The following is a 288,358-nucleotide window of genomic DNA, read 5'->3' as shown; positions in this document are numbered from 1 at the left end:
CACAGTTTGTTACCTTTCGCACATTGGTTGTTTATCTGTCTTGATGTGTGCGGTCCTTCATTGATTCCACTACGTTTCTTTGTGTTTACTGTGAATGCCTGTAAGAAAATGAACCTCAGGGATGTATACGGTGATGGGTATGTACTTTGATAATTAAGTTACTCTGAACTTTCAGGTATTTGGAGGGAAGTATGGGAGGGATAATAAAGGTAGGTTCTTTACACGGAGAGTACTGGGGCGTGGAACACACTGCCAGGGCTGCTGGTAGAGGCAGGTACTTTAGGGACATTTAAGGGAGTCTTAGATAGGCACATGGATGATAGAAAAGTTGAGGACTATGTGGGAAGGAAGGATCTGATTGATCTTAGAGTAGGCTGCAAGGTCAGCACAAGAGTGTGAGCTGAAGGACCTCTACTTTGCTGTACTGTTCTTTGTTCTACATTTTATGTCCTGGCTCACGTCCACTCCACTGCACCCACCTGTCCCCCTGCTCAGCCACAGGCACTGGCTCAAAGTTAAGTGATGGTGCACACTCACAAGTTGCTACCACATTTTCAAACCCTCTCCACGAAGTCAACCTTCTTCATACCTTGTCATGTAGAAGGAGGCTTATTGGACCATTGAGTCTATGCCGATAAACTGTACAACACGATGAGGGGATGAAACCCATGTAGCAGGCAGGGAGTAAGTGACAGAGATAGCAGATGCAGGGGCTACACAAGGAGGGACAACACCAGTATAAATTCCAAGTAAATATCAGAAATAGAGCAGGGGACAGTTCTGGTTGGTAGACACAGGGTTTACAGGTCACGGAGAGACATCACTCAGTTTACAGACTTGTTACCTTTTTCCCTTCAGTCTTCTGTACACTTCTGTAATTGTGCACAGTGAGCAAAGGTGTCCAGCAGTTGTGAAAAGTTCACCAATGCCTCTACTTCCTCAAGAGGATAAAGAAATTCAGAATGTCCCTGTAAGCCTTACCGATTTTCATCAATGCACCATAGAAAGAATGCTGTCTGGATGTATTGCAAATGGCCTGCACGTGACTGCAAGAAAGTGCAGAGGGGTGGTGGACATATCTCATCACATCGCAGGAACCAACCTTCCCCCTATGGTCTCTGTCTGTACTTCTCACATCCAGCATAATCAAGTACACCACTCACCCCAGACATTCTCTGCTTTCCCCTCTCCCATCGGGTAGAAGATACGAAAAAATTAAACCACATACCACCAGGCTCAAAAAACGGTTCCTACCCAACTACTATCAGACTCTTAAACAGACCCCTTGAATAATAAGATGGAATCTTGGCCTCACAATCTACCTCGTTATGATCTTGCACCTCAATGGTTGCATGCGCTGCACTTTCTCTGTAGCTGTTACACTTTATTCTGCATTGTTATGGCGTTACCCAGAATGTTGGTAGCTCGGCTTGCGGACTTTGACGTTGTGGTGTTCGCTGAGCTTGGCTGTTAGCTTGTAGACACTTCACAACCAGTCGAGGTGACATTCTCACTGCGCCGTTGTTGTTGGTGTTTCTCTTTGCGAGTGTTGGTGTTTATAAGGGCCCTGTTCACTTGCCTCAGAAATGATTAGCTATCCCTTCAGTTGACGTATGAATTCTATTGGCTCGCATTAGTAGATGGCATTGTTCGACCTCAGTGCGCTGCTTAATGATTCGATCTGCATGAACAAGAATGCAAGGCAAGCTTTTCACCGTATCTCAGTACATGCCACAATAATAAACCAATAAACAGTAAAATGCATCTGTTTCCTTTCAGCTTACATTACAGTGATCATACTTCAAAATCATTCAGCCTTGAATTACAAGAAGCATGAGAAAATTGCAGGTCAGAATCTCCTCTAAGTACCTTTCATAGATGTTCTTCTGCTAACTTTCATGTGCGGCAGAGCCGTAGGTTGGTGATTTTTGTCCACAGAAGATGAAATCATTCAACCAATTGGATTCACTGCAGTCTCACTAATATCATCAGTATAAAGCTCTAACCCATGAACACGGACTTTCTCAGCTGTAATTAAGGCATCTTGAAATGACAACTTCCTTGTGTTTGTCTAAAGACCATAAGACCTAAGAGTAGAACTGGGCCATTCACCCCAATATTCCATCATGTTGAATTTATTTTTTCTCTCAAATCCATTTTATTTTATTTAGAAATAGTTAAGGCCCTTCAAGCCCACACTGCCCAATTATACCCATGTGGCCAGTAAACCCATACATCTTTAAAATGTGGGAGGAAACCAGAGAACCCTGAGGAAACACATGCAGTCACTGGGAGAATGTACAAATTTCTTACAGATATTGAACCCCGGTTGTTGGCACTGAAATAGCATAACACTAACCACTAAGCTACTGTACTGTTCCAATCTCCCGCCTTTCACGCCCCAACTAATCAAAAAAAAAATCGACCTCCACTTTAAATATACCCAATGACTTGGCCTCAACAGTGGCAACAAATTCCACAGATGCACCACCCTCTGGCTAAAGAAATTACACTTTATCTCTGTTCTAAAAAGATATCCTTCTTTTCTGAGGCTGTGCCCTCTGGTCCTAGATTCTCATACTAGTGGAAACATCATCTCCATATCCACCATCTAAATCTTTCAATATTCAATAGATTTCAATGAGGTTCTCTCTCATTCTTTAAACTCCAGTGAGTATGGGCCCAGAGTCATCAAACGCTCTTCATACTTTAACAAAATAGTGAGGTAGTGTTCATGGTTCATATGTTTAGAGGGGTATGGTCAAACCCAGGCAAATGGAACTAGCTTAGGTGGAACACTGGTCAGCACGTACCAGATTGGCCAAAGGGTCTGCTTGCATGTTGTATGAACCCATGACTCTATAATTCTGTGAATCTGTGGAATTCACTGCCCCAGACGACTGTCATTGGATGTAAATGAAATGGAGGTTCTTGATAAGTAAGGCCCTGTAAGGTTATGGGATGAGACAGGAGAATGGTTTTGAGAGGGATAATAAATCAGCCATGATGGAGCAGGACAAATGGCCCAGTTCTATTCCTGGGTCTTATTGAGACACAGAGATGAAGAAATAATCTCTAATTTCTGATTGTTGCACTTTCCTTAAATCTATGGAAGGAATAAACCATGTATGATCTAAGTTGATTCCTTTTAAAATTTAAATTCTATAGATGCACAGTAGAGTGCATCCTTATTGATTGCATCATGGCCTGGTATGGAAACACCAAAGTACTGGAATGGAAAAGTTGACAGAAGGATACAGCCCAGTCCATCACAAGCTAAGCCTTCCCCATCATTGAGCACGGGAAAACAGAACCCCCGTCCTCCAGGACATACTCTCTTCTAGCTACCACCAGTAGGAAGTGCCAGACAATGACCATCTCCACAAGAGAGGCTCTAACCAGCATCCCTTGACATTCAGTGGCATCAGCATCACTGAATCCCCTACTATCAGCATCCTGAGGGTTACCACTGACAGGAACCTGAACTGGTCTAGCCATATAAACACTGTGGCTATCAGAGCAGGTCAAAGGCTGGGAATCCTGTGGCATGTAACTCACCTCCCAACTCCCCAAAGCCTGTTCACCATCCACAAGGCTCAGGTCAGGAGTGTAATGGAATACTCGCCACTCGCCTGGATGAGTGCAGCTCCATCAACACTCAAGAAGCTTAACACCATCCAGTACAAGGCTGCCCACTTGACTGGTGCCCCTTCCACAAGCATCCAATCCCCCCACCATCGACGGACAGTTGCAGCAGTGTGTACAATCTACAAGATGCACTGCAACAACACATCGAAGTTCCAAAGGCAGCACCTTCCAGACCCACGACCACCACCATCTAGAAGGACGAGAACAGCAGATACCTGGGAACACCACCACTTGGAAATCCTCTCCAAGTCACTCACCATCCTGACTTGGAAATATTTCGCTCTTCCTTCATTGTCGCTGGGTCAAAATCATGAAATTCCCACCCTAAGAGCCCTGTGGGTGTACCTACACCTCAGGGACTGCAGCGGTTCAAGAAGGCAGCTCATCACCCCCTTCTCAAGGGCAACTAGGGATGGGCAATAAATGCTGGCGTAGCTGGTGACGCCCACATCCCATAAATGAGTATATATTTTTTTAAAGTAGGTTACAGAAGCCTTAGGTGCCACATCATCAGGTTCAGGAAAAATTATTACCCTACAACTATCATGCTCCTGAACCGGTGTGGATAACTCCACTCACCTCAACTCTGAACTGATTCCACAACCTACAGACTCACATTCAAGGACTCTACAACTCACGTTCTCAACATATTTTTGACACAGTTTTTCTTCTTTTGTACATTGGTTGTTTGTCAATCTTTGCTTATGAATAGTTTTTCTTCCATAAATTCTATCGTACTTCTTTATTTTTCTGCAAACTTTGACTTTAAAATATAGAACCAATATATTTGCAGCCAAACTTACTCAATGCTGCCATCGTGAGGACTCCATTGGAACTGTAACAAAATATCTTTGAAGGGGAATTTGAAATTGCGTCTATTGTTAACCTGCAGTTTTAATTGTTCTTCATTCTGCTAAGCCATGACTGCCAGATTTTAGTGAGTGCCCGTGAGACAGAATTACTGAACAAAACAAGTGGATCTGGGATCACTAAACACAGTTTACTTATCCTAGGATGATCAATTTGAATCTTGACTTCACAATCAATTCTATTTTTGTCTTAATTTTTTAGAGATACAGTGTGGGACCCAAAAAGCCACACTGCCTATCATCCCACCTATTTAACACAGGACAATTTACAATGACCGGTTAACCGATTAACCGATGTGTCTTTGGACTGTGGGAGGAAACCAGAGTACCCTTAGGAAACCCATGTGCACACAGGGAGAACATACCTGCACCTTATCATTTACCTGCATCACACTTTCTCTGTAGCTGTCATGTTTTACTCTGTAGTGTTATTGTTTGACCTTGTTTTACCTCAATGCACTGCGAAATGATTTGGTCTGTATGAACAGAATGCAAACCTCCAAGAGGACCACAACTTTGTCATGGTTTGGAGGCTTGCGTGCCTCAATGACCCGGAGAGCCTTGTTGGTTGGAGTCTGGGCTTTATGCTTTGGCTCTTGGTAGGGTCACCCATGCCAAACTGGTCAAAGGGTAGAGGCCAGACTACGTGTGGTCCACCAGTCCTCTAGGTTTCAGGGTTCCGCTCAAGGCTAACAACCCTGACTGGTAAAACAAAATTGTTATGGAAATAGCAATGAAGAGTCCTTCTACTTCTGAGTGTGATGGTATTCCTGAGTCTCCACCCAGAACTTGCATGACTGACAGTAGGAAAACCGAGAGGAAGCTACTGACATGATGAAGGACTTCCTGTCAAGAAGGCACTTGCATACAACGCTCCTTTGGTTGACATCTTCTGTATAGATCATGGGTGTTGGCACTTGGCAAAGTGGTTAAGGCATTCATCTAGTTACCTGAAGGTCGCTAGTTCGAGCCTTGGCTGAGGCTGTGTGTGTGTCCTTGAGCAAGGCAGTTAACCACACATTGCTCTGCAACAACACTGGTACCAACCTGTATGGGTCCTAATGCTCTTCCCTTGGACAACATCGGTGATGGGAGACTTGCAGCTTGGGCAACTGTCGGTCTTCAATAAAAAAAATTTTCCAAGGTGCAAACCCATGGTCTATCGAGACTAACGGAGGCCTACCTACCTACCTATAGATCATGGAAACATTTCTTTTATGTTCTTTATGTTTGTTTCTCATCTTGGATGTGATTCTTGAAATGTTGGAGACTATGTTTGCTGTTTGGAGATCAATTGGGTGCTTTAGTGCTCTGAAGTCTCCGAGAGGATTACAGGAGGCAGCGGCAGCGTGTGCAAACCTCGTAGCGATGAGGGTGATTGAAGCATCGAAGCGAGGGTGGAGGGCAAACACCGGCTGCCTGTCTTTTGACTGCTCTGTTATGCTACCAGAGAGGGGAGAGCCTGTTGCCATGGAGAGTGTTGCCCGGGTTTTTTTCTGTGTCTTGGATGTGGACTTGGACAATAAAGTCTTTTTTTCGGTCTTATAGTTTTTATATTCTGTGTTTTTTTCACCCAATCTTCTTGTTTATTTTGTGCGGGAAACAGAATTTGGTAGTTAATGATTGTGTTGCCTTTCTTTGTTTCATAGCTACCCAGAGAATTGAAGAATTTAAGAGTTGTATACTTTGATAATAAAATGAACTTTTGAACCCTTTGGAAGCTCTGAACACCGCCAGAGATGGAGAACCTTCATTACAGCCCTAAATGTCAGTGAATAAGTTACAGCAGGCAAAACAAGCCTTTCACTGTACCTCAGTACATGTGACAATATTAACAATTCCAATTCCAGTTATTTGTCATTGAATTGGAATTCATCTTCAAATGTTCAAGTTGTGTATCTTTTCTCTATTCCGTACTACGGGGTGGCACAGTAACGTAGCAGTTCGTGCAATGCTCTGCAGCGCCAGCGATCTGCAATCGGGGTTTAATTCTCGCCGCTGTCTGTGAGGAATTAGTATGTTCTCCCCGTGACCACAAAGCCACAAACCAAACGTGTGTGGGTTTCCTCCGGATGTCCCATTGCAAAGCCGTACGGATTAGTAAGTTACTAGCGTGTTACATTTGCATCAGAAGTGTGGCGACACTCGTGGCCTGCCTGAGCACATCCTTGTGTTGGTTGTGTTGGTTGTTGATGTGAACAACGCATTTCAGTGTATGCTTAGGTATTTCAATGTACCTGTGACAAATAAAGCTAATATTTAATCTAAAATATATGAGGGTGCATGTTATAAATACTCATGCATCATATCCCATTCTACTGCAACATGATGTATGGACACTTCCCCAAATGAAAAATGGTAAGGTGCCAAAGAAAAGAGATGTGAAGAATGATGAGGTAGAGAATCCATAAGACATAGGAGCAGAATTAGGCCATTCAGCCCATCTAATATGCTCCATCATTCCATCATGGCTGATTTATTATCTCTCTCAGTCCCTGTCTCCTGTCTTCTCCCTGTAATCTTTGGCTTCCTATCAAACTCCACTTTAAATTTATATCCCTATGACTTTAAATATATATCCCAGCCGTCAATGGCAACGAATTCCACAGATTCACCACCACCTGGCTAAAGAAATTCCTTCTCATCTCTGTTCTAAAGGAATGTCCTTGAATTCTGAGGCTGTGCCCCCCCAGTCCTGGACTCCACCACAACAGGAAACATCCTCTCCAGGTCCACTCTATCTAGGCCTTTCAATATTCGATAGGTTTCAAAGAGATCCCGCCCCCCATTCTTCGAAACTCCAGCGGGTACAGGCCCAGAGCTATCAAATGCTTCTCATGCATTAACCCTCTCGTTCCTGGGAATCCTTTAAGTTCTACATGGACACAGAAAGTGTTGGATGAATTAAAGGCAAGTAACGGAATTATGGTTCATCTCTCTGACTGACCAACTAGGAAGCCCTTGGCATTGTTTTACGTGCAGTCTCATATAAGATAATTGATATGAAACAGTGATCTCATGCTGGAGATGATGTTTGTCCCTATTACCAAAGAAGAATGCAATTACACAATACTGCAGGGCAAGTAATAATTAAGAAGTAAAAGGCAAAATCCACTGGATATCTGAAAGAAAAAACAGAAAATGAGTAAAAGAATTAGTGCGATTGTATTCTGCTGACTTGCTCACTGGGGGTGGGGGGCTTTCGATGTTAGCTGTTATTGCTTTGAATAATTAATAAATGGTTGACTTATGGTATGCAATAAAAGGGACTTAGAAGGGTTATTACTTTATAATCGATGAAGGCCAACTTTAATTTAAAGCTTGTCTACAAACTATCTGAAAGACTACAGATATTGCCATTTATTGTTGAAATGTACATTTAATGATGTGTATTTGATACTCCATACCGCACTAAAGGAAGAATGCAGAGACATTAGAGAGGGTGCAGAAAAGTACTCAAAGTTCAAAGAAAAACTTTATTTACAAAGTACGTATATGTCACCATATACAACCCTGAGATTTACTTTCTTACAATCACAGTTGAGCAAAGAAATACAGCAGAATTTTGGATGTTTTGATTCAGAAGAGGCTTACGCATAAAGAAACAGAGGGTAGTGGTGAAGGGACTTAATCCATCTGGAGGTCTGGCGTTCCGCAGGGATCTGTGCTGGGACCTCGGCTGTTTGTGGTCTATATAAATGACCTTGGTGTGTTAGTAAGTTTGCACATGATACCTAGGTTGGTGGGGTTGTGGATAGTGTAGGAAAGCTGGCAAACAATACAGCATGATATAGGCCAGTTGCAGATATGGGTAGAGAAATGAAAGATGGAGTTTAACCCAGATAAATGTGAGGTCTTGCACCTTGATAGGGAAAGCTCAAGAAGTCAGTACAAGACCCTTAACAAGAGCACAGAGATCTTGGGGTCCAAGTTCATAGCTCCTTGAAAGTGACTACACAGGTTAATAGGGTGGCTATGTTCTATGGAATACTTGCCTTTATTAGGCAAGGCCTTGAGTTCAAAAGTCAAGAGGTTATAATGCAACTTTATAGAATTCTGTTTAGCCACATCTGGAGTATTGCATACAGTTCTGGTCGCCCTGCTGTAATACCATCAAGGACAGAAATAGAGCCTTTCAATCAGGAGATGAAGGAATTGAAACACGTGCAGAGGGGGCTTAAGGAGAAGATCAAGGTGGCTAAGAAGGGATACAGGAGAGAGCTGGAGATTACGCTTGGGCAGAGAAGTGCACGGGAGATGTGGAGAGGCATGAAGAACATCACTGGCTTCAATCAGCCTAACTGTAAGCTGCAGCCGTGAATGGGTTAATGAGTTAAACCAATTTTTCAATAAGTTTCCTGTTTGCACCCCCTTCAGCACAGCAGTACAGATGTAGAGGCACCCAAAGCTCCTTCAGCCTCCCCTCCTCCCTCCTCCCCACCTTCAATTCAACGGGTAGATGGGCAACACAGGCTACCACTTCTACATCCTTTCCTTGCCCTGCACCTACCATCCACACCTCTAGAAACCAACTGCTATCGTCCTGATCTTCACCTCCCCGGCCCCCACCTTCCACTAACTCCCCAGTCAATAGACAATAGGTGCAGAAGTAGACCATTCGGCCCCGAGCCTGCACCACCATTTTGAGATCATGGTTGATCAACTAATATCAATACCTGCTTTCTGCCTTGTCCCCATATCCCTTGATTCCCTTATTCATAAGATACCCATCTAGCTCCTTCTTGAAAGCATCCAGAGAATTGGCCTCCACTACCTTCCAAGGCAGTGAATTCCAGACCCCCATCATGGACTCACCTCTACTACTGAGCAGTTGAGCAGGGCTCTTGGGAAACTTAGAGACGACAAAGCATTGGGACCAGAAGGTGTGAACCCAGAGGTCCTGATGGAGTGTGCTGAGCAGTTGTGTGGGGTTCTCCAACGCATCTTCAATCTGAGTCTCAGCCTGGAAAGGGGTCCGACTGCCTGGAAAACATCATGTGTGGTCCCAGCACCCATGAAGGGTCAGCCAAAAGTCTTGAGTGACTACTGTCCAGTGGCCCTGACCGAACACATCAGGAAGACCCTGGCTCACCTCCGACCCCTGGTCAGATCAGCCATCAATCCTCTGCAGTTTGCCTACCAGGTGCAGATTGGAGTCAATGATGCTGTCTTCTACCTGCTGATCAGAGCCGACTCCCGTGTGGATAAGCAGGGCAGCACTGTGAGAATCATGTTTTTTTGATTTCTCAAGTTCCTTCGATACCAGACAGTCCTCATTGCTGGGGGGAAAAGTTCCATTCAATGCAGATTGGCACTTCCATTGTATCCTGGATAATGGACTACCTGACTGGCAGACCACAGTTTGTGCAGCTTCAGAGCTGTGTGTCAGACAGGGCTATAACCAGCACTGGGACCCACATGGGACTGTATTGGCTCCCTTCCTGTTTATCCTGTATACCTCGGACTTTAGATGCATCACAGAGTTATGTAATCTGATGTCCCAGCGATAGTTGGGAGTGTAAAGGGAGGACAGGAGGATGAAGGCAGGGCCCTGCTGAAGGACTTTGTCAAATGGTGTGAACTGGATCACCTGCAACTCAACATCAGTAAGACAATGGAGATGGTGATGGACTTTAGGAAGACTAAGCCTGCACTGATCCCTGTTACTGGTGATGGTGAGGATGTAGATGTGTTGAGGACCTACAAGTACCTGAGGGTACATCTGGATGACAGATATGAGTGGAGTAACAACACAGAGACTGTGTACAAGAAGGGCCAGAGTCGTGTCTACTTCCTGAAGAGACTGTGGTCCTTTGGAGTATGCGGGCCTCTCCCTCACATGTTCTACCAGTCTGTTGTCGTCAGTACAATCCTCTATAAGGTGCTGTGCTTGGGCAATGGCATCTACATGGGTAATGCCAACAGGCTCAGTAAACTGATTAGAAAGTCTGGCTCTGTTATAGGAGTCAAACTGGATGTACTGGAGGTCATGGTAGAGCAAAGGACCCTACAGAAAATCCTGGCAATTCTGGAAAATGTTCCTCACCCTCTGCATGCCACCTTGGCTGAACAGAGGAGGACTCTTGGTAATAGACTAAGACAACTGCACTGCTCCAAAGAGTTCTCTATGAGGCCATTCTTACCTTCTGCCATTAGGCTCTAGAATGAGTCAACCTAAAGCTGGGGAAGTGATTACCTCCCCCCATGGTTGTGGTAACTTACTTTTTATTCTTTCTACTTCTCTTCTAATACTTGCATATGTGCACTTGTGATTCCCTTTGGGATCAATCAAGTACCTCTCTATCCATCTGTCTACAGGAAGGATGTTGAGGCTTTGGAGAGAGTGCAGAAGCGGTTTATCAGGATGCCGCCTGGTTTAGAGGGCATGTGCTGTGATGAGAGGGGGGAATAACTTGAGCGGCAGAGGCTGAGGGGAGATCCGATAGAGGTTTATAAGATCATGAGAGGTATGGATAGAGTGGACAGACATTGTCTATTTTCCATGGTAAAACCATCTAATAACAGAGGTCATAGATTGAAGGTGAGAGGGGTAGGGGATGTGAGAGGTAAGTGGCTTGCTCAGAGGGGTGGATGCCTGGAAAGTGCTGCCTGATATGGTGGCAGGGGCAAATACCTTAGAGGCTTTTAAGAGACATTTAGATAGGCACATGAATATGAGGAAGATGGAGGGATATGGACATTGTCTATGTAGGAGGGATTAGTTGTTGGGGTTTTATTTGATTAACTTTTTAATTGGCTCAGCACAACACTGTGGGCTGGAGGGCCTGTTCCTGCACTGAACTGTTCTATGTTCTAATCATAATCAATATTATCATCATCGAAGCACTGACGTTGCCCAGGATTAGAGAGCATTCATTTAAGGAGAGGTTGGACAAACTGGGAAGTTTGTCTCTGAAGCATCAGAGCCTGAGGGACAACCTGACAGAAGTATATAAGATTATAAAAGACACGGAGAGGGTAGGCGGTCAGTGCCTTTTCGCAGTTTGGGAATGTCAGATACCGGGGGCCATTGGTTTAAGGTAAGTGGGCGGATGTTTGAAGGAAATGTGCAAGGAAGAAAACAGAGCATTGAGTGCCTGGAACCTGCGGGCAGGGGTGGTGATGGAAGCAGATAAAGATAACAATGTTTAGAAGACATGTAAACAGGCAGGGGACAGAAGGACATGGACAGTGTGCAGGAAGGTGGGATTAGTTAGATTGACATGATGATCGATGCTGGCTTGATAGGCCTGCTCCTGTATGGTAATTTTCTCTGCCTTATGTTCCATTGAGTACTTAGGGCTAATATTGTGGAACAGTACCGCACAGTGCAGACCCTTTGGCCCACGATGTTGTGCCGAACTTTTAACCTACACTAGGATTTTTTTTTTTTGATTATTTATTAAGATACAGCGTGGAGTAGGCCTCTCTGGCCCTTTGACTCGCACTGCCCAGAAATGTCTGATTTACCCTAGCCTAACCACAGGACAACTTACAATGACCAATTAACCTACTAACTGGTACAGCTTTGAACTGTAGGAGGAAACTGGAGCACCTGGAGGAAACCCTTGCGGTCTTGGGGAGAATGTTCAAACTCCTTCCAGGTAGTGGCAGAATCAATCTAACAGTTCCATCCCTAATAACCCTCTATTTTTCTTTCATCCGCATTCCCATCTAAAATACTCCTAATACATCAGCCTCTCCTACTACCACCCCTGGAAACATGTTCCAAGCACCCCAACCGCAAACTGTTGCAGCTGCTACCATCTGCAAAAGGGTAACACAGCATTAAGGCCAGGACCAACAGGCTCCGGGGCAGCTTCTTTCACCAGACCATCAGATTTATCAATACACACTGATCTGTTTGTGTATCTGACTGTACACTGATCTGATTGTGTATCCGACTGCACATTGATTTGATTGTGTATCTGACTGTACACTGATCTGATTGTGTATCTGACTGTACATTGATCTGATTGTGTATCTGACTGTACATGCCTGTATACAAAACAATTATAGAAACAGAAACATAGAAAACCTACAACATAATACAGGCCCTTCAGCCCACAAAGTTGTGCCGAACATGTCCCTACCTTAGAAATTACTAGGCTTACCTATAGCTCTCTGTTTTACTAAGCTCCATGTACCTATCCAAAAGCCTCTTACAGGACCGTATCATATCCACCTCCACCACCGTTGCCAGCAACCCATTCCACGCACTCACCACTCTCTGAGTAAAAAACTTATTCCTGACATCTCCTCTGTACCTACTCCCCAGCATCTTAAACCTGTATCCTCTTGTGACAACCGGGAAATTAATGGTAGGGAACATGGGGATAGCGGAAACGCTGAACAAATATTTTGTATCAGTTTTTACAGTAGAGGACACTCAAAATATCCCAACACTGGATAAACAGGGGGCTCTAGGGGGAGAGAAGCTAACTACGATTCAAATCACCAAGGAAATGGTACTTGCTAAATTAATGGGACTGAAGGTGGATAAATCCCCTGGACCGGATGGCTTGCATCCTAGGGTCTTAAGGGAAGTGGCGGTCGGGATTGTGGATGCATTAATGATAATTTTTCAAAACTCGCTGGACTCGGCAATGGTCCCGGCAGATTGGAAAAATGCTAATGTAACTCCTTTATTTAAAAAGGGCAATAGACAGAAGGCTGGGAATTATAGGCCAGTTAGCCTAACATCTGTGGTTGGCAAAATGTTGGAATCGATAATTAAGGAAACAGTAACAGGGCATTTGGATAAACATAGCTTAATAGGACAAAGTCAGCATGGCTTTACAAAAGGGAAGTCATGTTTGACAAATTTGTTGGAGTTCTTTGAGGACATAACATATAGGGTAGATAAAGGGGAACTAGTGGATGTGGTGTATTTGGACTTCCAAAAGGCATTTGACAAGGTGCCACACCAAAGATTATTACTTAAAGTAAAAAATCATGGGATTGGGGAAAATATTCTGGCATGGGTGGAGGATTGGCTTTCTAACAGAAAACAGAGAGTTGGGATAAATGGTTTATTCTCAGTTGGTGACTAGTGATGTTCCACAGGGGTCGGTGTTAGGACCCCAACTCTTTACAATCTATATTAATGATTTGGAGAAAGGGACTAAGTGCAACGTATCAAAGTTTGCTGATGACACAAAGGTGGGAGGGAGTGTAATGAGTGCAGAGGACATTGAAACCCTGCAGGGGGGCATAGATAGGCTGAGTGATTGGGCAGACATTTGGCAGATGAAATATAATACTTGCAAGTGTGAGGTCTTGCTCTTTGGCAGGAAAGATAATAGAGCAAGTTATTATCTAAATGGAGAGAAACTGGAAAGTGCTTCTGTGCAAAGGGATCTGGGGGTCCTGGTGCAGGAAACACAAAAAGTTAGTATGCAAGTGCAGCAGGTGGTCAAGAAGGCCAATGGAATGCTGGTTTTTATTGCTAGAGGGATGGAGTATAAGAACAGGGAGGTCTTACTGCAGTTGTACCGGGTATTGGTGAGACCACACCTGGAGTACTGCGTGCAGTTCTGTTGTCCATATTTAAGAAAGGACATACTGGCTCTCGAGGCAGTGCAGAGAAGGTTCACTAGGTTAATTCCGGGGATGGGTGGGTTGATGTATGATGAGAGGATGAGTAGATTGGGACTCTACTCATTGGAGTTCCAAAGAATGAGAGGTGATCTTATTGAAACATATAAGATTGTGCTTGATCGGGTGGATGCGGGGAGAATGTTCCCAATGATGGGTGAAACCAGGACTAGGGGGCATAATCTTAAAATAAGGGGATGCCATTCCAGGACTGAGATGAGAAGAAATTTCTTCACTCAGAGGGTAGTGGGGCTGTGGAATTTACTGCTCCAGAGAGCTGTGGAAGCTACTACACTCAATAAATTCAAAACGGAGATAGACATTTTCCTGAATAAAAATGGCATTAGGGGATACGGTGAGCGAGCAGGTAAGTGGACATAAGGCTAGGTTTAGATCAGCCATATGATCTCCTGGACCAGTTTTCGATAGCCTGGATGGGTCGGAGAGGAATTTTCCAGATTTTTTCTCCTCAATTGGCAAATTGTTTTTTTTTTCCCCGGGTGATCTCATGGGTTTGGGCGGGATGAATAATAAAATAAAATGGGCGGCATGGTGCCCTGTTGGTTGGCACTGTTGCCTTGTGGAATTCGGTGAAAACTAGAGTTAAGATTGGATCAGCCATGATCTTGTTGAATGGCGGAGCAGGCTTGAGGGGCTGATTGGCCTACTCCTGCTCCTATCTCTTATGTTCTTATGTTCTTATCTCAGCTCTGGGAAAAAGCCTCTGACTATCCACACAATCAATGCCTTTCATCACCTTATTCACCTCTATCAGGTCACCTCTCATCCTCCTTTGCTCTAAGTAGAAAAGGCCGAGTTCATTCAACCTATTCTCATAAGGAATGCTCCCCAATCCAGGCAACGTCCTTGTAAATCTCCTCTGCACCCTTTCTATGGCTTCCACATCCTTCCTGTAGTGAGGTGACTTGAACTGTGCACAGTACTCCAAGTGGGGTCTGACCAGGGTCCTATATAGCTGCAATTATGTATACAGTCTTAGTCCTTGGACAATACTATATCCTCCCATGCTTTCCCTCATTATTTCTTGTACATTGCAACATAAAGATTTTTTACTCCCCTGAATTAAGAAATAAAATTTAAAAATTAAAAAAATGTGCAATATACACAAGTTTCTTAAAAAGTACAATCTTATAAAAAGTATTATTTTTAAAAAGCAATAATTTTTATCACTTGATTATAAAAACCAGGCGTTTCAGCTGTTCTTGTCAACCATCAAGTTCTATCTGTACAAATTACATTTATCATTGTTGGGTCCATAGCAAGTGCTCACCTAGATCCTTCTTAAATATCTTGAGAATCCCTGCCTCCATCACCTACTCAGGTAGCACACTGCAGATTCCAGCCATGCTCTCAGTTTAAGTGTTTAAATGTTCTCCTTGTAAAGTGATTCACTTTGGAAGGTTGAATTTCAAGGCACGATTCTTAGCAGTGTGGAGGGACAGAGGGATCTTGGGGTCCATGCCCTTAGATCCTTCAAAGTTGCTGTGCTTAAGTTGCTGTTGCTTAATAAGGTGTATGCAGTGTTGGCCTCCATTAGTCAGCGGACTGAGTTCAGGGGCCACGGGGTAATGTTGCAGCTCCATAAAACTCCAGTTAGATCACACTTGCAATATTGTGTTCAGTTCTGGTTGCCTCATGATAGGAACAATGTGGAAGCTTTAGAGAGGGTGCAGAAGAGATTTATAGGATGCTGCCTAGGATTAGAGAGCATCTTATGAAGCTAGGTTGAATGAGCTAGGTCTTTTCTCTTTGGAGTGAAGGAAGATCAGAGGCAACTCGATAGAGGCATACAAGATGATAAAGGGATAGATAGAATCAATAGCCAGAGACTTCTTCCTGGGGCTGAAATGGTTAATACCAGGGGACATAATTTTTAGGTGATTGGAGGAAAGTTTGCAGGGAGATGTCAGAGATAAGTTCCTAACACAAAGAGTGGTAGATGAGTGGAACACAATGCCAGGGTGATTGCATTAGGAACATTTAAGATAGGCACATGGATGATAGAAAAATGGAGAGCTATGTGGGAGGGAATAGTTAGATTGACCTTGGAGTAGGTTAAAAGGTCAGCACAACACAACATAGTGGGCCGAAGAGCTTACACTGATCTGTAGTGGTCTATGTTCTATGTAAACCTGTTCACCCTCACAGTTCAAACAGCCTAGGCTTGGTCCTGCCCTCCGATGCTGATCATGTGGACCGTGTCCCAGTGATCATGTGGGTTTCCCCCAGCTGTTTTAAGCTTCTTCCCTCATTTGGTGAGTTAATGGACCATCATTAATGGCAAGGTAAACCAAAAGGGGAGTTGGAGCAGAATCAAAGGGAAATAAGGAGACAGGAATGGAATTGTGGTGAATTACATATACCTGTCTGGACACGCCCCCTCCTGCTGACTGCTCCTGTGGCTCCTCCCACTGACCGTGGCTCCTCCCACAGACCTCGGTATAAAGGTGATTGGAGACACCGCCCCGGCCTCAGTCTCCAGGATGTAGTATGGTGGTCAATTGCTGCTTGTTCTTTCTTCCAGTCAATAAAAGCCGATATCTCACCTCACGCCTCCGAGAGTTATTGATAGTGCATCAAGAATATGGGATTATTCCTTTAGGAAACAGCAGAGAATCAATGGGACAAATGGCCTCCAGCTATTATAAGAATGTGGAAAGCAAAACCACATTCCAATCAGTGGAGGAGTTGCTTTGTTGAATGTGATTAGATGCAAAATTAAACCTCTCTTTGTCCACTTTGGTCCACTGCTCTGAAGAAGAATTAATGGTCTCCCTCCATACACTGTCATGTAACTCCATATCACAGTTATTTATTTTTATTTTTATTTAGAGATACAGGCTCTTCCAGCCCATGAGCTGTACCTCCCAGCAACCCACCTATTGAACCCTAGCCTAATCAAAGGACAATTCACAATGACCAATGAAGCGACTAACCCGTACACCTTGTGGGAGAAAACCAGATCACCGGGAGAAAACCCATGTGGTCACAGAGAGTACAAACTCCAAGCTCTAGGACATCCCAAACTGTAACAGCAGTGAGCAAAAATTTACAGTAACAAGCGTTAGAGAGTACCAAACAGAAAACAGAGTTACAGATAACCCACACCTGGTTTCATCTGTCACCTCCCAGCTTGTACTCCCTTCCCCTTCGCCCCCCCCCCCCACCTTTCTTATTCTGGCTTCTTCTCCTTCCTTTTCCAGACCTGGTGAAGGGCCTCGGCCTGAAATGCCACAGCTCATTGCTGTCCACAGATGGTGCCTGATCTGTTGAGTTCCTCTAGCACTTTTTGTGTGTTGCTCTGGATTTCCAGCATCTGCAGAATCTCTTGAGCTAACCAGTGCTTAGAGGGACATTTTCTGACAAACACGTTAATTACTTCCACTTTCACAGTGAAGGGGAAGTCAACTATGAAAGATTATTAACAATTACACAGGAAAAGGCTACACATCCTGGGGAAATCCCTTCGCACTCACTATAGTAATTAGATTCCAGCCAACAAAAGCAATGCTTAGTCACCTTCTAATTCATTCACAAGTTATCCATCTGTGTGGTATTTACTCTCCATCCCTAATTGCCCCTTTAATAGAGTGGCTCGCAGACACAAGAGGCTGAAGATGCTGGAATCCGCGCCAACAGGGGATGCTGGGAGAATGCAGCAGGTCAGGCAGCACTATGGAGAGAAATGGACAGTCGATGTCTCGGGTTGAATCCCTTCACCCGCACTGAAAGCCAATATGAAGAGGTGAGGGAGAGAGGTGGAGGAAAAGCCAGCAAGCAATAAGAATATGTGATGCAGATGGAGTAAAGAAGGGTGGAAATAGCAATAGAAACCATAAGACCATATGACATAGGAGTATAATTAGGCCATTTGGGCAATTGAGTCTGTGTGGTGAACTACATATACCTGTCTGGACACGTCCCCCCTGCTGACTGCTCCTGTGGGTCCTCCCACTGACCCCTGGATAAAGATGATTGGAGCCACAGACCCTTCCTCAGTCTCCAGGATGTTGTGTGATGGTCACTTGCTGCTTGTGCTTTCTTCCAGCCAATAAAAGCCTACCTTAACCCACGTCTCAGAGTTATTGATGGTGCATCAGTCTGCCCTGTGATTCCATCATGGCTGTTATCTGTTATCCCTCACAACGCCGTTCTCCTGCCTTCTTTCCTCAACCTCCAATGCCCTGGCCAATAAAGGAACTATCAATCTCTGCTTTAAATATATTCAATGACTTGGCCTCCACAGCCATCTCTGCCAAAGACTCCTCTAGCTAAAGAAGTTCTACCTCACCTCTGTTCTAAAGGGATGACCTTCTATTTTGACACTGTAGCCTCTGGTCTTAGGCTCTTCCACTTTTGGAAACATCCTCTCCACCTCCACTCCATCTAGGCCTTTCAATATTCGATCAGTTTCAATGAGAATCCTCCCTCATTCTTCCACACTCCAGTGAGTACAGGCCCAGGGTCATCAAATACTCCTCATGCTTTAGTATGAGTTTGGGAAGTGACAGAGGGCGGAAGACGATGGAATCTGAAAGGAGGGGAAGGTGGAGCATGGTAGTCCATGGCAGGTGGGGTGGGCAGTTCAGCCCATCTGTTCCCGTGTGTCTCAATTGACTGATGAAGGGTATCAAACTGAAACATCAGCTGTCCAATTCCCTCTGTAGATGCTATTTTAGCCTGGTATCTTGTTTCTTGCTTGTAATAGGGTGATTTGCTGAGTTGTGTCAAAGGGAAAATCCCAGCCAGGGAAGAGACTTGAATTTAAGCTGTCCAACTGGTACTTACGTACTTAAACCCAATCACCTCTACTGGGGCATAGGCTGTCGACAGTAGTTCATTAAAATCCTCTGCCCTGGGCCGGTCTTCCACATTATCCCAAGGAGTAGCCCATCTTTTTAGTGTATCCTTCCACTCCTTAGAGCTTCTGTTGGAATTTCTGCAGCTCTGTAGGGTTTTTGTGGGATGGGGTTGCTAGCCCCACGTCCAACCCTCCTCCTTACACAGCCGGGCTTGGGACCGTCCAAGGCGGAGTTTTCTCCATTTGGTGGTGGATTCAAGTTCACATCTTGAAATCAATCATCCTGGCTTCCATATGGCAGTCCAGTGATTAAGTGATATCATAAACACGAGATATGTGATATTGTGGTGAACTACATATTCCTGTCTGGACACGCCTCCCTCTCCCCGCTGACTGCTCCTGTGGCTCCTCCCACAGACCCCGGTATAAAGGTGATTGGAGGCACTGCCCCTTCCTCAGTCTCCAGGATGTTGTGTGGTGGTCACTTGCTACTTGTGCTTTCTTCCAGCCAATAAAAGCCTACCTTAACTCACATCTCCGAGAGTTATTGATGGTGCATCGGATATGACATTGCACAACTTGATCTGTTAACCACTGAGAGTCCACGTGAAAGCTTAATGTACAGATCAACACCAGGTTTAATGGGAATGAGGTATTTAATTTAAAGAAAGGAGTCATGGGATGCTGGAATGTCCCCTTATTCACCACTTCTCCATCGAGGTAGGTGCACCCTTAAATGCTGGTTCAAATCCCACCACTCTATATGCTTCACCTGCGACTGTGTGGATTTCCCTCCCACATTCCATGAATGGGTTAAAAGGGTAATGGGTATAATTGGACAGCACAGACTCAGTGGCCCAAGAGGGCCTGTCACCAAACCATAATTCCAAATAAATAAATAAGATGAATGGTGCCAACAAGATAAACACAGCATCAGAAGATTGGAGCCAAAGAATTGATCAGAAGTTCGGAAGTTGGAGACCAATGACCAAAGCCTGGAGACTGAAAATCTGTCCTGGGGTTGGAGGACAGTTGGTGTGTGTGTGGGTGAATGGGAAGTGTTTTACTGTTGTTATTTTGTTGCTTGCTGTGTTCTGTGTTGTTATGCCGAGTAATGTGAGCACGCCTCGGTGCTGGTATATGTCGCGACACATTGCGGGCTGCCCCCCCGGACATCCTCAGGTTGTGTTGGTTGTTAACGCAATTGACACATCTCACCGTACGTTTCCATGTACGGGTGACAAATAAATCTGAGTCTGAATCGATCCTTTTATTTTTGTGCTCCGCTTCAGCCCGACGCTGCTGAGTAACCTGAAACCAGCTCAGACGGGGAAAGTCTGGTGTAATGTTCCTTAGCTCAGTAGATCAAGAGTACCATTACAGAACAGAGGCAGGAAAGAAAATAATGCCCACAGAGACTACAACAGCAGAGTTAAAGAATCTCCTAGCAACAGGACTAATCACAGACTCTACATAGGCCAAAAAAATCTAGACCTATAGTTAGACATTCAGCTAAGCCTGTTTCCTGCCTGCTATGTCAATTGGCATTGGGGCATTGCCAGGAAGACTGACTAAGAAAACAGTGCTGGAGAAACACCAATATTACATTCAGATTCAGATTCATATATTTATCACACGTATCAAATCATTTGCATTTACAATCAACACGACCTAAGGATGTGCTGGGGACAGCCCACAAGTGTCACCACTAATCCTAGCCCTAGCATAGCATGCTACAATGTTTAGCAGTACAACACAAGCAACAACAATATCAGTAAAACAAGACCATTTCCTCCATCCCTCTCACCCACCCACCACTCCTATACACAGATGGGCCTCCAACCCCAGGACAGTCCATCTCTGGGCTTCCAACCTCCACTAGACTCGTAGACATTGGGCCAACACAAACAGCATCAACAAAACAACAACAATGAAAAAATAAGCCCCTTTCCCAGCCTTCCACCCATGCACTCATACACATTCAGGTTGTCCTCCAACCTGAGGACAAGACACTTTCGGAGTCCTTGGCCCTGGACTATCTGATTTGGAGACATCTCCAACCACCTGTCTTTGGCCCTAGATTTTCGGATATCGAACTTCCAATCTCCAGACCCTGGCCACAGACTCTCAGATATTGAATCTCCAACTTCCAGCCCTTGGCCCCAGACTCTCAGATATTGGGCCTCTAAATTACAGACATACCAACCCATGGGGTTCAACTTTCAGGCCTCAAATTTTGGACTCACTGACTTCGGCTGTCGACCTCGGGTATCAACACCAGGACTCGCCAATCATGCATCACAGGTTATTAGCAGAAACAGATCACAACGTGCTCAATCCCTGGAGCCCAAGAGTCTCACAAAGACCCCAAGCTTTTCAATTTGCAACCTAAATCTGAAGCACACTTGGGCTACAAGTCATATCCAATTTCTTCTCAATTTAATTTTGAAAGTCAGGCCATCATAGGTAATATTCAAACAGTTCTTTCAACTAGATTTCTCAAGCATTTAGAACAATGCCATGGCCCCTTGAGAGAAAGGGAAAATAGAATATTAGTACAGGAGCCTAATTGAAAAATGAAATCCTCTCAATTTGAATGCTACACCTTTGAGTAGCAATAAAGTGGTCCCAGTCGCATTACATGAGCAGAACAAAGAAACTATTCAAAATTGTAGTATTCAAAGCTTAAAGATGGGAGATCAACATTTGGTTAAGAGGTAAGTGTTAAAGGAACATATTAAAAGGAGGATTCTGGAGAAGCTTAGCCAGGCAATATCTGACCTTGTAATACCACTGAACATGTGGGTTCTCCAAATTGGAGACACAAAAGATTCCATAGTTAGTCACAGTCCTAGAGCATTACAGCACAGAAACAGGCCCTTTGACCCAGCTAATATATGCTGAACTGTTATTCATCCTAGTCCCATCAACCAACAACTGGACTACAGACCTCCATCCATGTATATAGAACAAAGAACATATACATTACAGCACAGGACAAACTGTTCGATCCATAATGTTGTGCCGACCATTTAACCTACTCTAAGGTCAATCTAACCCTTCCCTCCCACATAGCCCTCCATTTTTCTACCATTCATGTGCCTATCCAAGAGTTGCTTAAATGCCACTAATCCTGAAAATCATGCACAAAATGATAAAGTCAGAAGGCCAGGTCATCTATGAAAGGAAATTAACTCTTGACATTTCAGGTTGAGACCCTTTATCAGAGCTGGAAAGGAAGAGGACAGAAGTCAGGATAAAAAGGTGGGTGAGGAATACAAACTGGCAGGTAATAGGTGAGTTGAGGTGAGAGGGGCAAATAGATGGGTGGAGGAGGAAGATGAAAGGGAATGATGTGAGAAGCCAGGAAGTGATAGGTGGAAGAGGCAAAGGGCTGAAGATGAAGGAATCTGATAGGAGAGGACAGTAGACTGTGGAATAAATGGAAGGAGGCGGGGTGGCAGAGGCATGGTTACAGGATTGCTTTGAGTCGGTCAACTGGGCCCTGTTCGAGGACTCATCCAAGGATCTGAATGAATACACCATGGTTGTAATGGACTATATTAACACAGTCTCCACAATATCATTCAGAGTTTTCTCTAATTAGAAGCCCTAAATGAACCAAGAGATCCAAAATCTGATGAGAGCCAGACCACAGACATTCAAGTCTGGTGACCAAGAAAGTTACAAGAAATCCAGGTACAATCTCCAGAAAGCCAGCTCATGTGTGAATTGGTAATTCTGGAATCTATGAAGGATGCACAAGAGTTGTGGCAGGGCTCGAATACTATCACCTCTTATAAAGTTAAATCAAGCAAAATAAGAGACAGCAGGGCTTCATTTCCAGGTGAACGCAATGCCTTCTACGTTCAATTTAACTGTTAAAACATGGAGGAACCATCACAAACTCTCACATCCCCTAATGATCTTAGATTTCAGTCTCTGAAGCCAACGTGTGAGGAGTCTTCAGGAGAGTGAACCCCTGGAAAGCATCTGGCCCAGTTGGGGTACCTGGCCAAGTACTAAAGACCTCTGCTAATCATCTAGCTAGTGTGTTCGCTGGGATCTTTAACCTCTTTCTTTGGCAGTGATTGATGCCCACCTGCTTCAATTATACTAATGCCCAAGAAGACATGATGACCTGACTCAATGACTACCGTCCAATAGTACTTATATCCACAGTGGTTTGAGAGGTTGCTGATGAAACATATCAACTGCTGCCTGACAACAAGTCCACAGCAGATGCCATCTCTTTTGCTCTTCACTCAACCCTGGACAGCAAAGATGCATACATCAGGATGCTCTTTATCAACTACAGCTCAGCATTCAATACCATCATCCCCTCAAAACTGATCAATAAGCTCCAAGATGATGGCCTCAATACCTTCTGTGCAACTGGATCTTGGATTTCCTCACTTGCAGAGCCCAGTCAGTTCGGATTGGCAATAACTTCTCCTCCGTGAACCCATCAGCACAGGTCCTTAGTCCCCTGCTCTTCTCACTTTACACTTACGACCGTGTGGCTAAGCTCCATGCCACATTCAAATTTGCAGATGACATCACTGTTGCAGGCCTAATCAAAAGTGGTGATCCATTTAGGGGGAGGAGACTGAAAATCTGGCTGAGTGATGCCATAACTACAACCTCTTACTCAATACCAGCAAGACCAACGAGCTGATTATAGACGTGAGGAGAAGGAAACCAGAGAGAGGTTCATTAGCCATTCCTCATTGGAAAATCAAAGGCGGAGAGGATTGGCAACTTTAAATTCCTAGGTATTAATATTTTGGAGGACCTGTTCTGGGCCCAGCATGTAGGTTCAATTACAAAATAAGCATGACAGCTCCACTACTTACTCAGATGTTTGCAGCGATTTAGCAAGGCGTCTAAAACTTTGATGAACTTCTATTAATGTGTGGTGGAAACCATATTAACTGGCTGCATCACAGCCTGGTATGGGAACACCAAAGCCCTTGAATGGAAAATCCTGCAAAAAGTAATGGATATGGCCCAGTCCATCATGGGTAAAGCTCTCCCAACCATTGAGCACATCTACGTGAAGCACTGTCACAGGAAAGCAGCATCCATCATCAGGGATAAACCCCCACCCCCCACCCAGAACATGCTTTTTGCCTGCTGTTGCCATCAGGAAGAAGCCTCAAGAGTCTCAGGAATTGCACTACCCGGTTCAAGAACAGTTACTACCCCTCAGCCATTAGACTCTTGGATCAAAGGGGATAACTAAACTCAACTTCCCTTGCCCCATCATTTAAATGATCCCACAACCAATTAACTAATCTTTCAAGGGCTCTTCATCTCATATTCTTAATATTTGTTGCTTATTTATTCTTACTGTTTCTTCTTTTTGTATTTGTACAGTTTGTTGTCTTCTCTGATCAGGTTGAATGCCCTAGTTGGGTGGTCTTTCATTGATTCTGTCTTTTAGTTATTTTTCTATTGATTTGCTGAGAATGCACAGAGGAAAATGAAGCTCAGGGTTGTCTATGATGACATTTATGTACTTGGATTATAAATTTACTTTGAACCAAACAGAGGTGATGAGCAGGTTGTGAGGGTGGGGTAAAGAAGGGATGAGAGGCCCCAGAGGAATAGAGGTAAAACAATTAGGGGGAGAGGAAATCAGAGGGGAATGCTTATTGCAAATTAGAGGAATCAATGTAGATTCCATCAAGGTTGTAGACTACCAAGATGTAAATTGAAGCATCCCTCCTCCAACCTGAGCCTGATCTCATTGTGGTAGGAGGGGTGGGGCTGGGAAAAGACACATTTAATCAAAGAAATGGGAAGAGGAACTGAGATGGAAGGCCACCAAGAGTAATATTGAGTAATTAAGAGGAACAGATATAGTGGACAGCCAGCACCTCTTCCCCAGGGCACCACTGCTCAATACAAGAGGACATGGTGTTAAGGTAAGGGGTGGGAACTTCAAGGGGGATATTAGAGGAAGGTTTTTTTTTTACTCAGAGAGTGGTTGGTGTGTGGAATGCACTGCCTGAGTCAGATACACTAGTGAAGTTTAAGAGACTACTAGACTGGTATATGGAGGAATTTAAGGTGGGGGGGGGGGTATATGGGAGGTAGGGTTTGAGGGTCGGCATAACATTGTGGGCCAAAGGGCCTGTAATGTGCTGTACTATTCTATGTTCTATGCAATCTACCTGGCTGTGCGGCAGATTGAAGGTGCTAGATGAAACAGTTCATTTGTTAGCATTTCTTCAATTGTCAGCTGAGAGTTTTGTTTGCCATTTTGTTTCTGTTTTGTGCTGTCACATCCAAATGCAAACACCATTGAATAGTGTCTGCCTGTTCTGAGACGGCTGCATTTCTCAGACAGATTTCAAGGAAAGCTGCCTGCACTGCTCTAGAAATTCTGACCGAGTTAACAAACCCATCTTCAGTGTAGTTGAATCTTTTGATTCTCATACAACCTGCTCTAAACTCACCCTTTACCAAAACTACCAGGTATGCAACTGAATGTCAAGACTCTGGAGCAGACTCTTCAAATAAGTCGATACTTATTTTGTACAGGGATATAATGCTGTACAACAATTTTTCTCCGAGAGTGCCACAAACTAGTCATTGGGTTTGGGTGTGTATCTCCATGACCTAGAGAGCTATGTTGGCTGGAGTCAGGGCCCTATGCTTTGATTATTGGTAAGGTCACTATGCCAAACAGGTCAAAGGGTAGAGGCCAGACTGAGTGGTCCACCAGTTCTCCAAGTTCAGGGATTCAGAGTCAATAACCCTGAAATGTCAATATAAATCATTGCGGAAACAGCAATGAAGATAGAGGACTTTCATTGCTGCATTAATCGCCAACGGTATAATGGGCAGTAAGTACAAGCCTTTAGTACATGCAGTGCCCAAAGTCTTTTCAGTCCATGCCCAGTTGTATTTTAATGAGAAAAAGGTCAACAACTGCAACAGTTACATCTTCAGATCTTAATCTTCAAAAGATGGAGGTGTCACTGGCAAAGTCAGTCATCCCAATTTGCCTTCAAGCGATAGTGAGCTCTCACTTGAACCACTGCCAATTTTTGGAGCTAGGGAATGTGTGTTAGATCGAAAGCCCCGAGGTTTTATATGTGGAGGTTGCTTTGACCACTCCTCCCAAAACTAGAAAAACAAATTCTTCAACACAAGAGCTTCTGCAGATGCTGGAAATGCGGAGTATTCCACACAGAACGTTGGAGGAACTCAGCAGGTCAGGCAGTATCTATGGAAAGGAATAAAGAGTCAATATTTCAGGCCGAGACACACGAAGGATCCATTCATACCACCTGATTTGCTGCCCTTGCCTGGGTCGTAGAGGTCACTGATGAGAGTTCCTATTGGAGGTTATTCCAGCAGTTTGCTTTTGGCTTGAGATTTCAGTATCTGTAGTCCCTTGTGCCTGCAGGGATCTTCTAACCCCCCTTATCATGCTGATGTCTTAATTCCAAGTGTACAATCAGTGGCCACTTAATTAGGCATACTTTCACATTAATGAAAATACTTAATCAATCAATCATGTGGTAGCAACTCAATGCATACAACCATGCAGACATGGTCAAGCGGTTCAGTTGTTGTTTAGACCCAACACCAGGAAATGTGATCTAAGTGGCTTTGATCCTGGAATGATTGTTGCTGCCAGATGGGATGGTTTGATTATCTCAGAAACTGCTCTTCTTGGATTTTCATGCACAACAATCTCTAGAGTTTACAGCAAATGATGCAAAAATGAGAAAACTATCCAGTGAGTGGTAGTTCTGTGAGCGAGAACACCTTGCTAATGAGAGAGATCAGATGAGGATGGCCAGACTGGTTCGAGCTGACAGGAAGACAACAGTAACCTCAACCAATCACTTGCTACAACAGCGATGTGCAGAAGAGCATCTCTGAACGCACAACATGTCAAATCTAGAAGTGGATGTGCCATAGCAGCAGCAGATCATGAACATAATTACTTCCTGTATCTAATAAAGTGGCCACTGAGTGTTTGAGCCAATTTTTTGGGACCTGGGATCCTAGTGCATTAGATTAAGTGATCTAAAGTGAGGTCAAACACACACTGGAGCATGTTCACAATTCATTTGCATCAGAAGTGCAAAGGGACTTGATAGTCCCAGGACAGGTTTCCATTAACGTTAACTTGCAGGTCGAGTCATTAGTAAACACAGACAAAATGCAATGTCAGCATTCATTTCCAGAGTATCTGAATATAAACACAAGGATGTACTGCTGAAACTTTATAAGGTGTTGATCAGAATACCTATGGAATACTTTGAACAGTTTTGAGCCTCAGATTTAAGGAAGGATGTCCCACCATTGGATTAGGCCCACAGAAGGCTTATGAGAATGACCTCACAGATGAAAGGGTTAACATCCAGGAGACTTTGAAGATCTGGGACTATACTTGCTGGAGTTTAGAAAAATGGGGTGGAGCAGGATCCCCTTGAAATGTATTGAATGTTGAAACGCCTAGATAGTGTGGATGTAGAGAGGACGTTTCCAGTCGTGGGAGTCTAGGAATAGGGGGCAGAGACTCAGAATACAAGGACATCCCATTAGAACAGATAAGTCTTAGTTTTACCAATAGCACTGGGTTTAGTTAAATCAACCATGGTGTCCGGCATGATCTAGCATTGTGATTTTAGATATATTCATCCAAAATTAAGTAACTTAGCACAATAAATAAACAAACACACAAAAACCTACTGAGTATAGTGCAATAAAACCAGTTTAATTCTTAATGAATGGTATTGAAAAAGGCAACTTTTATTATAAAACCCAAACCCACTACCAATTCATAGAACATGGTTTAAAAAGCAGAAAACAAGATTCCAGAGGCAAGGAAGTAAAAACTAAAAGGATAATATGAATTGAGTGCCTTCACTAATAGCAAGTGAAAAAATAACTATTTCAAATTAAACACAAGCTAAAATTTAAGGATGAAACTGGGCAATGATAAACAACATATCCACTTCAGTTAAAAATTTTACTTGGTCAACAAGAAGCATTTGGCCTTAAACTGTCGTAAACACCTACTGAATTTATCAGCTCTTCCACGCAAATGGTACCACTGTTAGGTCCTGCCCTTGATTAGAAAGTGCATTTAACTTTTTCATAAGCAATAGCTCAGTAACAATCTCATTTTCAAAGGCATGTCAAACATTAACCCGAACCTCCTTCCCCGGTGCTTTTAAAGACTGGTTATAATGCAACGCATAATTGCAACTCTCAAGAGAGAAAAAGAGAAATACTTTATTCCCACTGCTGAACACAGTTCATGCTGCATCAAATTGGAATTGCACTTTCGACGAAAACCAGCGGATCAAGGGTTTCACTGCTTCAGTTCGACGTAGTTTGCAGGGAACAGACCGTATCGGCCTCTGCATTCACCTCGCCACCATCCTTCGTCAATCATTTCAATGTTGGTGATCACATCATCCGGGTCAAAGGAAATTTCATCATCCCCAGCTAGAAAATTGGAGAGCAGATTAGTTTTTTTTTGAATGGAAATACAACGGGCATTCTTGGAAACTGAATGAAATTTATGATGTGGAGACTCAACTTATCTAGGGTCCATTCCCAGCTTTCTTTCCACCCCAACAGCACATCTTTTCTCATACATTAATCCAAGCTCCCTTTAAAATTATCTTTGATTTTTGCTTCATCCACATGTCGTGGCCACTAGTTCCACATTTTAACTAGAAAGGTAGTTTTCTCTGATCTCTCACTGAATTCCCTTTCATGAAATTACCTAACGTTGCTTATTTTTGAGTCACCACGCTGTTGGTACACCAGGGTGTCTTAGCCTCTCGCCGTGCACTTGGGAAAGGAATCCCCATTTTCCAGTCCTCACCTTGTTGGGAACCAGTTTAAAGGGATCCCTCACATCCAGGATGCTTTCGATGATCCCATGGTTCCATTTAATAACAAGAGAATATATACAGTATACAACCTGAAATTCTTACTCTTCACGGACATCCACGAAACAGAGGAAAACCCCAAAGAATAAATGACAGGAAAACGTTAGAACCCCAAAGCACAGCAGCTGGAAAGCATCAACTAAATCACTTTGTTCATTCACCTCTTTGGGAAGAATAGAGGCCTAACTGTGTGTTCTGTGGTTTACAACGAATAACTGCTGTGTTATCATCCTTCCCCAAATTTATTTATTTATTTATTTAAAAGAGATACAGCACAGGCCCTTCAGTCCAAAGAGCCGACATCACCCAAATGACAAATTAACCTACTAACTCATATGTCTTTGGAATATGGAAGGAGACTAGAGCACCCAGAGGACACCCACACGGTCATGGGGAGAATGTACAAACACCTTACAGACAGCCGCGGGAACTGAAACTGGATTGCTGGCGCCGTTGTAGAGTTATGCTAACCGCTACGCTAATATGCCACCCACATCAATCTTCCAAAAGGACCAAAATACAGGTGTTAGTACCACTGCGCCTGGGGTCGAGAGAGAACTGCTCCAGTTCAACAGCTTTTCCACTTTAAATCCCTCCCACACCAGTTTCCTATCATTGTCGGACATGATGGACGATCATCAATACAAATGGTATCAAGTGAATGTGCAAAGAATGGCGGGGTATGGTCTTGTGTAGACAGAAGGGACTAGTTTAGTTAAGAGTTTAATTGTTGGTTTGATTGTTTGGCACAAGATTGTACGCGGAAGGCCCTGGTTCTGTGCTGTGTTGTACACCCATGTTGGTTCTTCATACATTGTCAGAAATAATCAAGAACAGCTACAAAATACAAAGTGCTACACTGATTGGTCTTCATTCAGGCTGGGACATCAAGTGTTAAACAAACAGTAACATTACACTGAATTAGCAGTCAACGAGTATGGTTTAACCCTTTGGTAAGTTAATTATTCCTACTAGAAGATAGGATACCCAATATTCTAGATAAGTTTTAGTCAAGTTTTAGAGCAAATCACAGCATGGATATGGCCCTTACCAAAATTATCAGTGGCCTCAGACTCAGCACTGAGAACAGCAAAGTCTTAAAGTCTTAACTCTAATTCCTTCTAGATATATGTGTTGCCGTCAACACAATTGACAACTACATTTTCCTAGATCACCTTGAGAAATGGTCTGGCCTCTCTGCTAGTACCCTTAATTTGCTTTGTTCATATATCTTTGACAGAAATTCTTTTGTCTGTCTTGGAGAGCAGTTTTCTAAGAGATACAATGTACCTTTTGGTGTTGCACAGTGAAGCTGTCTTGGTCCCCTACTCTTCTCCTTATACATGCTCCCTTAAGGTGACATCATTAGAGAGCACAGGCAACACACATAAAATGCTGGAGCAACTCAGCAGGCCAGGCAACATCAATGGAAAAGAGAGCGAACGTTGACAGTACTCTTTTCTATAGATGCTGCCTGGCCTGCTGAGTTCCTCCAGCATTTTGTGTGTGTCACTTGGATTTCCAGCATCTGCAGATTTTCTGTTTGTGATATCACTCTCGTACCAGCTACTCTGCAGTGGCTTGTTGTATCTTTTAGAACGGATTTTAAAGTTCTCATGCTTGTTTTTAAGGCCCTTAATAGTCTGGGAGCAGAGTATATCACACTCTCAGGTCTTCTTTTGCCAGTCCCTTAAGTTTAAACAATCTCTCTTATAAGATAATTGGCAGGTCAGCTTTTTTTCAACTATGCTCCTAAACTGTGGAAGTCAAAATCTAAAACTATAAGGGATGCAGCCTCAGTCGGCGCTTTTAAACGCCAGCTCAAAACGTATTTATTTAACCTCGCTTTTAGTTGACATCTTTTTGTCTTTTATTTTCATGTTTGTACTTTTATCCCATTGTGAACCACTTTGAACCATGTAATCTGTATGAAAGGTGCTCTATAAATAAAGTTATTATTATACAAGCTCTGGGCCTGTATTTGCTGGAGTTTAGAAGAATTGGGGAGGCGGATTTCATCGAAACCTATTGAATATTGAAAGGCTTGAAATATCTTTAAATATTCACAAGGGAATTAAAGACACCAATATGAAATTGTGTTTTTTTTTAAATGGCCAGCTGGTTTTGATAAGTGGCAGATTTGGCTGACCTGCTGTTCAACACACAGACATTAACCATTTGTTACAACTAAGTTTTTCTCATTGAAAGACACCATCATCACCGATACTAAAATGCTTCAAAATCCCAAGGCTATGGCTAGTTTTCCCAAATCAATGTCGACAACAGTGGAATGGCTCCAGTCCCAACAAATGCAGACTGCAAATCTCCAAGATCCAGACTTTTATATATAAAGTTAAAAATACTAAAATAACTTTGACATTCAATAGAGTTTCTCTACTTGTAAAACCTAACACACAGAAATAACATTCGGAAGTGACCACAAAACACACAATTTACCCAATTTACCCATCATCCAAACTCATTCACATCCAAATTTTGAACTGAATATCTGTATTAATTTTGCCATCATTTTAACACTCTGTGCCTACTCTTTGGTCTCTTCACAATACTAAAGTCCCCTCAGAACTTCAGCCATTAAGTGGAAGGAATCTCAAATTGTTTAGTCTATTCAGGTGACTATAACTGAAGTCCTGGGATAAAACTAGTGATTCCTTTTCATTGAGACACAAAGAACTGCAGACTCCGGAACATACACACAGGAAATAGGCTGCTGGAAGAACTCAGTGGGTCAGGCTTCAACAGTGGAAGGAAATGGACAGTCAAATTTCTGGTTGAAGACCCTCAATCCCTACTATTTCATTTTGGTAGTCTGTCCTCATCCCGAATATTATATACAGACCAGCATCGCTCACAGTGAACAAAGTTAGCTTAATAGATTCAATCCTGAAACATTACATTGTATTAAGGAGAAGAAATTATAACACGAGAGATTCTGCAGATGCTGGAAATCAGAATGCTGGAGGAACTCAGCAGGTCACTGTGCATCTGTGGAGGGGAATAAACAGTCGACATTTTGGGCCGAGGCCCTTCAAAAGGACTGGAAAGGACGGGGAAAGAAGTCAGAATAAGGTGGAGTGTGAGGGGGAGGAGTACAAGCTGGCAGGTGATAAGTAGGAATTAAAGACACCAATATGAGTGAGGGGAAAGGGGGAGGGGGATGAAATGTCGAGGATGAAGGTGATAGGTGATAGAGATAAAGGACTGAAGGAGGAATCTGATAGGAGAGAACAGAGGGAGGTAACAGGCAGCTGAGGAGAAAAGATGTGAGGGTAATGAGAATAAAGAATGGGAAAAAGAAAGAAGGGAGGAGAAGAAACACCATCAGGCTGGAGGCTACCCAGATGATATATGAAGTGTTGCTCCTCCAACTCTCGTCATAGCTGTAGAGTAGGCCATGGACAGACATGTCAAAGTAGGACTGTGGAGTTGGAATTAGGTAACCACCGGGAGATCCTGCATTTTGTGGTGGACAGAGGAAAGCCATTTGACAAAGCAGTCCTTGTGCTTACCAGCTTGGTAGTCATACAGAGCCACAGCAGTGATACCATACTCATTTCCATACTCCGCATAAGTGGGCTCATCTAAAAAGACAAAGAGCGTGAATGGTTTTCTCCATAACCGTTCAAAGAAAAAGTTCAAACATTTTTAAAGAGGGCCTCCTTTTAGTAAGGTTATCTTACCCAGCCTTGCCCTTCAGTCTTAAGTCAGTTACAACCTGCTGGTCACTGGGGAGGCATTTACTTGGAAGGCAATCGAGCGAGCTGAACATGAGCCATACCTTGTTGGTCCAACTGACTTTCATCAGGCATCTGGTACACTGCGTCCTGTTCGTACACCGCTTCCTGGTACTGAGTTTCCTCCTGGCCAGCCTGGGACTCTGCATTGTAGATTCCAGAACACTGTCTCTCCTCGTCATTCTTGTCTTCCTGTTTGAATGAATCCTGCAAAAAATGTTTTGAAACCTCCTTCAAATTTCATTCCATGTCTAATCACTCGTATTAACTTCACTGCACAGTTGCTTATGGAGGTTGAAGACCAGCAAGCGACAACCAACAAGCCCGCCTGATTTAATTTCTGAAGAATACAGGAATTAAAGATTCATGCCCAAGACACATCTGTTAAACAATTCAATCCGGGGAGAAAAAAAAATCAAAGTCTTTTTTTATTTTTAGTTTTAAACTGATTGCCTGGATTATCAGTAGCGAAGCCTCACAATAAGACACAGGCCTTAGTTCAGTCTGCTTTGGCCTGGCGCTTGAGTCGCAAAGCTACAACTGTTCGAGTCCCACTCTAGACCTTCAAATGTTAGAACTAAGAGTTCAAAGTAAATTTATCCTCAAAGTATGTACACCAAATACAACTTGAGGTTCATTTTCTTGCAGGCACCCACAGGAAAACAAAGCAATACTAAAGAAAACACACAAAAAAATAGCAACGCACACAAAATGCTGGTTGAACACAGGCAGCATCTATAGGGAGAAGCGCTGTCGACATTTCCGGCCGAGACCACAAAAAAAATAGGGTGGCTTGGTAGTGTAGTGGTTAGCACAACGCTTTACAGTATCAGCAACCCAGGTTCAATTCCTGCTGCTGTCTGTAAGGAGCATGTACATTCTCCCCGTGACTGCATGGGTTTTGTCCAGGAGTATTGCAAGATGGCGGCGCAATGCGGCCACTCCAGGAATGAATATCTGTTATCTGTAAGTAGGGGCTGTATACAATCTTGATTTAATGGAGGCGGATGTGTGAAGCACGGAGGAACATCTGGTGAAACTTTTGAAATGCCTGTTTCGCTGCCGCTGCTACTGTGCAATCGGAAAAATCTCCGGGAGGAAGACCCCGAATCCTCGGCTTTGCCTGTTGCTTGGCAGCGGTGCCGCGGTCGAAACGCTCAGCAGAGATGGTGCTCAGTGCCGGAGGGCTGGTTGGAGGCTCGAAGTTTTCAGATGGACTCAGAGTTGGCTGTGGTCGGAGCTCCCAAAGTGCTGTATCGGCAAGCTGCGGCGCTGGAGGCTCATGGCAGGAAGAGTTTTTCTTCCTTCTACCGTCTGCGTGAGATGATGGGCTGTCGGGACTTTGAGACTTTCTTTTAAACCGTGCCATAGACTGCTCTTTATCAGATTACGGTATTGATTTGCACTGTTGAAACTATGTGTTATAATTATGTGGTCTTTGTCAGCTAGTCTTTTATCAATTATGGTATTGTCTGCACTGTTGAAACTATATGTCAACTATAATTATATGTAACTTCGTGGTTTTGTGTAGGTCTTGTAGATTTAGGTTTGTCTGATGGGTTTGTAGTTCCTTTCCGGGGAACGTGCTAAGACGGTAGCGCGATATCGATACACAGCAGCCTCTCCGGCCTTTGGATTGGGGATTACCAAACGTTATGTGGTTTTTCTTGTGTGGTCTGTTTTGTGCTTTTTCGTGACATCATTCCGGAGAACGTTGTCTCATTTTTTAACTGCATTGTATTTGTGGTTTATAAATGACAATAAGCTGAATCTGTAGGAACAGTATGCAAGACCAGCTTTTCATTGTATTTTGGTACATTTGACAATAATAAACTAATATTTCATAAAGTATGGCTCTGGTTGCTAACAATGTTGGGCTTTTCATTCCAATATAATCACACTTACCCCTTGAACTACTGGATAAGTGATGATTGATGACACTTTCCCTAGACTTCTGAACCAAGTCTGCAAGGGGAGATCCCCTACTACAAGAGTATTAGTTATCTCCACAGTTTCACAAGAAGTTGAAGTTAATAGCTACTCACAAGCTGATTTAACCTCCTCAACTGCTGAAGTATTGAGAACACCAGATTTCAAGAATTTAGGATTGGAATGTGCTGCCTGGGGTTTTGGTAGAGGCAAATATATTAGGGAATTCCAATAGAAGCTTAGATTGACACATGAATGTGAGGAAAATTGAAGGATATGGACTCTTGTTTAGGTGTAAGGGATTAGTTTAGGAGGCCATTTGATTAATTTATTTGGTTTGGTACAACATTTGTGGGCCAAAGGGCCTGCTCTTGTGCTGTACTCTATGTTCTATGCTTAATGTCATTTCCAGTACACAATAAGATTATCATCATCACCCGGTGGCCATGATTGTTCTTGGCAATTTCTCCTGCAGAAGTGCTTTGCCATTGCCTTCTTCTGGGCAGCGTCTTTACAAGATGGGAGTCTCAACACTCCTCAGAGATTGCCTGCCTGGCATCAGTGGTCACGTAACCAGGAGTTGTGATATGCACCAACCATTCATATAACCATCCACCGCCTAATGCCATGGCTTCACGTGACCCTGATCAGGGGGCTGAGCAGGTGCCACACCTTGCCCAAGGGCAACCAACAGGCTAGCAAAGGGAAGGAGCGCCTTATACTTCCTTCAGTAGAGACATATCTCCACCCCGCCACTCCACGTTTGAGTAACAAGGGGCTGTACATCTCTTAAGATTCAGCAATTAGATTTGCAGAACGGTGCTGGGTCCTGAGGACCTGAGTTACTGGGAAAGGTTAAACAAGTTGAGAATTCATTCCATGGAGCGCTGGAAAATGAGGGGAGATCCTAAAGACAGAAACAAAATTAACAAGGGTATTGATAGGGTGAACGCATGCAGTGCCCCCACCCCCAATCGGGATGGGTGAGACTAGAACTGGAGGTCATATGTTTAGGGGCGAAAGGCGAGATATTTCAGGAGAATCTGAGGGGGAAACTTCTTCACTCACAGGGCAGTGAAAGCGTGGAATAAGCTGCCAGTGAAAGTGGTGGATGTGGGTTTCATTTCAACAACTAAGAGAAATTTGGGTTAGTACTTGTTTGGAAGGTGAATGGAGGACTATGGTCCAGGTGAATTTAATGGGAGTAGGCAGAACAACAGGAACGTCTCCTTGGGTGAGCCAAAGGGCCCTTTTCTGTGTTATAGTGCTCTGTGACTTTATGACTCAATGACTCTAGGTTACGACTTTATTCCGTGGAGTGCAGGAGAATAACAGGAGATCTTATTGAGGTATACAAAATTATGAGAGGCATAGAGAGGGTAAATACATGCAGGCTTCTTTCCCTCCTATTGGGTGAGACTGGAATTGGAGGTTATGAGTTTAAAAGTAAAATATTTGAGGGGAGAGGGGCAGCCTCTTCACTCAGAGGGTGGCAAATACTGCCAGCAGAAGTGGTAGATACAGGCTCAGTTGTAACATTTAAGTTTGGATAGGAACATTGATGAGAGAGGTATGGAGGTCTATGAGCTTGGTGCAGGAAGATGGGACTAGGGAGAAGACTGGGTCAGCATGGACTAGGTGGGCCAAAGGGCCTGCTTCTATGCTACAGTACTCTACAACTCTATTTAACACAACATACCCGATAAACTGGACTGGGCGCCCTTTCTTCCTCAACAGGTTCCGGAGCAGGTGACGGAGTGGCTGCAGGAACGGGTGCCGGAGTAGACACTGGAGATTGCTTTCTTGCTGATTCTTGCTCCTGTTGCCCCCAAAACAAAACACTTGCTTTCGTTACCCAGCTTCAATATATGTAATTCCACAATATGAGATTTTAAGAGCTCATGCAATAAAATAAAATAAGAAAATCTTGTCTCGACCTCTTGACTATTTGGACTTGAGCAAGGCCTTTGACGAGGTCCCACGTGATAACCTGTTCCATAAGATTTGATCCCATGAAATCCCGGAGAGCTAGTTTGGTGGATTCAAAATTGGTTGGAAGTAGGAAATTGGCTTGGAAGTAGGAAGCAGAGGGTGGAGGTTAAAGATAATTCCCTGAAATAGAAGATATTGACCAGTAGTGTGCCGCACGTGTCACCATTGGGACCCTTGCTATTCATTATTTACATCAATGACTTGAATGTAAATGCGTAAGGTTTGCAGATGACATAAAATTAGGCCTTATTGATAGCGAAGTTGGTTACTGTAGGTCACAGGGAGACCTTGACCAGTCTGGGAAGTGTGCTGAGTAGTGGCAAATGGATTTTGACATGGGTAAGTGTTAGGTGATGCATTCTGGAGTCACAGATAAGCTGGTTGGCAACAGTCTTTTCCTACAGGGTAGGGGATCCAAAGCAGGGGGGAGGGCCATACTTTCAGAAATCAGAATCAGGTTTTATATCAGTGTCAGAATCAGGATCAAAATTAAAATCAAGTTTCATATCACTGGCATATGTTGTGAAATGTTTTGAATTTGGGGCAGCAGTAAAATGCAATACATGAAGGGGGAAAACGGTGAATTACAGTAAGTATATATATTAAATAGTTAAATCAAATTAGTGTAAATATGGAAATAAAACTGTAGTGAGATAGTGTTCATGGATTCAATGTCCATTCAGATGGCAGAGGGGAAGAAGCTGTTCCTGAATCATTGAGTGTGTGTCTTCAGGCTTCTATACCTTCTTCCTGATGGTAACAGAGAGAAAAAGGCAGGACCTGGGTGATGGGGTCCTTAATGATTGACGCCACCTTTTTGAGGCATCGCTCCTTGAAGATGTCCTGGATACTGCAGAGGGTAGTGCCCATGATGGAGCTGACTACATTTACAACTCTGCAGCTTACTTCACTCCTGTGCAGGGACAGTGTCCTATGTTCTGCATTATGACTGAATCCACCAATATGGACAAAGGAGCTCATTTAAAAAGCACAAGCTCTCCTGAGATAACCGAGGACCATCACCACAGAAGACCACATCCAGCCATGATTTCGGGGTAGATTAATAGTACCTAGGTCTTGATGTACGGCAGACAGCATACCAACTGGTTGCATCACTAGCTGGTATGAAGCCTCCAGTTTACAGGATTGAAAAAGGCTACAATGAGTTGATGACTTAACTAGCTCCATTACGGGCACATCGTTCCCCACCATTGAGTGGTGCCTCAAGAAAGCAGTATCCATCACTCCCTCTCATTCCCGGGACATCAGGGAAGAGGTACAGCAGCTTGAAGACCCACACTCAATGTTTTAGGCTCATCTTCTTTCATCGGATTTCTGAAGGCCCCATGAACTCTGCCAGTCTATTCCAGTTTTGAACTCTTTTGATGATTGTAACTTGTCTTTTTTTTTAAATATGTATTGCTGCCATAAAACACCAAACTTCACAATGTTTCAGTGATATTAAAACCGAGTCTGATTTTCTCCCCAACATATAACAAATGTTGAAGCATCCTTGCGTTCTGTTGGTTATTAACACAAACGACACATTTCACTGTATATTTTGATGTGCATGTGATAAATAATTGAATCTGAAATACTATTGAACATTGAGCTCTCAAAGGAAAACAGTCACAGAGGAAATACAAGAGACTTCAAACACGTAAATGTGAATGCAAAGCAAACCCTACACAACAGCCCCAAACACCATGGTCTCATGCAAGTTGCAAAATAAATAAACTCTCAGGCTCATGGGGGGGGTGGGGGGTGGAAAGGTCTTGGGGAGTTTCACCCACCAGCTGATCAAAAACAGTCCAGGACACCAGATGGGACAACTACAGCATGTATAAAACACGGCCTTCCATGTGACGAATTTTCTGGGGAAAAACTCCAACCTGATGGCATGAGTATCGATTTTCCCTTCTGGTAAATAAATCCTCCTCTCCCCACACCTTCCTTTATTCCCCACTCTGGCCTTTTACCTCTTCTCACCTGCCTATTATTTCACTATGCGTCCCTTCTCCTTCATTTTCTCCTATGGTCCACTCTCCTCTCCTGTCAGATTCCTTCCTCTCCACCCCTCGACCTTTCCCACCCACTTGGCTTCACCTATCACCTCCTAGCTCACCTCCTTCCCCCTCTACCTTTTTATTCCAGCATCTTCCCCCTTCCTTTCCAGTCCTGAAACAGGGTCTCGGCCCGAAACATCGACTGGTCACTTATCTCCATAGACGCTGCCTGACATGCTGAGCTCCTCCAGCAAACTGTGCTGCTTTGAATTTCCAGCATCTGCAGACTTTCTCATGTTCGACTTTGCATCCAAATGAAGTGACTGGCTTAAGGACAGTGGGTATTTTCCCAAAGCACTGCAAGTTGATTCAGAAGATGAGCCAGTCAGAGCTTTGACAGACCCCAACTTTATACTTATGGCAAAGAATACTAGAGCACAGTGTAGATCCTTTGGCCTATGATGCTGTGCCAGCTGTTAACCTCCCTAAGATCAATCAAACCATTCCCTCCCACATAGATCTCAATCTTTCTTTCATCCATGTGTCTACTTAAGAGTTTCTTAAATGCCCGTAATATATCTGCCTCTACCACCACCTCAAGCAGAGCATCCCTCACACTTCTCACTCTCTTTGTAAAGAGCCCAGCTCTGATATTTCCCCTATACTTTCTTCCAATCACCTTAAAATTATGCCTCTCATATTAGGCATTGTCACACTGAGATAAAAGCACTGGCTGTCCACTCTATTGATCCCCCTTATCATCTTATACACCTGTATCTTTGGGTTATAGAACACAGGGAACCCAACACCATCGTGTCCAAAATAACAGGACTTGCAAGTGTAACTCCAGTCAAGGTCATTGGCGTATAATGCAAATCGGACACTGACCTCCAGTTTCCTCCTGGCTTCTTCCTGCTCCCTCTTCTCACTGGCGAGGCGCCGGACCCGCTCCTCTCCCGCCTTCTTTCTGTCCTCCTCCTCCTTAACTTTGGCTATGTTCTCAAACTTGGACCGGATGCTGCTGGCACTGGTGTTGGCTGAAAAACAAGACGGGAAGACCATAAAACGTCAGATAAGCCGTTCAGCCCATTGAGTCTGCTCAATCATTCGATAATGGTGGATTTATTCTCCCTTTCATCCCCATTTGTCTGCCTTCTTCCCATAACTTCAGACACTCTTATAATCAAGAGCCTCTGGATTAAATAATCTCGGCCTCCATGGCCATCTGTAGCAATGAATTCCACAGATTCACCCCACTCTAGCTAAGGAAATTTCTGTTCATCTCAGTTCTGAAGGGATATCCTTCTATTCCAGGGTTTCACAATTTGGGGTTATGCCACAGACCTCTTACTTAATGGTATTGGTCCACGGCATTAAAAAAGGTCAGGAAGCCTGTTCTACTTTGAAGCTGTGCCCTCTGGTCCTAAACACAAAGTACACTGCAGATGCTGTGGTCAAATCAACACATACAAAAGCTGAATGAACCCAACGGGTCGGGCAGCATCCGTGGAAACAAGCAGTCAACATTTCCAGCTGAGACACCTTCGTCAGGACTGAAAAAGGAGGGGGCAGGGGCCCTATAAAAAAGCTGGGGGGTGGGTGGAAGGTGCCAGGTTCCCACTATTGGAAACATCCAGTCTATCTAGGCCTTTCAATATTCGGTAGGTTTCAATGAGATTCCTAAAAGATATATATCAGCAGCAAAGGGAACCACGTCAATGTAACGTGAAAGGATATACTTGCAAGGACTATATGCAATAATGATTTGCCTTACAATAAATAATTAAACCAATAATCAAGTCTGTCCTAACATGGTCTGAGTACAGATCCACCAGATTTCTTCTCCAATTCAGGGGAAATTAAATGAATCAAAGAACACTGCAGCACAGGAACAGGCCCCTTGCCCCATCTAGTCCATGCCAAACGTATTTTGCATGTCCCCTCAACCTTAGTTCTCCAAACCCCTTCCATCTACTTACCTAGAACACCATGAACAAATCAATATTAACTGGGCCTGCGAGCTGACTTAATTAGGCGAAGGTCGACATTTAAGCAAAGGTTGTGCGTGGGGATGGGAGAAAGGATCGAGATGGGACTGAATTGCACCCACAGTTTCAAAGATTCATTTATGTTCATACGTACCAGCTTCCACAGGCTTGGTTTTCTGATAAGCTGGTGACAGCCGTTCAATATCATCAAAGGACGCAGCACTCTGCAATCAGAACATTTTATAATTAGACGCTGCAAAACAATTTCCCTTTGCGTCTTCGTTCTTTATCTCTCTCCCCCACCCTTGCCCCTCCCGCCAGCACTCATGCTGCCTCAGGTTGTCATTCAGTAAATGCATCTCATTGTCAAAAGTGCACAAAAAAAAGGTATAAATCATTGCAGGTAGAGAGATGGATCAAAAACATGATAGCATGCAGGCCTGCAGAAGATAATATCAGCACATTGCTCACAAATGCTTCCTGGCCAACACTGGGTAGATTAAAATAAAAAAATATGAAAGCACACATTAAGATTTATTTAAAAGCAGAGGAAGTATTTAATAAAAGTTCAGGATTTATTTCAGAGTTTCCTTCTGTATAGATAACACCTATATTAAAATTCTAAGACCTCCTTTTGCAATCAAAGTTCAAAGTATATACCTTATCAAAGTATATATACATTATACAACCTTGAGATTTGTCTCCCAACATACAGGCAGCCCAAAGAGGCCCAAGAGAACCCATTAAACAAAAAGGCCGTCAAACACCTAATGTACAGTGAAAAAAAATGGGACACATTTCTAGGCTCTGGTTACTATTTTCTTAAATATTTTGAGGACTGATCATTACCTTAACACCTCAACACTGATCGGTGTTCAACTGCACAGCAAACAAAGTACACTAGTATAGGGAATAGGCTTTATGATGTGTGTTGCTGAATGAGAAGAGCGATCACAAGAGTTTAAGATTTTATTTTGATAAATTTCACCTTGGAAAGTTTCTTTCTATAAATGATAACCAATGACCCAATCAATATAGTAGTTGGGCAGGATTGAATGAAAGAACTTAGGCAACAAGGCAGTGTGATGGTTAGGACCACACATTTACAACTTGGGGCATTACGGAGTTGAATTCTGGCACATTTCTGTATGGAGTCTCTGTACGCCCTCCCAGTGGAATGTGCGTGCTTTCCCTGAGTGCTCTGGTTTCCTGTCGCAGTCCAAAGATGTACTGGACATGAATCGGGGATGTGGGGTTGCTGGGTGTGTGGCTCGTAAGGCCTCCTCCATGCTGTATAGCTAAATGAATCTTGACAAACCCAAACACTAAGAAAGAGTGCAGGTGGTCAGGGAGAGGGCAAATACAAGGCAAATATAAATATACAGAGATAGATAAAAGATAGAGGAATTGCATTTCCATTCTCTGTAAATGAATGTTTGAGCCATATTTGGTGATTAGCAAAATTCTGTTTATCTTTTTATTTATTTATTAAGATTAAGTGGAGTAGGCCCAGCAACCCCCAATTTAACACTCGCCTAATCACGGGACAATTTATAATGAGCAATCAACCAGGACAGGCACTATTTGATGTTTCAGGCCGAGACCCTTCTCCTGAACAAGGGTCTTGGCCCGAAATGTCAAATGTTTGTTCATTTCTAAAGATGCTGCCTGACCTGCTGAGTTCCTTCAACATTTTTTTCTGCTGATCCGGACCTCCAGCATCTCCAGAATTTCTCATGTTTGTAGCCTACTAACCAGTGTGTCTATAGACTGTGAGAGGCAATCGGAGCAGCTGGAGGTAGCTCACGCATTCATAAGAAGAATGTAAAGATTCCTTACAGATGACATCAGAAATGAGCTCCGAACTCCAACGGCCCGAGCTGTAATAGTGTTGCGCAAACCCTACACTACCGTGGCACCCTGCACCTATTATAGAAAGAATATTTCTTTATTTCTGTACTAATTTTACTTCACTACAAAGATACTGGATTAAAGACAAGTGGAAAACCTGGTCTGAACGCACTGGAGTTGATTGTTACCACGTGACACAGACTGATTTGACAAACAAAGCACAAATTTAGATTTAACATGAACAAGAAGAGTCTGAGGTAGACAGAATTCATTAGCTTATGCCAATTGAAAGTAAAACAGTCAACATTTAATAGGGCTTTACATGCATCATTGCTAATGAAAACTATTTGAAGGATGTGAAATTAGAATTAACCATTTCAGTACAGAGAAATCAACAACATATTGGGTCCACTAGCATCCTTTTGAGCTGTCAATTCTAAGATTATGCTAAGGGTGCTGGAAGAATTAGGACTGATTCTTTAAAATAAAACAGAAAACGCTGGAATTATTCTGCAGATCAGGCAGTGTCCACAGGGAGAGAGAAACTGATCAATATCGTCCATTTAGAATGATGAGAAGTTGGGATATTGCATAGAGAAGGGTGAAATGTTTTCCAGAAATGGCCAAAAATAGAAAGGTTAGAGACATTCCTGGTTTAAACACATAAAAGACCATAGGATATAGGAGCAGAATTAGGCCATTTGGCCCACTGAGTCTGCTCCACCATTTTATCATGACTGATCCAATTTTCCTCTCAGGCCCAATCTCCTGCCTTCTCCCCATATCCCTTCATCCCTGACCAATCTCTGCCTTAAGTGTACATAAAGACTTGGCCTCCGCAGCTGCCGTGGCAAAGAATTCCACAGATTCACCACTCTCTAGCTGCAGAAATTCCTCCTTAGCTCTGTTCTAAATAAACACCCCTCTATACTGAAGTTCTGTCCTCTGGTCCTAGATTCTCCTACTCCGCTCTGTCCAAGCATTTCAACATTTGATGGGCTTCAATGAGATTCCTCCTCATTCTTCAGGACTCCAGTGAGTACAGGCCCAGAGCCATCAAATGCTGGTCACATAATAAGCCTTTTAATCTCAGAATCATTTTCGTGAACCTGATTTGAACCTTCTCCACATCCTTTCTTAGGTAAGGGGCCCAAAACTGCTCACAATACTGCAAGTGAGGCCTTACCAGTGCCTTATAAAGCCTCAGCATTACATCTTTGTTTTTATATTCTCATCATCATCACGTGCCATACTCTGCCACAACCTCGTAACCACTTTCTTCCACTGCGATCTGTTGGCAGTCAAACCTCTTGCATCTCTGGTGGTGAGGCTGGTCCACTACTTGACGTTGCCGATCCAGGTTGTCCTCTGTCTGCCTCGGGAGCGGCTTCCTTCTACTCTGCTATATTCTAACCCTCTCAAAAAGAAGGCTAACATTGGATTTGACTTCCTCACCACAGACTCAATCTACAAATTAACCTTCAGGAAGTCCTGCCACAAGGACTTCCAAATCCCTTTGCGCCTCAGAATTTGAATTCCCCCCCCCCCCATTTAGAAAATAGTCTAGCAAGAAAGATGAAATGTTAGCCAGAAGATGGCCAAGGATAGAAAGGTCAGAGGCATTCCTGCTTTAAACAGACAGAGAAGGGGAAAGGATAGAGTAAACAAAGAGAACATCTGTAATAGATAGATGGAGAGAGGGAGTGAGTGCAAGGTGGTTCTGACACTGTAGGTAGAAATTGGATCTAATATCTGGCTTTCTCCACTCACATCAAATCATGTAGTTTGTAATGTAGAGACAAATAAATGGAATTTATGTGTGGTAAGCTGAATGAGGCAGGATCTTTGTTTCCCCATCATTTAGTCAAAACCCAATAGGATCATACTGAAAAAGGATATATATTCTACATCTGTTTTTCCATAGATTCTTTAGTGTTTGTTTGTGCCTGTTAACAAGAAGATGAATCTCAAGGAGTATACTCTGTATATACTTTGATAATAAATATTTATTGTACTTTGATGAAGGATCTTGGCTCAAAATGTCGACTTGGCTCAAAACCTCTCCACAGATGCTGCCTGAACTGCTGAAATCCCCCACTATTTTGTGTGGATTTCCAGAATTTTGTGTGTGTTACTCTGGATTTCCAATGTTTGGAGTGTGTTACTTTGGATTTCCAATATTTGGAGTGTGTTATTCGGGATTCCAAGCATTGTGTGTGTGTTACTCCAGATTTCCAGCATTTTGTGTGTGTTACTCCAGATTTCCAGCATTTTGTGTGTGTTACTTGGGATTCCCAGCGCCTGTAGAATCTCTTGCATTTACACGTACAAAAGCTTCCACTCACCTTGTCCATCCGGTCCTTCTGCACCCCGTACTTGCCACCAAATCCCTTTGAGTAATCTGAATCAAGAGATGGAGAGGGTTATGTTTCAGCTGCCCCAAGAGGTCCTCAGGAGAGAGCAGAATGGCCATGCATTAGTCAAAGAAGGCAGCCAAACTTAACGTGAGAAGCTCTCATTTTAAATGACAGGCAAGATTTGATCAGGCTCAATTAGATTAGCCATGAGAAAAAGAAATTGTACTGTCAGAGATTATTATTCTATCACTTTGCTTTGTGCCATTTGACATTGATAAGCAAAATCTGTGATTCAACAGGAGAGTAAATGAGATGCTGGAGTGAATTACCTTATTACTTAAGACATGCTATATCAGGCTTTCAGACCGAGGTGTTGATGGTTTGACTATGATGAGTACACACAAGCAAAATTAGAGTCTACAGATTCGAGAGGACAAAGACAAAAGAAAATGCACCACATTACAGCACAGACATTCTGGGCATTTTTTTGTAACTTTACTTTAGTGCCCCGCTCTCCCTTGGACCCCAGAGCTAACCAGATGATCCAAAACTCTTTTGTGTTTAACTGTTCCACACTGCCCAGCTCCCAGGACTGTAGCCACCGGTGGGAAGGTGGGCTCATAGTGAGCTCACAGTAGCTTGGTGGTTAGCATGATGCTAATCCAATTTGTGGCGTCAGAGTTCGGAGTTTAATTCCAGCGCAGTCTGTAAGGAGTTCGTATGTTCTCCCCGTGACCACTTTGGCTTCCTCCACATGCTCTAGTTTCCTCCCATTCAAGACATACCAGTTAACTGGTCATTGTAAAACTGGTCCTATGATTAGGCTGATGTGAAATAGTTGGGTTGCTGGGCGGCACAGCTTGTTGGGACAGAAAGGTCTGATCCACACCATATCTATAAAAAATAAGAAAATGGTGTGGAGTGTAGGACCTGCGACATCATCACTAATCTGCCCGGCCAGGTTTGGGGTCACTTGCCAATACGCATTGACCAACTCCTGAAATTTCAATTCAAGCCTCTGTGGAAATATGTTGAAATGGATAATAAGCTATTGTCAGTATAGCGATGACTGAAGAGACTACAGATGTTGGTGTCTAGAGCAACTGGAGATGTAGGAGTACCTTAACAGGGCGGGCAGCAAATACACAGCTGACCTTTCAATTTCACTCCATTGTTGTTTCTTCACTGACATGGATCAATGCAGGACATAAATCTGGTTACATGGGAGGATCCCACCATCTGGGTTATGCTGCCTTCGGGAAGGAAGTACAGGAAGCTAGGTCCCACACCACCAGGTTATTACCTTCAACTACTAGGCTCCTGAACCAGTGTGGATTACCTCACTCACCACTACTCTGAACTGGTTCCACAACCTATGGACTCACTTTAAGGAATCTACAACTCTTGTCCTCAATATTATTTATTTACTGTTTATTATTGTTGTATTTGCTCAGTTTGTTTTTTGACTTCTCCGGTGGGTTTAACACCATCCGCCCTGCTCTGCTGGGTGAGAAGCTGACAGTGATGCAGGTGGATGCTTCCCTGGTATCATGGATTATTGATTACCTGACTGGCAGACCACAGTACGTGCGCTTGCAACACTGTGTGTCAGACAGAGTGGTCAGCAGCACTGGGCCTCCACAGGGGACTGTCCTGTCTCCCTTTCTCTTCACCATCTACACCTCGGACTTCAACTACAACACAGAGTCTTGCCATCTTCAGCAAGGGAGAGGAGGCTGAGTACAGGGCTACGGTGGGAAACTTTGTCACACGGTGTGAGCAGAATCATCTGCAGCTTAATGTGAAAAAGACTAAGGAGCTGGTGGTGGACCTGAGGAGGGCTATGGCACCGGTGACCCCTGTTTCCATCCATGGGGTCAGTGTGGACATGGTGGATAACAAATACCTGGAGATACGAACTGACAATAAACTGGACTGGTCAAAGAACACTGAGGCTGTCTACAAGAAGGATCAGAGCCATCTCTATTTCCTGAGGAGACTGAGGTCCTTTAACATCTGCCGAACGATGCTGAGGATGTTCTACAAGTCTGTGGTGGCCAGTGCTATCATGTTTGCTGTTGTGTGCTGGGGCAGCAGGCTGAGGGTAGCAGACACCAACAGAATCAACAAACTCATTCGTAAGGCCAGTGATGTTGTGGGGGTGGAACTGGACTCTCTGACATTGGTATCTGAAAAGAGGATGCGGTCCAAGTTGCATGCCATCCACTCCATAATGTACTGGTTAGGCACAGGAGTACATTCAGCCAGAGACTCATTCCACCGAGATGCAACACTGAGTGTCATAGGAAGTCATTCCTACCTGTGGCCATCAAACTTTACAACTCCTCCCTTGGAGTGTCTGACACCCTGAGCCAATAGGCTGGTCCTGAACTAATTTCCACTTGGCATTATTTACTTATTATTTAATTACTTATGGTTTTATACTGCTATGTTTCTACACTATTCTTGGTTGGTGCGACTGTAACAAAACCCAATTTCCCTCGGAATCAATACAGTATGTCTGTCTGTCTGTCTGTCTTCTTTTGCACATCGACTGTTTGTTCGTCTTAGAGCGTTGTTTTTAATTGATTCTATTGCATTTTATTCTATTGTGAATGTCTGCAAGAAAACAAATCTCAGGATAGCATATGGTGACATACACATACTTTGATAATAAATTTACTTTGAACTTTGTTCAATTCCCCTCAAATTAATAAAAGGGACAATCAAATTAGGAACTTAGTACTTCAAGTCTGTTTAAAAATCTTAAAAGAATTAAGAATTAGATAAGGTAGAACTTCTCTTAAGAGGTTGTGAATCAGTGGAATGTACTCTGTGGAGAACATGTCCCAAGGATATTCAATTGAGATATTTAATTCCCTCAGCTCTAAAAATTTATCTGTCACTGGGAACAAGAGAAAAGTGGAGCTGAGGCCAAAAAGATTGAATCAATTACTGGTTTAATAAATAGACCATCAGGATCAGGGGATGATTAACTATTCTTGTGTTATGTAGTAAAATATTTAAACAGTACCACAGGTTTTAGGAGCTTCACTGTATCAGTATAGACATGGATAGAAGCCAAGTAACACAGAAGCCAAGAGATAGCTGCACGGAATCCATAATTCAACATATTCATTTGGGAGTAACATGCACAAATGCTCGGGAACTCAGCAGGTCAGGCAGCATCAATGGAAAGGAATAGCGAGTCGATGTTCCAGCTGAGACCCTTCATCAGGATGTACTGTTGTAGTCTAATGGACTGACCTCTGCCTTGCTGAGTCTTGATAAAGGGACTCGGCCTAAAATGTCAACTGTTTATTCCTCTCCAGAGATGCAGCCTGACCTGCTGAGTTCCTCCAGCATTTTGCGTGTGTTGCTCTCGATTTCCAGCATCTGCAGAATCTCGCGTTTATATTCATTTTGGAGCCTACAACGCTATAACACTCCAGTTACAAAAGGACTGTGCATTCATTCAAGAGCCAAGTGACTGACCAGCCAGGTTGGAACCAGGGAAGGAGAGAGAGGAGGCAAGACAGCATAACGCTATTACAGCACCAATGACCTGGGTTTAATTCTGCCACTGTCTGTAAGAAGTTTGCACATTCTCCCTATGGCCACACGAGTTCCTCTGGGGCTCCCGTTATCTTCGACATTCAAAAGATGTACAGGTTACTGGGTTAATTGATGACGAGGATGTAATTGAGCTGCATGGTCTCGTTGGGTCGGAAGGGCCTGTTACTGTACTGTATCTCTAATAATAATAATAATAATAATAGATAGATAATCCAAGCACACATAATATTCAGAAATCAGTAAGTGATTTATATGCTGAAATATGCTGAATTAAAAGAGGAAATTGAAAGACTGTGGAACATGAACAGGATATACATTGTCCCAATCATAATACTGACAACTGACAAATCATCTGAAAGGCACCACACAATGGCATTTAACAATTAGGCTACACTGCAATATTTACATAATCTCCAGGAAGCCACATTAATAAATACCACTAGAATAGTTCAAAGTTCCCAGCAATTGAGAAATGAGTTTGCTTGGCTATGCCTGTACCTCAGGTTTTAACAGCCTGAGCTGACAGAAATAATTATAAAAGGACTGGATACTTCCTGAAATTTCAAGAATCGCAGGAGTGGGAAAGACCAAAGTGGTTCTTGGTCACAAAGATAAAGTACAAACATTTGTACTTTTCGGGAGAGACGCTTGATAGATGGGAGGGGAGCAGGGGTCAGATTTGGAAATAAATACAAGTTTTTTTTTTAAACACTGCACGACACTAATCCGAACATTAAGCTGCCGATAGGGTCTGTGCTGAAATGTAATGCAACGTGAAAAAAACCCAGGTGCAGCCTGGCGTTGAACTGTGCCTTGTTGAGACTCGTGTTTGGAAAGCTTTTCCTTGTAATCGAACCCCACCGCAGATCTGTCCTGCTTCTCTGTCTCAACACCATACTTCCCGCCGAAACCTCTCTTATAGTCTGTGTATCCACAGGCAACCCAAGATAAAGATGACGACAACAGAGAAAACAAGCCAGGTTAGGTCAAACATCTAACAGGTTAAAAAACAGAACAAAGACAGGCACGGTACAAAATTATAAAACATATTACTTTTTTAAATAACATTAAAATTGTGCTGTTTTTGAAGATAAGAACAGTTGGTTAAATGGCAGCATCTTAAAACAACAGTTAGTCTTACACAACCAAGTTTAAATCAATGCTCTAACCTTATCAAGGTCAGTCACCAAAACAAATGGAGTTATGAAGTTAGAGCTGAAATGCACACAAAACATGGTAGTTCCTTCCTCTGAAGAGCAGAAATTTGTTGATATACTTTACAATACCAACAAAGACACAATGTTTGGCAAAATCAGTGATCAATAGATAAAAACATTTTGAAGACAAATATTAAATAAAAAGACTTTTTTTTAAAGTGTTTCAATGCTCAACAGGACTGACATCAATAGTGAAGACACAAACAGAGTTAACATCTCAGATCTGACAAAAAGGTCCCTGACCTGAAACACTACCCTCAACTCCCCCCTCCCACATATACTACCCAATCTGTAGAGGTGTTGCAATTGTTCTGACAGTAATTTGAATTTCTAGCTTCTGCAGGGTCTTAATTATGTATAAACAATATATTTCAAATCAAATAAGCAAACTTGATTCTATAAGTAGAAAAATCATTGTGAATATGAGCGAGTTGTTCTACTACTAAAAAAGCAAACTATGGGAGACTTTTGGGAACAGTTGGCCCTGCAGGGGCTTCAGTGCATTGTGGATAGTGATAATGGTATTTTAATTTGAAACTGTAAAGAGTGATTTATGAATATGAGTGATATATTGTATAACAGTTCATTGCTGTCATACTTTAAGTATTTGAATAAACTTTTGTATGTATTACATAATATAAAAATATACATTTTAAATACAGTGGATTCCAGTTCATTGAGCCACAGGTTAACTGGTTTGTTGTTGTTGTTCCTCTTTGTGCCTCGTGGTGCATCAGGTGGCATTTCTGCCATTTCCATAGCATTTGACTGTTCTTTTATGAGGCTGAGCAGCTATCTCAATGCTCAATCCAGGACAGATGGAAAATATGCAAGGAGCCGGCCACTTCATGTGTTTGTGTTCAAAAAGCAGTGGTTTTTCCTCACTGATAATTGGTGCGAAATAAGCAGTAAGGCATCTCAGAACAGCTTTGCTCACCATGGTTTCAAGCATTTAGGCTTGGAGATGCCAGAAAGGGCCAGGAGCAAAAATGAAGTGATTTCACTACTTCAAGTTAAGAACAATGAATAATTTGAAGGTATCAACAATCACGTTGAATGTTACAATGATGATGAACATTTGGAAGATGAATTTGTCAAAAGCATTATATGAAAGTAGTCTATTATCTGTACTAAGAGTCTACACTGATTTTGTTAATTTACATTCAATCAAAAGAACAAGGCAGCTTACAAGTACACAGGATGAATTTCTCTAAGAACTATTAGGAACTAATATGGTTTTATAGTACTTTAGTAGTATTGTAGTGCTATATAATTTATTCTGTATTTAATTTAAATAGCTTGCTACTCAGTTAAACTGTAGTGTCAATATAATCCCCATAAAAAGTATTCGCCCCCCCCCCCCCGGAAGTTTTCATGTTTTATTGCTTTACAACGTTGATTCAGTGGATTTAATTTGTGTTTTTTTTTTGTTTGTTTTTTTTACATTGATCAACGGAAAGAGACTCTTCCATGTCAAAGTGAAAACAGATCTCTACAAAGTAATCTAAATTAATTACAAATATGAAACACAAAATAATTGATTGTATAAGTATTCACCCCCTTTAATATGACATACCAAATCATCACTGGTGCAGCCAATTGTTGTTTAGAAGTCACATAATCAGTTAAATGGAGATCTGTTTTTGGAAACCTGTGTGCAGTCAAGGTGTTTCAAAAAACTACACTATGAAGTCAAAAGAACACTCCAATCAACTCTATGCAAAGATTATTGAAAAGCATGAGTCAGGAGATGGATACAAGAAAATTTCCAAGTCAGTAAATATTCCTTGGAGTACAGTTAAGTCAATCTTCAAGAAATGGAAAGAATATGGCACAGTGGTAAATCTGCCTAGAGCAAGCTGTCCTCAAACACCGAGTGACCGTGCAAGAAGGGGACTAGTGAGGGAGGCCACCAAGTGACCCATGAGAAATCTGGAGGAGTTACAAGCCTCAGTGGTTGAGATGGGAGAGACTGTGCATACAACAATTGTTGTCTGGGTGTTTCACCAGTCACAGCTTTATGGGAGAGTGGAAAACAGAAATTCACTGTTGAAAAAGAAACTCACATGAAATCTCAGCTAGAGCTTGCCAAAAGGCATGTGGGAGGCTCTGAAGTCAGCTGGAAGAAAGGTTCAATGGTCTGATGAAACCAAAATTGGGTGTTTTGGCCATCAGACTAAACATTACATGTCATCAAAAACACACTATCCCTACCATGAAGCACCATGCTGTGGGGATGCTTCACTGCAGCAGGCTCTGGAAGGCTTGTGAAGGTAGAGGTTAAAATGAATGCAGCAAAATACAGGAAAATTCTGGAGGAAAACATAATGCAGTCTGCAATAGAATTGAGACTTGGGAGAAGATTTGTTTTCCAGCAAGAAAATGACCCCAAGCATAAAGCCAAAGCTACATAGGAAAGGGTTAAAAACAACAAAGTTAATGTTCTGGAGTGGTCAAGTCAGAGTCGAGACCTCAATCCAATTGAGAATTTGTGGGTGGACTTGAAAAGGGCTGTTCACTCATGATCCCCATGCAATCTGACAGCACTTGAGCAGTTTTGGAAAGAAGGATGGGGAAAAATTGCAGTGTCCAGATGTGCAAAGCTGATAGAGACCTATCCACGCAGACTCAAGGCTGCAATTGCTGCCAAAGGTGCATAGAAACATACAGCATAATACAGGCCCTTCAGCCCTTAACATTGTGCCGAACATGTCCCTACCTTAGAAATTACTAGACTTCCCCATAGCTGTCTATTATTCTAAGCTCCATGTACCTATCTAAAATTCTCTTAAAAGATCCTATCGCATTCGCCTCTGCCACCGTTGCCGGCAGCCCATTCCATGCACTCACCACTCTGAGTAAAAAAAAACTTACCCGACATCTCCTCTGTATCTTCTCCCCAACACCTTGAACCTGTCCTCTTGTGATACCCATTTCAGCCCTGGCAATATCTACTAAATACTGACTTATGCAATCAGTTACTTTGTGTTTTGTATTTGTAATTAATTTAGATAACTTTGTAGAGACTGTTTTCACCTTGACACAAGAGTCTATTTCTGTTGATCAGTGACAAAAAAGCCAAATTAAATCCACTGTGACTCAATGTTGTAAAACAACAAAACAGGAAAACTTCCACGGGGGTGGGAGGTGAATACCTTTTATAGACACTGTATATAACATGTGTGACAAGGACTCTGACGAAGCCCATACAGGACCCATAGCTGCTGCCACAGATGAACAGAAGGTGCGCCATGCTGTGGTTAGGCATTTCAAGTTGGTTACGCTTTTCCAACTGCTTGCAGCTGACCTCTGGACGACCCTGAATGCCCGGTGCCATCTTGGATTGTCTACTCTCAGTTTGAGGTGAATGCGAGCCTGGAGTTTGAGACCTGCAGTACGAGGTCCTGTGACTGGTGAGCCCTGGGGTCAATGCTGAAAAATCTGAGCCCAGAGGTCAAAGACTGACGTCGGCATGTCTGAAAGTCCGAGGCCCAGTGTTTTTGCACCCACTGGAGGCTGCAGGTCTGGAGGTGACCCGTCCTCAGCTTGGAGCATGTCTATGTGAGTGGATGTCCAGGTGGGACAAAATAGGCTCGCTCTGCTGTCGTTGTTCTGTTTTGTTGCCATTGTTGCTTATGTCGCTCTAATGAACATTGTCGGCATGCTCCGTTGGCGCCAAAATGCACGGCAACACTTGCGAGCTGCACATGCTTAGTTGTTAACACGACACATTTTACTGTATGCTTTGATTGCTATCTGTGTCCGAATCAGCAAACGGGGAATTCCTTCAAGAAAACTCTGAGCAAAAGCAGTGAGCCAATGCTGATTGGTTAGCTGACCATTCAGAAACCTGGTGGCAGAGGAGAAGAAGCTGTGGCTAGAACACTGAGTGTGCATCTTCAGTCACCTGTACCTCTTCCCTGATGGTAGTAATAGGAAGAGGGTACATCCAGAATGGTGAGAGTCCTTCATGATAGATACCACCTTAATGAGGCACCACCTTTGGAAGATGTTCTCAATGGTGAGAAGACTAGTGCCCATGCTGGAGCTATCTGAGTCCACAACCCTCTGCAGCTTTTTCTGAACCTGTGCATCGGTGTCTCCATATCAGAGCGATATGGCCAGTCAGAATGCTGTCCACGGTACACCTGTAGAAATTTGCTCAAGTCTTTGGTGACATAATAAATATCCTCAAGCTCCACATGAAATACAGCGGCTGGCATGCTTTCTTTGTAAAGGCACTAAATACATCTTCCAATGAAGAGACTCGTAACACACAGCTTGCACCAGGTTGGTTTAAGCTCAGCAGGAAATTTAATAGGCGTTCACCTTTTTTCACTTTCCACATCTGCATCAAACATTCTAACCTTTTTTTCTGCTTCATAACATTCCCTGCACTCACTGGATTTAAAAGCTTGTCCCTCAGAGCAGTGAACATTCAGGATCAAGATGGTCCATTGTATTTGACCCTACATACGAGGGCGAAAGTTATACGCCTCTGATAAACTCTCAGCTCCTATGCTGAGCAAATGGAAAAAGAACGAGAACAGGTTTCAACAAAATTATGAAAATAACAGAAAAGAGGTGAAAATAAAAGAAATAAAATGGAACTGCATAGAGTTTGTAGGGCAGTATGGTAGCATAGCAGCCAGCATAATGCTTTACAGTGTCAGCCACAAGATCAGGGTTCAATTCCCACCGCTGCCTGTAAGGAGTTTGTACATTCTCCCCGTTACTGCTTGAGTTTTCTCCAGGTGCTCTGGATTCCTCCCATATTCCACAGACATATGAGATTAGGAAGCGTGGGTATACCAGAAGCATGACATTTGCAGACCCCTGGCATATCCTTGATGCAAACGACAACATTTTACCATATGTTTCGATGTACATGTGGCAACTAAAGCTAAGCTTGCAATGCTGTAGATTGGGTCTCAATGTACATGATTAAATCAAATCAGAAAGTAACGTGGGATAGGCCATCCCAGTTTGCTTTCCAGTGACACCATGTGACTTCAGACGAAACCTTGTTGAGCTGGCTGAATCTGCGGGATGTCAGGGAGGCAATAAATTACATTCCATTTGCCGAGTTTCCTCACCTCAAAGGTTAAAGCAGAACCAGGTTTATGTTTGATTCCAAAGTGCATTTATCAAAGGTGCTTCTGCAAAAAGAAACTTTATTGTTCAAAACAAAAAAAAAAACCAGAACTTATTTTATTTGGAAAATTCTGTCTGCACAGAAGTGATTTCTAAAGATGCACCATGGAGAGCTTTCTAATTGGTTGCACTACCAGCTGGTATGGGGAGGCCTCTGCACAGGATCAGGAAAAGCTGCAGAGTTGACATCTCTCAGCAGGCTCCATCACAGTCACTAACCTCCCCACCAATCAGGGACATCTTCAAAAAGCGATGCCTCAAAAAGGCAGCATTCAAGAGTAAGGACTTACCCTTTTCCCCAATAGTACCACCAGGGAGGTGCCGTGGGAGCCTGAAGATGCACATTCAACATTTTAGGAACAGCTTTCACAGATTTCAGAATGGGCAATGAACCTGTGAACACTACCTCAGTTTTTGCACTGCTTATTTAATTATATTTCCTTGATTAGATTTTATCCCAATTAAGCAGCTGCCCCAATTAACTCAAGGCCCAATTATCCGGAGTCCACTATACTGCTATTCTGCAGTGCTTGCCAAGATGGTTGGGAGTACTTAGCTTTGCATTAGCTGAATAGTTGCTGCTCCTTTCACATCGAGTGGCATTTTTGCCGTTTCCTTAGCCTGCTTTTGCCTGTTCTTTTACGAGGCCAAGTTGCAAACTCGACACTCAGCCCAGCACAGATGGAAAGTGTGCAAGGAGACGGCTGGATTCACAGGATCATTTGTCTTGGAGTCCGGTACTGCTGCCACCACACAATCAGCCAGCCTTAACTCAGCAGCATTATTTGGTAAATGGAAAGAAATAATATACAGTATTGTGCAAAGCTCTTAGGCGGTCTAGATATAGATATAGAGAAAACTTTTGCACAATACTGTATGTGTGTATTTACACGCCTGTAATTTATAGCATACTTTATGTATTGTTCAGTACTATTGCTGCAAAATAGCAAAGTCAACATACGTCAGTGATACTCAACCTGATTCTATATGCTGTACGGCCAGAAAGAAGACGTTGCACAGGGAAAGGTATAAACTGCAGAAAAAACAATGAGGTAATGGAACTGGAATGTTCTAGAGGGCTGGCACAGGTTAGCTGGACAGGAAGTCATCATCCTGCATTTTGATGGTTCGATGACTCAATGAAGATCAATAAAAAAGAAAGTGTAGGCACAGACATGAAACCATTCAGCGGGGGGGATTGAAAAAGATAATCACACTAATCCTTCTGGGGTGGGTGAAACGACACTGCCCTTGCTGTAGTTGCAATGAATGACGAAGCAGAAAAGAGCAGGGCGCTGCAGTTTTGTGTTCCTGACTAAAACCTTCATTGTCAAAATCCCTGCCGACTTGCAGTTTTGCTGCCAGCATCTGATAATCAGCACCAGCTGCTTTGTTGTCAGCGATCCTGATAATCTTCCTCATCACCAACGCCTGATGTCTACAGCCAGCCTCCCGTTCGGAATCTATTCATGTCCGCACCACGCAGGCTATTCTGCTGAAGGCTAAACTTGCTGACCACTGTAACAGCTAAAACTTCACTAAAGAGACCTCAATTTTGTTCACATCCATCTCTCTTCCTGTTCCAAGCACCAAACCACAAAGAGAGCCGTTAGTGAATACCAGATTAATTCTCCTTTATTTATAGAATCACAGAAATTTATGGCACAGTCGGGAGCTGTTCAGTCAATTCCATTTACACTAGTCAGCACAAAACCTCTGTGGATAACACCACTTTCCAGACCTAGGCCTCCAGCCTCGCCTCACATTGCAGGCACTATGCTATACGCTTACCCAATACCTCTACATTGGGCAGAATAAACTGTAGCCATCTCAGACCCCGGCTTACAACAACTTGTTTTCCCACACGAAGCCACGCCGGAGAAATGCAGTTATTATTTTATTTATTTAGAGATACAAAATGGAACAGGCCTATCTGGCCCACCAGACCATACTGTCCAGCAATTCACCTATCACACACTAACCTAATCACAGGACAATTGACCATGACCAATTAACCCATTAACATCTTTGGACCATGGGAGGAAACTGGGGCACCAGGAGGAAACCCACACGGTCACGGGGGCAAAATACGAATGGCGCTGGGACCGTAAACCCAAAATAAAGACATTATAAAATAATTACCCTGGGACAGTGGAAAATACTATTCGAAAGATTGAGATTGAAAGAACATAAGTGTATCAAAGTGGAAAATGGGAGAAACAGACAGTAGCGGGAATGGGTGGAGGGGAAGGAAAAAGGGATAGGAGATCACATTGATGGGACTGCTTGAAAGACAGGAAAAGATTCAGGTAGGCCAGGGGTTTCCAACCTCTTTTATGCCACTAACTGAGGAGACTGCAGACACGAGGACAGCCTGATCTAGGCCACTGAGAGTTTCCATGGTGTTAACTGTATGCAACTTTGTGTAATTCAGAATCTCAATTCAATTTTTCTCCAGGTAGGTTAATTGACAACTACAAGTTGCGTAGTATAGGTAAATGGCAAAAAGTAACATTGAAAATGGAGTGGCTGCAGGAAAATGAGAGGGGGAAATAGATGGGATCCCTCTGCTGATATGGACGAGATAGGCTAAATTGCTTGCCATGTTGAAACAACTAATGGTGGCTGTTCTTTGCTTTGAAATACTAAAGAGTGATTTGTTGATACTAAAGCTTAGTTTCTTTCTTAATGCAGCTATTTCTTTGGATCATGGGCATGAGAAAGTCTGCTGACATTGAAAATCCAAAGCAAAACAGATAAAATGATGGATGAACTCAGCAGGTTAGGCAGCGTCTATGGAAATTAATAAACATTTGATGTTTCAGGCTGAGACGCTTCATCGGGAGCAAAGGGGGAAAGACACCTGAATAAAAAGGTGGGGGGAGGGGAAAGGGGCCAGGTAGCAGGTGATGGTTGAAGCCAGGTGGGTGGGAAAAATAAAGGGCTGGAGAAGGATGCCGATAGGAGAGAAGAATGGACCATGGGAGAAAGGGGGGGGGGGGGGACCCTGGGGGAGGCGATAGGCAGGTGAGCAGAGGTAAAAGAACAGAGTGAGCAATAGAGGAGTGGAGGGTGAGGCTGCATTTCTTCAATACTAGAAATTGATATCCTGAGTATTTTTAAATTGTTGCATATTCTTGAATAGAGTACAACCGTCTGGGGGAAAAGATAAACACAGGTTAAAAAGCCAAACTTTTGCCTGACTTATACCGGGAAAGGGCACACCACGATACACAGTAGTTTGGTAAGGAGCTATGTTTGCCAAATCCAATATGCTATTAGCAAATGCTAGTACAATAGATTCCAGTTAATCAGCCTATTGGTTAATCAAGGCAACCAGTTATTTGGGACAACTCTTAAAGAACAAAATCTAATCAAGAAAATTGCTGGAATTCCTTCGTTTATTTGGGACACTACACCGCTTAATTGGGGCAGAAGACAATTGTTGAACAGGTTCTAACTAGCATCAGTCGCATACACTTGTGTGGCCATTAAAAGCTACACCGTGCTTAGACAAACAGTTCTGCAAATATTCAGTCCTGACGAAGGGTCTCAGCCTGAAATGTCGACAGCGCTTCTCCCTATAGGTGCTGCCTGGCCTGCTGTGTTCCAACAGCATTTTATGTGTGTTGTTTGAATTTCCAGCATCTGCAGATATCCTTGTGTTAGTTCTGCAAATAGCATCAGTTGCGTGTGTTTATGGTCAAAAAGCAGTGATTTTTGTCTGTTTGTTGGGGAGAAATAAGCAGTAAGACAATTCAGAATTGTTTTGCTAACTGCAGTTTAAAGTAATCAGTCTTAGAGAGGACAGAAAAGGCCGGGAGAAAAAATGAAATAATTCACTACTTCAACAAGTTAGGAACTACCAAGAATTTGAAGATATCGACAATCATCTTGAATGTTGCAATGAAACTGAAGATTTGGAGGATGCAATCGTCAATAGCATTGTGTGAAGACAGTTGTGTATTGCATACACTGGATGAATTCTTCTGTCGATAATTATTAGGGACTAATACACAGTTTTATATTACTGTAGACCTATTGGTAGTGCTCTACTTTGTTCTGTATTTCATTTAAATACTTAATTTGTTACTCAGTTTGAATCTTTTAAACCATTTTAACTCTTCCATGAAACTTTGGCTAATCGGGGCAGCCTCTTAATTGGGCAAAAATGTACTGGTCCTGATGTGCTACAATTAACCAGAGTCTACTGTTATCAGGGCAACTCCAATAACAGAAGTCAGTACTTACAGACTAACCATGCAACTACCGACTAACTGCCCTGATGAAGGATTTCAAACCAAAACATTGACTGTTTATTCCTCTCCACAGATGCTGCCTGACCTGCTGAGCTCCTCCAGCACTGCGTGTTTGTTACTCTGGATTTCCAGCACCTGCAGAATCCCATGTTTGTAACTGTGCAAACGTGCTTCTCTGTAACAATCCTCAGAGTGAAAACATTTACCAGAGGATTCCTCACTGACAACTTCCAGAGGCATTTTTCTCTTTCTGCCTTTGCTCCCTTCCTTTCCACTAAAAAAAGCAACTTCACCCAGTGTGAACATCAAAAAATGGGGTATCACTGGAGAGTGTGCAGAAGAAAGAGATTCGCCAAGCTGCTGCGTAAAGTGGAGGCTGCAGTCACAAGGAGAGATTAGATAGGCTGAGTCTGTACTCCTTGGAACCATACACAACTGAGGAGTGACCTTAATGCAGGTCGATAAAATGAGAGACTAAGACAGGGAAAAACTCAAGGGAGCATTTCTGGGGAGCAGGGAAAATTGAAATTTCAGGAGATCTGACGTCTCAAATTGTCCCCCCTCCACACATGGAGGGCAGTGGCTGTCAGGACAAGAAGAAAGAGAAAATGGAAGAGGCCAAGACAATGACAGAATTCAAAAGGCGCTTGGACAGGAATTTTGATAGGAAAGGATGTGGATCTAATGGAGGCAAATGGCATCATGGCCAGCCTGTATGAAATGGGCCAAAAGGCCCATCTCTGTGTAGTACAGTCCTACGATGTCTGATCTGCATGGCTACATCCAGATACCGAAACATTTCAGGAACTTTAAAAGAACCTGTAAGCAATTTCCCAACGTCCCCTTTAAGCCTTCCATTCAGAGTGTGAATACATTTATTAATTCCTCTTGTTCTCCTCCCATCATCCGCTTTTATTTCTTCACCCATGTTTTTGAATTTCAAATACTAGAGAGCCGGCAGGAACTCTAGAATCCAGAATCAAATTGGTTATTGCTGACGTATGATGTGACATTTGTTGGTGTGTGCGCGCGCACAGTGCAGAGACAAGAACCAATAAACTACAGAAATAAATTATTAGTGCAAAAAAGGAATAATGATGTAGTTTTATGGACCGTTCAGAAATCTGATGGCAGGGGGAAAAGCCATTCCTAACTTATTGTGTCTGTGTCTTCAGGCTCCCACTCAGTCCCATCCTTGTACCCTCTATCTTTAGACCAGCATGGAGCTGCCAACCACTCACCTTTCTGAGATTCATGCAACTGTGTGGTTTCCTGGTGGTCCCAACCCAAGGCATTCTTGTCCTGCCGATCTGTCTGGACACCAAACTTTCCTCCGAAGCCTTTGACGTAATCTAGTTACATCAAATGGCATTGGTTAGTGTGGAAGTCATTTCGGATAATGTTTCACTGCAGACACAAAGGACTGAAAGGAGGTTGGAGGCCTTCAAACAAATGTTCATTGCACAGAATGAGGGCACCTTGCACTGCTCGCTGGGAGCACCTCGGTTAGGGTTGGTACTGGTTTATTAATGTCACGTGTACCGATATACAGTGAAGAACTTGCTTTGCATATTGTTTATGCAGATAAGGTCATTACACAATGCACTGTGATAGAACAACCTCCGAGCAGACCACAACTTTGTCATAGGATCTATGAGAGTGATAGATAGTGTAAATGCATGTCTTTTCCCACTGAGGTTGGGTGAGACTGGAACTAGAGGTCGTTGGTTAAGGGTGAAAGGTGAAATGTTTAAGGGTACCTCTTTACTCAGGGGTGATGCAAGTATGGAACGAGCTGCCAATGGGAGTGATGGATGCAAGCTTGATTTCAACACTTAAAGAGACATTTGGATGGGAGGGGTATAGATTGCCCAGTGCAGGTCAATGGGATTAGGCTGAATAACAGTCAGGCACGAACTGGATGGGCCAAAAAGCCTGTTTCTGTGCTATAGTCCTCTATGACCATGTTCTACAGCATAATTAAAAATGTCACTGATGCATTTGTATGGGGAAGTGATGCGGCCGTTAGTACTGCTGCTGTACAGCTCCGAGGACCCAGACTCAATCCTGACTTTGGATACGGTCAACACAGAGCTGCTTATGTTCTCTCCATGACTGTTGCAGTTTCCTTTGAGTGCTCCGGTTTCCCACGAGACCCACCAATTAAAATATCTGTTGCTTTTGAGTAATGGCAGCGTTAGTGAACATTCAAGAGAGAATTAGTTGCAGAATTACAGGGGAACGAGACAATGGGACCGCGGAACTGCGATGACGTTCTGTGATATCACAAGAATAAGCAGTAGCTTCCAGTCAAACACTACAAGTGCTGAAATTCCTGACTGGCTCTCAATCACAAAGCGAAGGATCAGGGCTCAGTAACAGTTAAGCAAACCTCTACCCAAACCCACTGATAAAGCAACCAGAACAAAAACTACACTGCTGACCTTTTTGGGATTCATGCTTCTCAGTCTTCCCTTGGTATTCAAAGCCAACAGCACTCTTGTCCACTTTATCTCTTTCCACTCCATACTTGCCACCAAATCCTTTGGAATAATCTGCAGCAAAACACACCTATTTGGTTAAATTAAAGCAGGAGAGATGAACTGAACAGACAGTACAATACACAAACCATAGATGGTGGAGGATCATGGGATGCAGCAAGGTTGGCGTAACTGCAGTGTTGGCTTAACTTTACGTCTGTGGCAGTGTAACTCTACCCAGAGGGGGACAACGTTCCCCTATCCCTTGCTCCGAAAAATAACATCATATGAACAGCAGATAAGGGCAGTGTATTGTAAGCTAGTTGATGCAAACCATGTTTTCAAGGTCTTCATTCTTGCTTATCTTGCTAACCGGGCTGATCTTGCAAATACGATTGGTATCAAACAATCTGCTAAAGGGTTCCCAAACTCTTTAATGCCATGGACCACTACCATTAACCAAGGGGTCTGGGAACCCCTGATCTACACAAATGTGATAAAAGGAATAGTACCAGAAATTTAAAATACCAACAATATATGCTTCCATTTAAACTTTGACCCAATGACCGCAGCTTCCACGTGATGAATTTGCTGCAAAAATTATTTTAAATGGGGAAAAATGTTAAGCATTCCTGCTGGGAACTATGGTCCAATTAAAGGTTTCCTCTGAATCTAAACACGAGATTCTGCAAATCCAGAGCAACACAAAATGGTAGAGGAGTTCAGTGAGTCAAGGAGTATCTACGGAGAAAAAGAACAGAATGCTGTAATACTTCTGTTCAGTTACAGGGAAAGTGAAATGCAAGTAGACAATAAGATGCAAGATCATGACAAGGTAGACCGTGAGGTCATGAGTCCATCTTTTTGTACCAGGAAACCACTCTCCATAGATGCTGAATGACCTGCTGAGTTTCTCCAGCATTTTGTGTTTGGTCCACTGAACTTAAAGAGCGCCAATAATCCAAGCCTGCAAAAGGATTGGAACACAAGGACATGGAAGTGGTGCTACTGCTGTTACAAGGCTTCGGTTGGATTCATTTTTCCACTTTTATGTCAGCTGTGTGTCTAAGAGTTTCTTAAATATCCCTAAAAGCCGTGTACAACTTTCTTTGAATTTACTTGCCAATATTCTTTCATGTTCTCTGTTTACTTTCAACTCTACACCTTGCATACTCTTTCAGGCTTCCTGCAACACACACACCCTTTCGTAATGCACTTTGTCATACAGATCTATAGATACGGCAGGATCAGAGGCAGAGATGAGAGCCTATATCCAAAGTCGAACACCCAATATCCAATGAGGACGTGTAGCTGCACACACAGTTAATTATAAACTCAGGTGAGGATCATCGTATCTTGTTAATTATTGGCTCCCTGTCTACTATTATGTCATCACTGTCAACCAGCTTCCAGCCATTACCTTTAGTGAGAGTGGCTTTATTATGGGGTTATCAAAAGATAAAGATGGTAATAAAATACTCAGAAAAGATGTCTTTGTTTAAAGAAATGGATGTCTTTACAATTATCCAATCCAGTAATGACCTATGGATTTTTAGCCTTTCACTATATAAAAGGGTGAGATCAATATAATTTTGAAGACTTCAGATATTTAAAAATCTATGTTCTATTTTCCTTCATTGTCACTTGTTCAAATCTTAGCACTCCTGACCCAACAGCAATGCGGGAGGATCTACAACATGTAAACCTCAGCGGTTCAAACCAACTGCTCAACACCCCTCTCTTGTGGTAATGAGAATCAGAATCCAGTTTATTGTCACTCATATATGTTAGAAAAATTGCCTGTTTTGTGGCAGCAGTACAGAACAGGCAAAACAAATGAATATAGGTCGCAATACAAACAAAGCAAAACAGTGCAAAAGACGAATAGTGAGGTAGTATTCATGGACTGTCGAGGAATCGGATGGTGGAAGGGAAGAAGCTCCTACAATGATGAGTGTGTATCCTGTACCTCTTCCCTGATAATATATTGAGAAGAAGCCAGGTTCCTTAATAATGAAAGCTGCCTTCTTGAGGATCTCTAGATGCCCTTAAAAATTGGGAGAATTATAGCCCAAGATGGAACTGGCCAAGTCTACAATCCTCTTCAGTCACTTTAGAACCAATGCATTAAAATCAGCCACAGCTCTCTTGCTCATGCCTCTATCCCATAGTGATAAAGCTACTAAACAGCTCAGACACTCCAAAACTGACTGCTGCTCTTGAGAAACTAACTTACAGAACTGTGCTGAAGTCTTAGGCACAGATATATAGCTGGGGTGCCTAAGACTTCTGCACAATGCTGTAGTAATTTTACGTATTGCACTGTACTGCTGCCACAAGAAAAAAAAACAAATTTTATGACATATGTGAGTGACGATAAACCTGATTCTGATATGGGTCTCTGTTGTGGACTGAGAGTAGGAAGGGGGCAGGGAGAGGGGAATCATGGTTGGGTAAAAGGGAAGGGAGAGGAGAATGAAGCACCATCAATAACTCTCGGAGACAGGAGGCAAAAGATAGGCTTTTATTAGCTGCAAACGTGACCACGACATCTTGGGAGACTGAGGGAGAAGCAGTGCCTCCAATCGCCTTTATACAGGGGCCTGTGGGAGGAGCCACAGGAGCAGTCAGCAGAGGGGCGTGTCCATACAGGTATACACATAGTTTACCACAGGGAAGAACCAGAGAGACATTCTGTTTGGAATCATATAACCATATAACAATTACAGCACGGAAACAGGCCATCTCGGCCTTCCAGTCCGTGCTGAACGCTTACTCTCACCTAGTTTCACCGACCTGCACTCAGCCCATAACACTCCATTTCTTTCCTGTCCATATACCTATCCAATTTCACTTTAAATGACAATATCGAACCTGCCTCTATCACTTCTACTGGCATCAAGTGACCATGGCATTCATGAGCCTGATTGGGGTGCTAAGCAGGAAAAGGAAAAGAACTCTCACTTTATATTAATGATTTCGGTCAAAGCCTCCAGCCTGAACCTGCTTTGCAAGGGGAAATTTCAGGAAGACTGGTTCTGCTGCATTCCAGCTGCGTACCAACGCTGGATTTATCCGCTCTGGTTTCAGTCGATCTGCTTGTGCACTGTCATTACCATACTCACGTCCTTCTCAGCCTCGCTCTGCAAAATGCTCAGGTATTTACCAGGCAACAATTTCCAACCCAAATGCACGGCAAAACCTCCAGAATCTGAGGGGGTTACAAACCTCTCAAAAGAAACGTTGATAATTCCCCTTCAGCTAGGGAAGACAGTTGGCGGAATTTAAGCAGAAATGCAGAGAGGATCATAACAGGTCAGTAGCAAATCCAGGAAGAGCGTGCCAAATGATACCGCACCTCCACCCCACCCCCGAAGCACCAACATCACCAAATGTAAACCATACCCTCCCTCTGCAGCTGGAGAATGAGAAATGATTGGAAGAAGAAAAAGGACACACCTCGCTGTGATTCATGAATCTCGGGTTTGCTCTGGTAATCGAAGCCTAGGGCACTCTTGTCCACGCGATCGGCTTGCACGCCATACTTCCCCCCAAAACCAGTACTGTAGTCTGAATAATTCAACACAGCAAAAGCATCAACAGTACGCAGCATGCATAACCATCGACTGCGGCAGAAATGCACCATGATTAAGCAACAAGAAGCAGCCCAGTTATGAAGCAGTACCAAAGAAAACAGCTACCTTTCATTCTAATTTAGAACTGGTAATGGGAACGAGAAGTTCATATTGCTGGAGTGTTATGTTGCATTGGCTCCAGAAGAACATAAGACAGTGGCCCAATAATTGCAAATTTAACTCAGAGTTAGCCTGCCATTTCTTTTTGTTAATTCTGAAAATCTGGGAAGAAGCAATATCAGAAGACAGGGCAAGATATTGTCCAATTGACAAGAACTGCTCCAACAAAGTACATCATTTTATGACCAATGATAAACTATAAAGACACACATTAGATGGAGCAGTTGAATTAAAATTAAAATGCGTTTAGCATCGTAGTAAAATAAAGAACATCTGGTTAGGTAGTCTGGTAGTGGTTCACTGAAAGGTCCCATAAAACATATAAGAGACAACTCGAGTCGAGGCACATGCATGAAAACAAATCACATATAACAAATCGAGAGATTGTTAGAGAGAATCTTACTGCACAGAGGAAGAGCATTCGATCCTTTTCCAGTAAAGCAAGAGTCCTATTCAAAAAACGTCAAAAATCCTCCGAGAGTATATAACATGATATCGGCACGTGTGTTTCTAGTCTAAATCCCAACCACTGAGAGCACAGTACCTTTCTGCGATGCGTGCTTGGCAGTCTTGCCTTCATATTCAAACCCCACAGCAGACTGAAAGAGAGAAGTAGAAATTCTTCACTTTAACTGCACTGCGAGCATCTTTGCAAAAGTAATCCAACACGTTTATCATACAAGAGGTCCACTCAAAACTCAAATAAGCAGGCTCCATTCCTGGTGGTGTCCCGCCGTCACCGTATTTAAATTTTAGCTTTGCAACCATGCTCCCCACCTGGAACCCAAAGTCTTGGGTTTCCCGGGAGCTCCCAGTGGGATAGAGCTTGTGGGTGGAATAAGCCTTGCGGGGCGAGTAGGAGAATGCCCTTGCCTTGATGCAGAGGACTGCCCAAAAGGACAGGTTGGACCCCGAGTCTAACCCAGGGGACAGAAATCCAGATGATGTTTAATGCTACCTTTACCTGCAAGTCTCAGGAATCAGAGCTTCTGATGCACAATATTTAACTCCCTCAAAGATATCGATTGACTTGATCACAGGCAAGTCCTTCCAATAAGTTGGATAACATTGAATGCAAGTCCTGAAGCGTGGGGTGGTTTAGACCATCTTGATAACCAGGACACAAATGGGACTGTACATGAACACCCACGCCCAATCGATTAAACACAGGTAGCTGTGGCACTTGCCTTATCCACCCTGTCCTTCTGTACACCGAACTTCCCACCGAATCCTTTCACAGAGTCTGTCTGAGAGCAGTGTTTGGAGAGTTTCGCAAAGTACTCATGTCCAACGGCTGACTGCAGAAACAAGAGATTTTTGCATTAAAATGACCGCTTTAATATCACAAAGCACTTCTAGTTGAGGACTGTTTATTCCCCTCCATAGATACAGCCTGATTTACTGAGTTCCTCCAGCGTTTACTATATGTTGTTCTAGCAGAGGATCAGCTATTCAGGAGGGGAAGAAAAGTGCTCCATTTAAAATAGTCCCACACAGGAAGAGACTTCATTGATGTAAATAAAAGAAAGATACAGAATACATCAGTTTGCTTTACTTCTCTTTACAGAGGTGGTCCAGAGGAGGCTCACAAGAATGATCCCAGGAATAAAAAAGGTTAAAACATGAAGAGCATTTGAAGGGTCTGGGCCTGTACTGGCAGGAGTTTAGAAGAAGGGGGGGGGGGGGGGGGGATCTCATTGAAACCTATTGAACATTGAATGGCCTGGATAGAGTGGACATGGAGAGAATGTTTCTACAATACGGGAGTCTAGGACCAGAGAGCTCACCCTGAGAATAGAAAAGTGGAGGAATTTCTTTAGCTAGAGGGTGGTGAATCTGTGGAATTCATTGCCACATTCAACTGTGAAGGCCAAGTCATTGGATATATTTAAAGTGGAGGCCGATAGGCGTTTTGATCATTAAAGGGTGTCAAAGGTTATGGGGAGAAAGCAGGAGAATGGGGTTGAGAGAGTTAACAAATCAACCATGATGGGATTGCAGAGCAGAATCAATCAGCCAAATGGTCTAATTCTGCTCCTACGTCTTATGGTCTAACAGGGGTTCTCAACCTGGGTCCGTGCACCCCTTGCTTAATGGTATTGGTCCATGGCATAAAAAAAAAGTTCAGAATTTCTGGACTAAAAACTTAAGGGGGAAAGGATTTAAAATAACACAGGATGGTAGGGTTTAAGTCAAGAAAAGTTTTTGATTCCTTCAGAGGTTGTAAATGATCTGGAAATGCATTGAACAGCTGATAGAGGCAAACACCCTCATTGCATTTAAAACACAAATGGGCGAGGAGCTGGTCTGCGGCAATTTTAAGAGTTACAGACAGAGCAGGGGACTGGGATTGCTCCTTGTAGGGTTAACGCCAGTATGGATACAAGAGTTGAATGGCCTCTGGTCGTGTTACAAGTTTCTACCTTTCTAAAAAGGAGTTACTATTGTCATTCTGCAGACACAAGAAAGAAATCTTGAGGAACACACACACAAAATGCTGCAGGAACTCAGTATCCATGGAGGGAAATGAAAAGCCAACAGTTTCGGGCTGAGACCCTTGGTCAGGACTGGTAAGGAATGGGGCAGAAATCAGAATAAGAAGGTTAGTGGAGGGTTGGGGAGAATAAGGACTTTCAGAGCCTCAGGCCACAATGCCAACTGTTCATTTCCTTCTCCAGATGCTGCCTGACCTATTGAGTTCCTCCTGCATTTTGTGTGTGTTATTGTAGTCATTCTGTGACTGCAGCTTCCCCTAATATGCACAAACGCACAATAGGGAGCTTAATGAATCCACAGGAAATGTGAAGCCCTTCAAAAAAAATCAGAAACAGCTTCTTCCCCTCTGTCATATGATTGCTAAATGCACATTGAACCCATGAACAGTACCATATTAATTTTATATATAAATATAAATATCTACACACACGCACACACACACTTCTGTTTTTGCACTTTTTAATCTATTCAACATGCATATGTATACTTACTGTTATTGATACACTTTTTTCTTTCCGTATTATCATGCATTGCATTATACTGCTGCTGCTCAGTTAACAAATTTCACAACACATGCCGGTGATATTAAACCCTATACCGATTTTGACAATCTGGATCAGAAATGCAAACAAGTCCACATTGAGAACATTCAATGTCAGAACAGATACAATGGGAAGCATTTTGTGATCCACTGTCACTGATACAAGGAACAACGGTGCACACATTTCTACGCGAATACTTGCTACTTCTGGTTTATGCTTGTGGAGTAGCATCCAAACGCCCATTGATTCTATGATGGTTATTATTCTATTATGGATTTATTGAGTATGCACAGAAGAAAATGAATCAAAGTCCTATATGGTGACATATATGTACTTTGATAATAAATTTACTTTGAAACTTTACAAATTCAAAGCACACACAGTACAGTTAAACTCAGTACATCCCAACATCAGGTTGCTGTTTCCCTCTAAGCTGTGTGGGTGCACGGCAGCGTAGTAACGGAAATGTTCCCGCGCACGCTGTCCTTGTTGCCACGCAGCTGGAATTGGATGCAACTAGAAAAACTTTACAGAACGCGGAAGATTTTCCTTGTTGTACTGTATTTCATTATACCCTTCAAATATTAAATAAAATCATCTGTGAGCTTCAATATTCATTCTAAATATTGCAAAAAAAAATTTTAAGTGCAGAACAGTTTTCAGTTAGTGTAAAAATTTCCTGCTCAGTACAATGGTTGCAGCTGTCAAAAATTAGAAGTAACGTTGCATCAGATTCACTTTACACCGGGTCCACACCCTTGGTCATTCTCAATGAACATTCCCCAGTTGCACTCACATCTACTGTGATGAAGTGCTTTGAAACGTTGGTCATGGTCAGAACCAACTTCTGCTTAAAAAGGGCTTGGACCTGCTGCAGTTTGCCTACTGCCACAATAGGAGAACAGCAGATGCAATATCACTGGCTCTCCACTTGGACTCTGATCACTTGGACAACAGCAATACTTACAACACACTTTTTAAAATCGATTACAGCTCAGCATTCAATAACATCATACTTTAGTACTAACCGACAAGCTCTGAAACCTGGGTCCACGTACCTCCCTCTGCAACTGGATTCTGAAATTCTTCATTGGGAGACCATGGATAGTGCGAATCGAAAATAACATCTCTTCAACACTGGCTGTGTGGCTAGGCACAGCTCAAACACCATCTATAAATTTGCCAATGGCACAACTACTGTGGGCAGAATTTCAGATGATGACGAGGAGACGTACAAGAGCAAAAAGACAGATCAAGTAGTCATGGAGTATCGCAGCAACAACCTTGTATTCAACGTCAGTAAGCCCAAAGAACTCATTATGAACTTCAGAAGGACATTAAAGGAACACACAACAGTCCACAGCGAGGGATCAGCAGGTGAGCAGTTTCGATCTCCTGGGTGTATTCATCTCTGAAGACCTATCCTGGGCCCAGTATATTGATGCAATTACAAGGAAGACAAGATGGTGGCTATATTTCATATGGAGTTTGAGAATATTTGGTTGATCACCAAACACTCTAGCAGATTTCTACAGATGTACCTTGGAGAGCATTCCAACTGGTTGCATCACCCTCTGGTATGGAGGGGCCACTGACCAGGATCAGAAAATGCTGCAGAAAGTTGCAGACATGGCCAGCTCCAGCGTGGCCACTAGCCTCCCCAGCATCAAGAACATCTTCAAAAAGGGGTGCCTCAAAAAGGTGGCAAACATCATTGAGGGCCCCCGTTACCCAGGACATGCCCTCTTCTCATTGCTACCATCAGGAAGGAAGCACAGATGCCTGAAGACATCGAAATATTTTCAGAATAGCTTCTTCACCTCTGGCATCAGATTTCTGAACGGAGAATGAACCCCTGTAGGTTACCTCACTAGTTTTTTTGCAACTTATTTGATATAGTCACATTTCTTCTCATAATTTATAGTTTTTTTTAAATTATGTATTGCACTGTACCCACAGCTGCAAAACAAGAAATTTCAGGACATCTGTCAGTGATATTAAACCTGATTCTGATTAACGTCAAACTGTTCTTTGTCAATTGCAGGATAAGAGCTGCATTAATGCTGGCTTCAAAGTTCCCATTTACTTTAATGAAATGAGACAATGAATTGTTAAAATAGAACACAGAACAGGAACAGCCACTTTGGCCCACAAAACTAATCTCTTTTGCCTCCACAACGTCCATATCCATATATTTCCCTCACATTTCCATATATGTTTATATATCTAAACATCTCTTAAAAGTCTCTAATGTATCTGTCCCTACTGCCACCCCACACAGCACATTCCGGACACCCAAAAAATTGCCCCTCATCTCTCCTTTGAAGTTGCCCCTTCTCACCTTAAATGCACAGCCTCTGGTATTAGACTGTTCAACCCTTGGAAAAAATTATTGTTTGTTCACTCTATCTATAGCTCTTATAATCTAATAAACCTCTACTAGATCCCCCCTCAAAAAAAATTAGAAGCTTGCTGCAGCTTTGCAGTTTGGATTAGTAACAGCAAGTATGACATACAAAGTTTCATTTACCTTAAACGTAAAATATGCATTAAAGGTACATGCAGAATCAGTTGAAAGCTGTATCACAGATAGGCTGTTTTATAAGGGACACCATTTTTATGATCACACATTTAAGTGCTCCCAATAAAGGTATAGAAGCTCTCCCAGCTCTGTCTCCAATATTTGGACATTGTGGTTCAAAGGGCCTGTTCCTGTGCTGTATTGTTCTATGCTGCAGAGACTACCACACAGATAACAGCCATTCAGCCCAACGGATCCATGCTAGAACTTATGCTTCTCCTATTCCACGGGTTCCCAACCTGAGGTGCCCGCACCCCCAAGGGGTGTGAGATGGAATTTCAGGGGGTGTGACAAAGAGTGGCTTGTGTCCTTGAGTGACGAGTCACGAGTCATCAATCAGCCAGCTGCCAGTGTGCCTCGAGTTTGTAGTGGTAGTAACGTTTGTCCCAAGCGCGCTCCAGTCTCCCGCTGCCCGAGTCCAGAGAGATGTAAACTCACTCCAGTCTCCCGCTGCCCGAGTCAGGATTGAGAATTCTCATTAGTGTTACCTGGGAAGTTACACCTCAGAGTCGACGAGTCTCTTCATTGTTAGCTAGAAGATTACATCTCAGAGTTAAAAATCATCTCATAATGCCAAAATCTTCATATATCCCGAATCAACCATCAAGTAACGACTTTGCGTTAAAACCAAACCCACAGACAGTAGGGAAATTATTCAATTATAAAATTTTAAAAAGCCGCATTTTGATAAAAAAAAGCAGCTGAAGTCATTCATTCGTATTTGTCTCAATGCATTAAAGAAGTTTTTGAATTTCAAAGGTTTTTTTTCTCTTAAGATTTTTTTCTTGAATCATTGATAATTTTGAATTATGTTAGTTGAGGAGGTATCATGGTTAGCACCGAGGATTTTGAATCGTGTGATGGGAGTTCTTATCTCCAGTAATCATCGGAAATAGGTGTGTAAATTCAATAGAGAGTAGCATAATAATTCGCGTTGCATCCCCGTAGCATTTCCACCTGACAATTTATCTTGGCTTAACCGCAAATAATTTCGTAATAGTCCTAAGCATATTTCTCGTGATACTTTGCTATAGGCGTGTCTGGTTGAGTAAAGCGGTCATCCCTGACTTAGTCATAGTTTTTCTCATATTAGCTCATATTTTTCCCTTCATTAACCCTTCATCATGTCAAAAAGAAGGAAATGGAATGATGACCATGTGTGCTTTGATTTCACTTGCAGAACAGGAAATAATGGCTTGCAAAAACCCCAGTGCATTCTTTGTAGTGTTGTGTTTTCCAACTCAAATCTGAAGCCATCCAAACTTCAAGAGCACTTCAAGAACAAGCATGGCAGAGCTAATGTTGAAGGACATGTTGGGTCATTGAAAATCTAAAGAAGTCGTTTTGATTCACAAGGAACTCTTCCAAAATTAGATTTTGTTTCTGTTGAAAGACCACTACTTCTTGCTTCATACCAAGTGGTATATAAAGTGGCCAAATCCAAGAAGCCCCATACAATTGTGGAAGATCTCATCAAGCCACGTGCACTGGAAATGGCAACAATTATCCTGGGCAAAGAAGCAAGAAAAAAATTTGAACAGGTGCCCCTATCAAATAATGTCTTTCACAACCGAATCAGTGATTTGAGTGAAGATATTTTGGACCAAGTCATCTCAGATGTCAGAGCTAGCCCTTTTAAAATCTCTATTCAGTTGGATGAGTCAACTGATGTCTCCAGTTGTAGTCAACTCATCACATTAGTGAGGTATGTCAATGATGGTGCTGTGAAGGAAGATTTCCTGTTTTGTAAAGATCTGAAAACAAACAACTGCAAAGGATGTGATGCAGCTGGTGAAAGATGTCTTTGCCAAACATGATTTAGATATCAAAGTCATTGGTTTTGTGTGCACTGACGGGGCACCTGCAATGCTTGGAAATAAACCTGGCTTTTCTGCATTAATGAAAAAGGAGATTCCAAACTTGCAAGTTACCCATTGTTTTCTTCATCGGCATGCCTTGTCATCAGAAACACTGCCACCAAATCTGAAGAATGTCCTTGATACTTGTCTGAAGATCATCAACTGGATCGGGGGCGTGCTTTGAACCATCGCATCTTCAAATCATTTTGTGAGGATCTGAGAAGTGAGCATTCAGTTTTGCTTTTCCACACTTTGGCCGTTGGTTGTCAGGAGGACATGTTTTAACCTGCTTCTTTGAACTGCGGGAAGAAATCAAAGTTTTTCTGGAGGAGTCTGAATGTGATCTGGTTGGGGAAATGGAATCACAGGAATTCACCCAAATGCTGGCTTACTTAGCTGACATTTTCACTCGTATGAATGAACTGAGTGTTTCTTTTCAAGGAAAAGGGATAAACATATTGGAGGCCTGTGAAAAGTTGAATGCCTTCAAAGAAAAGTTACGCCTTTGGCGTTGAAGGATGGAAAGAGGCAGTCTCTCAAATTTTCCTTCACTAGAAGAGATGGTTGATGATGTTTGATCCATAACTTCTACTGTGCGTGAAGAAATTGTGGCTCATTTGGAAATGCTGTCAGAATCGTTTGATGGATATTTTGCTGCTGGAGATCTGAAGATTTCAGAAGAATGGATCATGAATCCATATTCCTACAATTTGGAGAAAATGTCAGATGATGAAGAGCTGAAGGAAGATCTTAGTGATTTGTGGTCAAATCGAGCTCTTGAAATGCAATTTGAAAGCAAGACTTTGGAGGAGTTTTGGTGTGCAGCAATGGATATGTTCCCAAGACTTGGTGGAAAAGCACTCCGTGTCCTCACTCCATTTGCAACAACATACTTGTGTGAATCTGGATTCAGTTCTCCTTTGTCAATCAAGACAAAATCTCGGAATCGCTTGAATTCACAGGCAGATTGCAGTCAGCAAGAAAGTTCCACGCTTTGACAAAATCACGAATGAGAAACAGGAGCAAAGAAGTCATTGAACTTTACGTTCACAATTAGGATTGATTTTACTGTTTACAATTTTTTCTGAATAAATTAGAATCTAATTGCTGAGCTTATGTTTGCATTTTATGCACTGAATTAAAAGCTTTTTTTTTTAAGTTCAATTTGTTCACCCGTAGTATTGTATGTGGTTCAATTTGTGGTTCAAAAATTAGAAATTAGATTTCTTCATCTTCGAATGTGATATTAATTTTGTAGGTGGTGCGAACATTTCCTAGGGGTGTGGGGATTAGAAGAGGTTGGGAACTACTGTCCAATTCTTTCCATCAAAACCCACCATCTTTCTCTCCATCTCTTCCTCCAGATTTCTTTAACTTCCCCTTAATTATATCAATAATGTTTAGTACAATAATTCTTTGAAGTAAAACTACGTTCATAGCGAAGTTTCGTCTAAATTCTTACACAAGATTTATCAGAGATACTCTTATTTGTAGCTGCTAATTTTAGATCATTACCTCTACCTCACTCAAGCTCAAAATCCCAGCAACCCAGCAAGTCAGTGGGAGTGAGAAAATGCTCCTATGGGAAGTCACCAGGAAGTCTTGAGCACCTCTCCACAAAAGCAAGAAAGGTGAGAGGTTAGCTGGAAAACATATTTAACCCTCGCAAAGAGCTTAATTTAGTTTCTCATACAGCAAATAGCGTAGCCTGTATTCCTTCAGAGAATCGCTTCTGTATAATTATTTTGCTGCGGTTTAATATCTTTAATTTTTTTTAAAACATTGACCTTCCTGTTAAATGTCTTTGACCCAAAATGTTAACTTTGTTGCTGTCTCCACGGAAATAAAGTTTTGCCAGAATTTCCTGTTTTTAGTTGCAGCACACTTGGTATCAGATTTTGAGCTGGGAACAAGAAGTTCATCTACGTACAACAGGGGTCCGCAACCTTCTTTGCACCGCAGACCGGTTTAATATTGACAATATTCTTGTGGACCGGCCGACAGGGGTGGGGGGGGAGCGGGGGTGTTAAACACGACCAGAATACCTCGAAGGGGGTTCCTTATGTCTATTCTATTCTGCAATTTAGTTTTTGTGGCTCTCAGCATTTGCTTCTGTCCCGCTTGCTCATGTTTTTTTCCGCTCAAAAAACTCAACGGGTTTGTCTTTAAGTGCAAGTGCTTGGACTCAAGGTGCTGAAGCAGTTTTAAGGGCTTCATTGCCTCATTAGACAGCATTTGGGCCTGAACACCAGCCTCCCGCCTTGGCCAGGTATGGCTGGTCGTGGGTGGGGTGAGAGGACAAGGTAAGGGCCAGAGGTCCCCGTGCCGGGGGCTCGGCGGTCGCAGTTCCTAGAGAGCGACCGACCGAGTGAGTGTGACAGAGCACATGCCCGCCCCCCCCCGTAGGTAGGGAGGATCTATCAGCCGACAAAAGTTTGGCTGGAGGGATGACTTTCAGTAGATCGCAGCGAGGTAGCTGCTCTGCTACTTATGAAACCCTGAGCCCGAATTAGGTCATCTGTGAATATTTTAGCACCAGGTTCCCCACAAACATTCGGTGTGCTAAACATGTTTAGAGGCGGTACCCGTCTGTCTGCGCTCCAGGCCAGTAGCAACGGCACTTCCCGCCAGCCACACGAGGCCAACCAGTGATCCCTGGCACAAGGGGATCACTGCGTTTAGGCGACTGATGACCTCGCGTGTATTCAACAGTGGGCGTGACAGGGAATGAGGAAGGGTGCAGCTGACTCGTACCATTTCATATCGCCAAATCATGTCGTTTCCTTGCGGCCCACTGAAATACAAAGTAGACACAGATGTTGCCTCAACATGATCCCTAGAGACCTAGAAATTGGAAATGGGTCCTTTGGCCTGAGTGGTTCGTGCTGATCAAATTGTTCATGTAAGCTTGTCCCGTTTGCCAACATTCAGTCCATATCCCTCATTCCCAACCTGGAGTCCATGGGCACCTTGCTTAACGGAAAGGCTCACTGGCATTAAAAAGGTTGGGAACCCCTGCACTAAACTGTTCCCTGTACCTGTCCAAGTATCTTTTAAAAGTTGCAAGTATAGTATTCAATACAATAGAAGATGCCCAACTTCACCCATTCTCCACCACCCGTTCCCCAAGTGACACCCATTGTCACAGACTCCCTTCAGACCCAAAAATCGAACTCCCCTGCCTCAAATAAACTCAGTGATTGAGATCACAAAGCCTTCAAAAGGAGAGCGTTCCAAAGAATTACAATCACACTTCAAGATATTTCTCTTCTTAAATGGCTGACCTGAACCCAAGAATATGCCTCAAGAAAGCAGAGCAGTGCTTCCACTTTCTGTGGAGATTGAAGAGAGGGAGGCTCCCACCTCCCAATCTAACCAAATTTTACAGGAGCACCAGAGTCTTCTGACCTGTCTGGTACAGGAATTGGAAGGCATCTGACTGCAAGACCCCTGTTCCTATCCTGTTGTGCATGAACATCCCAGGAGACCAGCAGTTTGAGGTACTGAAACCACCCCGTCTGGCGCCAACAATCACTCCATGGTCAAAGTCACTTAGATCGCGTTTCTGCCCCACTCTGATGCTTGGTCTGCAAGCTGTTATGCATTGAATTGCTGCCACATGACAGGCTGATTAGATAAAGTACTGTGATCAACTTGGACAGGTATATGGATGAGAGGGGTTTGGAGGGATATGGCCCAGGTGCAGGTCAGTGGGACGAGGCAGAAAATGGTTCGGCACAGCCAAGAAGGGCCAAGAGGCCTGTTTCTATGCTGTAATGTTCTATGGTTCTATTTGGATTCTGAAATACATCTTATGGAAATGTTTGTTTGATGATGAACTTCAATAAAAAATAAATTACATAAAAAGAAGCAGATGTGCAGGTGTACCTATTAAAGTACCACTGAGTGCATGTTCCATTAATGTAATTATGGGTAGTAGGGTGAATATGTTTCCACAAGGATGTTATAGCCAGGGGTGGGGTAGTGGGGATAAGCTCTCACTACCAATTAAATGCTCCCAATGGCTTGCGTCCCAAATGGTCTCTGACAACCGAGTCCAGCTCCTGCCGTTCACGTGCGGCTTAGTTACTAAAGCCAGTTGCTCTGGGTAGATGGGGCTCATCAGCCGTGGTTGGCAGCTCATCTAGATGGAAAACTCTGATCTCAAATCTCCACTGCCTTGCAGCTACACCCACTCATGGGGAAGGCTTCAGAAATAAACCCCAAGGAAAAAATCCGGAGCTGGAGACCCTAATGCAGTCCTACGTTGAGCTCAACGCTGGTGCCAAACTGTATCGACTTCTGCCATTCCTTTGAATTCAGCAGCTGTGTGGAGCGGAAGAGGCAGTTGCATGGGCAGCAGCTTGCAGTCCATACCTTACTGCCCTGGTTTGTGTATCGACTGCGACAGCCAGGATACAACATCCATGGTTGACCCAACCAACGATGGGCCATTATTAGGGTGAATATAAAACATTGAATGAAAACTATTATAAGAAGCTTATGTCAAGCAACATGGAATGGGGAGGTATAGAAAGTGGCTTTTTCTGATTTATGGGACAACAAAAAAGTTGGGGATTGCCTGTACTTCCATCACCTTTCTTTTCAGCTTTTGAACACAATCCCAGCCTTTATAGCCTTCTGATTGTCATCCCTCACCCAGTAACTATTCTCATGAAACTTTTCAAGTGCTTTTAAAATACCTTCACATCTTTCCAACTACAAGAATTGAACACCACTCTTAAAGGTTCAGGAGGGATCCCTTGCTTTCAGATTCAGTTATTATCAATGACATATGTCTGAAATTTGTTGTTTTGCAGCAGTACAGTGCAATACACTAAAAAAATTACTATATATTACAATAAGACATAAATAACAAACAAGTCATGCAAAAGACCAAGCAGAAATCTGAAGGCAGAGGGGATGAAGCTAAAGGTTTCCCCCACTATCCGAGGGTGGAGCGTTCCTATGGAACCATTTGTAAGCCAAAATGTTGTGAAGCAAAGCAATTTCCATTAACTTATATGGGAAAAATTTTTGAGCGTTCCCAGACCCAAAAAATAACCCACCAAATCATACCAAATAACACATAAAACCTAAAATAACATGAACATATAGTAAAAGCAGGAATATGATAAATATACACCCTATATAAAGTTGAAATATCGTATGTACAGTGTAGTTTCAATTATCAAAAAAAATCAGGGAGACAGGGAACTGAAATCGATTTAGAGAGAGAAAAAAAAATTGGCAGTACATACATAAGCATGCTCGTGCATTCGCACACAACTGCCTGCACAAGGCTTCACGGCATGATAGGCTTTCTTGGGGTATACACACGTATAAAGCGGGTGTCTTTTTTCATAAAAGCGAAAATCCTCTTTGGTTAGCGAAATCAGGTACTAATGTAGGTCTTTCATAACAGCGAGCTGTCGTAAAGTGAACGTTTGAAAAACGGGGGCCACCTGTATTCCTGAATTATTCAGCATGTGTCTTCAGCATCCATTACCTGCTCCGAGGGCAGCAATGAAAAGAGGGCATGTCCTGAGTGGTGAGGCATTTAATCTCTCACACTCTTTCAATTAAGGATGTAATCACAAAGAGATTCAGTGGATGTTGGAAGTATTGCTGAGATGCCAAGACCTGATGAAGGGTCTTGGCCCGAAACGTAGGCGCTTTTTTCTTTTAAAATCTCCGTGGAGACTGCCTCACCCTCACCTTCTGTCTTGCTCCAGCATTTGTGTGTTACTTTTGATTAAGTAAACTTTATTCACCATTTAGGCAGTTTCTGTGCTACATGCAATGAAAACAATATTCAACATTTATGCAAAGTTAGAAATACAAATATGGAATAAAATGTGAATAAATACATAAATTCCTGCATGTACTTAGACTGTAATCATCATTATAAAAAGTGGTTTCACGTGTTTACAGTGCAGTGACTGAGTTAATAGAGTGGGGTGGGGTTGGGCCAACTAGAATGGTTGATCAGATTAACTGCCTGGGGGAAGAAATTTAAGGTGGCATGAATTTTTTGTTTTAATAGTGCTTTCCAAAATAGAACAAACTGTTTAAAATTGCTTCGGGAATTTGCTGGAGAGAGACAACTGTAGATACTAAAAAAGAATGCAAAAGCAGTAGCTACCCCGCAAAAGACAGAGTTACAGCTCAACATGTAGACCACTTTCTTTATAGCAAGCAGACTTGCTGCTCACTTTCAAGGAAAAGGTTTGCATTTAATGCTTTCCACATTCCTTTCAGAATGCTCCAAAGTGCTTTACGACTCAATCCAGGCATAATAATTATAATCGCGATGTGACAGAACAGAAACAGCAGAAAATTAGCCAACTTCAAACAGAAAGGAGAAAACACCTTTTATTTCACACTAAACATTGGTCGAGCAAAAGAAGCATTGACCCTGTGCTTCCTTGAAGACACATGAGGCCCAAGAACACTTAGTAGGTTCAGAACCAGGAGGCATAGCCTCAGTGGTCAAATATTTCACAACCAAATTATTTGTTAACGGATTGACAATGGCTCTTCACCTGAAATGTTAACTGCTTCTCCCTCCACTGCTGCAAAATTCATTAAAAGTGATATTCTGATTTTTGGTCAAATTTCCAAAATAGTGAAATGATTTTCTGTATGAGAAATTAAATCGAACAAAACCCCCAACTTATTACAAGATGAAGTGATGGCATACAGACAAAAATTAAGTGGTCTGGGCATTAGGTCTGGGCCTGACTCAGCGTGTTTCCAGCATTATATAAACAAAGAGATTCTGCAGATGCTGAATATCTTGAGCAACACACACAAACTACTGGAGGAACTCAGCAGGTCAGGCAGCATCTATGGAGGGGAATAAACAGTCAAAAGTTTCAGGCTGATCAATGAAAAGTCTCAGTCCAAAATGTCGATCGCTATTCTCCTCCACAGATGCTGCCTGACCTGCTAAGTGTCTCCAATACTTTGTGCGTGTTACCTCAGCTTTGTCTGTCTTTATTTCAGACATTTTTTTCTTACAGCCATCTGCTTTTTCCAATTTGTTCAGAAGTCCACACTCCTTACCTTATCCATACGATCATCTTGGACACCAAACTTCCCTCCGTATCCGTGTGAGGCATTAGGTCCATCCGCTAGCTCTTTCTGTTTGAGCGATTTATGCTCCTGTGAGACATTCTCCCTCAGTTCGTGCAAGCTGAATGGGGCGAGACAGAATATTTTGAGAGACATTCTCCCTCAGTTCGTGCAAGCTGAATAGGGTGAGACAGAATATTTTGAGAGACATTCTCCCTCAGTTCATGCAAGCTGAATGGGGCGAGACAGAGAATATTAAAGGGGATGACACACTGTTCCAGTAACTTCAACTTGAAATTAGTCTGATATCTGGATGCACTTGTATTACCCAAATTAGTCTGAAATCCAGGTGCATTTGCATTTCTTAATCTAAGAGTGACCAAGGAAGGGAGACATTTCTTAGTATAGCAGAACATTTATTTCCACAAAGTGACCCAGCTTGCATTTCTTTTCTGTTATTTCTTGGTCAAATGATTCTTTTGTGTTTCTTCTTGCAGAATATTCCTCGAAACAACTAAAACAAATATCAATGTCATTACAAAGAGGGACCGACAATGGTTATATTTCATTAGGAGTTTGAGGAGATTTGCTATGTCATCAAAGACTAACAAATTTCTACAGATGTACAGAGGAGCACGTTCTGATTGGCTATGTCAATCACTCTCTGGTGTTGAGAGGCCACTACACAGGATAGGAAAAAGCTGCAGAGAGTTGTGAACTCATCATGGGCCTCCAGCTTCACCATCATCAAGGACATCTTCAAAAGGAGATGCTTGAAAAAGACAGCATTCATCACCCAGCATGTAGACACATAGAAATCTACGGCACATTACCGGCCCTTTGGCCCATAATGTTGCGCCAACCACGTAACCTACTCCAGAACCTGCCTAGAATTTCCCTACCACATAGCCCTTTATTTTGCTACCATCAGGGACAAGGTACAGGAGCCTGAAGACACACACTCAATGTTTTAGTAAAAGCTTCTTACCCTCCACCGTCAGATTTCTGAATGGACAATGAACTCCTGAACACTACCTCAGTATTTTTTTCTCTTTTGTTTTGCACTTATTTAATATTTTAATACAAGTTTATTATACTGTACAGTACATTTTATGTATTGCACTCTACTGCTGCTGCAAAAGAACAAATCTCACAACATATGTCAGTGGTAAAGTAAAATCAGATAGGTATATGGACAGGAAAGGAATGGAGGGTTACGGGCTAAGTGCAGGTCAGTGGGACTAAGTGAGAGTAAGCGTTTGGCACGGACTAGAAGGGTCAAGATGGCCTGATTCCGTGCTGTAATTGTTATATGTTAATAAAAGTGATTCTGATATTTAAGCCTGAGAGAGATTGACCCAGGGGACGCTAGAAAGCTGTTTCAATAGGCTGGAGAGTGCAGTCTCAGAATGCAGTGATAAAACTCTGCACTAATAGGGTAACGTTGTTGTCTCACACTTCTAGAAACCCGGATTCAAATCAGACTCCCATTTCTGACTGTCTAGAGCTCGCACTGTCTCCCTGCTTACCCTGTTTACACCCCCCTTCCCAAAGACTGCTGGGTTAACTGGCCACTGTAAGATGCCCCCAGGTGTAGGTAGCCGGTGGGAGAACCAGAGAGGGATTGACAGGCATGTGTGAGAAAATCTATTTATTTAGTGATACTTCATGGAGTAGATCCTTCCGGTTCTTTGAGCTTTGTTGCCCTAGCAACCGCTGACAATGTCGACTAACCCTAACCTAATCATGGGACAGTGCACAATGACCAATTAACCTACCTGGTATGTCTTTGGACTGTGGAAGAAAACTGGAGGACGCAGAGAAAACCAACGCATTCCAATGGAATGCACTGAGAGGACGTACAAAGACTCTTTACAGAACGGTGCCAGAATTGAACTCTGAACTCCTGAACCCCTTGAGCTACAATAGCATTATGCTAGCCGCCACCATAGTGTCCTCTTTCGAACAGGGATCCCCGTTCTGGGGTCCATGGACCCCCTTGGATAATGGCAGGGGCCCATGGCATAAACAAGGTTGAGATCCCCTGTGTTAGAGGGAAACAACTAGGGGGGGAAATGGGATTACTCTGAGAGCTGGCATACACTCAATGGGCTGAATGGCCCATGTTACAAGAAAATATGAACTCTCTCACTGAATTTACTTAGCATTATCCACCTGTCATACGTTCAAGGATGTTGCCAATAGTCTTGTGGATAAACAATCAGAGGATCAGACAGGGAAGTGGACCAGTTCAGGGATCAGTTTTACTGCAACATGACTTACTGCTACTTGTATTTTGCTATTTATGGGGCATCTATTCATCTTCCTCCTGGAGGAGACAAAGTATTGTGGATTTCCCCTCAGAAAAAAGAGAGCAGGAGAGCTGTGGACGACCATGTCACTGGGAAAACCAATGAACTATTCCCACACCCCTGCATTCTACAAGTGTTCATCCTTCAAGTATTTATACAATTGCATTAAGGGAATATTGAAACTGTTCCCATCATCCTGACAAAACATTTCAGAACACAATGACACAATACCTAAAACCAGCCGGGGTTAAAAACGGTTTCTCCTTAATTACATAGAACAGTACAGGCCCTTCAGCCCACAATACTGTGCCAACATTGTAACACACTCCAAGATCAATCTAACCGTTCCCTCCTACAGAACCCTCCGTATTCATTTCATCCATGTGCCCATCTAAGAGTCTCTTAAATGTCCCCAATGCATCTCCCTCTACCACCAGCCTGGCGGTGTGTTCCACACATCTACCACTCTGTAAAAAAAAACTATTTCTGATGTTACTCGCCCCCATATTTCCCTCAAATTACATAATTATGCTTCCTGGTATTAGCCATTGCCACCCTGGGAAAAGATGCCCGTTATCATCTTATATACCTCTATCAAGTCACCCCTCATCTCCCTTCATACAACTAACAGGCTCCTGAATTGGCTGCAGTATTAGCTGCCTTTGCGGACTCACTTTCATGAACTTCAGTTCTGAATGCTCTTTGCTTACTTTATTGTCTGCACAATTTGTTTCTTTTCTGCACATTGAATATTTGACAGCCTTTTTTTTAAATAATGGGTTCCATCGGGTTTCTTTGTTTTGTGATTGCCTGTACAGAGAAGAAACTTGAGGTTGTATATAGTATACATAATTAAGATAATAAATGTACCTTCAACTTTGAAGAGAAATACCCTAGCTTGCTCGACCCTTCCTCACAAGACATACCCAGGCAGCACCCTGATAAACCTACACCTTCAACCATCAGGCTCCTGAACAAGAGTGAACAACTTCACACACCTCAACTCTGAACTGATTCCACAACCACAGACTCACTCTATAACTCACTCTCCATGTTTTTAATTGCACAATGTCTTCTGCTGTAATTTGGTTGCAGTCTCTATATAATTTTTCATAAGTTCAAGTGTATATCTTTATTTTCATAAGAAAATGAATCCCAAGGTAGTATATGGTGACATTATGCACTTTTATTTTGACTTTATCTCTACTTTGCCCCCTCTCCAAAGGTTCCACATCCTTCCTACAATGAGATAACTTCTTTAAAAGTCCTTGTGATTGTCAAATGCTACCTGTAAAATCTCCCTTTAATTTGAGCATTAAACTGAACGTATTCAAATGTGACAGACAAGCTGCTTCACTTCTGTTATACCAGATCTCTCACTTAAAAAATTCCTCATCACATCTGGATATTATTTTGGTTTACAGGAAGCAATCAGCAATTATACCCATTGCATTCATCGCCACCCGCTGTACCTCAAGATATTGATATTCTGTCCTACAAAATCCCAAGTCGAAATCAATTCACATAATAAATGCCAGATTTGTGATCCATAGAATACTTACAGCACAATACAGGCCCTTCGCCTACAATGCTGTTCCAAACATGTACTTACTTTAGAAATTAGCTGGGGTTATCCACAGCCATCTATTTTTCTAAGCTCCATGTACCTATCCAGGAGTCTCTTAAAAGAGCCTATTGTATTTGCCTCCACCACCAGCAGCCCATTCCACGCACTCACCACTCTCTGCATAAAAAACTTCCCCTGACATCTCCTCTGTACCTTCTTCCAAGCACCTTAAAACTGTCATTTTGTGATAGCCATTTCAGCCCTAGGGAAAAGCCTCTGACTATCCACACGATCAATGCCTCTCATCACCTTATACTCTTGATCCAGAGTTTATAGTACTATTACCACTAGATAATGTTGATTCAAACCACAGCTTTTAAGTGCCCAGACCAACTTCACTGAGTAGCATGGACATTTATTGTGTTGTGTTAGACCATTAAGACTTAAGAGCAGAATTAGACCATTCAGCCCATTGAGTCTGCTCCACTGTTCCATCATGGCCGATTTATTTTCCCTCACAACCCAATTCTCCTGCTTTCTGCCCGTAACCTTTGACGCCCTTACTAATCAAGAACCTGTCAACCTCCGTTTCAAACATACCAAATCACTTGCCCCCACAGCTGATTGGGCAACAAATTCCACAGATTCATCGCCTTCAGCTAAAGAAATTCCTAATTTCTGTTCTAAATGGATGTGCTTCTATTCTGAGGCTGCACCAACTGGTCCTAGACTTGTCCACTATAGGAAACATCCTCTCCATGTCCACTATCTAGGCTTCTCAATATTCTATTGATATCAATGAAATTCCTTCCTCAGTCTTCTGAACTTCAGTGAGTACAAGCCCAGAGCCATCAGACGCTCCTTATGCATTAACCCTTTCATTCCTGGGATCATTCTCATGAACCTCCTCTGGACCCTCTCCTGTGACAGCACATCCGATCTTCAATAAGCGGCACACATGTGCACCAGTCCAGGTGGAGGCTCTTGAACTGAAGCGTTGCCTCTCCACAGGTTCCATCTCCGCCGAAGGCTCGGTCTCTGCTTCCTGCTCGATACGCAACAATTCATCCAGGAAGCAGCTAATTACTGAATACTTCCTGCCACAGAGCCACATTGGAAATGAGATTCCACACATTCGGCACAGGCAGACTGGGACTGGGACCCGGGGGTGGGTGGGAGGGAGGCACAATGTTTGATAGCTGGGTGGAGCCACACTGTACAGAACAACAGGCCAAACACTGGCCAAGACAGGTGGGCACAGAAGACAGTAGCAATCAAAGCTTGCCTCTGGCTGCTGATTCTACTGAACTGTCCAGGACTGAAATTAAGGCCAAAGCCTGTTTACTGACCAACATACTTTGCTCTTTTCCATACTTTCTTTATATATTTAAGTTTATTTTATTGAGATACAGCACAGAACAGGCCTTTCCAGCTGTCAAGCCTCGCTGCCCAGCAATCCCCCAAATTTAATCAAAACCTAATCAAGGGACAATTTACAATGAACAATTAACCTACCCACTGGTACTTGTTTGGAATGTGGGAGGAAACCTGAGCACCCGGAGGAGACCCACACGGTCACAGAAAGAACGTACAAACTAATTGAAGCTGGGTCACTGGTACTGTAAACGTTGTGCTAACCACTACGCTAGTCGTGCCTCATTACACTAAAAAGCCAGAATCTTCACAAAGACCTGTCCAAGTAGCTTTTCTTTTCAAACCTTTTTATTATTATTATTATTCAAAAATAGCACAAGTACATCGAAGAAACAACACTTACAATGCCTGAAAAAAAAAGAAGAAATTATCTTAAGGATTGAAAATTTTTGTGAATAAAAAAACCCCACTAAGCAAGAAAAGTGAGGGGAAAAAAAATGAAACTCATTGGAGATACAATCCCAAATGGGTTTCTTTTTTTTTTCCCTCCTCCAAGCAGCTTTTCAACACATTAAACTGTGGCTTTGCGTGGTCTATCAGAGAAAACTAAAACACTCAAGGGAATGGTTTTCCCCACACACAGCTGACTGTAATGATGAAGCAGGTCACACGTGCATACAGCAAGACCTAGCCAACATCCAGCTAACTGCTGGAAGTTCTTTGCAACACACACAAAATGCTGGAGCAACTCAGCAGGTCAGGCAGCATCAATGGAGAGGAATGAACAGTTGGTGTTTTGGGCCGAGGCTGTCCTTCAGGACTGGAAATGGAAGAGGTAGATGCCAGAATATAAAGGTAGGGAGAGGGGGAAGAGCATGACTAGATGGTGATAAGTGAAGCCAGGTGGCTGGAAGGGTAAAGGGCTGGAGAAGTAGGAGAAGAGGGTGGACCATGGGAGAAAGAACGAGGAGGGACACGAGGGGGAGGCGATAGGCAGGCAAGAAGAGACAAGTGGCCAGAGTGGGGAATAGAAGTAGAGGGAAGGGGGAGAGAATTTTTTTTTTAAACTGGAAGGAGAAATCAATATGCTATCAGTTCGGAGGCTACCCAGAAGGAATACAAAGTCTTGCTCCTCCATCCCAAGGGTGGCCTCCTTGGGCACAAGAAGAGGCCATGAACTGACATGTTGAGACACGATTCGGAATTGAGGTGTTTTACCACCGGGAAGCTCTGCATTTGGTGGATGGAGCGACACCCATGTAGAGAGAGCCCCATAGGGTGCAACGGACACAATACACGACCCAGCAAATTCGCAGTTGAAGTGTTGCCTCACCTGGAAGGACCATTTGGGACCCTGAATGGGAGTGAGGGAGGAGGTGAATGGGCAGGTGTAGCACTTTAACTGCTTGCAGGGATAAGTGCCGGGAGGGAGATGAGCGGGTAGGGAATGAATGGACAACGGAATCACAGAAGGAGTGATCCCTGTGGAAAACAAAGTGTGAGGGGGAAGCAAAGATAGGCTTGGAGATAGGATCCTTTTGGAGATGGTGATTATGTACCAAGTAACATTTACAACATAAAAGTTCCCAACAAATGACCATTTCTAACAAGGGAGATGCAAACCTCCCACTAATGTTCAATGTTTTTGCCAATTAGACCACAAGGACTTCAGAGCAGAATCAAGTCATTTGGCTGATCAAATCTGGTCCGCTATTCAATCATGGTCAATTTATTTTCTCTCTCAACCCTATTCTCCTATCTTCTCATCATAATCTTTACTAATGAAGAGTCTATCAACATTCACTTTAAATACGCCCCATGACTTCCCCTCCACAGTCATCTGTGGCAATGAATCGGTTGCCATAGAAAAGCAGAATCCATCAAAAGATCCTCACCACCCAGGCCATACTCTTTTCTCGGTGCTGCCATCAGGCAGAACGTACAGGTGCCTCAGGACTCACACCTCCAGGTTCAAGAACAGTTACTACCCCTCAATCATCAGACTCTTGAACTAAAGGGGCTAGCTACACTTATTCTATTTCTGGTGTTCTCACAACCGATGGTCTCATTGCAAAGACTCTTTATCTTGTTAGTCCATGCACATCATTTATTGCTATTTATATCTGCATTTGCACAGTTTGTTGTCCATTGACCCCGTTTACTGTTACTGTTCTATAGCTAAGTTATGCCTGCAGAAAAAGTACCTCAGGATTGTATGTGGTGACATGTAGAGACTCTACAGACTCTGAGAATAAATTTTACTTTGAACTTGGAATTCTATAAACTTATCATCAGAAGTCCTTGTATTCTGAGGCTGTGCCCTCTGGTCCTGCTCCCCCATTACAGGAAACATCCCCTCCACATCCACTCTTACCTAGACCTCATGATATTCTTTAGGTTTCAATGAGATTCATCCCTCATTCTTCTCAACTCCAGCAAGTGCAGGCCCAGAGCCAAACGCTCCTCGTACATTAACCATTTCAGTCCCAGAATCATTCTCGCAAACCCCCTCTGTTGATTCCCCCACAATCTACTACTTGAGGGTCACCACTGAACAGAAAGTCAATGGGATGAACCTCAGAAATACCCGTGAGCAGGTCAGAGTCCAGGCATCCTGTGGGAAGCTGCCCACTTCCTGACAGCACAAGGTATTTACACCACTTGTAGCCCGGAACTCCCTGTCCAACTGCACTGAGGCTTTCTTTGATGGAAAACCTACAGTGGTTGAAGACGGCACTTCACCAGCACCATTTCAAAAGCATTAGGGGATGGACAATCCTTCCAGCAACTGCCCAGATCACAAAAATTTATCTTTTCTAAAAAAATGCAATGGCTTAAAATTGAAAACTGACATTTGCATCAATAATTTTACACTCATTACAGTATTAGCTAAAACATCAGAAATCTGTCAGCTCTGAAGCATCAAGTCCCTTTCGCCACACCCACTTCCAAATTTCCACCGATTCTTCATCGAAATACTCAGCTGCTACTTTCAGTACCTTATGAGGTCAAAAGTGGTGGATTTGTTGGGGGGGGGGGGGGGGAGAACAACACTTTACAGCACTAATGACCAGAGTTCGATTCCTGTTGCTGTCCCCAAAGAGTTTGTACATTCTGCCCGGGACTGTGTGGGTTTCCTCTGGGTGCTCTGGTTTCCTCCCACAGTCCAACAACATACCAGTTGGTGGATTAATTGGTCATTGCACACTGCCCCTCGATTAGGCTAGGGTTAAATCGGGGGTCGGGGACGTTGCTGGGTGGTGAGGCTCGAAGGCTGCAGGACCTATACTGCACTGTATCTCAATAAATAAATAGTAGCCTGGAAAGGTTTGGTGCGAGACTGCAGAAATAGAGGATTCAATACATTCCAAATTCTCTTTAAACAGGGTCTGTTTAACTCACAAAGAGAGAAAGAGGGAAGTGAACAACACACACAAATGCTGGTGGAATTCAGCAAGTCAGGCATGAAGTCCACACGTCAGATCGAGAGTCCTGCTGAGTTCCCCCAGCATTAAGGAAGACTGTTTAATGGTCTTCACTGTCCAATTTCATACAGGCATCCGTTAGACTCGAGAGACCATGGATTTGAGCCTTGGAAAGTTTCCAGGGCGCAGGCCTGGTCAAGGTTGTATGGGAGACTGGCAGTTGCCCATGCTGCAGGTCTCCCCTCTCTACACCACCAATGTTGTCCAAGGGAACGGCACTAGGGCACTGGTGTCGTTGCAGAGCAATATGTGGTTAACCGTCTTCCTCAAGGACACAATACGCTGCCTTAGCTGAGACTTGAACTAGCGACCTTCCGATCACTAGACCAACACCTTAACCACTTGGCCATGCGCCAACACAATAAGATCACTCAAAAGCAATCTGTATGGGGTAGAATTTAGAGACCAAACTGCTTTCCGCTCCAGAAGAAGGTCCACTGTTTGTTCCCCTCCATAGACGTGTGTTCACAGAAGTTGAGGAATAAGAGAGGATCTCACTGAAACCCATTGAACATTGAAAGGCCAAGATAGTGTGGACATGGAGGGGATATTTCCTATATTGAGGGAGTCCAGAACCAGAGGGCACAGCCTCAGAATACAAGGACGTCCCTTTAGAATGGAGACAAAGAGGAATTTCTTTAGCCAGAGACAAACCTTTGAATTCATTGTTACAGATGGCTGTGGAAGCCAAGTCATTGGGTATATTTAAAGCAGAGGTTAAACAGTTCCTGATTAGTAAGCATGTAAAAGGTTATGGGGAGAAGGCAGGAAAAGGGAGTTGACAGAGTTAGTAAGTCCGACATGACGGAGTGGCAGAGCAGACTCAATGAGACAAATGGTCTAATTCTACTCCGATGTCTGATACTGTCGGACCTGCTGAGTTCCTCCAGCACTTTGTGTGTGTTGCTCAAGATTTCCAGCATCTGCAGAACCTCTTGTGTGTTAGAGTGGAGTGAAAGGAACCTCATCCAAGCCAAGATGGTACTTTTACAACAACTTTAACGCAAAGTCTCAAAAAATTGAGGAGAAGTTCACCAGAGCACAGGATTACCAATTACCAAATGGTTGCAGGTTGAAGCAAAGAATTCCAAAAGCACATAACGTGTTAATGAGTGACCTACAGCAATAAAGAGGCATGCAGCCACCATCATCTAAAGAAAAGTACTTACTTAATGTGGGCCTGGTGTCCAGATCCTTGTACCGATTTGGCTCCCCATCGCTGCTCCTTCTCAGTCAAGTCATTCTGATTAACAAGAACAGAACATTTAACCAACTAGATAGAAATCATTGATAGAAAGGAATCCAGCAAAATAACTGCAGATATAATTCACCTCTTGCAGCAGATGAGGTGGTCAAGGTGGGCACAGTGCAACATCTAAGAGGCATGTGGATGGGTACATGGAGGGGAGGGTCCTTGGAGGGTTACTGGCCGAATGCTGGCAACTGGGACTAGCAGGGAGAATGCCATGGCCGGCATGGACCAGCTGGGCCAAAGGGCCTGTTTTCCTACTGTACTATTCTTGACTCTATCCCAGGCTTGTTCCTCCTCCTCAACTCAGATTGTGAGGTCTACTGACAAAGACACAAAGTTTAACATTTATTACATAAGATACAGAGGGAGAATCTGGAATCAACTGCCTGTCCATTTTAAGGACCTCCCACCACCCAGGACATGTCCACTTCTCATTGTTACCATCTGGAAGGAAGTACAGAAGCCTGAAAGCACACACTCAGCAATTCAGGAACAGCTTCTTCCCCTCTGCCATCTGATTCCTAAATGGACACTGAACCCATGAACAATACCTCACTTTTTATTATTTGTTTTTGCACTATTTTTAGCTATTTAATATATACATATCCAGTAATTAATTTATTTTTTTCTAATATTTAGCATGTATTGCATTGTACTGCTGCCGCTAAGTTAGCGAATTTCACAACATATGCCGGTGATAATAAACCTGATTCTGATTCTGTAGGGGTGAACATAGAACATTACAGCACAGTACAGACCCTTCAGCCCTCAATGCTGTGCTGACCTCTTAACCAACTTTAGGATCAATCTGACCATTCACTTTTACATCTTCCATTGCCTAACAGATTCTTAAATGTTGCTAATGTACCTGCCTCTGCCACTATGCCCATAACTGTGTAAAAAACTTACCCCTGACATCCCCCTCCCATACATATCTGTGGTCACCTTAAATTTTGCCCCCTATATTATATCACTAGATCAATGCTAATTTCCTCAGCATCGTTATGTGCCATTTCTTACGACATGCATGAGTTTGTGCCCTGTCATTTGACTTGATGGTCTTCCATCTGTCTACTGAGCGAGGGGTAATTGCCTGTGGGGAAGAACCCCCCACCCCCTTCATGCTGTAGCTCTGTCCATGACCATGATTGTTCTTGGCAAATTTCCTTACAGAAGTGGTTTGTCATTGCCTTCTGGGCAGTAACTTTACAAGACAGGTGGCCACAGCAATCATCGATACTCTTCAGAGATTGTCTGCCTGGCATCAGTGGTCACACAACCAGGGCTGGCGACCTGCTCCAGCTGCTCGTACGACCATCCACCACTTGCTCCCGTGGCCTCGTGTGACCATGATCAGGGGGCTGAACCTTACCCAAGGTTGACTTGCAGAGGGAAGGAGTAGCTTATACCTCCGTTATTAGAGATGTATGATCACCCTGCTGTGCTAGCCGAATTTATTAGCTAGTGTGAAATAAAAAGAAAAACTGCAGGATATGCCCAGAGGGAAACAAAATACATATTTAGTGCCAAAGGCTTATCAGCAGGATGTTCCTTTTGATAGCGAAAAAAAAAGAGTGGTGGAAACACAACCAATGCCTTCCACGGGGATGGGGGAGTGCAGTGTCACTTGAGAGAGAATAATACACGGGAAAAATAAAGTATTGAGTACAGGAGTTGGGATATTGCTTTGAAGCTGTACAAGACATTAGTGAGGCCTAATCAGGAGTACTGTGTGCAATTCTGGTTACCTACCTACAGGAAAGAAGTCGATACGATTGAAGGAGTGCTGAGAAAATTTACAAGGATGTTGCCAAGACCTGAAGACCTGAGTTACAGGGAAAGGTTGATTAGGTTAGGACTTTATTCTCATAAGCACTAGAGACTGAGGGGAGATTTAACAGATGTATACGAACTTATGAGAGAAAAAGGTAGGGTAAATGAAAGCAGGCCTTTTGCACTGAGGCCGTGGAAGATGAGAACTACAGGTCATCAATTAAGGGTGAAAGGTGAAGTGTTTAAGGGGAACATGGGGGGGGGGGGAAGAGGGAAGGAACTTTTTCACTCAGAGAGTGGCGAGAGTGTGGAATGAGCTTCCATTTAAAGTGGTGGATGCGAGTGCGATTTCCAGGTCCGTGGTCTGGGTGCAGGTCAATGGGAACAGGCAGGGTAACAGGTCAGCATGGAGCAGATGGGCTTCCATACTGTAGAGTTCTGTAACTCCAAGTGTAAAGGGGTCGTTCCACCATGAGAGAGAATAGGCTTGATGGACCAATTAGCTTCCTACAGCCCCATTACAATTCCATGATTAATCATGGTAACACAGCACAAGGGCAACACTTCCACAGCCCGGGGCGCTGAAGTTCAGAGTTCACTTCCAGCGTTATCCGTACGCCCTCCCTGTGAAACGCATGGGTAGTCCCCGGGCATTCCAGTTTCTTCCCACAGTCCAAAGATGCACCAGGTTGGTTAATTGGTCTTTGTAAATTGCACTGTGATTAGGTTAGTGTTAAATTGGGGTTGCTGGGCAGCACGGCTCGAAAGGCCAGAAGGGCCTATTCTGTAATGTATCACTAAATTAAAAATAAATATCTGTCTCAAGACTTGCTTCAGGAGATTGTGGCTCCAGGTTTGTTTCTCACCACCGTGAGGCAGCACAAGAGGTGCAGATGCTCAGATGTCTCACCCATCCCCTCGGCTACAAAGGAAAGGTTTGCCTGCGGCATTTGAAAGGAGGGCGGGGGCGAACACAGTGGTCTAGTTGCTGAGTTCTGAACCACTGATTCAAACCTGAGCTCAAATACAAAGGGGCCAGGAAATTTAGACTCAAATACCACAGAAACTGGACAACTACAAATCCATCAGGCTTTTGGGAAATCCAACTCATTAATCCCCTCCAGGGAATGAACAATGACCGTCAGCACCCAAATCTGCTCTGTACTCAATGTGGTTCACCGCCTACTGCCACCAACAGCTGGTCTGGTGAGTAATTACAGATGGACAACAAACAAAGATAAACTTTACTTGTCACATGCCCATACAGTGACATGTGCCATTTGCATCAAATCAACTCTGTGAGGATTGTGTTGGGGAACCCACCAGTGTCGCTACACTTTCTAGCACCAACATAATGTGCAACCCACTAACCCTAACCCATACATTTTTGGACTGTGAGAGGCAACCAGAGCACCCAGAGGAAACCCACACAGACACGGGGAGAACATACAAACTCCTTGCAGGCAGTGGTGGGAACTGAACACTGATCTTACAGCCAGTGCTGTAGGACATATTCTGGAATTATGGTATATACCAAATATTAATTTCAATAGCAACCAGTCCTCAAACCTGAATGTGGATTGTAGATTGAATTTAAAATGCAGCCCTGAGCAACGGTGTTCTTGGAACTGCAGACTGGGGTCGATTAGAAATCAAGAAACACTCATTTGACCTGAGATGTCTGAATATGAATATGCATGATTGCAGCCCAGAGTCAGTGGGGATTAACAGTCATTTTGGGTGTGTGGAGTGCTGCTGTGAAGATCAAGGTGTTTGAAAATTATATGAAATTCAAAGGAAGCATTGAGGATACATTGTAAGTTTAGAATTGTCCTGCGGTTACCTTTGATCTCTAGTGTATAAAAATGTCATGGAATATTGGGTCAGGGAGGCCTCTTCTTCCAAGAGTGTCTCCTGTATGATTCCTGCTTGTTTGGCTGGATAAAAACTTCTACAATCGAGCAGCTTCAGTGCGTCTCTCCGCTGATTCCATTCAGTTACACCACGCTGCAAAGCACAGCACAAACTGCTAAATTATTGTACCACCTTGTCACCCAGTTGATGTAGCATCAGAGGAGATACTGATAAAACTCACTCCAGTGTCCCAGTCATTAAACAGGCTGTAGACTGGAGGGCTTCGGTTCCATTCCTTTCAGAGGGTGTTTAATATCTGGAACGTGGTATTGCGGCAAACAGGTACAATTCCTACATTTCAGAGTGGACAAGGTATAGAAGGATGCAGTCTTCATGAGGGCAAATGAGATCTGTGTAGATGGACTAAAAGGATGGGATGAGCATGATGGGCTGAAGGGCCAGCTTCCGATTTGTACATGCTACTCCACATTCCCAGCAACCGCAGAATCTTTTTGTGGTTTACGTTTAATTTCCCCACTGCAGCAAAGCTGCAAGAGCAAATTGTAGAGAAGATGTAACAGTGCAACGCTTAGAGCTAAACACCACTTAGCTCCAGTGATCCGGTTCAATCCTGAGATTGGGTACTGTACGCACGGAGTCAAAATTCAGGAGCAGGCTCAGTATTGATGTCTTATGTAATGTGAAATGTGCTGCTTTGTGGAATATTGTCCCGGTAATTGTACGAGTTTCCCCTGGCTACCCTAGTCTCCCCCCACCCACCTCCAGATGCTCCAGTCTCCCCTAACACCCCCCCCCCCCACACCATGGTGCTCCATTCTCCTCCTATACTGCACAGGCGTAGGTTGGTAGATAAATTGGCCACTGTGAATTGCAGCTAGTGGATTTGGTTTATTATCGTCACATGCAGTGAAAAGCTCATCCTGCATACTGTTCAGACAGATCACAATCAATACAGAGAGCATGGAGCTAGAATTGGGTGAAACAACATCAATGCACGATAACGTGTAAACACTACCGAGAAAGTACAGTGCAGATAAACAATAAAGTGCAAGATCATAACGAGGTAGATCGGAAGGCCAGGGTCCAACATCTTAATGTTCAGGATGTCCTTCCCTACAATTTGCTCTTCAGGATTGGGGGAGAAACTGCCCTTGTGAAATGCACTTTCAGGCCGTTGTATCTTCTTCCCGATAGGAGGGGGCGAAGAGACAATTTCCATGGTGGGTGGGGTCTTCAATTATGTCGGCTGCTTTACTGAGGCAGGGAAAAGTATGGACAGAGTCCACAGTGGGGAGGCCTGACCCTGTGACGTGCCGTTTTGGTAAATGGCAGAATCAGGGAGATGTTGGGAATGCTGGAATTAGTGTAACGGGTGCTTGATGGTGAGTGGAGGGAGGCATTTTCCTGCTGGTCAACTCAGCAACCCATTGGCTTAATTGGCAGCTCTGGAACGTACCAGGATTTTGAAAACCAGTATACAAAATCCAATCCAGATTGTGAGGAGGAATCCCAAAAAAAAAAATCTTACCACAAAGTCAGGGTCAGTATCCCAATCATCACCATCATCTGATGCTGTGACAGAAATAGTCCGACCGGCAGCTGCTTTCCACATCTGGAAGAGATATTTACATCAGTGACAACCCAATGCCAACCAAGCAGAATAAATATCTGCATTTGTCTAGCAATTGTTACATCACTTCAGTCACCCAAAAGTATTTTTATAGCCAATGAGGCCCTTTTTGGAACACCAGCATGTTAAAAAGGCAGACATTAAACTGCACCCCAGCACAACCTCATCAACATAAATACAAGATTGAAGTGATGTCATGTCCTTTACAGATAATGTGCCAAGGATGAAGACAGTGGTGGTTAGCATCGTGCCAGCAACCAGGCTTTAAATTCCACCACCATCTGTAAGGTGTTTCTATGCTCACCCCGTGACCACACGAGTTTCCTCCTGGGGCTCCAGTTCCTTCCCAAACTCCAAGGACCTACAGGTTAAGGTTAACAAGTTGTGGGCATGCTACGTTGGCACTGGAACCATGGCAACATATGCAGGCTGCCCCCAGCACTTCCTCAGATTGGCACAAATGTCATACTTCACATGTGACAAATAAAGCTAATCTAACATTGGCTAGAAGATCCAAAATAACTCCCAGTTTACTGCATTAATGAATAAAAACCTACAAATAAAATGCAGAAGCTTCAATATAAAATATTTCAAAGTATATTTGTTATCAAATTAAGTATAATTTGTACAACCTTGAGATTCATCTCCTTATAGGCAGCACCTAAACAAGAAATCCAAAAGACTCCATTAAAAAGACTAACACACCCCTGACGTACAGAGAGAGAGAAAAAAAAACACAAATCAGGCAAACGATAAAAGCAAGCAACAGTATTCTGAACTAAAGAGAGTCCATAGACACAAGGCCCGGACCAGGCCCATGGCCTCAACTAATCACAAAGAGGAGCAATAAACAGTGCTCACAGACACAAAACCCGGAGCAGGCCTATAGCCTCACCACAGTCTATCAAACAGCACAGTAAACCAGAGCTTGCAGACACGAAACCCAGAGCAGGCCTATAGCCTCACCACAGTCTATCAAACAGCAGGGTAAACCAGAACTCACAGACACAAAACCCGGAGCAGGCCACGGCATCAGCCCCAGTTTTGCGGAGAGCAGAGTAAACGCCCTGGAAGAACAAGCAGAACTGGCTCGACCCTTGCCTCCGGTCCCAACACCCAACCTTTTCAATCCATCCAGCCCAGCGTTGAAACTGTCCAAACACCAGGTCAGCATTTGTACTAGGACCTGGACCCTGTCACTTCAACACACTCTGGGCCTGGACCTGAGGTGGGAATTCTTCACTCAGAGGGCAAAGCAAGTGTGGAAGTTGCTGCCAGCAGACGTGGTGAATGTGGGTTCAGCTGCAACACTTGAGAAATTTGGGCGATGACATGGATGAGAGAAGTATGGTTCATCAGTTCAGAATGGAATGGATGGGTCAAAGGGTCTGTTTCTGTGCTCTACGGCTCTGGGCAAGGAAAACTGAAAACACTGGAAATACCCTGCAGATCAGGCAGCATCCATGGAAAGAGAAACAATCACGTTTCGAAGTTCAAAGTAAACTTGTCATCGAAGCACATACATGTCACCATATATAACCTTGAGATTCATTGTCTTGCAGGCCTACACAGCAAATCCAAAAACCATAATAAAATCAAAGACCACACTCATCAGGACTGACAATCAACCAAAAAACTGCAAATACAAAAGAAATAATAGCAATAAATATCAACACAAGATGAAGAGTCCTTGAAAGGGAGTCCACAGGCTGTGGGAACAGTTTAGTGATGGGGCAAGTGAAATTGAGTGAAGTTGTCTGTACTGGTTCAAGAGCCTGACGGTTGAGGGATAATAACTGTTCTTGAACCTGATGATGCGAGTCCCAAGGTTGCTACCATCAGGAAGATGGTACAGAATCGAGAAGAGAGCATGGCCTGGGTGATGGAGTTTCCTGATGATGGATGCTGCTTCCCCTCCCTCCCTACACACGTGCTGCTTCACCCACTGATTTCCTCCAGCAGATTGTTCACTGCAAGTCTTAATTGAATCAATTGCGCTTAAACTGCCAGTGAGAGCCTCTGAGGAGCCTCAGAGCTTTTGGGTTGCACTCAGACAGGACTGTATACGGAACGGCTCTCAGGACCACAGTGCCAAATCACTCCAGTCCACAGCTTTCTGATCCACGACCCCCTTCCTTCCAGTCACCATCTTGTGACTGTGTGCTCAGCTGAATAATAATCACCTACGTTATAAAAGAAGAGGGCGGGGGTTAGGGAAGAAAGCATTAAAACTGAAGCCTATGAAGTTCATTTATTTTAAAGATACAGTAGGCCTTTTCAGCACGATGAGCACTTGCTACCCAAATACCCCCAAGTGACCAATTAACCTACTAACCTGTATGCTTTCAGAATGTGGGAGGAAACCAGAGCACCTGGAGGAAGCAAACAGACACGGGGAGAATTTACAGCCTCCTAACAGACAGCAGTGGGAATTGAACCAAGGTCATAGGCGAGTGTTTCCTCCAATTATTTTTTTCCCCAGCTGTGCTGACCAACCATTGCTCTGGGCAGGAAATTTTTACATGGCTTGAAAACCGCAAGGTACTTTAAATGTTTTTTTTTGTATATGCATACTATAATATTTAGAACGGAAATTTAAAAATCACATACTTTTGATTTTAGTTATTAATTGAAGGGTGTAACAAAATGCAGTACAAAAGAAAATCTTTTCCATTCTGTAAATTTTTTTCTAGCTGCACGGCAACAAAGGCCACATGTGCAGGAGCCTTTCAGTTACTACGCGGCTGCGCACCCACACAGCATAGAAGGAAGAGTGTCACTGGCGCTACAAAGCATTACGCTACTGCACGTGAGACAAAACAGAAAGGCAATATTTACACTAGCAGAGGAGGTGAATAAAAGGCAGTGCTGTAGATTAAAGATTCAGTCGTCAGAGTTGAGGTAAATCATTTCTACAGGAGAGCACCTTCATTATAGTTGTAAGAGCAGCTTAGCCACCATGGCCTGTGGGGCAACAGCCAGAGCTGGAAAATGGAATGATTCCAAATCACTTTAGATTGTAGCTAGAATAGGTACAGTGAGCAGAAGGGTCAACTGCACAACAAATCCATGCATTTCTAGCTGCACATTCTACCTGAATTCCTGATGCTCTTATTTCAAGTTCATCGTCATTCAACCACAACTGTATACAGCTAAACAAACCAACATTCCTCCAGGCTCAAGGTACAAAACAGTACATACAGTCACATAGTTATGATAACATATACAATCCTAAAATAATACTAGCACAAGAATATTAGAATCCTCCCCACAGAAAAAAATACACTGATAATTTCTTCAGACATGAAAATACTGCAATAGGTGTCCTAAAATTTGATATATTAAAAGCAGAATCAAATTTACTATCATTGGCATATGTCATGCAATTTGCTGCTGAGTAGCAGCAGAACATTGCAATACATTAGAAAACATCTAAATTACAGTAAGTATATATTTAAAAAGTTAAATAGTGCAAAAAGAGGAAAAAAGTGAGGTAGTGTTCATGGTAAATCAGAGTCTGCCTCAGCAACAGTGGAGCACTTTTGAAGTCTATTCACTGTGAGAAATACAGCAGCCACTTTGCTTGTATCAAATTCTCACTAAAATAAACTCTTCAGTTGCTGGTTGAAGTCCACTGGCCAAAAGCCTCTGTGATACAAGAGTAGGGCTGCAAAACAGATTATGTCAACCCTGAAGGCAGATGGAGCCTTGGCTTAAGAATATAACGTCAGATACAGGAGAAAGAATAAGACTCCAGGCCCCTTTAACCAAGTCACCACACTTCAAGGCAAGTGCCATGTTGATACATTATCTCCATACCAAATGTGGTGGGGTGGAGATACATCTCTAGCAAAGAAGATGCCAGGCCCTCCTTCCCTCTGCTGGACTGCAGGACACCCTTGAATAAGGTGTAGCACTTGCTTAGCCCCACACCCTGACACGTGAATCCATGGGTGCTGTGGTGGATGGTCGTATGAGCAGCTGATGCATATCACAAGTCCTGGTTATGTGACCACCAACGCCAGGCAGACAATCTCCGAACAGCATTGATAATGGGTGGGGTCACCTGTCTTGTTAAGACACTGTCCAGAAGAAGGCAATGGCAAACCACTTCTGTAGAAAAATTTGCCAAGAACAATCATGGCCAAGACCACAATCACCTACATCATACGACATAGATAATGATGATCTCCATATCCCTTGATTTTAACATTTAGGCAGTGAAGGTGGTTATCAAAAATTAGAGGGGCATCTTGACCAGCTAGTAGAGCTGAATATTGGAAAATGGCTTACAATTCAGATAAGAGCAAAGTGTTACATTTTGGGAAATCAAACCAAGGTAGGACTTACAGGCCGGATGATCGGACCCTTGGGGAGTGTTGTGAACAGAGGGATCTAGGAGTACCAATACACAGTTTTCTGAAGGTGGCACAGGTAGACGGAGCAAAGAAGGCATTTGGCATGTTGGTCTTCATCGGTCAAGGAATTAGGACATAATACTGCAGTTATACGTTGCTGAGATTGCACGCGTGGTATTATGCACTGCTTTGGTCACCCTTTTATAGGATAGACATAATTAAACTGGAGAGAGGGCAGAGAAGATTTACAATGATGCTGCCAGGACTCAGGTGGATGAGTTATGGGGAGAGGAGAGGTTGGACAGGCCAAGAAATTTAGGAGACTGAGAGATGTATCATGAGGGGTATAGATAGGGTGAACACAGGGTCTTTTTTCTAAGGAAAGGGGAGCTAAAAACTAGAAGTTTACTATGAGGGATGAAAGATTTAAAAAGGACCTGAGGGGCAATTTCTTCACATAGAAGGTTGGAGTTTTTCGAGGATGTAACCAGGAAGTTAAACGGGGGGGGGGGGGGGGGGGGGGAGAGATCCAGTGGATGTAGTGTACCTCAATTTTCAGAAGGTATTTGATAAGGTCCCACATAGAAGATTGGTGGGTAAAATCAAAGCTCAGGGCATCGGGGGGGAAGGCATTGACATGGATAGAAAACTGGTTGGCAGATAGAAGGCAAAGGGTGGCGGTGAATGGGTGTTTCTTGGAATGGCAGGTGGTGACTAGTGGGGTGCCACAGGGCTCGGTATTGGGACCACAGCTCTTTACCATTTACGTTAACGATTTGGATGAAGGCATAAAAAATAACATCAGCAAATTTGCTGATGTTACTAAGCTGGGTGGCAGTGTGACATGTGATGAGGATGTTAGGAGAATTCAGGTTGACTTGGATAGGCTGGGTGAGTGGGCAGATACTTGGCAGATGGTGTTTAATGTGAATAAGTGTGAGGTTATCCACTTTGGGAGTAAGAACAGGAAGGCAGATTATTATCTGAACGGTGTAGAGTTGGGTAAGGGAGAAATACAAAGAGATCTCGGAGTCCTTGTTCATCAGTCACTGAAGGTGAATGAGCAAGTGCAGCAGGCAGTGAAGAAAGCTAATGGAATGTTGGCCTTTATTACAAAGGGAATTGAGTACAAGAGCAAGGAAATCCTCTTGCATTTGTACAGAGCCCTGGTGAGACCACACCTGGAGTACTGTGTACAGTTTTGGTCTCCAGGGTTAAGGAAGGACATCCTGGCTGTAGAGGAAGTGCAGCGTATATTCACGAGGTTAATTCCTGGGATGTCTGGACTGTCTTACGCAGAGAGGTTAGAGAGACTGGGCTTGTACACGCTGGAATTAAGGAGATTGAGAGGGGATCTGATTGAAACATATAAGATTATTAAGGGATTAGAGAAGATAGAGGCAGGAAATATGTTCCAGATGCTGGGAGAGTCCAGTACCAGAGGGCATGGTTTGAGAATAAAGGGTAGGTCATTTAGGACAGAGTTAAGGAAAAACTTCTTCTCCCAGAGAGTTGTGGGGGTCTGGAATGCACTGCCTCGGAAGGTAGTGGAGGCCAATTCTCTGGATGCTTTCAAGAAGGAGCTAGATGGGTATCTTATGGATAGGGGAATCAAGGGATATGGGGACAAGGCAGGAACCGGGTATTGATAGTAGTTGATCAGCCATGATCTCAAAATGGCGGTGCAGGCTCGAAGGGCCGAATGGTCTACTTCTGCACCTATTGTCTATAGAAGGTGGTCAGTATACAGAATGAGCTGCCAAAGGCAGGCACAATTACAATATTTAAAAGACATTTGAATAAGTACACAGACAGGAATATAAAGGTACACTTACCAAGCATGGGCAAATGGGACTAGACTGATGGGCAGTATCGTTGGCATGGATGAATTGAGTCAAAGGGACTGTTCCTGACTCCTTGACTCTAAATCTAGCCATCCTGGACTTGAATGAACTCAATGACTGTATGTCCGTAGCCCTCTCAGAGAACGATCCATGAGCCTCCTAGTGAATAAATTTCTCCTCATGAATCTTGAATAACCCATCCTAATCTACTCCTTGTACACTGTGGGGCCAGATTCTGCTCCAACTCCATTGACAAGTTTGTAGGTAATACCACCAGAGTGGACCGTACTCAATTATGAATGAGTCAAGAGTATAGGAAGGAGATAGAGAGCTTAGTGACATTGTGGCATGACAACAACCTTTCCCTCTGAAAGAGCTGGTCATTGTCTTTAGGAAGGGGAGCAGTGCACATACTCCCATCTACGTCAACAGTGTTGACATTGAGAGCTTCAAGATCCTAGGAGAAAACATCATGAGCCTGTCCAGGTCTTACCATATAGATGCTACAGCCAAGAAAACTTATCAACGCCTCCACTTCCTCACGTCCCTGTTGAACCTTACAAATTTTTAATTGATGCACCATAGATGGCATCCTATTTGAATGCACAACAGCTTGGCGTGGCAACTACACTGCATGTGATGTGGGAAACTGCAGAGTCTTATGGACTCTGCCTGGATCTCTCGCTGCCTCAGTATAGCAGCCAGCATAATCAAAGACCCCAACCAACCCAGACATAGTCTCTTCTCCCCTCTCCCATCAAGCAGAGGATACACAAGTATTAAGGCATGGACCACAAGGCTCAAGGACAGCATCGACCCCACTGTAAACTGGATCAGCAAATTTGCGAATGACACCAAGCTTGGAGGTGTAGTGGACAGCGAGGAAGGCTATCATAGCTTGCAGAGGGATCTACATCAGGTGGGAAAATGGGCTGAAAAATGGCAGATGGAATTTAATGCAGACAAGTGCAAGGTGCTGCACTTGGGTAGGACCAACCAGGGCAGGCCCTACACAGTGAAAGGTAGGGCACTGGGCAGTGTGATAGAACAAAGGGATCTGGGGATACAGGTCCACAAGTCATTGAAAGTGGCATCACAGGTAGATAGGGTCGTGAAAAAAGCTCTTGGCACATTGTCCTTCATAAATCAGTGTATTGAGTACAGAAGATGGCATGTAATATTGAAGTTGTACAAGACATTGGTGAAGCCTAATTTGGAATACTGTTTGCGACTTTGGTCATCTACCTACAGGAAAAAATGTAAATAAAATTGAAAGACTATAGAGAAAATTCTCAAGGGTGATGCTGGGTCTAGAGGACCTGAGTTATAAGGGAAAATTGAACGGATGAGGACTTCATTCCTTAGAACAGAGAAGATTGAGAGGAGATTTAATAGATGTATAAAAAATCATGAGGGACATAGATAGAGTACAGTCGTCTATCCTTATCTGTGGGGGATTGGTTCCGAGACCACCCACGGATACCAAAAACGCAGATGCTCAAGTGGGTAGACTTTAGGACCCGGCGGAGCTCGGGACCCACCATCCACAGTGTTTCTGTTCTGGAAAACGATCACGATTGAAAATAAAGTGGAAATAATAAAGCGATCAGAAAGAGGTGAAATGCGATCAGTCACTGGAAAAGCATTAGGCTACAGTTGGTCAATGATCGGAACAATTTTAAAGGATAAAGTGAGAATAATGGAGCATGTGAAGGCCCTGCCCTGATGAAGGCTACAATTATTACTAAGCAACGCAATGGTTTAATTATTGAAATACATACGTTTCTTAAGTGTTTTATGAAAACACCTTGTACCTATCCAAGCACCTTGTACCTTTCTATGCATAGAAAGGCAAAATATACACTATATACTAAGACAAACGTTTGAGTAACTGACGCTAAAAAATACCGGATGTACCTGTCCCGACTTAGAGAACTTCTGTTTTTTTTTCAATTCCCGATCCGCAGTAATCTACGCACATCCTCCCTTATACGTTAAATCATCTCTTGATTACTTATTATACCTAATACAATGTAAATAGTTGTTATATTGTATTGTTTAGGGAATAATGACAAGAAAAAAAAGTCAGTACATGTTCAAACGACGAGTGCCGGAGCAAGAACTTCTGGGTTTTCCCGATCCGCGGTTAGCTGAATCCGCACATGTGGAACCCACGGATAAGGAGGGCTGACTGTAAATGCAAGCAGGCTTTTTCCACTGAGGTTGGGTGGGACTGCAACCACAGGTCATGGATTAAGGGTGAGAGGTAAAAAGTTTAAGGGGAACATGAAGGGAAACTTCTTCCCTCAGAGTGTGGAACGAGCTACTAGCATAACTGGTGCATGCAAGCTCAATTTCAGTTTAAGAGAAGTTTGGATAGGTACAAGGATAGTAGGGGTATGGAGGGTCATGGAACAGGTTGATGGGAGTAGGCAGTTTAAATAGTTTTGCACAGACTAGATGGGCCAAAAGGCCTGTTTATGTGCTATAGTTCTCTATGACTCTATGTTATAAGACTATTAACTAGTTCCCTGGTATGTTAAAATGGACTCTTGCCCTCACAGTCAACCTCATTATGACCTTGCAGTTTTTAATTTTCCACCTACTCTATACTTTCTCTGTTGCTTTTACACTTCACTCAAAGTAAATTTATTATCGAAGTACATACATGTCACCATATACAACCTGGAGATCCATTTTGTGGGCATACTCAATAAATCCATAATAGAATAATAACCATAAACAGAATCAATGAAAGACCCCACTAACTTGGGCATTCAACAGGTGTGCAAAAGACAACAAACTGAAAATACAAAAAGAAATAAATGATAATAACAAATAAGCAAGAAATATCAAGAACCTGAGATGAAGAGTCCTTGAAAGTGAGTCTATAGGTTGGGGGAACAATTCACCGATGGGGCAAGTGAAGTTAAGTAAATTTATCCCATTAGTTCAAAAGCCCGATGGTTGAGGGGTAACAATTTTTCCTAAACCTTGTGGCGTGGGTCCAGAGGCTTCTGTACCTTCTTCCTGATGGCAACAGCAAGAAAAAAGCCTGTCCTGGGTAATTGGGTTCCCTGATGATGGATACTGCTTTTCTGTGACAGCGTTTTGCGTAAATGTACTCAATAGTGTTGGGGGGGGGGGGAGGGGGCTTTAACCACAAGACACAGGAACAGAATCAGGCCATTTGGCCCATTGATTCTGTTCCACTATTCAATCACGGCTGATCCTTTTCTGCCCTCCTTAGTCTCACTCCGCGACTTTTTCCCCGTAACTTTGATGCCACGTCCAATCAAGAACCTATCAATCTCTGCCTTAAACACACCCAACGACCTGGCCTCCACAACAGCCTGTGGTAACAAATTCCACAAATTCACTACCCATGATGGACTGGGCCATCCAGCACTTTTGGTAGGATTTTCCATTCTAGAGCATTGGTGTTCCCATACCAGGCTGTATTGTTGCTGCTTTACCTTTTTCCACATCAATGCACAGTGCAATGATCTGAACTATATGAACAGTATGCAAGACAAGGCTTTCACTGTATCCAAGTACATGGGACAATAATAAAACCATTCCATCTTCATTTGCAACTGCTACCAGTGGTTCTAGATTCCTCAGGCAGAGGACATACACCACTGCACCCACTCTGTACAAAATCCTGCCTCATTAGTAAAGCAGAATCAATGACAATACAGAGCTCCCTTACATTTCTGGGCACTGTAACATCAGCCGATATCTTTGTGCTCAGGCCTCTGGAACAGCGGCTAAACATACAATCAGTTGACTCAGATGAGAAAGCTGACAACTGAGCCAGGGTTAACAGAGCAGAAATCCACATTTTTAAATTAGCAGCTTCGATCCAAGATTGCCCATTTGTCGGTTGAATTTATCACCGCCTCTGTGGAGTAGCGTTCATTTTGAAGGAGGTATTTCACCTTTTGCAGTGACGGTCATTAATCTGGTAATCAGCTTCCATCAGCCGATCCGGTGTTGCACTCCTGGCCAGATGCCAGGCATATCGTGGAAGATTACATTTCAGATATTGTTCCTTTCCTTCACTGAGCCCGTCACAAAGATAATATCCTTACCAGTAAAGAAATCCCACAAAATCCACAATTACAAACATTTTATTTAAACATAGGTGGGAGCACAGCAGCATAATCGTTCACACATCGCTTTACAGCACCAATAGGAGTTCAATTCCCACCACTGTCTGGAAGCAGCTTGTACGTTCTCCCCTTGACCATGTTTAGAATCAGAATGGCGTTAAATATCGCCGGCATATCTCATGAAATTTGTTACTTTTGCAACATCAGTACAATGAAATACATAACAATAATGGGGGGAAAAAAACATGTGTATATTAGTTAAATTAGTAATGCAAAAAAAAATGATAAAGGAGTGAGGTAGAGTATGGATTCAATATCCAGATGGCAGAGAGAAAGAAGCTTTTTCCTCCGGGTGCTCCGGATTTCAAGGACACAAGGGTTGGGGTTAGTGAGCTGTGGGCACACTACGTTGGCACCAGAAGCAAGGCGACACTTGCAGGCTGCCCCCAGCACAATCCTCACTGATTTGACTTAACGCTCACAACGCGTTATGTTTCAATGCACATGCGACAAATAAAACTAATCTCATCTTCTCTTCGGGCGTGCAGCAGTCAGGTCTGGAACGGCAGGCCTCGGTGAATAAGTTTGCAGTTAGTCATTCTGGCACGTCATGGGATCAGGAAGGCAGGGCTGAAGTGTGTGGCTGCCTCCCACAGTGAGGAAATGACAGAAAATACTAACAGGCAAATTCTTCAGTGTGGGTGTCATCTGCAGCTTTATCGAGTCACAGAACTTGGGCTCACTGCAGGGAGACTTGGACTCTGTGCTAGATTGGCAAAGAGCTGCAGGCTTTAGAAAGTCTGGAAAGGTTAAAATTACGGATACCGGAAGACTGAATCAAATACAGAGAGTGCTAAAAAATGCTTAGCAGATCAGGCAGCATCCGTGGAGACAGAATGAATACTGAAAATGAATCACTGTTAGGACCAATTTAGAGTCTGTATTCACATTAAGGCCTCCAAGAAGACCACAACCTTGTCTTGGATTGCCTTGCCTCAATGATCTGGAGAGCTATGTTGTCTGGAGTCAGGGTTTTATGCTTTGGCTCTTGGTCAGGTCACCCATGCCACACAGGTCAAAGGGTAGAGGCCAGACTAAGAGTGGCCCACCGGTCCTCCAGGTTCGGGGGTTCAGCTCAGGGCCAACAACCCTGACCGGAAAAACAAAATTGTTACAGAAACAGCAATGAAGAATCTTTTTACATCTGATTGGCTCTATTCCTCAGGATCCCACTGAGACCTGCATGACTGACAAAAGTGAAAAGCGAGTGGAAGCTACTGATACAACGAAGGAAGCCCTGAATACCAGCAGAGATGGAGGACCTTCATTGCTGCCCTAATTGCCAGCAGTGTAACAGAATTGAGGAGCTTGTGGATATAGACCACAGCTTGCCAGACTTCTCTGGAACAAGAATGCACAAAATGCCTTTGATATTCCATCTTGTCCTTTCCCCGTTTTCAACCAGAATGAGAACAATAAATGTGTGCTAAGCTTCAGAGGGGTGGGGGAAAAGAGAGGTGAAGACTGCAAATGGTATGTCTGTCAGAAGGTGGAAAACGAGGTTGCCCAGATGTCACACGTGGTGTTGATGCTGTCTCAAAGTCACAGTCTGTAGGGGTTGTAATAGAACAGTGTTTCCCAATTTCTTTTTTTTAAAAAAAGAAACACCACTGACCCCCTCCATTATGCAAGGGGTCCATGGACCTCAGCTTGGGAACCCCTGTAATAGAGGAAGGAACAAGAGGAGTAGTAAAAAGCTCCAGTATGCTGGAATTGAGAGATGCAGAACATAACAGCAACTAAAAATCTGAAATAAAAGACTGCTGGAAATGCTCAACAGGTCTGCACCATCCACAAATTGAGAAGGAGTTCAAGATGGACAGGTTTTCCTTTTAGATATTTGCAACGTCTTACTACAAACTGTTATGATCCCAGCCCCCTCCTTTGTGAGAATCGCAAGAGCACCCGTCGGGGGGGGGGGGTCAGTAGACCCAGGAAGTGGGAGAGAGAGAAATGTGCCGAATTGCACGTTCCATCCGGGATGCAAAATAAGAAGACGGTGACTATTGTCTCATGGAGACCACGTGAAAAGCCCTCGGGCAAGGTGGGCTGGTTGAGAGAGAGATTGCATCATCCCAACCTGATTGACACCTGCGACCCCGTGAGGAAGTATAAAGGAGAGTCTCAGGGGGACAGCCCCTCTGACGCACCAAGAAGACACGAGAGTGATCCTGCAGCAGCGGGAAGCCATTCTGAAGGAAGCCATGTGCGTTAGATTCCGGGATTGGAATTTGTGGCTGGAATCACGGAAAACCGCTTTTAACTAACATCGGGGAGAGGGAACCAATGCTCCCCCGATTTCACGGAAGCTTCATAAAGACCTGGCAAGTTTTTTCTCTTCTTCCCCAATCTCTCTCTCTCGGTCGCCCCACGTGAAACCCAGCGATTTGAAGCCTGCAGACTTCTGAGTGACTTTTATATTTCCAACGGACAAATCTATTAACCCCTAGACAACAGTAGAGTTCACTTCTTAATGATGATTATTACTATACCCGCGCTTTAGATTGAGTACTGACGACGTGCATTATCTGAATGTTTGTATTAACCTTACTGTTGTGTCCCTTTATAAATAAAAACGTTTGAAAGTAGTGCCATCAGACTTCAACGGACCTCTATCTTTGCTGGTAAGTTATCCAGTTACGGGATACGTAACAAAACCAAAAGCAGTTTAATGCCTGGCTAACATCGGCTAATATCAATGAGAGTGGCTGTTCATTTACTTCACTGTCAGTGGCATTTGCTGTGGGCAAATTGCTTGAAGTGGTGGCCAGGCTTCAGTAGGACCTCACTGCTTGCAGAGTGGTTTGGTGAAGACGGAACAGAAGCAGGTACGTAACCTTTGAAAACTGTTCCACTGTTCAACACCCTGGTTCATCCTGGGCATCCAACTCACCCGCACGTCCAATTCCCAGAGTGTCCAAAATCCTAGAAACCTCAGAACTGAATGTACTCAAAAACAGAATTATTCATGTTCAACTCCTAATAAACAGGGGAGGGGAAAGAACCTCAGATCTACCTGCAAAATTTGTCTTTTATTTACTCCCACTGACAAAGTTCTGATGGTTAAATATGTCGACTGTATTTTTAAAGTTTTCTTCTGTACTAAGACAGGCAGTGCACATAGACCACCTAACTAAACACATCTCAAGATTAAAGATTGCTTATTGCCATTCTTCAGTACATGAATGTAAAGGAGAACGAAATGATGGTTACTCCAGATCTGATGCAGCATCTTACAACTGATGCTGTACCTGTCTGGGCACAAGAGAAACAGCAGAGTAACATGGATGGGATGATGGGAATAAAACTGATAAAAATAAAGGACAATTTTGCTTATTAATAATAATTTAGTTGCATTATAGAGGAAAAAAATCAGAGGTATTTGCCTAAAGCTTTCATAAATAACCAAAAGTATCTGATTTTATTTATCAACTAAATTAATACCCTGAACAGAACAAAATATACAAATGAGGAATTCAAGTACTGAATATAGTCAATCATTGAGCCCCCTATAATCCCTGAGGGAAAGAATTCTAACATTCTTTTTAAATGTTCAGTTTTTCATCCCAAGTTTGATACAGTTTTTGATATCTCCAGGCCTGTACTTGCTGGCACTTAGAAGAATGAGGTGGGTTCTCATTGAGACCTAGGAGAGCAAACAGGGAGTGTTCTTACAGTGGGGGAGTGTAAGACCAGAGCCTCAGAATACAAAGACATCCCTTTAGAACAGATGAGGACTAATTTTTCAGCTGGAGGGTGGTCAATCTGTGGAATTTATTGCCACAGGCAATTGTGGAGGCCAAGTCCTTTGGCATAATTAAGGAGGTTGATAGATCCTTGATTAATAATAAATAAAATAGGCATCCATTAGTCTCGAGAGACCACGGATTTGCGCCTTGGGAAGTTTCCAGGGCGCAGGTCAGGGTAGGGTTGTATGGGAGACCGGCAGTTGCCCATGCTGCTAGTCTCTCCTCTCCACACAATCAATGTTGTCCAAGGGAAGGGCAAGGGCCAATACAGCTTGGCACCGGTGTCGTTGCAGAACAATGTGTGGTTAAGTGCCTTGCTCAAGGACACGACACACTGCCTTAGCTGAGGTTCGAACTTGTGACCTTCAGATCACCAGATCAATGCCTTAATCACTTGGCCACGCACCAACTTGATTAGTAAGGGCATCAAAAGACAGGAGATTGGGCTTGAGAGGGGTAATAAAATCAGCCATGATGGAATGGCAGAGCAGGCTCCTTTTTCTTAATTCTGCTCCCATGTCTTATAGTCAAGTGTGCACCCTCAATCTGGGCTCAGATGCAGCTTCATGGCAGCAGCCCTCTCAAAATTTTGAGGAGATGCCAAAACAGTTTCTACAGACAAGTATACAGATACAGACAACATACACCTGTGATATTAAACCCAATTCTGATTCCACATCCTAGTTTTGACCAAGTTTTCATTAATGCAGCCTACATTTCAAATGCAAGAAAATTAAGTCTTAAAATCTAAACTTCAGCATTGTACTTTTCTATTTCCTGGTTACTCTTTGTTTCTCAAACATCTGGTCAGAAAATAACCTAAAACGTCCTACTAATAAAAATTGTAGCTAACGTCTTTCTCCTTGAAACTCCCAAATGCAGCTATTTATTTCAAAGTGTATGTAACTCATTATTGGGAATGATCTCATCTCTAGAGTAACAGTTATGTACAGTACTCAATACACTGAAAGCCATATTACAACAAAGTATCATTAGGGATTCTATTAACACTCCTATGGATGGTCTCAAGCCTGGTTGTTTGTGAAAGGAGGATGCTCAAGTATCGGCTGGCAAACCCAACCCATAAAAGCCCAGAGCTATAAAAACACCAAAGGCCCCAAAGACCTCATCAGAATCAGGTTTAATATCACACACATATGTCATGAAATTTGCTAACTTTATGGCAGCAGAACAATGAAATACATAAATAAATATAGAGGAAAAAACTGAATTACAGCAAGTATGTAGTGAAGTTAAAATAAGCAGCGCAAAAAAGATAGAAGAAAGTAGTGAGATAGTGTTTGTGGGTTCAATCGGATGGCAGAGGGGAAGAAGCTGTTCCTGAATCACTGAATCCTTGGGAGGGGAAGGGTCTTCACCTGGAAGACACAAAGTTGTCTTGTAAAAGTGGAAGGCGGCACAGGCAGATCAACTTTCAGTCCAGGACAGAGGACTCTGACTAGCTGCCCACGTACAGGTGATGGGCTTAAGAAGAATTAGAGGTACTATCGTCCAGATGGTATCTTAGGTCAAACCATCTTTCCCTTGCCCAACCCACTTTCCGAAAGGCACTGGAAGGATTCCAAGGAACTAGTCTGAATGGTAGAGGAGTCGCATCCATCACAGCAATTTCTTTTTAATTGACGTTTATCACGGAGAAACTCCCACCATCCGAGCTTGTGCCACAAGGAAGGTGGTACAGGAGCCTTAGGTCCAGAAACAATTATTACCCTTCAACCATCAGTCTCCTGAACCAACATGGATAACTTTACTCACCTCAACGCTGAACTGATCCCACGATCTACAGAATCAAGGACTCTACTGCTCATGTTTTTTTTTAATTCATTAATACAGTTTGTCTTTTTGCACGTTGGTTGTTTATCAGTCTTTGTGTGGAGTTTTACATTGATTCTATTGTAATTCTGTTTTACTGAATCCCAACCAGAAAACGAATCTCAGGGCAGTGTACCCAGATAATAAATGTACTTTAAAACCTTGACATTCAGGTTATCCACTTATTAGCTCACAGTTCCTTGCGTGAAATGACTGTACACTCTGTCTCGTTTCCTCAGACCAGACTTCATTAGCAACTGAACACTGAATGAAAGGCGCTCTATAAATACGTTTTTCTCTCCTGAAGGCCACAAAATATCAGTCTGCCTCCGGAGGGAGAACATTCAGTCAAAAGTAAATGAACACCTTTCGCAATCCTGTAAAACGCAATTATCCGTCAGTAAAGTAAATCTAAAGTGAACTGGAAGACAAAACCGCCGGGATCCGCGATGTTGGGTTCTGTGTTTAAGCGGCTTTCTGCGTTCCCAGCCGTGTTTTAAAAAGTCACTGCGAGTGCCCCGACGAGAGGTGCGGGTTCAAAGCGTTCCTTTCCCAGCCCGAAGCGCCCAGGACGTGCGCTCTGCTCCAGCGACAGCCCCACCCCGTCTGCCTCGCAATCCCATCCTGGGCACCAACAGCTCCACGATCCACTCCCAGGGAGAGGGTGGGGGAAGTGCTGCCCACGGAGGAGAGGCCGTAGTGGCCGCAGCCATCGCCATTCAGATACGGCGCCTGGAGCAGGAATCGCCGCACAGGCAGGTCAAAGCGCTGCCTCTCCTTCCTTGAGGCATTACCCTCCCCGCAGAGGCATTTGATGCAATAATGTTTCAATCAGGATCCGGATCACATACCTCACCCCCCACCACCACCTAAAAAAAATGACCCATAGCAGACAGTGCAACTTCCCATCCTGTCTCAAGGTATTCAGTGACACTACACGCTGTGCGCGCAGGACAAAGGTGTAGCAGCCCTGTTCCAGACCTTTCTGTAAACCACGGGCCTGCAATCACTTACCTTGCAATTCGAGTTCCGCTGGCTTCCTCCCTGTTTTGCCCTCTCTTTCTCGCTCTCTCCCTCTCTCTTCCCAATGCCCCCCCCTCTCTCTCTCTCTCTTTTTACTGGATCCTTTGGTCGTAGTTTCCGTCTCTGCTTCACACACTTCCTGCACCGATCACGTGTTTCAATCAGCTGTTCCCATCCCAACCTCCCTTTTTAATATCCCACGGGCTTCCAAAGGAGAGTGGGCAGTTCTCTGTTTTTTCTCTCCTCCTTGCCTCGCTTTTTTCAAATACTTCTCATTTCCCTTGAAACAAACGCCAATTCCAATATCTTTCTGTATATATAAAAATATATATTTTTTCCAAATAAAGAGTACCAAAATGCCAAAGGTCCTAGTTTTTCCACTAGCCTGCAGGTCACCCTTGGGCAATGCGTGGCAACTGCTTAGCCCCAAACCCCCATGGGAGCAGATGGTTGTGTGAGCGTCTGCTGCATATCACAAGTCCTGGTTATGCAATCACTGACACAAGGCAAACTCTGAATAGCATTGAAAAAAGGGCTGGTGTCACCTCTCTTGTAAAGACACTGCCCAAAAGAAGGCAATGGTAAGCCACTTCTGTAGAAAAAATTGCCAAGATCAATGATGATCATGGGACCACGATCACCAATTCCAATTCAGAAATCTTTCTGTAGATATTTGTACTAAGTTTTAGTTTTGCAAATAAAGAGTGTCTTGTTAATATGAAAGTGAAATTGTTGCTCAAAATGCAAAGGTCCTAGTGCTTCTACTTGAGTCACCCTTGGGCATATGACATGGCACAAAATGATGATGATAGTGGTGTGATCACTCAAGTTGAGTATGATGTCCTCCTAAGGGTTGTCTACTGGTGAGTTCTCAGGTGGCTGTATAATTCAATCTGGGCTCCGCATATTCTGATCAGGTGGATTCCCTTAATGAAGAATGCCTGTGCCTGACTTGGTTAAAGATGGGCACGGGCAGCCACCGCATGGTCCTTGACATATCAGGATCAGAGTCCAGTGGCATAGAGTGCAAGACTGCCAGGGACCAACCCTTCACTGCTGTTGTGATGTGTATCATCTTCCACCAGTTCCACCACTGAGGTCTTGGTTGGATCTCTCTTTATAAAGAAACTCTATCTTGATCCCAGCCAAGAGTGAGCTAGTTAGTTAGAGCTTTATTGTCATCACTGAGGACAATGAGATTGCAGTGCTACTCCGTTAAGCATACTGACAATTCAGTTACTAAAAACACAATTACCTCATTTAAAATAACTTTCAAGTTAGAGTGACATCTAAATTACAAATGAATTAAAAGCAAACACCTCTAAAATTTAAAGAGTGGCTGTCCCATTCAAATATTGCATGTGCCCATGTTAATGACTACAATGTTTAAGATTTAAATTAGCATCAAGAATTAAAACAGGAATTTAAAGGCAAAGAGCTCTGAGCTCCAAGAAAGGTAGCTGCCCCAATCTAACCCAAATATTGCACATGCCCATGTACTGGACTTAGAGATTGTCCCTGGTTCCTATGGGCTTTGGTGGTGGGTGGGGGGCATTGGTCAGTTGCATGGCAGCCCTGAGGAAAGTCTGGACTCCATGCAGAGATGTTCCTGTATCTCATGCAGGATGGAATGAGATTGAACAGGTGATTACTGGAGTGGGATGAGTCCATCGTGACTTTGCGAGCTCACCACAGACAGCACGAGTAGTAGATGGTCTCCGTGTCTGATGGTTGTGTCCCATCGATGCTCTGTACAGTCCTGAAGTGTTTTTGGTCGATTTTGTTGCAGCTAGTGTACCATACTGTCATGCAGTAGGTTAGTACACTCTCAGTTACGCAACGATAAAGGTTTACCAGCAGCTTTGGGGCAGATTTGCTCTCTTTAAACTGCTAAATTTGTATAGGCACTACTGCATCTTCTCCACTATCAATGAAGTGTTGGTGATGCAAGGGAACTCCTCTGTGATGTTCTCACCCTAGAGCTTAAGACTAGAGATCCTTTCTACTGCTTCACCACTTATTCACCATTATAAAGCTTGTTCATACCTTTTTGAGCTCCTGAAGTCAATAACAATTTCGCTGGTGTTTTTGATGTTGAATGAAAGGATATGATTATTGCACCATTCAGCCAGTTTCTGCACCTCCTCTCTAGATGCTGTTTTTGTAATTAATCCAATCACCCATCTGCAAATTTGAAGATGGAGTTGGTGGCATAGGCGGGGCACAGTCTTGGGTGAAAAGAGTGTAAAGGAGTGGGCTCCGTACACATCCTTGCGGTGCACCAGTGTTCAGGGTCAGGGAGGTCCGTGTGTCCTTGTCTCGTCTGACTGCTGGTTTGATAACAAAGTCCAGAATCCAATTGCAAATTGATGTATTGAGTCCCAGATTGTACGGTTTAACAGTCAACTAGTTGGTGAAGGCAAAACCGTAGTCAATAAAAAAGCATTCTGGCCTAGGTGTCTTTATGATCCAGGTGTTCCAGTACAATGTGGAGAGCAATGGAGGTGGCATCCTTTGCTGATCTCTTTGTCTTACAGGCAAACTGGTGCAAGTTCAGAGTAGCAGGGATAGTGTCCTTAATGTGGGATATAACCAGTATCTCCAGGCACATGGTGGCTGTGGGGGTGAGTGCAACCAACCTGTAGACATTGAGGCAGGTTACCACAGATTGCTTTGGGATTAGTATGATGGTTGGTGTTTTGAAGCATGCAGGGACCACAGCAAGGGACAGAGAGGGGTTATAGATTTCATTAAAAACCTCAGCCAACTGGTCAGCACAGTCCCTGAGGACCCGCCCAGATATGCCATCTGGTCCAGCTGTGTTGCATGTGTTGACATAACAGAGGAACATCTCACCTCATGTGTACTCAGTGTCAGTGCTGTGTCCTCCTCAGGTATCAAGGCCTTCATTGTTGGTACATTGGCCCTGTCAAACCAATTTTGTAGAAAAACAATTGCCAAGAACAATCATGGTCATGAGATTAACTACATCATATGACACAGTGCAAAATGATGACAGTGATGATCTGATAAAGTGGGAAAAGGTGTAGTTATTGTTTATAATATTGTGTAATGCCATTTTACGAATTACGCGTGAGTTAAGTCCCCCATGTGTTGCCAATATGTTTTCTTTCACTGTAGAACTTGCCGGGATCTGCCTGGCTGTGTGGGAGTGAGCATGCAAAGGAAAATGCTGTTGTTAAGGTTCAGAATCAGAATCAGGTTTAACATCACCTGTGTATGTCGTGATATTTGTTAACTTTGCGGTAGCAGTACAATGCAATACATAATAATAGATTAAAAAGCTGTGAATTACAGTAAGTATATATATTAAATAAGTAGTGCAAAAAATGGAAATAAAATAAGTAGTGAGGTAGTGTACATGGGCTCAATGTCTATTCAGAAATCAGATGGAAGAGGGGAAGAAGATGTTCCTGAATAATTGAGTGTATGCCTTCATGTTTCTGTACCTCCTTCCTGTTGGTAGGAATGAGAAGCAGGCATGTCCTGGGTGGTGGAGGTCCTGTAATGTAAGTTCCTGTTATCTATGAAGCTCCTTGTTGGTTTGATGACCCTGCTATCCTCCAGGATCTTAGTGAGTGGGTGAATGCGAAGAAGGTGCTGAGACACAATGTTTAGATATGCTGCTTGACGAAACCATAAAATTTAGACCGCACACAGCACCTGGACTACCAAATGCCCCACTCAAGTCCTGGCATATGAGAAACAGAGGATATGTGATCCAGTTGAGACTTTACATGATGAAACAACTAAAGATGCATGACCCTGCAGGGAAATATACCCTCCACCACACACCTATAGAACTTTGTGTAATGAAATGAGCTGCAGAGGAAGCAGTTGAGGGAGATACATGAAAAAATATTTAAAACGTGCTCGGACAGGTTCATGGATAGGACAGGTTGAGGGGGGATATGAGCCAAATGTAGGTAAAGGGCAATAGTTTTGATGGGTATTTTAGTTAGCATGGACCAGTTGGGCTGAATGGCCAGCTTCTGTACTATATGACTCTAATGGAGTTGACGGAGAGAAGGGTTTTATCCTTATTGTTATGCTAGCTATGACAACTAATCTAATAAAAGTAAATACTTTTAATGTATCTCATTATGAGTGAGAATTTTGTCATATAATAAAGCCTCAAGTCAGATCCTGGAGCATGCGTTGCAAATTAATTACAAACGATCTGGCACTAAAAGAGTTAACCATCACCCGCCCTCTGCATGCAAGTAGGAGCAGGAAGGATCCTTCACTACCTTCTCATTGGAAGGATGATCGTGAGCAGCTTTGCAGATCTATGGGACTCATTGATAAGAGGCTGCATTATTTGTGGAACCTGAGAGTCCAGCTTGAGGGAGCAGTCACTGCAAGAGACATAGTGCAAAGGTATAAATTTTCCTGAAGCCGCTCTCTCAAATATGGCCAAGTTCTGTGGACAGAAATGCAATGTGAAGGAGTGGACGAAGTGGTTTGGAAGATCATTTCTACAAAGAATGCACAATGAGGAAAACATCAGAGGTTATATGAGTCGGATTAAGTTAACTGTGCAGAGAAAGGAACTGGGCCAGATTCACAGTGCCAATTGGAAGCTACAGACCAAATGGAAAATGTAGTCAGTTCTGTGGAAGGAACACACATTAGTGGCACTGCAGTTTAGCATATAAAACAGTACAGCACAGTACAGAGCCTTCAGCCCACAATGTTTTGCTGTTCTTTTTAATCTGCTCCAAGATCAATCTAACTCTTCCCTCCCATATTGCCCTACGTTTTTCTTCCATCCATGTGCCTATCACAGTGCTTCTTAAACGTGTCAGCTCTACCACCACTCCCAGCAGCATATTCCACGACCCCACCACTCTCAGTGTAAAAACCAATGACATCCTTTCTGATACTTTCCTCCAATCACCTTAAACTTTGCCTCTTGCATTAGCCATTGCCACCCTGGGGAAAAGGTGCTGGTTGTCCTCTTTATCTGTGCATCTTGGCATCTTAAACACCTCTATCAAGTCTCAAAAGAGAAAAGCCTTGGCTCACTCAACATTTCCTCATAAGATATGCTCTCTAATCTAGGAAGCATCCTGGTGAACCTTCTCTGCACCCTCTTTAAAGCCCCCACATCCTGTGACGTGACGACTAGAACTTGACACAGGATCAGAATCAGAATCAGATTTAATATCATTGGCATATGTTATGAAATTTGTTGTTTTCCTACAGCAGTATATCGCAATATGTAATTATAAAAACTATAAATTACGATCAGCATATATACAGTATATGTGATTAATTAAATAAGTAGTGCAGAAAGAGAGGACCAAAAATACTGAGGTGGAGTTCATGGGTTCACTGTCCATTCAGAAATCTGATGGTGGAAGGGAAGAAGCTGTTTCTTAAACATTGAGTGTGTCCCTTCAGACTCCTGTACCTCACCCTTGATGGTGGCAATGAGAAGAGGGCATGTCCTGGGTGATGGGGTCCTTAATGATGTTTTGCCTTTTAGAGGCTTTTGAAGATGTCCTGGATGCTGGGGAGGCTAATGCCCATGATGAAGCTGGCAGAGTTTACAACTTCCTGCAGCTTTTCCCGATCCTGTGCAATGGCTCCTCCATACCAGTGGTGATGTAACCAATTAGAATGCTCCCCACCGTACATCTGTAGAAATTTGCAAGTGTCTTTGGTGACAATCCAATTTGCCTCAAACTCCTAATGAAATATAGCCACTGTCATGCCTTCTTTGTAATTGCATCAATATGTTGGGCCTAGGATAGATCTTTCGAGATGTTTCCACCCAGGAACGTGAAACTGCTCACTCTACTGCTGATCCCTCGATGAGAACTGAGAACTTCTTCCTGAATTCCACAATCAATTGCTTGGAGTACTGAAATTAGTGCAAGGTTGTGGTTGTGACACCATTCAACCAGCTGGTCTACAGTAGCTATTGAAAGTATTCACACACCTCCCCAAAAGTTTTCATGTTTTATTGTTTCACATTGATTCACAGTGGGTTTAATTTGGCTTTTTTTCAGGATCCTTTTCAACAGAAAAGAAGACTCTTTTGTGTCAAAGTGAAAACAGATTTTTACAAAGTGACCTAAAGTAATTACAAATTTAAAACAAAAGATAATTGATTGAATAAGTTTTCAACCCCTTTAAGATGACACACCAAATCATCACTGGTGCAGCCAATTGGTTTTAGGAGCCACATAATTAGTTCAATGGAGATGTTTTTGGAGACCTGTGTGCAGTCAAGCTGTTTCAATGGACTGTAGAAAAAAATACACCTGTATCTGGAAGGTTCAACTGCTAGTGCGTGAGTATCCTGGTAAATTGCACCCCGAAGACAAAAGAACTCTCCAAGCAACTTTGTAAAAAGATTATTGAAAAGTATAAGTCAAAGGATGGATGCAAGAAAATTTCTAAGTGGATGAATATCCCTTGGGGTACAGTCAAGCCAATTATCAGGAAATGGAAAAAATATGGCACAGCTGTAAATCTGCCCAGAGAAGGCCATCCTCAAACATGCAAGAAGGGGACTAATGAGGGAGGCCACCAAGAGATCTATGACAACTCTGGAGGAGCTACAAGATTCAGTGGCTGAGATGGGAGAGGCTGGGCATACAACTGTTGCCTGCGTGTTTCACCAGACACTGCTTTATGGGAGAGTGGCAAAGAGAAAGTCACTGTTGAAAAAAACTCACATTAAATCTTGGCTAGACTTTGCCAGAAGGCATGTGGGAGACTCTGAAGTCAGCTGGAAGAAGGTTCTATGGTCTCATGAAACAAAAATGGAACTTCTTGGTCATCAGATGCTAAACATTGCACATCATCAAAAACACACCATTCCTACTGTGAAGCAGTGGTGGCTGCATCATGCTGTGGGAATGCTTCACTGCAGCAGGCCCTGGAAGAGTTGTGAAGGTAGAGGGTAAAATGAATACAGCAAAATACAGGGAAATCCTGGAGGAAAACCTGATGCAGTCTGCAAAAGAACTGTGACTTGGGAGAAGATTAGTTTTCCATCAAAAAAATGACCCCAAGCATAAAGCCAAAGCTACACAGGAATGGCTTAAAAACAACAAAGTTAATGTCCTGAAGCGGCCAAGTCACAGTCCAGACCTCAATCCAATTGAGAATTTATGAAAAGGGCCATGATCACTATGCAAACTGACAGAGCTTGAGCAGTTTTGTAAAGAAGAATGAGGAAAGTTTGTGGTGCCCAGATGTGCAAAGCTGATAGAGACCTATCCACACAGACTCAAGGCAGTAATTGCTGCCAAAAGTGCAACTACTAACTACTGACTTAAAGGGAGTGGGTAATTATGCAAACAATATTTGTGTACTTTATCTTAGTAATAAATTTAGACCAATTTGTAGAAATTTGTTTTCACTTTGACAAAAAAGTATTTTCTCTTTGATCAGTGTCAAAAAAAGTCAAATTAAAACCATTGTGTTTCAATGTTGTAAAAGCATCCACACAAGTCTTGAAGAAGTTGGTGGCAACTGTGGCATATTCTTTCAGACATGAAGATGAACCCCTGAATATTGTCCAGTCTACTGACTCAGAACAGTCCTGTAAGTGGTCTTCCATCTCCCTTGACCATACCTTACTGGTCCTTTAAAAGCAAGCCATCAATCTTAATGCAGTACATTAAGGATCAGTGAGTCAGGTGCTGACAATCTACAAGATGAAATTGTACCAGGAGATCAGGTGATGCAAAGGTCTTTGAGCCGTGGAAGATGGAAACAGGCCCTCAGCCCATTGATTCTGAACCAGCCATCGAGCAACCATCTGCCCTAATCCTATACTAATCTCACTCCATTCTCCCTGTTTAATTCGCATCAGATTCTACCACTCACCTACAGCTAGGGTAATTTCAAAGATGAAAATACTCTATGATGATGGCTAGTTCTTCACTTGCGAAGATCAGGAAGGAAAACTCCATCGCTTAGGACTTTTCTTCTGGCCTGCGCTGCGTAGGATCATGGTGAGGATGAGTGCGCATGGCCCGATTCCACTCTTTAGGCTGGGAGACATTCCACAATGGCATAGCGGGCTGTGTTGACCGTGGTGACCACAAAGCTGTAGGTTGAATATCAGAATTTTCCTTCTAGACAGACTGCCTGGCTAGGCTAACGAGTTCCATTTACCTGTGTTTGGAATGGAAGTTGTCCTTCTCCAAGGCTGATAAGCCCAGCCTACCCGCCATATACCATAACATCCTTGAGATTTGTCTCCTTATGGGCAGCCACTAAACAAAGAAACCTGATAGAACCCATTTAAAAAAAGAACTGTCAAACACCCAATGTGCAAAACCAAAGCAAATCATGCAAACAAGAAAAGTAGCAAATATTCAGATCTGGAAGTTCATAAAAGTGACTTCACAGCCGTGAAGCATGTCATCTCTGCAGTCAGTCCAGGAGCCTGCTGGCTGCAGGCCACAGCCTCAGTTCAGTGCAGAGATCAGTAAAACTTACGGAGCAACGAGCTGAACACCAGCCCGTCCCTCACCTCCAGCCTCAAGACTCTGACCTTTTCAATCTAGCTTGTTGCTTAAATTGGCTAAATCTCGGGTTGATCCTTGGTCTCGGGCTTGACCTCAAATCGGCCCAGACCTAACCTTCAAAATTCAGTCAGGCATTTAAATCAGTCAAAAGTTGGGTCTGTCCTCATTCTCAGGCTGGGCCCCGTCCTGCAGCCTCGAGACTTCAGTTCACACCACAGGTCATACTGTTGGTTGAAAAGCTCAACTCTGAAAGGAAAGTTACAAGCTGTTTATTGCAGTGATTGTATCTGAGGTGTGATTAATAAAGCAATTTAGATTTTGTTGTTCTGTTTGCTACCAGCAAGACGTTGCTGTGCTTCACCAGTGTCATCTTAAACCCGGAGTAATTTACAGGGGTAATAATCAACATCTGATTGGGATGTGGGAGGAAACCAGAACATCCAACGATATCAACGAAAGCATGAAAACTCCACATGGACAGAGAGGTATAATCTGGATTTCATCACATTAAACAAGAAAGATACAGTTTCTAAGTTTATGAGTTTCTAAGATAAGATAAGAAAGATAAAGCTCCAATGTTGGAGGTGCAGGTCAGATAGCACACTGGTTTATGTGAAGATTTCAGTGATTCTATTGTAGTTCTTCGTTCTACTGTAAATCTCTGCAAGAAAATGAATCCCAGGGTGGTATATAGTGACATATACGCTGTTTGTTAATAAATTTACTTTGGACTTTAAAGGTGCACAACAGCAGGAGTGTGAAGATTGCTTCAATGCAAGAGGTCATTTTGTTTGTGCAGGTAGCAGGTAATCGTGAGATGTTCAGGATTCAAGAATGTTTAATGTTATTTCCAGTACACAAGTGGAAAGGGAACAAAATAGTTGTTACTCTGGATCCAAGGCAGCATACACACAAACCCACTAAGATAAAGAACACAATAATTTTTTTTAAAAAACATTTTAAATATAAATACATAAGATAGCTTGTATACATATATTAACTATATGTCTATAAAGTGACATTAGGTACAGGAGTGTCTGTACATAAGGTGACTGACAAGAAGTAATAAGGTAGTGGTGGGTTAGCAGGTGGAGGTGTGGATCAGCCTTACTGCTTGAGGAAGGTAACTGTTTTTGAGTCTAGTGGTCCTGGTGCTGACTTTACATAGTCTGCTCCTTGATGGGAGTGGGACAAAGAGTCCATGAGCAAGGTGGGTGGGTGCCTTCCTGATATTGCTGGCCTTTATCTGGCACCTTTCTGTGCATTTGTCCTTGATGGCAGGTAGGCAAGAACCGTTGATGCGTGGGGCAGTTTTGACTATCCTTCGTGAAGCCTTGCTGCCTGCCGCAGTGCAGTGATGCAGCATGTTAGGACACTCTCTATAGAAGGTTGTAAGTGGTGATGTGGATAGTCCAGCTCTCTTCAGCCTCCTCAGGAAATACAGGCAATGATGAGTTTTCCTGATTGCATACTGTGAGAAGATGTGCGAGGTGGGCACTCCCAGCTGCTAATGTGAGGATGGGTATGAGTGGTGTGAGTTCACACGACACTCATACCACAGGAAAATCAATAGTGCAATGAGGTGCAAGAAAGTAAACTTTATTGACTATAAAATGCATACAAAAAAGAACAAAGGTCTTTGTGTTCTTAGTGTCATTCAGTCTAAGTGGTGCTAATTCTACCTAGAGCATTGTCAGCACATCTTTTATAAAAAGCAATATCGCCACTCAAGTGGTCTCTTGGAGTTTAACACCCTTCCCTTGTTGAAGGGCCTTCCCAAGAGACTCAACCTCAATGTCCAGTAGCAGAATGACTCTAAACTATAGAGCTTCTCCACAGAGCCTTTGCATTGGCTGCACTGAGCTTTAGTGCATGTACTCCTGCAGTCTGGAATATGCCAGTGCACAGCATTCCCTTATGGACATTTCGGAAGACCTTCAAGTTTCAGGCAGAGTAAAGAGCCTCTTACATCCATAAGATGACATTCTGGCAGTACTTAATGTCCATCTCTGCAGGTGTCCCTGAAACAGGCCATGCTCTTTTCTCGCTTCTGCCATTGGGAAGGAGGTACCGCAGCCATAGGTCCCACACCACCAGGTTCAGGAATGGTTATTACCCCTTAACATCAGGCTCCTGAACCAGAGTGAGTATCTACACTCACCCCAACTCTGAACAAATTCCACAATCTATGAAATCACTTTCAAGAAATCTACGACCTAATTTTCAATGTTTATTCACTTATTATTTTGGGGATTTTTTGCATTTGTAAAATTTGTTGCCTTTTGAACATTCATTGTTTGTCTGATGTTGTGTGTAGATTTTGATTGATTCTCTTGCGTTTCTTTGTTCTACTATGAATGCCTCTAGCAAAATTAATTTCAGGGTAGTATATGGTGACTGGTAGTATATAGTATATGGTATATGAGGGGTGATTGATAAGTTTGTGGCCTAAGGTAGAAGGAGATAAGTTATACAGCTCTTGTTACATGCACCTGCAGTTCAACTCTTTGAGTGTTATGCAGAAAGTTTGAAGTTAATAACGTTTGTGGTATTTCTGTTGCAGATAATTGAAAATTGTAAGTAAGCACTGTCTTGAGAAAATGGACAACATCAGCCTTCGTTCAGTCATCCACTACCTTGGTCTCAAGGGCTTATCACCCATGGAGGTCAACGAGGATATGCCGGCAACACTAGGGGAAAAATAAATGTACTAGGTTTTCTAAAATTGACTCCTTCTACCTCAGGCCACGAACTTATCAATCACCCCTTGTACTTTGATGATAAATTTACTTTGAATTTTGAAACAGCTCATTGATCAGGGAGAGGGTATGGCAAAGTCCTTTTAAAGTTTGCCTTATGTAGTTACAAGAAAACAAATCAAGAACAAGAGGTGTCGGAGCCCTGCTATTACAAGGGATTGGAGATACAGAAAGGTCACTGACTGAGGTGGAGGCCTCCCTCGGTCGGGGTTGACCATGGACGTTACGTCCTGCTCTTTGATGAGGTGCCAGCCACAGCTGAAGAACACCATATGTCCAAAGTGACTGGTTGTAAGGCATCAGAATCAGAATCAGGTTTAATATCACTGGCATGTGTCATGTAATTTGTTAACTTTACGGCAGCAGTACAATGAAATACATGATAAATAAATATAAAGAGAAACACTGAATTATGTTAAGTGTGTGTGTCTATATATATAGACACGCACACATACACATATATGTCTATTAAGTAGTTAAGTTAAATAAGTAGTGCAAAAAGAGAACAGAAATAGAAAAGTAGTGAGGTGTTCATGGGTTCAATGTCCTCACCTTTGCTCCTTCTCTCAGTAGAAAAAGTTCTGCTGGTTAAGCCACACAAGAAGACCAGGAGATGGACTTGGCTGTCAGAGGTTATTTGAGCCACATTTCTTTGAGAGCTTATCCTCATTATCACTGGGAGTGCGGAGAGGACAAAGCCCATATTAAGCCATCACAAGAAGGCGATGATGACTGAACACACACACTCAGTGTCGTGGGATTGTTACAGAGACGGGCATCCCAATTCAGAGGAGAAGATCTTGTCTTGGAGGGACATCCCATCAATCCAAGTACCCAAATTGTTTATGGCAGAGTAAATCACACAGAAGCCAGAGAGTTCAGGAGTTTAAAGACATTTTCATTTTTGACGGAATCACCAGGCTAGTTTTTTAAAAAATTTGGCCTACTTATAGGATTACTTAATGTCTGTTGATGTTGATTACATTTATATAATTTGGTATGCTTGATCACATTCTATTCTATATAATGTTTGTCTTTACTTATGATTTTTAATTGTGTCTCATATTTTATGACCATATTGATTTATCTTTACAATCTATGTAAAGCTCTTGTAAAGTGATTATTATTATTGTCATGAAAAGGGCAGTGAACACATAAGATTGATCCTATCAATTTAAGTAGTGTGTAACCAGATGCCCTCTGATACATAGTTTGTATAGAACTGGTGAAGTGGCACCGAATACAAGTAGGAAATGCTGCCTTTGTTTCTCTGAGAGTTTCTTTAGTTACAATGTACTTTACCAATTTAATTTCTGGCAAAACTCTGGTATTTTAGTGAATGAACAAGAGGAAAGTACTGAGGCAGAATGAAGGGTGGCATGGTAGCATAGCGGTTAACGTAACATTTTACAGTGCCAGCAACCTGGGTTCAATCCCCGCTGCTGTCTGTAAGGAGTTTGTCCGTTTTCCCTGTGACCACATGGGTGTTTCAGTTTCCTTCTACACTTCAAGGATGGTACAGGTTAGGAAGTTAATTGGTCAGAGAGTCATTGAAAAGTACAGCACAGAAACAGGCCCATTGGCACATCTAGTCCGTGCTGAACAATTTAAGCTGTCTAGTCCCCATCGACCTGCACTAGACCATAGCCTTCCATACCCTGACTATCCATGGATTTATCCAAACCTCTCTTAAACTTTGAGATCGAGCTCGAATGCACCACCTGCACTGGCAGCTCATTCCACTCTCTCACGACCCTGAATAAAGAAGTTTCCCCTCATGTTACCCTTAACCCATGACCTCTCGTTCTAGTCTCACCCAACCTCAGTGGAAAAAGCCTGCTTGCATTTACCCTATCTACATCCCTCATACGGTGCATTGGACTTCATCAATCGTGGGATTGAGTTTAAGAGCCGAGAGATAATGTTGCGGCAATATAGGACCCTGGTCAGACCCCACTTGGAGTATTGTGTTCAATTCTGGTTGCCTCACTACAGGATGGACTTGGAAACCATAGAAAGGGTGCAAAGGAGATCTACGATTTTGCCTGGATTGGGGAACATGCCTTATGAGAATAGGTTGAGTGAACTCAGCCTTTTCTCCTTGGATCGATGGAGAATGAGAGGTGACCTGATAGAGGTGTACAAGATAATGAGAGGCATTGATTGTGTGGATGGTTAGAGCCTTTTCCCCAGGGCTGAAATGGCTAGCATGAGAGGGCATAGTTTTAAGGTGCTTGGAAGTAGACACAGAGGAGATGTCAGGGGTAAGTTTTTTTACGCAGAGAGTGGTGAGTGCGTGGAAAGGACTGCTGGCGGTGGCGGTGGAGGTGTAAATGATAGGGTTTTTTAAGAGACTCCTGGATGGCTACATGGAGCTTAGAAAAATAGAGGGCTATTGGTAAAGCCTAGGTAGTTCTAAGGTAGGGACATGTTCGGCACAGCTTTGTGGGCTGAAGGGCTTGTATTGTGCTGTATGTTTTCTATGTTTCTATAATTCTGTATACCTCTATTAGATCTCCTCTCAATCTTCTAAATTCCAAGGAATAAAGTCCTAACCTATTCAATCTTTCCTTATAACTCAGTTATCCAGTCCTGGCAACATTTTTGTAAATTTTCTCTGTACTCTTTCGACCATACTTACATCTTTCCTGGAGGTAGGTGAATGGAACTACACTTAATACTCCAAATTGGGCCTCACCAACGTCTTATACAACTTCAACATAACAGTCCATCTCCTTCAGTCAATACTTTGATATATGAAGGCCAATGTGCCAAAAGATTTATTTACGACCCTATCTACCTAAGCCACCACTTTCAATGAATTATGGACCTGTATTCCCAGATCCCTTTGTTCTACCAGACTCTTCAGTTCCCTACTGTTCACTGCGTGGTCTCGATAGGCCATGGATTTGCACCTTGGAAAGTTTCCAGGGCGCAAGCCTGGGCAAGGTGTTTATTATGGAAGACCGGCAGTTGCCCAAGCTGCAAGTCTTCACTCTCCATGCCACTAATATTCTCCAAGGGAAGAGCATTAGGACCCATACAGCTTGACACTGGTGTCGTCACAGAGCAATGTGTGGTTAAGTGCCTTGCTCGAGGACACACACGCAGCCTCAGCCAAGGCTTAAACTAGTGACCTACCCTGGTTGGTCCTACCTAAGTGCAACATGGATATAATTGGACAACACAGCCACATTGGGCTGAATGGGTCTGTGACTGTGTTGTATCTCTAAATAAAACAATAAAATTAAAAATAATGTTTCAGAGACTTGGCAACTTGCAACCAGGGAAGAAGCAAGGTGCACATTTGATAGGCAGGTTGCTTATTACCCTGCCTTGGAAAGCACAAGCCTACAAGGTACATCAACAGTGTGATGGAACGTCTTCTACTTGCCTTGGCAAGTGTGATGCTAACACTGAACATCATCCAGGACCATGTAGCCTACACCCCATCCATCACCTACAGCATTTACATCCTTTGCTGACTTACATGTAATATCTACAGGATGCACCACAGTTATTTGCCTTGGCTACCCCCAAAACACTTCCCAATGCCACTACGAAAGACAATGGTTTCATGTATATGGGAACACTACCTTCTAGTTTCACTGCAAGCTGCATGTTATCTGGAATAAGACCATGAAACATAGGGACAGGATTTATTATCCCTCTCAACTGCATCCTCCTGTCTTCTCCTCATAACACCGACTAATCAAGAATCAATCAACCTCCACTTTAAAATACCCAATGTGCATTCCATAGACATCTGTGACAAAGAATTCCACAGATTCACCACCCTCTGGCTAAAGACGTTTCTCTTCATCTCTGTTCTAAGGCTGTATTCTGAGGCTGTGACCTCTAGTCCTAGACTTTGAAATCTGTTGAAAGCAACACACACCAAATGTTGGAGGAACTCAGCAGGCTAGGCAGTGTCCATGGAGAAGAATAAACAGTCAACATTTTAGGCCGAGACCGTGCATCAGGGCCGGAAAGGAAGGTGGCCGAAGCCAGAATAAGAAGGTAGGTGGAGAGGGGAAGGAGTACAGGCTAGCAGGTGATAGGTGAAGCCAGGTGAGGGGAGAAGATGGTTGAGTGGGTGATGGGGGATAGGTGGAAGAGCTAAAGGGCTGAAGAAGGAATCTGAAGCAAAAGACAGTGGACCATGGGCTAAAGGGGAAGGGGAACCAAAAGAAGGTGAGAAGAGAAGCGGCAAGAAAGGAACTAGAATGGGGAATGACCAAAAAGAGAGAAGGGGAGGGGGAAGAAATTACCAGGGGTTAGATAAATTAAAGTTCACACCAATACATTGGAGATTGGAATATAAGGTGTTGCATCTCCAACCTGACAGTAGAGGAAGGCATGGACCGACATGTTGGAATGGGAAGTAAAATTAAAATGGATGCCCAATAGTAAAACTCACTTATTTTGGCAAACAGATTTAAGGTGCTCAACAAAGCAGTCTGACAACCTATGTCGGGTCTGAAATATATCACTGGGTCTTTGTTGGATCCAAATCCTGGAGATCTCTTATTCAACAGCACTCTGGGAGCACCCTCAGCACTACTTTCTCAAGTGCAATTAGGAATGGATAATAAATGCTGGCCTTACCGACAATATATAGATCCTGAAAATGAATAAATTAAAAAAATTGCAAAGCAAACCAGTTATATTCTCAAAATGTTTAAAAAGCATCTATTTCAAGTGGTTTGGAGTATATACAAAATATTGCAATTATACAATCCACTACTGAGACTACACCAAGTAGACTGTGAACTATTTTGGTCCTCAGTTTGAGATAAAATCATTTAAAATTCACACTTTTGTTTTCAAATCTCAACCCCTACCCATCTATATAATCTCCTCCACATGTAGAGTCCTCTAAAATACTTGTTCACATCTAATCCTAGTATTTTAATGTTCCCAGAATGTAATTACTTCTGAGCCCCTTCACCTTTCTTTCATCATTTTAGAGGCTCCTTTGCAACATTTTTGAACAAGCTTTTTGTTATGTGTCCCAAGATCTCTTTTCGCTCCAACAGAACCATGCCACTTCCCAGCACAGAAAGAGACCATTCACCACATCAGAACTGCCCCAGCTTCCAGCGTAGCAAGAGCCCATTTGCCTGTCCCAGGTTTCAGCATAGCAAGAGGTCATTTTCCTGTCAGAGCTGTCGCAGCTCCCAGTACAGCAAAAGAATGTACAACCATAAGAAATAGGAGCACAATTAGGCCACTCAGCCTGTCGAGTCTGTTCTGCAATTTGATCTCGGCTGATCCACTATACCTCTCAGCCGCATTCTCCTGATAATCTTTGATGTCCTGACTAACATCCGCTTTAAATATACTCAATGATTTGGCCTCCACAGCCACCTACAGCAATGAATTCCACTCTCTGGCAAAAGAAATTCCTCCCCACCTGTCAACTAAAGGGATATCCTATTCTGAGGCTGTGGCCACTGGTTCTGGATGCAAGTTCCATCAGGACTATGCCAGCTCTCAACATGATAATTCCATCTGTCCCACTACTTGTTTCCCTGTTCTCTCAAATGCCTTTTTAAAATTCTTTTGCCACTTAACTACTCCAAGGTATTATTTACGGTCATCAATTAACCTACTGGGATGTTTTAGGGAGGGGGGAAGAAACTGCAGCAGCTCTCAGGAACCTAAATGGTCACAAGGAGAACATGCAAACTGCACACAGACAGCACCAGAGGTCAGGATTGAACACAAATCCCAGGGGCTGAGGTAGCAGCCCTGACTGCTGTACCAATAATCCAGAAGGTAGGAAAGCACACAACTGTATTTGAAATAGTTTTCCCTTTAAAAACACAACCCAACTCTACATTCACCCCATCAGCACTGTGCTACAAAATACTGAGGTGTAATTTCTCTTTCTTATCAGAAACAGTAACTTGTGCAGAAGACTGGGTCTGATAGATGGAGAATGTTGGGGAATACTTTGAAAGATAAAAAAAAGATGACTTAAATGGTGAAACATAGCAGCAGGCGGTTGTGCTGAGGGACTTGGGAGTGCTTGTGCATGAATTACAAAAGGGCCAGTTTGCATGTGCAATATTTTATCAAGAAGGCTAATAGAATGCTGGCTTTCATTGTTAGAGGGAATGAATTTAAGAGTAGGGAGTTTACGCTGCAACTGTACGGGGTACTAGCGAGGCCGCACCTGGTGTACTGTGTGTAGTTCTCAAAGATCAAAGTAAATATATGTGATGATACCTTGAGATACATTTTCTGTCAGGCATTTACAGGGCAAAAATACAACAGAATTTATGAAAGTGTATCAACAAAGATTACCTAAATAATGAGCAAAACACAAACTGTGCAAATACAAAAACTAATATCAAGCATGAGTTGGAAAAAGTTCTTGCAAATGAGTCTATAGATCATAGAATCAGTTCAGAGTAGTGGTGAAAGAAGTTATCCACTCCCGGTTCAGGAACCAGATTGGCGTAGGGTAAGCAATGTCTCTGCAGGTTAGGTCATTAGGTATATTTAAGGTAGAGGTTGATAGGTTCTTGACTAATCAAGGCATCAAAGGTTAGGGGCAGAAGGCAGGAGAATGGATTTAAGAGGGATAATAAATCAGCCACAATGGAGTGGCAGAGTAGACTCAACAGGCCAAATACCTAATTCTGCTTCCATATCTTCTGAACCTGATAGTGTGGGAACTAAAACTTCTGTACCTCCTGTCCGATGGTGACAATGAGAAGAGGATTCTAGTCTCGTTACTTGAGGAAAGATATACTGACCTTGGAGGCGGTGCAATGGTGCCTGGGAAAGCAGTAGAGGCTACCTAAATATAGTTATGGTAGTTAGACAGTTCAATAGCAGAGGAATTAAGGGTTCTGGACAAAAGGCAAGCAGCCTCAACAGGTCAGGTGGCTGACTCCTGCTCTAATGTAATACACAAAAAGCATAAATTAACCACATCATTGTGTTGTTAACACAAATGACGCATTTCACTGTATACATATATAAATGATGCACGTCATAAATAAATGAAGCTGAGCCTGAATCAATTGTAAATGGCCTCTACCTTACCTGAACATTGTTTCACGATTCAGAATGACTTGATTTTGCTCGAAGTCTGTGGATTATGAGATCTGCAAAAGCCACTGTTGATCTTGCAGACTCTGCTACATGTGGGGGAAGAGGCATTTCATTGGGTAGACTAGTGGTCAGACGGGGAAGTGGAATGCTCCTTCTTCTATTTACATTGGGATTCTGTATGTTCCTGGATACTCCTTTACTCTAATCTTCATGGGAGAGTGACTTAGTGGGATGTTACAACTTAGTGGGATGTGGGACTTTGGATGTTACAACTTTGAGTAATCTATTATTAATCTAATCTTCTGTCTTTGGTAATCTCTTGTGACAGAGCTCAGAATAAAGAGACTCCTTTGGCATTAGATCGATATGGCCTATCCATCAGAGCAATTTGATTAGGACTGTGATACATGGAATATTGCCTTGGAGAGAATGCTCTTATTTATTCAGTTACCCTGCCAATGAACTTGGAAGAACTTCAGCAACACTGTCAATGGTATCGCTGTTTTCTGTAGGTAGTCCAAGACTCAGTTGCATACTGGAAGTGAGGGATCATAGCTGCATGGTAGACCATGTGTCCTCTGTCAGGCTTGAGGTCTTTAGATTCTGCTCATGGCCACAAGGATGCCATAAGACATAGAAGCAGAATTAAACCATTCAGTCCATCAAGTCTGCCCTGCCATTCCATCATGGTCGATTTATCCCCCTCAATGCCATTCTCCTGTCTTCTCCCTGTAAACCTTTGACACACTTACTAATCATAAACCTCTGCTTTAAATATATCCAATGACTTGGCCCCCACAGCTGTCTGTAGCAATGAATTCCATATATTCACCATTCTCTGGATAACAAAGCTCCCCCTCCTCTCTGATCTAAAGGGGTATTCTTGAATTCTGAGCCTGTGACCTCTGGTCCTATACTCCTCTACTATAGGAAACATCTTCTCCACATCCACTATCTAGGCCTTTCAATATCTAATATTTCTTCTAAACTCCAGCAAGTAAAGGCCCAGAGCTATCAAACACTCATATGGTAACCCTTTCATTCCCAGGATCATTCTTGCAAACTTCCTCTGGACTATCTCCAATGCCAGCACATCCTTTCTTGAATAAGGGGCCCAAAACTGCTCAGAATACTCCAAGAGCAGTCTGACCAATGCCTTTAAAAGCCTCATCATTTCTATTCTAGTCCTCTCAAAATGAATGCTAACCATCATTTGCCTTCCTTTCCACCAAGTCAACATGCAAGGTTACCCTCAGGGAATCCTTTGCACCGGATTCCAAATTTTCTCCCCATTTAGAAAATAGTCTATACCTTTATTCCTTCTACCAATCTGCATGACCCAACACTTCCCAACAATTTCCCAACACTTCCCAACACTTCCCAACATGACCCAACAATTTCCCAACACTGTATCCTATCTGCCACTTCTTTGCCCATTCTCCTAATCTAAGTTGCACTGAAGATTGCTGCTGAGGTAAGACAATTGATTCATGCCTTCCATAAAGCCTTTACAGTTGAACTTTGTTAGAGGACCTTTGCTTTGTGGGTGATGAAATGAAGGCTTGGAGCTCTTCCCTCCAATGTGCACGTACACGTGTGGTTGGAGTATTACACATAGAAGCCCAGAATAAATAGCAGGTGTGTTCCAATTCCCAGACTAACCACTCATTTGCTCTACCAAGCACCTCCTCCCCTGTGCAGAATCTGTGGATAGAAAAGGAGTTAACATTTCAATCCTGGAAGTTTTTTTCCCCTTCCACCGATGCTTCTTGACCTACCAAGTATTTCCAGCATTTGGGATCAGTGCCCCACCTATGCAAGGGTAGTTTCACTCCAGGAAGGATGGTGTTGTAGTAAGGTTGAGCACACTGTTGGGGCGATGGAACAGCTTTGCCTGACAAAAGTGTGCTGACATTGGGTTTATTGATAAAGATCACAGCTCTCTTGCCATCATGGTACAAACGTGGGATGGAGTTAGATTTTTAGAAGCAAATAATTAAGCACTTTTTTGAGTTCTTGAATGATGGGATGTAAAGTATTCATGAGGTCTGAAAAGGCCACATTTTGAGGTTGACCCAGCTCTCTGCATTTCTCTTGGAGCAGTTACAGGATGAAGACTAGTCCATTCTGCATCTGGATCCTCAGAATCTATATTGCAATTTGGACAACAATAGACAATAGACAATAGGTGCAGAAGTAGACCATTCGGCCCCTCGAGTCTGCACCGCCATTCTGAGATCATGGCTGATCATTCACTATCAATACCCAGTCCCTGCCTTGTCCCCATATCCCTTGATTCCCCTATCCATCAGATATCTATCCAGCTCCTTCTTGAAAGCATCCAGAGAATTGGCCTCCACCATCTTCCGAGGCAGTGCATTCCACACCTCCACAACTCTCTGGGAGAAGAAGCTCTTCCTCAACTGTTTTAAATAACTGACCTCTTATTCTCAATCCATGCCCTCTGGTACTCGACTCTCCCAACATCTGGAACATATTTCCTGCCTCAATCCTATCAAATCCTTTATCTTAAACGTTTCAATCAGATCCCCTCTCAATCTCCTCAATTCCAGCGTGTACAAGCCCAATCTCTCCAATCTCTCTGCGTAAGACAGCCCTGCCATCCCAGGAATCAACCTAGTGAATCTACACTGCACTTCCTCAATTGCCAGAATGTCCTTCCTTAAACCTGGAGACCAAAACTGTACACAATATTCCAGGTGTGGTCTCACCAGGGCCCTGTACAAATGCAAAAGAACATCCTTGCTCTTGTATTCAATTCCCCTTGTAACAAAGGCCAACATTCCATTTGCCCTCTTCACTGCCTGTTGCACTTGCTCATTCACCTTCATTGACTGGTGAACTAGGACTCCTAGGTCTCTTTGCATTTCTCCCTTACCTAACTCGACACCGTTCAGACAATACTCTGCCCTCTTGTTCCTGCTTCCAAAGTGGATAACTTCACATTTATTCACATTGAATGACATCTGCCAAGTATAACAACATTATAGAGGAGATAGCTATGGAGGATCTTGGTGGAGAAATCCCATTGCCAGATAGCAGGGTGACCCCTCTGCAGGGGTCTGTTCTCTTGAAAATGATTAATGATTACAGCATTGGTGCTGCAGCCGATTTTGTAAAGAGAAATCACAACAAGGTTAATAGCCATTGATTAAGGTCAGTTACTTAATTATCATAAATTCAAACCTATTAGTGTGTCAGACATTCTAGCAATATTTCAGAATTAGTTTAAATTTGTTCATCTTTGATATCAATATTGATAGAGTTTAATTTTCCAGTCTATTTCTTAAATAATTAAAGATCTATCTCTTGGCGTTAGAAAGAACTTCACTCATAAATTCACCTTCATGATGTAAGGATAGTCCAAAGAACATTTTATACAATGCAGTCTGTTTGAAGCATAATCACTGACGTAATGTAGGAAGCATAATGGTCAATTTACATACAAGATTTTACATTCCTGTGAGAATCACCCCAACCTATCCAGTCTCTAAAACTACAGCCCTCCATTCTAGCCACTTTTCTGTTAGGTCTCTTCTGCGCTCTCTTGCTGCCACATCCAAGCTGTAGAGGGACCAGAACTGTACACAATACTGCAAGTGTAGTCTAACCAGTGTTTTGTACAGCTGCAATATGATGCCTCGCCTCTTATACCCTATGCCTTCAGTCTATGAAGGAAGCACACTAAATACCATCGCCTTATTCACCTGTGCTGCCACTCTCAGTACAAACTAAAACATCAAAGTCCCTCTGTACATTAATGCTTAAGGTTCTCAGCCATTTATACTCAAGGTTGAATTCTATTGGGATTTAAAGTGCATTTCCTGACAACTGTCTGGATTACATCCTATCTGCCACCATCCTACCCAACCTTCCAGTTGATCTTTGTTCTGCTCTATCGTCAGACAACCTTCTTCACCATCTATAATTCCACCAATTTCAGAATTGTTTGCAAATTTACTAATCATGCTCAGTACATTTTTAGTGTTGTCTATCCTACAAGCAACTAGTAGGAAAAATCATGTGGAAAGTTCCTGTTTGGACACAAATAGCATCCCTAATCAGTTCCAATTAGTGAGTGTAGTTGTGGGCAAATGTTAAAGCCAAACACATTGAATAAGCAGTTTACTTTGTTTATTGGCAGTGGAAAATAAAAGTTTAAGAATTTTATTGAAAGAAAGCAATAAATACTGTGATAAAAATAGTTCAACATACTGTATAGACTGTACATAATTTGTTACAAGGCAGCAGAGGAAAATCTCAGACAGCAACTGAATGTTGGACAAATGACAGTACATGATTCAGGCCAACAAACATCAAAAACTGACCAATCCAAGTAGCTTTAGGACAGTTACAATGTGTAGGTACACAATACATAGCTCACCATACCAATGAAACTGTAGCTGAGATGTTGAACGATATTTTTTTCAAAAATACTGAACAGTCTCATTGATATATCCAAGACAACATTTTCTCGGTCTACTACTGAAGGGTCATCTCTCAAAATAAAATGCACAGTATCTAGATTAGGAAAGGGCTGCAAAAACAGTGAACCATAGTCCATGAAAAATAAATAAGGCTTTCATCTCATTTTTAAAAAGTACCCCGCTTCGTATACAATAAATTGAATAGACCTGTCCTCCCTTTTCATCCCAGTTGACACCAGCAAGTAATATTGGTCCATTGAAAAGTTACACCAGCCTTTTCCCAAGAGCAAAGGGAGGAAATACTGTGACAGGTCTTTGCTTGCATTCAGTTCCACTTTATCCTTAATATTCCTATATATATGGCTTTCTCTCTTATATCCATCTACACATTAGGAACCATACTGCAAAAAAAGGATAAGCATTTACAGTTTTAAAAATTAGAACAGGTGGTTTAAAAAGGATTTAATTACAGACTTGGAACTAACTACAACATCAACAAACCTAGTGCTGTCAGCATGCAGTTTCTCTTTGAAAAACAGCATGAAAATGCCATAACATTTTATTGTCTTCAACTTTATAAAAAAAAAATCTGCATATCTGTAGTAATTACATAATGATTTACAAAACCCCCATGGTATTCATAGGGATGAATACGTACAGACATATGGTACATTTCCTTGAAAAATAACACGATTAAGAGTAAAGAAAATTGATGTAAGAAAGAATTATACATTATAAAATGTGCCTTTAGCAGGTGTACACAATTAAAGCTAGATCTACAATAAATCAATATCGAAACAGGTTTACATAAATATAAGAAACAGTTATTCTAAAATTTATATCTAGGATACTCATGACTTGTGGTTCAACTAATTAAAATTTCTGTAGCAAAATATTAAGTCCAAGTTAGAAATATTGCTACATTACTGATATCCTGGGTTTTGCACCAATTGACGTGACATACAATTCATGTATGAAGGCTTTACTGTGCAGTCATCTGTTGAAATAGAGTAAGTGAGCTGAAAAATAAAAGGACTCCAATAAATACTAAATTAAACATTAAATGATATATCAAATTCAACATTTGCCCAAAGTGCATGATCTGTGGTAAGAATGAACAGATGGAAAGGCAAGTACAAGAAAATGTTTTCTATACAGTGTTAGCATGTTAGATCATTTATTTCTAATTTTAGTGTAACAGTGAAACTGAAATAAAAGGAATAAAAGTTTTGGAAAATAATTTAACCAGTTTTCCAAACGTAATGGAAAGGCTTCTAACCATGGTTAGCACAATTTCTCCGTGTTGATGAAAAGGTTGAATGCATAGTAATTTAGTTGCATTTTCCAGATATCTTTCCCTTTGTCAATTTACAGATTTGTGGCGACCCACTTCCCAGCGCACTCAAACCGGCTCAAAAAAGGCGCGCGCCGGCATCGAGGCCGGTCCCAAAGAGGGTGCCAAGCCTGCTTCACCAGCAAGGGGAAAAGCCCACGTGCGGGACAGGACTGTGAACACGCGCCCCCTACAGTATTTCCGCCCGAGGAGGGCGGGAACAGGAAGGCTTTAAAGCAAGGCCGCGAAGTTTGAATAAAACTTTTTCGCAATTGCAGCTCACCGACTACGTGTCGTTATTTCAGCACTGCGTGTAGCACACCGCTACAATTGGGACCCTGAAGGCCCAAATGATATTTGGACTGGAGATGAACGACGCCGCATCTGTTCATGCAGTTTCGTTAAAACTGCCAAGCTTCTGGACGCTGCGATCTCACCTATGGTTCCAGCAAGCAGAAGCCCAATTCCACATTCAGCAGATAACCTCGGATGCCACACATTACTACTACGTGGTGAGCTCCCTCAACCAGGAGGCAGCCGCCCAGGTTCAGGAGTTGATAGTCTCCCCCAGCGGACAGCAAATACACAGAATTCAAAGCCCTGCTCATAAGGACTTTCGGACTCTCATGGCGCGAGTGAGCTGACTGCTTACTGCACCTGGATGGTTTGGGGGAAAGGCTACCGTTGGCTTTGATGAACGAGATGCTGTCCCTGGCCGAAGGACACAAGCCCTGCCTCATGTCTGAGCAGGCGTTCCTGGAGCAGCTGCCCGACGACATACGCCTGCTGCTGTCTGACACGGATTTCAGCGACCCCTGGAAGGTGGCGGCCCGGGCAAACTTGCTGTGGAAAGCCAAGAAGGAGAGTGGGGCGTCCGCCGTACGGTTCACCAGGCTACGTTCCCAGCAGCAGACCAGACCCGGCCGCAGAGCCCACTAACCCCAGAGGCAGGGGTGAGGAGACCAACGGACAAGGGTGCTTCTACCACCAGTGGTGGGGCGCAGAAGCCCGCTGATGTAGCCCGCCTTGCAAGTTCCCGGGAAATGCCAGGGCCAGCTGCAGCTGATGGCTATGGCAGCTGGCCATTGGGATAGCCTCCTGTATGTCTGGGACAAGCAGTCAGTACGCCGCTTTTTGGTCGACACCGGAGCCAAGATCAGCGTCTTACCTCTGACAAGTTACGACACCTGCAACAGAGAACTGGGTCCCACCCTGAGGGCCGCGAATGGCAGCACAGTAAGGACCTACGGCACCCGTACAGTGTGGCTACAGTTCGGCTCCAGCCGGTTCACGTGGGACTTCATACTGGCCGCTGTAGCCCAACCACTCCTGGGAGCGGATTTTTTGCAAGCTCACAGCCTGCTGGTCGACCTGCTGAGGCAGAGACTGGTCCACGCCGAGACCTTTCAAACATTCTCCCTGGGTGAAGCCCAGTTGCTAGCCCCACACCTAGACTCCATCACACTGTCCGACAACGACTTCAAAGTCCTGGCGGATTTCCCATCGGCTCTGGCGCCACAGTTCACGGCAGCCATGCTCAGACACGGCGTACAGCACCACATCCCAATACCAGGGTCACCCCTCCACGCCCGTGCTCGAAGGCTTCCCCGGACAAGCTCCGAATGGTGAAGGAGGAGTTCAAGAGGATGGAGGAAATGGGGATCATACGGTGGTCTGACAGCCCATGGGCCTCCCTCCTGCACATGGTGCCCAAAGCAACAGGGGGCTGGAGACCATGCGGCGACTATCGCAGGCTGAATGAAGCTACAACACCGGACCTCTACCCTGTGCTGCACATTCAGGACTTTGCAGCAAATCTGCACGGCGCACGGATCTTCTCCAAGGTAGACCTCCTTAGGGGATACCATCAAATCCCGATGCATCTGGACGACGTCCCCAAAACGGCACTCATCACCCCGTTCGGTCTAAAGAATGCCACACAGACGTTTCAGCGGTTAATGGACGCGGTGGGACACGGCCTGGACTGCGCTTTCATCTATTTGGACAACATCCTCATAGCCAGAAGTAGTCGTCAGGAGCATCTGTCCCACCTCTTTCAGCTCTACACTCGACTAAGTGAATACGGCCTAACAATCAACCCGGCCAAATGCCAGTTCAGGCTCGACACCATCGACTTCCTGGGCCACAGCATTACTAAAGACGGGGCAACCCCTCTGCCCACTAAGGTAGACGCAGTCTGCCACTTCCCCCGACCCAACACAATCAAAGGCCTTCAGGAATTCGTGGGTATGGTAAATTTCTACCACCGCTTCCTCCCTTCAGCACCCTGAATCATGCGCCTCCTGTTCACCCTGATGTCGGGTAAGGGCAAGGACATTACCTGGGATGAGGAGTCTGCGACCGCTTTCATTAAAACCAAAGAAGCCTTGGCAAACGCCGCGATGCTAGTGCACCCCAGGACGGACGTCCCTACCGCCCTCACAGTGGATGCATCTAACACGGCAGTCGGTGGAGTGCTGGAACAACTCATCAAGGGTCGCTGGCAACCCCTGGCATTTACAGTGATGACAATGAAGTTATCAGCTCTTCCTGTTACAATAGGGGAATGGTGATAGTAACTTGTACAGCATGCACAACAGCATATAAAAATGGAAATCCTCAAGTTAATTCTAGCGATGAACTGTTCCATCACTGGGACAACAGATTATCATTGGAATCAACTTCAAGGTGTGTGCTGTACTGGGTGTGTTGCTTTGCAAGTCTGTCCAGTTTAACCTTCAGAAATTAGTGAGCTGATGAGAAGTCTGTTCTTATTACACAACAATTTGTTTAATTTTCCAACCACAAGAAACTAATGCTGTAATGTATTCATTCTTTCCAATTGTTTCAAGATTCCATCCACTATCTTTTAAAAACAACACTTAGTTACATCTCAGCCTCTTATGCACTAGAGAGAAGTCACTCTAGACAGCAGCCTTACTGAATTTCTCATTTTGAAATTCATTAGTGGGTATGTGTGGTGTTATCCTATAAGCTGGAAACCTATTGAACTTTCTTATTTTGTAACCTTCAGTTTTTGACCCCAAAATGATTTATTTACACATAAACTAAACAGCATAAATTAAACCTCCAGTTATGCTGGTCAGATTTTCACTGCTGAGTTTTACCCTTGTGTAGGACATTGCAACTGAACTAAGCAGAACATACAGTGGCTGTTTACTCAGCTCCTAAGACTATTGAGCAGTGGTTTAATAAACCATATTTATGATTAGCACTCACAGCTAAAGAGAAAGCAACAACATATTGGGGATATCTAATAGTCAGCTAAGGTCTAAAATAACAATTTGCAGAAGAACCACACTGCTGCTTCCCTGCAAGTGGGTAACTGTAAATCAAAAATGAAATGTTGGATTGGCAGTTCTGACAGGTGTCTGTATGTACATGCAACAAGTTATTTAACAAAGGTACTGAAAGAAACTATGCAGAGATTACCTGCCTACCCAGGTGGCTTGTGAACAGCATGCTGGTTAAAAGCCAGGAGAGCAAAAAAAATACTAAAAAGATCAACTAACAATGACCAACTTGTTACGTAATTCAGAGGATTTTTCATGACATAAACTTCTTCAAATTTATGGTAGTACACTTAACACAAGTTAGTGTAGGTACAGCAAGATCTACTTACATGAAATTTTGGTGTACCACTACTACTTGCAAATTCTCAATTGCATCAGAACTAAGTGTAGTATATCTAAACATTGTTTCTTTAATGAAAATAGAGGATACTTCCAGTACTCAGCTCCTCCACTTAGCAATTCATTTACCCAGGCTACAGAAGGAATCTCCATCTCAAAATAGTATTATGAAGGCACCTAGCTACTTTCCTCTGAATTTTTAATTAGCGAAAGGAACTTCTGCATGATAACATGCAGAGATCATGGCAGATAGGAGCTACTCTATGAATACTTACCCAAAATTAACACGAATAAGTTCGTACAGTGGCAGAATCCATTCTTTGCTCTCCAGAAACACTGCCTGTGATTTGCATTGAGAAATAGCATGCAGAAAACATGCAGTTAGTTACAAAGAAACAACCTTACAAATGTAAAAGCAAAACTGAACCAGTTGATTAAAGCTGAAAACCCAGGGATTTAAATAATTTCAATGCAGATCACATGTTAAAGGATGAATCTTACTCTGAAATTATATTTTTTGTAGTTTTCCAAGATATTATTGTGATGTAACTCCACAGGGTCCATAGAAAGTTCATGAGAACAATCCCAGGAATGTAAGGGTTAACATATGAGGAGCATTTGATGGCTCTGAGCCTGTACTCAACGGAGTTTAGTAGAATGATGGGGATCTCATTGAAATCTGTTGAACACTAGATAAAGAGGTTATGTAGAGGATGTTTTCTAGGATCAGAGGGCACAGGGTCAGAATTGAAGGACATCCCGTTGGAAGAGAGATGAGGAGGAATTCATTTCCACAGATGGCTGTGGAGACCAAGTCACTGGGTATATTTAAGGCAGAGGTTGATTGGCTCTTAATTAGAAAGGATGTCAAAGATTATAGAAGGCAGGAGAGTGGGATTGAAAGAGATAATAAATCAGCCATGACGGAATGGCAAAGCAGACTCAATGGGCAAAATAGCCTAATTCTGATCCCATGTCCTATGGTCTAAACAAACTTTTATAAGGTGGCTCCATTGGAATGTCAATCTGAAATACAAGCTTAAACTTCTGACATAGAACTTGAATTCAAAACATCAGTTCTGCCTATGGAGCCACAGCAAACAGAAACCCAGTCAAGCCAAACCCCATCCCATTACAGAACAGCATTAAGGATTAGCAACAGGAACTTGGCCTGATTTTACATTTTCTTTTAATGTGTGGCAGAGCTTCTCTTGTACAGGCTTGTTCACCACAGACCTAAACAGAAGGCCCAGTTGGAATCTACACTAGTTTGCTTAGCTCAGCCGTGATGTTTATTTTAAAACTATAATTGACACAGTGGTGTATAATGTCATTTCAGTATAATTCACGTTCAGAGGAATGCATTGAACTTAGTTTAAATTAAAAAGAACAAAATACGAAGCTTAGCTTCAAGATTGTGAAAAGGGCAAAGCTTAGAATATTGAAGCAGAAATATCATTTTGCTATTTTTGAGTGCAAAACTATTTTGCAAATGTTAAGCCACCATTGAGACAAAACAGGATTTTGAACTGTGATCAAACATTCACTGTTAAGGTATCCAGAAAACTGGCTTTTTGTTACTTTGCATTGCGGGTTATCAAATAAAGCTAAATTGATTTTGACATACTTGTACATTTAAAATTAATGCAAAGTCTGTAAATATTTTCATAAGGTATCCAATGGCAAAGAATACAATATACTGTACACTCACTCAGTGGCCACTTTACTAGGTACATCTGGTAACTAATAAATTGACCACTGAGTGTATGTTTGTGACTTTCTGCTGTTCTAGCCCATCCACTTTAAGGCTAGACATGTTGTAGACTCAAGAAATTGTCTTCTGGACACCACTGTTGTAAAGCGTGGTTACTCGAGTTACTGTCACCTTCCTGTCAGATTGAACTTGGTCATTCTCCTCTGACTTCTCTCATTAACACAGAACTGCCGCTCACGGAATTTTTTTTGTTTGCTTTCCCACACAATTCTCTGTAAACTCTAAGACAATGTTGTGCATGAAAATCTCAGGAAATCAGCAGCTTCTGAAATCCTCAAACCACTGTCTGGCACCAACAAGCATTCCACAGTCAAAGTCACTTAGACCACCTTTCTTTCCCATTCTGATGTTTGGTGTGAACAAATGACCTCTTGACAATACCTGCATGCTTTTGATGCTGTTGATTAGTTATTTGCATTAAGTTGTACAACTGTACCTAATTAAATGGCCACTGAATACATATTTAATGTGCCAATTAATGTCCTTCAACAGGAAATCAATACACACCATCTGTTTGCATCTTCTTTGGCTGCATGGAGGGTGAAGATATTGTTGAGGTAACTCTAAAATTAGCAGGTAGTGTCTCTGCTGATCCAGGTGTCAAACCCCTTACATCCTTTGGTCGGAACTTCTTTCTCCAGGAAGGAGCTCGCCTGAAACCTTTTTCATCCTCCTTCAGGGAAATAAAACAAGTACACATTAATTCTCTCATGTTATATATAGTTTGCACTTCAATATTCAAAATACATGCAGATTCACTGACTCTAAGCAATAAAAGTTTACCCTGAAGTACAATAAAGTTTACTTGGACAGAATTGTCACCATTTATACACAGAAATCAAATGAATGGGGAGAATAAGATTATAAAAAATCTCCACAATGAGTTACATTTAAATCTTACATCATCTAGTCTCCGGTCTGTTCCTACAGCCAAGAGGTTGTTAAATTCTCTTTCCAGTGACTGACGGGCCTGTAAACATAAAGTCATAATTACTTTCAACGCAAACTAAAAGGCTTTCAAATTTAATCATCCACGATAAATTCTAATACAAGCCACATGTAAAGAAAGCAATTAACCAAAGTGAAACTAGCACCTCCAGACAGGATGAAGGAAATAATTACCCAAAGTTACAACAAGTCCCAACTGGAATGCAATTATTATTTCAGTTTTATCTGGAACAGAATTTCCTACCTCAATAACATCACTTATTGTGCTTTGCAACAGGACAGGCATTAAGTTTTATACTAGCAAAACCTAAAAAAGCCAATAAACCCTATATATTTTTCTATCAAAATTCAGTAGAATATATAAGGAAATACACAATACAAAAGGAGCACTATTAAAATGCTTCCATTTATATTGTAATGAAAACAGGAAAGGCTGGAGAAGCTCAGCAGATCAAGCAGCATCAGTGGAAAGAGAAACAGCTAACATTTCAGGACAACAATCCCTTATTTCTATTTTATAAAACAAGTTTAAGATACCCTGGAGAAAATCACAAGGCACTTCAATGCCCTTGAAGTAACTTTATTGAAATTGAGAGAAGCAATATGAGCAACATGGCAGCCAGCTTGTACCCAGACAGCTCACATTAGAGGTAATGTTATAATCATTAGGCCCTTAATTTAGAACTAGAAAATGAAAGATAAATATTGCTCAGAAATATGGAGCAACTTCCCTTCCTTCTTTGAGATGACCTTTTGCATCCATATGCAAGAGTGGAAAGATCCTTGGCTCTGCCCGCCATACCCCTGCCCGAGTTCAAGTCTCCAGAGGGGGTCTTAAACTGAATCAATACTGGAGGACAGTGTACTACCTGATATTTATAATTGATTAAATATCACATTCTCTATACCATAAAACTACCTAAAAAAATTATTAGATCAATTCTAGGTTGTATCATTTTGAAGCTGAGAAAACAGAATTATCACTTTTTCAATGTTCTTTAGCTTTCAAGCAGGAGATCTCCATTTTGTGGTTACTCACTCCTTCCTAGAATTTGCAGAGGCCTAAATGCAAATGCACTGTCAATAATAACACTGGACAACAAAGATTTTGCTTCTCAAATCATTTGCTGCATCTTATGGACTTTGGGCTGTTGATCATGAAAATCAGCATGAAATTTCCCTATCACACACTATTTTTTGAAATGTCTTAAATTTGTTATTTCAATTCACAATGAGTCAATTAAAATATTGCCCACAATTTAAGCTGAAAAGTTTTCTGTTTTGTGCAGGCATGCTTAGACAGGGCAGATACTGTATGCAAGACAGGTTTATAGAAAGGCTACAAAAAAAAAATCACACACACTCTGTTCCATGTATTACATTTACATGTATATTGGCTTGTGATCATGTTGACGCACATGCTTTATATGCATAGCATATAGTGTATACTCATTATAATAAAGCAATTGCATTTTTAGGAGTATTTGTAATAGCAAAATATCTCCCCAGTGTTGTGATACTTTCTGGATATTTGTGGTGAGCATACATTTAACTCTCAAAGACAGAGCATGACTCCTCTTATTAAGAAAGCCTATGAGCTCTACTTTGAGCGTAAAGTTGGCGACCGAGACAAAGACTGGGCTCCTCATATTTATTGTGCAACATGCGCTGTTGATCTTAGAGTTTAGCTCAGAGGTATTCGGAAGTCAATGCTGTTTGCTGCTCTGATGATATGGCAAGAGCAGCAGGATCACCCGACAGACTCCTACTTCTGTCTGACCAGTTTGTCTAGTTTCTCTGCTAGAAAAGAGAAAGCCATTGACTACCCCAATCTCCTTTTAGCTATCAGACCTGTGTCACATACAATAATCTTCTAGTACCAAAGCCAGCAAAGACAAGGAGTCTAGAGGAAGTAGACGAAGATGTCATGATGCACAAGCCAGGAATAGAAAACCAGACAGATACTGACACAGATTTTGAATCCTTTATGTCAAGCGAGTCTCATCTGATAACTCAATCTGAGTTAAATGACGTGATCAGAGACTTGAGCTTGTCAAAGGAAAAAAGCAGGATTACTGATTTCAAGCCTGCATGGATGGTATCTGCTATTACCAGACACAAAACATTTCCATGAAGGATTTCAATATTTGAGACAGATGATTCGCAGAATAACTGATGCCAAAATTAAGTAAGGCACTTCTGTTGGTCTACAAAACAAACAGGTCATGAATAAAAGGCAACTTGAAGAACTTCTAGTGGGACCAGAGAAAATTACATAGAAGGCATTCAAGGATGTTGTTGAAATTATTTTTGGCAACTACAGAACACAAAACAACATGCAGCTGAGTGACAAAATGCTTCGAGCACATAAAACCATGAAGTGCGACATGTCACTAAAGATTCATTCTCTGCATTCCCATTTAGACTTCTTCCCTACAAATCTTGATGCTGTCAGTGATGAGCATGGTGAAAGGTTTCACCAGGACGTGCTGTTATGGAGAAATGGCATTAGGGCAACTAGAATCCATCAGTGCTGGCTGATTATTGTTGAACACCTAAGCGGGAAGCCTCAGACACTGAGTACAAATGAAAATCATCATCAAAACATTTTTAGCTTAGTTGAACTATTACACAGCGTCAGCGTCATTATGCAATTAAATGTGTTATATTCAATAAAATTAATTTCTTGTTACTCCAAATTTCTGTGTCATATAAGTAGGGTGAAATTAAATTTGTGTTCAACTCCAAGTTGTCTATCATAATCACAAAAAAAATTCTGAAGAAGCAACACTTTGGAAAAAATTTGCTGTCCAGTGTAATGGAAACCAAATCAAAGAACGCAAGGAACTGAATTGTTGAGCTGCACTACTTGGGGGAAGGGGGGAGAGAGGCATTACATAATAATCAGGACAGTACAAAATTACATGCTTGCAGAGGTGATCCTTAAGATCCTCCTCTCACTGACAAATGAACACTGCAACAAACATGGTATTCCCAGTGTACCAATACTGTGTGTGAGGAAGAGGGTTGTAAATGGTGGCCAAATTGCACTGCTTTCTTGCTATGGAAATGGCATGAATGTCAAGTAGCCAGCCAGCTCATAGTGCAAGAGGACATGGTTGGCTAACAGGAAACAGAGTATAAATGCTTCCTTCCTGGTCAGCGAGATTTAACTAAGGGCGAGCCATGGGGTTCAAGAGAGGGATTATTACATTTTTTTAAACAAATAATTTGGATGAATGCCGCAAGAGGCAAAGTTACTAAATTTGATGATATCTCAGAGCTAGATAATTAAATAATGATCTATTTCCTTAAAATCCAGAGCTGGAGTCCCCAAGGCAGACATACATTAAGTCAATGCTGACTGGCGACTCCTGTGACGCTGCTGGTACCGAACTGGATCAGCCTCAGCCATTCCTTTGGGTTCATCAGATGCGTGGAGAGGGGGAGCCTGCTACATAGACAACAGCTTGCTCTCCATATCCTACTGTCCAGGCTTGTGTATCTAGACAGCTAGGACACAATATCCATGGTGAACTCTGACCAAAGGAGGCCCTCACAGTTCCCTTTTATAGTGCAGGTACAGTTATTAGCCATCAACCATCAGGCTCCTGAACAAGCATGGATTAATTCACTGGCCACAACTCTAAACTAATTCCAGAGTCTGTAGACACAGTTTCAAAGATTCTACAACTCATGTTCTCAGTATTAATTTTTTTTTGGTATTTGCAGTTTTCTTTCTTTTGCACTTTGGATGTTTGCCTATCTTTGTGTGTAGTTTGTTAAATTACATCTATAGTATTTGTTTGTTTGTGTGAATGGCTGCAAGAAAATATCAGGATAATATATGGTGATAATAAATTTACTTTGAACTTTGTAGCTCCATGTGAGAGTGGGGAAGATCTGCAAAATGAAGTATAATATGGGGGAAGCATTCATTTCGGCAGTAAATATTACAAAGAATGCAAATGATAAAAGACCGCAGAGCTCTGAGATACAAGGAGATCCGGGTGACTAAGTACATGATAGCAAAAGGAATGCTCATATAGCCAAGGGAGCTAACAGAATGTGATCACTGGGAAAATTGAATACAAAGGTTGGGAGGTTCATCTTCACTTACATAGGGCAGGGTAGACTACATCCAGTGCAGAGTCTCCTTAATTAAAGATGGAAACTAATGTGCTGGAAATGGTTTAGAGAAGATTTACCAGGCTATTGCCCAAAGTTTCCATGCCTCTTAGGGGTTGGCCCCATACATTAATACTAATATTAAATAATAAATCCTTAAAAAGTGAATTAAGTGTTTGTTGGGATGTTAATAGGTGTTGCACCAAAAAAATGGCCAAAGTGTCAAACTGACACCCAAATGCCAAGAAGCTAGATTTTCGGTTTTAGTTAACTCGGGCCATAAACAGCCTCCTTTTCAAAACTATTTGGAGAGGTGGGGAGATAGTTCATAAGGACAGCTATATTATTACAGAAAGTGAATTTACATAAGGAGTTATAAACATTTGCAGCAAAGGTTTTCCAAATCCTATTTATGAGCTCTTGTAAATACAATAACAAGATATAGAAAGTCAGAGCAAAGCTCAAGGATGTTACACTTAAATCGTGTTAGTTCCTTTTGCATTGATGTAGTTTAATTAGAGGCACTGGAAATAGAGGTAAATTGACCAATAGAATTGGTAAAGCAGTACTATAAAACCGATGAACTGCTACAAGAGATTCCAGGCAGTTTAGTCCTGCCAGTTTCCAAGAGGTGAACAAGCAGCATAAGCAATATCCTTGATTAAATGAGCACTAGATGTTGTTTAAATTGAATTACCCCTGCAACACCACCTTCTTGCCAACAGATGGCACTCTTGAGGTGCAGTTTCTAAACCAATTTCACAGTGCAGCTCTTGTGAGAGGCAAGAAAATAGAAAACATTTTAAGGCACAAAGACAATTAGGGGTGTCCCAATTCCTCAGTCAGAATTAATCTTTGCTGACTAAAAGCATGAAGTAAACCAGTAGTTAACTATGAGCAATCTTTAAAAAGAATTAAAACTATGGCATCTCAATGCTGACCAACAATTTAAGCTGCTGACTGAAACCTGTATTACACAAAACTGATAACACAGGAACCATAAACTTCCAAAGGAGGCCAGATCAATCTAGGCACAAAGTTCCTTGAGCTCAGTTCATCTGCTCCCATTTAAAATGATAAAAAACCGAGTGAGGAAAGGGAATGAAAACCTGCGATAATGGTAAAGCAGGCAATCCTGGACATATGGAATATGTTACATATAATGTCTCAGCCACGTTGTTTCATGGCGTCATCTGACAAAAAAAAATGTATTAAGCCACTATAGGAGAAAATGGCAAAGTTGTTAAAAGAGATGAATCAAAGTCAAGCTCTAGGCAGGGTTAAAGGAGACAGCACAGGTGGAGTTACTAAAAAAGATAAATTAATGAACTTAGAGCCTGAAAGAGACAGTTATGTAATGTAGGAGAGAGATGAATGCCCACTGTAACATATCAGTTTTATGATACAAGTACAGGTTTTGCAAAGCAAGTAGTACATTAGAACACAAACTATTAATCGGATGTCAATCTCTGTACAGTTTGTTCTGGTAAAGTGAAATTAGAAAACTGAAGTGCTTCAGTGAAACTACGTTCACACTAGATCGGATAAATCCGCAACCAAAGCTTTTTCTCTTCGTTTTGACCCTCCGTCCACACTGAAACGGTGTTTTACTCCCCCAAAAATGCAGCTTTTCTAAAACACCCTCCATTGTGTGTAAATTTGAAAACACCAATTGGGCAGAGTAGTGTGGATGGGGTAACCGGATATTTTTAAAAATGCTGTCATGACGTGCCGGAACAGATGCTGGCAGCAGTGTGGCATTTCATTGTTTTCATGAACGCAACTCCCCAAACACATTACCTAACAAATTCAGGACAAAAGGCAACGAGACTGACACCAGAAGAGTTAGAAATGTACTCACCAAATACTTTGACCCATAACTTACTGAATAAATAAGTATACTCACTTTGCCCTGTTTTGTCCTTGCTTGTATGAAGGTGGTTTACCTATTTATGCAAGTACTTTTCTGACAATAGATGTGTAACAGCCTAATGTAACATTGTATGGAAATACAAGATAACAGTGATGCAGACATTTTATTCATTTAACAAGGTGCTTTATTAATGCAAGAGTTAGTCAGTTTTTCAATGTTCATTGTCACCCAGATCACTGTCCGTGAACCCCCTGTCGGTTGCCTCCATATGCTCCAGTATTTGATTTTTTTAGTTTTAAGTCCTCCAGCGCAAGAGCCAACAGCTGTCCATTGTTTGCCAATTTCCTTTTAAGATTTTCTAGTCTGTAACTGCACAAACATGGACTTTCACAGCAAGATTCGACACCAAACATGTTGCTTGTTTTCTGTAGACATGTCCTGCACATGCCTAGTAAGAGGAGATTCGCCCAAATACCCATTTTAATGTGGACAGAGGTATTTTCAAAAACGCTTGGTGTGGGCACTTATTGTTTTTACGCAAAACCAGTGTTTCCAAAATTATCCGGTCTAGTGTGGATGTAGCCCAAGTTTAAAAAAATAATTGAGGGCAGAAGTAAGAGGGATAATTAAATGTTTGATCACAGGGAAGGTACAAAAGGACTGAATGATTTGATAATTGCTTCCATTAGCAGCAAGGAATTGAGTTATATAAAATATGACGCTAGTAGGGAAAACCAAACAATGGACAGATAAGGGGCTGACTCAGGGAAAAGCAACTTGGGGAGAAAATTACAAAACCCGAGCAGAAATCCATAAAACTTGAATGACATTAAGTACAAGGTAATGGATAAAAGAAAATGGGAAAGAGATCAAAAAATACTGGAGGCCAACTTGTCAGAACATTGGTCATTTTGCGTATTAAAGGACATTTAGAACGACAGGCTGCCATTCTTTCTCCTGGGCACTCAGACCTATTACCATTTCAACAACTCATTGCTACCGTTTCCATGGTACTAAATTTAAATTTAATGTTCAGAAACTGAGCAAGAAAATATGGCAAGCATTTCTTGAATATAGAAAGTGGAAGTGACATTAAAGAAAAGTGAGGACGATAAAGAGTTAGCACACATAAGTGGCAGACAAGACTGGGGGAAAATACTAAAGAATTAAGGGCAAGAGCATAACCAGTGAAAGAGTAGGGTCCTTTTAAGGGCCAAAATGGCATACGTATATGGAGCCAGAACACACACGTGAGATCTCAGAGTGCATAGAGATGAGAAGTATCATAGCTTAGAAATTGGTTTAGGTTGGGGAGGGGGAGAGAGACTGGCCAATCACTCCCAGTTCACATGCTCTCCATCACTTCAATAACTTACGGTTCTCTGGCCCTGACTGCCTTATTTTCACTATGGACATCCGGCTGCATCACTGTCTGGTATGGCAACTGCAAGGCATTTGACCGCAAGTCCCTACAAAAGATTGCAAGGACCGCTGAGGGATTCATCGGGGTCTTTCTTCCACCCATCTGAGATATTTATTACTAGCACCGTGTACACAGGGCCTTTAGAATTGTCAAAGATTCCTCCCATCTGTCCCACAATCTGACTCTCACCAACAAGCAGGAGGCCCGTAACATTAGGACAACGACTGTTAGGATGGGAAACAGCTTCTTCCTGCAGGCTCAGACATTACTATACACCCTGCCACCACCAAGGTCTCATCACTTATGAAGCACCAGTAGCGTTAAAATGTTTATTTTTTGACTTGTGTTGTAAGTGCACCTTATGCTAGATGGGAATTTTTAAAAAGCATACACTGACATATGAGGAGTATAGGGTAAATTCACAGGCAGATTTTTTTCCATGAGGTTGGGTGAGACTACAACTAGAGGTCAGGGGTTAAGGATGAAAGAAGAAATGATTAAGGGGAACATGAGGGGAAACTTCACTCAGAGGATGGGGAGAGTGTGGAATCAGCTGCTAGCACAAGTGGTGGATGCAACTTTGATTCCACTACTTGTTTGGGTAGATACAAGGATGGAAGTGCTTTGGTCTGCAAGCAGGTCATGGGACTAGGCAGCTTAAATGGTTCGGCATGGACTAGGGGGGCCAAAGGGCTTGCCTCAGTGCAGAAGTAGTTTTCTATGACTATGACACAGGGAAGAAAAATCCAAGGGCCTGGAAGGTGATGACTGGACATCCTGTTGTAAACCTAATAAAAATGGGAGGCATCAACCAGGTCAGGTAGCAGCCGAGAGAGAAACAGTTAATGACTCAGGTCAGACCTCCGTTTTCCTCTACATGGTTACAGCCTTACCTGGTGAATATTTCTACTACTTCTATATCATTTATTTCATACAAAATAAATAGTTTAGAAAACAGTGTACATTTAGCTGGTCCCTTTATTACTCTACATATGGGAATATTAGCTCCATTTACCTGTGTATTCTGTGTTGGTATCTGTAACAAAAGAGCCAGTGCATTGTAATCAAAAAGTTCATCTAGTGCAATAAGTCCACCGTGAACTCCAATTTCTAAAAGATTATTTGCATATTCCTTAAGTCCAATTGACTGAACCCAACGTATCACTCGCTCATTAGTCCACACCATAACATCTGTAAACGTTAACAGGAAATAGTATTAGAAAGGGCATGACCATTCAAGCAATAAAATATTTATCTCAACACGTCCAAGTTTACATGGAGGCAGTCCAGAATCAAATTGCTGGATTTGTTCATGGCATATTATTATTAATTAAAAGATAATATACACCAGCAGTAAATTGATAAGAAAATTCAGCTGAGTGGACTCTGGGGCTGCAACACCATACAGGAAACTAAGAAACTTCAGAGGATAAGTAAATAACTGAACAATGGTAATCAACAAGGATTTTAAATTAGGAAATTAAATAGTCACTTAACAGTAAAGTCTATAGGTTACATACACTTCATTTAAACACTTCACCTTCTTTCAAAATGCCTCCATAACTTCACCCATTGCTTTTCAATTTAACTTTCTCCAAACTTAAAAAAAACCCCAAGATATCTAATCTCCACTTCCTATTCTGCCCTCAGTCATTCCCAAACTCCATAGCTCCAACACTAGTAGCTTAGCTTCAGCCCTCGAGCCCATAAGATCTGGAAATTTTTCATGCAACACCATTTAATCGTTAAGTATTTCATTGCCTTAATTGTAATTCTCCTTTGGAGAAGAGTCAATTTATATTTGTGATTATTTTCCCGATTAGAAGTGATTCAAATAAGCTTGTCATTGAAAGTGAAGTTCCAGCAACAGAACCCGAAAGCAAACTAACGATAAGGAAATGCACAGAAGATGATTACCAAAACAAAGAAAAAAGCAGCAGTTTCAAGGCAAAGGCAGTTGTTTAAACAGGAGGCAAGAAAAGGTGGTTTACACTAGTCAAGATTTTGTTTTTAAATTGAGTGTCAATTTAAGCATGACATGCCATGTATATTTCAATGGTAGAAAGGACATACTTTCACTCTTCAAGTTCTGATGAAAAGTCTTTGACTTGAAACGATAACTATTTCTCTACCTGTTGATGTTGCCTAGCAGCTGAGATAGTTTTTCCTAACATTTTGTTTTATGAAGAAGAGATGGCTAGGGGAGGAATGAAATACTTGACTAAAGCAGCAAAATATTTGGAATAAGCATTTCAGCAGCAGATGGTCTGAAAAGGATTTGGGAATTTTGGATTGAAAGCTCTGAGATGAAGCATGCTTAGGCTAAGAGGTCTGGCTGATGAAATCAGCGTTGAGGCCAAAATACTTTTTTTGGGAAATTTCGAACAGTGCTGTAGTAGAAGTTTAGTGCTTGAAAGGGAGACTAGAGGAGTGCTATTTATTTAACCTTTGCATTATTTCTGCTTTTTTAATTTCACATTTCTATGTTGGATCTCTTTCTTGCAGCTTCTCTTCCAGAAGGGTCTCATGAACCATTTAAAGAGGCAAATAAATATTTGCTTATTATAGATTAAAAACTTAGAGCAAAACTTCTGAAAGCATAGAACAGGAAACTTGTACCAGGAACCTAATAAGCTAAATCGTGGTGCAACTATTGAGATTGTGTTACAGCATGGAATAAATCAAGATTTGAAATTTAACCACACCTTTAATTTCATGTTGTCCTTCTTCACGTCTTCGTTCCAGCTCCTTGCGGTCATAATTCAGTCTTTTTAAAGCCATTATTCCACAATGTAGACTTTTTCTGTTTAAAAACAAAACATTCATTTGTGTAAAAACTTTAAAGACTGGGCTCTATACGTTCTTCAATATTTTCCATTACGAAAAAGTAGCATCCACTTAAATTAGAAATTTCATTCTACCAGTTATTTCAATATTCATTTCAATATTCAGTTTTTTATACAAATCCAATCAAATTTCAGTATTCGTTTCATCTTATTCCGTTTAAGTAGCTGATTAATAATTAACTGTTAGATAACCAACTTAAATAAGCAATGGAGGCACGGTAGCATGATTGTTATATTCATCATTCTGTGCTTTGTCAGTAAGATGCAGTTGATCATGGCGACCATGATTGTTCTTAGCAAACTTTTCTACAGAATTGGTTTGGTATTGCCTCCTTCTGGGCAGTATCTTTACAAGATGGGTGATCCAGCCATCACTGATACTCTTCAGAGATTGTCTGCCTGGTGTTAAAGGTTGCATAACTAGCTGATACTGGATATGCACCAGCTGCTCATATGACCATCCACCACCTGCTCTCAATGCTTCACATGACCCTGACTGAGGGCTAAACTGGTGTTTCACCTTGCCCAAGGATGACCGGCAGGCTAGTGGAGGGAAGGAGCGCCTTACACCTCCTTTGGTAGCGGCACATCTCTACCCCACCACCCATTTGTTATATTATTGGATTAGTCATCTAGTGGATTTAGCTACTCATCCAGAGACACTAGTACAATATTTACTATGAAAACAAAAATAACAAGTTCAATAGAACAAAGGAAACCTAGTTTAATGGTGACCATCATCATAATGGACATCCTATCATAAAGGTAATCTGTAGTACTTAACTCATCTGATCCATCTCACTTCAAACCAACAGCAATGTAGCTTGACCTGAAAAATACTCCAAAATGATCTGTCATGCCACTTAATTCAATGGCAATTGAGAGAAAGAAAAATGAATTCCAGCCCAGCCAATAGCATCCATACTCCAAGAATTAATTAAATCTACAATAACTGTTCCAAATCTTTTAAATTAATAAGAAATTAAACACTGCCTTAATTCCAGAATATTATCTAAAGGCACAGAAATACTTTGTTCCAACCTTGGCCCAATTAAAATATTTTTCTGCTAAAAGGTTAAGAACTAAATAAAAACAGATGTTGATAATTTTCCAAGTCTCCTTCATTCATCTAACGAGAGTTTATGCATTCAGTAAGGCTAATGCAAAATATTAAGTGTTAAATAACTAAAGATTTCCATAAGGCTGACTCCCATGAATATTTCCAAATTAATAAAAGAGGTGCAATACAAATCCCACCCTTATCCCTTCCAAACTCAAAATACTTTTCTTGAACAAGACCCAAATTAATCGCTATATTCTCAAGATAAAACTTTTAAAAATAAACTTTTATTTGCTGTTTATTTAAAGAGTGGAACATTTCAGCAAGATACTAATAGATAGTAGGGTGGTACAGTAGCACAATGCTTTACAGTACAGGGAATGTGGGTTCAATTCCCAATGCTGTATGTGAGGAGATTGTACGTTCTCCCCGTGACCGCATGAGATTAAACTGGGGGATTGCAGGACAGCATGGCATAAAGGGCTGGAAGGGTCTGTTCTATGCTACATTGCAATAAATAAATAAACAAACAAATATAAAATTCCTGAATTAATCTAGCCCCAAAGAATTTACCTGTGGAAGCTATCGACCATTTTAAGCTGCCCCCGAAGATCCTTTTTTGTCAAGTGGTCCAGCATTCGAGCATCAACAAGACATTCCATAAAGTAGCTGCGGTATTGAGGCAGACCTAAACTGGGAAGCCACTCATTGCCGATCCACTCGTGATTCATGTCCCCATAAGCTAAAGTCTGAATTCCCCAAAGGAAAAATACATCATGTTATCACCAAGTCCACTTGAACCATCAAAAGGCACATATTTGTTGTTTTAAAAAAAATGCATTAGCAACAAAGATGAGGATTCAAATGGGACTTTAACTTCAAACAATTAAGAACACCCAAAATTAACAGTATTAATGAAGGTACTAGGACGCTCCAAACTAATGTTGATCATTGCTTCCTTCAGAAGAGATTGGCTATCCTTAATTAATACAACTTATGCAAAGCTATGGATCTATTAAAGTGGCCAACTTTAAACTGCCTCCTTATTTCAGGGAAAGTGAGGGATAAACAGTCCATATTCCACGAGTGAATAAACAAACCGTGACTATGAAATATTGTGATCAATTACAAACGACTGAAACAGCTTTTAGCCTTTACACCATGAAGGCATATGGAACATTGCCAAGGGTTTAACAGAATGTTCATTACGACCTTAATATAACCCTGTCTTAAAATAACATCCACCAACTGCAATGGGGAAAAACGCATTCTCAGCAAAAGTTTCATGCAAATGACTGAGTTTTGTGAAACTTTTCAAATCCAAAGCAAGTAAATAAAAGGGGATGGGGAAAATCATGCAGAGTAGTTAGCAAAGAGAAAAATAATATAGTGTTAAAATGCCCACCTGGGCCCAGCTGCCCTCTCCATCATCCTGATGATAAAGCAGTTAGAAAAGCGAGAGGAAAACATGGATCAAAGTTAATAATGATATATTGGTTTAGTAAGCTCTCATAATCAGCAAGACAAACCAGCAAAATGTAAAGTCCAAGCACTGATTACTTAAGTTTAAGAAGTAACACCCATGTTAAGTGTCAAACAAATTGTTAGAAGATGCATTTTGCAAAATCCTTTCTATACAAGCATACAATTTGGACAAATTCCAGATTTCTGAGTTACTTTAAGCATGCACACTTTTTTTTAAAAAGCACATCTTGAGGAAGCATGGTTGTTAACAGAATGTCTGTTTACTCTATGGTTTAGCAAGTTTGATATTTTGAAAAACAGGGAAAAAAAACAAGTTATTTTTCAGTGTATTTGGTATTTATCCACCAGAATATTGTCTGATGCAAAATTGATTTTGAATTTATAAGTTTGATGTTTATAATTGCCTTAAAGACACAGATTAGATAGTTTACAATTTCAAGAATTTTGATTTGGAAAATAACCATTGTTGCGATACCTCCAGAAAAAGCCAGAATACAACTCTGATTAGAATGGGACAATCTTACTCAAGACATGCAGCTTCCTCCACAATTCTTTTTGTATGTTTGATAGAAGGGATGCCTGATTAAAATCATATTCTGCACTATGGTACAGCATTGCACTATTTGTACAGAAATATCCCCAAGGCGTGACTCCAAAATCACATTCAGACTTACAAGCTGGGTTACTGAAAAATGCTCTTTTTGGGTGTGCATGCATCCAGTTCAAATTTTAAGTGACATTTTAAAATTCCTAAGTAATTAGCACTAAGAGCATTTACAAGGTTGAAAGACACAAGGTAGAAGGGGACGGGATGACGGGCAGAAGCTAATAAACACATAGACTAACCGTCTGTGGTGTGGCTGCAAGACTTTCCATTTCTTCATGTGTTAACCACACATTTCCAGTGGACTAATGACATAACCCACAGAGACCCAACCAAATCCAGTGACAGGAAAGCAATAATAAAGAGAGGTGCCAGATCATTAAGCAACATTTATGTTTGAGGAGGTTAGCTTATGCAACAGTTTGTTAAAAGTATTGCAGAACATTGACAAAGTTATTTATCTGCCCACAAAAATTTAGCTATGAAGCTGAAGGAAGACATTCTGAATCAATATGGATGTGGGAAGAAATCCCTCTTAATAATGCAAACAAGATTTTACTCAACATGGTTTTAATAAACCATTCAATTTAATCTCTTCTGTTTTATTGGCACCCAAAAGAATCATTAACAGATAGAAAATAAGATAAATACAGTTCCAACACAAAGTACAGTTGGTCATTAATGCACAATTGGAAGAATTTAATCATACAAAATAAAATCTATTTACATATTTTCAGTCTGTTCCATAAAAGAATGAGATTGGCTCCTACCGTTCGTGAAGTTGGAGGTGCTGATGGACTGGTTAATGATACCATTTCCTGGATGGCTAGACGCAATTTTAACCTGTGAAGAGGATTACTGATGCCAATCTCTCGCTGTATTTCGGTATCTGATAAGGCCGACATGATAGCACCACTTTTAACGTTGGCTCTACATGCTGCAACATACCAAGCAGGCATGCCAACCCAAAGCTACAGAAACAAAAAGTGAAGTAAAGATCTGTAAACAAAAATTACAATCATTCACAATCTGACTAACCACTACTTCTGCCAAACATTATTAAACTAAGTTTATCCCAACATATGAGAAACTCTCTAAATCAGGCAGGTATCAGTAGATCAAAACATGCAGTGAAATACATCGTTGACATCAAATCAAATCAGCAAAGATTAATCTGGCAACCTGCAAGCGACATAACTCTTCTGGCGCCAACAAAGCATGCCCAAAACTCACTAACCCTTATTATACATCATTGGACTGTTGGAGGAAACCCACACAACCACAGGGAGAAGGCACAACCTCCTTACAGTGGCAGGAATCAAACCATCATTCATAATTGCTGGTGCTAGAATGTAACTGTGCTAACCATTATGTTACCTTGCCGCACAGAGACAAACATTATTTTTCTATCAACTTCAACTAGACATTAATATTGAAATATGAAGGCAACTCTCAGTCAGATCCAGGTCAGTTTATTCTACTTCTTCAGGCAATTAATATAGCAAAAATGATTTTTGCTATTTGCATCAGCATTCTGTTTGATATCCATGCACCATTTCATTCAACTGCATACTAAGCCGTTGATAGAAAATTCTGAAAAAACTCTAACTCAAGTCACATCCGTAGTTGGAGAAATCTGTAACAATTTGGCAATATAATATGAACTGTTCTGCCTGCTGACAGAATATTAATTAGCTACATTTGAGGTATTTTATTTTAAAGTCAGTAAACACACTAATTAAGATTTTAAATGCTTGCCTAAAAAGGTGGTGGAAATATTTCTAATACTTAGCTCCACCTACAAAATGACGCAGCTATCAATTTAACCCACTGGGTCCATAACAATTCCTGAAGAACAACTTCTCCTGACCTATGCTTATTTCCCCTCTATATCATGTGCAATTAATAGAAAAAATATTATAAGAATTAAGTACAGGGTAAATGGCTGTAAACTGAGGTCCGAATTAGCCCTATACAACTGTGGAAAAAGATCCATTATCTGAAGGTGATTGTTAGGCCAGCTACCTGTCAGTACAATAAACTTCTTAATAATTTACTGAACATTTAAAACCAAACTGCTTTTCCGATAAGATCTGCAATCTCACCTCCAACCATACGACCACAGTGGGACCATCCCATAGTGCAAATGGTAACCCTTGCCTTCGTGCTTCTTCCAATAATTCCGTCCTAAAGTACAAACAGTACATAATCAGACCAGAATAACTCATTAACTACACATAAAATGGCCGGCATTATTCCTTTTACACTCAGAGCTAAGTGAACATTCTTGTAGCATTATGACTTTTATGTTAAGTTTTAAAATAGTATTTCAAACATGCACATTGGGTTAGATTCACACAAACTTGCAATGTGAAATATTTGTAGGAAAGCATGAGCAATATTTTGTTTTAATAAAGCAAAGTACTGTTAGGAAAGTCAGAAAATCCATTCCTTTAGAGAAGTGTTGTTGGGTTACACAGTAAAGCTCCACAAAGAATATTCACTCACGCATCCATACTGCAAACAGTATTTCCATTCCCAAAGAGTTCCAGTTAATGAGAGCATGATAGTAACAGAGCTTTACCCCCCAAACGCCCACACAAGTATTTGGTTTTACTTATTATCAAGATATTTACATAATTTTTTTAATTTAAAGATACAGTAGAGAACAGGCCCTTCCAGCCCAATGAGCCACACTGTCCAGCAACCCATCTATTTAGCACTAGCCTAATCACAGGATAATTTACATTGACTAATCAATCAACTAACTGGTATGTCTCTATACTGTGGAAGGAAACTGGAGAACCTGGAGGAAACCCATGCAGTTCACTGGGAGAACCTACAAGCTTGTTACAGACAGTGCTAGAATTGAACTCCGAAATGCTCTGATCTGTAGTGTTGCACTAACCGCTACGTTGCCAGAGTGCCCACAATTACAATGTGGCCTTGATGACATTTATTACCTTTGCTTATCATGAACCCAGTCGTTAGCTGTATTAATATGGAGGACAATTACAAACTCCACCAGATAAGGATATCAAATCCCCTTTTCTAGAAGTCCATAATAAGGCATGGATACAGAACAATCTGATAGCAACATCTCATGTTAAATGATGCAAAAGCAGAACTTCATGAGGAAAAAAAGGTTGCACACCTATGAACAAGTTGCAAGTTACAGATTGTAAAGCGGACGATGGATTCTTTTTGGACAAACAAGGGGAAACCCATTGAGCAGCATTTAAAATGACATTCCAGGGAAAGGTACAAACTACTTGTCCGGAGTAACTGGAATATACTGTAGATTTCAAATCAAATAGGACAAAATTACAGATCATCTCGTTAAGAGTCGGCTAATGGAAGTAAACTTGTACAAAAGGATCCAAGATACTGAAATGTACATCAGGTGGATATCTTTGGTGAGGGACATGTCTGAACAGAATTAACAATATCTGATAAACTGATTCTCAACATGAAGATAATGTACAACACAAATTCAAAAAACATTAAGGATGAAACAAAATGTTTTTATCTGGTACAACAACGGCTTTGACAACTGAACAGAAATTGCTTTAAAATCTCGGTTTAGGAACTTCTCCACTCAGTACAGATAGAGAGTGGAACTATGACAGGTAGTTGATTTAAATGGCTTAAAGAAATTTGATTAAGGGGAAAAATAATCTAAATATTTAATGATGGGATTATGTGGAAGCAGGTTTATACATTAACACCAGCTTGAACTTGTCAGACAGAATAACCTGGCCCAGTGCTGTAAACTGAATATACATGCACTTTCAATGATCGTGTCAAAAGTAAAGATGTAATGCTGAGGTTTAAGTCAGATTACATTAAGAGTATTGTGTCAGCTTTGGGCCCTGTATTCAAGAAAAGATGTGCTGGCATTGGAGAGAGTCCAGAGGTAATTTGTGAGAATGATACCAGAGCTGAAAAAGGTAATGTAGGCACAGCATTTATTTGATGGTTCTAGGCCTTTACTCATTGGAGTTTAGGAGGACTGGGGGAGGGGATCTCTTAAACCTACTGAATACCAAAAGACTTGGATAGAATGGATGTAAAAAGGATGATTTCAGCAGTGGGAGAGTCTAGGACCAGAAGGCAGAGCCTTAGAATAAAAGGACGGATTTCTTTAGCTAGTGGTGGGCAATCTGTGGAATACATTGCCACAGATGGCTGATTTGTTTATACTTAAGGCAGATAGGTTTTTGATTAGTAACGGCATCAAAGTCTATATGGAAAAGGCAAGAAAATGGGGTTGAGAGGGAAAAATAAAATAGCCATGATCAAATGGCAGAGCAGACTTGATGGGCTGAATGGCCTAATTTGCTCCTAAATCATATGGATGTTAAAAGTTAATTGCAATAATTATAAAGGAGAATTCCCTCCACTTCGTGTCACTGAAGGCCAACTTATGCACTTCAAGAAAGGTGTTCTAACAAGTGCCTTGAAAGGCCTTACTACTTCAAAAATACTTGATAAATGCAAATTAGTTAATGTTGTAGGTGCAGCCCAGGATGGAGTACTTTTAAAAAAAAATTGAGGACTTCATAGCTCAATAATGAATAATTGCTTAAGGCCTGGCAATAAACATCCCAGCTTCTGCATATCATCTTTTTTACTACTTCTAAAAAAAAATACAGATCTTGATCTGAATGTTTTGACCTCTCTTTTTTCAGAATATGGGCCTTAGTCCAAATAACTCCATAGAATGTTACCAATAATGTTGCCACATGGCTGAGGTCCAGTCATGTGAAATCGAATAAATACAACTATTTTACCTATTTAGCTGTGAATTTTAATCACTATGGGAATTCGGTCAGAGACAAATTCTGCTTGCAAGACAAGTATTCCATTACAACCACCTTTTAGGGCTATAGTCATCTTTTAAACATGTAGATCAAAATGAAATAAAAATCTCTCCTCTTCTAACTGGAACACGATGGTAATGTTTGCATCAAAGTTATATTTCAGCATTCTACACATTCCAGAAGAAAAAGGAACCCTTTACCATGAGACATTGACAAAGAGCAAACCAGAAGCATTCATGAAGGCTATTGATAAATGAACTTACCCTGATTTGTTACTAAGGTCATGGAGTGAATAATAACATAAGAAAGGAAAGAAATGAAGAAAAAAATGTAAAACACTAATTTTAAATTAAAAATAAGGGAAAAGGAAAGGACATGGGAATGGAAGGATGGAGGGAAGATCCATGCTTCTTTCTCAGTTGAAAATTGTACAAAAGACATAGGTTGATTTTAAACATTGCCACTTGCATAGTGTGTACCATCTAAAATATTACTGTAGCTCTTTTACAAGATTTTTAAAAACACAAATAGTGAAATGGAGTCTAAATAGCCATGCATTTTCACAAGTACTTCAGAAAATACTTTTCCAAACAAAAAAACAACTTACTTTTTTTTCAATTTCCTATCTTTTTCTGCTTGGCCAAGTTTACTGAGTCCCAAGGTATCTTGTGGACAGGTTTCCATATCAGGTATGCCACCTATAAAGATTAAAATTAAAACAAAGTTCAAAGTAAATTTATAAACAAAGTATGCATACATCACAATATTTCTCTGAGATTCATTTTCTTGCAGGCATTCACAGTAAAGCAAAGAAATAGAATCAATGAAAACTACAAAGACTGACCACCAATGAGCAAAAGACAAACTGTGCAAATACAAAAAATAGTAAATCAATCATTCTGAGAACATGAGTTATAGAGTTCTTGAAAGCGAATCCATAGGTTGTACAATCCATTCATTGTTGAGGTGAGTTGAAGGTGTATGGTGTGTTGGCTTTCATCAAACGTGGGATTGTTCATGAGTTCAAGAGCTGTAATGTTACAGCTATACAAGACCTTAGTTGGATGCCACTTGGGAGTACTGTGTTCAGTTCTGGTCACCTCACTACAGGAAGGATGTGGATACCATAGAGAGAGTACAGAAGAGATTTACAAGGACGTTGCCTGGATTGGATAGTGTGCCTTATGGAAACAGGTTGAGTGAACTTAGTCTTTTCTCCTTGGAGCAATGGAGGATGAGAGGTCACCTGATAGAGATGTGTAAGATGATGAGAGGTATTGATCGTGTGGTTAGTCAGAGGCTTTTCCCCAAGGCTGAAATGGCTAACATGAATTTTAAGGTGCTTGGAAGCAGGTACAGAGGGGGATGTCAGGAGTAAATTTCTCACACAAAGTGGTGGGTGCATGGAACACACTGCCAGTGATGGTGGCAGAGGCTGATACAGTCGCGTCTTTGAGAGACTTAAATGGATACATGGAGCTTAGAAAAATAGAGGGCTATGCAGTAGGGAAATTCTTGGCAATTTCTATAGTAGGTTAAATGGTCGGCACAACATTGTGGAGCCAAGGGCCTGTAATGTGCTGTAGATTTCTATGTTCTAAGAGTGATGTTATCCATGCTGTTTCAGGAGCCTGATGGCTGAAGGGCAATAACTGTTCCTGAACCTGAATGTGTGGGACCCAAGGCTCCTGTACCTCCTTCCCAATGACAATGGCCTGGATGAATTACAATTTCTTCATGAAAATAAATGATCTAACTAGTTTCATCAAAATATGCAAATGTGATTTTGAATGTTGGTTTATTCCTCCTTTAAAAAGCCAAAATAAAGCAGTTTCAAAGGATATTAGGAAATTCAGATCTCTAGATAGAACCTCCACACAGACCACAGAATGTGGGAACCGCAGAAAAATACAGTACACGAGCACTTAATGACTGATGGTTGGAAGACTACTGCAAAACCTGAAAAGATTGGTAACTTTTAGCCTTGACTACTACATCCATGACAATGCAATTTGGTGATTAGTGCAGAATCCATAATTCTAACTATCCACTTCTCTTCCCACTGTTGTGTATAAATGAGTAGAGAACAAAATAACCTTGTTTATGAAAATGCATAATATTCACAGAACACATCAAACCTTATCTGCAATTTAAATGTACTATGAAAAATTAATAAGACTTGAATAATTAAATAGAGCCTATTAAAATTATACACCTGATAGGAACATTAATTCAGAAACATTCAAATTTATCATGTTTCCACTAATATCTAACCATCCCTTCAACTATTCTTCATGCAACAATATCAAATATTGAAAATATCATACTCATGTATAAAACTACTCCATATGACATGCAAACTGCCTGCTCTGAATATAAAAATGATGCAAGTAATGATGAAGGCAAAAAAAAATGCAACTTTAACATGCGAATACTCTTTTTATTCCCCCTTTTGCACAAGGAGAAATTAAACAGATCTAGTGTGTTATGCAGTTGCACAAGCCTGGGATCCAACAAGCATCAGGCCAATATCATTTTTCAAAAGAATATAGAGTTCAAGTGGCAGTGGAGACAGTCCAGGGGTTCAAGAGAATTATTCTGGGATTGAAAAGTTTACAGGAGGAGGAGCAGTCAATGACCATCTATCACTGATCCCGGTACCAGTCTCATTGAAATCCATCGAATATTCCCAACCTTTTTTATGTCATGAATCCCTACCATTATCAGAGGACCCCATGTTAGGAACTCTTAGCTAGACAAACAATGGATGTGGAGAGGATTTTTCCTATAGCAGTGGAATAGAAGGACAATCCTTCAGAACAGATATGAGAAAGAACTTCTTTTGTCAGAGAGTAGTTAATCTGCGGCATTCATTGCCTCAGATGACCGTGGAGGCCAAGTCATTGAATATATATAAAGCCGAGGTCGATAGGTTCTTGATTAGTTAAGTGTGTCAAAGGGTATGAAAAGGTAGGAGAATGGGATTGAGTGATGGAATGGTGAAGCAGATTTGATGGGTCAAATGGCCTGATTCTGATTCCATGTATTATGGTAACCGCTCATTACTATTTACTACTGCATGATTTAATAAACAAAGTCATTTTGGGTTGGTCAGAAGGAAAAGGAAATTAATAAAACATGAGGATAATGTAAATGAGTCTGAACTCAAATCTATGAAATGCTTTCTTAACTTTGTTTGCACAAAACTGAAGTCTGAAGCCACACAATGTTTTAGGAATATCGTCAGATTTCTGAATGGCCCATGAACCCATGAATACCATCCCATTTTTGCCCTTTTTTTTGCACTACTTTGTTTTTTTTATATATACTTACTGTAACTTACGTTTGTACTTTTAAAAAAATTACTACAATCGGCCCTCCTTATCCGCGGATTCAACCAACCACGGAACAGGAAAATCTGGAAATTCTCTCTCCAGCACTCGTCGTTTGAGCATGTAGAGACTATTTTTTCTTGTCATTATTCCCTAAACAATACAGTATAACAACTATTTACATAGCATTTACATTGTATTAGGTATTATAAGTAATCTAGAAATGATTTAAACGTACAGGCAGTCCCTGGGTTATGAATGAGTTCCGTTCCAGAGTCTGTCTTTAAGTCGGATTTGAAGTTGGAACAGGTACATCCAGCATTATTTAGCGTCAGTTAGTCAAACGTTTTTCTTAGTATACAGTACATATTTTACCTTTCTATGCATATAAAACTTACAAAACATACATATTTCAATAATCAAACCACTATGTTGCTTAGTAACAATTGTAGCTTTCATTGGGTCAGGGCCTTTCACATGCTCCATTAAAATTGTTCCGATCGTTGACTGACTATATCCTAACGCTTTTCCAATGACTGATGGGTGTTTCACCTCTTTCCAATCGCTTTATTACTTCCACCTTATTTTCAATCGTGATCATGATTATTTTTGTGAACAGAAACACTGTGGATTCAGAGCTGCACCACCAGGTCCTAATGCCCACTGCACTGAGCATGTTAAATAAAGTCCGGGGTTCCGCTGGGTCCTAAAGACCACCACACTGAGCCAAGTTAAATAAGGGACAAGCATCTGCATTTTTTGGTATCCTTGGGGGAGTCTCGGAACCAATCCCCTGCGGATAAGGAGGGCCGACTGTACATTGCTGCTACAAAACAAATTTCACAACATATAGCCGTGATAATAAACTTGATACTGCTTTCTTCCACTGTTTAAACACTGCTGGTCTCACATCTTCAGAGACCCTTGATCACACTTTTCATGCCTTTCAACTTCCTACAACTTCAAATCATTTTGAATAGTACTGCTAGTTCTTACAGAACAACAATATTGTTCTTCAATATATTGATCCCCATTAAGTGTCACTGAAATAGTTTCAGCCACCAAACTTCAGATCTGAATACGGATTGTAGATTAAATTTAAAATGCAGCTCTGAACAATGGGAGACTAAGAGCCATGAACCACAGTAAATCAGCATTAAATCACAGACAAGAGAAAATGTGCAGATACTGGAAATTCAAGATACCCACAATGCTGGGGAAACTTAGCAGGCCAGACAGCATCTATGGAAAACAGTAGTTGACATTTCTAGCCGAGACCCTTTAGCAGGACTGGGGATTTAAATCCATTTGGGTGTCAGTAGTGTGGGTGCAAAGAGGGAGATGTGAGGGTTATATAGTTCAAAGGAAACATTGTGGATGCATTACAAATATGGAATTGTCAATTGGGATGATAATGGGGATATTAGATGCCACATCAAACAAAATAAAGAACACATCTGTTCTCTACATGTTGCGATAATCCAGATGTTTCTTTTGCTTGCTTCCTCTGCTAAAAGCAGAGAAAACAAAATGACTTCTAATTAAGGCAATACTCTCTTCTATTTAAAAACAAAATATTAGCAACTTTAATGAGCTTAAAAGGAGGAAAGTCAGGAGTTTCAAATGCAACAGAGCATTTTAAATTTCATGGGTTTGCACAAATATTACTGCATGGAGCATAGGGATAAAATGGCATTCTTGATGATTTTAATGGAAGTGAAAATTAAACAGTTTATCTCGTTGATGGCTGATTTGCTTTGGCAATTTCACATCTGGTACAGAGAATTAAATATTTGTCCCAAGTGTTTAATTAGTAATAGCCAATGCATATTTTAAATTATGATGTTATTGCAACGCAAGCTTTGCTAGCCACTTCTAAACCCATTTAGAGAATGGCTAATGAAAGCAAAATACTTAAATTACACTTAGTTAAGGGATGTATAGTCATTTAAGCAATTTATTTTGGCAAAGTGCATTAAATCTAAAAGTGTATTTGTTGGAAGTGGCCAATAGTTTTGACCTTTCATTCAGAAAAGTGAAGATTAATGATGGACTTGGAGTCTAGGAGCAAATAGCACAGCTTCAGAAAGGAAGGACATCAGAGATGAGGAGGTATTTGTTTAGCTAGTGTGGTGAATCTGTGGAATTCATTACCATAGACTGCTGTGGAGGTAAAGTCATTGGGTATGTTTAAAGTGGAGGTTGATAGACTTGTCAGAAAAGGCATTAATGGTTATGGGGGGAAGGCAGGAGAATGGAGTTGGGTGGGATAATAAGTCAGCCATGATGGAATGGTGGTGGCCTAATTCTGTTCCTATGTCATATGGGGTCTTACAAAGATAGATTTGAAAAGAGAAAGTTGACCATGACTAATTTGACAGAATTTTGTAGAGGCATAAAGGGGACTGAATATTTTAATAAGGTGTTTAAACACATTTACATATGCAGGCCAAGAAAGAAAGTAATCATCCATGGGATCTAAAGGAGAATGACTTTAACACTGAATCAGTGGATTTAATATCAAGACAAGACATAGGAGCAGAATTAGGCGCTTCCATCATGGCTGATCCCTGATCCCACTCAACCATACACCCACCTTCTCACCATATCCTTTGATAACCTGACCAATCAGAAAGCGATCAACTTCCACCTTAAATATACCGATGGACTTGACCTCCACTGCAGTGTGTGGCAGAGCATTCTACAGATTCGCCACTCTGGCTAAGAAAATTCCTCTTTACCTCTGCTCTAAAAGGTGGCCTCTCAATTTTGAGGCTGTGCCCTCTAGTTCTGGATACTCCACCATATGAAATATCCTGTCCACATCCACCCTACCTAATCCTTTCAACATTCGGTTGCTTTCAATGAGATACGCATTCTTCTAGATTCCAGCGAGTGCAGACCCAAAGCTGCCAAATGTTCCTCATATGTTAATCCCTTCATTCCCCGAATCATCCTCATGAACCCCTTCTGGACTCTCTCCAACGAAAACACATCCCTTTTGAGATACGGGGCTCAAAACTGTTGATAATACCCCAAGTATGGCCTGACTAGTTACTGTCTTATAAAGCCTCAGCATCAACTCCTTACTTATATATTCTAATCTCTTTGAAATAAATGTCAACATTGCATTAGTCTTCTTTACTAAAGACTGAACCTGCTAATTAACCTACTGGGAGTCTTGCATGAGGACTCCCAAGTCCTCCTGCATGTCTGATGTTTGAACATTCTCCCCATCTGAATAGTAGTCCACACTATTGTTCCTTTTACCAAAATGTATTATCATACATTTCCCAACACCGTATTCCATCTGCCACATTTTCCCCATTCTTCCAATTTGTAGTTCTGCAGCAATTGCATTGCATCCTCAGCACTACCTACCCCTCCAGCTTTCTTCATATCATCTGCAAACTTTGCCACAAAGCCAACAATTCCATTATCCAAATCACTGACAAACAACTTGAAAGTTGTTCAAGCTCCCAATACTGAACCCTGAGGAACACCACTAGTCACTGGCAGCCAATCAGAAAAGGCCCCTTTTACTCCCACTCACTGCCTCATACCTGTCAGCCATTCCTCTATCCATGCCAGTAGCTTTCCTGTAACGGCATAGGATTTTGTTGTTAAGCAGCCTCAAGTGTGGCAGCTTATCAAATGCTTTCTGAAATATCCAAGTAAATGACATCAACTGCCTCTCCTTTGTCCATTCTGCCTGTTACTTCCTCGAAGAACTCCAGCAGATTTGTCAGGCAAGATTTCTCTTTACAGAAACCATGCTGACTTTGAATTATTTTATCATTAGTCTGAAAGTACCCCAAAATCTCATCCTTGATAACAGGACTCCAACACTTTCCCAACCACTGAGGTTAGGCTAAATGGCCTATAATTTCCTTTCTTTCGTTTTTCTTCCCTCTTAGACTGGAGTAACATTTGCAATCTTCCAGTCCTCTGGGACCACGCCAGAATCAAGTGATTCTTGAAAGGTCATGACAAATGCACACTATATTCCTTTATCAACCTCTTTCATGTCTCTGGGATACAGTCCATCTGTATAGGTGACTTATCCACCTTAAGATCTTTGAGCTTGCCTAGTACTTTTTTTTACTTAGTAATAACAAATGCACTCATCCCTGCTCCTTGAAACTCACGGCCCTCTGGCACACTGCTAGTATCCTCCACAGTGAAGACAGATGCAAAGTACCCATTAAGTTCATCTGCCATTTCTTTGTCTCCCATTACTACTTCACCAGCATCAGTTTCCAGTGGTCCAATATCAACTCTCATCTCCTTTTTACTCTTTATATAGCTGAAAACACTTTTGGTATTCTGCTTCATATTATCTCCAAGTCTGCCCTCATAGTTATCTTTTCCCTTCTTATAGCTTTTGTCAGTTGTCTTTTGCTGGATTTTAGAAGCTTCCCAATTATCCAACTTCCCACTCACTTTTGCTAACATGCATGTCTAACAAGGAAACTTGGCTTTTATGTAGTCCTTAATTTCTCTGGTCAGCCACAGTTGCCTACCCCTGCCATTTGAGAACTTTTTCCGTGGGACATATCCATCCTGCACCTGTGAACTATTCCCAGAAACTTCAGCCATCTCTGCTCTACCATCATCCCCGCCAGTATCTTCTTCCAATCCACTTGGGAAAACTCCTCTCTCATGCCTCTGAAATTCCATTTATTCCATTGCAATACCGATACATGCGACTTGTGCTTCTTCATCTCAGATTGCAGTACAAATTCAACCATTTAATGATCACTATCTCCTAAAGGTTCCAAGCTCCCTAATAAGATCTGGGTTATTACACAATACCTGATCTAAGATGGCCTTTCCCCGAGTAGGCTCAAGCACAAGCTGCTCTAAAAAGTCATCTCACAGGCATTCAACAAATTCTCTCTCTTGCAATCCGACGCCAACCTGATTTTCCAAAATCCCCTGCATATTGAAGTCCCCCATTGCAATTGTGTCATTACCCTTTTCCAATTGCACAAGTTCACCTACCTTATTCTGACTGCTACGTGTATTTAAATATAGCACCTTCAGTCCTGCATTCTTCGCACTTTTGAATTTTGCCTCTGTGGTACAATTTAACTATTTGCTCTGTCTGCATTTGTAACCAATCACTGGCCTGTCCTTACTTACATTCATGTTACACCCATCATCTACTTGAAAACCTGCCGGTTCATCCTCAGCTCCATCATACTGGTTCCCACCCCCCTGCCATATTAGTTTAAAATCACCCCCAATGGCTCTGGTAAACTTGCCCACAAGAATATTAGTTCCCCTCAGATTCAAGCATAACACATTCCTTTTATACAGGTCCCACCTGCCCCAGAAAAGGTCCCAATTAACCCTAACTCAGAATCCCTGCACCATGCTCCAATTCTTCAGTCACACATTTATACACTACCTCATTCTATTCCTATTTTTACTGTCACGTGGCATAGGCAGCAATTCTGAGATTACCACCCTTGAAGTCCTACTTCTCAGCTTCTTTCCGAACTCCCTGTACTCTTTTTTTTTTCTGGACATCCTTTCTTTTTCTATCAATATGTACCACAATCTCTGGCTGCTCACCTTCCCCTTTCAGGATATTGTGGACATGTTCAGAAACATTGAGGACCCAGGCACCTGGAAGGCAATCCATCATCTATGTTTCCTTTTCAGATCCACAGAATCACTTGTCTGTCCTCCTGACTATAGAGTCCCCTAATGTGCTGCCATCCTCTTTAGTTCTCTACCCTTCTGAGCTACAGGGCCAGACTCAGTAACAGAAGCACGGCCACTGTCGTTCGTCCCAGGTAGGTCGTTTCTACCCCTCCACCCCCCAACAGAACTCAAAATACTTATTGTTGAGAGGGATGGCCAAAGGTATCCATTATCTGATATTCTTCCTTCTCTCTTCTGAGGACCACCCATTTATCTATCTCCTGTAGCCTTGGGGTGACTACCTTGAAGTTACTCCTGCCCATCACCTCCTCACTTTCCCTTACAAGCCGGAGGTCACCAAGTTGCAGCTCCAGTTCCCCAACATGGTCTCCGGAGAGCTGCATCTGGTGCAGATGTGGCCACTGGGGAGTGTCCTGGAAATCCCACAAAACAGTTTTTGAAGGAAGCGAAAGATAATGTTTGATAAGCATTCTTACAGTTGGAAAGCTATTTTAAATGAAGATCCACTGGGATTTATATCCATTGCTTATTCATGTTATGTATTTAAATTTTAGTTTCAATGAACAAGCATGATAAAGAAGATTGCTTTGGTATAAGAACTGGTCATGTCTCATGCTCCAAGGATTAAACAGATTTGTCCATTGGACAGAAGAGTGGCACTTGGAAATTAGGCATTGGTATCCTTTAATTTACCCGAAACATATAATATAAAAGCAGAGAACTGTGTACAATACTGACTGGGCTGTAGCTTAAGAACCTGGTCATCATACAATGAGGAAAGTGCAGAGGAGATCTAGGATATTAGCCGGAAAGAAAATTCTAGCTCGAAAAACAGACTGCACCGGATGCTTTTCTTTTTAAAAACAGAAGCGATTAGACTTGTAACCACCTATTTCAGATATTATAGTCAATAGTGCGTACAAGTTCATCAGGACAAAATTTCTAGCCAAGCATAAACCAAAGGTAAAGGTATACAACTTAACACTCTGAAAATCACCACAATTGTCAAAAGCAATGCCATCTTGTTAAAACTTGAAGGCTAAATACCATAGAGGGTGTATTAGTTATTAATCGGCCTGGCAAATTAATGTATTTTACAAAACGATTTCAGGCCAAGCCTCAACATGCAGACAAGCATAAACCAAAGTACAATTCAAAATTCAATCCAATCCACATAACTCAAGAACACCAGAGTGGAGCTGCAGCCTGAACTTCAGAAGGTAGCAAGTAAAGAGGGCCAAGATTGATGGACAGTCATTTGATCGAGAGAAACAAGAAAGCAAATTTTCAAATGAAAGGGTAAAAGGCTGACAGGACAAATTGTATTTGAAGTTAAAAACTTGTTGAAAAAAAAAGGTATTCATTTTCAAAAGAAAATTTTCGTTTTGACTTCCAAACCAACCTTGCCCTGTGGGATCTTTGCCGGGCTGTCCAAGCCGACCCTTTTCTTTCTTACCAAAGAGTCGCCCAATAGAAGATTTTATACTTTTCTTTTTGGGAGCTTTGTGTAGAGAATCCTGGCTGCTGTTGCTGCTACTGGGATTGCTTGTTTGACCATCCTGAGATCCTGTTGAACTATATGAGTTACATTTAAAGAGTAGAAGAAAATAATATTAATTGCATTGTTCTCACAAATAGTAAAAACAGTTCAGTTTAAGATACATCAATGCAAAAACACAAGCTTCAAGCCAGATCCAAAAACGGTACACTAATTTATTTTCAATTTGCAAAGACAACAGGGCGACAGTCCGTAGAGCTGCTGCCACACAGCTCCAGCAACCTGGGTTCAGTCCACACCCATAATAATGCCACTTTCTATCTGTAATCATGTGGGTTTCCTCTGGGTATCACAGAGCCATACACTTAGTGCCCACCTCATTAGGTACACCTGCTTGTTAATGCAAATATCTAATCAGCCAATCATGAGGCAGCAACTCAATTCATTAGAGCATGTAGACAGGTCCAAGAGGTTTAGTTGTTGTTCAGGCCAAACATGAGAATGGGGAAGAAATGTGATCTAAATGACTTTGGCAGTGGAATGATTGTTGATACCAGACAAGGTGGTTTGAGTATCTCAGAAATTGCTGATCAACTGGGATTTTCATGCTCAACATTGTCTGAAGTTTACAGAGAATGGTATAATAAAACATCCAGAGAGTGGCAGTCTGTGGGTAAAAACACCTTTTTAATGAGAGGTCAGAGGAGAGGGGCCAGACCAGTTCAAGCTGACAGGAAAGTAAAAGCAGCTCAAATAACCAGTGGTGTACAGAATAGCATCTCTGAATGCATAACTCGGCAAACCTTGAAGAGGATGGGCTACAGCAGAAGACCATGAACATAAAGAAAGCGCTACTTTTTTTGGTATCTTCTGTACCTACTAAAGTGGCCACTGAGTGTATAGTCATACAGCATGGAGAGGCTATTCAACCAAGTACATGCATGCCAACCAGCTTATATCCATCAATATTAATTACTTCTTACAGCGTTAGCCTGTAGCCTTCTATGCCTAGACAACTTAAGTGCTCCAATTTCTTCCTCCAGTTGAGTGGCATCTGTAAAGTGCCTCTAATGACTGAGTGAGTATTAGAATCTGGAGGGAGCTGAAGGGAATGTGGAGAAAATAAAATGGGATAAGTGCAGGATCATTGCATTTGGGTGTTTGATCGTCACCACGGGCAAAGTGGGCACTATAACATTAAATTTTATGAAGAAACTTTAGGTACAGATTAACTATCAGTAAAATCAGTACCTGGCTATCTGGAATGGGGGTGGGGGTGGGGGTTGAAGTAAGCTGCAAGCTCAGTGAGCACTATCATTAGCCCTAGCCTCCGTCGTATGCAGGACATCTTCAGGAAGTGATGGCTCAAAGACAGTGTTCATCATTAAGGACCCCCGTCACCCAGGTCATGCTTTGTTCTCATTGCTACCATCAAGGAGTTACAGAAGTGTGAAGGCACATATTGAACAGTTCAGGAACAGCTTCTTCCCCTCTGCCATTCAATTTCTGAATGGACATTGAACCCATGAACACCTCCTCACTACCTGTTTTACTTTTAATTTTGCACTACTTATTTAAATTATTATATACATTTACTTACTGTAACTCAGTGTTTTCCCCTTTATTATGTATTGCATTGTGCTGCTACTGCAACGTTAACAAATTTAATGACACATGCTGGTGATAGTAGACCTCATTCTGATCTTTTTAATGTTGACTCTGTACAAAGAAGTTAAGCCTTCAATAGGGAAGGAGCATGAAAATTCTGTAACAGCAAACGTTCTTTAAAAATCTTTCAGCAAGGTTTATGCAGAAACATGTAAATGACTTGAAATAATGAAAGTGACATCCTCCATACCTTATTTTCAATTAGTGAGCTTTTAAAAATGTATTCAATTTCCCCAAATTATTGTTCCTATGCTAATAAGTTTATTCCTAAGTATGAACTGCCAGCTTTATTGCTTCTTTTTGGGTGAAGTTGTTAAAGTTAGTTTTGATTACTCATTATCTTCTGTTCCAATGAATTTTCTTCATAATTGAATATCACTCCATCTGTGACTTTTTATGTAATCAACTATAACAGAAACATAGAAAACCTACAGCACAATACAGACCCTTCGGCCAAGAAAGTTGTGCCAAAAATGTTCCTACGTTAGAAATTACTAGGTTTACCTACAGCCCTCTATTTTTCTAAGCACCATGTACCTATACAAAAGTCTCTTAAAAGACCCTATCGTATCCACCTTCACCACCGTTGCTGGCAACCCATTCCACGCACTCATCACCCCAAGTAAAAAACTTAACCGACATCTCCTCTGTACCTACTCCCCAGCACCTTAAACCTGTGTCCTCTTGTGGCAACCATTTCAGCTCTGGGAAAAAGCCTCTGACTATCCACACAATCAATGTGTCTCATCATCTTATACACCTTTATCAGGTCACCTCTCATTCTCCGTCATTCCAAGGAGAAAAGGCCAAGTTCACTGAACCTATTCTCATAAAACATGCTCCACAATCCAGGCAACATCCTTGTAAATTTCCTCTGCACCCTTTCTGTGGCTTCCACATCCTTCCTCTAGCGAGGCAACCAGAACTGTGCACAGTACTCCAAGTGGGGTCTGACCAGGGTCCTATATAGCTGCAACATTACCTCTCGCTTCCTAAATTCAATTCCATGATTGTTGAAGGCCAATACACCATATGCCTTCTTAACCACAGAGTCAACCTGTGCAGCTGCTTTGAGTGTCCTATGGACTCAGACCCCAAGATCCTTCTGATCCTCCACACTGCCAAGAGTCTTACCATTAATACTATATTCGGCCATCATATTTGACCTACAAAATGAACCACTTCACACTTATCTGGGTTGAACTCCATCTGCCATTTCTCAGCCCAGATTTGCATCCTATCAATGTCCTGCTGTAACCTCTGACAGCATCCACACTATCCACAACACCTCCAAACTTTGTATTAACTGCAAATTTACTAACCCATCCCTCCACTTCCTCATCCAGGTCACTTATAAAAATCACAAAGAGTAAGGGTCCCAGAACAGATCCCCAAGGCACTCCACAAAGCAATCTCCCCTTGGATCCCACACCTCCTTACTTTCTCAATAAGCCTTGCATGGGATACCTTATCAAATGCCTTGCTGAAATCCATATATAGTACATCTACTGCTCTTCCTTTATCAATGTGTTTAGTCACATCCTCGAAAAATTCAATCAGGCACGACCTGCCCTTGACAAAGCCATGCTGACTATTCCTAACCATATTATACCTCTCCAAATGTTCATAAATCCTGCCTCCCAGGATCTTCTCTATCAACTTACCAACCACTGAAGTAAGACTCACTACTCGTATCATTTCCTGGGCTATCTCTTCTCCATTTCTTGAATAAAGGAACAACATCAGCAACCCTCCAATCCTTCAGAACCTCTGCTGTCCCCATTGATGATGCAAAGATCATCACCAGAGGCTCAGCTATCTCCTCCCTCGCTTCCCACAACAGCCTGGGGTACATCACATCTGATCCCAGTGACTTACTCAACTTGATGTTTTCCAAAAGCTCCAGCACAATGTCTTTTTTAATATCTACATGATCAAGTTTTTCAGACTGTTGCAAGTCATCACTACAATCACCAAGATCCTTTTCCATAGTGAATATTGAAGTATTCAGTAAGTACTTCTGCTATTTCCTCCGGTTCCATTCACTCCTTCCCACTGTCACACTTGATTGGTCCTATTCTTTCACACCTTATCCTCTTGCTCTTCACATACTTGTAGACTGCTTTGGGGATTTCCTTAACCCTGCCTGCCAAGGCCTTCTCATGGCCCCTTCTGGCTCTCCTAATTTCTTTCTTAAGCTCCTTCCTAGTACCCTTATAATCTTCTAGATCTCCAACTTAATCACCTAGCTCTCTGAACCTTTTGTAAGCTTTTCTTTTCTTCTTGATGAGATTTATTACAGCCTTTGTAAATTGCAGTTCCTGTACCCTACCATAACTTCCCTGTCTCATTGGAACATACCTATGCAGAACTCCACACAAATATCCCCTGAACATTCTTCTGTACTTTTCCCCGAGAACACCAATTCCCAATTTATGCTTCCAATTTCCTGCCTGATAGCCTCATAATTCCCCTTACTACAATTAAATGCTTTTCTAACTTGTCTGTTCCTATCTCTCTCCAATGCTATTGTAAAGGAGATAGAATCATGATCACTATCTCCAAAATGCTCTCCCACTAAAAGATCTGACACCTGACCAGGTTCATTTCCCAATACCAAATCAAGTATAGCCTCTCCTCTTGTAGGCTTATCTACACATTGTATCAAGAAAACTTCCTGAACACTCCTAACAAACTCCACCCCATACAAATCCCTTGCTCTTACACCTTTCCAGGATCTGTTTCCCTATCTGCTCCTTGATATCCCTGTTTCTATTGGGCGGCCTATAAAAAACACCCAGTAAAGTTATTGACCCCTTCCTGTTCCTAACCTCCACCTACAGAGACTCTGCAGAGAATCCCTCCATGGCGTCCACCTTTTCTGCAGCCGTGACACTATCTCTGATCAACAGTGCCACGCCCCCACCTCTTTTGCCTCCCTCCCTGTCCTTTCTGAAACATCTAAAACCCGGCCTGCCCCCGAGCCATTCAACTCTCTGTAATGGCCACCACATAATATCTCCAAGAACTGATCCATGCTCTAAGCTCATCCACTTTGTTCACAACACTTCACAGTTAAATGGGTTTCTTGCCTTTTTATCAAAATTATGCTGAAATGTCTACTAGCTACTCAAACATTAAAAGTACATTATTGCATTGTTCTTATTAAAATGTCACCAACTCAGTATCTTGTGGGAGTCAAAAAAATACAAATAGAAGTGCAGACATGCCTTGAATTATGAACAGATTGCATTCTAGGAAAACATCTCAAGTGAAAAATCAATTCTGAATGACATTTCCCAATAGTTTCAATGTCAAACTTTAGTTGCACTCGAGTTCAAAAACCAGGATAAGAACACTAAATACTTAAAAATGCATCAGAGGAAATTAAATAAAACTATTTCTCAGAGGACTCCATCTCCTTCGAGCTTACTTCCTCAAAGTGCAGTGAAAGCAGAATTTTCTTTGAGGTGCATTCATGATAAACAAGGGGGTAAAGTATTACTGCAAGCAGATGGAAATAGAGAACCGAAATGCAATTAGATCAGCATAAATTTATTGAATAATGGAACAAACTTTAAACAAGTGTGATATACTCCTGCTTCTAAATTGGCCTGTCAAGATGGCAATGGGGAGCTTAGAGGCAGAATTGTCACTGAAGTTCAGGAGCTGGTGGTGGTGAATCGGAGTTTGAAGGAGCTTGCAACAGTGAAGGCAACGGATTTTCCTGTGACTGATCACGATGCTGAAGGATGAGGCTTAAAAGAGGTCAATGAACAAGTGTTCAGCATTCTTCTTCATTTAACATAGAATATAGAACATTGCAGCAGAGTACAGGCCCTTGATATCATGCCAACCTAAATAAGGCTAATACACAATAAATCTAACCCTTCCCATCTACACAGCTCAATTGCTCTATTGATCTTTCAGCGATGTGCCTATCTAAAGAGTCTTTTGAATATCCTTATTGTACCTCTGATATGCCCTCTAAATATTCCTTCCCTCACCTAAGATGGACATCCGCTGGTATTGGCCATTGCCTTGCTGGGAAAAATGGTGTTGGCTCTCAACTGTATCTATGCCTCTCATAATTTTATACACCTTTGATAAAGTTCCTTATAGCCAAGCATTACATTTCCCATCATACAGCTACATCTAACACCGTGCTCCACATTTGACTGCCATCTTCAAAAGAATCACTTTCTCAAAATGGCAGAAAGCTTCCAAAATTTCCCTTTTGGTGAGCCATTCTGGTGATGATACTACATTGGTGGCTTTTTGTGACCTTCAATTCATGCCTTTAGGATCATTTCACTATGCAACATTATCCAAGTTGACTCCCACAAGACCTGCCCTCACTAACCAGGCTGACATGGAATTTCTTGAGAGATTTTATAAAGTCCATAAACCCACAAGTATTGTCTATACCCCTTGGCTGCAATTTCCAGAATACATCACTGTTGCACAAGTTACGTTGTTTAAAGAGGCACTGATATAAGCTAAGAATACCTTGATGGTGCATCTCAAACAAATATTGCTACTCTATTCAAAAAATGACATAGCCCATTACACACTACAGGAAATAAGCCTAGAAGGTACTGAAGGAACTGGGTCCATAAGTTATAAAAATGAAGTTTCCCTTGGGAACAATAACACTAGCTGATGTTGACAGTCATTATTTCTGAGTTAATTGAACTTTCAGGAGCACAGCACACAAGATTGCGTCCTCGCATAGTATAGAGAAGGGGGTAAGAAAATATGTGATATAATTCTGAAAGTGCATCTATTTCTAGACATCATTACATGTTAAGTATTACCTTCTTATATCCCGTATATCCTCCTGGCTGACAGTGGCACCTTGGCTAATCCGATCTAATCTGATGGATCTTGGAGTAGAAGGTGGTGATGTTTCACACCTTATCGTTGTTTTATCATCTCGACCATCCTCTTTTGCCATCTGAGATTAAAGTTATTTTAAATGAGTAAATGATTAAAATAAAAAAGGGTAACAGCTTTAAAAGTACCACCAATTATATAAAAAATTTTGATGCTATCACATCAACTAAAATAAGCATCACAATGAAACCACAAGCACAATACAGCAAGCAGGGATTACCATGGCACAGGAAAGATTTGTAAAGATAAACATTTAGAAAAGACAAGACAATGCAACAGCTCACATCTTAAATCTATTGTGACGTAGTAAATGATTTTGAAAGGTTATAATAAAGGGCAGCAAAAGTTACATACAAGTAACAAAAGAAAATCAAAGCAGTCCACTGAAACAAGATGCCTTGGGAAAGAAGGATTAAGCACAATCTTTCCGTGCATGATGGTGGTGGGGGGAGGGGGTTCCAAAGAGAAAAAAGGAGCAAGCCACCCCCAGGCTCTCAAGCCTGCCCCTCATTAAATGTGATTATGGCTGATCTTCCACAGATCTCAAATCCTCCACATATTCTATGCCTTCAGCCTTTCAGAAATATATCTACCTTCACTTTAAATATTTAAAATGAAAGTCCAAAGCAGACAATAAGATATGAAGTGTGAATACAGATTTTGACTTTCAAGAATAAAGTTATGTCAGTTGCAAATACTTGCAGACATCACCAGTCCATAAAATTTAGTAGAGCAGCCATAGAGGTACATAAATTGGAAACCCCAACACATGGAGAAAAACACAAATGACCTCTCAGATGCTCCTAACATGGCCTCCTGCATATCGGTGAGACCCGAAATAGGTAGAGACCACTTTGTCGAGCACCTAAGCTCCTTCAACCAGAAAAAAAAAACTGGAGCTACTAGTGATCATCCATTTTAACTCTAATTCCCATTCCAGCATGTTAGTCCATGGCCTCCTCTACTGCTGCAACGAGGGCACACTCAGTTAGGAGGTGCACCTTACATTCCATCTGGGTAGCCGCCAACCTGATGGCATGAACGTCGATTTCTTGAACTCCCCTTCAACATTCCCCATTCCCATTTCCCCCTCTCACCTCATCTCCTTACTGGCCCATCACCTCCATATCATGCTCCTCCCTCTTCCTTTTCTCCCATGGCCCCTGTTCTCTCCTATCAGATTCTCCCTTTTCCAGCCCTTTATCTCCTTCACCAATTGATTCCCCACCTCTTTACTTTACCCATCCCCCTCCCCCAGTTTCACCTATCACCTCCCACCTTGAATTTCTTCCTCCCTCTCCTCCAATCTTCTTACTTTGACATCATTTCTCCCTCTAGTCCTGATGAAGAGTCTCAGTCTAAAACATCGACTATACTCTTTTCCATAGATACTGCCCAGCCTGCTGAGTTCCTCCAGCATTTTGTGTGTTGTTTGGATTTCCAGCATCTGCAAATTTTCTCTTGTTTGCAATTGTTCTATCTACTGTGTTTCCATTTTCATAGAACTGTCATAGAACCCCATGATATCTCTGAACATTAATGTTCCTAAAGTCCTCGCCTCCTCTAAATATCTGACTTCTCCAAGTTCATTATGTCACACTCGTCTTGAATAAGTTTCATTTGCCATGACTCAGTTCAATTTTCCAGTTGACTTATGCCTTTGTGCCCTTAGATCGGGGTTATCAACCTGGGGTTCACTTACTCCTTGGTTAATGGCAGGGGACGTTGGGAACCCCTGCCTTAGATAAACTTCAAAACTATTAAGGACTCCAGAAATTTTCATGTCACCTACAAATCCTGATCAGACCACTTACTGTATTATTTTCATCTGTATATATGCACCACTACCTCTTTCTGCTACCATGCCAATTTTGGATCCAGTTTGCCAAAATACCTCTAGACAAGCCCATCCGTCACTCACGTTTAATTTAAGATTTTTGTGGATGAAGGAGCCACAGCGTTTTACCATTTTCTGTCAAAGTGTTACTCTTTAAGAATAGCAAAATTGTAATAATAGCTTGATTTGTCTTTACAAAACATTCGCTCCTTTACCTGAACAATGCTTACACAAGTATTCAGAGCTAGGACAAGAAATAGAGGACGAAAGTAAAATGAATCCTATCAAAACCCTTTCAAAACTGCTTAATGAGGGGAAAAAAGAAGCCACATGAGAAAGATACTCCTGTTGCACTGATTGAGATGCAATTATAAATGTGTCTGATCAACAATCTGTTGCCAGGTAATCAAAGTTCAATTTCATACAATTACCTTCCTACGATGCTTCCTTAAATCGCTAGGCTGACAGACGTGCAAGGAAAAGAGAGAGTCATTTAGGATAACAAAATGATTTAAAAGATTAGACAAGATCTGATTGCATTAGAAATAGCACACAACAAAAACAAGAGCTAGGAAGACTAATTGAACAATGTGAATTTTATTAATTTCAAACTTAACATTTGTCAGTCAAATGTGAAAAATGTCTTGAATGCTCGGAAATAAGCAAATATTTATCAAAATTAAGAACAGTTATTGTACAGTTTCTGAGTCATGTCATTTTAATGAGTTTCTAGTGACCACTCAGTCTTGTTTCAGTAAATGAAAATCAAAGTGTCCCAAAAACAAAAAGAGATAAATTTCTTATTTTACATTAGCTGGCTTAATTAGTAACATCTTAATAAATGGACAATTGATTTTTTGGCAATAAAAATGGACCAATAATCAGTCAGGCCTGGAGCTTCCACAGTGAGCCATTAATTGTTCACTTGATTAAGTGAAGAGTTAATACAGTGCTGCTGCCATTGTTGATTACTATATTAGAGATGTACACAGTCCTCCAACTTCTATAAAGGGATATTTTCTTAAATATAACCAAATAATGTGCCGATTTTAAGGCAAATATGCAGAAATACAAAGTCTGAAGGTACTCAGGAAGTCAGGTAGCACCTATGGAAAGAGCAAAAGAATTCTTGTTTTAGGTCCATGACTTTTCATCAGAGCAACAAAAAATGTCCTAATGAAGGGTCTTGGCCAGTTTACTCCTCTCCATAGGTGCTGCCTGACCAGCAGTTTGGGTGTATTGCTCAAGTTCTCCAACATCTGGAGAATCTTGTGTAACAAAAACATGGAAAGTTCTCTTTGACAATGTGAATTTTATTGATTCTATGATCTTATTCATTAAATTTCTGCTGGAAAAAGTCATCAATCTCAAACGTTAATTGATTTCGGCATCTCTAATATTATTAGTTTCACATTTCGAGCAGCTGCAGATTTTTGTGGAGTTACAAAGTCTGTTTCTAAGTAACGTTAAATTTGCAGTCTAACATATAATGTCAATCAAGAACACTCATCAACAGAATGAGTTAAAATAATCCTTCTGTGTTTACAAATCTCAGCACCAACTTATAATGCTTGTACTATTAGAGCAACATGATTTGTAGAATCACGTGTTTGAAACAGGGCAATGGGTTAGGAAAGAATGTTGGGAGAGTGACTGAAAAATTGCCACGGAGGAGAGGAAGGAATGAAGAAAAGGTAAAACACAACAGCACTGCTCAAAACAAAAATAAATCATATTGCACCAAAAGTCAGATGTGCAATTTGCACTAAAATACGTGGGTTAACAAATATTTTATCCTGACACCTCAAAATAGCCAGGATCACTTGAAATTGAAAACAGCATATAGTTATTAAGTAGCATTACCAAGGCAGCTCATGTGGTAACTTTGTCTCAGTACAATTTTTGAATCATGAGACCCAAGACTCAAATTTCACCCAAAGTAAATGTTAAAAGAAAGACAAGTGCAAGTGTGCTGTGTGAAATCAAACATACAACATAGGCCAAAAAACACTTTCAGCAAGGCATTTTTAATTCCTTACACTGGCAAAGATCTACATAATTATTTTTAATTTTGACCTACTCTATTCAATCCTAAATCCAATATTCACCGTGTGAAAACAATTATAATTGACAGAACCAGAATGACCAAAAAAATTTATGTGAATCAAATATATAATTATTCCTTTGTAATAAAAATGTCCCCAAGAGGAATGTGCTATGCTACATCAGCAAAAATGGATTTTTGCTGTTGGGTGTGGCACTCATTACAGGAATCTCTTAACACTTAGTCTCTGCAGCAGAAGAATAATGTTTATATTCAATATGAACAAATTAACTGGCTTAAATGGAGCCATAAGTTGTTGGTTTAAAGAGACAGGATACACAATGTTTGATGTGAAACACTATTGTCACTTTCACAAATTTCCTTACCAGGTACAGCACTGCTTTCTAAGATTAAATCTTGGGGAAGTTGAGGTAATGTACTAACACAGGAATTCCACTCCCAATTCAAATGGGTTGGGAAATGTTAGATTACATGCTCATGACCTATATTTCATTTTAAATTTCTGGAAGCTTCTACAAAGTTTTTAAGTACTAAAATATTATTGCATTAACATCTGTTGTCAATTACCATTAAACACCATAGAAAAAGTAAATATGCTGTATTTAAAATATATCAGCGAGCTTTTTACTTGAGTTTTTTTTAGGAATGCTTTCCTTAAGACAGAGCAAACATGGAAGTGTTCAACATTTTAAAATAAGCAAATATTGACTGAATTTATATTACACTAAAATTAATAAGTACCTGTCCCAGTTACATAACTATTAACATAATTATACAGTTTCCTAACACATTCTTAACTTGTCTGCAACCATAAATCTGGAAAATTGCTTATAATCTTGTTTATGGAATTTATTAAATATGTTTATTTTCACTAATTTTCTATTCACAATGGAAAATAATCTACATTGGAGTTACCTATAAATTCTTAAGCATTGAGAATAAGATTAGATTTCTTTCCTCCAAATTAAATTTTCTCAACAATTTAGCAGATTCATAGTTACCACCCTGAAATTAGTTTATTTCAATCCAATACCTTGCTTTTAAACTCCACAGTTGCTTCGACACTTTATGAACCTGCATTTCTGAAAACAATAATCGAGCCCTGTGATTTAAATTCAATAATTTAGGCACTATGTGCTTTTAAAAATATTTTTAGTTCCTTATCCAGTCTTCCCAACTGTTTTCAATAATACCTTTATTTGCAGTTTGTCTTTTGTACATTGGCTGTCAGTCTTTGTCTGATTAAATATATTTGTTCATATATTCTATTGTATTTCTTGATCTCCCTGCATATGCCCGCAATAAAATGAATCCCAACGTAGTATATGGCAAGATTAACGTATTTTGATAAATTTAATTTAACTTTGAGTCAAAGCCAAAAGAACCTCTCAAATCCACAGCCTCTACCTCCTAGGAGGACAAGGTCAGCATGCCATCCTGATTTGGAAGTATTTTGCTGGCTCTTCATCATCACAGAATACAAATCCTAGAGCTCCAGACCTTACTGCATTGAAGGAGTACTTTCACAAGAACCACAGTGTTTTGAAGTTCAAAGGTCCAAAATAAATTTATCATCAAATTATTTGCATGTCACCATATACTACCTTGAGATTCATATTCTTGTAGGCATTCACAGTAGAACAAAGAAATACAATAGAATCAATGAAAGATTACACAAAGATTGACAAACAACAAATGGGCAAATAAATAAATACATACATACATACGGCTGAGAAGATGAATTATAGAGTCCTTGAAAGTGAGTCCATCAGTTGATGTGAGGCAAGTGAAGTTATCTACACCAGTTCAGGTGCTGATGGCTGAAGGATAACAACAGTTTCTGAACTTGGTGGTGTAGACCCTCCTTCATGGCAGCAGCAAGAAAGTATGGACTAGATGGTGGGGTTCATTGATGATAAATGCTGCTTTCTTGTGGCTCAATGGTGGAGAGGACTTTGTCTCTGATGGACTCAACTGGACTCAGCTCATCACTTTCTACAGACCTCAGGAGGTAACTCACACTACCTTCTCTGAGGCAATAAAGGATGGCTAATTAATAAGTGCTGGCTTTGTCAGTGATGCTCAAAATCACAGAATGGGGAAAATGGAGCTAATGTAACATGTTAATCACCAACAACAAATTAGGTAACCGCACATGGCAAATACAAATATTACTATGTGCTGCACCAAGGACTAAAAGATATTGCCAAAGACTAAAACTTACCAGTGTCATGACACCGAGCCTATCAAGGTCATGAGCGGCACTTCTAGGGGTTCGTCTTGGTGTGGAGTGCCCACTGCCGGGCGGTGAAGAACCAGCAAGTGATGAGCCAGTGAATGAGGCAGGGAGTGTGCCTCCTCTGTATCGGCAAAGATTCAGACCATCAAGGCTACCACTACCCACTCGGCTCTCAATTTCTTCTGCCCTCTGTTGTGTGGACTCTTTTTCTTCCTGGATGAGCCTGAAAAACAATTAATTTGGATGCTGGATCACTTTTTCACTCCCTTCCTTAAAATCATATTAAATAAGAAATGCAAACAAGTTGAATTGTTTGCAGCTCCATGAGGATGCTTCAAGAAAAATCTCTGATGCATGATTTCACTGAGATTTTAAATCGGAAACAGAATATTAGGCAAATATTCAGTCACTTGTTCAGCCTGGTCATCTCAGTCTATTTACTCACATCATTTATACATTCTCACCATTTCTGTTTAACAGTGCCACTACAGCTTGGGGAAGGGGTGGGGGCCAGGTTAGGATTGGGATGAGCCTTCCTTTGCTGATTTTACATCATATTCTTCTCAGCCAAAATTATTTCAAATGTCCAAAGGTTCAAAGTAAAATTCAATACCCAAGTACATATACTATCCTGAGATTCATTTTCTTGCAAGCATTCACAGTAAATACTAACATAATAGAAATACAATCAATGAAAAACTGTACACCACAAAGACGGACAACCAATATGCAAAATTCAACAAACCATGCAAATGCAACAAATAAATAAATATGCAATAAATATCAAGAACATGAGTTGTAGAGTCCTTGAAAGTGAGCCAACAGGTTGTGAAATCAGTTCAGTGCTAGGGTGAGTGAAGCGGAGTAAAGTTATACCCTCTGGCTGTATCCACAACTTGTTATAGACTTTTCTGTTTGTGGTGTTTCTATACCAGGCCATATAGGAAAAATTGGTATTTCTATAATTGTACTGATTTCATCGTCGATAAGTTATCTTACTTTTTCCTTTATGCCTATTATTCTGAAATGTTAAGTACATTACTAAAGGACAAACCTTATTTCATTATTGATGGCATCCAACTGTTCTTGAAGCATCATAGCCAAAGTCTGGGCATCAGCCTGACCACTGGGTGAGAGTAAATCAACAGAGCTGAAAATTGTCTCTCTATCATCTTCCGCATCTGACACTTCAGGATCACTCTCAAAAGCCTGGGCCACATTTGCCAAGACACTGGCTTGTTGTGCCCGCTCCCATTCTTGTTCATTCAGGGTCTGGACCTGTTCATAAAAGTACAGTACATGTTACTCAGTAAAAAAAGGATACCAAAATATCATATATGAAACAAAGGTAGAGTGGCAGGAAAGGGACATCAATCCCATGAGCGTCCTTCCACAAATTCAATCCAGACATCAATTTCATCCAAGTTTTTAAAAAAATTGGAAATATAAAAAGAAAATGGTGTAAGTAGTCATGTCAGGCCACATCAGTGGGAAGTAAAATAATTTTTCAGTTGAAGACCTTTTGTTAAAAAGCTTATTACCAATTCTACAAACTTATTATCAATTCTTGTTTCCTTGGTGTCATAACCTTGAACATCCCTGCTCAACAAATAAAATATGCAATCACTCATTCTGTAATTTTCTAACTGTACCCATGTTTCAATACACTTTGGCAAAAAGAATATTATATACAACATTCTGTCAAAAAAAAATCAAATTATTGGGAAAAACGTTAACAATAAAGATCCACGTGATCAATTGTAAACCAACAAACTACTGGTCAATCTTCACAAAATATTGAATTTTGCATCTCTATTTGAAATATCAATTCACAAGTTTTACTTTGTTATCAATACTCATATGATACCTGATTTATCTACAACTATGTTCTATATTCTACTTGGAAATGAAAATACAAACCTTACATTAGATTTAAATGTGTGAAATTGGTGCTAACTGGCGAGTGACGGAAATTGCATTTAGTGACTTGCATCTGATGGTGCTAAGCATTACACAATTCCTTGCAGCTGGCTCCAGCACTAATCTGATATTTAGAACTATTTAATAATAGTTTAAAGGGAAAATTAAAATTCTTAAAATATTTAAAATTCTATCTGTTTTAGTCTAAAAAAAGTAAAAAATAAAGAAAAATAAATAAATAAATAACTTGAGCTCACGCAAGGAAATCTGCATATGCTGGAAATTCAAGCAACACACACAAAATGCTGGTGGAATGCAGCAGGCCAGGCAGCATCTATAGGAAGTACAGTTGATGTTTCAGGCAGAGACCCTTCGCCAGGACTTGAGCTTATCTTTGTAATGAAGGGTAAAGACACCATTCAAATGAATGGGACGTTGCTTAATGCTACCTTTCGTTGGCATCAAGCCAAAGGGGCAAGATACAAAGTGCATCCAGTCCCCCAATCAGCATGATCTGGAACTGGAGTTTTAGGACATGGGTGTTTCCAGCTTTCACAGTGTAGTGCACACAAGTTGTTGAAGGTCATAGGGTGAAGGTTCCCTGCAGAAGCACAGCTCACGATGGATTCTAGTGGCTCATTATAGGCTACATTTATGGAAAGGTTACATTTACCTTTCTTTGGACAGGTGCCTGCGTGTACCATGATAATGAATTGAAATGCCCAAAGCAAGCTATTCATTTAGATTTAAAAAAAAACTTCAATCATTACTTGACAAGTAATTGGTAAGTAATGAATACAATTCGGGATCGAAAACTGTGCTTCAGCGTGTGAAACAAACTTACATTCTGCAGAAAAATCCATCAGAAATGCAGCAGGGAAAGAAAATAATAGTAATACATCATCAATAGATCACAAGTAATAGTAGACAAAAGTTACGCTTCAGTGAAACATTTGAGATTATACTGCAAAGGGAGTTGAATATTCTCTGATTAAAATACATCATGAAAGAAACAAAGCAATTAAAGGGAATGAATATGTAAATGAAGGATAGGAGCAGAAAACAGTACACCAGGTACGAAGGCACATAACTTGCTGATGCCAATCATTCAAAACAATCCACGAACAAAGAGTTAGCAGAGCAATTAATCACCAGTCTTAGGCCTTTCACATTAGATGACATTAGACAGGTTTTCAAGCAAGCAGTGCCACCATAGCTGGAAAACAATCTCACCCATAATGAACAAAGATTTATTGGAACCAAGGGATCTGAAGTGCATGGACTAATTCTGGAATACACAAATAAATTGAGCTTCTATTTAATATTCTAATAACTGTAACATACGATGTCAAGCACCCAAGGCATTCAGAGACAGTGCAGACAGCGAAAGATTGGGTACACTTCATTAGCTGAACTAAACAAGGAATGGGAAAGAGGGAAATGGGAAAGGAGCGAAAAGGTGGAGGTCAGAGGTAGGGGTAGGAGTGAGACTCCCACAACAGAGTTATATCCAGAGAGCAGATCATTCTATCTGAAAGACTCAGTCATACATCCTCAGATTGTGTTTAGTGCTAACTTCAGGAGAAGACAGATGCATGAGGGGCATTTAAGAAAATCTTTATAGGCACGAGGAGGATAAAAAAAAAACAGGAAGGCTATTTAGGAGGGAAGGGTTAGATTGCTTAGAGTAGGTTAAGAGCTTAACACAACATTGTGGGCCACAGGCTTGTACTGTACTGTAATGCTTTATGTCCTGTGTTCCATTTATCCTGAAAAAACCTGAAAAACACAGCAACTTATGGCTTTTAGGCATTTATAAGAATGCCTTGGTTGATGCTGATCTCCGACATGAACTTAAACTCCAAAGTAATTCATATAATAAATATTTCCAGGACCAGGGCATCTTTCCAGACAAGACTTCCCATAGTCCATCCACTATTTTACAAAAAGTAACTTGAAAGCCTTAGACAGCAACAAATCAGTATTTTCTTTAAGTATAGACAGTAACTTTTATAATTTCAGAATAAGAGAAAAATCAGACTTATGATCATAGGATATTCCAAAACTTCTTGTTGTTAATCAGTTTCTAACAAACTAACAGTCTTAATGAATGATATTGTTTGAAGGATGCATATTGGGCAAGATACAGGCCAAACCTGCCAAAGCTTCAAAACAGTGGTAGATTCTATATCCAGCCATCTGGAGATCCCATCCATAAAATAGAGCTTCAGTAATGCAGTCTGAATTTTGATGGTCTCAGCAAGCAAAAAAAAAATTGTGTTTCAACTCAAAAGGCAAGTGTGTTACCCATTGGCCAGGGCAGCATGTTTTGTCCAAATACAAAAATCCAAAATTCTTCTAAAGAAACTTCAGGCAGTAAAGAACAACTTGTTTTTTTTTAAAAGAAAAAGATCTAGTTTCTGATGGACAGGTAGTGTTAAAGATGGAGTCCTATTCTTGGAGTACAAATTAAAATGCTAGATCCTCAAAAGATGCAAGAGCAGAGAAATTGCTTCTAATCATATTATGTATAAAGTTGTCATAAAAACATACCAAACAAGAATGTTACCAAAAAGACTTTACCTTTGAAGGCTCATCTCGTAAAGCTGCCAAGCGACCCTTCTGAGTTCTACGCAATACTGAAGTGCTGCTGTACGGGTCTGGATGGGAGTCTCCTTCTGATGCTGTTGATAATGGATACCTATAATCCGAGCTGCTTAAATGAGGCCTGCTAGAACAAAACAAATCAACATTTGGGTTGCATGCAGCCCCACGTATTAGAAACAAAAGTACAATGCCAAAGTTGTGCTGTCAACCTACATTCCTAATGAGAATAGCACCCTATATTGAACTAACATGTCTGGAGGTTAAGAACAGAGATTTCTTTGATAACAATTCATTACAAGATTCCAGCAATACCTAAAAGATCATTGGCAGCTCCCAACATTAAACACTTTATATGGAAAAACACTACTTCGGATAAACAATTAAAGAACTTGCAACATAGCTCTGCATACTTAAGAGTAACTAAATGAAATAGTGAACAATTGCAGCTGACATTTCTTCCATTCTTAAAAACACAAATGGAACAAAGAATTTGGGAGTGGTACCAGGTAGAAGATTGGCCATGACAGTGAATGGCAGAGACTGCCCAAGGAACACAAGCCTACCCTTACTTTTATTTCCAATATTATGAGACACCATAGTAGCACAGTGGTTAGTGTAATGCTATTACTGTTAAGGACATTTGGAGTTAAATTCTGGTACCGTCTATATAGAGTTTGCACATTCTCCCCGAGACTGTGCGGGTTTCCTCTGGGTACTTCAGTTTCCTCCCACAATCCAACAACAGTTAACTGGTCATTGTAAATTGTCCTGCAATTAGTCTAGGGTTAAATGTGTGGGGTTACTGGGTGGTGCAGCTTGTTGGGCCAGAAGGGCCTGTTCTGTGCTATATTTCTAAATAACAATAAATAAGTTTTCACATTTTCACCCTAAATAATCAGTCTTATGCAAGTTCAAACAACACACAGAAAATGCTGGTGGAACACAGCAGGCCAGACAGCATCTATAGGGAGAAGCGCTGTCGACATTTCGGGCCTAGACCCTTCGTCAGGATTAATCGAAAGGAACGATACTAAGAGATTTGAAAGTAGTGGGGGGAGGGGAAAATGCGAAATGATAGGAGAAGACCGTAGGGGTGGGATGAAGCTAAGAGCTGGAAAGGTGATTGGCGAAAGTGATACAGAGCTGGAGAAGGTAAAGGATCATGGGACGGGAGGCCTCGGGAGAAAGAAAGGGGAGGGGAACACCAGAGGGAGATGGAGAACAGGCAAACAACTAAATATGTCAGGGATGGGGTAAGAAGGGGAGGAGGGGCTTTAACAGAAGTTAGAGAAGTCAATGTTCATGCCATCAGGTTGGAGGCTAGCCAGCCGGTATATAAGGTGTTGTTCCTCCAACCTGAGTTTGGATTCATGTTGACAATAGAGGAGGCCATGGATAGACATATCAGAATGGGAATGGGATGTGGAACTAAAATGTGTGGCCACTGGGAGTCTTATGGAAGTCCTGATTTTAGCAATTTCAAAAATCAGTCGTAGAACAAATTATTTCAGCTCTCGTATCAGGTGCATGGAATGTAAAGAAGCTGTTGTTTCATTAATTAAGAAATTAGGACATGGCCGCATTCCAAATAGGCCTCTATTTGTAGCTTTGAAGACTGGCACATTGTTTAAAGATCTTAGAAATAAATCTGCTGAGGGAAGCAAAGCTTGCTGCAGGTTTATTTTCTGTGGGAAACCAAAACATCTTGACATTGCTGCCAAACTTGTACAGAGTATGTTAGAGTTAGTGTCCATATTCATTCCTGGCTCTCTCCTCTGTATTGTGACAGGCTTAGACTTGCACAACAAACTGGATTTGGATTTCAGCCTTCAATTACATCAACACTATAGTGCAACTGTACACTTCCACAGAAGTTACTCATTAAATATCGGCATAATCAGTAAAATAAATCACAGAATTGTCAGCTTTTCCTCAAAAGGCCGAAGGTTCAAGAGATGAGATACTCATCTCTTATCTTGGATACTCAACCAAATGAAAAAGAGATTGAGTTTTATGCATTTGAAAACTCCAAAGGTCAATTAAGTTTCCAAGGGTTTATGGAATTCATCACAGCTCGTAGAGAGAGGAAGGATATGGAAGATTTGGAGATGGTGCAAAGGAGTTTAACTAGGATGTTGCCTGGATTAAATAGCACTTTCCAAAAGGTGAGGATTGAAAAACTTTGATTGGTTTCTCGAGCATCGAAGGCTGCAGGAGTGTATAAAAATGAGATGTACAGATAAAGCAGGTAATCAGAGTCTTGCAGAGAGAAAGACAGGTTCTTGGAATGTGCTGGAAGCAGATATAATAACAACATTGAAGAGACATTTGGACAGGCACATAACAAACTATCTGAGAGATTATACTAACAGAACCGCAGTTCTATAAATTACTCACCAGCCAATCACCCCATCCCTTCACCTAGACCTAGCAATCACTTGCCTGCTCTTGCGCCATCCCTTTCCCCTCCCACCTTTTTTTATATTGGCTATTTCTCCTCTTTCTCTGCAACCCTAATGAAGGGTTTTAGATCCAAAATGTGGAATTGTTGACTGTCCGCTTCCATCCATACAGCTGCCTGACCTGCTGAGTTCATCCAGCATTTTGTCTTGCTACATCAATTACAAAACTATCTCTTGGAATACCTATTAGAATTAATTCATATTTTCGATTCTTAGATGTCATTGAATAACCTTCAATTAATATATAGAGTTCAAGACAAAAATGAGAAAATTAAGATAGGAATTATAGAAGTGGCAAATTCACAAACAACTTTGTCAAAGTTGGCAGAAATATTGTTATATCTGTTTGATACCTGTGATGCAGAGGGTCGGCAAAAGAAGTTGCTTTTACTCTCCATTGATCATTTTCAGCCCGTGAGTTTTCAATTTCAGCCAGCAATTGATTCTGCAAATCAAAATATTAAATAGCTTGAAAATAATAAACTTTGAAATATATTGCAATGAAAAATTATAAGATGGTGCAAATATTGAAAGTGAAAATTTACTAGTTTTAATGCATTCTTAATAAAAAGAGGACGACGCATTAAAACGACTGACAAAACTCAAATACAAGCTTTTATATTTAAGTTAAATGATTTAAATAGGCCTCTCAAATTATCCTGTAGTCTAGGTTTAATAGATTGCAGCAAAGGATACTTCAACTCATTTGTAGAAATTTTACAAACGAAATCAGGTAATACATTTTTCTGGAAATAACCACCTTGTAATGCAATTTTACAAATTAAAAAAATTAGCCACACGAAATGATTACAACCCATGTTCAAAGTAATGGTATGAAGGACGTTAGTAGTTAGCCTATCTCCTGGGATAGACAGAGAGAAGGGAAGAATCAAAGATGGATCATGTGGAGGTGAGAGCAGATTACAAATTGGCAGTCAAGTAATAAAACTGCCAGAATCTGCCCGAGTTCAGGAAGCAGTACCAAATGCAGATTTCTATCAACGGGAAAAAGTGGTGAGGCAGTGGGATAGGGCAAGACTGAAACAAATACTGTTCCACATATCCCAGAAAAACACAAGCACATCTTGGGCACCTTTGATCCGAGGAAAGTGAGGAGTTAAACAAGTTGTTCAATGTGATAGCAAGCTGAATGATGAATACGTTGAATGAGGGGAACTAAAGAAAAAACAGAAGGTACTCAGACTATTCAGATGTGGGATAGAGGAATAAAGGAATTGCACATTGATGGTAGAGATGTGCCTGTTGAGACCATAGGACAAGTGAACTGGAAACAGACAAAAAGGTGTTTGTGCAGAGGTGTTACAGACACACTGTAAGTGGTAAAAGACTAGACCAGAGGACAATGGATAAAATTAAAGTAGAAATCAGTAAGTTAAATGGGGCAAGTACACAGTTGGCCTGCCAGGACAGTCAAGCTTGTGGATGTTTAGCAGGGGTCAAAAGCACATTGTCAAAATGGAGTAGATTAGAGCATGAGATGGAAATAGAAATGTCAAGATAGTCAGCAATGCATAGACAGAACAAGGGAGAAGTGCAGATGAATCAAGAGCACTTTATACAAGTGAAAGAGTCCAGGGTTTTGGGCAGGGGAGTGGGATGGGAAGAGATTGGCACTGGTTAAAGAAGTGGAAATACTGTTCAATGTCACCTTAAACTTGGAATTCATTGAGATGAAGCCAAGGTATCTAATTGTTTAGGATCAGATAGGTTAAGGTCAGAAGTGATAGCAACAAAAAGTTTCAGAGATAGAGAAACAACTCTATCCCACGGATGCAACCTGACTTGCTGAGTATTTTCAGCATTTTCCATTTTACTTCAGATTTCCAGCATCTACAGTTTTTGGATTTTCAATTATTGGTATAAAGGTTTTAAGATGAAAGATTCTAGTAACACAAAATCGTGAACAATGTTAGTAAAACAACTGAAGCATTTTAATTAGCAATGCAGCTAAATTACTTTGCTAATCATATAGAATCAAATGCAAATGAATATACGAGAAACATCAGGGCTGCAAGGATTACCTTCTCTTGATGTGTTTCTTCAATCAGTTGCTTGGTATTTTCAAGCTCTCGAATAAGGGAATTCTGAAATAGCATTTTCCAGAATAATAATTTACACCACATACTTAGTATTAATTAGTTTGAATTTAAGTACACTAACATTTCTCACTGAAGAATAGACTATATCACCCAGGGGTGAGTGAAGAGGAGAACAGGGATATTTTTCAGTTCTGTGCATTGAGTTAAGTAAAGCATTTAATTCCCTAAATTGCTTGTGTCTTTCTACATCAAATTTTCCAGAGTGGAACATGATCTATCAACAGACTTTATTGCATTGCTGTTGAATACAGTAAGATGGGCTATTATATTTACTTTTGTTATTCAATGAATATCTAAATTATATGGCAAAAGCATGGAATACATAAAAAAAAGCATGTATCAAATGCAAAGAATAAAGTACAATCCAAAGCCCCCCGCACAAATGCACTTGGAATTTTCAAAGTAAATTATCAAGTCCACGTAAGACACCATATACAACCCTCAGATTCATTTTGTTGCGGGCATTCACAGCAAATTCAAGAAACACAACAGCATCGATAAAAGTCTGCACCCAATAGGACAGAGAAACAACCAAAAAGTGCAAATAACAACAAATAATAAAAAACGAATAAGCAAGGAATATGAGATGAAAACCCCTTGAAGTGATTCCATAGGCTCTGGGAATGTTCAGTGATGGAGTGAGTGAGTTGAGTGAATTTATCCCTTCAGCCTCTTGAACCAGAGGGGATAACTTCACTCGCCTCATCACTGAACTATTTCCACAACCTATGGACCCATTTTCAAAGACCCTTCATCTCATATTCCTTGCTTATTTATTTTCTTTTGTATTTGTAGTTTTTTGTCTTTTGCCCTTTCATCACTGCAGCCAACAGGGCTGACAGTCTTTCACTGATTCGATTATGACTTTTTGGACTTCTGTATGCAAGAAAGAAAATGAATCCCAGGGTTGTTTATGGCAACACATGTTCTTTGATAATAAACTTACTTTGAAGTTTGAGGATAATAACTGTTCTATGAACCTGGTGGTGTGGGTCCCGAGGTTCCTGTACCTTCTTCCTGATTGTATCAGTGAGAAGAGGGCATGGCCTGGATGGTGGGGGCCCTTTCCTGCAGCAGCACTCCATGTAGATGTACTCAACAGTGGGGATGGCTTTAGCTATGATGGACTGGGCCAAATCCACTATTTTTTTATAGAATTTTCTGTTCAAAGACATTGACGTTTCTATACCAGGCTGTAACCAGTCAATACACTCTCCATCACACATCTATAGAAGGTTGTCATTGCTTTAGATGTTATGACGACTATGTAAACTTCTAAGGAAATAGAGGCACTGCTGAGCTTTCTTTGTAATGCCATTTACACGTTGGATGCAGCACAAATCCTCTGATATGATAACACCTAGGAATTTAAAGTCGCTGACTCTCTACCCCTGATCCAAGGAAGACTAGTTCATAGACCTCTAGTGAATCATCAGCTCCTTGGTCCTGCTGACATTCAGAGGCTGTTGTTCCACCACTGAGCCAAATTTTTTATCTCCCTCCTATATGTTGATTCAACACCTTTGATTCAGCCAATAAGTGGTGTTGCCAGCAAAATTTCTCTTCATCTGTTTTAAATAGGTACGCTCTAGACTGTGGCCTCTTGTCCTGGACTCACCCACCAAGGGAATCAGTCTTTCCACATCTACTCTGTCCAACCTTTTCAACATTCGAAATGTTTCTGAGATCTCCTCTCATTCTTCTATAATACAGTCCAAGAGACGACAAATGCTCCTCATATGTTAGCCCCTGCATTCCCGGGATCATCCTTGTAAATCTTCTCTGAATTCTCTACCACATCAGTACATCCCTTCTAAGATAGGGGGCCCAAAACTGCACACAGTATTCCAAATGAGGTCTCACCAGTGCCCCACAGAGCCTCATCAACACCTCCTTACTCTTATACACTATTCCTCTTGAAATGAATGCCAACATAGCATTCGCTTTCCTTACTGCCGATTCAACCTGGTGGTTAACCTTTAGGGTATCCTGCACTAGGACCCCCAAGTCCCTTTGCACTTCCGATTTTTGAATTTTCTGAAGTGCAAAGGGATTTGGTGGTCCTCGTGCAGGATACCCTAAAGGTTATCCACAGAGGTGTGGGTTGTTGAGTTGCCCTGCCCTATAAATATGACGCACAAAGTCAGGTTACTGACAGAGCCTACACTTCTCAAGAAAGATCTCTTTATGTGCACCATGCTCCTCTGACCTTTAACACAGGTGCCACCAGGGTTGTGTCCCAAGTCCCCTCCTCTACTCCGTTTACCCCCATGACTGCACTGCCATACACAACTCGAGGCTGCTGATCAATTGGCAGATGATACTACTTTGAACAGTCTTATTTCTAGCAGTAAAGAGACAGCCTACAGAGGAGAGGTTGACACCCTGACACAGTTGTGCCAAGGTAACAACCTTTCCCTCAATGTCCAAAAGACAAGAGATGATTGTGGATTACAGGAGGAGTGGAGACAACATCAACAGCAATAGGTCTGCAGTTAAGGTGAGTAGTTTCAAATTCTTCGGTATACACATCACCGAAGATCTCACCTGGACTGTACACACTGGCTGTGTGGCAAAAAAAAAAAGCGCAGCAGCATCCCTTCCATCTCAGAAATATGGCATAGGCCCCGAAATCCTCAAGACATTCTACAAGAGCACCATTGAGAGCATGGTACTTCAGAGTATGGTATAGACAGCTCAGCACATGCAGGATATTTACAGCAGCAGGTGCAGAAAGAAGGCCTGGAAGATCATTGGGGACACCAGTTTCCAAAACCATAAACTGTTTCAGCAGCTCCCGTTTGGCAAACGGTACTGTAGCATTAAACCCCAGTCCAATAGGACAGCTTCTTTCTACAAGCCATTGGGCTTATAAATTTGTAAGTCTGATTTTTACTTTCTCACATTGCGGGATGGATGCAACTTATAAATAAATTCTGAATGGGTTGATCAAAACAGCTTTCAGAGGACCTTAGAAGAAGAATTGTAGAGGTGCATGAAACTGGAAAATGCTACAAAAGCATTTCTAAAGACCTGAGTATTCATCAGTCCACAGTAGAAATTGTCTCCAAATGGAGGAAATTCTGTACTGTTTCGACTCTCCCTAGGAGTGGGCATCCTGCAAAAATCACACCAAGAGCACAATATTGAAGGAGGTGAAAAAGAACCTAAGGATAACAGCAAAAGCATGGTGGAAAGAGCATTATGGTTCGGGGCTGCTTTGCTGCATCAGGACCTGGACAGCATGCATTCACTGAGGGAACAATTAATTTAAAATTCTTTCAATTTTGCAGGAGAATGTCAGGCTAGTGGTCCATCACCTGAATCTTAATAGAAGTTGAATGATGCAACAAGACCATGATCTGAAACACAAGAGTAAATCAATAACAGAATGGTTTAAAAATAATAAAATTCATGTTTTGAAATGGCCAAGTCGAGTCCAGATCTTAACCCAATTGAGACGCTGTGGCATGACCTGAAGAGAGCTGTTTATACAAGGAATCCCAGAAATATTGATGAACGGAAACTGTTTTCTATGGAGGAATGGTCTAAGATTCCTCCAAGACGATGTGCAGGACCAATCAAGAGTTCCCGGAAACTTTGGGTTAAAGTTATTGCTGTACAAAGGGGTCACACCAGCACATACTTTTTCTGACAAATAAATGTAATATTGGATCATTTTTCTCAATAAATAAATGGACAAGTATATTTGTGTTTTTTATTTAACTGGGTTATTTTTATCTAGTTTTAGAACTTGCAGGAAGATCTGATCACATTTTAGGTCATGCAGCAATAGTGAAAATTTTAAAAGGGTTCACAAACTTTCTAGCACCACTGTATTGAGGCCATGGTCTTGAAGCTTATTGATTAGCTGAGGGGATGTCAGTATTGAATGCCGAGTTGTAGTTGATGAAAAGCATCATGATCTATACATCTTGACTGCTGAGGTGAAACCCTGCCAAATCGTAAGAAAGCTGAACTGGGCTTTGAAGCAGTGAAATGTACCAGAATGATATCAAGATTCCAAATGATAAACTGCAAAGCAAGACTAGATAAGCAGCTGTATTTCCTCACAGTTAAAATAGATGGGATTGAAGTTTAAAAATTAAAGGGAACTTATTGAGAAGAAATTCCTCCCATTGAGCTGGGGTATGTATGGCTATGAAGCATTATCTGTCAATTATTAATTGGCTTCTCTGGAGAGAAGATGAACAGTTCCTAGTTTTGAGGTTTTTGCCAGTGACAATTGATGCTAGGCTAATCATTAATTTTAAATCTGAGAGCAAATGTTGGTTAACATATTTCTGTCAAAGGATATGAGAAAAATGCAGGTGCATGGGGCTAGGATACAATTTATTGTTATTGAATGAAAAAAGGTTTGAGGAGTTAAATGCCCTATTCCTTTTATTATGCTGTTACATAGTATGTAAAACCCAGCAAACCTTGCCAAATAAACTAGGTTTGAGGTAAATAACATCTGCGAGGATCTAATAATTTAATATTTTGTTTTTAAAAGGACTACCTTTTCCTCTAATGCAGCCATCCTTTCCTTTAGATGCAGCTGAAGTCTTTCATTGGACTCTGACAGTAGCTTATCTACAGTGTCTGATAAGCGCTTATTATGTTCTTCGTTCATCTTTTCTCTCTGACGAGCCTTATAGATAAATAATGGGTAGATTAAAAGCTAGATTGAGAAACTTATCACTGCCAGTTGGTCAATATACACTATACAAAAGATAATTTTAAATACAAAAGCATGGTTAATTTTAAAAGCATGCATTTACCAATGTGAATAAGAACTTTACACTCACATTAAACACATTCATATTTACCTCATACCAGAAGTTTCATAACACAAGATAGAAATCTGGCACACAGAAAAGAATCAAGTATAGTGTAAAGCTACTGATTTTTTTGGCTATGCTGTCTGACCTGTTGAGTATTTACAACACTCTCTGCTTTTATTTCTGGTTTTCAGCATTTGCATTTTCTTTTAATTTTCAAATATTTTTCTATTTCTAAAATGTTTACAATCCAATGCAAAAGTTTACTGGTTACTTTTAAGATGAAACTCGTTAAATTTGAATAGAATTTGTTTATGAAATCATACTAAAGCTTCTAAGTATAAATGCATGGGGAGATATGGTGAGAAATCCTACTCTGACAATTGTACTGGGCAAATGCAGGATGTAAGAAGGGATAATCCCAGCATTCCATTAAAAATGCATTACATTTTTTCCTTAGTTATCCAAACAGCTTAAAAGAAATCAACTTTTTTTTTTATTGAACAGCAGAGTAATGCGAGTACTCTGAGACTGAGCAGATAACAAGGTTTTTTGGTAACCTGCAGCCTCCAAGTTGAATCCAAACAAAGGCACTCTACTACAAACAAGAGACCTGTTAACTGTTCTAGTGACTGGCATCTGAGGCTTAAGGGGTGGCAGTGGCAACCAGGGAGAGCACTGGGATAAAGAGAATAAATTTAGGTATTTTAATCCCCATATTGCAATATAGATCAGAAAAAAAAAGCATGAAACTCATATCAAAATTGGAGAACAACACACACAAAATGCTGGTGGAACAGAGCAGGCCAGACAGCATCTATAGGGAGAAGCGCTATTGACGTTTCGGGCCGAGACCCTTCATCAGGACTGGAGAATTGGAGAATTTTTTGGAGCAGAGCCAGTAGAATTATAAACACTTCAAAATGACATGGACAACCATTACAACAAACTCCCATCTGACAATGTTTCTGTTATGGATTAAGACGAATTTGCCATTTTTGCATACGCAAAAAGACATCTAGCATGGTGATTGATGGCCAGCATACCATACAGCAACCATTCACCCATTTACACTAATCCTACACTGAAAAGGAAATTTAGGATTTTTTCCTTATTAAAGTAGTTTACAGTTTATACTGTGAGCAAGTCTATAAAGTTACAAAAGAATCCATGCACTAATGTTACAAGTTGCATAAGATTCTACTTTTAGTTTCAGGTTTATCATTTTAGATTCAATAAATGGGAACATGGAAACTCCCAATCAACATACTCGCTGCAATTCTTGATTCTTTTCTTCGAGCTGTGCCTCCAACTGCCGTAACCTTTCTTCAATGTTTCCATGCCTTTCTTCCGCCTGACAAATAAATAAATACCATTGTCAAATATCTCAGGTTTGTACTTTGAAATAATAAATCTCTATGAAATTTTAAAAGTTTTCCAAGAAGTACAGGTCGAGTTTAGAGTAAGCTTCAGCCAGTGGTCTCTCAAAAGCCCATGGCATTTTATGGAAAGATGACAGAAGCACATAGATGATTTTTTTTTTAAACTGCTGTGCATAGTTTTGAAGCTTTAATGTTCAGCAAGCTTATTACAAGGTCTAAGCTTCAACTGCCACGTTTGCAGAAGGCAACAAGCAGCAAGCACAAGACAGTGACTGGAACATTGTATCATCTACCTTCCTAAGCATGGAGCTCAGTTCCGTCAGTTTAGCTTCCATGAGGGTAGACTCTTCAGAAGAAAAGGAAGGATCAGACTAAGAAAGGCAGACAGGTACAGGAAACAGTAGAAAGAAAGGTTACTGTTGTTAGGACTACCATACTAAAAAGGGAAAGAGACGAAGATAAATACTGATTAGTTTATCCAGAAACGTACAAAATAGGATATCAGATACAAGCTCATAAAAGAGGACGTGTATATATGGACCAATGGTTATGTACATGGACTAAATGCTGCATAAGCATTAACAGACTGGCTTATATTATGGAATGGAATAACTATCTTTACTAAAGACTTAATACATCATGACAATTACCGTAAAAATATTGTGAAATTTAGCAAAATAACAATCACATCAATTATATTCAGAATCAATGTTCAATTAACTGCTATACTCAAAGCATACAAATCTTAAAAAGTACCCAAAAAATTGGATTTCAATGTAGAAGCCAATCTCACTCATTTTGTCCATCATGCTTATCAGATATTTGACACTCTCTCATCTATGCCCTTTCAAGCAGCAAATGGGTACAGCTATCACACACTGCATAGAATATTTAACCCTAGGAATTGGCAAAATTGGTCTTCTGACTCCTTGGTTGCTAGTAACCATTGAGAAGGTTCCTGCTCATTTTGAGCAACTATCTCTAATGCCTGGAAATGTGGCACTTCAATTTAGAGCAGTCATCATTTGAAATCTCATAAAAAGGTACAACTGGGACCAGTTTTTACCTTTTTATCTTCTGCACTTTCTCGCTGTATTCTGGTCACATAAGGAGGACATTCTGCCCATCCTCCAGCTTTGTGTCCTATGTCTGCTCAAATTAGCAACTAAAGTAGTTACTCATCCTCAGGGAACAGTCTTCATTTTCCCTGGATTAATGAGGTTCCACTAACAGGAGTGTTCAGTTTAAGACGAACAGTAAAACAAGTTACACTAGCTTTAAACTAAAGAAACGTTTTCTGGAGATACAACTGTTGATTCTCATCTATATTTCTCATAAACACACATAAATTCAACTTAATGTCTATAATAATATGAGAGACAACAAAATCCTTGAAGTTTAATTTACTATATATTTTTTAATGTGTTATGAGTTGCAGATCTTTGTTTTACTTGGTCTGGTTTCTATTCTATATGCCATGGCCAAAATTTTAAGTTTGTCTACATGCAGTAACATCTGAATCTGAAAGGGAAGAATTTGCAGGGCTGAAGAACAGGGCAAGGAAGTAGGGTTAGCTGGATTTCCTTGTGTAGGACCTGAATGAACACAGTGAGATGAATTATCTCATTTCGTGGCAGTACAATCCATGACATCAAATAAAAAAAAATTCTTTCTTGTGAGAAATGCAAAAAGGCCAATTCATCGTCATCTTTATTTCAACAATATTCCTAGCAGATATGCATTATGAAATTAAGATTTCCCATGACAATTCTGCAATATCAAATCATGTATAACTAAGACATCATTACATGGCTCATTATACAGAATTGTAGAAGCAAATACAATCAGATCTGGGTCAGCAAGTTCAGGAAGGACCCCTTAAAGCTATGGAATGGATGGTGCAAAAAGAAAAAAAACAATAGCTTTCAATCACAGCCAACCCCAGTTCCAATTGTCCTACTATATTGGTTTTCATCTCGTGCCAGGTTTACTCTGTCTCAGAACAAGAAGCTATGAAGCACCTTGTTTTTATTTGCTTGAGGTGTTATGTATGCTTTTGATGCATACAGCATTTTCCTCCTGACATTTTACATCAAAAATCTTTTTTTTTTTTGGAAGAGGCCTTTAATCAGAAACCCTTGCAAAGAAGTCCAGAAACAAAATGCTGCTGTACTCATGGATTATGCCCACTTTAATTTGGGATTATGTTCAGTTGAATTTCAGTTGATAGGACACTGCAAAAACCAATACTCAAGCTCAAGCTGTCCTATAGAACATCCCACATTCTTGGGAACACCCTTTGTTATTAGTTATCAAATAGAACTCAAAAGGTGACAAAAGTTTTAATCTCTGAAATGTCATTATTTCTCCATTGATTATCATTTCGTTTTGAAAAGTGAACATCACTAAATGATCCATTCACTTTCAATTTTGTTTGTTACTCAACATTAAGTAAACATAACAAACATGTCAGTTATAAAATTAATTCACTTTGTGTCTTGTGATCCTGGCACAGTTTATTACATTCAAGCTCCCTGTAGATTTAATGCCCTACCTTTGAGAGTGCAGCCACTCTTTGTGCCAACTCTGCTTCTACTTCTGGTAGTGTTTCTGCTTTTCTGAGAGTCTGCTGTAGTTTTTGCTCAGCTAGTTCCAGCCGCTCTTGCAACTGACGGTTCTTCTCTTCACTCTATATTTGCAGTTTTAACGAATTAACATCAAGTCAATCCCAATGCAGAAGCAGTTGTAGAAATAAGAACAATCCTAATATTTGTTCAAGTCAGATAAAACACAAGTGGATAGAGAAGGAGATGCTGTGGAACCCAGACAACTGTGGTTTGAAGATCCAGCAAACTTACTGGAAGTTTGCTAGTTACATTATTTTTAACCAGGGAATTAAATCAAGACCCCAACAGCCCACCAACAGTTTTTGGGATTGAATCATTAACATAGGAATTATTTCAATGTCCTGTTATAGTCTCTTTAACTTTCCACACTAGATGATTTCCCATCACCCTATGAGAATTTTTGGCTTCAAAGATTAATTTTATCATCAAAATATGTATGAGAAGACAAATCTCAGTTGTATTCTGCCAGTGAGCCATGAAATACAGAACAAAAGAGATTTAAAAAAAGATCAACCCCCCCCCCCGCAAAGAAGCAAAAACTCAAACCCAAACCCCCCCAACTCGCCAATCTGCAACAAGAAAGAAAACACAGAAAACTAAAGACAACCAATATATTTGTTCTATCAAGTATTGGCTGAACTTGGTTAACTTGCTGTGTAACAGAATCTATTTCAGATCTGAAAACGAATAATAAAGAATTTGCATCTTTATTCTATGTCTTGTCTTCATCTTATTTGGAGCCAAAATATGGAAGTGGTGAACTATATTATATTTAAATATGTAGCATCACTATATAAAAGGAACTTAATTTTCAAAAATATTCAGCATTCTTCCTATGTTTGCTACCTACTTTTTTAATTATTATTATTATTATTATTATATGGTAGTTAATTTTAGTTCACCTTACTTAGGTCTGGGCAACTAAAGATTCCATATTATGTTGCAATATTTTGAAATGTTCTGTAAAGCTGTGCATCCTTTGATGAGAACCCATTCAAACCATTAACTATCTTTACTGATGCAGATTTAACAATGGATTTTAATTTATTTTTGTTTTTCTTCTTCACAGCTACAAAATTCAACATGTCAACTGCTACTTTTAGCATGAAAATATCAAGGCTGACTAAAATTTGTTGAGACAGCTACTATCAAATGTATTCATTCAACTAATCCATTACAAAATATGAAACACATACATAACCACAAAATTACAAGTGTGGTCATAAAGATTAAATGGAAATATTCAGTGAAATTGTACCACTGCAGTACCTAGACAAAAATATTAAGTAACCCAAATCCATATTTGCCCAGAGAAATTTTGAGTGCACTCCTTTCAGTGACAAAACTTAGAAATAATTTGGAGTTTGTCAAATATCTATTTATACAGTCTTATCTTAAATTTCAAGTTTATAAAATCAAATACTTCCTGCTAGAAATGAAAACTGAATAGTTCTCTACATCCTAGTACTTCAATAGAGACAGCATCAGGAGAATAAAAGATGTACTAACATAGAAACAGTGTAATTGCATATTTTCACTGTTAATCACTTTCAACTTCACAGCTACAGAAGTCATTCCGCTGCCATAACAAGCATAATCTCTGTTCCTCTCTATTCAGTAAGATTTTGCTTTCAACTGAGTGCTTCATTACTAAGTGATGAAAACATGCAAAACAGAATAATCAGAACACTTCTGTCAATTAATGCAAGTACCTGTAAGTACATGGCATCTTTATTGGCAAGTTCATTTTCAAGTTTATCATTAAGATCATGTACAGATGTTGATTCTCGTTGTGCATTGAGGTAGCGTTTTTCAAGTGTTGTTATCCTTTCTTCCATGTCTTCTTTCTGAGCCATGGCCTATTTACAATCAGAAGATGTATGAGAATCAGTCACTGTTCTTTCTTCACTCAACTTATCCACAACTTCTTTCAATATTCTGTCCCAAACTAATGAATCCCATTTATTGTTCTTTAAATATTTCCTCTAAAAGGTGATATTTCTACGTATATAAATTACAAGTGTGTTTAAGAATCTTGATAAAATTCAAATTACCTTAATGTGTATGGAAATGCCTTTATGCCAGCATGAGGAATTTACCTGCAGCCGTTGCTGCAATCCATATCTAGGTACTGGGTAGACTAGCCACTTACTACAAAGTACAGTACTGAATCTCCCATGAGTTGTGTGCAATAAATGTTCTAATAACTAAACCTCAAAAGTCTGTTTGTTCATCACTATTAGGCATGCAATTCACACTCCCGTTTTGGTCGTTTTACCCTACAATTCCTACCTCACGCAAATCCCTCTGAAGTTTAGTGTTCATTTCCTCAGACTTAATTAAGTCCTTACGGGCTGTATCCAGATCTTCTTCAAGTTCTGATATCCTACTAGACAGAGCAGCCAGTCGATCCTTCATCTGCCCGTTCTCCTTGCTTTGTTTATCTATTGTTTCCTGAAGCTCTATTACTTTAATCAAATCTTCATCGTGACTTATAGAACTATTAGAAAATCTCTAAAATAAAAAGCAGCAAAATTCTTACATTAGTTGTTTTAATCAAAGTCTTTTGCCAAAAAAGATTGCTGTAGAACTCTCCATGAAAGTGTATCATTCAAAGAATATATGCAGGAAGTTTTGGATTATTTGCCGAACATTACTCTTAATTAGATTTAAGCCAGTGTTTACATACAATGATATGAACATTGGTGCTGAGTGAATTTCAAGTCCCACATGGAAAAGCTGGATTCCAATACATGTCTAGAGGCAAGTTCATTAGGCCCCGTGGTCTTGAAGCAATTTTGGTGGCAATCAGGTTATATAATGTCTTGTTTGGAACAGTTTCAGTAGTATTCTTTATTCAGTTGCCTTACTCTCCAACAATGGCAGGTGCATAAAGAAGACCTGGAAGATCATTTGGGACACCAGTCACCCCAATCAAACTATTTCAGCTGCTTCCATCTGGCAAACAGTACCGCAGCATTAAAGCCAGGACCAATAGGCTACCGACAGCTTCTTTCTACAGCCAGTAAAGTTACAAATTCAAATGTCTGTACATTATGATGGAGTCATAATGCAAAGATTTTTACTCCATCACATTGCTGGGATGGATGCAAGATTTAAATAGATTCCATTCAATATGAAATGCTTGTGAAATAAATTAATATTTTTATAAGAACACAAGAAGAAGAATAGCCCTCAACTTGGCAGTGGAGTTATCGGGGCAACATCATAACAGTGTTTCCGTAGCAAGCTAGTCTTGTTTTTATGAGGCCGAGTTGTTAGCTCGACGCTAAACCCGACTTGGATTTGAACTCGGGAACCTTCGCTCCGGACCAGTGCTGATATTATTGCACCGCCAAGCAGGACAAGAACACAAGAATTAAGGATTTTAATATAGCTTTGAAGCATTATCTATATCTGCTCTACTTCATAATGGTCTTAATGGCCTACACTGTGCTGCAGTGTTCTACTTTTGTATAAAAATTTTCAATGAAATCTCAGGCCTGATATTTGCATTTCTTCCACAGAAGAGATAATTCCTCCCTACCAATTAAAATAGTCGCATTTATCTATTAGTGTACATGGCTAATTATAGGAAGCAAACAAAAATGAAATCTAATTAAAAACATCCAGAACATCATACCACGCCGTTTGTGCTAGGTAGATTATCGCCGCTATGATTTTCATCAGATGCATCTGTTACGCTTTTCTTCGGCGGATGGGAGTTTTGCTCTTTAATTAAGGAGAGCTGAAAGAAAATACAATGAGTTGCATAATTAAAGTGACAAATTTAAAATCTTTAAAATTTCTTGTTATGAATACTTTAGTTGTCAAGCAAGATGATGGAAATGCTGCCAATTATGCATTTCATCGAAAAGAATATACTTCCTAAGAGGATTCAGGTGCCAATAAATTCCACAAACACTCAACACACCTCTTTCTCTCTAATTACAATTTCTTCTTCTAAAGCACTGACTCTTTCAAGTGCTACTCTTAACCGTTCCCGTACCTGGAATAGAGCAAAAACGTATGTTAAAATTAATTCTACGCAATACAAGTTTGAAATCCTATTTGAATAAACATGTCACTAAGGTTGGTTTCTAGCCCTTTCTATGGAGTTAAACTGCTACAGTGCATTTTTACTCATCTCTATAGAAGAGATCAAATCAGTACTACATGGCAGAAAACAGCAATTGTTTCTTTTAGGTAGTAATGGCTGAATGGAAGCCCAAAAACTCTTGCATCAGTACCATCTGACAGCATGCTCAGCTTACAGTTTCAATTGCCCCTTCATCCCCAAAGTAAAAAAAAAATCAAATATTCAGCTGTTAATTTCTACTGCATCTAACCTTTCCTTCTGGATGCTTATTCCTTCAATTCTGGGCTTTCTCACAAGATTTATTCACCTTACAATTAGCAACAGAAACCTCTGTACAAAGCACAGTATATTTATCTCACTTTGCTGCTTCCATAAAAATCAAACACAAAAACAGTACAGTAATTTGTTAACTTTATTTCATCAAGCTTTGCTTTAATTATGGAATATATTGGAAATGTAAACTACTTCTAAAATTTCATCTTGCTACCCCACCTTGCCTCAAAAGTGCCTCAACATTCACTTCTATTGTTCTCAAATTCAGAATTTTAATGTTCTCAATTCAGTCCTTATAAATCAACTCTAAATGTTTATTTTTCAATGTTTACAAAGAACTCTTGTTGATATGCAACCATAAGTGGTTGCTCGGAGAGCATAAAGGAGGTTCAAGTAATTTAATTCAAAGTCTACTTTATAATAGAACTAAAGTTTGCATTCATGACTTTCAAGTACACAATCTATACTTTCTCAAGTTTAAGTTTGGAAAAGTGAAGGAAGCAGGGCAGAAGCAAATAAAAAACAAGTACATGTACTACACAATTACCCCTTTAACACGACAATTATGTAATCACTATTAATTGAACTTTTAATTTTAGCAATTTTGTTAAAAAGTCAAGGACAGTTGAGCAAAAATGAATATTAGCTAGAGGTACAGTATATTAGTTTAACTACTCAGGAGCTTAGCCACATATCTGAACTTCAAGCTGAGAATGAAGAGAAAAAATGCAAAGGAATGGATAGATTTAGTAAAGAGACTGCTGCATCAGATGCATAAGTGGCAAAAAAAGTGTCCAAGTGTGGCATGCAAAATTAGCTGAAGCTACTTTTTTTATTGTTATTTTTTCAGAGTTGTTAAATGAGAGCAAATAAAAAATGGTGATAATGATGAGGAAGGAGACATGGATCGAGCTTTTCATTATTTTTCCCAGTTTTTTCCCCACAGAACAGCTGCTTTCAGAAACATGTACTTTCTGTTAAGCAATGAAGAATACCTTTTATATATTAAAATGCTTTCCTCTTTACTCAGCCTCCATTCAAACCTTCAGCAAACTGATAGGATACCTCTAAAGATTAGCTATTCTACCAAAACACCAAATTAGCAAGATGGTGCCAGAAATCAACAGCAACATTTTTCCAGACAACTTACAAATTACTAGATGCTCTAGTAGATGCTCACTTCTGAACTGTGATTGCTGCAGTCTGCAGCTTGTAATTTCCCTTTTAAGAATGTTCTTTTGAAACAGTTAAACTATCTGGTGGTTTTGTAATCTCCTGGAGATACAGTGAACTAGATTCAAGAATGCAGGTACTGCCAGGGCAGTCATCACTGTGTGTGTATGCTGTGTTGAGAACTGATGACAGAAGACAAACCCGTGGTCGGCTCCATTACTCCACGCCGATTAAAACATCAAGCAAGATTACAATCGAGGAAGAGAGCAGAACATAAACAGGTGTTCAGCAGCTTCTTCCTGTGTTTGACCAGTTTCCCCTTTTTCACTACTACCATTGGGCAGGAGGGTGCAGGAGTCTTAGGTCCCACGCTTCCAGGTTCGAGAGCAGTTGTTGTCCTGCAGCCAATGGGCTCCTGGACAGTCTTCACCTGACTCAGTGGTGAACAGAGCCCACAGCTGCAGACTCACTTTTAGGAACTCTCCATGTGATTTCTTTTGTAAATTATATGTACAATTTGATCAAGGCATCAAGGAGGAGGGCAAAGGATGAACTGGTGTTTAGCTCACTGCTCCGCAAGGTTTATGTGCTTCAGTGCTGAACTGACTCTGCAGCTGTGGCCTGCAACCATCGGCACTTGCCTTAGTGTTGAAATGTCTCTGGACTAACTTTTGGGGACACTGTGTTTAATGGTCTCTGTGTTATTGCTTAATATTGTTTGCACGATTTGTTCTTTTTTTCGTACATTGGGTGTTTGACAGTCCTAGTTGTGTGGAATTATTTTATAAATGGATTCCATTGTGTTTCTTTTATGTGTGGCTGCCTACAAAGCAAATTTCAAAGTTATATACAGCATTCGGACTTTGATAATAAAATGTACTCTGACTTTGAAATTTTAAAATACTTAACTGAAGACTTAAACGAGCTAAAAACATTATTTTTAGGTTAACTGCAGTGAATCAGATATTATCGTAGTATCATCTTTGATTATCGTAATCTGAGACATCAGGGAAAGCAAGCCATTGCGAAATTTAATGACTGGGATAACTTGATATGGAGAAACACAATACCTTTTCATCTAAAGCTTTGTGGTGTTCAAATAATGATTTGAGTGCTTTAAGAACTTCTACTTCACTAGATACACCCGCTGGAGATTGAGCTTGTCTCTTCACTACAGTCATTCTGAGTGACCGTTCATGCCTGGAAACAAGACATTCAAGGTGTTCTAAAAGGAGCTGCAAAATAAAATAAAAATTCATAAATGCCATATTTAAACATTCTGAAAATATGTCAGAGTACTGTAGGGAGCAGTGTAGTCACAGAATAATTCATTTGTCTCAATGGATTATTAAAATTGGTATTATTGCAATTATAGTTTCATTTTGTAGACCAAATTCTCCAGACCTCAATGGACATTGAAAGTAAATAGACTGAAAGTGAACAGTTTAATATACATACACAGGACACTTTGAGGATTCCTTGTTGGCAACAATAAAAAAAACTGAAGTCATAAAACCATAAAACTTGGGTCCATCGAGGCTGCTTCGCCATTCAATCATGGCTCACTTATTTCTCCCTATCAAACTTATTCTCCTGTCTTCTTCTCGTAACCTTTGACACACTGTGATCAAGAACCCATCAAATTCCACTTTATATATACCCAGCAACTTGTCCTCCACAGCCAATTGTGACAATTCCACAGATTCATCACAATCTGCCTAAAAAATTCTTCATCTCCGTTCTCCTTTCATTCTGAGGCTGTGCCCTGTGGTCCTAGACTCTCCTATTACTAGAAACATTCTTTCTGTAGTCCAGTCTTCCAATATTCAGCTGGTTTCAATGAGATGTCCCTGATCCTTCTAAACCAGACAGTGCAGGACCAGAATCACTCAATGGTCCTCGAAATGTTAACCCTTTCATCCCTGGAATGATTCTGAAACTTTCTGTCCCTTTTCCAATGCCAGCACATCCTTGTACTCTAAAACTCAGTAACTGAAACCTACCTAGTAAGCCCAAATTCCACATCTATCCCAAAAGCAGCATAACATATGTCAGTAGCTTTCTAAGAGCTGGCTCATGATTATGAGGGTGTGTCAGGAAAAAGGAGAATCCAATAACTTAGATGCTGCAATATAATTCACTTGATCAGGAAGAATATTAACTCTTAGGGCTTGATTACCAAGCAGTCAAATTTAATGGCCCTCAGTTCGGCACCTGCTCAGATCAGCAGACTCAGCATGAAGCAGAAACAATATCTTACTGTTTCCTGATCTGAATAACAACACACTTCACCACTCAGTTGTGGTCATCAGATTCTCCCTCCTGGAGTGTTTGCTAATACCAAGAAAGGAATATTGAAAGCTCTACTGTTAAATTATTGACAACAATTTGATATAGCAGGAAGCACTGGGAGATGCCATTTAGGAACCTGTAGTTCGAGTCTTAAAAAGTAACAGCACAATTCTATCAATAAAAATGTGCTTAAACTTGAAATTAATTTGTTTTGAGCTTTTCTTGCAACTTCAACATTCAAAGACCAAACGTCAACACACGCTACACCACTTAATCTAAGCTACCAGATTAAACAGCATGTTTGATGAAGAGCGGCAAAATAAAAATTATGGCTAACCAGCAAATTGACATTGAGCATTCAGTAATCCTCCTGAAAACCTGGCTCTGTTTCGCTCCGCAGATGTTGTCCAATCTGCTGAGTACAGCATTTTGTTATTTTGCTTGTAACCCATGTTCACTACCTCACTACTATTTCCCCTCTTTTTGCATACATTTATACTTACTATAATTTATAATTTTTTTGTTTATTGTACTGAAACAAATTTTATGACATATGCCAACGATATTAAACCTGATTCAATGAGATGTAGAAATCGGGAGCCCACCAAGTTATAAACACATGTTTCTTTGTTACTTTAAAACGAGATAACCAAGAATTTGCTATAGTTACAGGTTTCTAATTCACAGCTCCATTAGCAACCTCCAGTCTTCTTGTAAATCAAGTCAAATTAAATGAACAAATGCTCATTCTGAACTCTTACCCGGGTGTTATTTCGTTCTGCTTTCAGTTCTGAAATTTCTTCTTCTCTTTCCAGCAAATGCTCTCTGCATACATTTAATTCTTTTGTAAGTGCTGCAAACTCCTGTATAAAAAAAAACATTTTAAATTTTGGACATTTGACTTCTTAAACAGTATTTTTTAACCTCTTTCCAAACCCAGAAATTCACAGTAAGATAGAAGCATTTTTACCTTCTACTTTAGTACTCCAGTTGCAACCTACACCTATTTACCAGAAATGCAAGACCATTATCTTATTTATTAGATACTCATGGCACAGAATGACTAATCCTGGTAGCTAGAAAAGGAAGATCAAATTCAAGAGCAATTCAGCTGTAATCAATAGACAAGTATTGAATAGTAAAGAACTGATGTCTCCATACGTGAAGGAAGCTTCACAAATCTGAAAGGAGTTATTTAAATACTTTCATTCTGTCCGCACACATTTCTAAATTCCTACATTTCTAAATTGAAGTTGCTGGGTCAGTCATCCCTCAATGAAGGGCCTAAATTTTGGACCAGATTATGACATACAATCCAAACCCCAAATGTTCACTGATATAGACAATATACAACTTATAAATGCAGCATCACGAACCAATCAAGTATCTTTTAGCACAGCTACACTGGAATAAATCACATGCTCATATTATTTCAGCTATAATTATAGTGGGAAACGTAGTGAGACCAAAAAGCAAAGGCCTCCAAGTCTACACGATGAATATTACTGAGAAATTGCTTAAGACAGCAAGCAAAACTCACCTCTGCTATTCATCACTAAATTTAATTTTACACCCATTGCTTCTTAAATATCCTGATGTGTCTATAATGGTAGCCAGGTTCAGCATCAAGAAAACAAAACAAAAATACATTAAGCATGTATTTTTGTGCCACAGAAATGCTCTTCCTCAGAAGTTACACGTTTCCATTAAGTGATATTAATACATCTGGCTGTATTACAAGACCAAATTTTATTGGCTTTCACTGCACCCCAAATTCATCTAATCCTCTCCGATTCATCCCCTTCAGATCTGTATTTCCTGCTCAGTTTCAGAACTTCATTAACCTTGGTTTCCTCTCATGGAGCCTGCAAATCAAGTTGTAAGCCCTTTATTTCCCCCCCCCCCCCCCACTTTCAAGCACCAAATTGAAAGCAAGATTCCAACCCAATTAAACATCTTATAGTGCAGAGCTGACAATCTGCTCCACGGTTAGAAGCATGATTTTTGTTTGCAAATTCAAACCTATAGCTTTAATTTACATAGAAACTAACGAATTCCAATGCCCAAGCTGATTCAATGGTAGAGCAACAAAGTCTGAGACATGGCTATTCACTTCCCTGCAGTTAGAAAAACTTTGGTTACAAAGTGTAAATTAGTTAAAGCTTCAAAAGTATTCAATGTGAATTGCATTGAGACCTCAAGCAAGTCTAAAGATGTGACATGTGTGCACATTTTCTCCTTTTGAACATCTCTCTTTTTTTTGGGCAGTCCCCAGGAGTCATGTATATGTTCATTCTAGGTCCTGAGGTAGCTGATAAAGCCAATCTATAATCAGTGCCACAGCTGGGAGCAGGTAGTCAGAGAAATAGCATTATACAGCACAGATATGTGCACTTTTGCCCTAACAGGTTCATGCCAACCCTGCTAGACCCAATTTCCTTTGCTTGGGTCATATCCCTCTAAGCCCTGTTCTTTCATTTACCGATCCAGGTATTTTGTAAATGATAACATGATAGGAAATGTATGTTTTGGAAGAATACAGGAGGACAAGGTTCAGTACTGCTAGATATGTGAATTGGGTTGGGCATGACCACCTTCAAACTCTTGTCTTGAGACAGCCTTGTGCTGATGTACTGGAGGCAACAGTCAATTTCACCACTAACATTTGGCAAGCAGTTCACATTTTCAAAGTCTCTTCATGGATCAGTACTGGTCAGGAGGGGATTCTTGCCCTGGGGATCCACATTGGCAGAGGCTACTTGTTTCTGGATGTTTACAGCATGGCCCATTCTGTAACACCCTTCAGTAAATGAACCAATGACTTGTAGTTTGACCCCTAAATCTACATACACTGCAACTCGGAGATTAAAGTGACCTAGCCTCGTCAGTGGGGATATATACTACAGAATCCTGGTATAGTTACACTCCACACCTTAAGAAGTGCGATTGGGTGACCACAGGTGAGAAGTCAGTCACTGTACAAAAGGAATGAATGTTGAGGGACAATCTGGATATTGGTGACTAGGTTATTGGCAAGTTAAGAGCCACCTAATAGCACTGTTGACAACACCTTCATTAGTTTTCTAATGATTGAGAGAAGACTGACTGAGCAATAACTAGAGATTGAAGTTGTTCTAGTTTCTGTCAAAATTATATATCAAGACAGCTTTTCCTCTAACATCAGGTGAATGCCACTGTGCTATAGCAGCTTGCGAGAGAATTGACTTGGTCTACAATGTAGGCTTCAATATTACAGTAAAATTCCATCACCATTCCTGCATCAAGAGCTTTCAGCTTTTTAATATCATGTGCTTTCAGGAATCAAGAAAAAAATTTTCAGTTAGCATTTTAGCTACAAATGACATTAACCTATTCATTTGTTCATATTGTGCTGTGACATAGGACATACTCAATAATTGTCTTTCCACAAACACGATTGTTCTTGGCATATTTTTCTACAGAAGTGGTTTGTCATTGTCTTCTCCTTTGCAGTGTCTTTACAAGAGTGTTCAGAGATCCTTGGCTCCTCCCCTTTCTCCAAACCACAGGGGTAGCCTTCAGCACTTACATGGGCCCAAGCTGTGCCTGCCTCTTTGTCAGTTGTGTCGAACAGTTGATGTTCGAAGCCTTCTCCAGTAATACTCCCCAACTCCTCCTCCACTATATTGATCAATGCATTGGTACTGCACTCACGCTGAGCTCATCAATTTTATCAATTTTGCCTCTAACTTCCACTCCGCCCTTAAATTCACTTGGTCATCTGACACCCTCCTCCCTTTTCCTCATCTGTCTCCATCTCTAGAGTAAAATTGTCAAAGACACCTTTTATAGATCTACTGATTCCCATGGTCACCTCAACCTTACCTCTTCCTACCCTTTCTCCTCAGTTTCTTGGCCTCTGCCACTTCTGCTTTCCATTCCAGGATTCAAATATGTCCTCCTTCATTAAAGGACAGGGATTCCCTCCCTCTACGATTGATGCTACCCTCACCTCCAACTTCTCCATTTTCTGAACATCCATGTTCACCCCATCTTCTGCTGCTGTCCTTGCCTACCACCCATCAGCCTCCGCATCCAACACATTATCCTCCGCCATCTTCAAAAGGATCCTATCACTAAATGTATCTTTACCTCCCCCCTCCTCTGCTTTCCGCAGGGGTTGCTTCCTTCGCGATTCCTTGTCCATTCGTCTTTCCCAAATAATCTCCAGGCACTTAAACCCTACAAGTGGCCCAAGTCCCAACACCTGCCCAAGCACCAACTCCACCTCCATTCAGGGCCCCAAACAGTACTTCCAGGTGAGACAACTCTTCACTAGTGGATCCACTGGGGTTGTCTATTGTGCTCGGTGCTCCTGATGTGGCCTCCCCCACATTGGTGAGATCCGTCGTAAATTGGAGGACTGCTTCGTCAAGCACCTCCATAACATCTGACACAAGTGAGACTTCCAGGTGTCCAAACATTGTAATTCTGATACCCGATCTACATGTCAACCCCTGGCCTCCTCTTGTGCCAAGATGAGGCCACACTCAAGAGCAGTACCTTATATCCTAACTGGGTATCTTCCAACCTGATGCATGCACATCAATTTCTCCTTTCAGTGAACAAATTCTGCAGCCCCCCCCCCCCCCCCACCATTCCCCAATCTGACCTTTCACTTCTCACCTACAACTTCACCCTGGGTCTCCCCTTCATTCCCTTTCTCCTACTGTCCACTCTCCTTGATCAAACTCTTTCTTCTCCAGCCCTCAACCTTTCCCAGCCACCTGGCTTCACCAATCACCTTCCAGCTAGCCTATCTCCCCTCCCCCACCTTTTTATTCAGGCATCTTCCCCTTCTATCCCAGTTCTGAAGAAGGGTCGCCACACAAACATCGACTGTTTAGTCTTTCATAGATGCTGCCTGACTTTCTGTGCTTCTCCAGCAATTTGTGGGTGTTACTTTAGATTTCCAGCATCTGCAGACCTTCTCATGTAAGAGACCTTCTGCTAGTGTCAAAGGTCGTATAACCAAGACTTATGATGTGCACCAGTGCTCATATCACCATCTATCACCTGCTCCCAGGCTTCACATGACCCTAATCTTTGGTGGGGGGGGGGGGGGGGGGAAGGATTTAAATAGGTGCTATACCTTGCCCAAGGAGGATTCACAGGCTTGCAGAGGGAAGTGCCTTACACCTCCTTTGGTAGGTATGCATCTCCATCTTGCCAACCAATCATTCTATTATTGATTGGTTAGCTGGGGGGATATGTTAGCCCAGGCATGGGCAAACTATGGCCCGGGGGCCATATGCGGCCCGTTAAGCTTTTTAATCCGGCCCGCAGAACTTGATGAAATTATATTAATAATTATATTAATAAACCTTGTTAACGTTTTTTCCCCGCAATTCTGGCGTTTTCCCAATAGATGACATTTATATACATTTGTGGCGACCCATTTCCTGGCATATCCGAACCGGCTCACAATTAGCCAGCGTTCCGGCTAAGGGAGATAGCCTGCGGGGATTTGCGAGCACAGAGCTTTGGAGCCTCTGCACCACGGAGGGCAGGTTGAGAGAGGCTTAAAAGTGAGGCTGGGGATTTCGAATAAAGTTTTTTTCTTCAAAGACAGTTACCGACTCCGTGTCGTAATTTTAGCGCGGCATGTAGCACACCGCTACACATTGACCTTTGTTGAGGTGCAGCGTATTACTCCACATTTGCGCTTTACTCTTTGTTCGGCTCGACCTATTTGTGTGAACAGGCGTTCAGCGACATGAACATCAACAAAGCCAGCCACAGATCCAAGTTAACTGACAAACACCTCAGATCCATCCTGAGAATCGCCACAACAAAACTAAATCCAGACTTTGATGCGCTGGCTAAAAAGGGAGACCAACAACACTGTTCCCACGGAAATTAAAAATAAGTTTCTTCGTTGTGTTATGTAAAAAATACATTTGAAAATTTTTTTCAATAAGCCTTACATGTTACATGTCATTTCTGTTAAGTGATGGACATGAGTAGTGCACAGGTGCACGTACATTCTCAAAATAAAAAATGCGCTCCAGATCAAATAACGCGCTCCGCATACTGGCACTGTTCTGTCCTTGTGCTGGTCGTTGTTGAGTTTTGGCACAGGGGACAATTGAATAAGAAGGAGCAGGACAAGTAGACCTGCATCTCCTACCGTTTTTGAAATAAAGACAGTCAGGAGGAGAGTGATGATGATAATATCTTGAAGGATAACAGAATTTTCAGTGCTTTAAAATAATAACTGTTACTATTAAAAAAAGGTGTATTTTATTCATTTAATCTTCAGTGTTTTAAAAGTCATTTCAATAAATAGCTAAATACCATGGGACTTCAAAGACAGATATTTTGTTGTAATGCATTTGTTCATTTTCAATTGAAATTAAAGCACATGTTTTCTACATATCGCATGATATTTCATTTTCTCTTATGAGGTGTATTACCAAAACACTCCGTCCATCTGCTCCTGGTCCGGTCCCCCTATCAAATTTTAGAACCCTTTGTGGCCCACAAGTCAAAAAGTTTGCCCACCCCTGTGTTAGCCAGTAGGAATGAGCTACTCTACTGGAGACACTCAGTCTCACAAATTAAGCAGGTCAAAATATATAAAAGCCAGAGTTTTCAGTGCCTCCAGTAAAGAAATGGAATTCAGGATTCTAAATGATACAATAGGCCTGTGTAGCTCTATTAGATCATTGGGTTCCAGCGTAATGCCACACAACTGGATAATTCAACATCATGTGGAAAGGGCTGAAGATGTGCAAGAACTACATGAAACTATACTTACACACCAGAAAATAAATCTGAATATTCAGATGTACAAATTCAGCATTTAGAATTACAGAGAGCTCAAGCATTTTTTCATTTTCAGCATCTGTAGTAAGCTGCTTCTGTACTACCTTAAAGTAAAATCTATATTAAACAAGAAATTTACAGCATTATCTACAATGTTCTAAAGGAAAAGTCACTGTACATAATATTGCATATCCACTTACAGGCTGAATTAATGTTTAATGGAATACCAATAAATTATTCACCTGGTAGAACACAGGTGTTTCTCAAAATGTCCCCATAAACAACATCCCACAACTTGCCTTCCATTCAACATATCTGTCACAGAGCGATACAAATTCATTGCAATGCAAAGTGATACTCTGGGTATACCCGTTTTTGGAGCTGGGTAAAACCATCCATCTGTACAACAACTGCACTGCAAACAGCCAAAAGGATTTCATTCTCATACCAGTCAGAGGCATGTGCTACTTCAGATTAAGCTTGTGCAGAAGAACCTGGCATCCGGTCGCCCAGGACTTCCTTACCATTGGGTCCAGAACCCATTCTCAACACTGCACTGTGTTAAAAGCATTCATGCAGAAGTATCTACTACTCCTCAATACTTAATCTTGTGGGACTGTGTGGATGATTGTATGGGAGTGGGGGAGGAACTTTTATATCTGAATCTATTTCATATACACAATGCCTTACAATATCTGCACTGTATTCCAGGTATTTCACATGCTCTCCATCCTTTTGCCATTCTACCTAAGGACAGTGACAATTTATTCTTGTTTTTCCACATTTTCCAATTCTGACAAAAGATTGAATAGAAATATTGGCTCTGTTTCTTTGTTGGCAGACAGTGAATAATCTGATTATTTCTAGCATTCATCATCATTTTTGAAACTGGCTTTTCAGTTTTTGCTTCAGTTATTGGTATATTTGAGGTATTGTTTAAGGTTTAGAAAGAAAGATTTACAGGTTTTAGGGTTTGGAAAATGTGAGCATACAATTCATGATCAATAAGCTGGCAGATGACACAGAAACTTGTGAAGTTGTTGACAATGTGAAGAAGAGTCTTAGGCTACGAAGGGAGATTCTCTCAGCCTGTACTTGCTATGGGGGCAAATCAAACTGCTTATTTTAACAATGTGTAGCAAGTGTTAAGTCTGAAGGAGGACACAGTCTTTGGGGGGAGAGAGAGGGGGGGAGAGAGAGAGGGGGGGAGAGAGAGAGGGGGGGAGAGAGAGAGGGGGGGGAGAGAGAGAGGGGGGGGAGAGAGAGGGGGGGAGAGAGAGGGGGGAGAGAGAGGGGGGAGAGAGAGGGGGGAGAGAGAGGGGGGAGAGAGAGGGGGGGAGAGAGAGGGGGGGAGAGAGAGGGGGGGAGAGAGAGGGGGGGAGAGAGAGGGGGGGAGAGAGAGGGGGGGAGAGAGAGGGGGGGAGAGAGAGGGGGGGAGAGAGAGGGGGGGAGAGAGAGGGGGGGAGAGAGAGGGGGGGAGAGAGAGGGGGGGAGAGAGAGGGGGGGAGAGAGAGGGGGGGAGAGAGAGGGGGGGAGAGAGAGGGGGGGAGAGAGAGGGGGGGAGAGAGAGGGGGGGAGAGGGGGGAGAGAGAGGGGGGAGAGAGAGGGGGGAGAGAGAGGGGGAGAGAGAGGGGGGAGAGAGAGGGGGGAGAGAGAGGGGGGAGAGAGAGGGGGGAGAGAGAGGGGGGAGAGAGAGGGGGGAGAGAGAGGGGGGAGAGAGAGGGGGGAGAGAGAGGGGGGAGAGAGAGGGGGGAGAGAGAGGGGGGAGAGAGAGGGGGGAGAGAGAGGGGGGAGAGAGAGGGGGGAGAGAGAGGGGGGAGAGAGAGGGGGGAGAGAGAGGGGGGAGAGAGAGGGGGGAGAGAGAGGGGGGAGAGAGAGGGGGGAGAGAGAGGGGGGAGAGAGAGGGGGGAGAGAGAGGGGGGGAGAGAGAGGGGGGGAGAGAGAGGGGGGAGAGAGAGGGGGGGAGAGAGAGGGGGGGAGAGAGAGGGGGGGAGAGAGAGGGGGGGAGAGAGAGGGGGGGAGAGAGAGGGGGGGAGAGAGAGGGGGGGAGAGAGAGGGGGGAAGAGGGAGAGATATACATACACATTACACATGTAATTATTGATAATTTCCTCTTCAGTCTATAGTACATGGCACTTATACACATCAAGCAACAATTTACTTAGATGAAAAAGATGTCCACTACAGGGGAAGCTACTATCAAACCTCTGCATATCAATAATAGCCACTTTTGTACTGTTAACATTTTTGCCTTGAAGACAACATAAATGCTACAGTGCACCAATAAGAGTCAAATATTAACTACATTACAATACAATTTTAATGTGATTTAAAAGTATTTGCATCAGTTCTTCATAAACAGCATTTACAAGTGTGCTCACATCACCATTCACAGATTTATGCAACATCTCAATACCAAGGAGAAAAATCCAATTGTAAAGTCTTTATTCCATGAAAGATATACCCCTGGAGAATAAAATCTCAAGTTAAATCAGGTAAAATACATTGTACTTCTGCTTCTACTCAGGTAGTGTTAGTAGCCTTAGTTTTGTGAGAAAAATATTTTTCTTAAATATTACAGATGTGGTACTTTTGCCTCAACCTCAAATCATAGGCGAGAAGTGTTAAACAAAAAAAGATGTTCAACTTTTAAATCTCCTGCGAATTGGTGCATTTCATTTTACTCGAACCAGACAGATTAGTCAAAATAAGAGCTCATCGTCCACACATTTTTCTAGTTTACAATTCTCCAAAAGCAATCAGAAAGGTTCAATGGCTGGAATTTCAAACTATTGAATCTTGTTTACAAAAAGTAAGTCACAGCACTATTTTTAAAATTACTTCAAGTTTCTCCACCAGGAATTAAAAATAAATTTATCTTTGGTGATAAGAGGCACAGGATAGTTGTAGAGGGCTATTTTTCTGACTTGAAGTCTGTAACCAGGGGGTATTGCAGAGCTGTGTTGTGTTCTTGGTTGTTTATATTTAAGTGATAATGGATGAGGAATTCTGTGGTCTGATAAGGAAGTTGGTTGATTGCTGGAATTGCAGATAGCAAGGATAGTTGCCCAAGGATACAGAAGGACTTTGATCAGCTGGAAAGTGGGGCGATGAAGTAGAAAAATATTATTAAATTCATACAAGTGCGAGGTAATGTATTTTGAGTCAGATAGTACTGGTCAGACATACAGGAAACAGCAGGAACCTTTGGAGGATTTAATATACTGGGGGACATTAGTTCTCTAACTACCCTAGAGGGAGAGGTTCTGCAAAACTGGCAACACAAGTGGACGAGGGAAATTTATATTAGGCAAGAAACGGTGTTGGATAGACTGTTGAGTCTGAAGGCTGATAAGTCCCCGGGACCTGATGGTCTGCATCCCAGGGTACTTAAAGAGGTGGCTCTAGAAATCGTGGACGCATTGGTAATCATTTTCCAATGTTCTATAGATTCAGGAACAGTTCCTGCTGATTGGAGGGTGGCTAATGTTGTCCCACTTTTCAAGAAAGGAGGGAGAGAGAAAACAGGGAATTATAGACTGGTTAGCCTGACGTCAGTGGTGGGAAAGATGCTGGAGTCAATTATAAAAGAGGAAATTACGACACATTTGGATAGCAGTAGAAGGATCAGTCCGAGTCAGCATGGATTTATGAAGGGAGAATCATGCTTGACTAATCTTCTGGAGTTCTTTGAGGATGTAACTATGAAAATGGACAAGGGACAGCCAGTGGATGTAGTGTACCTGGACTTCCAGAAAGCTTTTGATAAAGTCCCACATAGGAGATTAGTGGGCAAAATTAGGGCACATGATATTGGGGGCAGAGTACTGACATGGATTGAAAATTGGCTGGCTGACAGGAAACAAAGAGTAGTGTTTAACGGGTTCCTTTCAGAATGGCAAGCTGTGACCAGTGGGGTACCGCAAGGTTCGGTGCTGGGACCGCAGCTGTTTACAATATACATTAATGATTTAGATGAAGGGATTAAAAGTAACATTAGCAAATTTGCTGATGACACAAAGCTGGGTGGCAGTGTGAAATGTCAGGAGGATGTTATGAGAATGCAGGGTGACTTGGACAGGTTGGGTGAGTGGGCAAATGTATGGCAGATGCAGTTTAATGTGGATATATGTGAGGTTGTCCACTTTGGTGGCAAGAACAGGAAGGCAGATTACTATCTAAATGGAATCAAGTTAGGAAAAGGGGAAGTACAACAAGATCTTGTACATCAGTCAATGAAAGCAAGCATGCAGATACAGCAGGCAGTGAAGAAAGCTAATGGCATGCTGGCTTTTATAACAAGAGGAATTGAGTATAGGAGTAAAGAGGTCTTTCTGCAGCTGTACAGGGCCCTGGTGAGACCACACCTGGAGTATTGTGTGCAGTTTTGGTCTCCAAATTTGAGGAAGGACATTCTTGCTATTGAGGGAGTGCAGCGTAGGTACACAAGGTTAATTCCCGGAATGGCGGGACTGTCATATGTTGAAAGATTGGAGCGACTGGGCTTGTATACACTGGAATTTAGAAGGATGAGAGGGGATCTGATTGAAACATATAAGATTATTAAGGGATTGGACACACTGCAGGCAGGAAGCATGTTCCCGCTGATGGGCGAGTCCAGAACTAGAGGCCACAGTTTAAGAATAAGGGGTAGGCCATTTAGAACAGAGATGCGGAAAAACGTTTTCACCCAGAGAGTGGTGGATATGTGGAATGCTCTGCCACAGAAGGCAGTGGAGGCCAAGTCTCTGGATGCATTCAAGAGAGAATTAGATAGAACTCTTATAGGTAGCGGCGTCAAGGGATATGGGGAGAGGGCAGGAACGGGGTACTGATTGTGTATGATCAGCCATGATCACAGTGAACGGCAGTGCTGGCTAGAAGGGCTGAATGCCCTACTCCTGCACATACTGTCTATTGAAGACACATGGCTTATTTGCCTTCATAGGCAGAAGCATCGGAAAGGAATAGAGGGAGATGAGCCAAAATGAGGAAAATAGAAATACGTAGATATCTTTGTTGGCAAAGTGTTGGATGGCCATAATCCTCTAGGAACCAGTAATATTTTTTACTTTATATTTTTTTACAGTGAAGCACTGCAGCAAAGCTCATTAAAGACAATAAATCTGCATGCCAAGGTTTGTGCCACCACTCAGTCCTACTCAGGATTTTGTGGTAAATGTAAAATGTCAGCAGTGATGCCTTTGAAAGTTAACATTGTCTTACTATAACGCTTTACTTCATACAATATGAAAATAAACACTGAGGGACAATAGATGCGGTAATGCAGTAACTTACAATCAAGAAAAGGAATTTGTACTAAATTTTAAAGGAGGGAGTATTTTGAAAACTATGCAAAAATCACTTGGCTTAAAGAATAATATATACTGCAAAGATTTCTAACTTCAACAAAAAAGAAGAAAATGCAATAAGTAAACCAATCCCAAACATTTCCAAGACAAGCGATGTATTCAAAAGCCTCCAGTCATACGCTACTTTCACCTGAATTGGTGTAAACATCTTTGGAGGTCATTTCCTGACCTTTCTGCTCAGGACAGAAATAATACAATATTTTTGAATATTCGTTCTTGACAATGACAATCAAATGGGAAAGCTCAGCGTCAAATTACTTTTTAGTTTTGTAATAACCTGTGAACAATGAACTGTCCTCACTTCTGCATTTTTTTAAAAAAATAAGCAACTCTTACTTAATGGTTACATTTAAAAGTTAGTTTAAATACATTTTGGGTAAAACACATTTCTAGCTGAATCCACCATCTTAATATTGCATTCAGTGTAGTAAATAATTGGGTTTTTTATCTTACGGAAAAAAAAACACACCATTTACTGAACCCAAATTAGTTTTCTCCTCACTGAACATGTAGATAGGCAAACTAGATACAAATTATTTCCTGTTCCAAACCCTAAATAACTTCATGAACTTCTTTCCCCACACATCTCTTCCCAGTCATCAAATTTTACTGTTGTACTGCAAAATATCCATAATTTCCTGGGTGCAAAGGAAATTCCCCAGGATGTTGCCAGTGATGAAGAGTTTTAGCTATCAGAAAATTCTGTGTAGATGGGGCTCATTTTCATTGGATCAAAGGCAGCTACAGAAAGGATCTCCTCCCACAATGGAACTCGATTATGAGCAGGCATATATGGCAGTTAGCAGGAACTTTTATCCCTTAATAGACATGTCTAAAATTGGAGGTCATAAGTTTATACAAGATTTACTGGTGATCTGAGGAAGAGCTATCTCAGTCAGAGACTAGCCGAAATCTGGAACATGCTTCTGGTACATTATAGGGGCCAGGTATCCTCAACATTTAAGTAGCCTCTGGACAAGCACTTCAATCACCAAGACCCAGAAAGCTATGGATCAAATATTAGCAAAAGATTAGTATAAATGAACATTTGGTGGTTGGTATGGCTGCACAGCTAGTTCTATGACAGAGTGAGCAACCCTCATCTGGAGGGGGGGGGGGTGGAATTGGATTTCACAGGTTTTTAGAATTTCAGCAAAGGATGCTCAACTTGTAGAACTATAAATAAACCTTTTAGAGGTTGAGGGGGATAAATGTTTCATTGTTCACAGTGTCAACCTTATCTTAAACAAGTCCACCACCTTTAATCAACAGACTTGTAATAATAACTGACTAACTGGCTTCTCGCATGGTAATTTGAATAAGCATACACTTGAATAGTAGGGGCTTAATGCAAACAGCAACGTTTCGTGCTGATAGCAATACACATTTCAAAGATGCAAAGCAAAAACATGCAATAGCATTGGGAAGATGCCTTTGGAAAAGAGAGTTGTTAAAGGGTAAAGGGACAAAAGGGAGAAAACAGCAGAGAATAATCTTGTTTCCAGAAAGATAAGCAGATGCCAAGGGCAGGGCAGCAATAATTAAGTGGGCTGTAACACTAAAAACTTTTGCTTCATTATTACAAGCACAATTTTTTAGATGACAAAAAGCCATTTGGTACAAAATTCTACCTGTCTGAATAAACAGATGGGACGTTGGCAGCTGGCTTTCCTACCAGTTGTCTGAACCTGCTTCCTAGACAATGCACTGAAGGAAGTCAAGACATAGGCCAAGGATCAACTAATCAGCAGCTATTTGACTTCACACCAAATATTCACAATGCATCTTCAGCAAATTATCACAGCATTTCACAAGAACATTAGTAAACAAAATTTGACAGACACACAAGGACATGTGATCAAAGCCACCCAAAGATGTACATTTTAAGCAACATCTTGAAGGGAAAAGGCAAATGTGAAAGCATATGGGGTATGTTTTGATTTGGGTATCTAAGCGATCAGAAGGAATTTAATATCAGAAGAGCAAAGAGTTGTTAAGACTGGAAAAGTTGAGAAAACAGGCAGGCTGCAGAAAGATTTAGATTAGAATGGACAAGAAAGTGGCAAATGAAATACAATGTTGGAAAATGCATTGTCATGCACTTCGGCAGAAGAAATAAATGTGCAGACTATTTTCTAAACATGGATAAAATCCAAAAACATGAGATACAAAGGGACTTGGGAGTCCTTGTGCAGAACACTCTAAAAATTAACTTGGAGGTTAAGTTAGTGGTGAGGAAGGCACAGATTCGATAAGCTAAATGGCCTCATTCTGCTCCTACGTCTAATGCAAAAAGTTAGAGAGATAGGATGGAAGGGGTTCATGGAGTGATTTAAAACCACAAGTAGTTAAAATTGAGTCAGCAAAATTGAGAGTTAACAGAATTCAGCAAGCAACAAAGCCTTTCTGCAAGTTATGATACAAGAAGCAGATTGTTGGGCGAATTCAAGTTCTTCGTCAACCTTCATAGATCTATCTTTCAATCAATTACTTGAATGAACTTAACATGGTTCTGAGCAAAATTAAGATGAGAAAGACGTGGAGTTTCCAAACACAGTCAAATTAAAAGATAAATTGGTTACTGGTGGATCTAATGCAGAGAAGAGTGAGGAGAAATACATAGACAGAAGAAATACACTGGATAGTGATGTAAAGCGACACTAATAAATGACAAACTTTATAATAATTATAATATGGAAGCTACAAATTAAAAATATGTGTCTACTTTGGGTCATCAAAGCTATAGAGATGAATTTATTTGAATGAGAACCTTCAGATGTGAAAACAGATTAGAGCTCTGGACTTTTTATTTAGATTGAAGAAATTTATAATAAGCCTAATTAAAGAGTTTAAAATTACAATACGCAAAATAACATGGGGAGTCATAAAAAAGAGTTTTAAACATTGTTGTTAGAGCACAATCTCCTAAAAGAAATAGGGTGAAACCTGCATACAATTTTTAGTTGAGAAAAAAAAATTGGATTTAAAATATTTAGTAAACTAATAAAAATGGAAACAGTAACAGAGTATCCAGGTAATTAACCCTTTCATAACAAAGGCATGTCAGAATGGTCACTCTTTGTGCTCTACAGTGCTATGAATAACTGGATATAAATTTATTCAGGAAAATTTTCCAGATTATTGATGGATAAATTGAAGGGCACTTTTTTCGTCTTTAACTAGTATTTCTCAAAATCCCAAACCTCAGTGGGTTAAGTTACATTAATCAGGCTGGACTGTTGCACAATTATAAATCAACTGTAAAAAATAAATTTTAGTTATTAATGGATACAATGCTGCCGCTCAGCTGTGGACGGATGAACCTTTAACACTGGCAAATGATACAAAGAACTGAAGAGGAAATGACACACAATTCAAATCAACTTAAAACAAAAGGCTGAATAAGCCATTTTTTAAATGTTAATTTATGATATTCATAATGTTCTTTTCATTTTAACTATGCAATTTTTAATTATCAGCATTAAACTTATCACCGCTGGGTATCCACATTAATTATTCACTGACAGGCAAAGCTTTGCAGTGTAGAGAAAGGAATAGGTGCGGCATAAAACCTACATATGTACACAATCATTTAAATCGTGATTAACACGACATTGTAATGTAAAAAGTGAAAGCTGTAAATGCTTCTCCAAACTGCAAAAAGCTGGCTAAAATAAATCCAACTAAAATAAAATGGTAGCTTCCAAGGCGCACTTTCAAATTTATTCCACGGCTAGGTCAGTATTTCTGCAAATACTTCTGCATAACAACTGATTTTACTGAACTACAGTGGAGCTAAAAACATACAACTTTTTAAAATGAGCAACTCTTAAGAGATGAAATTCAGGGGTTTATGAGGATCCCCATGTGACCCACACTCCACCCCACTCCAATTACAACCAATTACATAAATCAGAAGCACAATGTTTATTTTATACATTTAAACATTTTTGCCTAGATGCATTTATTTTCAAAATTTGGCACTGAAAATACACATTTATGATTGAGGGCGTGCGACAAAGATTTATTAAAGCAAACATGTCTAAATTTATTAAACTGTGCACCCAACAAATTTCTTCTTATAGATGCTTTGGACTCCTCTACCAAATTCTGTCATCTTTTCCAGGCATCAGTCGTCAATCATACTTCAGTTAACATAACTCATATGCTTTGTGGTAATAAATACTCTTTAGCAGTTTAAATAACAATGACAGCATTGGCACAAAGAAGTCTTCCTTGATAATTATGAAAAAAGTTCTTAAATTCTGAGAGAATCTCAGTTTGCTGATTTCAGGTCTTTCTTAGTAACATTTGAAGTTCACAAAAACCACGTCACCACAACAGTACATTTCACTTCACACAAAAAAGTTCATTGCATCCACATGCAAACAAATAAAAATGGTGTGTTAAACTCTTAAGCTTTGGAAAACATATCCTAAAAGCCTGGCTTTATTTATATCACAGCCATTTTAATTGCTATAACCGTGGCCAAATTCAATGTCCATCTGAAACTTGGTTTACATCTCTATTTTGAGGCTCTGTACTGCTCTCATGTTGACAAGCCCACTCTTTTGTTTCTATCTCTATTGTCTCTATTATTGCATTAAATGAATGACAAGATGCTGCTCCTAAATATTGTCTTCTTGAATCTTAAGGCAATTTTCCTTTGATTCATATAATCTGAAACTACTCAAAACACACTAATCTGTAGCAATTTACGTACAATTTTTCCTAAAGATAAGTTCATCTTAAGTCTGATTCGAAATATATCTATGTTACACCATTTTTAGTTCTTGTTTAAATATTGCACATTTTTACCAAGCCACAATAATAAAACTATTAAGTAAAGAAATTTAAGAATTTTGCCATCACTATATTCCATATTATTTATGGCATTATTGCTGCCAATCCCAATGCAGATCAATGGCAATCTTCTTCATTTTTAAAAGGAGAAAACTAACCAGCTTTTCATTCAAGCTGTTCAGAATCAGAATCATTTTACAGCTTCTTCTCCATTCCACTGTCTACACATTCACCAAAACATTAATCAAAATGATCTCTGGCTCAAATCATGCTGTTCTTCCACATGGATCTGAGCATCCTCTTCATTGCAACAACCCTCAAATTCTCGTGTGGTTTACAATCCACTTTGTAAATCTGTATCCCATACCAAACCTGTTACCTGCCTTTTTTATGTGGAGCAGAAATAGAAAAATAATTATATGATAGGGTGGGAAAATATTGAAGGCAACAAGAAAAAAATAGTTGAAAAAGATAACTCACATTTGAATATAATACTCATTTACCCCTTTTTCATGCTTTTCACAAAATACAGCCTCAGTGACTTAACAAAAAAGCAGCCTCACTAAATACAACTAAAATAATTGAGAGCCAAAATGTATTACCCTTCTTCCTTTGAGACATCAATTGTCACATCCCAACACTCATGGATAGACCACAACAGAGAAAAATTAGTCAGTCATCTAATTGCCCCCATGTGGACAGAGATGCAACAGTCAGCACCTCAACTCCAGGGGCCTGGTTTCAATCTTGGCCTCAGATGCCACTAGTGTAGAGTTTGCACATTGTCCCAAGGGACATTTTAATAGGTTAAAAACCTGCTATAAATTAACTTTCATTGTAGAGGAGTGAGAAAGATGGCCATGAGAGAGCAGCTGGTTGAGATCTGTAGGGAAGTAAGTGTGTAAATGGGACAGTTAATTTTTCTTTGCTGGGAGCCAGCATGAACGCCATAGGCTGAATAGCACTCTTTGGTGTCATATAACCTTCTTCTACCACCTCCTCAAGGTCCACAAGCTGGACCACCTTAGTAGATCCATTGTTTCAGCTTATTCACGTCCCAGTGAATTTGTTTTATTACAACTGGACTATTATTTCTCCCTTTGTCCAGACTCCTACCATGACATCTGGGACACATTTGATGCACTTTGACCACTTCCAGATATTGATCCCAACTAGCCAACCTCCAACGTGGACACCCAATTCCTTTCTCTCCATCCCACAGCAGTTGACCCAAGAACTTCACTTCTTTGTTGAATACAGCTCAAAATATTTCCTCTCCACATCACTATTTGCCTAACATTAAGTTCCTTGATCACCACTCATTTTCAAAGATTCAACAATGGGAACTTACTAAGTTTATGGTCCTGGCTCTGCTATTCAATAAAAATAAGGTTAGAAAGAATCCTTATTTCAGTCTTCTATGATCTTTGTCAGAATAAAAGAATCTGAAATTAGAGATCTGTATGCTCATGAAAACAGGGTGAAATCTGTCAAAGCGTCATAGACCTAAACTATTGTCCGTTTTTCTTTCCATGGATGCTGCCTGAGTTTTGAGCACATTTTGCACAAAAACAGAAAATCAGTACTTTCACCACCAATTTCTACCCTACTCAATTTCACATGGATAAACCAACACCTTATTTTTGTTTTTAAATGACAGAGACTATCATCTATGCCAGCTCAGAGGAATCTCATCCTAGTTTATTGATATGATAATCTGGCTAATTTGAGTATTTTACACTAATGGCAACAGTTCTAAAACACTTGATAATGAGAATTAAAACGGCACTTCACTGGATGCTCAGTAGTGCCAAGAAAAGGAAGCATTAAAAAAAATGGAGGGTTAATTAAACAAAATAAAGAGTAGCTACTAAATTAACTAATTCAATAGCCTAGCTCCTAAAGTTATTTGGAGAATCACAATGGAAATAACAAGTGACAATTTTCTTTTGTAAAATAGCTTTCCTCAAAGATTGTATCAATTAATTTACTTAATCACCCAATATTTAATTCGGTGTCACTTTTCAAATAGGAACCAAATTGAGTTCAGCGGTTGTGCACTAGGGAGATGTACTAGGCATAGTTTCTACTTTAGATAGCTATACAGTAGCTCTTATTCTACAGAAAACAAATCTCCTCAGAATACAGCAACACAGTTAAGGACATCATATAATGGTAGGTAAAGAGTTAATTTACAAATTAATATGAAATGCAGCATGTGATGAAATATTCTCATATCAATATATAGACACGCTTTAAAAATAAGAACAGGAAGTTGAAAGGTTATTCACAAGACTTTTATCAATTCATCAAAATTTCCCAAAGCACTACCAATGAGTTGGAGCTGGTATTGTGCTAGCAAACGTGGTAATCTCTACAAATGAACAACTGAAAAGATAGTCAATCCTACAGATGGCACCTCAGACAGCTCAATACTCCCCTGGTACTTAATTAGCTTGAGTGCAGTTTAAGACTTGAAACCATGACGACCTGACTGAGGCAAGAATGCAAACCTGGTATTGTGCAAGTTATGCTCAATCTATGGAACAAATAGGATAATACCCTCTTAAGGTTAACAACTTCCACTGTTAAGCAGAAAAATGTATTCCAACTTCCAGAATCTGCAGATGTGTATTTAAATATGGAAATGTAAACATTGTTGCCTGATGTGCCCTGCTTCTTCACTGCCTGTACTTAAAACAAAAATTCATCATTAGACTCTGCAATGAAATCCATAGAAAGCATTATATTCATAACATCATACATGGTTGGGAGGGATTATTCTAAAATAAGTGCTGCAAATACAAGGTGGAAACTAATGAATACTGAGGGATTCAGGAGAAACATTTCTTTTATTCAGAGTGGTATGATTTCTTCAAAATTAAACACTAAGAATGGGGCATAAGGGTATGCTGATAGGGAAGGTGGAAGTAGTAAGAACACTAACACATCTCAGGGATATGTGCTCAGCCCGCTGCTCTACTCTTTCTACACTCCCAATTGGGGGGGGGCTAGGCACAGCTCAAATGCAGCCTATAAACTGGCTGATGACACAACTATTGATGGTAGAATTTCAAATGAGATATAAACAACTAGTTGTGTGGTGTTGCAGCAATAACCTTGCACTCAACGTTAATAAGACCAAAGACGTGATTGTGGGTTTCAGAAAGGGCAGGACAAGGGAACACACACACACCCCACCCCCCTTAAGGGAGGAGAAGTGGAGAGAGTGAGCAATTTCAAATTCTTTAGTGCCAATTCTGGGGATCTAACCTGGTCCCTACATATCAATGCAGCTACAAAGGTGGTACAACAGCAGCTATATCTTATTTGGAGTTTGAGGAGCATGTCACCAAAGACACTTACAAATATCATGGAGAGCATTCCAATCGGCTGGATTTGGGGGTGGGTGGTGAGGGGGGCTACTGCACAGACTCGAAATAAGATGCAGAGTTGTAAACTTGGTCAGCTCCTGTAGCACTAGCCACTGCAGTAACCAAGACATCAAGGAGTGATGCCTCAAAAAGGCTGCATTCATCATCAAGGACCCCCATCACAGGACATGCTCTGTTCTCACTGCTACCATCAGGAAGGAGGCACAGGAGCCCGAAGCCACACTCTCAATGATTCACGAACAGTTTCTTTGACTCTGCCATCCAATTTCTGAATGGACATTGAACCCATGGACACCACCTTTTGTCTCACACACACCTATTTATTGTAATTGTTTTTTCCTCCATTATTATACATTGCATTATACTGCTGCTGCAAGGACACATTTCACTATATATGCCAATGATATTAAACCTAATTCTGAAGCACAATCAAAAGAACAGACTAGCTGGGCTGTATTGACTATTTGAATGCAGGATTTATTTGCTGTGGGACTTCATCAAATTTCCAGAAAGGCTATATCTGTGCAAATTGTAATCTGGTTTTGGTGACAAACACAGATGCTTGTTATAAGGGTGCAAGAGCACAGATGGCTAAAAGCACTATGACATCTTGCATATTTGACTAGTTAAAAAGCCAGCCACCCCGTTTTCTCATCATGAAGTCTCAAATAGGGAGTAACAGCAATTCAAAGTAATCTAATAACATAATAGAAAACCTCAAAAAAATTTTGTGTATAACTGATGGCATAAACATTGAGAAAAATTTTTCCTATTTGCAAAATCCAAATCATGTTAAAATCTTTCAAAAGAAAATTAACATTGAAATTCTCAGCTTGAGTGCTGTTTGTTTTCTTCATTAATGCCATACAACAGTTTGAAGAAAGCAAATTCAAACAATGATAGCTTAAAGTTGGTCTTCTGATAAATTAGCATTCCCAATGTTTAATAAGCATGCTTAAACAGTGGACTACAGATCAAATCTGAACTGTGGCAATTCCTTCTTAGGCCGACTGTTAAGCAAGTGGCACAGTAGCGGCTAGCAAAATGATATTACAGCACCAGCGACCTGGGATCAATTCCACAGCTGTTGGTAAAGAGTTTGTATATTCTCCCCATGACCATATGGGTTTCTTCTGGATGCTCTGGATTCCTCCCACATTCCAAAGATGTATGAGTTAGCCAGTAAATGGTCACAAGGGTGTAATTGGCTCCAGAGGTTCATTCAGCCAGAAGGGCCTGTTACTGTGCTATATCTCAAAAAATTATTTTATTTTATTTTAATTATTTTATTAAATTTGGGGTATTTTACCAAAGAACAGCATAGAGTTTTCTATGCAATCTATTGTCATTGACAGGCTGGGGGTGGGGGTCAGTAGGACAGAAATTCCTCAAATTGGATTCCTCAAATAAACCAGCAGAAAACCTGGTTAGGTTTCATCCTTTAACTGAAGCTACTGCAAACCTTAACAATTCAAGACAGGTCTATTTTAGTGATATAGTACAAAGTGTAGCAACATTACACAAACCTACTGGTCCCTATGTGCTCATATCACACACGGTAGAAATGATATTTCATTCTATAGACCAGTACAGAATAAGGTCAGCATGACCACCATTATGCAGTTTCCATGTATGGATGACAATGCTATTGCAGCACACTCTGAAGAACACCTTCAATGCATCTTGAATGCCTTTGCCAAGACATATAGGACCCAGGTCTTGTCCTGAATATATCAACCATCACCCAACCAGCCATCTATCCAGTCCTCCATAAAAGTTGACGATATCGTCCCTGAAAATGTAGACCATTTCCCGTACCTTGGCACCATTCTCCCCTCAAAAACAGTAACTGACTCAGATCAAATGCCACCTGAGTAGTGCTAGTGGAGCCAATGCAAGATGAAGGAAAAGAAACTTTGATGGCCATGACCTGCAGGTCCAAACAAAACTCCTGGTCATCTTATTACATTACTGTAAGGAGCCCAATCATAGATCATCTACAGTAGACACCCAAAAGCCCTGGAACAATACCAAAGATCCTTACAGAAGATTGAGGATCAGCTGGAAGAAGAGGCAGACAAACACCAGCATGCTGGAGGCAGCCCACATAAACAGCATAAATGCCAGCCCAGAGAAACTGAAAAGGAAGGGTAAAGGGACCAGAGGCAAGATTCTGCTCACTGCTCCATGTCGCTTACTCCTCCCTCTGCGGCGCTGAAGCTATGAGACTGCTCCGTGCTTCGTAGCGATTTGCCCATTGTGTGATGAACTGAGACCAAGGCTTTGGGCCTACTCTGGCTGCTATGGGTCTATGGACTCAATTTGTAAACACATTAGGTGTTTTTTTTAAACTGGGTTCTTTCAGGTTTCTTGCTTTGTGGCTGCCTGCAAGATGAATTTCAAGGCTATATAATTTATACATAATTTGATAATAAATGTACTTTGAACTTTAAACTCCACAATAAAGCAATACCAGCTCCATCTTAACTCATGTTAGCCTAACTCACGTCACTCCAAACAGACCCTTTGCTCCCAGCTGAAGGAGGGTCAGTGAGTCCTGGCGGGCAAAGGAAATGTTTTAAAGATTATATCACTATCAGCCTAATGAAATTGAACATTACATCTAAAAACTGGGAAGATATTACACTCAATAGATATACCTGGAGGAAATTTGTTCAACAGGGAGCAGTGTTACATGAAATTGACATCTGCTGTGTCTCAGAGAGCAAGTGGCAGCTACAAAGGAGAGCCTGGTTAGTGGCTGGGTCTTTTGATGGTCAAAGTCACCTTTTGCCCATTCTGCACCAGAATATTTAGATCCCAGATTGGTCGCTGCAGCTATCTGAGGACCCATCAACAGACAACCCTTTAGGAGATTATCATCCACAACTCGAGTGATAACACTAGGAATTCTGCCTAGAGCCTATCCAGGGTTCAAATTATCAACTATTAATACGAGGCACATTTTACTTAACAGAACATCTCGAAGCACATCACAAGCATCAACCAAGTTTAACATGGAGCCACAAAGTAGATTCAAGAAGACAGTTTAAGTTAAAAGCCTCAATGGATGATGTCATGGGTGTTCATTAAATTATTTTGATTTAGAAGGGATCACGTCTGCAGAGGTAAAAGCATGTTAAAGGGTCGTAGGAGAAAATGTACAGGAGGTTATTGAATGGATTTTAAAAAATGAAAGTATGTTAAAACAGACTTTAATTAACCAGGAGCAAATGGAGATTGGCAAGCAGAGATTTGTTGAGCTTTCAGGACTTGAAATTAGTGCAGAAACTGACAGGTGAATATTGAATGCAGTAAGCAGAACATTGCTGGCTATTCAAAAAAGTATTGAAATATACAAGTAAATGGTAACAATGACATGGATGAGAGCCTTTCAGGGGAAGGATGAAGTAGAATTGGACAATGTCTCGAAGGTGAAAGATAAGGAGCATTCATAAAGATATGGATGTGTCTCTTAAACTCATCTCAGGATTACACATGGCAGTTGGGGTCTCTATAAAATGGGTTCACTGTCAAGCAGCTGGCTGAAAACAGTTTATGACAGGGACAGGATCAAATAGCTTTGAGATTAATAGTAATGTTTAGAAGAAAAGTCTACTTAGAAATTTCAGAACTCAACATTGGTTAAGCAGTTTGACAATTTACAAGTAATAGTAGGGTTAATAGAGGTGACAGTGCAGTTGAATTGGGCAGTGTCAGCTACTGTGGAAACTAAGAACGCAATCATAGTTAATTAGGCAAAATTTAAATCAACTCCCAGACTTCTCATCATTACAAATCATGAGTTTCACAATTAAAGGCTACAAGTTACCAGCAACTTTTTGATATGATTTTCTGAAAAGCATATTTAATTCTTGATGGATAAGCAGTTATCAACACTGTTGAAGTATCTTTCATTGGTGCTTAGATAAAGTTCAATAAAGTGCTTACACTGAAAATTTGAAAGAGAAAGACCTATCATTGTACATTCTCCTTCAGTTTTTTGTTAGCTGATCATAATGAATCATCGTTTGCTATCCAAGAATCTGTCAGGCTCAAGGGAAACACAAAGACATATGTTTAATTGTTGAAACAACATTTTCAGAATAGGCAACATTGTGATGGTGATTTTGTCTAATGACTATTACAATTTACATAGAAACGTAATAAAATCACCTGGCTCTTTCAGCCAGCAGTACCATTCAACTCTGATAATTTAACTCAATATTCCTGCTCTCTCCACATTCCTCTGATACTGTTTGCCTCTACAAATTTATTTCCTTTTTCAAAATATTCAACAAAGTTGCTTCCACAGCCCTCTGTGGTGACAAATTCACATGCACCGCTGAGCAAGGTTCTCAACTCAGTCCTAACTCATTTGCCCTTCAATGTGCGACTGACTATGTTCCAGGCATCCCAATCAAAAGAAGCACACTCATTTAACCATGTCAGAATTTTACAAGTTTCAATTAGATCCTGCAATCTTTCAAGCTCCAATGAATATGAATGTAAATCTCATTCATTTTTTCCCCTCGAATGACAGTCTATCATTTCAATGCAAGTGTGTCCTTTCAAGAATATCTTTCCAAAACTGCACACAAAACAAGTGAGATTTTACCAAGGCCTTATACAATTGCTCCTGCAAAGATGCAGGTACAGCAGTCACTGCTGGCCAGGTTTCCTTTTGTGCCTCTTAATTAAGAGGTGTGAAGGAGATGTATTCAACTCTATGCAAACTATCACCATTTAAACATCAGGGCATCACTCTGGTTCCCAGTAAATACCCTCACATTCATCCACATTATTCTGCATCTGCAATAACTTTGCTCACTTGCTGTTAGTCACCTCCAAAACCCTCTGCACCTTCCTCAATTTTTAAATTCAACTCAGTTCCATGACATCAGCAGGCTTCAAAATTACATAATGTAGTTCCCACATTCAAATTACTGACATACATTTTGAATAGTTGAGTCCCAAAACCAGATCTATTTATTTATTGAAATACAGTGTGGAATAGGACCGACCAGCCCAAGCTATGCCAGTCAGTGACCTCCAATTTAACCCTGGCCTAATCGCAGGACAATTTGTAATGACCAATTAACCTACAAATCAATAGGTCTTTGGACTGTGGGAGGAGACTGGAGCACTCAGAGGAAACCCACACGGTCACAATGTGAACATACAACTAGCAGAGACAGTTCACAAGGTATAGCCAGCCATGCTGAGAAAAACAACTTATTCCTACTCTTCCCACTTACACATTTGATAGAGACTGAAGTGAAATTTTGAAAGTCAAACATAATTCTTTGTTTTAGCACTTAGCAAACTTTATAACTGATGCTTCTGGGTTTGAATATCTGCTTCCCCTTTAAGATTGATTTACAATGTAATCTGAAACAGGTCAGATGCTTTTTCTATCTTCTACTGTTCCAACAAGAATGCTTCCATACAAAACTCACAAGCAATTGACTTGCCAGACCAGTAATCCCTAACTTGGACAAAATAAATCTAGTCATTAATAACTATAGAAGTACCAAATTGTTACAAAATCTTAACAGCATGACTAATATCCTTCTGAGGAGAAAATCTGAATTTATCTGGTCTGGCACAAACTTTACTGCAGACTCACCAATACTTAAATTTTCTTTAATATGATCCTGTAAGGTACTCAGCTAAAGAACAATTAAGGGGCAATAAATCCCAGTGTCGCCTACATGCTTAAAAATTAATCAAAAAGAAAACTCTGCCAAAAGCCTATATACATGTATAAATTTTGGACTACTGGAAAGCCAAGTTTGGTTAGACAAAATAAACAAAAATTCCTACCCCTATTTCAAATGCAGCAGGATCACAACATCGTTCGTCCAACAGGAAGATACAAAATCTCAAAACTACCAAACCAAAGTCGTACAATAACTTCCTTTAAAGGCAGGTCATCATACTTCACACTGAAATTAGACTGTGTTTCAATCCTGCATTAAAACACTAAAGTTCAGGTTGATTCACAGGACACTAAATTAGAACTCTATCGAAATATTTCTGCATTTCTCTACTCTCTCCTTCAAAGGCATCCCTTAAAACCATGCTATTGAGCAAGCTTTGAGCTACATTTTATATTTTTATGTGGCTCCTCATAAAACATCATATTGCATTATGGAAGTTATTGCATTGCAAGTTTATTACATTGGAAGCCATAATAAATTTTTTGAATACCTGCCCAATAGGGAATGTGGCCCTTTGGATTCTTGCCAATCATTCAGCACTTTGTTATTAAACACTATATTTTCATGCAATGAATTTCAAATTATTTTCTCTTTAAGCAAGAAACCTTACAACCAAAGCATGAATAAACTCTCAATCTGTCCCTAATCATTCATTAATTGCATGGAAAAGGATTAACGTACGAGGAGCATTTGAAGGCTCCAGACCTATACTCATTGGAGTTCAGGAGAATGAGGGGAAATCCACTGGAAAACTCCCAAATATTGAGAGGCCTAGATAGAGTGGTTGTGGAGAGGATGTTTCCTTTAGTAGGAGAGAATGGGTCTGGAGTGCACACCTTCAGAATAGAAAGATGCCCCATTGGAACAGAGATGAGGAGGAATTTAGGATGGTGAGTCTGTGGAATCCATTGCCACAGATGGCTGTGGTAACCAAATCATTAGGTATATTGGCCACAGTGATATAGCAGTTATCATGGTGCTATTACAGTTTAAGGTACAGGAGTTTAATTCCAGCATCCTCTGGATGCACGAGTCTTCTCCTGGTGCTCTGGTTTTCTCCCACAGTCCAAAGATGTACTGGGTAGGTTAAATGGTCATTGTAAATTGTCCCGTGTTTAGGCTAGGGTTAAATCAAGGGTTGCTGGATGGCGTGGCTCACAGGGCCAGAAGGGCCTGTTCCATATTATATCTCTAAATAGAATTAAATATTTAACTTGGAGGTTGATAAGTTCTGATTAGAGTATCAAAGGTTATTGGGAGAAGGCAGGTAAATGGGGTTAACAGGGATAATAAATAGGCCATGATTGAATGGCAGAGCATTCAATGGGCCAAATGGCCTAATTATGTTCCTGTCTACATCTTGTGGAATGTGAAATTAATGTTATTCTCCTGCACTTGCATGCTGGTCCTCAGACAGATCCTCTGCTAAGATAATGCCACAGAATTCAAAAGTTACTGACCTTCTCCACTTCCAATCCCCTAATGAAATGAAGACTGGTTTATGGACCTCTAGCTACTTCCTCTATTAGTTGATAATAAGCTCTTTAAGTTTTGCTGATTGGCAGTTCTTTATCTCCAGTTAAATCTTTTCTGCACCCTTTCCAGTTTAATCACACCTTTCCTATAGCAGGGCGACCAGAACGGAACACAATCCTCCACATGCAGCCTCACCAGAATCTTGTATAACTGTTCCATAATTGCCCAACTTCTGTCCTCAATGTCCTGACTGAAGTCTGGAAAGCCAAAAGTCTTCTTCACCACCCTGTGTACCAGGGACTCCACTTTTGGAGAATTACGTAGGTGTGTACTTGTACTCCTAAGTTCTCTCTCCTACAACACTCCCCAATGTGAAAGCCCTATAAAAATTTGACTTTCCAAAATGCAGTACCTTGCCCTTATCTGAATTATATTCCATGTAATATTCCTCAGCCTTCTTACTCAAGAGAGCAACACATACAGAATGCTGAAGGAACTCAGCAGGCCAGGCAGCATCTATAGAAAAGAGTATGCAGTTGAGGTTTCAGGCCAAAACTCTTCTTCAGGACAATTCAGAGCAAGATGGAGGATTTAAGGTGGGGGGTTATATGGGAGGCAGGGTTTAAGGGTCAGCACAACATTGTGGGCCAAAGGGCCTGTACTGTGCTATGTTGCTCTATGTTCTAAGGAGGGGGAAGAGAGGAAGAAATACTGGGTAGTACATAATAGGTGAAATGGGAGGGGTGAAGTAAAAAGCTGGGAAATTGATTGGTGAAAGAGATACAGGGCTGGAGGAGGTGGAATCTGATAGGAGAGGACAGGAGGCCATGGAAGAAAGTGAAGGGGAGGAGTATCAGAGGGAGGTGATGGGCAGGTAAGGTGATAAGGTGAGAGGGAAATGGGAATTCGGAATGGGGAATGGTGAGCAGGGAGGTATTGTCCATTAACAGAAGTTCAAGAAATTGCTGCTCATGCAATCAGGTTGAAGGCTACCCAGACAGAATAAAAGGTGTTGCTCCTCCAGCCCAAGTGGTGGCCTCATAGTGGCAGTAGAGGTGGCCACGCACTGACATGTTGGCATGGGAAGTGGAATTAAAATGGGTGGCCACTGGAAGCCCTCTCTCACCATTCCCCATTACCATTTCGCTCTCTTACCTCATCTCCTTACCTGCCCCATCACCTCCCACTGGTGCTCCCTTTCTTCCATGACCTTCTTTCCTCCCCTATGGGATTCCCCCTTCTCCAGGCGTTTATCTCTTTCACCAATCAGCCCTCCCATGTTCTTACTCCAACTTCTCTTTTTCTCCCCCCCCCCGATGAAGAGTCTCGGCACAAAACATCGACTACACTCTTTTCCATAGATGCTGTCTGACCTGATGAGTTCCTTCAGGTGTGTGTCTGTATGTGTTGCTTGGATTTCCAGCATCTGCAGATGTTCTCGTTTGTTACTCAGAGCAATTACTCCCCCACTTATCAGCGGCAAGCTTACCAGCCATGCCCTGTAAATTCTCATCCCAAATTGCTGATACAGATGGCAAGCAATGGGTCAGCACCTAACCCTGGTGCACACCATTAATATGGCACAGTAGCATGGCAGTTAGCATCACACTATTACAGCAACCCTAATTAAATTATGCCACACTTTCCCTATGACCGAATGGATTTCCCCCGGGTACTCCAGCTTCCTCCCACATTCCAAAGGTGGGTGAGATTAGGCGGGTGAGCAAGTTGTGGGATGCTCTGTTGGTGCTGGACACATGGAGACACTTGCAGGCTGCCCCCAGCACATCATCATACTGTGCTGGTAGCCGATACAAATACCACATTCTACTCTAGGCTTCAATGCACATGTGGCAAACAAAGCTAATCGTTATCTTTATGGGCCTACAATCTGAGAAACGAGCTTCCACAATCACACTCTGCTTCCTGGCATTATGTCAATTGCGCATCCAATTAGTTACCTCCCTCTTACAAAGCATAATTGAAAAGTGAACAAAGTAAGTACATACACAAGCATCTGTTACACTGGGAGATTCCTGCAGAAAAAGGCCTGTATAATGCATTTCCCCCTTTCAAAATCCAATAGGTACTAGGTTACAATCTCTCTCTCACCTAATTAATACTACATGCAGATACAAGGAAAGCAAAGTGCAAGTGCGATAAGATAGCGGAAACAGCAATGAATCACAATCTCTAGTTCATTTTCAAAATTAAAACATTGGAAGGACGAAAGATTCGTTTATGGAGATTTCCATTTGATTCTCTTCATGGACACCTATTGCTTCCCTTTAAATTTCACCCTTGTGTACAGAAGAAATGGACAGATCAAATATTGTTTGCAACCACAGCAATAAATATTCAATGGAACAGAAGAAAGGGCATCAGCTCTATAAAAACTAAAGTAAATAAGACTTTGCCACATATCTTAATTGCCCATTGGAAAATTGTACATGTTTACATTGTTAGAAGAATGTAATACATAAATAGACTACTTTGTAAATTAACTGCTGCTGATAAAAAATAATCACTGTAATATCACCAGCATAAATAGCATTGGCCCTATCAGAACCTTTACTTCATTCAAACAGAACTATTTTGTGCAGTCTATCAATAGCTGCAGCACATTATTCAAATTTTATAGACCTTCATATCTTATATATTCTATTCAAACAGTGTACCTGTTGGTTCAAAGGCCACGTCCTACTTCTACCTTGGCGCTTATTTATACATTGTTAAAATACAGAACTGCAGCAAAAGTGATGGGATTTTTTTTTTGAGTTGTGTACCAGAGCAGGAGGCAGCACCAATATAGTCCTACTATCAGGGAAAGAGTTGTAGGAAGTAAGCCTGGATAGGATTGTCTCATCAAAACTTTACTCTGTACCAGTCCCTATTACTATATCTCTGATCTAGAGAATGTGGGAAGAGTTTTAGACAATGAGAAGCAAGTTTTGCCAGGCAAGTGAATGTATTAATGGAGAGGAATTGGTTGTGAATTGAAAACTGTAAGTGGTGGAGTGTGTCAGGTGTGCCATGGATGCAAGGAAAATTAAACTTTGTTTCACAGGAACTTTGATTTTCAAAATGAACTAATTGCAAATTTCATCAAGCACCACATGAAATCTAGCACAAGGTTGTGCTTAATAATCAAAGGGCTTTTATTTTGCTGGTGCTATATATTAAGTACTTATTTTGACGGTTTAAAGACTCTTAAATAATTATTCAATTTGAATTTGAGATAGGCTACTGAAAAATTTTCCATCTTGAATATTCTGCAAATGCTGCACATTGTTCTCTAATCTAGAAAAAAGTTGTGTGAATTTTAATAGAGATCAAAGTGCAGCATGTTTATGTAATGGCCTGGTACACATCTTTACTGTTATGGCATTTCATTTAGCAGCTATGCAAGAGCTGCTTGTTCATTTTCAGCCTGTTTGGATTATTGTTGAAGATAAGTGAAGAAAAGTAATGGCGTGGAACATGTGCCATTCAATTAGCAGGAGGTTTTTCTTGGCAAGGGACAATAAGGTTGGTCTTGGGCTTTTGTTCGAGAGGAGATGAAGAGGGAAGACGCTAGGAAGAAGCAGTCGTAACATACGATCCAGTGGGAGACCTGTCTGCTTGAGATGGATGTGAAAGTGGTGTATACTTTCATGTTGACCAAGGGCCCAGCGAGAATGACAGAGAAGTTCAAGATGAGCTTGTGGATAGTGTGGAGGGCTGTCAGAGGTTACAGCAGGACATTAATAGGATGCAAAACTGGGCTGAGAAGCGGTATATGGAGTTCAACCCTTATAAGTGTGAGGTGTTTTTCATTTTGGTAGGTCAAATATGATGGCAGAATATAGTATTAATGGCAAGGTTCTTGACAGTGTGGAGAATCAGAGGGATCTTGGGGTCCGTGTCCAAGGATACTCAAAGAAACTGTGCAGGTTGACTCTGTGGTTAAGAAGCCATATGGTGCATTGGACTTCATCAACTGTGGGACTGAGTTTAAGAGCTGAGAAGCAATGTTACAGCTATATAGGACCCTGGTCAGACCCCACCTGGAGTATTGTGCTCAGTTCTGGTCACCTCACTACAGAAAGGATGTGGAAAATATAGAAAAGATGCAGAAGAGATTTACTAGGATGTTGCCTGGATTGGGGAGAATGCCTTATGAGAGCAGGTTGAGTGAACTTGGCCATTTCTCCTTGGAGCGACAGAGGATGAGAGGTGACCTGGTGGAGGTGTATAAGATGATGAGAGGCATTGATCGTGTGGAAAGTCAGAGGCTTTTTCCCAGGGCTGAAATGGCTAACACGAGAGGGCAGAATTTTAAGGTGACTGGAAGTAGCTACAAAGGGGATGTCAGGGTGTTTTTTTTTAAATGCAGAGAACAGTGAGTGCATGGAATGGGCTGCCGGCGACTGTGGTGGAAGTGGATACGAGGTTCCTGAATAAGTACGTGGAGGTTAGAAAAATAGAAGGCTATGGGTAACTCCAGGTAATTTCAAAAGTACATGTTCGGCACAGCATTGTGGGCCGAAGGACCTGTATTGTGCTGGAGGCTTTCTATGCCTAAGTTGAGGCTCATATCTGACAGTTTAATTAACATGGGCCCTTTTTTGGTTATTCTTTACTAACCCTTCAGTTAAGATTCACAAAGGTAATTCCTTCAACCGTATGAAGTGTACTCTTATTTCCTGGCATTGATTTGTAATAGGGTAACAAAAAACACAGCATCCACACAAACTGTGGTTTGGGGTGGGATCAAGCACACCTCGATCTCACAAGTTTGGTAGGGCCACAGATTATCTTCCCTAGACTTACACAGCCAAGGAAACCAAGGTGGTTTCATGTACTTTTTTTTAAAAAAAACAATATTGTCACAGATGCCAGCCAGTCGCTTGTGTTCTGTTAAGTTCTTGGTCAGTGACCAAGTGAATTTCAATGATACAAGCGCTGTTACAAATTTGTTTACTTTGCATATTTCACCATACATTGAAGCCAAGTCATTTACTAGAACACAAAAGCCAAGATGTAATGCTGAAGCTTTACAAGGCATTGGTCATACTCATTTCAACCCCATACCAAGATGGGATATTCTGGCATTCGAGAGGATCCAGAGAAGGTTTACAAAAATGATCCTAGGAATAAAATGGTTAATATGTGAGGAGTACTTGATGGCTCTAGGCCTGTACTCACTGGAAGGGTGGAGGGATCTCACTGAAACTAATGAAATATTAAAAGACCTTGATAAACTGGACACGGAGATGATGTTTCCAATGCGGGACGCTCTAGGGCACAACTTTAAACCAGAAGGCCATCCCTTTAGAACAGAGATGAGAAGACATTTCTTCAGCCAGAGAGTGGCAAATCTGTGGAATTTGTTGCCATGTATGGCTGTGGAGGCCAAGTCATTGGATATATTTAAAGTGGAAGCCTACAGGTTCTCGATTAGTAAGGTTACAGGGAGAAGGCAAGATGATGAGGTTGAGAGAGATAATAAATCAGCCATGATCAAATGTCAGAGCAGACTCGATGGGCCGAATGGCCCAATCAGTACCTATGTGTTATAGTCTTAAACTTCCAGCATTTTTTGTCTTTATTTCAGATCGGCAACAACTGTAATTTGAGTTTCAAGCCTACAAAACAAACCTAAGCAATCAAAGGTACCAAAGGTACTAAAATTGTCATCAAAAGGAACTTTACACTTCTATGCCCGAGTGCATTTCTGAAGGTAGGCAGAGCTTAGATCTATTATTTTCCAAGCAACCTTCCTTTAACTTAACAAATTTGCTTTTCTGATATTAGCAGGAATGCCAAGTGAATTGTTCCCAATTCAGAAGACTAACACCACTTTATAAAGCAAAAAAAAATCAGCCAAAACTTAGACTTGAAGGGCAAAAGTCATTTCTTTAAAGCTGGCTGAATCATACTGTACATTTTCCAGATTACATGCAGGTATGCCAATTGGAGACAGCATGGAAAATTCTTCAATTGTCAGTGGGTGACTGACAAACCACAATGTTTTCCCATCTCGATGCTTCCTTTCCAAAATTCCACATCAGCAAGGATAGCTAAACCAGTACACTTCACCAGAGTGAACTCAGAGCTTAATGCTCACTAATGACATGGAAGAGGAACACCATTTTTGTCCTTGCATAGATTGTCAAATTGCTAGAAATGTTAACCCCCAAAATGCTTCTACACATGCTCATTTCTGCAATACCTCATGCAACTGGACATGGCTTTTATCTCACTTCAAACCAGTTAATTAGAATTATAATGCTAGATTGAATTTCAAAAGCTTCACTTCATTAGACATGCCAGACAGCCAGAACATGGTGCATACCAGTCGGAATGTCTAAATTGATGTTCCGCTAAAAGAACTTGCAAAACCTTCGTTGTGTGCTAGAGGGCATAAACAGCCTTGAGGGAACTTTTTGCAGAGTTATACTTTGTTCAATTTTTGTGACAAAGTTAAAAATAATGCAATTCATTGAAATATATTTTTAAAAGTTTAAAAATGGCAAGTTAGATGCATTTTCAATGTGTTTAGATATAGATCACTAAGTATATCTCACATCACTAAGTATATTCCATATTTCATATGGAATGCAAAACTAAATGGAACAAATTCAAATTTAAGTTAAGTAATACCACTCAGTGAGAACATTGCAGTTTGAATGAATCTGTTGCGCTTTTTAAGATGATAAAACAAAATAGCATAACCTAGGAACGGGCTCTTCAGCCCTCAATTTCTGAGTCAAACATAATGATAACCTAAATAATCCTATCTGGCTGTTAATGATCTGTATGCCCCTTTTCCTGGCCTGTTAATGTGCCTGTCTAAATGCCTTTTAAATATCTGCTTCTACCACTTCACCTGGTTACACTTTTTTAAAAAAAAAACTTCAAACCTCCTTTAAACTCTTTCTCCCCCCCCCCCCCACTTTATACTATGCCTTCTACAGTAGAGCGGCCACAGTAGTGAGGTGGTTAGTGCAATGCTTTACAGCGCCAGCGATCACCAATCGAGGTTCAATTCCCACCACAATCCATAAGAAGGTAGTCCATTCTCCCTGTGACTGACGAAGGGTCTCAGCCCGAATCGTTGACAGCGCTTCTCCCTATCCATGCTGCCTGGCCTGCTGTGTTCCACCAGCATTTTGTGTGTGTTGTTGTTTGAATTTCCAGCATCTTCTAATTTCCTTGTGTTGGCTCCCTGTGACTGTGTAGGTTTCCTCCACATTCCAAAAATGTACAGGTTAAGGTTAGCAAGTTGTGGACATGCTATGTTGGCACATGGAAACATGGTAACAAGTGATGGGTGTAGCTCTAAAATCCCCAAACTGTTGATCGCTGATGCAAACAATGTTATTCACTGTTTCGATGTATATATGACAAAAGCTAATCTTTATATTTACCTTATCTTATATTTTCACTCTGGAAAAAAGACAATCTATTCTTTTTATAGCTCACAGATTTAAATACTTGTATCAATTTGCTCCTCAAACTCTAGCATTGCAAAAATCTTTACAGAATATTTTCATGCTTCTGCTACATTTCTAGATAATTTTCCTAAATTTCTATAGTAAAACTAGGAACATCAGTATTCACTTTGCAGTAAATAAAAGGAACTGCCTCCACTGTAGTGCTGGTGAAGATAGAACTCCCAGTGCTTTTTTACATGCACAGTGCAGAGTAAGCTAGGATTTAGGCATCACAATATGGGGAACTACCCTCATGTCCTTTTCACAGGAAGCAGGACACCTTCAATGCAACAAATCATCTAATTTTGACTTAAAATGATGGAACATATTGACACAGCTATCAAGTGACATTGACTCATCAATAATCTACTCACCACCACCCTTTCAGACGATCACTTAGTTTTAGGCTTCATCACAGCCTGGATCAGAGATGAGGTGGAAACTAATTATGCACATCTCATTCAAGAGAGTATCATTATAAACCAGCAGAATTACATAAAATCAATGGCTTCGACAAACATTCAGAGATTGGGTAGCCTGAGTGCCCAACACCTCAGGAATGTTACACACCAGCAACTCTCCAACCAACAGAATGAGCACTGCAACAACACTCAAGCATCCCTAAACCATCCAGTGATAAAGTAGCACACTTAATGGATATTTAATCAAACATCCCAAACCATCCATGCCCTCCACCACTAATGCACTGTAGCTGCAGTGCGGACTATCCTCAAAATTTACTAGTTACTTTTATCTAAGGGCCCATTCCAAATTCAAAACCACTGGACAAAGGCAGCAGGTGCATAGGACTACCAGCTTCACACCACACTGGAAAACACTGCACATCCTGTGTCTAAACTCTGGACACTTCCTATCCATTGGCAACAATCATTCACCAGAAGGACTGTAGTGATCCTAGATGGTGGCTCGCTACCATCTTCAAGGACAACTAGAGGTGGACACCACATACATGGATAAGTGCTTTTTAAAAACAAAAGGAATAGTGAAATTATTCCAAATGATTCAAAATGGAACAATGTGCACTTGGAGAGATAGTTGCCAACTAGTCGAGTATTGAAGTGGTAGATTTTGATATTTTGGGAGGTGCTATTGAAGGTTGATAAGTTGCTTATATTCAGTTGGTCAATAGCAAAGAGTATGCCATTTCAGTAGTAGGGGTGGCAATCACATGAACTGTTTCTTCTTGATAGGCTGAAAACTTTGTTTTGTTGAAATTCTGCTTATTTAAGTAAGCAGAATGCCAATCTTCTTGAATTCACTCTTTTGCCTACACAGCCGTCAGTTAGTTGCACTCTAAAGTGGGGTCACCCCCAAGGCCTTACTCCCAGAGACACGGCCAAGTGTAGAACCTCCAAGTTCTCCTGCAGAGCAACACATTCAACATCATCTTTATATAAAACAGCATCAAGAACTGTGCACACAGTTCCTCAGTATAAATTAACCAATGATATGAGACAGTGTGGGCTCTTTGGCGTACAATGATGTGCTAGCTTACTCCAAGATCAATCTAACCTTTCCCTCAAAGAGACTCTTCGATGGCCCTAATGTATTTGCCTCTACTAGCAGCACATTCCACACACCCACCTACCTCTGACATCCCCCCCAATACTTTCCTACAATCACTTCGAAATTCTGCCCTGTACTAGCCATATCGACTATGGCTATCCACTCTATGCCTCTAAACTTTAATGTCTAAAAGTAAATTTATTATCTTAGTACCCCGAGATTCATTTTCTTGCAGGCATACTCAATAAATCGAATAATCATAATAGAATCAATGAAAGTCATCAACTGTATGTACAACCAATGTGAAAAAGACAACTGTAAATACAAAAAGAATGATAACAATAAGCAATAATTATCAAAAACATGAGATGAAGAGTCCTTAAAAGTGAGTCCATATTGGTTGTTGGAACATTTCATTTAGTTCAAGAAACTGATGGTTGAGGGGTAGTAATTATTGCTGAACCTGGTGCTGTGAGTGCTCAGGCTCCTGTACCTTCCTCCTAACGGTAGCAAAGAGAAGAGTGTGACCTGGATGTGGGGGTCACTAATGATGGATGCTGCTTTCCTCCAACAATGCTCTGTGTAAATGTGCTCAATGGTGGGGAGGGCTTTACTAGCGATGGACTGAGCCATATCTACTACTTTTTGTAGTATTTTCCATTCAAGGGCATTGGTTTTCTCATACCAGACTGTGATGCCACCCTATAGAAGTTTTCCCAGAGTGTTAGATATCATGCTGAATCTACAAAACTTCTAAAAAGTAGAGGCACCGCTGTGCTTTCTATGTAATTGCACTTGCATACATGCTATTGTCAGGAATAGTTCTCTGAAATTTTATCACCAAGGAATTTAAAGCTAAAGATCCTCTCCACCTCTGAACCTCCCTCCCACCCAGTTATACCTCTGCCTTCCCCCATATGAAGTCAATCAGCTCCTTGGTCTTGCTAACATTGAGTAAGAGGATGTTGTTGTGGCACCACTCAGTCAGATTTGCAATATCCTTCCTACAAGGTGCTGATTCGTCACCATCTTTGAATTGGCATACGACAGTGGTGTCATTCACAAACTTGGAGAATGGCATTGGAGCTGTGCTTAGCCACACAGTCTTCAGTGTAAAGTGAGTAAGTAGAGTAGGATCAAGCACACAGCCTTGTGGTATACCTGTGCTGATGGAGATCATGGAGAAGATATTCCCAATCCAAAGCGACTGAGTCACTTTGCAAGTGACTGAGCAAGTGAGGAAATCCAGGATCCAATTGCACAAAGTACTGAGACCAGCTCTTGAAGCTTATTGATTGGTCCTGAGGGAATAATATTGAATAGTATTGAATGCTGAGTTGTTGTCTGTAAAAGAGCATCCTAATGTATGCACCTTTGCAGTCCAGATGTTCCAGGGTTGAGTGAAGAGCTAATGAGATGGCATCTGCTTTGCACCTATTGAATGTTAGGCAAATTGGAGTGGATCCAAGTCACTTCTCAGGCAAGAGTTGATACGTTTCCTCACCGACGTCTCAAAACACTACATCACTGTGGATACAGTGCTACGGACGATGTTCATTGAGGCAGGTTACCACATTCTTCTTGGGCACCAATATAATTGAAGACTGCTTGAAGCAGATGGTATCCAAGACCACTGAATCTAGAGGTTAAAGACCACAGTGAACACTGCAGCAGTTTACAGTCATGTCTTTAGTACTTAGCTAGGTTTCCCTTCCGGGGTGGATGCTTTTCATGGGTTTACCCTCATGAAGGATGTTCACAAGTCGGCCTCAGAGACTGAAAGCACAGAATCGTTGAGGGCTGTGGGATTTTGTGATGGTTCTTCCACATTTTGATGATCAAAGCGAGCACAGAAGGCATTGAGCTCATCTGGAAGCAAAGCTGTTGTCACCCATATTACTTGATTTTACTTTAGAGGTGATAGCATTCAAGCGCTGGCACAACTGTCCAGCATCCTTTATTGATTCAAGTTTAGTCCAGAATTGCTACTTCACCCACTAGATGGGTTTCAGGAGATCGTACTTGGACCTCTTGTAATTCACATGGTCGCCAGACTTGAATGCCTCTGATCTGGCACTTAGCAGATCTCATGGTTCATGCTTGGGGAGACTGAATAATTAAGTGGGGGCACTTTCATATGCAACTGTTTTTATGAAGTCCATGACAATCGTGGCATATTTATTCAGATCCATAGATGAGTCCTTGAACGCAGCCCAGACCACCAACTCGAAGCAATCCTGTAGCTGTTTCTCCAGCAACCACCTCTTTATCGTCCTAATGTCTGGAGCCGTGCTTTTTAGTCTCTGCCTGTCATCTCATTATGTTCCACAATAATTTATTGTTTGAATTCTTTCTCTTAACAATAGATCCCATTGTCCAGTTGGTGTTTTACATGACCTTATTAACTTACAGTATTACTTTTAGTATGAAACATTGAACAATCAGATGCTGGGAATCAGTCTTTTCACAAGTTTTACACTGTTCCTTTATTTTTGCTTAAACACCTACAAGAGAATAAATCTCGGTAGCATATGCATACTTTGATAATAAATTTACTTTAACCTTGACATAAAACGCTAGCAGCATTCAATAGGTCAAACAGCATAAACAGGAAAAGAAACAGAGTGGCTCCTGTTGCAAAACATACTCTCCTTAATTTTGAAGGCTTCCAGCTTTGTTATGAAATAGTTAACAACTGGTGCTTTTATGCTAGATGTGCCTTTGCTTCTCTTGCACTTAGATTCTAATTTTCCAAATAATCATGCTAGTAGGCAACACCTTGAACTTAATTGCCAAATCACTTGCCTGTTCTGCAAGTCTGTCTTGTACATGATGAGATTTCATTAATTGTGCACCACACTAGCAGCCAACCCCAAGCTGGCATGATAGCCAACTTGGAGTTTGTATACTTAAATGCAAAACTGAAATTGTCAATTCAAAACACAAACAAAAGCTATAATTGATGGTAGTAGGACTATTTTACACTGTAATCATTATTTTGTGAATGTTGGCATAACAGAGTAAAACAGCATGCAAATCAAAATGCCAGGAAACAAAGATGATAGCTGTGTATTAAACAATGCGTGTTACTGTGAAGAGTCAGAATAAAATGAAAGTACATAATAAGCACCACTTACACAACTTCAACCCAGATGATGCTGTTGGTAAGAACAGCAACTTTGTGTCACAAGTACTGGGCAGGATAGTAAATACAAGCAAACTTTCTCACATACATTATACTTCAATATGTATCAAGCTTAACAGAAAAACTGCTTTGAAATACACAAAGTGTTCAGAATGTTCAATATTTCATTTAAAGGGATGCTCTAACTGAATATTCAGTTTTTCTTGACTGTTAATATCTTTTGCTGTTACTGAAATCCTCCAATAGCTTCATGAAGCTCAATTATAATGCACTCAAACTTCAGAATAGTTCTTTACAATTACAGGGCTACATCTTTTAAAATGGTACTTTAATAAAACAAACAGGAATTTTGAACACCTCTACACCAGTGAATATCTACAACAGCGCAAGGGAAAAAGTGCAAGTCAGTTTCACGCAGCACACATTCTAAATTAGATTTTCAATCACAAGCTACATTATAAGTTACGTAACATTTTTCTTCATTCACTTACCATCAAATACAGTTTGATTCAAAAGTAACAGAAAACAAGGGTATTATTCATCTCAAATCCATTTAAATTTAAACAGATGTCAACTCCATAAATCAACATTCTGGTCCTTTATCTAAATAAATATCAAAAACAATGTAAAACCAAGCTTATAAAATATGCTTGCTGATCGAAAGAAATAGTATCAGCTCTAGTTATCCATTGCCTCAATACACAGCTGTCTAACATTAAAATTATTAAAAATAGCAGTAAAATAGTTTAGCTGTACTAGTGGACATGCAACAAATAGGTCATTATTTTTCACAATTGTAGACTTATTCTATAATTAAATAAATATTTTGCTTCCACTTCACAGAGGGGTTAAAATCCAAACACGCAAATTGATTGAATCATGTTCAAATCTGGAGCAGAATGATATCAAACATTCTTAGTCTAAGTTACCAAAAATTCAGTTTCTAATGGGGTTTTTCTTCCTGAAGTACTTAATAGCTTGGGTAGGTAGAGCCAATAGTTAAGATATTTGAGGTCAAGTAAATGTTGTCAGCACTAATAACACTTTCTAAGTTAAGAGTCAATGTACTAACATAAGCTGCAAAATTTCCCAATTTGTGTTGGCAGTTACACAACTGCTTTTCTGAAAGTGGTTGGCAAGAATAAGTATGTGATCAGCAAACATGAACAATTTTTTTTAAACTACTGGATGTCTGGAAGATTCAACTTTGAATTGTACCTAAGCCAAACAGTTTCCAGAAAACAGGCATTCAATAAATCTGAGGTCTTGTCAGAATTCAGTGGAAGAAAAGTGACCTCTACTTTGGTTGACATTATATGGACATCAAGTATAGAGTTGTGTCAAACATTCATACCGGTGTAATCATCTGACTGCTTTGTAAACTCAGGTAACAAATTTAATTGTTTGGAGATCAGATTTTCTTCCCACTGCCTTTCTCTATATACATTTTCTTACCACCTTAATGTTCCATTTTTTGCTCAGAGTACTCTTTCCTCCCCCATGTCATTTAGCTTCATTGTGGGCATGACGGACACAGATCCAATTAGAGATGGGACCGACCCTAAAGCTCAAACTAAGTAACTCTTAATAAGCATATTTTATTCAGTGCTTCAAGCCTACATTTATAACATGCAAAGACCACTAAAAACAGGACCAAAATAAGATTCACCTGCTTCTAACTTATGCCAAATTATCTCATAATTGCCATCTATGCCCTGCAGTCCAATAACGAACTAGTAACCAGAAACAAGGAATAAAAATATTGAGAGCCTTACCAAATACACAGACCATTAATGTTAATGGAAGATTTGACCAGAGGCCAAATGATAGGAGCGATGAGGGCTCGGCACTTTCTAAAGCAATCAATTATGAATTTGAATGCACTGCTACATGCGTGATGAATAAAGATTCAATGATGCTTTTGGGGAAATAAAGGTAAACATTTCAAAAATAAAAATTTACCAAGAGTGGAGATAAGAAAATGCACTACAAAGGAATATGGACTCAAAAGACTGATCAGCTCTAATAATTCTATGAACTCGAAAAGTACTTAAATCTTGGTATAGAAAGAGACTTAGTTTTGCTGACTACGAATATGACTAATTGACTTTTTTAAAAAATACAGTATTGTTTTCTTTCTTCCTCCAAACTCAAAGTTGTGAGCTTTAATCAATGCTGACGTAGGGCAGCATTTCTCTAATTATTAACATGGAAAAAATTCCTTTAATTTTTTGTAGCGATTATCTTAGAACTTAAGGCTATTTGTTTGAAAGTTATCAACCAAAAAAAAATAATCCTCAATTATTTATCTTTTAAAATGCATTTATCTATAGCCTGGTCTCTTTTACATGCACATCAACTACACTGATTTTTACCATTCAGCTACACACTATGGTAATTTACTGTAACCACATTGTCTACCAGTAGTTGAGATGTGGGAGAAAATTGTGGACCCAGGGAAACCCACATGACTACAATGAGAAAATGCACCGATGGCTTTAGATGTCAAGATTGCATCCTTGGAACCGTGACGTAGCAGAATTACTAGTAATACACTGCCCAGCCTCTTGGCATTTTCCTAAAGCAGGCCTTATAACCTACCAATCTGCACATCTTTGGAATGTGGAGGGAAACTAGACCACTCAGAAACCCACTCAGTAAGAGAGTACATGCAGTCTACACAGGAAACAACTGAGTTCAGATTGAACCCAGATGTCTGGTACTAACAGGCAGCAGCTACTAGCTGCATTACTATATGTGTAGATTCAGAAATGTCTTTGGCAACCTGTCCGTCCAAAAGTGTAATAAATTATAAGCTTATGCATCTCAGTATCTCCTCTACAGCACTGAAATAACACTAAGCCCTAGGTAGCATTTTAAAGTTATAAATCAATTATATTACTTCTACTAAATTGCATTTAATTATTAAAGTGCATCTTCAATTTATGTTCTCTTTTGACACTAAACATGTCTTTGTTTTGATAACCCACCCTTTCAGTAGCAAGGAACTACATCCAAGTCAAAACATTCAAGGCTGAAAGTGGTCCAAGCCCACAGTTTATGGGGAGCATTCTTTTACACTACGTGGTGATTTCTGGAACATCCATTTATCACCCCATTAATCAGCTATTTCCTTTCTCTTGAAGAACAGCATCACCTTCAACAAATCAATAGCAACCAAACTGAAAGTTTGTAAGTTTGTTGACCTTTAAGTCAACAAAGCTCCCGCCTAGTTCAGTCTATTACTATTGGCACAGTTAGCTCTTGTGCGCATGCTCCATCTTACGGCATTTTAACCTGATTTAACAGTGAGCTTCAAACAATGACAGAGGAAAGTAGTAGGTACCATTGATAGGGTTTCTGAAGTTAATCAGTAAAGTCAATATTATTTGATTTCAGAAACTGACATACAAAAAGTCAAGATGTCAATTCAAATTAAATGAAAAGGCATCTGCATTTATACAATTATAAAATGCACCACAGGACAGCCAAAGGTCCACTTTCTACAACAGTGGCTACTGCTGCAATATAGAAAATGCACCAGCTAGTTCGCAAGCAACATCATCCCACATAGTGATAACTTAATAGAGATGTAAAATCACGAAGGGCAGAAATAAGGTGAATGCAATCTTTTCGCCCCTTGGAAAGGGATTCAGAACTAGAGTTTAAAGAGACAGAGAAGGGAATAAAGGGATCTGAGGGGCAATATTTTCCCCCACAGAGGGTGGAGTGTATATGGAGTGAGCTGTTAAAGAAAGCCGTTAAGGCAGGTATAATATTAACATTTATAACAGTGGTCCCCAACCATCAGGCCGCGAGGAGTCAATATGATTTGGTGGTATGAAGCGATAGGAGTGCAGCTGACTCATTTTGCTTCATACTGCCAAATCACATCGCTTCCTCTCAGCCTGGTAGCACATGCTTTGAGGCCCAGTGATTGAAAAGATACCTGGACAAACGCACAAATAGGAAAGGAAGCTGGCTTACAAACAGAGCCAATGTGTAGTGATGAGATGTTGATAGGGTAAAATTGCAATCAGCAGGATGAATTGCAACGTTAAAGGGAAACAAAATCAAAAAGGGTGAATACAAGACTGAAGGTGTTGTATCTGAATACATGCAATATATGGAATAAGGTAGATGAACTTTCAACACAGTTTCAGATTGGCAGGTATGATGTTGTAGGCATCACTGAATGATGGCTGAAAGATTATAACTGGGAGCTCAATGTCCAAGAATACAAATTGCATTGAAAGGATAGCCGGGAAGACAGAGGGGGTGGTGCTGCTCTGCTGGTAAAAAGTAAAATGAAACCATTAGAAAGGGGTGTCATAGTGTCAGAATGTGTTGAATTATTGTGGATGGAGCCAAGGAACTACAAGGGTGAAAAGACCCTGATGGGAGTTGAATACAGAGCCCAAGCAGTAGTAATGATGTGGCCTACGAATTACAATGGGAGATACAAAATGCATGAGCAAAAGGGCAATGTTCAATAGTCATGAGGGATGTCAATATGAGATACACTGTGAAAATTAGATTGGTGCTGGATTCCAGGATGGGGAATTTCTAGAGCACCTACAAGATGGCTTTGTAAGAGCAGCTCATGGTTAAGCCCACTAGAGGATCAGCTATTCTGGATTGGGTGTTGTGCAATGAACCAGAATTGATCAGAGAGCTTAAGCTAAAAGAACCCTTGGAGCTACTGGTCATAATGTGATCAAATACACCCTGAAATTTGAGAAAGCTAAAGTCAGATGTATCAGTAATACTGTGGAGTAAAGGGAATTACAGAGCCACAAGAGACAATTTGGCCAGAATTGATTGGAAAAGAACACTGGTAGGGATGATGGCAGAGAAACAATGGCTGGAATTTTTGGAAACAATTCAGAAGGTACAGGATATATAGATCTCAAAGAGGAAGATGTATACTAAAGGAAAGATGACAACTGGCTATCAAGATAAGTCAAAGCCAACATAAAAGCCAAAAGGAGGGCATATAATGGAGCAAAAATTAGTGGAAAGTTACAGGATTGGGAAGCTTTTAAAAACCAATAGAAGGCAACTAAAAAGTCATTAAGAAGGCAAGGATGGAACGTGAAAGTAAGCTAGCCAATAATTTTAAAGAGGATACTGAAAGTTTCTTCAGATACATAAAATGTAAAAGAGAGAAGAGTGGATATCAGGAAGAGTGTAAGAGCAGGAGGCAAAAGAGTGGGAATAAAGCAGGCCTTTCACTGGCTGCTGGTGACTACTGGTATAAAGTTATATGTTAATAATTAGGATGATGGAATTGATGACTTTGTTGCAAAATTTAAAGACAAAATGAAAAATGGTGGAAGGGCAGATAGTTTTGAGGAAGTAGGGCTCACTTACAGGATTGTGAGCAGGTGTGAGCCCTTATCTTAGAAAGGTTATGCTGAAATTGGAGTTTCATGAAAATGATTCTAGAATTGAGTGGCTTGTCATATGAAGAGAGTTTAATGGCTCTGGGCCTGTATTCACTAGAATTCAGAAGAATGAGGGGTGACTTAATTGAAATCTATCATTTGGTGAATAGCCTTGATAGAGTAGATGTGGACAGGATGTTTCCTATGGTGAGAGAGTCTAGCCTCAGAATAGAAGGGCATCATTTTAGAATGGAGATGAGGTATTTCTTTAGCTAGAGTGGTGAATCTGTGGAATCCCTTGCCACAGGCAACTGTGGAGACCAAGTCGTTATTTATATTTAAGGCAGACATTGATAATTTCTTGATCAACTGGGTCATGAAGAGATACGGGAAGGTGGCTGGAGATTGGGGCTGAGGGGAAAATTGGATCAGACATATGGCAGAGCAAATTTGATGTACAAAGCATTGAAATAAACTTGTGGCTCTTAGAGGCAAAAGAAAAATGCGGGCCATGAATTGAAATCATATAGACATGGGAAGAAATGGAAAGGAAAACCACTTACCACTTGAAAGAATAGAATCTGCTCTTACAGAATCTCAAGGATTGAGCATTAGTAAACATTGACCACTCAACTTCTCACAAAGGTGATGGCATAAAAGCAGTAACATACCCAATTCTGCTCCTGTAACTTTTGGTCTTATGATTTACAGCAGGGGTTCCCAACCTTTTTTATGCCATGGACCAATACCATTAAGCAAGGTGTCTGTGAGCCCCATTTCGGGAACCCCTGGTTTACAGGGCTAAGGTCCAAGCATAGGATAAATGGGTTTAGTCGAGATGGGAAAACTTGTTTAGCATGGACAAATTGGGCTGAAGGGCCTATTTTTGTACTATATCTGTAAATCTATGATCTGACAATAATCAGATAATCAGTTTTATAAATGTTGATTAAGGGATAAATAATAACAAGGATATTCCTCTTTGAAACAGGATTTTTAAAAATCCTTAGCACCCCTTGGAAGAGCAGACATGCCTTCTCAAAAGCATCATCTCCGTGTAGCACTCACTGCCCACCATAGACATCTTCAAGGAGATAGCATTGTCCCTCCTCACCAACCAAGATGTGCTCTAACATTACTACCATCGGAGAGGATGTACAGGAACCACACTCAACAACTCAGAAAAAGCTTCTTCCCTTCTATCAGAATCTGAATGGTCCATGAACACTACATCATCATTTCTTTATGCACCATTTAATTTTGTAATTTATAGCAATTTTACATGTCTTTGCACAGGACCGTCACAGAATAATATATTTCACATCATTTAAGTCAGCGATAATAATACTGATTCTGAAAGCTAAAGATATTTTAAATGCTGGAAATCAAATGAAAAGTTGTTGAAAATACTCAGCAGACAGGCAAATATATCATTGGCCATCACTGTAAAAGGAGTCAAGTCCCACTGCAATGGACACCTGGAAGCACTCCAGTTTTCGTTGTCTATTTATGAAGGTATACTACAATACCCCGTTTTTCCAAACATTTGCTTTATGACACCTCGCTGTTACAAAAGACCTATATTAGTACCCTGTTTTCACTGTTACGAAAAAAGGCAGGGCATGCCCCGAGCGGCCAAGCTCCTCCCCTGGAACTGCATTTTAGCCACCATTGCTTAAATTTGTGCCTGTGAACAGCTGTGCTTTATCTTGATTTATTTTGTGCATCCGTTAGTAAGATGAGTTCTAAGGTATCAGAAAAGCCTAAAAGAGCTCATAAGGATGTTACACTTAGCATAAAACTAGACATAATTAAGCATTTTGATCGTGGTGAATGAAGTAAGGACATAGTGAGTTTGGCTGAGGCGGCTGGGTTTGTGCAAGTTGACGAAGATGATGTTGAAGAGGTTTTGGCATCCCGTGACCAAGAACTGACAGATGAAGAGCTGATGCAATTGCAAGAGGAAAGGATAACAATCAAAACCAAACGCAGAAGCAAATGGCCCGAAAGTGAAGTTGTCCAGAAACTGAACGTGAAGCAATCGCGTGAGATTTTCACTGCCACTGACAAAGCTGCAATGATGGCAGAAAAGTATGACTTTAATTTTGAAAGGTTATGTAGGTTTAAGGCGTATTTGCAGGATGGTTTGAGTGTTTATGAAGAACTGTATGATAGGAAAATGCGTGAGGCTAAGCAGTCAAGCATATTGTCGTTGCTCAAGCCTTCCAACATCAGCCACAGCAGACGACGAACCTCAACCTTCGACATCAAGGCAGGCAGACATAGAAGAAGGTGACCTGCCTGCCCTGATGGAAACAGACGACGATGAGATGACACCTCTGTCTCCACTACTTCCCACCACCCCAACCTCAGACGACTCAGCCCAACACACCATCAGTGTGCTCACTGTCTTCCCGATTCTGGTAAGTGAAAGTACACTGTACATACCGTATTTCTACTTTATATAGGCTATGTATTTTTAAGTGTTATTTGGCATGATATGGCAACTTCAAAGCTTAAAGTTTACAGTAAAGAATGCATTGTAGCGCCTCATTTCCTAGCGTATCCGAACCGACTCACAATTAGATAGCCTACGGGGGTTTGCGAGCACAGAGCTTTGGAGCCTCTTCGCCATGGGGGGCCGGTTGACAGAGGCTTAAAAGTGAGGCTGAAGTTTTCGAATAAAGTTTTTCCTTCGACTGCAGTTACCGACTCCGTGTCGTAATTTTAGCGCTGCTTGTAGCACACCGCTACAATTGGTGACCCCGACGGTCCAAACGATTTTTGGACCAGAAATGACCGACGCCGCCTCTGTTCATGCGGTTTCGTTGAAACTGCCGGGTTTCTGGACACAGCGCCCGGACCTATGGTTCCAGCAAGCCGAAGCCCAATTCCACGTTCGCCGGATCACCTCAGAAGACACCCGCTACTACTACGTGGTGGGTTCCCTCGACCAGGACACAGCTGCCCAGGTCACGGAGTTCGTACAGTCGCCCCCGGCAGACGGCAAGTACACGGAATTCAAAGCCCTGCTCCTCAGGACTTTCGGACTCTCACGGCGCGAGCGGGCTGCCCGTTTACTGCACCTGGATGGCTTGGGCGACAGACCTCCATCGGCTTTAATGAATGAGATGTTGTCTCTGGCCGAGGGACACACAGGCCTCATGTTTGAGCAGGCATTCCTGGAGCAGCTGCCCGAGGACATACGCCTGCTGCTGTCCGACGCGGATTTCAGTGACCCCCGGAAGGTGGCAGCCCGGGCGGACTTGCTGTGGAACGCCAAAAAGGTGAGCGGGGCGTCCATCGCACAGATCTCCCAGCCACGCTCCCGGCAGCAAACCAGTCCAGGCCCGGCCGCAGAGCCCACTAACCCCCGGCCCAATGACCACTGGTGCTTCTACCACCAGCGGTGGGGCGCAGAAGCCCGCCGTTGCCGCCCGCCCTGCAAGTTACCGGGAAACGCCAGGGCCAGCCGCCGCTGATGGCTACGGCGGCTGGCCATCGGGATAGCCTCCTGTATGTGTGGGATAGAAGGTCGGGACGCCGGTTTTTGGTCGATACTGGGGCTGAGATCAGCGTTTTACCTCCGACGAGTTACGACACCCGCAGCAGGGCACCGGGTCCCCCCCTGAGGGCCGTGAATGGCAGCACAGTAAGGACCTATGGCACCCGTCAGGTGCAGCTACTGTTCGGCCCCAGCCAGTTCACGTGGGACTTCACACTGGCCGCCGTAGCCCAACCGCTTCTGGGTGCGGATTTTTTGCGAGCTCACAGCCTGCTGGTTGACCTGCCCAGGAAGAGACTGGTACACGCCGAGACCTTTCAGACGTTCTCCCTGGGCGCGGCCCAGTTGCCAGCCCCTCACCTCGGCTCCATCACGCTGTCCGACAACGATTTCACCAGGGTCCTGGCGGAGTTCCCATCGGTTCTGGCACCGCAGTTCACAGCAGCCATGCCCAGGCACGGTGTACAGCACCACATCCCGACACAGGGACCACCCCTCCATGCCCGTGCTCGGCGGCTTCCCCCGGACAAGCTCCGACTGGCGAAGGAGGAGTTCCAGAGAATGGAGGAATTGGGGATCATCCGGCGGTCCGACAGCCCCTGGGCTTCCCCCCTGCACATGGTGCCCAAAGCGACGGGGGGCTGGAGACCGTGCGGCGACTACCGCAGGCTGAACGAGGCTACCACACCGGACCGCTACCCTGTGCCGCACATTCAGGACTTTGCGGCAAACCTGCACGGCGCCCGGATCTTCTCCAAGGTCGACCTTGTCCGAGGGTACCATCAAATCCCGATGCATCCTGACGACGTCCCCAAAACGGCTCTCATCACCCCGTTTGGCCTCTTCGAGTTCCTCCGCATGCCGTTCGGCCTGAAGAATGCCGCACAGACGTTCCAGCGGTTAATGGACGCGGTGGGACGGGACCTGGACTTCGCGTTCATCTATTTGGATGACATCCTCATAGCCAGCGGCAGTCGTCAGGAGCATCTGTCCCACCTCCGTCAACTCTGCGCCCGACTGAGTGAGTACGGTCTTACAATCAACCCTGCCAAATGCCAGTTCGGACTTGATACCATTGACTTCCTGGGCCACAGGATTACTAAAGACGGGGCAACCCCTCTGCCCGCTAAGGTAGATGCGGTCCGCCACTTCCCCCGACCCACCACGATCAAAGGCCTTCAGGAATTCGTAGGTATGGTCAATTTCTACCGCCGCTTCCTCCCTTCAGCTGCCCGGATCATGCGCCCCCTGTTCGCCCTGATGTCGGGTCCGAGCAAGAACATTACCTGGGTCGAGGAGTCCGCCGCCGCTTTCGTTCAAACGAAGGAAGCTTTGGCTGACGCCGCAATGCTAGTACATCCCAGAATGGACACCCCTACCCCCCTCACAGTGGACGCATCAAACACGGCAGTCGGTGGGGTGCTGGAGCAGCTCATCGCAGGTCGCTGGCAACCCCTGGCGTTTTTCAGCAAACACCTGCGGCCACCCGAGCTCAAGTACAGTGCTTTTGACCGGGAACTGTTGGCGCTCTACCTGGCAATCCGGCATTTCAGGTACTTCCTAGAAGGTCGGCCCTTCACCGCGTTCACGGACCACAACCCGCTTACCTTTGCGTTTACGAAAGCATCCGACCCCTGGTCATCCCGCCAGCAACGCCACCTGTCCTACATCTCTGAATACACAACGGATGTCCGGCACGTCTCGGGTAAGGACAATGTCGTGGCGGATGCGCTCTCTCGCCCTACCGTTCATGCCCTTTCCCAAGGGGTAGACTTTGAGGCACTGGCAGAGGCACAGCAGGTAGATGAGGAGATTCCGAGTTACAGGACTGCAGTCTCTGGTTTGCAGCTCCAGGACTTCCCCGTGGGCCCAGGTGAGAGGACCCTACTCTGTGACGTCGCCACCGGCCAGCCCCGTCCGGTCGTCCCCGCAGCCTGGCGGCGACGTGTTTTCGACTCCATTCATAACTTGGCGCATCCCTCCATCCGGACAACTGTCCGGCTGGTTTCCAGCAGGTTCGTTTGGCACGGTCTCCGCAAACAGGTCAGTGAATGGGCCAGAACGTGCATGCACTGCCAGACGGCCAAGGTTCAGCGGCACACCAAAGCCCCACCGCAGCAGTTCCATCCCGCCCACCGGCGTTTCGACCACATTCATGTGGATATCGTGGGCCCCCTGCCAGTGTCGCGCGGAGCGCGTTACCTCCTGACTATCGTGGACCGGTTCACAAGATGGCCAGAGGCGGTCCCGCTCACCGACACCACCTCCGAATCTTGCGCCCGAGCCCTGCTCGCCACCTGGATATCCCGCTTTGGTGTACCAGCCCACATTACCTCCGACAGAGGCGCCCAGTTCACCTCCAGCCTGTGGTCAGCTATGGCCAGCCTTTTGGGGACTCAGCTGCACCACACCACTGCCTACCACCCACAGTCGAACGGGCTAGTGGAGCGTTTCCACCGTCACCTGAAGTCGGCCCTCATGGCCCGCCTGCGAGGAGCCAACTGGGCGGACGAGCTTCCCTGGGTCCTTCTCGGCATCCGCACAGCGCCCAAGGACGACCTGCACGCCTCATCGGCCGAGTTGGTATACGGCGCGCCCCTGGCCGTCCCCGGGGAGTTCCTACCAGCCCCGAGGGGGCAAGAGGAAGAACCCGCTGCAGTCCTGGGCAGACTTCGCGAGAAGCTCGGTAACCTGGCCCCCATACCCACTTCACAGCATGGGCGGCACCCGACCTGCGTACCCAAAGACCTACGGAACTGTAAGTTTGTGTTTGTGCGAAGGGGCGGGCATCGGCCACCGCTGCAGCGGCCATACGAGGGGCCGTTTACGGTGCTCCGGAACAACGGGTCCACGTTCGTGCTGGACGTTGGGGGGAAGGAGGAGGTTTTCACGGTGGACCGCCTCAAGCCGGCCCATGTGGACCTGGCGCAACCGGCCGAGTTTCCGGCGCCTCGGCGCAGAGGCCGACCTCCCAAGCAGGTTCTGGCCCAGGCTGTGGACATTGGGGGGTGTATCGCCGGTTCTGGGGGGGGGTTATGTAGCGCCTCATTTCCTAGCGTATCCGAACCGACTCACAATTAGATAGCCTACGGGGGTTTGCGAGCACAGAGCTTTGGAGCCTCTTCGCCATGGGGGGCCAGTTGACAGAGGCTTAAAAGTGAGGCTGAAGTTTTCGAATAAAGTTTTTCCTTCGACTGCAGTTACCGACTCCGTGTCGTAATTTTAGCGCTGCTTGTAGCACACCGCTACAGCATCTGCCGAGAGCACTTCCGCCGAAATTTTCTCTACAGTGGACAGTGCTGCCATGATTGCAGAAAAGTATTTCTACTTTATATAGGCTGTGTATTTATCATATCATTCCTGATTTTACTATATATTACTGTTATTTTTGGGTTTGTGTGTTATTTGGCATGATCTGGTAGGTTATTTTTCAGGTCTGCGAGCGCTCACAAACTTTTCCCATATAAATAAATAGTAATTGCTTCTTCACTTTATGACATTCCAGCTTACAAACTATTTCATAGGAACACTCCACCTTTAGATAGCAGAGAAACCTGTATTACATAGCAGGCAGTGCACACAAGGTTATGTGATGAAAGAACTGAGTGGCTGAGCATTTTTTTGCCCCTCTCTGGAGATGAGAAGAATGAGGGATGATACTACAAGACAAAGGTTCTGCATGAGCTTGAAAAAGATGGATGTTTTCCCTCATGAGGATACATTTAGAATTCATCCATTAAGACAACTTCTCAAACTGCACTCAATCTTTGTAATTCTCTAATCCAAGGAGCTTTGAAGGTCATATCATTGAATAAATGTGACAGGTATTAGAGAGGCAAGGAGGCATAACGGAGGCCAAGCACATATAAACCAAGATCTTGTTGAATGGCAAAACAGACTCAATAGGGTATATGGCCAATTCCCAACTCCATTTTGATTTATTTTATAATCAAGAACACCTTAAGCTCAAATACCGCACCATGTGCTTATTTCAAAGTGTGCTGTCTTAATGAAGTCAATTAATAGAAACATAGCAAACCTACAACACAATACAGGCTTTTCGGCCCACAAAGCTGTGCTGAACATGTCCTTACCTTAGAATGACCCAAGCTTACCCAGAGCCCTCTATTTTTATAAGCTCCATGTATCCAAAAGTCTCTTAAAAGACCCTATTGTTTCCACCTCCACCACTGCCGCTGGCAGCCTATTCCATGCACTCGCCACTCTGCGTAAAAAACTCAACCCTGACATCTCCTCTGTACCTACTCCCAAGCACCTTAAAACTATGCCATCTTGTGCTAGCCATTTCAGCCCTGGGGAAAACCCTCTGACTATCCACACAATCAATGCCTCTCATCATCTTGTATACCTCTATAAGGTCACCTCTCATCGTTCCAAGAAGAAAAGGCTGAGTTCACTCAACCTATTGTCATAAGGCATGCTCCCTAAACCAGGCAACATCCTTGTAAATCTCCTCTGCACCCTTTCTAAGATTTCCACATACTTCCTGTAGTGAGGCGACCAAAATTGAGCACAGTACTCCAAGTGGGGTCTGACCAGGGTCCTACATAGCTGCAACATCACCTCTCGGCTCCTAAACTCAATCCCACAGTTGATGAAGGCCAATGCACTGTATGCCTTCACAGAGTCAACCTGCATAGCAGCTTCGAGTGTCCTATTACTCGGACCCCAAGATCCCTCTGATCCTCCACACTGCCAAGAGTGTTATCATTAATACTATATTCTGCCATCATATTTGACCTACCAAAATGAACCACCTCACACTTATCTGATTTGAACTCCATCTGCCACTTCTCAGCTCAGTTTTGCATCCTATCGATGTCCTGCTGTAACCTCTGACAGCCCTCCACACTATCCACAACACCCCCAACCTTTGTGTCATCAACAAATTTACTAACCCATCCCCCCACTTCCTCATCCAAGTTATTTATAAAAATCACGAAGAGAAGGGGTCCCAGAACAGATCTCTGAGGCACACAGCTGGTCACCAACCTCCATGCAGAATATATTGCCCATCTACAACCACTCTCTGCCTTCAGTGGGCAAGCCAGTTCTGGATCCACAAAGCAATGTTCCTTTGGATCCCATGCCTCCTTATTTTCTCAATAAGCCTTGCATGGGGTGCCTTATCTGAAATCCAGATACACTACATCTACGGCTTTACCTTCATCAATGGTTTGGTCACATCCTCAAAAAATTCAAACAGGCTCGTAAGGCACGACTTCCCTTTGATAAAGCCATACTGACTATTCCCAATCATATTATATGCCTCTTCAAACGTTCATAAATCCTACCTCTCAGGATCCTCTCCATCAACTTACCAACCACTGAAGTAAGACTCACTGGTTTATAATTTCCTGGGCTATCTCTACACCCTTTCTTGAATAAGGGAACAACATCCACAACCCTCCTGTCCTCTGGAACCTAGTCCATCCTCATTGATGATGCAAAGATCATTGCCAGAGGTTCAGCAATCTCCTCCCTCGCTTCCCACAGTAGCCTGGGGTACATCCCATCCAGTCCCAGTGACTTATCAAACTTGATGCTTTTCAAAAGCTCCAGCACATCCTCTTCTACATTGACAAACTTTTCAATCCACTGCAAGTCATCCCTATAATCGCCAATATCCTTTTCCGTAGTGAACTCTTATCCTCTTGCTCTTCACATACTTGTTAGATGCCTTGAGGTTTTCCTTAATCCTGGCTGCCAAGGCCTTCTCATGGCCCCTTTTGGCTCTCCTAATTTCATTCTTAAACTCCTTCCTGCTAGCCTTATAATCTTCTTGATCTCTGTCATTATCTAGTTTCTCGAGCCTTTCGTAAGATCTTCTTTTCTTCTTGACTAGATTTACAACAGCCTTTGTACTCCACGGTTCCTGTATCCTACCATCCTTTCCCTGTCTCATTGGAAAGTACCTATGCAGAACTCCACACAAATATCCCCTGAACATTTGCCACAATTCTTCTGGACGTTTCCATGAGAACATCTGTTCCCAATTTATGCTTCCAAGTTCCTGCCTGATAGCCCCATAATTCCCCTTACTCCAATTAAACATTTCCCTAACTTGCCGTTCCCCAATGCTATGGTAAAGGAGATAGAATTGTGATCACCAAAATGCTCTTCCACAGAGAGATCTGACACCTGAGCAGGTTCATTTCCCAATACCAGATCAAGTACAGCCTCTCCTCTTGTAGGCATATCTACATATTGTGGCAAGAAACCTTCCTGAACACACCTAACAAACTCCACCCCATCTGAATCCCTCACTCTAGGGAGATGCCAATCAATATTTGGGAAATTAAAATTTCCCATGACAACCCTGTTATTATTACACCCTCCCAGAATGTCTCCCTATCTGCTCCTCTATGTCCCAGTTACTATCGAGTGGTCTTTATAAAAAAAAACCTAGGAGAGTTATTGACCCCTTCCTGTTCCAAACTTCCACCCACAGAGACTCTATAGGCAATCCCTCTATGACTTCCTCCTTTCTGCAGCCGTGACGCCATCTCTGATCAACAGTGCCACCCACGCCCCCACCTCTTTTGCCTCCCTTCCTATCCTTTCTGAAACATCTAAAGCCTAGCACTTGAAGTAACCATTCTTGCCCTGAGCCATCTAAGTCTCTGTAATGGCCACAACATCATAGCATCATAGATCCATGTTCTAAGCTCATCCACTTTGTTCATAATACTCCTTGCATTAAAATAGATACATCTCAAACCATCGGTCTGAGCCTTCTCTATCACCTGCCAATCCTCCCTCTCGCACTGTCTCCAAGCTTACTCTATTTGTGAGCCAACCTCCCGTTCCTCTGTCACATCAATTCAGTTCCCACCCTGCAGCCATTCTAGTTAAAACTCTCCCCAATAACCTTAGCAAACCTCCCCGCCAGGATATTGGTCCCCCTGGGAGTCAAGTGCAACCTGTTTTTGATCAGGTCACACCAGCCCCAAGAGGTCCCAATGATCCAGAAATCTGAATCGTTGCCCCAATCCCTCAGCCACACATTTATCCACCACCTCATTCTATTCCTATACTCACTGTCACATGGCACAGGCAGCAATCCCGAGATTACTACCTTTGAGGTCCTGCTTCTCAACTTCCTTCCTAACTTCCTATAGTCTGTTTTCATAACCTCCTCCCTTTTTCTGCCTATGTCATTGGTATCAATATGTACTACGACCTCTGGCTGTTCTTTTTCCCCACTTCAAGATATCGTGGACGCGATTAGAAACATCCCAGATCCTGGCACCTGATAGGCAAACTACCCTCTGCGTTTCTTTCCTGCGTCCACAGAATCACCTGACTGATCCCAGAGTCCCGTCACTGCTGCCATCCTCTTCCTTTCCCTACCCTTTGAGCCACGAGGTCAGACTCTGTGCCAGAGGCATGACCACTGTTGCTTCCCCCGGTTAGGCCATCTCCCCCAACAGTACTCAAACAGGAATACATATTGTTAAGAGGGACAACCACAGGGTTACTCTCTAGCATCTGCCTCTTGCCCTTCCCTCTCCTACTGTTACCCACTTATCTGTCTCCCCAAGCCCCGGAGTGACTGCCTGCCTATAGCTCCTCTCTATCACCTCCTCACTCTCCCTGACCAGACGAAGGTCATCGAGCTGCATCTCCGGTTCCCTAACGCGGTCCCTAATGAAGCTGCAGCTCAACGCACCTGGTGCAAAAGTGGCTGTCCAGGAGACTGGGGGGTCTCCAGGAGCTCCACCATCTGACACTGAGCACAGAAAACCTGCCTCACACACATACTTTGTCTGTATTCTACACAGATAACCTACCTCACCTCAACCCTTTATCACCGAAGCCCCATTGAGCCAAAGCCTTCCTACTCTGTCTCCCTCTACCCCGACACCCGCTGTATAAATCTGACCTCTTTTTAAACTCTCACTGTTCTTACTTGCTGTTCTTACATCCACACACTTGCGCTGTTGTGCCCCGTTCAAACCACTGAAGAAATAACCCAGAACTGAGGCTGGAAAATGAAGGTCAGAAATTACTCGGGAGGAGCACAAACCCCTATATGTACACCTGTTGGGTTTGTCATTCCACAGCAAATGTCTATACATCACCAAGAACTGGGAAAGAGTCAAGGAAAGGGGTGTAGATTTGTGTATGGACATGAAATATTGTAAAATTTAAGATCAAAATACATCATCAAGCAATAATTAAGACGAGCCTCTTCAGGACCTCAATCCAACAATATATCTACCATGAGAATATAAAACTCTGTATATCAGACCGGGATCTTAACTGCTTACATAAAAGTTCAGTGCACAGAGCAATGATATTCTGGAAATGGTGACCAAATTAGGTGTCATCATTAGTGTGTTACAATGAATACACAAACTCCGGTACATTACTGTCAGTGACAGGCTTCTTCTCACCACTTAACATCATTAAGCAGCTTGCTGTATAAAGTGTTGTAAGAAACCTGTGGCTCTTAAAGGCAAAAGGAAAATGTGGGCTATGAACTGAAAGCATATAGACATGGGAGGAAATTGAAAGGAAAACCACTTACCACTTGAAAGAACAGAATCTGATTATACAGAATCTCAAAGATTGAGCATTAGTGAACATTAACCACTGCATAAAAGCAGTAACAAATACAGTAGATGAAAACAAACTCTTGCCTTTAGTTAGTTTAAAATACTGATCAAAGATGACACTGCATTTAAAAATTATTCAAGTTATAGGTATCGACTACTTACATATACCAGCTGACTAACTTGGAGCACCAGTTTGAATAAATTAAGTTTTGAACGAACTTACTAGCAAAACGCTAGCTCCACTTTTAGGGTAGTGCTCTACATTTTACATCTGTTGTGTAGTCCATCAACAGGTGTGTAACATTTAACAGTAATTTGAAACTCCCAAAATTTCCAAACAGCACACAGCGAATGGTTTCTGTCACAAAGCACTTTGCTTCTATAGGTAATATTGCACTAAGGCCGCAATAGTAACAGGTTACCACTACCCAAATTGTTAACAAGCCAGTTTGTGCACCCTTAGAATACACCAGCTGATTCTTACTCTACTGCACCCTGGGATGTCACAGACATCCACATTTGGTGGGCTTCTTGACTTGCAAGTGAGACTCACTGGAGAGGACCTGCATTTGCTTTGCATCGGGCCCTCAGTTTCACATGAGAAGAGCTGGCATCGGAATACGTGGCCCCATTTCTTTGTTATATTAATTATTTTAAGTTTGTTATATTTTCAAATCTTTAACATCAGTATGATTTTAATAGTTGTTACATGTGGTTCAAGTTTTACAGGAATTAAACGTCTAAAGACATGGTAAAATAGTTAATTGAACTAATTAAACAAAATCTAAAACATAGGAAACTTTCAGTCAGTCGAAAGTTAGTTTAGTTATGTGGGTCCTCAGCCTTGGATGGTATTAAATTTCTTTAGAGATGTTGGTCAAGTGGAGAATATTCTGTGAGAATCCTCTTGGATATCAGGAGGAAAACCTCTTGCCACAGAATACAGATTTTCTTGGAGCAGCAGTATTTACTTGGCTGGCCCTGTTGTACTTCTGGTCAATGGTAATCCAAAGATGCTGATAGTGATGAAGTCAGTAACCCAAGAGACAGTCATTCTAACTATACTGCTGAAAGTGGTCATTGATCAGCACCTTGTTGTGATGTGAATGCTATTTCTCATCTATCAACCCAAGCTTGACAGTTGTCTGGTTCTTGCAGAGAGCAAATGTAGACAGTTTTGATCTTGAGTATATCATGTACAGTGCTTATAAAAAGTATTCACCCCCTTGGAAGTTTTCATGTTTCATTGTTTTACAACATTGAATCATGTTTGATTTAATCTGGCTTTTTTTGGCACCAATCAACAGAAAAAGACTCTTTCATGTCAAAGTGACAACAGATCTCCACAAAGCGATCTAAATTAAATACAAGTGTTTTCCAGAGAGATAATGATCCTAAGTAGAAAGCCAAAGCTACACAGGAATGGCTTAAAAACAACAAACTTAATGTACTGGAGTGGCCAAGTCAGAGTCCAGACCTCAATTCAATTGAGAATTTTTTTCAGGACTTGAAAAGAGCAGTTCACTCATGATCCCCATGCAATCTGACAGAGCTTGAGCAGCTTTGCAAAGAATGGGGAAAAAACTGCACTCTCAAGACATGCCAATCTGATAGACACCTATCCACACAGACTGAAGGCTGTAATGGCTGGCAGTGATGCATCTACTAAATCTCTCGCTCTCTCTCTCCTCTCTCTTTCAAATAAAGGAAAAAAGGAAGGACCAGGCACGATTGAACGGCAGAATAGACTCGATGGGCCAGATGGCCTAATTCTGTTCCTGTGTGTTATGGTCTTCTGGCCTTTAGCAGGAATACTGACTGAAGGTGCTGAGTAATTAAGCAATCAATTATTTTGCATTTAATAATTGTAATAAATTTAGACCTATTTGTAGAAATTAGTTTTCACCTTGACACAAAGTATCTCTTCTGTTATTCAGAGCCAAAAAAGCCAAATTAAATCCACTGTGATTCAATGTTGCAAAACAATAAAACATGAAAACTTCCAAGGAGGTGAATAGTTCTTATATGCTCAGTAATTAGTGAATATTTTCCATCCCTTACCTGATAATGGAAGGCAAAAAAATAAAACAGCTGAAGTTGGGGCATAGAAGATTCCCTAGGGAACTCCAGCACCGATATCCTGAATTCTGCTGAATGACCATCAATTATTACTACAATTTCCTTTGTGCAATCATTGGAGCCATTTCTTCCCTGAAGCCTAAATTTACCAGGGCTCCCTGACACCACTTTCATTCAAGTGCTGTATTGATGTCAAGTAATATTGACATATCGCTTCAGTCCATATTTGATAAATTGGGCAGGTATTAGATCGGTCCTGTTTTAAAACCTTAAGACACAGGAAGAGAATTAGGGCAGTTGGCCCATTGAGTCTACTTCACTATTTCATTGCAGCTGATCCAATTCAGACCCAATCTCTTGTCTTCGCCCCGTATCTCTTCATGCCCTGACCAATCAACCTCTACCTTGAATATTCACAAAGACTTGGCCTCCACAGTTGCCTGTGGCAAAGAAATTCCACAGATTCACCACCCTCTGGCTGAAGAAATTCCTCACCTCCATTCTAAAAGGGCACTCTATTCGGAGGCTGTGCCCTCTGATCCTAGACTCTCCCACCAGAGGAAACATCCTCTCCACATCCATTCAATCAAAGCCTTTCACCATTCGATAGATTACAATGAGGTCAACCCTCACTCTTCTAAATTCTAGTGAATACAGGCCCAGAGTCATCAAACACTCTGCAGATGACAAGCCGTTCAATCTTGGAATCATTTTCATGAACCTCCTTTGAGCCCTCTCCAGTTTCAGCACATGCTTTCTAAGATTAGGGGCCCAAACCGCTCACAATACTCCTAATGAGGCTTCACTCGTGCTTTATAATCTCAACATTACATCCTTGCTTTTATATTCTAGTCCTCTTGTAATGAATGCACACATTGCATTTGCCTTCCTAACCAGACTCAACCTGCATATTAACTTTAGGGAATCCTGCACAATGAATCCCAAGACCCTTTGCATCTCAGATTTTTGTGTTTTCTCCATTTAAAAAAATAGCCTACCCTTTCACTTCTTCTGCCAAAGCGCATGACCATACACTTACTGACACTGTATTACAACTGCCACTTCCTTGCGCATTCCCCTAATCTGTCTAAGTCCTTCTATAGCTTCTCTACTTCCTCAAAACTGCCTGCCCCTCCACCCATCTTCATATCAAAGTCATAAATTCCATCATCCAGAACACTGACATAAAAATATCTGCCTTCATACAGACCCCTGTGAAACCCTACTAGACATTGGCAACCAACCAGAAAAGGTTCCCTTTATTTCCACTCTTTACCTACTGTCAATCAGCCACAGCTTTATCTATGCTGGAATCTTCCCTGTACTACCATGGGCTCCTAGCTTGTTAAGCAGCCTCAATTCTGGCACCTTGTCAAAGGTCTTCAAAAATCCAAGTACACAACATCAACTGATTCTCCTTTGCCAATCCTGCTTGTTACTTCTAAGAATTTCAACAGATTTTTCAGGCAAGATTTTCCCTTGAGGAAACCATGCTGACTACAGCCTATTTTATTATGTTCCTCCAAATACCCCAAGACCTCATCAACAATAAACTCCAACATCTTCCAGACTGGAAGACTTTTGTGTTAATTTGTATTCCTGAGTTGGTCAAAGTTGTTTTAAATGAAAAAAAAAGGACACCAATCTTGGTTTGAGCAATTTTTAAACTAGCCTTTAAATGAAAATGATCAGTCAAGTGTGATGTTATTGTCCAGGGTCACATGACAGCATATGTCAAAATCTCAAATTCTATATGTCAAAATCAATTAGGAGTGCCAGAATTGAATACAACCTTCAGGAAGTTGCAATCTTATGCAAAAAAGATTTTTGTTTTAAATCATATGCAGAACACATCTTTCAAGACTTTTGTATTTAATATTTCAATATTTTTTTTAAAATTTATTATAATATACATATCGATTAAGCATTCTTAATTAAACTACTGGTCACATGTAAAAAATACATCAATTGCATGTCATCATGTTGATACACAAGTGCCTTGCTTAAAGACAAAGTTAAACCTGCATTCCAAGACTCCTGTGATTTCTTTGAATTTAATGCTTTGAAGTTATAAAATAAAATAGAAATCACTTTTATTTCTCCAAGCCACAATAAAAACATTTTTCAATACTTTAATTTACCAAAATGTACTTAAATTTGACTTCAATACATCAGCAAATTTGCATTTGTAATGCATAGCAACAACCAGGTATTTTTGTGACTTCTGAAATGGACATATTGTGCATAATTCTTTCTGAACATGATGAAATATACTAGACAGTGTATAATAGGTAAATCTTGGCACAAAAACTTAAAGATTTTTTTAAAAAGCAGGTGCCAACTGAGGTCTCCAAATACACAGGAGTGTACACAAGAGAAAATACACAAGAGAAAAGATAGGAAATCATTTTGTATAAATCTTTTAATAATCATAGATACCTACTTCAGCAAATCTATCAACACCTTAACTGTAAGATCAAAAGCAGTATAGAAACTAAAACCTGCACGTGATTTATCATACACAAAAGCAATTTCAGTCATTGCAAGGGGAGTCCCCACTGTGAAGTAGGTTAGATATGCCAGTTACACCTACTCTTTACAAAGTTCCTTCTGCTCCAACTTGTATAACATTAAACTGAAAATTCTTAAGCACTGCTTGGTTTGCACAATTGTATATTTTTCCAAACTAAAAGGCACATTGCTGTGATTTAACTATATGGCTCTTTACAATAAACAACCCTGCGGAATAAAACTGAAAAGGAAGCATTGGCACTATTTATTTGCATGAATCAAGACACAGCTAAATAAGTTATAAGAAGATTTCCACCAAGGCAAGATGCTTGCGACATGAATTTGTTTCATTTAAACCTTTAAAAGCACTTTGGAGAGACATTGTATAACTTCATTCCAGTTAGTTCACGCATTGCAAATAATAAGCGAAGACAGCATGTAGTTAACTGGAAAAAAAATCATTTATACATCTGCTTTTTTCAGAAAGAATCACTTATTTTAAAATCTGGATAACAATACTAGGTTGCACAATTCAAAATATCATGAAATGTGAAGTTTTATCTTAGAGAACTGATCTAAATAATCATTTGGAAGTAAAGTTCAATACATTAGATTGAAAAAAATACACAAATTGGACACAAGAGCAGGTCAGAAGCTAGGAGTCCTATGGCAAGTAAATCAACTCCAACTGATAGGTTGATAGGTTCTTGATTGGACATGGCATCAAAGGTTACGGGGAGAAGGCCGGGAACTGGGGTTGAGAAGGAAAAAGAATCAGCCATGATTGAATGGTGGAGCAGACTCAATGGGCCAGATGGCCTAATTCTGTTCTTATGACTTATGGTCTTACACAGGTTCTATCTACTCTATCTATCTCCAGAGCTATCTACCACATACAATGCCCAAATGAGGAGTGCAATGGAATACTCTCCACTTGCCCAGCTGAGTGCAGGTTCAATAATACTTAAGATGATCCACAGCTTTCTAGCTATAAAAGTCCACTCAATAGGCACTCCATGCACAACCAGACACTCACTGCACCACCAACACACAGTAACAATAGCCTGTGCCATCTATAAGATGCACTGTGGCAATTCACCAAGAACTGGAGAGCACCTTCAAAACCTACAATCTCTACAATATAGAATAAGGCTTCCCACCCTGGGGTCCACAGATCTAGAAAGACAAGGGCAACCAATGGAGATTGTCCTCAAAGCCATATACCATCCTGACTTGGAAATTTAACTATTCCTTCACTATCACTGGGTCAATATCCTGGAACACTACACCCCACCCCCAAATCAGTATTGTTATTCCCATACCACAAAGACTACAGTGGTTCAGTAAGGTAGCTAACCACCACCTTCTCAAGGCAGTTAAAGGTAAGCTCAGTTTGCTATATGGACTGTCTTTAAATGAAGAAAATAAATTGGGCAATTAAAAACTAAGTTTAGTTGAATGTTCTAGAATTGTACTGGAAATCCAAAGGACTGGTACGTTAACCCATGTGAACTCTACAGGCAATTAAGATGTCTAATGGGTGATCTATAAAAACTGGAACAATCTCTCCTTTTAATTCAAAGATAATCTGCTGTTCCCTCCTCTTTTCACAAATAATTTGAGGCAAAATAGTAGTCACTGAATTAGTCCCGAAAAGTTTAATCTATTGGATATGTGCTCAAATTGCCAATGCAACCGTACAAGATTCTGTGAGTAGCCTTTAGAGATGCCCAAATAGAATCCACACAGATATTGTGTCTATGTATGCCTAAAATGCTCATAAATGCTTGCAACCATTGATTAGTGTTCTTCCACAACAGAATGTACAAGGGTAACCTAGATACAAAGTGCCTTGGTGGATTGGTTCACTGCAGATCCCAAGAAATTTCTCTATTCCCCAAGCAATACATTAAACAATCCTTCGTAATTACAAAGGAATGTAAAATGTTGCTAACTACATTGCAAATAACTCTCAGAACAGACAATGCCATTGACTGAGATTTTATATACGTGTTATACATGACATATCTCATGAAAACACAGCTTTTTACAAATTTTCCTATATATCTCTAAAACACTTTTAAAGCTTTTAATTGTGAGAATCATCATGGATGAATCAGTATACATTTTATTAACGCAAGTATGGACAGCATTAGGGAGTTTATTCAATTATACAATATTGGTACCAATAGAAACATTCCTGATTTGCAGAGAAATCAGCTTTCCAGCAGTTGTCAGGAAGGGGGCCTTTGTATAGTATGTAAATTACCTACAGTTGTCTGTTTCATTCATATTTGAGATACAACTTTGCTACAACTAAAACAAAAATCACAAGCAGATGCTGCCTATCACCAGATAAGAGATCTCTGAAGTCCAGTGTGCCTTCATTTAAAAGAGAATGGAGTAGAGAATGATGATCAGTCATGATCAAATGGCAGAGGATTCAATGGGCCAAATAGCCTGATCCTGTTCCCATGTCTTATGGTCTTACTTTTCTAAAGCAATAATTCGGATTGCTTTGGTATACATTAAAATGTACATAATGCTGAACTGCAGCCATTCCAGTTTATGAAATATTAGGCGGGTGTAACAATTGTTCATAGTTACTTGCATTTTAACCCAATACGCAAGCCTTATGCACTGTCCAGCAGTGCTATTCATTGGAGACAGATTGGATCACCCACAAGGAATTTGATAGGAGAACTTTTTTAAAAAATGTACGCAATACATACCTTTTGAAAGATTCAAATAATGTGTAACTGTCTATCATCTCCTAAAATTTCTATCATTACTTGATCAAACAGCATATACACAAGAAAATTGATAAAGACAAGGATTTCCCAATTGCTTGTACTCCCAAAAGTTTAAAAGGTATTGCTTTCACTCTTGTAATAAACTATACTTAGTCCTAAATATTAAATCTTCACAACTTATCACTAGAATACAAGAACCAGAAAAGAATGCATGCTTTACAAAACTGGAAAACAAAGAGCTCCATGTTAAGATCAAGACTGGACCCAGAGGTTCAAAATAAACAATTTCCACAAGCAACAAGTTTAGACCAATACTGATTTCTGCTTCAAAAGGTGTTTAAAATCAATTAGCTCAAACAAATATGAAGTGAATACACTCCTGCATGAAAGTAGTTGAAGTGACAGAAAAAGGCTGATTTTAAGTACTGTAATGCTACTACCAATGGCTCAATTTTTTTTTAAACTCTGCTTTTCCAGTTGTAGGGAATCTGACTAGTTTCCTTTAACATTAAAAGTAAGCAGAGGGGCAATATATGAGCACTAAAGGCAAAGCTTCCGCAAAAGCAAAAGGTTAGATCTGCACTTCCCAAATTAAATCTAATTCATAAAGCAAACCAGTTATTTGATCTACAAACAAAAGGAAATTTGTACCATTAAATTAGATCCATTCTCCATGCTTCAAACACCTCAGGATATTTAGAAATGGAATTAACTCCGAACCTCAACACAGTAGAAAACAGATGGTATTCAATGGTATACACAAGGCACTATGGTTTTAATTTCCATATGCATCTCTGTCCCCATCTTCCCAAATAAAATGGAGGAAACCACCTAATCAAACTAGTTCATAAATAACGGCTATGATACTGAGTTATCCTGTTGCTGCAAAAGCCTAAAATTGCAAACATTTAAAACTATGAACAAAACTTTCAAAGAGTTATACAATATGGAAACAGGCCCTTCGGGCCAACTAATCCATGCTGACCATGTTGCCAACTTGAACTGTTCCCATTTGCCTGCATTTGGCCCATATCTTTCTAAACATTTCCTATTCCACCTAATTCTTTTAAATATTGTACTTGAACCCACCTCTGGAAACTCATTCTACGTACTCACCACCCACTGTGTGGAAAATGTTGCCTCTCGGGTCCCTTTTACAGCTCACTCCTCATCTCAAATCAACGACTACTAGCTTCAGACTCTCGACCCAGGAAAGGGCGGGGGGGGGGGGGGGGGGAGAAACTGTAACCATTCCCTTTATCTATGTAGTTCATGGTTTTGTATACCTCCAAGGTCATCACCAGCCTCCCTCTCTCCAGGGGATAAAGAAAAATCTTGCCTCTCCAACATGCCCATGTTCTTTCCTGCACCATTTCCAGTTTATTGACACCCTAGGCAACCAGAACTGTACACAATACTCACAAAGTCTTATAGAGCTGTTACACCACCTTCACCACCCTGTGAACCTGCATCACCATTTTCAGGGAGCCATGAACTTGTAACCGCAGGACTGTTTCAACTTCTCCAGCGCCTTGCCATTTGCTATCCTTGTTTAGCTTAGCAAAATACAGCAGTTCACCCCTTTCAGAATTAAATTTCATCTGCCACTCCTTGGCCCACTGTGACAAAGCACCCAGTAAAAGCACTCTTTACACATGCACATTCACTCACAAACACAAGCATTGCCCTGCTGTTCTGTTGTGGTGAGTGGCTGACTTTGTATGTAACAATGTGGTGAGAAAACTGTGGGTTAATTATGAGAATATACCAGGGTAACACTGAAGTGCGCACACTCACTGCAACAACAAAATGACAAGGCAATAATAGTGTATGCGTGAATGCACGTGTACATGGAGTGCCTTTACAAAGTGCTCTCTGTCACACCCATTTTCCCAGTTAATCTAGACCCTGCCTTTTTCAACGCCATTACACAGATTTTGGCGTCATCCACAAATTTACTAATCGCACCAACTACATTTCCATCCAAATCATTAACATACATGACAAATAATAGTGAGCCCACCACTGATCCCTGTGACACAATCTAATGACCCTCCACTATCACCCTGATTCCCACTATCCAAATTGGCTAGCTCACATTAGATCCCAAGTGATCCATCATTCTGGGACCTTTCCACAAGTCTGTGCAGACAGCACCCGCTGCCTTGCTCTTGTCACCCTATCAAAAAATTCAAAGAAATTCATGAGACATGTCTTCCCACACACGAAGCAATGCTGACTATCCATATTTAGTCTCTGCGTTTCCAAATTCTCCAGCACCTACTCAGGAAATGCAGTCCAGATTCCAACAACCACAGGGTGAAAAAGTTCTTTCTCAGATTCCCTTTAAATCTCCTCCCTCTTAACATAACTAGGTTTAATATCACTAGCATATGTTGTGAAAAATGTAGTTTTGCAGCAGCAGCAGTACATTGTAATAAACAACAAGAACCTATAAATTACACCATATATAAAAATTAAGTAGCATAAAAAGTGAAAAAAAATAGGGGTAGTGTACATGGGTTCATTGTCCATTCAGAAATCAGACAGCAGTGGGGGAAAAAGTTCTTCCTCAAATGTTGAGTGCGCGTTTTCAGGCTCCTGCACTTTCTTGATGGTTATAATGAGAAGAGGGCATGTCCTGGGTGATGAGTGTCTTTAATGACAGATGCTGCCTTTATGCTAGGGAGGCTAATGCCCATGACAGAATTTGGCGACTTTATTCAACTTTTTCCAATTCTGTGCAGTGCCCCCCCCCCCCATACAATGCAGATTGATCTCCACAATACATCTGTAGAAATTTGCGCGAGTCTTTGGTGACATACCAAGTCCCTCATACTTCTAATGATATAGAGCCACTGTCATGCCTTCTTCTGTAATTGCATATATTGGGCCCAGGATAGACCTTCAGGCATTTTGACACACTGAAACTTGAAACTGCTCACCCTTTCCATGCTGATAGCTTAATGAGGACTGGTGTATTCCCTGATTTCCACTTCCTGAAGTCCACAATCAATCCCTTTGCCTTACTGATGTTGAGTGTGAGGTTGTTGTTTCAACACCACTCAACCAGCTGATCTGTCTCACTGCTGTACACCTGCTCATCACCATCTAAAATTCTGCCAATGACAGCCGTGGCATTGGTAAATTTATAGATGGCATTTAAGCTGTGACTAGCCACACAATCATGGGTGTAGAGAGAGTACAGCAGTAGGCTAAGCATGCGTCCCTGAGGTGCAACAGTGTTAGCCATCAGCGAGAAAGAGCTGTTATTTTCAATCTGCATTGAATGTAGTCTCCTGATGAGGAAGTCAAGGAATAAGTTGCAGAGGGAGTTCAGAGACCCAGGTTTTGGAGACTTGCTTAATGTTGAGGGCATGATGACATTGAATGCTGAACTATAATCAAATGCAACCTGACATATATATCCTTAATGTCCAGGTGATAAATGACCAAGTGGAGAGCCAGTAAGATTGCATCCACTGTAGACATACCTCTTCATCTTTACGCATGTCCTCTAGTTTTTAAAACATGCAATGGACAAAAATTTTCTAATAGCTAAATCTATAACCCTCAAAATTTTGTATGTCTGAAAATCAGAATTTCCCAACCTCAACCATCCTTTCCCTCAGCTTCCTCCTCTCCAAGGAAAATTAGCCAACTTCTCCGGTTTATCATCATTGTTGAAATGCTCCACCCCCGCCAACAACCTGGTGAATCTCCACTAGATCCTCTTTAGTGAAATTGTATTTGTCCTACAACTTGACAACCAAAATGTACACAACTGTGATACAACCATTGCCTTATGAAGATGTATCAGAACCGCTCTGCTCTTATATGCTGTGAGCCAGCAAATGAAGGTAACATTCCTTCCATCTTCTTCACTGTGTCATCAACAAGCACCACTTTCAAGGAGCCTTGAACTTGTACATCAAGTTCCCTCTGTCCTCCATGCCTCATACTCAAATGCAGCTAGCCCAAGGAATTGACCACTGACTTCGGGAATCAGTGGATTGAGCAGCCAGCAATGGAAAGGTTCAGCAGTTTCAAGTTCCATGGTGTCAACATCACAAAGGATCTACCCTGGGCCCAACATGTTGACGCAATCATAAAGAAGGCACGTCAAGAGCTCTACTTTGTTGGGAGTATCAGGAGATTTGGTATGTCATCAAATACCCTTGAAAATCTATTTACATACAGTGAAGAGCAGTCTGACTAGCTGCATCACTGCCTGGTATGGAAACTCCAATGCCAAGGATCACAGGAGGCTGTGGAGGGATGTAAAGGTTAGCCATCTCCATCACTAGCGCATCCTTTCCCCACCACTGAGGACATTTTGGTGCCTCAAGAAGGTGGCACCCACCACTAAGGAGCCTCCTCTCTTTACTACCATCTGGTGAGGTAGTACAGGAGCCTGAAGCCCTACACTCAGTGATTCAGATAGTTTGTTTTTGTACTATTTGTTTTGTAATTTATAGTAATTTATGTATTTGCAAAACAACAGATTCTGCATCATACAAGAAAGTGATAATAAAACTGATTCTCGCACATTTTATAAATGTAGAGATAATGCTTTTCTAAGGTAGGCAGATCCATCGTGGGTTAATGGGTCAGGCAAGTTACTTCAGGAAGATAAAACAAATACTGCATTCACCACAGTGATTCATTTTCACAAGAGGTAAACATTTAAAAGCGAAAGCACATGACAATGTGAAACTGTTTAACTATAATTATAGTTATACTCAATTAAAAAAAAACAAACTGCACTGTGTGCTGGAATAATGTACAAGAGAAACACTCAAAACCATTTCTTAACCTGAAATCAAATGAATAAGGTAGGCCAGAAAGAAATTCCTTCATTGATAGCCCTATTAAAAAAATTAACACATCATATGTAAAGCTTGTTCATTGTCTAAAAGACAACATATTCCATCAGTGGAGGTTAAACCAGTGCTAGAGACTGCAGCATCAACACTACCAACTTTCCTACTGGTTCTGCTACAAAACTTAAAAGACAATCTATGAATCTACTGATGACAACTGTTGTTGGCAGAATTTCAGATGGTGACGAGAAGGCGTACAGGAATGAGACAGATCAACTAGTTGAGTGGCATTGCAGTAAGAACCTTGCACTCAGCATCAGGAAGAACAAAGAATTGATTGTGGACTTCAAAAAGGGCAAAGGCAAGGAAACACATACCAGTCCTCATCAAGGGATCAGAAGTGGAAAGACTGGGTGTCAATATCTACCTTGCACCCATTAATACAGTTACATAAAATCAATTTCATTTGGAGACTGAGGAGACTTGGTATGTCACTAAAGACACTTGCAAATGTCTGCAGCTGTACTGTGAACAGCATTTTAACCATCGCCGTCTGGTATTGGGGGGAGAGGTGGGCTACTGCACAGATCAAAATAAGCTGCAGAAAGTTGTAAACTCAGTCAGCTCCATCATGGGCACTAGCCTCCCCAGCTGCAATGCCATCTTCACGGAGCGATGCCTCAGAAAGGCAGCATCTGTCATTAAGGGTCCCCATCACCCAGGACATGCCCTCTTCTCATTGCTATCATTAGGAAGGAAGTGCACAAGCCTGAAGGCACACATGATGATTCAAAAATAGCTTTGTACCTTCTGCTATCAGATTTCGTAATGGACAGTGGTGAACCCATGAATACTACCTTGCTACATTTCTTCCTTTTTTCCACTACTTATTTAACTAATATATACTTCTCACTGCAATTTAGTTAATTATGCATTGCAATGTATTGCTGCCGCACAGCCAATTTCATAGCACATGTCAGTGGTATTAAACCCGATTCTAAGTAAACCATGAATTAGCTTAATTAGAACTAAAACAACTGGCTACTTGAGGAAAATTTGCCCTTGTAGGATTTGGAAACAATTTGTACTCAAACTCATCCTCACTAATTTCAATCATTGCAAATACATTTCTATATAAATTACGTAATGGCCACAGACAACAGTCTTTAAATGCCCTTCATACCCAGGCCAATCTAAATGGACAACCATCCAAAAGATAGCAAACAGTTTCCCATAACTCATTTCTGTAATGTTCCATTTCACCCCAAAGCAAAAAAGAATCAAAACTATCAAGCTCTGCAACAGAGACAAATAGACTTAACTAACTTAAGCAGATGTACGTTTTACCTCATGGTCAGTTTCTAGGCCCAAATTTATTCCTAACAAACTACCAGCGGTAAGAATCAAGCTTAGCCATGAAGCTTAGCTTCAAGTCATTTCAAGAAAGGTTTTGTTTTTCCACCAGTGGATGAGCTCACATTTCATAATATGTTCCATCTAATATTGAGCTCCTTTTCTAGGAAAGGACGTATTAGCATTGGAGAGGTCCAGAGGTGGTTTACAAGAATGATCCTAAAAATGAAAGGGTTAACTCATGGGGAGTGCTTGATAGCTCTCGGCTTGTACTCACAGAAGTTTAGAAGAATTAGGGGATGTTTTGGAAAGTTACTGAATATTGAAAGGCGTAGACGAGACATGGAGAAATGGTTCCAATAGCGGTAGCATCTAGGACCAGAGGACACAATCTCAAATAAAAGCTGTCCCATTAGAACAGAGATGAGGAGTTTCTTCAGCCAGAGAGCGATGACTCTGTGGAATTCATTGCCACAAATGGTTGTGGCAAATGGTCACTGGACAAACTTAAAGCAAAAATCCATCTGTTCAACCCTATTACTATTTTCTAGGCATCTACAAATAACTGAAGTGATTATCTGTGCTCTGACTCTCACTTATTGAGTAGCAACAACTTCCAATTCGTGAGAGCACTGTAGATTGTGGGATCAAGTCACATTGTCATAACAACAACCTTTCCCTCATTATTAACAAAAGAGATGGTCACCAATAAACCTGCCCTGGTCCAACTCAGTAGGTGCCACTGCTAAAAAAAACCTGAACTTCCTGAGGAGGCAAAAAAAATTGCCACATCCCCATCTATCCTTAACAACTTTTATCAAAGCACATTAGAAACCATCTTATCTGGATGTATTACGGCTTGGTACGGCAACTGCTCTGCACGTGACCTGTACTCTCTATACTTCTCATTGCCTCAGTAAAGCAGTCAGCTTAATGAAGACCCCACCATCCCAAACAACCCCTCTTCTCCCTTCTTCCATTGGGCTGTACACGCTTTCAGGCCTGTAAGCACGATCACCAGGCTCAAGGACAGCTTCTATCCCACTGCTAGAAGACTATTAAATGGTTCCCGACTGTGATATGATGGATTCTTGACCTCACAATCAACTTCATTATGATCTTGCAGTTTATTGTTCACCTGCACTGCACTCTCTCAGTAACCGTTACTCTTTATTCTGTATTACTACTGTTTTGCCTCAGTGCACTTTGCAATGATTTGATCTGTATGAACAGTTCAGCAAAACATTCTTTTCAATGCATCTTGGTACATGTGACAATAACCAATTCCAACTTAAGGACAAATACTTAGACTGAAATTCCAATGGACTATTCATATCTGTGGACCCAGTCTTCTGAAGGCAAGGGAGTGGAATTTCCCCAGTGCACTTTAAAAACTCTCTCATATAGGTTTTCTTTGTGCAGTTCACTGCATAACAGAAAAACTGTGCAGATCTAACTGTCATCATCAGAAATGACAGATAACCACTCCAATAGCAGTAAGGAAGTGTTACATTTTAATGAGATGTTAATTAACCTTTTGCATGGACACAAATCATGGAGCAATTCAACACAAAGTATATCAAACCTAACTGGTGCTTCTGGAAGCTCGCTGAGCCTAGAAATCTCCCACAATTTCCATCTTCCAACAGGAGTCTTATTTCACTTGAATGCTAGCAGTGTACACCTTGAGATGCTCCTACATGCTTCCCCAGGCATGTAATGAAATCAATACTTATCCCAAGCTATGAAGTAAAGTTAACCAAAAGCATCTGTTTCCTTCTTTAATGAAGTAGGGGGAATTTAAAAGGGCCATTGCTGATGAAGAAACAAATACGTATTAATCAAAATTGTGAATGACCACAGCCAAAATTGGAGAATGCAATAACCCTGGATGAGATTAGATGAGAAAATGTGTTTGCATATGCTAAACCTACTTGCTGGCATTTAGGGCAGCAATGAAGGCCCTCCATCTCTGTCTGTATGGAAGGATTCTTCATTGCTATTTCCATAACATTAGCTTTTTGGCCAGTCAGGGTTATTAGCCCTCAGCTGAACCCCCAAACCTGGATGACTGGTGGACCACTCTTAGTCTGGCCTCTACCCTTCAACCTGTTTGGCATGTGTGACCCTACCAACAGCCAAAGCACAAGGCCCTGACTCCAACCAACATAGGTCTTTGGGACATTAAGGCATGCAATCCTTCTAACACTACGACAAGGACGTGGTCCTTTTGAAGGCTTCATATGCCAAGAAAAAAGCTTTTGACTCCTTGAGCAAGTTTTTGGTTAAATTAATACCTCCTTCTGTGTGGCCCAGAATTACATTTTTTGCGTGATAGTGCTTTATTAGGTATTGTGGAGCAATTAAACACAAACAAGTTGTTCCTGAAAGGTGCAGCAACAATAAAAACTTTGATTCCAAAAGGACAGAAAAGCGATAATGAATTGAACTGAATGGGAGCCAAAATACATTAGCAGGAAACAGGGAAGAAAACAACAGACACAGGGGAGGGGCAAACAAAGAACCAGGAACAGTGGATAGAAAGCAACAGGCAGGAATTCGGAAAAAGGTATAAAGACAAAATTTGCAAAAGAAGAGTTAGGTGGTGAATGGGTTGTGCATTAAGGAGATGAATGAGTGGAGGCAAGTGATGGGATGAGGAGTACAGATAAGGAACAAATGAGAAAAGAAACAGCGAGGATGAAGGGGAAGACAGGTGACAGAATATAGAGGCAGAAGGAAAGTGGGAAGGAATCAGGAAGGGGAAGAATAGGGAAACAGGAGAGATGGGGTTAAAGAGCATGGACAAGGGATAGAGGGAAAAACAGAGGTAACAACGGGCAGAATGGGGATGACTGGGGTACAACTTAGCATTTGCCCAACACCAGCCCCCTAGGCCTGAGCTGACGTAGTAGTTAGCACGGAAAGGGCAATGAAAAGGGAATGCAACCGGGGGAGGGGGGGGGGAGGGGAATGGGAAGACAACAAAATCAGGAGGCAGAATGGGGAAGGGAGGGGAGAGAATAGGAATAAGGTCGGGGGGGGGGGGGGGGGGGGAAGTGGTGAGCGGACCTAGTAGAAAGCGAGTGGGGAATGACTGGACGGGAAAGGGGAAGCCACTGGAGAAGAAATGTGGGAATGGGAAAAGGGAGGGCACTGGAGGGAAAATAAGGGAATGGGGAAGGGAGCGCCACCTGGGGTAATGAATTGGGGAACGAGGGAATGGGGAAGGGTGCCACTGGGGAGGGTGAAACGAGGGAATGGGAAAGGGGTGCCACTGGGAGGGTGAAACGAGGGAATGGGAAAGGGGTGCCACTGGGGAGGGTGAAACAAGGGAATGGGAAAGGGGTGCCACTGGGGAGGGTGAAACGAGGGAACGGGAAAGGGGTGCCACTGGGGGGGGGTGAAACGAGGGAATGGGAAAGGGGTGCCACTGGGGGGGGGGGGTGAAACGAGGGAATGGGAAAGGGGTGCCACTGGCGGCGTGAAACGAGGGAATGGGGAAGGGCCACGGGGGGGGGGACGAGCACGGATAGTGGTGAACAGAAGTGATGGGAAGGAAAAAGCAAGGGTCCGAGAGGAAAATGGCATTTAAAACTATTTAGGATTGCAAATGAAGCAAAAAACAGAAGGGGGTGCAATAGGAGAACTTATCAGGGCAGCGAGGGTTAGGGAGTAGGAGACGTGCAGAGGTAAGAGGTTGGCAGTGCGAAGCTGGGAAAGGTGAGAGCGAAGGTACCCGCCAGCACTACCTGAGGTAAGGCGGTGTTGAGCTGTCTCTGCAGCGAGTCCCTCTCGTGGAAAGCCTCCTGCATCTTGGCCTGACACAGGGCTAGCGACTCCTGCGCCTCCCGCAGGCTCTCCAGCAACTTGTCGCGCTCGTCCAACATGTTCACCATCAGCTGCTCGAAGTTGGCCTCGGTGTCAGCGCCGTACTGCGAGCCCCGCGGGCTCATCGTATCCTCGCTGATGGTCGGCATCACTTCACACATCATCTTGGGTGGAGGCCGGCTGCGGGTGTTTTTTTGGGGGGGGGTGTTGCTCAGGGAAGGGCCCGGGCTCTCACCGGCCTCTCCTGTGGGGATGAGTGCGAGGGGACGTGTGGCGATAAATACACTTAAGTAATGGATGGAACTGTTTTGAAAGCGAAAAAAAAACAAGCCCGCCCGCTCCGTCAGCCGAGCCGGCGGCAGCCACAGGCCGATCCGGGCCCCGCGCTCATCGCCGTCAGCCGCGGACCGAGTGAGAGATCCAGGGCAATAAAACAAGCCGCTGTCGGCGCCTCCTCCTCCTCCGGCTTCGCTTGGTGTCGCCCGGGTGGTCCTACTCCGATTGTAATCACATCCCCGTCACCGCCGCTCCTTTAACTCTCTCGCTCAGTGCCTTTCGTTGCTCCCTGGAGGACGTCCTCGACCCCGTCAAAATGTCTGTGTGTGCGCGCGCGCGTGCTCGCTCACGACCCAGACGCAGCCCCCGCCGCGCGCGCCTCTTCGGGTCCTTCTGACTCCGCTGCTTTTACGTCAGCTTCTCGGGTCTCCCCCCCCACCATCTCCGACTCCGCCTCCTGGCTGACCTCTCTGGTCCTCCGATTCCGCCCTCTCGTCAACTTCCCCTCCGGTTTACACCCCCACCCCTCCCCCGCGCGGTGCGCGTGTCCGACTCCGCCTCCGGGCTGACCCCTGGTCTTCCAACGCCAACCTCTTGGGTCCTCCAGCTCCGCCCCCTCCACAGTTTTCAGGGTTTTTTTTCTCTTACTCCGCCTCCTGGCGAATCTCTTGGTTCCTCCGGTTCAGCCCACCTTTTCACTTTTTCTCCCCACTCGCCAATTACAGTCAGGGAGAGTGAGGAGGCGGGGTTGAGTCTCACTCTACACCGTCTGGGTCTTTTTCCCCAGTCGGTCTCATGTTATGGAAAAAGGCGGAGGTTGTGAGGAAAATGCTGATCGCAAAATTCCATGCAAGAAAAAAACAATTGTAGCCTATTTTTGTTGGATTTGCAATCGAGATTGAAAATCCTCAGCAAAATAAATAGTACTTCTTTGACTTTAGGTTTTTTTTTCACTTTGGTGTTCTTTATTGCTATTCTATTATTTTGAAGATTAATTTGAAACTTTTTACAAACTAACAAAATGTCTAGTAAAGACACACGTATTCATGGATTAAACTTCAGAAGTTCACTTAACTTCTTTATGCTGGTTATAAGATCGACAATACTAAATTATACTTATATGTCTTAGAGCCTTCTTCACCTATAAATTCATAACTTCACTTCTGAATCGCATACCTCACTTGTACAGTCTTATTGAGTAGCCTTCAAGATTGTAGATTAGTTACATCCATTGGAATCCTGTGGGTTCAAAAGTGTGGGAACTGTAGATTGGACAGTGAGTGCATTCTTTCCATCACTTATGGAACTTTGCAGTGTGTTTCAGATGCATAATCCTGTGATTCTCAAGCAATTTCTACATTCACCCCATGACCACATGCTTTCCTCTGGGTTCTCCAGTTTCCTCCCACAATCCCACAATGTACCAGTTGGTAGGGTAATTGGTCATTGCAAATTGTCCCCTGAGTTAGGCAAGAGTTAAACAGAGTGTTGCTGGGCGACACAACTGAAAGGACCACGGATCACCATGCACAAGTCCCTGGACAACGGGGGCAAAAATGTCCCCAATGTCTCCCTCACCCTGATGGCCAGCTTTGTGTGTGGCTGCATCAGGTTGTGTGTGGATCCCAGGTATGTGGGCACCAAGTACCACTATGTGCCCAAGTTCTACCTGTCGCCCTGGCTACGAAGGATGGGTCTGGTCCCCTTCCCGCGCAACACCCCTGTCAGCTAGTCGTTGCCGCCATACCCGTCCTTCATAGAAAAGTTCTTTCAGGTCAACACCTTTGACCTCAGGGCCATCAGGCAGTGGTCGGCACGTAAGTTCCTGCAGGAACTGCAGGAGAAGGTGGTTCCCTGAGCAGACCGTCCAGTTCATCTGGCTAGAAGCCTCATCGCCAGACCTCACCAACAGGTACCAAGACCTCGCCTGGCTGGCGGTGAGAGGGGCCCTCCTGTATGCCCGGAATGTCGTCTCCACACCCACGGGAGGACTGCAGTGAGGAGGTCGGTGACCCACCTCTTTGCACACTGTGGGTTCGCAGAGAAGGTGTGGAGGAGGATGGAAGGGACAGTGTTGAGGTTCATCCCCAGCAGCTGCGTAACAGAGGACTCTCTGATCTACGGGCTGTTCCCGGGGACGCACACCAAGACCAACATCCGGTGCTGCTGGCAGATCATCAACTCGGTCAAAGAAGCTCTTTGGTGGGCCCGAAACTTGGTGGTCTACCAGCACACGGATATGTCCATGGGGGAATGCTGCCGACTGGCACATTCTCGGCTGCAGGAGTATGTGCTGAGGGACGCACTCAAACTCGGTGCAGTCACCGCAAGGGTCCGGTGGGGAAGGACCACAGTCTAGGGTTCTTCTCCCATGGGAGTTGAGGGGTAGGGGTGTTGGGGGCATACCCCTTGAGTGTAAATATGAAAGAACAAAGTGCCATGTGGGTGGCAAAACTTTTGAACTTTGAAAATGTAAAGACAGTAATGGTACCAACTGTAAAGAATTGAAAGTCTTTGAATGGTTATTGTATATAATTTTATTTTTGAGTAAAGTATATTTTGTTTAATAAAAAAAAAAGCTGAAAGGACCAGGAGGACCCAATCTACACTGTACTTCAATAGATAAATGAACACAGGAAAGTTTGCAGATGCTGGAAATCCAAAGCAACACACACAGCAACTATGGAAATTAATAGTCAACGTTTCAGGCTGAAAGAATCCTGAAGAAGGGTTGCCTGACCTGCTGAATTCCTCCAGCTTTTTGTGTGGTTTGCTTCTCAAAACCACCCTGAATTCGCCTCTTTCACTCAGAGGTCAGAGGTTCCCAGGAATGATTGGAGATATAGCATTTCTTTCAGAAAAGTTTTGAGCACCACATTGAACCTTCCATGACTGATTTTGTAAACTAATTATTTGCCAGTGCAGAGTAGTAGATCAGATCTTAGTCAATGGCATTATGCAGCAGAGAAGCAGACCCCTTGTCCACCCATGTCCATGCCAGTCACCAGGTACCTCTCTCTGTAAGAATCTAATTTTCCAGCACTAGCCCTGGGCCTTCTGTAGCAACGTATTTCAAGTGTTCATCACAATGTTTCACCCTTCGTGAAGGAACTCTTCCTCAAACCTCCCTAAATCCAACACACCTAACCTTAAAGGTTAAGGATATAATGCTTATAAGGCATGGGTCAGACTACACTTGGAGCATTGTGAGCAGTTTTGGACCCCTTGTTTAAGACAGGATTTGCCGGCATTAGCAAAGGTCCAGAGGAGGTTCATTAAAAAGGGTTAATGTATGACAAGCACTTGACGGCTCTGAGGCCTGCACTCGCTTGCAGATCGAGGCTGAATGTCATTGAAACCTATTGAATATTGAAAGGCGTAGATGGAGTGAACATGGAGAGGATGTTTCCCATGATGGAGGAGTCCAGAGCCAGAGGACACAGCCTCAGAATACAAGGACATCTCTATAAATCAGAGATGAGGAGGAGTTTCTTTAGCCAGAGGGTGGTGAATCTTTTAAATTCATTGCCACAGACAGCTGTGGAGGCCAAGTCTCTGGATATATTTAAAGTGGAGATTGACAGGTTCTTGATTGAAAAGGGCTTCAAAGAAGGCAGGAGAATGTAGTTTAAAGTAATAACAAATCAGCTACAATGGAATGCTGGAGCAGACACAATTAGCCGAATGGCCTAATTCTGCTCCTGTGTCTTATATGGGGTGGCATGGTAGCATAGTGGTTAGCTCAACGCTTTGCAGTGCCAGAATTCATTTCCCGGTGCTATCGGTAAAGAGCTTGTATGTTCTCCCTATGACCGTGTGGATTTCCTCTGGGTGTTCCAGTTCTAGTCCAAA

General features: G+C 41.5%; 2 protein-coding genes across 8 annotated transcripts; both read right to left on the bottom strand.

Moving 5' to 3' along the window:
* Positions 1 to 27,658: 27,658 nt before the first annotated feature.
* Positions 27,659 to 112,131, bottom strand: LOC132397380 (src substrate protein p85-like). 3 transcript variants are annotated; one of them, XM_059976072.1, is made up of 17 exons: positions 111,984 to 112,131; positions 94,909 to 94,992; positions 89,650 to 89,723; positions 79,734 to 79,863; positions 66,375 to 66,485; positions 65,732 to 65,786; positions 64,892 to 65,002; positions 61,397 to 61,507; positions 60,194 to 60,304; positions 49,135 to 49,245; positions 44,735 to 44,790; positions 40,693 to 40,762; positions 39,439 to 39,587; positions 36,252 to 36,371; positions 32,668 to 32,830; positions 32,399 to 32,470; positions 27,659 to 28,416 (listed from the first exon to the last, which is right to left on the bottom strand). In XM_059976072.1, exons 2-17 carry the CDS (start codon positions 94,990 to 94,992, stop codon positions 28,280 to 28,282), a joined length of 1,665 nt encoding a protein of 554 aa, XP_059832055.1. In that variant the 5' UTR covers positions 111,984 to 112,131; the 3' UTR covers positions 27,659 to 28,279. The 3 variants fall into 3 exon arrangements, with proteins under 3 accessions (XP_059832055.1, XP_059832057.1, XP_059832056.1); XM_059976074.1 differs by lacking the exon at positions 49,135 to 49,245; XM_059976073.1 differs by lacking the exon at positions 64,892 to 65,002.
* A 22,337-nt stretch (positions 112,132 to 134,468) lies between these two features.
* LOC132397379 (liprin-alpha-1-like) lies at positions 134,469 to 284,890 on the bottom strand. 5 transcript variants are annotated; one of them, XM_059976066.1, is made up of 28 exons: positions 284,152 to 284,884; positions 210,442 to 210,543; positions 208,459 to 208,623; positions 205,778 to 205,852; positions 205,487 to 205,591; positions 204,136 to 204,357; positions 203,556 to 203,702; positions 201,771 to 201,905; positions 199,105 to 199,188; positions 197,573 to 197,704; positions 192,973 to 193,035; positions 191,284 to 191,375; positions 188,445 to 188,592; positions 184,996 to 185,219; positions 183,927 to 184,164; positions 177,722 to 177,861; positions 171,141 to 171,313; positions 161,341 to 161,431; positions 160,997 to 161,008; positions 158,016 to 158,097; positions 156,681 to 156,881; positions 154,395 to 154,570; positions 152,621 to 152,718; positions 150,931 to 151,106; positions 142,445 to 142,513; positions 142,051 to 142,216; positions 140,045 to 140,109; positions 134,469 to 135,802 (listed from the first exon to the last, which is right to left on the bottom strand). In XM_059976066.1, exons 1-27 carry the CDS (start codon positions 284,392 to 284,394, stop codon positions 140,051 to 140,053), a joined length of 3,618 nt encoding a protein of 1,205 aa, XP_059832049.1. In that variant the 5' UTR covers positions 284,395 to 284,884; the 3' UTR covers positions 134,469 to 135,802; positions 140,045 to 140,050. The 5 variants fall into 5 exon arrangements, with proteins under 5 accessions (XP_059832049.1, XP_059832050.1, XP_059832054.1 ...); XM_059976067.1 differs by having other exon boundaries at positions 188,445 to 188,589; XM_059976071.1 differs by lacking the exon at positions 160,997 to 161,008 and having other exon boundaries at positions 188,445 to 188,589.
* Positions 284,891 to 288,358: the final 3,468 nt, after the last annotated feature.

The sequence above is a fragment of the Hypanus sabinus genome, chromosome 7 (genome assembly GCF_030144855.1).
Source record: "Hypanus sabinus isolate sHypSab1 chromosome 7, sHypSab1.hap1, whole genome shotgun sequence".
Classification (NCBI taxonomy): Eukaryota; Metazoa; Chordata; class Chondrichthyes; order Myliobatiformes; family Dasyatidae; genus Hypanus; species Hypanus sabinus.
Note: the sequence above shows the minus strand (reverse complement) of the source record. Positions and strands in the feature narration are given on the sequence as shown.

What these genes read in the sequence shown, in the direction of transcription:
- LOC132397380 (XM_059976072.1), bottom strand. Translation starts at nt 94,992, where the DNA reads ATGTGGAAAGCAGCTGCCGGTCGGACTATTTCTGTCACAGCATCAGAT. An exon ending in AACCAAGCCTGTGGAAGCTG is followed by an intron (nt 39,588 to 40,692) that starts GTACGTATGAAC and finishes CTTGTTTTTCAG; the next exon opens with CCAACACCAGTGCCAGCAGC. An exon ending in AAGCCAGGAGGAAACTGGAG is followed by an intron (nt 36,372 to 39,438) that starts GTCAGTGTCCGA and finishes TGGGGGCAACAG; the next exon opens with GAGCAAGAATCAGCAAGAAA.
- LOC132397379 (XM_059976066.1), bottom strand. Translation starts at nt 284,394, where the DNA reads ATGATGTGTGAAGTGATGCCGACCATCAGCGAGGATACGATGAGCCCG. An exon ending in GATATACGGGATATAAGAAG is followed by an intron (nt 171,314 to 177,721) that starts GTAATACTTAAC and finishes TAACTCATATAG; the next exon opens with TTCAACAGGATCTCAGGATG. An exon ending in AAAGAAGATGCAAACAGATG is followed by an intron (nt 140,110 to 142,050) that starts GTGTGTATTGAT and finishes TGCAAATCACAG; the next exon opens with GCAGTGTTTCTGGAGAGCAA.